The sequence below is a fragment of the Pantherophis guttatus genome, chromosome 13 (assembly GCF_059756535.1).
Source record: "Pantherophis guttatus breed Tessera chromosome 13, ASM5975653v1, whole genome shotgun sequence".
Taxonomy (NCBI): Eukaryota; Metazoa; Chordata; class Lepidosauria; order Squamata; family Colubridae; genus Pantherophis; species Pantherophis guttatus.
The window spans coordinates 22115511-22339921 of record NC_142075.1 but is presented as its reverse complement, the minus strand read 5'-3'; the positions used below and the strand labels follow the sequence as shown (position 1 = coordinate 22339921).

Below are 224411 nucleotides of genomic sequence, written 5' to 3'. Positions count from 1 at the left end.
GGAAATCGAATTGGCTGAAATTTGGTGGGTTCCTATGCGAAACATGCAACCCACACACGTATGTGCACCATAATTGGCTGTGGCCCTGGAACGGCAGGAGTGGCAGGGAACCAATAGGAAATGACATTTTCTTCATGAAATAGCTTCAGGAAATGCCCTTTGGCCAAATAAGAAGAAAAGGAACAATAGTCATTCTATAAGCATTCTATGAAATCCAATTAACTGTGCAAACCAGCTGTTTGCAGACAAAGAGTCAACCAAGAGCGATATTGGCACCAGCCAGGAAGACGACGTAATTCTGAGCTGGCATGATTCAAGATCAGCCTCTCCTTTTATTGGCTAGGCTGGTTTCAAGAAACTCAACTGAACTGATGCGGTCTTCATTTGCTTTTCTTTTTCAAGGAAATTTGGGCCGCTTCTGTGATTCAGAAACTCATTTTTGGCAACCGGAAGAGAAATTCCATTTTTTCCCCCCACCTGCGTCCCAGAAAGACATTAAGCATTTTCTGAAAATCTAGGAAGAGGTAGATGAGAAATCTGTTGTGGAGCTGGCAGCAGATTCGGACAGTGAGGAGGTTGGGGAGGAACGTGGGCCAGTCCTCGGACGAGGACTCTGCATCACAGGCAGAGATGGGGCCAGGGCAATCTGGGAGTTATGTGCTGACTCCGGAGCCTCCAGAGTCTGATGTCGGCACATACGCGCCTGTTCCCAGTGCGCGTATGCGCTGAGTTGCCAGAAGGCAAGAACAGTTAAGACAAAAGGGGCAACTCGGGAGTAGGAGATGATTGGCCCCTCCCATAAGACATAAAGGAGGAGCAAAGGCACATGAGCCTTTGCAGGAAGCAACTTTGTTCACGCTGGTCGGTTTAAATTCTGAAGCTCCGTTTTGACTCTGTACTCCGTATGGCCTGGCAAAGCTAATTGCCAATTAGGTTTTTGGCAGCGTGTCAAGGGAGATAAAGGTGGGTGCTTATCAGCCTTATCCCGAAGGACTGTGGCAGACTTCGGGCGCTTGGCAACTGGCGCATATTTATGATGGTTGCTGTATCATCTGATCACCATTTTGTGACCTTCCCAACAGGCTTCTGGGGAAGCTGTGTTCGCAAGGATTCATTTAACAAACCTGGCAAATATATCAATATATATATATATATATCAAGAATTTTACACTTAACAATTGCCTTGCTTAATCACAGATTAACAGATTAATCTGTTGTAGATCATCTAATCCATTACCCCCACCCACCCAAGCAGGAGACCCTACACCATTTCTGACAGATGGCAGTCCAGTCTCTTCTTGAAAGCCTCCAGAGATGAAGCTCCCACAACTTCTGAAGGCAACTTCTGTTCCACGGGTTGATTGTTCTCACTGTCAGAAAATTTCTCCTTATTTCCAGGTTGAATCTCTCCTTGATCAATTTCCATCCATTATTCCCTGTCATTGTGTTTCTAAGTCAAGGACTATCTATATCCTTTTATTTCTTTTATTCAATTTCATTCTTTCATTTCCCAAGGATAGGCAAAAAAATATTATAAAATCAGGGATTTTACACGTAACAGTTGCCTTGCTTAACCACGGATATCCTGGTCTCCATTGTGGACTTAAGCCAAGGACTACGTATATCCTTTTATTTGTTTTATTCAATTTCATTTTTGATTTCCCAAGGATGGGCACTCCAGATGAACTCTGCCTCTCTAGCATCTCACCTGGTTTTGCGTTCTTACTCTGAGTCAGAGAAAGGATATGAATGTTAAAGGAACAATACATGTGTACATTGGCTAGGCATGCATGCTCCTGTAATTGTGTGTATTTCGTTAGTAATTGAGAAGTAGGGTTAAAATAAGGAATGATTAATTTGACCAAATAAAGCCCTGGAGTAAATGCACTCAGAGATGTCTCCTGAACATTTCCTACTCAAAGAATAGCCTTCTTCACCATCTCGATCTAGAATGGACTACAAGGAAGATCCACTTGCTTTTTCTACATTTCCGGTCCTGAGTCGAAGCACTCATATGACCAGAAGTAATTTTCTGATCTTTTTCACTGTGCTTGTCAAGCAAAAGCTGCAGTCCCTAAGCGAACACCATGGTTATTAAGTGAATGGTCATCCAGTTTTGGTCACCATACTATAAAAAGGATGTTGAGACTCTAGAAAGAGTGCAGAGAAGAGCAACCAGGATGATGAGGGGACTTGGGGCTAAAACATACGATGAACAGTTGCAGGAACTGGGCATGGCTATTCTAGTGAAGAGATGGACCAGGGGAGGCATGATAGCAGTCTTCCAATATTTGAGGGGCTGCCACACAGAAGAGGGGGACAACCTAGTCATGACCGTACATTGGACAGGTCTGTTTCCAATGTGTCATGGTGTTCTGTGATAACTGGCTGGGGAATTCTGGGAGTTGAAGTCCACAGGTCTTAAAATTTGCCAGATGATAGATAGATAGATAGATGATAGATAGATAGATAGATAGATAGATAGATAGATAGATAGATAGATAGATAGAACCAAGACACCTGACAGGAACTACCCCCGGGGCCCAGCAGAATATGATTTGCCTAGGATCCACTCAACCAAAGAGCCAGTCAAGCACGATAGATTAGATTTATGAATCAACCCAATGTCTCGGAAGAAAAGTTCCCCTTTCTCTGAAATAAGAAGGTAAAAGTGGAAGTTTTGAGACCACTAAGAAAGGGACACCTCAGTAGAACTTCTGCATTGCTTCTGACCTAGGCAATGGTTTGATTTCCCCTGAATTTCAGAACAGAGATGATTGAGCTTCCGAAAAACACAGAACACTCGATAAAGAAGGCAAGATTATCAGGTTGATGCCGCGGGAGGTTCTTTTCGCGGTCACTGAAGAAGCTGAGTCTGACTGGCACGATAGTCAGATATAATCTCGGTTTGAGGGTTCTGTCCGTGACAGGAAATTCTTCGGGGAAATTTCGTACCCCTAGAAATCCCTAAAATGGAGATTACATCCAGCCGTAATGCCATCCGGACTCCGCTCCAGCAGGGACCGTGGAAAGAACCAAGCAATGCATCAGCCTGGTGATCATGTCTTCTTTATCAAATGTTCTCAGTTCTCAAATGTTCCCTCAGAAAAGGAAACCCACATGTGAATCAGCATCCTGCCTGAGCAGGGGGTTGGAGTAGAAGATCTCCAAGATTCCTTCCAACTCGGTTATTCTAGTCTAGTCCTGTCCTGTCCTGTCCTGTCCTGTCCTGTCCTGTCCTGTCCTGTCCTGTCCTGTCCTACCCTACCCTACCCTACCCTACCCTACCCTACCCTACCCTACCCTATCCTATTCCTCTACTCTACTCTACTCTACTCTACTCTACTCTACTCTACTCTACTCTACTCTAATCTACTCCTTTCTACTCTACTCTACTCCTTTCTACTCTACTCTACTCTACTGTTTGCAATGAAGATTTAAAGAGAGTTTTGGCAAAAAACCTTTGCCAGACCAATTCTTGAATACAGCTCGTCCGCCTGGAACCCACACTGTATATCGGACATTTAATACAATTGAGCGAGTTCAAAGGTATTTCACGAGAAGAGTACTCCACTCCCATACTCACAATAGAATTTCCTATGCCACCAAGCTTGAAATTTTGGGCTTGGTCAATCTGGAACTGCTCCACCTGTGGTTCGATCTAAGCATAGTATACAAAATTATCTGCTACAACATCTTACCTGTCAACGACTTCTTCAGCTTCAACCTCAATAATACACGGGCAAACAATCGATACCAACTCAAGGTAAACCGCTCCAAACTCGATTGCAGAAAATATGACTTCAGCAACAGAGTGGTCAAGGCCTGGAATGCTTGACCTGATTCCATTGTTACATCCTCAAACCCCCCACAACTTCAACCTCAAACTGTCTACCGTGGACCTCACCCCATTCCTAAGAGGTCCGTAAAGGGGGCATGCATAAGTGCACCAGCGTGCCTTCCATCCCTGTTCTACTGTCTCCATTTATCTGCATTTACTTCCTTTGTTCATGTTTATGTTCATATCTATACCTGCATTCTTGTACATGTTTGACAAACAAACAATTAAATAAATAAAAATAAGAGTGTAAGAAGAGGGGAAAACCAGCATGTCTCTGCAACATTGAGAAGTACGGAAACAGAGCACAAAGCAGAAATGTGTCATGGGTTTGGTTCTCTCCCCACCCACTCATCTCTGGGGCACCTGCTCCGGCGTAATTCCTGCTCATCTAAAAGAGAGCAAAGGCACTGATAAATTCCCCAAAGCTCAAAATCACAAGATCCCAGCGCTTTTATTAGAAATATTGAGAGGCATCTAATAAATTTAGAAATATCTACATTTTGATTAGTGCTTTCTGAGCCTGTAGATGTTTCAGGCCCCAACTAGACAACATCATCCATGCTAGAAGGGAGTTGGATTTGCTCTCATTCTTATATACTAATAGTTTGCCCTGTTCGTGTTGGTGGGAGTATTCTTGACAATTTCTTGGTTAGGTTGACTGTTAAGTTTGTTTGTCTGATTTAAGAGGTCCCTAATTAGGATATTGTTTATTTATTGTTTGTTGGTCTACTGTTAAACTTGATGTTAATCTCTGCTTATCTGGGCTTTCTAGAGAGGGGGTATTTCTGTTTCTTTTTTGGTTCTTTGTCTCTTTTGAATGGTAGGTCATTTATATCTATGTGTCTATCGATGGCTGATTTTATATACAAGGGGAATCCACTTGTATATAAACAGAAAGCAAACCCCACTCCCTTCTAGCACTGATTAGAATTTTATTGGCCAAGTGTGATTGGACACACAAGGAATTTGTCTTGGTGCATACGCTCTCAGTGTACATAAAAGAAAAGATATGTTCACCAAGAATCATAAGGTACAATGATAGTCATAGGTTACAAATAAGAAATCAGGAAACAATATCAATATAAATCGTAAAGATACCAGCAACAAGGTTACAATCATACAGTCATAAGTGGGAGGAGATAGGTGATAGGAACGATGAGAAGATTAATAGTAATAGTAATGCAGACTTAGTGAATAGTTTGACAGTGTTGAGGGAATTATTTGTTTAGTAGAGTGATGGCATTCGGGAAAAAACTGTTTTTGTGTCTAGTTGTTCTGATGTGCAGTGCTCTATAGCGTGGTTTTGAGGGTAGGAGTTTATGTCCAGGATGTGAGGGGTCTGTAGATATTTTCACAGCCCTCTTTTTGACTCGTGCAGTAGACAGGTCCTCCATGGAAGGCAGGTTGGTAGCAATTGTTTCTTCTGCAGTTCTAATTATCCTCTGAAGTCAATGGAGGGTTGCAGAGCCAAACCAGACAGTTATGGAGGTGCAGATGACAGACTCAATAATTCCTCTGTAGAACTGGATCAGCAGCTCCTTGGGTAGTTTGAGCTTCCTGAGTTGGTGCAAGTTGTTGTGCTTTTTTGTTACCTAATTGGGTTGTGAAATGTCTGAAAGAAAGTAACCAAGCTCAGAGAGCACCAAAGACCCTTTCATCTCAATCCTGAACTATGAATATTCCCTCCTATAGAAAATTCCGTGAATCATAACAGGAGTTGGCCAGGATGCCAAGATGTGATTTTACTTCTTCTTTTTTGTTGTTATTGTTGTTCAAATTTTTTTTAAAAAAATAAAAAATCCGTGATTGCTACATTTTATGAAATGTTGACAAAATCACCCCTAAGATTTCAGGCAAGGATAGGCATATCTTATGTAACTTTAGCAGTTCTGCAAACTTACTTTACATCTTGGGGTAAATCCAGTTCCCATAGATCCATGATGGCAAACCTATGACACGCGTGCCACAGGTGGCACGTGGAGCCATATCTGTGGGCATGCAAGTGTTACCCTAGCTCAGCTCTAGCGTGCATGCACGCGCCGACCAGCTGATTTTCGGGCCTTCCGGACCCACCGGAAGTTGGGAAAGGGGCCATTTCTGGCCTCCGGAGGGCCTCCGGGGATATGGGGAAGGCTGTTTTCGCCCTCCCCAGGCTCCAAGAAAGCCTCTGGAACCTGGGGAGGGTGAAAAACAGGCCTACCGGGTCCACCTGTAACCTTTTTGCCGTCTGGTGCTAAAAGTGTGGGGAGTGCGGGGGGGTCACGTATGCATGGGTGGGGGCAGGGCACGGAGGCATTGAATTATGGGTGTGGCCACACACGCACACCACCCCCCACTCTCCCCACGCTTTTGGCACGCAGTGGCAAAAAGGTTAGCCATCACTGCCATAGATGTTGTTATCCAACGATGTGATCAGTTCCTGAATGATCGTCATTTTGTAATCAAGAGGAAGTTTTGTGCTTCTGATAAAAGTAGACGATAAGAGGCATTTGTTTTTGCTTTTTGTTTTAATCATGCACGCGGGCATGCAGGAGGAAGAATGACTGGACGGGGCTTTTCATAATGTTAATATTTAAGAGTCATTCAGTGAAACTGTCTGGCACAAATACAGAAAGTACCAAAGAAAATGGAATTGTTAACAAGACGTGAATGGAAGTTCCTGCCCCAGGATACATTTGAAGGATGGGTGGCAGAGTTTCAAACAATCAGGAAATATTTGGAAGACTAGCAAATGTTATTAAAGAGAGCGAGAAAAAGAGAGTGGGCGGGGGGGTAGGAAAGAAGGGAATTACGATGTAACCTTAGACAGAGAAAATGAAAACCAAATGCATTTATTACTGCTGTAAAGATCAGATGATCGTTTTTCCCCTCCTTTCTCTTTCATTTCTTTCATTCTTTTCTCATCCCTTTTCTTTCACTTTCCTTTATTTTTCTTCTTCTTCTTTTAAACGTTTTTGTTCTGTAAAAATTTCTTCAATAAAGCATTTATTTAAAAAAAAAATGATCCCTGGGTACAGAGATAAAGTTTACAGATCATAAACTTTAAACTTGGAGCAAGGTGTTAATTATACTGTTTGAAATCGGGAGGAGCACCTGGCTGACCTTATCTGAGTTTGTTTAAATGGGAGAAACGCCAGGGTTTAGCCAAGACCAATTAAAAGCACATTCCAGAACAAGGGAAATCACATCTATGGTGTAAAAAAAAATTCCTCTGTTTAAGGATTTATGTAGTGCCTCCAAAAAAGGGCATTTTAAAACCTTTTGATTGGATCATTAAAAATCTTTTGCCAAAGCTACAGTATAATCAGGAGATCGTAGAGGCCTGAATTTAACAGGTGCTTTAAGGCTCTGCTTAAAATGTCTGGTTTCATTTTAAGTCATCCTATTAATACAAACCAGAAATGCAAACTCTCTCTTTTCTATCTGAATATTCATTTGCAGAGTGTTAAAGGTTGGGAGTGGGGGAATCCCTGTGATCTCCAGGGGTTTACAAATGGGGACAGAGTAATTTAGGAGGACAAGATTTGACTAAAAAGAAGAACTGAAATTGGGGGCTTAGCTCTGAAAGTTACCACCGAGAAGGTCTTTCAACAGCTTCTAGATTTGACTGCATGTTTTTTTTAAAAAAGTGAGCATCAGTATTGTCATTTATTAGAAGTATGTCAGGTTTACTACTCCATGAAAATAAAAAAAGGCAAAATTGGTTGAAGAAGAAGAAGAGGAAGAGGAAGAAGAAGAGGAAGAGGAAGAAGAGGAAGGAGAAGGAGAAGGAGAAGGAGAAGGAGAAGGAGAAGAAGAAGAAGAAGAAGAAGAAGAAGAAGAAGAAGAAGAAGAAGAAGAAGAAGAAGAAGAAACATGATGGAGAGAGAGAGACAGACAACAAAGATGAAAAGATAGAAGCTGATGAAGATAGAGAGATGATAGAGAGAGAGAGAAACAGACAGACAGACACAGACAGACAGAGACACAGAAAGACATAGATGATAGATAGATGATAGATAGATAGATAGATAGATAGATAGATAGATAGATAGATAGATAGATAGGGCAGGGCAGGGCAGGCAGATGAGATAGACAATAAAGATGAAAAGATAGAAGGAGGAGGAGGGGAGGAGGAGGGGAAGAGGAGGAGGAGGAGGAGGAGGAGGAGGAGGAAGAAGAAGGAGGAGGAGGAGGAGGAGGAGGAGGAGGAGGAGGAGGAGGAGGAGGAGGAGAAGAATTTTATTTCTATACCGCCCTTCTCCCGAAGGACTCAGGGCGGTGTACAGCCTATTTAAAAACAAAATAAACATCAATTTAAAACAATTTAAAAGTATTAAATAATTTGGCTTAATTTAAAACCCCAAAAATTTAAAACATCCAATTAAAAATTATGTTGCTAACCCAGCCTGGCGGAACAATAGGGTCTTGAGTGCGCAGTGAAATACCCGGAGGTCAGAAATTTTACGAATTTCCGGGGGCAGTTCGTTCCACAGGGCTGGGGCTCCCACAGAGAAGGCCCTCCCCCTGGGTGTCGCCAGCCGACATAACTTGGCCGATGGCACCCTGAGGAGACCCTCTCTGTGGGAGCGGACTGGCCTGTGGGAGGCTATTGGTGGCAGAAGACGGTCTCGAAGGTACCCGGGTCCTATGCCATGGAGCGCTTTAAAGGTGGTAACCAACACCTTGAATCGCACCCGGAAGACCACTGGGAGCCAGTGCAGCTCGCGCAGGAGAAGAAGAAGAAGAAGAAGAAGAAGAAGAAGAAGAAGAAGAAGAAGAAGAAGAAGAAGAAGAAGAAGAAGAAGAAGAAGAAGAAGAAGAAGAAGAAGAAGAAGAAGAAATATGATGGAGAGAGGGAGACAGACAATAAAGATGAAATGATAGATGCTGAGGAAAGATAGATGATAGAGAAAGAGAGACATGATAGAGAGAGAGAGAGACAGACAGACAGACAGATAGACAGACAGAGACACAGACAGACATAGATGATGATAGATAGATAGATAGATAGATAGATAGATAGATAGATAGATAGAGAGAGAGAGAGATAGAGAGATAGAGAGAGAGATAGATAGATAATGAATGGATGGATGGATGATAGAAAGAGAGAGAGAGAGATGATGTTGACAAGAGGACAGAGAGCTATAGGAAAGAGAGACAGACAGAACAGTCCTTGGCAATTGGCCTGCAGCGTGATTTCCCGCGCTGGATACAAAAACTCGAGGATGTCTCTTTGCAACTATGCTGACACCTGCTGTGCCCAGCATGTGTCCAGACAGAAGAGCCACCTTTGGCAAATCACCTCCGATGACTCCTGCTGAGCTCAGTGGCTTCTGTCGACGGCTCTGCCTAGATGGGAAGTTCTTCCTTTTCCTCTTCCTGCTCAGCCCCAGCTGCTACCAGGCTCTTTTTTTTTTTTTTTTTTTTTTGCCCATCTGCTCTCCAGCGGCCAGAGATGAGTCTCAGCTGCTTCCTGTGCAATTTGCATTTGGTCAGCTGCAGAGGTGAAGGGCCTTCCTTTTACGGAAAACTTTGCAAGAACTAACTAAGTAATCGGGTTTTTCAGGCTGGGCGGCTCCTCAATTTCCCCCTTTCGAATACCTTCTAAGCTAGCATCTGTGCCCAAACAAAAGATACTCAAACCAATGTTCTATATTGTGGTGCTATGGAACATGTAAATAGCCAGCCTAGATGTGAAATCCCATTTCAGAAATTGGAAGCTTAACCGCTTCATAAAAATTATTTTCAAACATTACATTTCTAACATTCATTTCATGTTTCATATTTCATTTCCATGTTTTATTATCAAGCCATTGATAAAACAAATCCCATATCTTATAATATTGTTTATCTTCTTGTTCTCTAATTTCAAATGTCAATTTACTCATTTCAGCATATTCTATGATTTTCTTGATTATTTATTTATTTATTTGATTGATTGATTGATTGATTGATTGATTGATTGATATACCACCCTACTCCCGAAGGACTCAGGGCGGTGAACAGCCAAACGATAAAATACATAAATACAAAATTTAAAAATCAGCATAAAATCGAATTAAACAATTTGGCCCAGACAGATTTATCTTGTGTTGGTAATTTCTCATTTTTCCAGTTTTTAGCAAACACAACTCTAGCCGCTGTTAAAACATTCACAATCAAATATCTCAATTCTCTATTGTATATTTCTGGCACAATCCCTGATTTTTAAAAAAATCTCTGGTTTAAAGTCTATGTGTTGTTGTTTTTTTGTCATTTTTATTCATTCATTTATTCATTTTATTCACAAATAATTTTTATGAAGCAATAAAGCCATTGTTAAATAAATGAGAAATGAGGACATTTATTTGTTTGAGAATATGAGAAATTAGATAATTAGTAAATTTTGAATATGGGGATGAAGCACAAAAGATTTGTAACCGACCAACACCCTGTTTGCAATTGTAATGGATGATGGATTGATGTTTTATGTTTTGTTTAAAAATAAAAAAAAGATTCAAAAAAAAAATAAAAAATTGGAGGCTTCACATCTTCAACGAAAGAAGATCTGATGGAGTCAAACAGCTATGCAGTTGGAGCAGTGACAGCGAACCTTTTTCTTCGTTGCGTGCCTTTATTTCTTTTGTTTTTTGGTCAGCTGTAAGGCACGGCAGAGTGGATTGCCATGCCTCAGCTGTTTTTTTTAGTCAATGCGCTTGCGTGAAGCGCAAGTTTGGCGCGTGTGTGAGCGCAGTGAGCACGTGCGTGGCGATCGCGCGCAAAACCCATGTGCGATGCAAACCGCTGGTAAAACTTATTAGAACCCACCTCTGCGACCGTGGTGTCAAATTTATGTTTACCGACAAAGAAATAAAGGGAGACTAGCATAGATCTATTTCAAGCTATTTAGCTCTCGTCAGCTAGCCATACCCTTCTGGGATTTGAATCCAGGCTACTTACATATTAGGTAGATGTATTAACCTCTAAGCCACAGGCTCTTCTAGCTTTGTTGGCTATATCAGGTGAGGGATTAAGTGTTTTTTTATCAGGGCAACCTGGTCTACCCAAATATGGGACGGAGCATACTGAATTTTCAGAATAACAGAGTTGGAAGGGACCTTAGAGGTCTTCTAGTCCACCCCCCTGCTTAGGCAGGAAACCCTACACCACTTCAGACAAAGGGTTATCCAACATCTTCTTTAAAACTTCCAGTGTTGGAGCATTCACAACTTCTGGAGGCACTGATGAATTGTTCTCACTGTCAGGAAATTTCTCCTTAATTCTAAGTTGCTTCTCTCCTTGATTAGTTTCCACCCATTGCTTCTTGTCCTGCCCTCAGGTGCTTTGGAGAATAGCCTTCACTTTATTTCTTTGTCAGCAAATTTAAATTTAACACAAAATAGTTTGTCGCGAAAGCGACTGCCTGCGAGGGCTCCTGGATTGGGGCTGAAAGGCGAAATCGGAAGCTGTACGCTCCGTCCCATATTTGGGTGGATCAGGTTGCCCCAGTTAAAAAAAACACTTACATGATTGCTAAGAACTTTTGCAAGCGCTTTATTCTATAACTCTATGGTTCTCCTAGAAGATTCAGCAAGGGAGGTATTTCCATTAAGGTCAGGAGGATGCTAGAGAAGACATTCTGACTGAGTCATCTGCAGTATTTACTGTTGATGCTTCTATTTTTAGTTCTTCTTTTTTTTTTTTTTTGGAGGAACTGAAAAATGGAAGCCTTATAAAAGGCGCTGAAGCCATCAGTATAATAGAGCTGTGTGTGTGCATTATATTAGGAGCGGAACCAAGGCACAAAAAGGAGGAAGCAGGATTTAAAAACAAGGCAAATTTGGAGTTCTCTATATAGAACTGGTCTGGTCTCCAAAATAACATCACAATAGAACAGGAACAGGAGAAGGAACTGTTCTATAGAGGTTCTCCCTAAAGGGCCTGTGGGCAGATTTCTAAAGAAACGTGAACAAGGCCGCAACCAAAAATAACCTACAATTTGGGTACCAGCCTAAGCCAGGGGCAAACCTCTGTAAGACTTCAGGCTAAGCTCTCTGTCTCGTTGCAAAATTCTTTTTACAAGGAATTTGTAAGATACAGGAGAAAAAGGGGCTTAGCTAAAGTTGCAAAGGAAAAGAAACCTTTGTCGTAACCTTGAATGGTCATTAAGTGACTGGTCATAAGTCAAGAACTGCCTGTAATATTTTTTTTTTTAACATTTATTTATTTTTATTGCAAAGCACTCTATTTTTAAAAAAAATACATTCAGGTACAAAGAAATTGGAAGCAAAAATATAAAAAAAGGAATGAGTTTTTGGTTTAGTGGTATCTATGAGAAATGTGCGTCAACCCACCCGCCTCAAAATGGCGTCCGCAGCCATGTGATTAAAGCTCCGCCCCTTCAACCGCACAGCCGCCATCTTGACTTTTTTGATAGACCCTCCCCATAAAACAACCCTGTTTTGGATCCCTTCTCTTCATAATCTACTGCTACAGCAGTTCAAAGTGCATCGAAGGATCAACAATATCAACGACAAAGAAATGTACAAAAGTGAAATAAGGAATGCCTCTTTTTTAAAAAACAACAACAACAACAACAACAATGTAGTGTAGCACAGAATTGCCTTTGGGGCTTGAAAGACTAAGAGGGAAGAAGGACAAGTCCATTTCACAGTTGATTCTCCAAACGATGGCCCCGTAACAAAGCTTGGATCTCGAGTGAGCCTTGGGAAGTGACTGAAAGATCAATCTTAGTCCGCCATAAGGTGAGCAATTTTGCACCAGATCAGAGGACTTCATTGCAAAGATTTACACAGAAAAAAAAAAAAAAATCTCTGCTCCCCTTTAAGATGTGTTCTCCAGGAACCCAAACTTCAGATGTTCAACCATTGTTTCTTTTCTCCCCCACTATCTTGAAATGGGGCATTTGCAGCCAGTTCTCCTAAGGTCATCTGTAGAACTTTCATCGACCAAGGAACATTACACCACGTCTTCCAAAGAAAACAATTAGGTGGGGTTCTGTTTTTTTTTAAAAAAACTAACAAACAGACCAGAATTGTTTAAAGAAACAGGATGCAACTGAATGAGTGGGGGGAGCGAGAAATAAACAATGTAGGTCAGGGACAAATGTGTACAGAAAAAAAGGAACTTTCTCTTTTTTTTAAAAAAAAAAAAGAGAGAGAGAATATAATAAATAAATATTCTTCAACTATTCTGAAATATAATAAGGGTTTTCCCCCCCAAAAGTTTATGACCTACAGACCTGGACAGCTTTAACTGGCACTTAACTATCTTCTTCAATAAGCAGCAGTAACACCAACGGAGGTGGTGGAGAATTGAAAAGACCATTTTCTCAAGCTGGACTCCTGGACAAACATGGGACCAACCCCGTTTGACAAATGGACAGACGGGAAGGAGTTAACTTGTTGAAAAGCCACCGGCCGGTCTTCTGGCAAGAAAACTTATAAAAATAGACCTTGTAAATGCTAATCTACTTCTAGGCAAAACTCATCTTTCTTTTTTCGAGGTTAGATTAGTCAGGTCTCAAGGCCGCCACAAGGTTTTCCCATGAAGATGATTCCATTTTTCTTCCCGATATATTTACTTATGGTGTTATTGGTCCATTGTCGAACCACCCATCTCAACAAGGGAAACGGAGGGTATCCATCATTTTTCCTTCTCCGGAGTCCTCTTCTTCTTTCTTTGCCTCCAGCCAGATGTCAAGAAGATGTCAAGGACCATCTGCACTGTCCTTTGAGCCTCAGGAAGGTTCAGTTCTACGGCCATCTGAAGTGTGAGATGTCTTCAGCAGAGATGCTCCTGAATATTCAGCCAAGGAGGGGCATGTGGTGAAAGTCGTTATTGGATGGTGAAGACGATGGCTATCATATGGAGTAACCCCAGCCAGAACGATAAAGATGGCACGGAGGCAAGTCCTACTGATTTTGCATTCTTGAACTTACTGTCCTGAGAGGGATTCTTCAGGCATCTAGTTATGACTGTCTGATGGAACCAATCTTCTTTAGACACGCAGGAATACTCGCCATAGAGCTCATTGGTCATGTTGTCAATGAAATGAAGACAGTGACGGTGCCCAGAGTTGCAATGGGCAACTGTCCGATTATTGTGAATCCAAGTATAATCGGCATAATGAGATTCTTGAGAGCAATTCAGGAAACAGCGGGCATTTAAGGTCACGATTAAGTCTTCCTTTGAGGACGGACTGCTGCTGTCTCCTGAGGAGAAGGAAGGAAAGAAGGAAGGAAAGGCTCAATGGTGGGACGGATTGGGCCTCTCTGTCTCCTTTTGTGAATATTTCTCATCTCCTTTTAAATAACAGAATAACAAGGGACAGACATGGAGAGACCTCTAGATAAATTCTCAAAGGGGTTCTTCTGGACCCATCAGAATGAGTCCATCAGCCTATTTGGAAATAAACCATTTCCTAGTTCAATACAACTGTTATAACTGTAGTTGTATACTTGGTTACACAGAAAGAGAGAGAGAGAGAGAGGGTACAGATGTAAAAAATAGCGGAGGAAGGCTTCCAAGCAAGTGGGAATTGCTAATTTTTTAAAAAATCCACTTTTGAATGTTGACGCTCAAATTTAAACTAGGTTTTAAATTTCAATCCACTGCTACTTCAACACTGTGTCTGGTGGCCATTCTTTCTACCAAAACCTCATTCCCACCCCCCACCCCTATCTTCTTCCTTCTCCTAATTCCTTATGGGCTTTTAAAAACATCTTTTCACAGATTTTTCAGGAAACATCTCCTGCCTTCTTAAGTGTGCTTTTTAAGTATGCTCAAGTTTGTTTATGAATATTACCTTCAGAGTTGTTTGAAGTAGGACAAATGTTTCGAGGGACATCATGTCTTAGAGACTGCAATAAAGTTCTAAAAAAAAAAAAAGTTAAACTTCAAATTCCTTAATAAATTAGGCAAATACAGGATCAGCCTGCTGCAACTCCATAAAAGATATACAGTAATCACATAATTAAGATCATGGCATCCAGCCCTCTCAATTCCTGGCAAATAGATGGGGAAGAAATGGAGGTAGTGACAGATTTTATTTTCCTGGGCTCCAAGATCACTGCAGGTGGGGACTACAGCCAAGAAATTAAAAGATGCTTGCTCCTGGGGAGGAAAGTCATGGCAAATCTAGACAGCATTCTAAAAAGCAGAGACATCACCCTGCCAACAAAAATGCGTATAGTCAAGGCGATGGTTTTCCCAGTTGCAATGGATGGCTGTGAAAGTTGGACCATAAGGAAGGCTGAGCACCAAAGAATGGAGGCCTTTGAACTCTGGTGCTGGAGAAGACTCCTGCGAGTCCCTTGGACTGCAAGGCGATCAAACCAGTCAGCCTAGAGGAGATCAACCCTGACTGCTCTTTAGAAGGCCAGATCCTGAAGAGGAAACTCAAATACTTTGGCCACCTCATGAGAAGGAAGGACTCCCTGGAGAAGAGCCTAATGCTGGGAACGATTGAGGGCAAAAGAAGAAGGGGACGGCAGAGAACGAGATGGCTGGATGGAGTCACTGAAGCAGTCGGCGTGGGCTTAAATGGACTCCAGAGGATGGTAGAGGACAGGAAGGCCTGGAGGAACATTGTCCATGGGTCGGACACGACTTCGCAACTAACAACAACAAGTCACATAATTATTTATATTTGCTTAGCTAGTAAAAAAAAAAAAAAAGCTGAAGATTCACAATCAGAATGTTTCATTGTCTTATCAGAAGGCCTTGTTCTCACACATTTTTACCCCGTTGCTAGATTAACCACTTTTCTTGGTTTGTAAAATACACTAGCTCAGCGGTAATCTCTTTGGGTTGGGTTCATGCAAGAGATAAGCCAAAACATTAGCCAAGGTCAATGCTGACCAAGCTTAGCATGTGGGAATACAGCCCATGAGATCTTTACCTGACCTGGTGGACCAGAGTTGCATGAATACACCCAATTGAGAAAGTGACATCACACTTATGTTTTAGAAATGCTTGTCTGCGTTAAGAAGCTCTGGAGATCTCAGCCATCCCATGTTGCCATCACACAAATTATATAAATTATGGAACCTACCCATTTTTGTGCTCATAAATAGAAGTACATTTCTCATTGATCCATCCACAGTAAGGATCTCTGGACAGCACACAACTCCCACAGTTGTTCTTATATGCCCCACAAGAAGCCATGGGGAGCTGCACCACCTCGTTGGCTGAAGCCACAATCAATTCATTCTGCAAAATAAAACAAAGGAGCCACTGAAATGAGCTTTCTTGACCATCAAGATGTGGGAAATGGGCAGATGTCCCAAGGTCATTAAACTCAGACTTGAAGGCCAGAAGGATTGATGACAAGGGAAGGCCAGAAGGATCGATGACAAGGGAAGCTGGAAACAAGGATCCAACAATAGATGGACACTCATATGTGGACCACTCTTAGATAAATTCAGGAGCGTCCTCACTGCATAATGAAAAAAGTCAAGATGGCCACTACAATCGAAGATCCACCTAGTTGTAATGTGTGTCACAGATGCGGAGATCTCGAGATAAATTCTCAAAGAAGTTCTCTGAACCCATCAGAATGAGTCCATCAGCCTATTTGGAAATAAACCATTTCCTAGTAGTTCAATACAACGGTTCCAACTTTAGTTGCATACTTGGTTACTCACAAACACACAAAAAACCATAGGGTACCGATTTGAAAAATACATGAGATGAGAAATCAAAACACCATGTAGTATGGGAAAAGTGGTACGAATGGTTAAACAACAGGATAAAATCATGATTTCAGGATATGCTTATTTCTTGCAATTTAAGTTTGAAGTATACCTGATGTATATTTTGTAAATATGTACAAACACTGCACTTCTGATTTTAGTAGAGACTTGATGTTTTTTGTAACTATAAAACTAATAAAGTATATTTAAAAAGAAAAGAAAAGTAAAAGAAAAATAGAGGAAGAAGGCTTCCAAGCACGTGGGAATGGCTAATTTAAAAAAAACAAACCACTTTCGAATGTTGACGCTCAAATTTAAACTAGAGTTTCACCCAGGATATCTAGAAGCTCCTGCATATCCTGAAGACATTTTAGCTCACCCCCTAGTTTCCCCCCAGCAATAAAATGTCTCCTATTTGTTTCAGACACACACTGTCCATAGAGAACAACAAGCCAATTTAAAGCCATGATTTGCTTTAACTGTGATTTGCTGAATAAGCCATGTTGGCTATATAGCTTTAAAGTATATATGCCAGTTTATAAAGAAATCGAAGCTGGGTTCAACACATACTAAGTCAGAACTAAAACAGGTTCTTCTGTAGCCTAAGATCATGGCTGAGCCCCATGATGATAAAGTCATGTCGTCTTTCTTACCCTTGTCTTGTCTAAAATCATGGCGAGGATGACCTCCTGGGACCGGAAAGGCTGGATTTCCAGGATGTTCATGGGTCCGTTTGGTAAGATGACCACTTTATGGATGCTTCCTTTGTCTGCGGGTGGGATGAGGAGAAAGAAGGATTGGCGAGATGAAGAAAGGGACATGGATGGAGAGAACTGCTACTGGTGGAACAGGTGATAAGATTCAAGTGCGCTTCACGGCGATCACGCGCAAAGCGTGTGCATAAAGAGAATCGGTAGTAAAGCCGGTTAGAACCCACCACTGGTGGGAACTCATCAAGGAGAGAAGCAACTGAGAACTAAGGAGAAATTTCCTGACAGTGAGAACAATGAATCAGTGGAACAACTTGCCTCCAGAAGTTGTAAATGCTCCAACGCTGGAAGTTTTTAAGAAGAAGTTGGATAACCATTTGTCTGAAGTGGTGTAGGGTTTCCTGCCTAGGCTGGGGGTTGGACTAGAAGACCTCCAAGGTCCCTCCCAACTCTGTTATTCTGATTGCTTTGTCGGTTACCTGTGGCTAAGTACAGAACATCGTAGTTCTTGTTATCCGCCGCCTGAACCTGGTGGACTCCAAGTTGCTGGTAGCGATGTTTGCTGTAGAAGATGATTTTCCCATTCATTTGGGCAGCCACCTCTGGATAGCTGTCGATCACTTTGAAAGTCTCGGGTGGAGTCTTCTCAGTTCCTTGTAGACACTGTCGAGAAAGGCACAGGAGTGATGATCAGGAGATGGATGGAGAAGAACTTCCATAGTTCTTGAGGTGAAATTCAAATTTTTTTACTACCGGTTCTGTGGGCATGGCTTGGTGGGCATGGTGTGGCTTGGTGGGCGTGGCTTGGTGGGCATGGCAGGGGAAAGATACTGCAAAATCTCCATTCCCATCCCACTCTGGGGCCAGCCAGAGTTGGTATTTGCCGGTTCTCCGAACTACTCAAAATTTCCACTACTGGTTCTCCAGAACCTGTCAGAACCAGCTGGATTTCACCTCTGATAGAGACCCAATGCTACATGCTCTTTGGGCTTTAGGTTTACTAAATGCTGAAGGCTTGCAGGTTTCTAAGCCACGAGGACTGGAGTCCTCTTTTCAGAAAGACCAGAGCAGTGGGGATACTCAACAGCTAATACTGCACGTGCCCAGCCTTTTCGCAAACCTGACATGGATAAGGAGGATGGGAGTACAGTCAAATATGTCAGAAAAGGCACCAAGGATTGGATAGGTAGGTAGATTGTATAGATAGGAAGGTAGAACAGAGTCAGGGCAGGAAAAGAAATGGGTGATTGGGTGGATTGAGGAAGGAAGGAAGGAAGGAAGGAAGGAAGGAAGGAAGGAAGGAAGGAAGGAAGGAAGGAAGGAAGGGAGGGGATGGATGCCTAGAGAGAGAAAAAGGTGGGATGGGTGGAGAGATGGTTGAATTATGAGGGGATTGGAGAAAATGAGACGAGGGTTTGTGGGTAGGTGGGTGGATGGATAGAAAATGAGAGAGAAAGAGGGATGACAATGGATAATTGGGTGCATGAATAAAAAAACAGAAAAGTGGGATGGACAGATGGATGGATGAATAGTGGAGGGTTCAGATAAAGAAAGAAATGGATGGGTGGATGGATGGATGGAAGGAGGGAGGGAGGGAGGGAGGGAGCTCCAGTTTGTTCCAGTGAAACATGGTGGGGGGTGCTTTAAACTGGAGTAGACAAGTGTTGAGAAGAGAACTTCTCATATATGTACCATGGGTGACTACTGTGAGAGAAAAAACAAAAAGGAAAACTTGTACTACGTTCATTTTCTGAAGCTAAAATTCCCCGGGGTAATTTGGACTTGATAGACAGAGCGTGGCGTGCAATGCAGTTTTAAACAAATGCTTTGTGGAATTCTGGCAAATTACATACACATGTAAACGACTAAGAACAAATGAAATTAAATACGGAGACGCTGAAGCCACAACCTCAACCCAACCCAAGTAAATCCATTAGTGAGTTTATATTTCTGGCACGCACTTCTACATCTGCAATAAAAAAATAAGTGGGAAAAGACAGGATGGAGAAGATTGCCCTCTGCTTTTAGACATGATTATTTAGTCACTACGAGCCGTGGTGGCGCAGTGGTTAGAATGCAGTATCGCAGGTGAATTCTGCTGACTGCCAGCAGTTCGATTCTCACCGGCTCAAAGTTGACTCAGCCTTCCATCCTTCTGAGGTCAGTAAAATGAGGACCCAGACTATTGAGGGCAAGAGGCTGACTCTGTAAACCGCTTAGAGAGGGCTGTGAAGCGGTATATAAGTCTACGTGCGATTGCTATTACTGTATATCTCATAGTCTCCAAACTGACTACATGTTGGAAGGATCAAATTTCCACTCAACATTCACCACTGCTTTTTACCTGTCCTGGCCTCACAGCAGGGGTTTTCCCACTGTAGTTTTTCAAGGGAGACGTTTTGAAGCGTTCGCTGATGTCACTAACAGAGTAGACACAGACTGCCGAGTAACCCCTGTGGAAATGAGACACAACAAGGAATCAGCCTTCCATCAATGGCAACTCTTATCTGTATGGCTTTATGTTAGATTATGGCCAATATTAGATTATTGCCAGTGGTGGGTTTCAAATTTTTTTACTATCAGTTCTGTGTGTGGCTTGGTGGGCATGGCATGGCTTGGTGGGCATGGCAGGGGAAGGATACTGTAAAATCTCCATTCCCTCCTTATCAGCTGGGACTCGGGAGGCAGAGAATAGATGAGGGAGGGGCCAGTCAGAATTTTTACTACCCGTTCTTCGAACCAGTCAAAATTTCCGCTACCGATTCTCCAGAACTGGTCAGAACCTTCTGAAACCCACCTCTGATTATGGCCCAATAAAAGTGAGGCCCTTGCCATAATTCCATGCCGCATGGATAAGATAGGGACGAAGGAAAGAAAGCTCCTGCAAGGGAAGAAGGTTCTCGAAAGCCAACCAGAAGTCCTCTGGTGGTAATGTATGGTCGAAGAACAGAAGACTCACCACTCATTGAGGAAAAGCCCATAGATCTGGTCTGACTCAATGATAAAGACGTCTTGAAGCCAGTCAAAGTTTCGGTTAGTGGCCGAGTCCACACAGACCAACATGGACTTCAGGAGAGTTGTCCACTTGGCTGCTGAAAAGGAACCATTGCCTCCTTTGTCGCCCTGCAGAGAGAAGGGGGGGGGAAGGGGGTTACTAGGAGAGTAGCAAAAAAAACCCACCATCTCCTGAGCTTTGGGTGGCCCTTCTAATCTTTTTTTGAAAACAGAGAATTGAACTTGATCTTTGCAGGAACCATTTATGGCTCAAGGTCAAAAACTAATCAGAGATGCACAAAACTACAGTTCAGATATAAAATCTTCCAGGAGGGTGAGAAGACTCAAACTGGGTTCATGCATTCTGCTAAGGAATCATTTGTAGGAGACGAGCAGGCAAAGCTAGGGGGGAGGAGTTAAATGTGTCATTAGCTTAGAATCGTTGCGTTCCCACAAGCACTCCAACTCCAGTTCCTCCTGAATTCTATTGACCCTCAATCTGGTGCCAATTTAGGTTGAACTTTAGCTGACCAGATCCTTGTGTACAACTTTGAATAAATCTTTTATGTTGCAACCTGCTCCTGATTCTTTGCTCCTGACATCATTGATTGAAGAAACCACCATGACTTGAATTTAGCTGTGGCTCTAAGCCATCGATTCCACTGGTTGCTGTAGGGCCCATAGCAAGACACCAGGAGGTCACAATGGTCGGTTGCAATACCATTATTGCACCATTGACGCAGTGGTATACCATCGAATGACTTCCACTTATTGTGGTGTCTGATGCAAGTACAGGAGCCAAAATTGTTTGCATCACGATGTGCTTGTCATTGTTCATGCAGGATTGTTGAGGGTCATGAGAGCTTGGTTCCCACCAAAGTTAAGCTACCAACATAGCTTAAAAGTCTTTTCAAAACCCCTTCTTCACCTTGCACACTTGAGCCACCCTGGAGATCTTCCTTGGGGCCAAAGGATTATTTGGCCAGTCAGGGTTGTCCTCTCGGAAGAAGAAGTAGATCTTGTCGTCGTAGGCCTCTTCTTGTTGGATCGGCGCCATCTTCACAAACTGTGGATCTGGCAGGAGGGAAAAAGGTGGAGCCGGTGAGATTAGAAAGAAAGCAATGAGCCTGGGCAGATCCTTCAGGTCAGAACCTACACAAAACATCCATGCCTGGTTACTGTCAACCCTTTTAATGTTCATGCAATATGTTTAACCAAATCAAGGGAAAAAAAACATTTAGGTGCATTAATTTCACACAGCAAGCTAGGTTAGGGTTAACCTTGGTAAAGCTTTGGAGTTTACCAAGTTGTGCAAATACAGAATTACGGATTAAGTTGATCTCAAGATCGAACAGTACCAAGACATCAAAGAAGCTAGGTTTGCATCGCCTGCTGAGCCCTCCCTGAATCTACCAATTACCTAAGGTCCAACCATCCTTGAAGGTTTACACAGGAGATAAGTGTCTTTCCATCTACGAAGACAAGTTAACACTTCTGAAATCCGTAGCCTTCTCTGAACTTGACTACCCCTCCCTTCTGTGCATGGAAGGTCCCCTTTGGGCTCTGTTACATCAAGGCTTAAAGGCCAAGTTTGTAAATAGAGGAACGCCAACTCCCTGCAGGGGAGGAAGCCCAGTCAGTCACTTTTGTTCTGTTTGGAAAGGCCTCCGAGCTGGGAACGGAAAAGTCCTCCAGAGGGACCTAAGGAAGGAACCTTGAATCATCTGTGGCTCCTCAGCAGAGGTTTCCAACCTTGGAGAATTCATCCTCCATGACGTTCATTACACAGGAGACACCTTGATGGCTCTTTCTTGTTCCATCGAACTCCTCCGGGCAAGAGTTGTGTTTGTTTTGAGTTTTCCTCCATAACCCCAAAGCTCATCTTCTATTTGGTGGGGGCTGGAGAAAACAGTCTTGCAAACAATGGAATCCATTTCCCATACGGAAGAGAAGATTATACCGCTTTGAGATCGGAGGCCTCCTTGGCAAGACCACTCTCTGATGAGTTATGGTCGCAGCAACATTGATCTGCACCAGTTCTGGGTAGCTGGGAACCACTATTTTAAGAAGGGCCCACAATGCCCCCGTTATCTGTCAATACAGAGCACTATGGGAAAATTGAAATGGTGGCCTTCAACCTCCTTGAAAAGAACTTTTTGAGGACTCCTTGAAAAGGAGCTTCTGACTGGACCAATTGGGATTTATTTATTTATTTATTTATTTATTTATTTATTTATTTATTTATTTATTTATTCGATTTATATGCCGCCCTTTCTCCAAAGACTCAGGGCGGCTTACAATGCGTTAAGCAATAGCCTTCATCCTTTTGTATATACCTGCTTAGTAGGGCTTTCGGCCCTCCCCAAGCGGTGTTCTTTTTTTTATACAAAGTCAGCTTATTGCCCCCACAATCCGGGTCCTCATTTTACCTACCTCGAAAGGATGGAAGGCTGAGTCAACCTTGAGCCTGGTGAGATTTGAGCTTGCAGTAATTGCAGGCAGCTGGTGTTACTTAACAGCACTTTTAGTCTGCTGCGCCACCAAGGCTCTTATTTGACTAGCCCTTCTGCCATCTAACCAACCCTCAATGCAAGTCATGTTCTCACAGAATTAAAATTAGAATTAGAATTCTTTATTGGCCAAGTGTGATTGGACACACAAGGAATTTGTCTTTGGTGCCTACGCTCTCAGTGTACATAAAAGAAAAGATACGTTCGTCAAGAATCATAAGGTACAACACTTCATGATTAAATTAAAGAAATGTGCCTTACGTCTTGAAGGCAAAGCAAGGACTGCCTGGATCTGTCTCCTTAATCCTCATCGCCAGACACCTTGCAGGTGCTGTGTGTAGCTTGCAAAAGGTACGTTTTAGTAAGAAAGAGAAAAGACTGCAGAGAATGCAAAAGACTTGTCTTTGTCTCTGCTTTGTCTGCAAAGTATTGCTAATGCTGCAAGATTTAAGAGGTAAATGCAAAGACCACAGTTTGGGCCACATTGATGAGCTTAGTTTGACGTGTTTTCCCCCTGTACATTATTAGGTAGCTGGCTGATGTTGACCCTGCATAAACATTTAGTACATTTAGTGCCGTCGGCCAAACAGTGTCGACTGGCGGCCCCCAGGGGGAGAGCCTTCTCTGTGGGGGCACCTACCATCTGGAACGAGCTCCCCCCAGAGATACGGAGGATCCCGGATCTGCGCACGTTTCGTCGTGCTGTCAAAACATTTTTATTTCAGCAGGCTGGCCTGGCCTAACTCTCCTCTTTTAAATTTTTAAATTGTTTAATTTGTTTTATAAATTGGGTGTTTTAAATTTGTTTTTCGGCCAAAATATTTAATAATTTTAATGGACTTTTAATGTTTGTATTATCTGTATTTTATCTTGGCTGTTCACCGCCCTGAGTCCTCCGGGAGTAGGGCGGTATAGAAATTTGATAAATAAATAAATAAATAGTACTTTGCAAGGGTTAGAAAGCACAACACTGTCACTCAATTGTCTCTTCCAGAACCGCCACACTTACTCTTCATGACTGTGTCACTGGTGTAAAGTTCTGCGGCTCCTTGGACCCTCCGAAAACGAGGGATCCGTCCATTGTATTGGTATTTCCGGATATTCGAATAGATGTCGTTGCCTAGAAGACAAGGAAGAAGATGAGGAAGAAACTGAACCAGAAACTTCTCTTTCTCGCCCAACCGATTCCAAAAAGAGTTCTCACAAAGAAGATCTGTCATTTCCCCCTGGGGATTCCGTCAAGGGGATTGCGCAATGGGAAATACCTACAACCAGCCTTCTAAACGGAAGGAAGGACATACCCTTCAAGAGGGAACTTGGCTTCCAGAAAGAAGGAGGAGAATATGAAAGACATCATCATATTTGTGTATTCGAATACTTACAAAAATTAAAAGGGGTTCCCAAAGTCACCCCAAGATCTTTTATAACATCACGAAGAAGGTAAAGCTAACTCTAGCTTTAGAGTCTCCATGAGAATGTGAGTTTGGAAGAAAGGAGGCTTCAGAACAAATGATCTGGAGAAGTTCCCTGGTGGATTCATAACTATGAGCTCTGATTTCAGTAGACTTACCATCAATGAGGACAAGGGAATTTTTATCAAGGCCAAAAGGGGCTAAGCTCTGGCCATTGATTTCTGCTTCTTTCTGCCGGTTGACCTGCAGAGGACAGGAAAACGAAACCAAAGATGAAACCCCCCAAGTCTCCCTCTGCCAACTTTCCCAAAGGTCACGCAAAAGGGAAGAAGATGCAACCATGGACCTTACCCAGTACCAGCAGGTTGGCTTGCAGGCGTTGGTGCCACAAACCAGCACTTTGCCCTGGTACTTCCCGATGAACGTGAGATAATTGATGGCTTCTTTCTGAAAAAGAAATGAGGAAAAGATGAAGGGGAGGAAAAGGAAAGAGGAGGAGGAGGAGGGGAGGGAAGGAAAGGAGGGAGGGAGGGAGGGAGGGAGGGAAAAGGAGGGAGGGAAAGGAAAGCAGGGAAGGAGGGAGCCAGGGTGACAGGGAGGGAGAGAGGGAGAAAGGGAGAGAAAGAAGAAAAGGAGGGAGGGAGAGACGGTGACAGGGAGGAAAAGAGGAAGGAAGGAAGGAAGGAAGGAAGGAAGGAAGGGAGGGAGGGAGGGAGGGAGGGAGGGAGGGAGGGAGGGAAAAGGAGGGAGGGAAAGGAAAGCAGGGAGGGAGGGAGCCAGGGTGACAAGGAGGGAAAGAGGGAGAAAGGAAAGACAAAGAAGAAAAGGAGGGAGGGAGAGACGGTGACAGGGAGGAAAAGAGAAAGGAAGGAAGGGAGGGAGGGAGGGAGGGAGGGAAAAGGAGGGAGGGAAAGGAAAGCAGGGAGGGAGGGAGCCAGGGTGACAGGGAGGGAGAGAGGGAGAAAGGAAAGAGAAAGAAGAAAAGGAGGGAGGGAGAGACGGTGACAGGGAGGAAAAGAGAAAGGAAGGAAGGGAGGGAGGGAGGGAGGGAGGGAAAAGGAGGGAGGGAAAGGAAAGCAGGGAAGGAGGGAGCCAGGGTGACAGGGAGGGAGAGAGGGAGAAAGGGAGAGAAAGAAGAAAAGGAGGGAGGGAGAGACGGTGACAGGGAGGAAAAGAGGAAGGAAGGAAGGAAGGAAGGAAGGAAGGAAGGAAGGGAGGGAGGGAGGGAGGGAGGGAGGGAGGGAGGGAAAAGGAGGGAGGGAAAGGAAAGCAGGGAGGGAGGGAGCCAGGGTGACAAGGAGGGAAAGAGGGAGAAAGGAAAGAGAAAGAAGAAAAGGAGGGAGGGAGAGACGGTGACAGGGAGGAAAAGAGGAAGGAGGGAAGGAAGGAAGGAAGGAAGGAAGGAAGGAAGGAAGGAAGGAAGGACTGGACTATTAATCCAAACTTACGGTATTTTCACACATGGACCTGGATATATCTACATCAAAACGTTCCTGTACGAAAAGAGAAACAGGGAAGAAATAATTACATGCCTGCTTTTTAAAATCTCACACTATCTGCTACAGGATTTGGCAGTGTTTTGCCACCTACTGTACCTTAACCTGCCAACACAAAAGAGAAGGAATCCCTTCAGTGTTTGTTGTGTAGACTCATTCCAGAGCGCAGAAGAGAGGGACGGTCCCTATCTCGCAACCAAGCGGCGACTCAAGGAAGGAAGCCAAAGCTCCGTTTCAAACAATCGACTGATGAGTTACTCATCCAAGAAAGCTTCAACCGATAACAGGTGGAGGCAGCCCTTGGTATCAAGCGCGTACCAATGGCCTAGATGCAGGAAAGGAATTTGAAGAAGGAGACCTCTTCTAGAGGACAACTCATCGGCTGGCTGAAGAGGGAGTCAACCTGTTTCCCAAAGCACCAGAAGGCAAGATAAGAAAGAATGGATGGAAACTCATCAAGGAGAGAAGCAACCTGGAATTATGAAGAAACTTCCTGACAGTGAAGACAATCAATCAGAGGAACGGCTTCCCTCCAGAAGTTGTGGATGCTCCATCACTGGAGGATTTTAAGAAGAGATTGGACAGCTACTTGTCTGGTCTCCTGGTTTGAGCAGAGGGTTGGACTAGAACAGGGGTCTCCAACCTTGGCAACTTGAAGCCTGGCAGACTTCAACTCCCAGAATTCCCCAGCCAGCAAGCTGGCTGGGGAATTCTGGGAGTTGAAGTCCTCCAGGCTTCAAGTTGCCAAGGTTGGAGACCTCTGGATTAGAAGATCTCCAAAGTCCCTTCCAGTTCTGTTCTTCTGCTCTCGTTCTGGCTAGCAGGCCTACAGAAGGAACGCACTCCATTCTGCAACAGCTTTCTGCAGATACTAAAACTTTCCACCCTAGTTGTAAACATAACAACCCCTCTCCTGTCACCGGAGCAGGGCAATTAGTTAGCAACACATCGCCTGTTTCTAAACCCATCCCAGGGGAAGAAATGATTCAGAGATTGGGGGTGGGGGTGGGGGAAGGAAGTCAGTCACAGTCGTCAAGGGATAAGAAGCGTTTTCCAGACTCAATGAGGCACCTCTTGAAAAGGCTGGATCCGAGAACTCGTCAACTCAAACGGTCATCTCAAATGATCTAAGCCCCAGAGCTCACCACGTATAACAGCATTGCCAAAAAAAAAGCATTAAGAGTTGTTTACCTAATTTTTCAAGGTATTGGTTACCACCTTTAGAGCGCTCCATGGCTTAGGATCTAGGTACCTACGAGACCGCCTTCTGCCACCGGTAGCCTCTCACCGGCCAGTACGCTCCCACAGAGAGGGGCTCCTCAGGGTGCCGTCAGTCAAACCGTGTCGACTGGCGGCCCCCAGGGGGAGAGCCTTCTCTGTGGGGGCACCTGCCCTTTGGAACGAGCTCCCCCCGGAGATACGGAGGATCCCGGATTTACGCACTTTCCGCCGTGCCCTCAAAACTTTTTTATTCCAACAAGCTGGGCTGGCCTAACTCTTTTTAATTGTTCAATTTTAATTTGCTTTTAAAAAGGGGGTGTTTTAATTAGCATGGGCCAAATTGTGGAATATGTTTTTAATTGTTTTTTTTTATTATTTTATATTGTATGTGTTTTATCTTTGGCTGTTCACTGCCCTGAGTCCTTCGGGAGAAGGGCAGTATATAAATCCCAAATAAACTCAACTAAACTAAACTAAACTTTACGAAGCTTCTTCTCCGGTAACATTGTACTGCAAACTAGGGCATACAAAACCTTTGCCAGACCAATTCTCGAATACAGCTCGTCTGCCTGGAATCCACACTGCATATCGGACATTAATACAATTGAGAGAGTCCAGAAATATTTCACAAGAGGAGTCCTCCACTCCTCTGCTCACAATAGAATCCCTTATGCCACCAGGCTTGAAATTCTGGGCTTAGAAAACTTAGGACTACATCGCCTTCAGTATGACCTAAGCATAGCTCATAAAATTATCTGCTACAATGTCCTACCTGTCAATGACTTCTTCAGCTTCAACCGCAACAATACATGAGCAAATAATAGATACAAACTCAAGGTAAACTGCTCCAAACTCGATTGCAGAAAATACGACTTCAGCAACAGAGTGGTCAATGCCTGGAATGCACTACCTGACTCTGTGGTTTCATCCCAAACCCCCATAACTTCAACCTTAAACTGTCTACCGTGGATCTCCTCACCCCATTCCTAAGAGGTCTGTAAGGGGGGGTGCATAAGCACACCAGCAGTGGGTTTCAAATTTTTTTACTACCATTTCTGTGGTTGTGGCTTGGTGGGCATGGCAGGAGAAGGGTACTGTAAAATCTCCATTCCCTCCCCAATCTAGGGGAAGGTTACTGAAAAATCCCCATTTCCTCCCGATCAGCTGGGACTTGCGAGGCAGAGAATAGATGGGGGCAGGGCCAGTCAGAATTTTTATCCAACGGTTCTCCGAACTACTCAAAATTTCCGCTACTGGTTCTCCAGAACTTGCTGGAACCCACCTCTGATACCTACCATCCCTCTCCAACTGTCCCCATGTATCCCACCTATTATCTTGTATATGTTTGACAAAAAAAATAAAATAAAATAAAATAATAAAATAAAATAAAATAAAATAAAATATAAAATATAAAATAAAAAATAAAATAATAAAATAAAATAAAATAAAATAAAATAAAATAAAATAAAATAAAATAAAATAAAATAAAATAAAATAAAATAAATTCTAAAATTAAAACTTGGAAGATCAGCATCCTTTTCCCAGTCTCCTCACCACGTAGCTGGTGGAGTTCTCAAAATCGTAATAGTAAAGTTTGTTTTCGGCTCCAACGAAGACGGAAGAAGAGCCCTCTTCGTGGTAGACAGCGATGTGTTTCTCCGTGGTATTAAACTGGAACTTTTTCCACCCTATAAAAGAGAGAGGGGGGGGGGAAAAAGGGAAGAAAACTCAGGACTGAGCCCAGATGAAGGAAAGCACAGGGACTCCTTGCGTTACGACCACAACGGAGCCCAAAATTTATGTCGCTAAGTGAAGCATTTGTTAAGTGAGTTTCGCCCCGTTTTATGACTCTTCTTGCCACAGTTGTTAAAGGAATCGTCGCATTGGTTAAGTGAGTCACCCGGTTGTTAAGTGAAACCAGTGAATTCTCCCCATTGACTTTGCTGGATAGAAGATCGCAAAAGGGGATTGCGTGACTCCTGGGACACTGCAACCGTCATAAGTACGAGTCAGTTGACAAGCGACTGAATTTTAATCACATGATCATGGGAAAGCCGCAACGGTCATAAGTGTGAAAAACGGCCGTAAGTCCCTTTTTTCAGTGCCGTTGTAACTTTGGTCACTAAATGAACTGTTGTAAGACGAGGACTTCCTGTATGGAAGCACCTCATTCAAAGGAAACTCAAAGGTGATGATAGAAGCACTCAAACTGATCTGTGACTCACAAGTCTGATTTTTTTTTCCAGGAGCTTTAAATCAAACAGTCTCTTTCTTGACGAATTCACGCTGTACTGTATAAATTCGTCATAATAAATAAATGCAGCAGACTGTGAATTGGGCATATTTTCTGCCCCTTCCCCTTTCTATTTTTCCATTGTGATGGGTTTGGATTCACAGGCCTGCTTCTATATTTAAACATTAAACAGGTTCTGGATATTTATTTTTTTTACTTATTGGATTTTTACCCCACTTTTATCACTTTATAAGCAATTCAACGTGGCAAACGTACCGAATGCTTCTCCCTCCTCCTCCTATTTTCCCCACAATAACCCTGTGAGGTAGGTTCAGCTGAGAGAGAGAGAGAGGGATTGGGATGGGCCAAAGTCACCCAGTCAGCTTTCATGCCTAAGGCAGAACTAGAACTCACAGCCTTCTGACGATTGACCTAAAGTTCCCCAGCTGGCTTACATTCCAAAGGTGGAACTAGAATTCACCGTCTCCTGGTAATTGGCCTAAAGTCACCCAGTCAGCTTTCATGCCTAAGGCAGGACTAGAACTCACAGCCTTCTGACGCTTGACCTAAAGTTCCCCAGCTGGCTTACATTCCAAAGGTGGAACTAGAATTCACCGTCTCCTGGTAATTGGCCTAAAGTCACCCAGTCAGCTTTCATGCCTAAGGCAGGACTAGAACTCACAGCCTTCTGACGATTGACCTAAAGTTCCCCAGCTGGCTTACATTCCAAAGGTGGAACTAGAATTCACCGTCTCCTGGTAATTGGCCTAAAGTCACCCAGTCAGCTTTCATGCCTAAGGCAGGACTAGAACTCACTGACTCCTGGTTTTTAGGCCAGCACCCTAAACCCTAGGCTGGTGGCGTAGTATTGAAGGCATCGGACAGATACTGGGAGACTGTGAGTTCTAGACATGAAGCTAGCTGGGTAATCTTGGGCCAGTCACACCCCCTCAGCCCTAGGAAGGAGGCAATGGCAAACTAAAATCTGGCCAAGACAACTGCCAGGACTTCTCCATCCAGTCAAGGCTGATTTGAAGGCACCTCCTCCAAAAAAAATAGATACAATCAGCACATGAATCAATGCTACACCCACACTTTCCTTTGGTCCCTCTGCCATCTGATGCATTTCCAAATTGTTGACATGTGAACATGATCCAGGCAGCTTCCCTCATCAAATTAACTAGGCCAGCCACCTTTCTTTCTTTCTCTTTCTCTTTCTCTTTTTTTCTTTCTTTCTTTTTCTCTCTCTCTCTCTTTCTTTCTCTCTCTCTTGCTTTCTTTCTATTTTTTCTCTCTTGCTCTTTCTTTCTCTCTCTATTTTTTCTCTTTTTTCTTTCTCTCTCTCCTTTCTTTCTTTCTCTCTTTCTTTTTCTCTCTCTCCTTTCTTTCTTTCTCTTTCTTTTTTCCTCTCTTTCTCTCTCTCTCTTTCTTTCTTTCTTTCTCTCTCTCTCTTTCTTTCTCTTTATTTTTTCTCTCTCTCTTGCTTTCTCTCGCTCTTTCTCTCTCTATTTTCTTTTTTCTTTCTCTCTCTCTCTTTTTCTCTCTCTTTCTTTCTTTCCTTTTTTCTTTCTCTCTCTCTCTTCTTTCTTTCTTTCTTTCTTTCTCACTTCCTCCCATTCCACCCCAAGCTGGTTCATCTTCTGATTTTAAGATTGTGAATTGCTACCCAGAACTGCAGAACAGGTTCCATCCGCAGAATCCACAGTTAGTTGTTGAGATCTACCATAATCTCTTTCTCCGTGGCTTCTCGCTAGCTCTCCTCCCTCTACACAATGCTCAGGAAATGTCCAGATGGTGAGGGGAGGTTGTTGGACAGGGGGGAAAAAAGAAGATAACGAAAGAGAAGACGGCCAAAGCCATTTTGCTCAAGGATGAAATACAGTTTCCCACGGTTTTGTTGTTGTTTTTCCCCTGTCCTTGATCCGGCTCTCTGGGAAAAAGCCAACACAACACACACACAACTAGATTTAAAGCCAACACCACACCTAACCCATACTAGTTCACGGGTTGAACACGGGCATATGAAACTAAGAAAGACTTAGATAATCAGGCTCCATCGTGAACATCTGCTGACCTTCAATCACCCAACTTGGGTTTCAACAGATGACCCTGACTCAACAACTGTGGGAGGGAAGGAAATAAGCTTTTCTTTGTTCCCAGCCTGCTGAGTGAATTTAGACATCTCTCCCTCCCTCCCTCTCTCTCTCTCTCTCTCTCTCAATCTCTCTCTCTCAATCTGTCTCTCTCTTTCTCTATCAATCTCTCTTTCCCTCTCTCAATCTCTCTCTCTCCCTCTCTCAATCTCTCTCTCTCTCAATCTCTCTCTCTCTCTCAATCTGTCTCTCTCTTTCTCTCTCAATCTCTCTTTCCCTCTCTCAATCTCTCTCTCTCCCTCTCTCAATCGCTCTCTCTCAATCTCTCTCTCTCTCTCAATCTCTCTCTTTCCCTCTCTCAATCTCTCTCTCTCCCTCTCTCAATCGCTCTCTCTCTCAATCTCTCTCTCTCAATCTATCTCTCTCTTTCTCTCTCAATCTCTCTCTTTCCCTCTCTCAATCTCTCTCTCCCTCTCTCAATCGCTCTCTCAATCTCAATCTGTCTCTCTCTTTCTCTCTCAATCTCTCTCTTTCCCTCTCTCAATCTCTCTCTCTCAATCTCTCTCTCTCTGTGTCAATTCTCTCTCTCTCTCAATTCTCTCTCTCAATCTCTCTCTTTCCCTCTCTCAATCTCTCTCTCTCTCTCCCTCTCTCAATCTCTCTCTCTCTGGGTCAATTCTCTCTCTCTCTCTCTCAATTCTCTCTCTCAATCTCTCTCTCAATCTCAATTCTCTCTCTCAATCTCTCTCTCTCAATCTCTCTCTCAATCTCTCTCTCTCATTCTTCTCTCTCTCTCTCTCTCTCTCTCAGTCTCTCTCAATCTCTCTCTCTCTCTCAATCTCTCTCTCTCTCTCTCTCAGTCTCTCTCTCTCTCTCGTTGAACTCTTGTTCATTCAGCCCAACGGGAGCCAATGGGAAGAGAGCCGCAAGTCTGTGTGGTCCACCTGCAAAGAACAGGTGGGCAGGTGGACGTCTTCCACCCAAGCTTTCTCACAAGGAGGCGCCCAGATCGAACAGTAGATAGTCAGGTTCTCCTGCTCTCACGTTGTCCGTCCAGTTTGGCAACAGGATGAGTTAAGAACTCAGGCATCTAAAATATAGGTTGCGCATTGTCTCGGGAGGCATCACAACATCTCGTTTGCTAAATAGTGTGGCTTTTGACTCTTCTATTTTTTTTTATTTTATTTTATTTGAAGTATTGTGTCATGATCTCAAGGGACCAAAACAAGATCTTCTCTTGGGCCTTTTCAGTCAGCCGTGATGATGACTAATGCAGGGAATCCTCCATCTCAACCTGGGTCCCTCAAGGCCTCCAAGCAGTTCTGCTTCAGGCTGATCAACACACTACCTGAGGGCAGCTGGCATTTGACAGATGCTTTGTTGACAAGAGGATAGAAATGCCCGCAGCAGGGAGGGGTGGGTCCCCTTTTAAGGGGCTGCCCTCCCTCATCCATCTCAGCTCCCAGCCAGGGGGAAATCAAAACAAAACTTTCCTAGAAGGTTTCGTTCAAACCTAGGAGGCTGATGGAAGCTGAATTGCAATGCAAAAGAGCAGGAGGCCAGGAGGTATAATCTTTGGGTGATCTCCTTGGGTGGCCAGGGTCTAAAAGAAGAACACAATGTTTTGGCAAGACTTGGTCGCAGCGTAGCACAGGTGGATCAGCTGCAAATCTATCTGGTTGATAGAATAGAATAGAATAGAATTTTTTATTGGCCAACTGTGATTGGACACACAAGGAATTTGTCTTGGTGCATACGCTCTCAGTGTATATCAAAAGGAGAGATACATTCGTCAAGAATCATAAGGTAAAACACTTAATGATAGTCATAGGGTACAAATAAGCAATCAAATCATACTAGGAAACAATCAATATAAATCTTAAGGATACCAGCAACAAAGTTACAGTCATGCAGTCATAAGTGGGAGGAGATGGGTGGTGGGAACGATGAGAAGATTAATAGTAGTGCAGACTTAGTAACTAGTTTGACAGTGTTGAGGGAATTATTGGTTTAGCAGAGTGATGGCATTCGGGAAAAACTGTCCTTGTGTCTAGTTGTTCTGGTGTGCAGTGCTCTATAGCGTCGATTTGAGGGTAGGAGTTGAAACAGTTTATGTCCAGGATGTGAGAGATCTGTAGATATTTTCACAGCCCTCTTTTTGACTCATGCAGTATACTGGTCCTCAATAGAAGGCAGGTTGATAGCCTTTCATTGATTGTCAAGTATTAAATACGCTGAGAAGTCTGTACTTGTTGGACATATTTTACCCGCTGACCCAAATTCCTCAATCTTCTTGAGTTTTGAAGATGGCTGCAAGAAATTAGTGTTTTTGACCTGAGGACCACTTTAAATCTTCATAATCCCCAAATCCCCGGGTGCTTTGAGCAACAGATGCTTAACTATATAATTCATGCTACTGAATTCTACCTTCTGTCCATCCAAGTGTTTATTTTTCTTTGCGCTGTTCTGCCTTCTTATCCTATTCAGTCCCAAATTCTAGCCCGATTGTGTTCATTCCAGCCTCTTTCCTGGGTTCCCAGTTTGTGAGCCGTGGTGGCGCAGTGGTTAGAATGTGGTACTGCAGGCTAATTCTGCCGACTGCCAGGAATTCGATCCTGACCGGCTCAAGGTTGACTCAGCCTTCCGTCCTTCCGAGGTCGATAAAATGAGGATCCGGATTTTTGGGGAGGTCGATAGGCTGACTCTGTATACCACTTAGAGAGGGCTGTAAAGCACTGTAAAGCGGTATATAAATCTAACTGCTATCTCTCCGGGCACACGAGCCATCGCCCATTGCTCTTCCAAGTTCCGGCATGCTGGCCAGCTAGTCTTCATGCGCACACATGTGCACCGGCCAGCTGGTCTTTCCACATGCAAGCATGCCAGAAACTGGAAGACCAGGTGACCGCCGTGTGCATGCGCACCATGTGCATTTCCGGCACACACACGCATGCTCCCGTTTCGACACTCGGTGCCAAAAAGGTTAGTCAACACTGGTATAGGTTCTCCTGCTTCAGCAGGGGGGGCTGGACTGGAAGACCTCCAAGGTGTTGTGGTCCGCCCGCAGCCTGCAGAGCTGGTAGCGGAGTCGGACAGCGAGGAGGCTGGGGAGGACAATGGGCCAGTCCTGGAGTCAGGGGAAGGCATGAACGAGGGCTCTGCGTCGGAGGCAGAGATGGGGCCAGGGCCATCTGGGAGCGATGCGCGAACTCCAGAGCCTCCAGAGGCAGATAGCAGAGAGGCAGAGGAACAGGAGGAGCCTGTTCCTAGTGCCCGCATGAGAAGAGCTGCCGGAAGGCAAGAGCAGCTAAAGCAGAGAGGACGACTCGGGAGTAAGGCCAGGAGATGATTGGCCCCTCCCAGAAGGCTTAAAAGAGCAGCAAAGGCTCTTGGGATCTTTGTAGGAAAGCAACGTTGCTACATTTTGTCTCTTGCTTCTGAACTTTTGCCAAGAAAAGCCTTTGGCAGGATGCTAAAGTAGACAAAGGTTGGTGATAAGGCCGAAGGACTGTTTACGAAGGATTTGTTTTGAATTTGGACTAAGCTGAGAACGAAGTCATTCTCAGCTGTTCTAATAAAATATGTTTGTTTAGGGCTGATTGTGTCTGGTAATCACTACTTGGGCCTCGGTCACAACACAAAGTCCCTTCCAGCTCTATTCTATTCTATTCTAAATTGAGGACAACCTGCATTATCTCCACTGCCGTGGCTGTCTACGGCTCATATAACCAAAGGCGCGCTGTTTACAAAGCATATCAAACTGTGGTAGCTTTCTGCTTTGCTCTGCAGTTTGGGCTGATGTGCTGAAGACACGGTCCAGCTGCTGAAGGAAGGAAATATTATGAAACACACACACACACACACACCTGATGCATGAGATGGTTGCCACAGGCCAAAGGCATGTTTCCTGCTCTACACACAGAAGCCAAAGGGTACAGAACTCGCAGCGTCAGCTAATCAAAACCTCCCTGCTCAGCAGAGTAGCAAAACTCCCTGCTTGTCTCAAAAAGCGCGCTTACAAAGGTTTTATTATTCTCGCCTTCTCTTGCGCATTCCCGACATCAGTTTCCTTTCCTAAAGCAGCCAATTCTGCCCGGTTCCCCATAATAAATGTTCTGTCATCGCTTTTTAAAAAAAATAAAAATAAAACCAAAACAAATCCGAGTGTCACTCAGACTTTTTGAAACTGCCAACTCTGATCTAAGATAGCCAAAGGTCAAGAATCTTGACTTTTGACTTGGGTATGTTTTTGCAAAAGCCATCGTATTTGAATCGAGCCCACGTTCTGTCCAGCACATTCCTCCAATTCAGCAAGTTTACACCACAGTCTTCTACACGCCTTACAAAACATTTCTCCTTGAACAGAGCATCAATTCATACCCAGGGATAAGTCTGGCTTGGAGCCCAGGTATGCCAGTTATCAACAAAACCATAAGCAGCGTGGGCCAGGAGTTATCTTCAGCGTCTCAGCTGAGAAAGAAGGCAATGGCAAGAAATCATTTGTCGTTTTCCTTCATTTTGTCTGCTCTGTTCATCGATTTTGCAGATCATCTATGAGATGCCCTTTGGGAGTTGTTTAGAGAGCCCTGATCCGTTTGGCACTGATTCCCAGTTGTAGCTGCCTAGGACAGCATCGTTCAGAGGATGGGGGAGCCTTCAACAAGCCATAATGGGAGGGGAAGGGGAGAGAGGAGGAGGAGGAGGAGGAGGAGGAGGAGGAGGAGGAGGAGGAGGAGGAGGAGGAGGAGGGGCAGGAGGAAAAAATACTGCATGGTCCTTGGTGGTCTCTGAGTTTAATTGTTTTCTTGCAGTCATTTCATGACCCAACTAGATAATGTCATCGGTGTTAGTAGGGAATGGGGAGGAGGAGAAGGAGAAGGAGAAGGAGGAGGAGGAGGAGGAGGAGGAGGAGGAGGAGGAGGAGGAGGAGGAAAAGAAAGAGAAAGAACCAGAAGGAGAAGGAGAAGGAGAAGAAAGAGAAGGAACCAGAAAGAGAAGGAGAAGGAGAAGAAAGAGAAGGAGCTAGGAGGAAGAGGAGGAGGAGGAGGAGGAGGAGGAGGAGGAGGAGGAGGAGAAAGAGAAAGAACCAGAAGGAGAAGGAGAAGGAGAAGAAAGAGAAAGAACCAGAAGGAGAAGGAGAAGGAGAAGAAAGAGAAGGAGCTAGGAGGAAGAGGAGGAGGAGGAGGAGGAGGAGGAGGAGGAGGAGGAGGAGGAGGAGGAGGAGGAGGAGAAGAAAGAGAAAGAACCAGAAGGAGAAGGAGAAGGAGAAGAAAGAGAAGGAACCAGAAAGAGAAGGAGAAGGAGAAGCAGAAGGAGAAGAGAAGGAACCAGAAGGAGAAGGAGAAGGAGAAGAAGGAGAAGGAGAAGGAGAAGAAAGAGAAGGAACCAGAAGGAGAAAGAGAAGAGAGAAGGAATCAGATCAGCCTAGGACTGTTGACTAGACTGGGAGATTTTTTTAAAAAAGATATTTGAAAAACAAAGATCAACCACGCCTGCATTGTTCCTAAAAGAGGCTGCCCAAATGTGTCCAGGAAGCCATCAGGCCATGTCACAGTTTCCAGAGGCGCACAATAACTTTATTTTAAAAGCATGCACACCAAAAAAAAAAAAAAAAAAATTCAAATCATTGCCAAATTCAGCTCTGCATTTGCTGCTGCTCCTCTCTACCACTTGCTCAGCTCTTCCGTTAGCGGTCTTTAAAAATTTAAAGCTGGGAACCGTTGTGGTTGCCTCCCTAATGCACCTGCTCGAAAAAGGCCGAGGAGATGAGAAAGAACAGCATCTGCACCGGGCAAAGGGAAACCATGATGAGTGGAGAACAAGCCACATTTGAAGGAAAATACTAGGGGGGAAATATGTTAGGGCCTAAACCGCGAAAAGAGAGAAAAGGTTAATTTAAACCTCTATCTCAATCCAAGGGTGAAATCCAGCAGGTTATGACAGGTTCTGGAGAACTGGTAGCGGAAATTTTGAGTAGTTCGGAGAACTGGCAAATAACACCTCTGGCTGGCCCCAGACTAGGGTGGGAATGGAGATTTTGCAGTATCCTTCCCCTGCCACACCCACCAAGCCACGCCCACAGAACCGGTAGTAAAACAATTTGGATTTCACCACTGTCTCAATCTCCTTATGCAGGTTTACACACACATTTTAAAGCCACATTTTGCTTAACGGTGTTTTGTTGAATAAACCACAATTAGCACCCAACCGAGCCAAGAACCAGATATCTCAACATGGTCAAATGTAAAAAAAAAAAAAAAAGGTAAAGGTTTTCCCCTGTCTGACTCTAAGGAAAATGCTTATCTCTGTTTCTTGGCTGAGGAAGCCAGCATTGTCCAAAGACATTTTCCGTGGTCATGTGGCCAGCATAACTATAAGCCAAGAGGTGCATGGAAGCTGTTACCTTCCCACCCAAGTGGTACCTATTTATCTACTTGCATTTACATGCTTTTGAACTGCTAGGAGCTGTGGTGGCATGGTGTTTAGAGTACAATATTGCAGGCTACTTCTGCTGCCTGCCGGCTGCCTGCAATTTGGCAGTTCAAATCTCACCAGGCTCAAGATTGACTCAGCCTTCCGTCCTTCCGAGGTGGGTGAAAAATGAGGACCCAAATTGTTGGAGGCAATGTGCTGACTCTAAACCGCTAAGCGAGGGCTGTAAAGTAGAGCCCTACCTAGAGCCTTGGTAGTACAGTGGTCTAAGGCACCCTGTTATTAAGCTGGTTATTAAGACCTGCCTGCAATTACTGCAGGTTCGAATCTCACCAAGGCTCAAGGTTGACTCAGCCTTCCATCCTTTCTAAGGTAGGTAAATTGAGGACCCAGTTTGTGGGGGCAATAAGCTGACTTTGTATAAATATACAAAAGAATGAAGGCTATTGCTTAGCACATTGTAAGCCGCCTGCTAAGATGTTCTTCAGCCCTAGTTCTGTGAAATCTCATTCACAAGTTTCTGGGCTTTTTGTATCCTGCTGAAAAGCAACAACTCTGTGCCTGCAGAGTTTGTGTCTCCCAAATTGCAGCACAGAGTTGTTGCTTTTCAGCAGGATACAAAAAGCCCAGAAACTTGTGAATGAGATTAGTGCTATTGCTAGGTGGGCAGGAACTGGAGCGAGGAACGGGAGCTCACCCCATCACACGGCGCTTGGGTCTCGAACTGCCAACCACCCAGTCAACAAGCCCAGCATCTTAACCGCTAGGCCACCACATCCCCTTTTGGTAAAAATCTATGCTACACAAAGCCGGACTTTCTCTGTAGGATGCAAACAAAAGTTCTGGATGCTTTTAGAGACCGCCTTGGTTTTCATACTATGGTGGGCCCCCAAAGCTTGCTGACCACCCGTGCTTTCTTGGGCGAATGTGGAGAATCTGGGTGGTTTCTCTGGGTGGGCAGAATTATTCACTCGGAAAATGGAAAAACAGCAATGCCCCTGAAGGGAGAATGCAGGCTTTTTTCCTTCCAACCTGACAGTCAGCCAAGGGTTACTCAGAGCTGGAATGGGTGAGCTTACAAAGCTCTTTCTGAAGAATTGTGATCAAGAGTTGTTGAATGCCAAGAGTCTAAGAGTCACTTATGGTTGGTGCAACCAAGCCCAGGAGGAGATAGAGAGAACATTGACCTGTTGTGGAAAAGAGAAGTATTCGCATTCCTGGAAAGGGTCTTCGGGTGAATTTTCCTTTCCACCGAAGGGCAGAGCATTTCCACCTCCCTTTCAAAATTAGGAAATTAAAATTTATTTTCGAACGCCTACGTCTCCAGTGATTGAGGTCAAGGTTTCTTAATCTGAGCAACTTCAAGAAGTATGAACTTCAGCTGAGGTATGGAGTTGAAGCCCATATTTCTTAAAAGTTGTTGAGGTTGAGAAACGCTGGTTTGGAAAGGGAAACAAACAATCGTTATTGAGTTAATCCAGTTGTCCGCCTATTCCAGCATCTTGTCTCCTGCAATGGTCTTTCTGGAAGCCTACGAGATGCCCAAGTAGGACCTGTCAGGCATTAGACATTTCGACAAGTGAGCATTATTTTGGGATCTTCTAAGAGTGGAATTTCCAAGTTGTCTTATTATCTATCGTTGCTTTTGATTGATTGATTTACATCTTCACTTTTCTGTCAAAACTCACGGCAGCCTTATTAGAATAGAATAGAATAGAATAGAATAGAATAGAATAGAATAGAATAGAATAGAATAGAATAGAATAGAATAGAATAGAATAGAATAGAATAGAATAGTTGTTGTCATAGAAGTGGCTAGTTTATACTATTATATAAAAGTAAAAAATTGAGGTTTGATGTTATTATCTTATTTTACTGCACCAAACGGAATCAAAATGCCTTTTCTTTCTTTTTCTCCCCTTTGCTACACCTTTCCCTTCCCTATTTTTCCTATTATTTTCTTTCGTATGTCTGTATTTTACATTATAACCTAATTTTTTTTTAAAAAAAAAAAACACCTCACGGCAGCATTCATCATCTTTTTTCCTCCAATTCTTTCTTGGACCCCAAATACCAGGTTCAAATCTTGTAAGACAGGGAGTAAAACTTTCTCCATTTCAGCTAAGATGTCTGGAGGTTCCACCAGCAACGTGGGCTTGCAAAGCTGACACAGCCCACGGATCTAAAATTAAGATATGTGGTCAAGACCACACCGCTGGCTAGACATGTAGACTAACTTTGTAACGAGAAAGCATTTTTCGAGGGAGAAAGTCAACAAGCAGCTCTGAGAAATGCTGAACAGCTTCAGAAATAGTTTTCACATGTTCTGATGCTCTTCAATTCCCAAGGATCCTGTGCGGTATGAACTGAAAGGCAGCCACAAACTTCTGTGTAAATAGTATATTTGCACTCTTATTTGCAAATAGTAAGACTGCTGCCGCTATGACAGTTCTAAATGAGGGCTGATCAGGAAGTTCAACAGATACTTCCTCATGCACTACAGTGAGATACTCAACTAGCACAAATATACTATATCAGTGATGGCTAACCTTTTTGCCATCGTGTGCCAGGAAGGGGGAGCGGGGGAGGTTCGTGCACGTGCGTGCCCACACCCATAATTCTATGCGGCCTGCCCTGCGCATGCGTGCCCAACTCCCCCTCCCCCCTTGCTCCTGGCCCATTTTTCTTTGTCACCTGGCTCCAGATCCTCTCTGCATCTGGGGAGGGCGAAAACAGCCTTCCCTACCTATCCCCAGGCCCTCCGGAGGCAGAAAACAGCCTGTTTCCCTACTTCTGATGGGCCCAAAAGGCCTGAAAATCAGGTGGCCAGCATGCACATGCGCACCAGAGCTGAGCTGGCATACCCACTGATATGGCTACGTGTGCCATAGGTTCGCCATCTCTTTACTATACTATACAGATGCAAGATTTTCTGTGCAAGATTTAAATTTTCTTTAAGTGTATTATATCATATTGAAGTAGGCTATGACCTGGGAAAACTCGTGCAATAAATTGCAATACCTTTAATGCGCGCAAAGTTTTGATTGACTCCACCCGATTCTGCTCAATCCAGTTATTCAGTTTAACTCATTGGTGTGTTTGCACAATGTACCAAAGCTTAACTCAACCACACATTTAGCATCATGTGTCAATTGCACCACTGCCCAGATGCAGTTATGTAAGCGAAACCATTTGTATAATAATTAGTTCATTTGGATCAAAGATGAAAGGTTCTTGAGGTTATCTTCAGCTAAACTGAAATGAAATACATTTTATTTTTTAAAAAAACAAATATTTAACCACCATATGACCTGTTTCCCAAGAGACAGGGTAAGAAAAAAAGCTTTCAAACTGAAAGAAGAAACATGTTTTCCAAATTTTATTATAAAATAAGGAACACAACAACCTTCGGGCATCCACCTTTGTGCTTTGTTAACCACAAACTTTGGAAACGTTCTTGTTTCACTTTGAACCGAACAAAATGATTTCCTTTTAAAGGCAACATTTGGAACAAGATAAGAGAACAAGAATAAACAAGGGAACAGAATCTCTCTTATCCTTTGAGAAATGTTTGTGCATCATAAAAGGGTGTTAAATTTTGCTGGGGCATGATTTTCTTTAAAAAAAAAAAAAATCTACAGCCAAAATATTACCAGCATATTCTGAGTAAAAACATTATCCACCAATGTTTTCATTGGCCAGATTCACAAATCACGCTAAATTAACATCAAATTAGGCAGCGTCTGGATTCAACTGATTCAGCCATACTAACAGGAGTGAAATGATACCGGTTCAGACTGGTTCAGACGAACCGGTAGCGATGGCAGCAGGTGGTTCGGAGAACCGGTAGCGATGGCGGTGCAAGGCTCCGCCCACCCGCCCTGTCGTCGTTACTTCCTGGTTTTAACCAGGAAGTAACTTGTGTTTTACCCTCTGCACATGAGCAGATGGGTTTGCGCATGCGCAGAGGGTCCATGCACCCTGTGACAGGCACGCACGGTGCGTGCACTTCCGAACCTGTAGGGAAGGTAAGTAGATTTAGTAAGTAGACCCCTGCATACTAAGATACGGCTGCTTACCCTCAAAATGCTGAATTACAACTGAAGCCATGAGTCACGGTTTGCAAACCATGATGGTCAGGTTTTTATATCCTAAGATACAAACCAAGCGATGCTATGGCTTAATAAAATGTGTTCGCCAGCCTGGGTTGATCAACGAAACAGGTAAACAAACCATGGTTAGCGTGGAGGGTGAAGCAGGCCACAGAGGTAATAAAGAATAGAAGCAAGAGAGAAAATTGGTCAGTGGGAATGGAGAAAGACTTCAGCATCCTGTCTTATCAATAGCAATGAACACTATTTTACTCAAAATGGAAATATCATATTTTGAGAAAGAACTAGAGGAAATTGACTAATCGAGGAAGGAAGTAAAAAAAAAATAAATACAGGCTATCTTGAATCAAACTTCTTTTCATCAACATGGACATACCTGTGCAATCTTCTTGGCGTAACAGGAGCAACGCTATTGGCTTAGCATCTTAGAAACATTGCTTGTGGCAAACTAACCACAAATGCTGGAATAAACCAGCTTTTCAGAAGAACTCGACATCAACCGATACACAATAGATACGAACTTAAAGTGAACCGCTCCAAACTCGGTTGCAGAAAATACGACTTCAGCAACAGAGTGGTCAGTGCCTGGAATGCACTACCAGACTCTGTGGTCTCATCCCAAAACCCCCAAAACTTTAACCTAAAACTGTCTACTGTTGATCTCACCCCTTTCCTAAGAGGTCTGTAAGGGGTGTGCATAAGAGTACCAGCGCGCCTTCCGTCCCTGTCCTAATGTTCCCTTTAATTGTATTCATTTTATGTATTCAATTCATGCTTATACTTATATATATTATCTAATACGTACTCGACAAAATCGATCAATCAACCAGGACTTAATCAGGAGCCTGCATTTCTGATTTTTCTTTTGGGGGTGTATTTACACTTTTAATGTTTGTTTTTTTTAATGGTTTTATAATTTTAGAAATTTAAACTACCCAGAATCACTTGGTTGAGTTGGGCAGAGCTACAGAAACTGAACAGATCAAAAAATAAATTAGGGAACGGGAGAAGGTCTAGGAAGCAAATTTATCTAATCCAGAGGTTTTCCTAGAAAACCAACATTATCATGGACACCTGGAGATGGTCTAAGTCCTCAGCTATCTTGCCAACCACAAGTCAACCGAGTCCAGCCAACATTAGTCATGGCGATCAACCAAGACTCTTGGCTGTTTAGTCATGATTCGGCGTGTGGGTGGGTGCAAGTGTGTATCTCATACACACAGATTTCTTCTTCTGGCACATAGACATTCTGCTCCATACTCAAAAGTATGGTAGATCGTAGGGCTGGTGAAGGGTTTCTCCATATCTCCTGCCCTACATGTGAGTAGTCATGTCGGTGACTAATGAAACAGTCTTTCATTAAAGGTTAAGGTTTCTGTGGCCTTAAGCGCCTAACTCTTTCTAGAAATCCAGTGGTCAGATCTAAGCTAGAGGAAAATTGTGGCCAACACCCGATGCTGCTGTGTTTGCGTCAGGAGAAAGAAAGGAGAACTTTCAGAATTTTCAGGAGTCTGAAAATTCTCCTGAGGTTGGAATTGCTTACCAGGTGTTTGCTCTTATTTTGTTCTTGTGTGTATGTCTGTGTGTAGGGAGGATTTAACGGAGCTCAGCTCTTGCATATGTTGAGTCCTCAACTCAATTACACTCTGCAATTTGTCCAAAAACCGGTTCTTGAGTGATTTAAAACTCTAATAAATACCATGAGTTTGTGGGGGGGCGGAGTGTGAAGTTTTTATGGATCAGAATTAGTAACTGGGCAAACTCACTCAAAAAGTTACCCTCGCAAACACAACTCATTGCATTATTATGAGTCATTCTCTCTCTCTCTCTCCTATACACGCATAAACGTATGCATGTATGAGGGGAAACATGACAATTCTATTTATTTCCTGCTGCATCAGGAAATACGCTATTGTTATATGAGGAAATGCAGCACAAAAGAAAAATCGTGATCATACAAGGCTGGAACCAAAGTTGCTTCAGCAGGAAAGAGGAATTATTATATATATATATATATATATATATATATATATATATATATATATATATATATATATAGTTGTGGTTTCTATTTTTTGTTTCCTGCCAAGATGCCAAATATATCTAACTATGTAAATACATAGATTTTTGCATCTGCAGTGCCCATGGGGCACTCTTAACTTCTCTATGAGCTATACCAAGTTAGAGAAATGCAAATTTTGGAAGGCCCTTTTGCAAGATTTCTTCCCGTTTTTCAGTTTCATGTTCTTCTAGAACAGTGTTTCTCAACCTTGGAAGCTTGAAGATGCCGCTGGCTGGGGGATTCTGGGAGTTGAAGTCCATCCATCTTCAAGCTTCCAAGGTTGAGAAACACTGTTCTAGAACTTCAGCAAAGTGGATTCCAGCCCTTTTTATAACTTCTTCCAGGCATCTGTTTTTTTCAGACTCAGATAGGGGAAATAGGATGCATTTTAGCAGAATTCCCTCTGATCTGGTGTTCTTCGGGAGTTGGGACTTCATGGCCCACCTGGAACAGGATTATAGGGGTGCCTCCTGTCCATAGCATCTAGAGAAGTGATTCTCAACGCTGATAACTTCAAGGTCTGTGGACTTCAACTCCCAGAATTCCCCAGCCAGCCATGCTGGAAGTTGAAGTCAACATATCTTAAAGCATGCTGGCCTGGGGCATTCTAGGATTTGAAGTCCACACATCTTAAAGTTGTCAAAGTTAAGAAATACGGATCTGAACAAGTTATTTTCTATCAGACACGGCTGGATCTGGGATCGGGTTCTTTAACTGTGTGAGAAGTAGTGCTCACACACCCAATTCGTTTACACCTTTCTCTTAGTCAAGCATTCCACTGAAAATGCAGATTGTGTAATCGTTCTACTTGGCAAACCACAACATGTAAGTTATTGGCTGACCCTTGTAAAATTACCTCCAATAAACATTCCTACAGAAGATGAGATCATCTCCAACAGTTAAGTTCATGTCAAAGAACTATCCTTGCCATGTTAAGATTAAAGGTAAGATTAAGATTAAAGGTAAAGGTAAAGGTAAAGGTTCCCCTTGCACATATGTTATGTTCCCAACTCTAGGGGTCGGTGCTCATCTCCGTTTCAAAGCCGAAGAGCCAGTGCTGTCCGAAGACATCTCCGTGGTCATGTGGCTGGCATGACTCAATGCCAAAGGCACATGGAACGCTGTTCCCTTCCCACCAAAGGTGGTCCCTATTTTTCTACTAGCATTTTTTACCTGCTTTCAAACTGCTAGGTTGGCAGAAGCTGGGACAAGTCATGGGAGCTCACCCCGTTATGCGGCGCTAAGGATTCGAACTGCTGAACTGCCGAGCTTTCGATCGACCAGCTCAGCATCTTAGCCACTGAGCCACCATGCCCAGAGATGTCAAGATTAAGATTTGGGCTTTTTATACCTTGTGCGTTTGCTTTCATTTTATCTACCGCGAGAACACCAGCCTGAAGATGACGAATGAGACTTCGTCGAAACGTCGCCAAGACACTTCCAATTCTACGTGGGAGAAGACCCGAATAACCAAAGACCTACATACAAACACCCGCGAAAACCTGAGAAAACATATATATATATATATATATATATATATATATATATATAATTCTAGACCCAATAATTAAGAAAGACTTTCCGGCATTGTAGCTATTCATTCACTTACCCTTAAATTAAGTAAATTATGCATTCCCCGCCACCTCCAAAAGCTCTTTGGGTACAGAAACAGCAGAAGATCAAGGTTATGTGCTAAACTGCAAGATAAATATGGGTTGGAAAGGTTTAGAGAGATGGCCACGTTGGCTTCGGGATAATCACCTTCACCCTTTGAGAAGAAGGTTGAAATAGAACATAATTTAAACTTTGAGACATAAAGATAACATGGCATTAGCCTTAGTCCCCTCGGAATTTTCCACCAGCTGAATTCAGATAAGATATCCTGATAAAATCAGGAGGATAACGAAGTAGGAGAAAAGGTAAAAAGATGGAGGAAGTTCTAGATTCCTGCAAACCAGTCAGGCAGGTCATACGTGAAAGAAGGACACCCCCACAGAGGTGAAACAATCCCAGTTAGCCTTTGACCCATTAAAGAGCACCGTTCCATTTCCTAACACCCACAGCCTGGCAGATGATTGTGGTTTCGCCCTCCACATTTCTCAACTTATTTAAGATAGCACCGAAACCTGACACTCAAGCCATTTGAAGATGGATAGACATCAATTCCCAGAATGGGTGGACTTCAACTCTCAGAATAAGAGCCTTGGTGGCGTAGCAGTCCAAGTGCTGTTAAGTAACACCAGCTGCCTGCAATTACTGCGAGTTCGAATCTCACCAGGCTCAAAGTTGACTCAGCCTTCCATCCTTCCGAGGTAGGTAAATTGAGGACCCGGATTGTGGGGGCAATAAGCTGACTTTGTATAAAAAAAAGAACACCGCTTGGGGGGGGGGGCGAAAGCCCTACTAAGCAGGTATATACAAAAGTATGAAGGCTATTGCTTAACGCATTGTAAGCCGCCCTGAGTCTCCGGAAAAGGGCGGCATATAAATCGAACCGATAAATATAAATTGAACCAATAAACTCCTCTTTCCTCCCCCACCAGCAAGCTGGCTAGAGGAATTCTGGGAGTTGAAATCCACCCATCTTCAAGGAGCTGAGTTTCAGAAACATTGACCTACTGTAGGTTCTTAATTTTTTTAAAAAAAAAAAAAACAAACAAATAAATATTTGTACACTCCTTTAGACCATAGAGTCCTTTGTAAATTCTTTCCCATGTTTCTCTCAGTAACTGAATTCACACACCCACGCACCAACTCAGACTGAAGGAATGCTCGGGGGTGTCTTTGAGTGATGGCAATTCATGCTTTCTTCATAAGGCATCTTGGTTCATGGCTTGAAATATTGAGGCTGCTCAATCAAGGATTGATACTGCATGGCCATGATTAAGCCAGTCTCGGCTTATGTCATCTGCTAAACCAGCCAGAAGTCCCATTCCTGACTAGAAAAAGCTTGCTGGAGTTCACATCTAAGATTAAGCCACATCATGGATAAGTGATCTAATTTATCACGAATGATCATGAATTAGTAATCTAATCAACCTATGCTATGTAAGGAATTACGGTCCGCTTCTCAGTGCTTTACTGAATAAGCCAGTCTTTGTAGGTTTACAGAACACGCCACCAGGATTTATAAGCCAGCATTCCTGGGATCCTACCATAGTGTCAACCCAAAGGTTGGTCAAAAGTTGCGTCTGATCCAAGCTGGTCTTCAGGCAGTTTTGAGGATGTAAACTATGAGCAACTCTGTAGTAATTCTGGGGACCAGGCAGCCTTTCCAAACCCAGAGATCTGAAATAACTATTACTTTGCATCCAACCTCAATCTCTTGAGAAACATTCATTTCCACTCGGTGTTGCAAGACCCAAAAGAGGAACAATTTGGTAAAGATAATTAGTATTTTCACTCTCTGGCACAGAAACTAAAACCAAGAGAGGCAAACTTTTGCGGAGAACCTGTTTATTTTCTCGCTTGTTTTCTAAGTTTACCACAAAGCCAGTTTGAAGGCTACGGCTACTATTTTCATAAGTGGTTTCTCTCAAAAAAACCAGAAATTGGTGGGGCTACACTTCTGGGACACAATTTCCCAAGGAAATCTGGGGATCAAAAAGAAAACAGGTGGCTCTGGAGCAGGGGTGAAATCTAAAATTCGTTACTGCTTCGGTTCTGTGGGTGTGGCTTGGTGAGGGGGTAATGTGACTGGGTGGATGTGGCCAATTTTTTTTTTTTTTTAATTTTAAAAGCATTTTTTTCTACAACTTCTTCAGCCGAAGAGGTTGCAGAAAAAAAATGCTTTTAGAAGCCTCTGACGATCAGGCAACTCAGCTGGGATCACCAGAGGCTTTTAAAGGCATTTTTGTTTCTACAACCTCTTCAGCTGAAGAGGTTGCAGGAAAAAATGCTTTTAGAAGCCTCTGACGATCCCAGCTGAGCTGTGCGATCATCAGAGGCTTTTTTTTTTTTTTACTTTTAAAAGCATTTTTTCAGCCAGAGGTTGTAGAAAAAATGCTTTTAAAAGTTAAAAAAAACCAAAACCAGCCTCTGATGATCTCGTGGCTCAGCTGGGCATGGGGGTGGGGGCCGCAGGGATTTTTGCTACTGGTTCACCGAACCACCTGCCGCCATTGCTACCGGATCCGGTCCAAACGGGGAGCATTTCACCCCTGCTCTGGAGCCCAGGTGGCACAGGGAGTTTAAGTTTCCAAATTGTGGTGTGCAAAGACACTGGTTTGAAGACACTTGTAAGAACCCGATACAGGTAGATCTCAACCAGGGGTGGTATTCACTTACCTTCACTACCAGTGTGCAAATGTGAGCGCACGCGCCACCTCCACGCATGTGGAGGGCCTTCCGCACATGTGTAGAGCGTCAAAAACGGGATGTGATGACATCCGGGCAGGTGGGCGGAGCCTCCCACAGCCGCCGCTACCAGTTTGCCCAAACCGGATAGAACTGGCCGAATACCACCACTGATCTCGACGTATGACCAAAACGAGCCCAACATTTATGTTGTTAAGTGAGACGTTGGTTAAGGGAGTTGCGAGTCTTAAACTATACTACGAGCCAATGGCCTCCTGAGATGACTTGTGGGAATTCGGGAATTGTGGGATGATGCCAACACGTTAAATTAGTTCAATGCGAAACTGTAATTTTTCTGCCCCTTGACTAACCTCAACCGGAAAACATTTCACTACGTTTCTCAGAAATATTTCAGGCGAATCTTGGCTTGTTCCTTATTGTACCATGTACATACTTATCTGTGCAACGTAATAAAGGAAGGAAATCAGATTAGGGTTGTTCAACTTGCATGCAACAACAACGACGAAAAAAGAAAACCCAAGAAGAGCTTTAGTACAAAATTACTAAATTTGGGAGCAGGAAGAAGGAAGGCGTATGTTGAAAGCAGATCAAATATTCTTCACGTACACAAATTCCCCCCACAATGCTTCCCTGCAAAGCAGGTTTCTGCTAACACGGCCTTGTCCTTTTAAGACTCCTTATTTAGGATTTGTTATGTTAGTTTGGGGTTTGGACAGCCGTTGGAGGTAGGCCAGGATCACAGGAGTGGTACTTTATTGATGTATGGATATAATGACAAGAAAAGAAAGAGAGAGAGAGAGAGAGAGAGAAAGAAAGAGAAAGGGAAAAAGAAAGGGAAAGAAAGGAGAGGGAGGGGAGGGAGGGAGAGGGAGAGAAGGAAGGAAGGAGAGAGAGAAAAGAAAGAGAGAAAGAGAGAGAGAGAAAGAAAGAGAAAGGGAAGAAGAAAGGGAAAGAAAGGAGAGAGAGGGAGGGAGGGAGAGGGAGAGAAGGAAGGAAGGAGAGAGAGAAAAGAAAGAGAGAAAGAGAGAGAGAAAAATAAAGAGAGAGAGAAAGAGAGAGAGAAAGAAAGAAAGGAGAGAAAAAATAAAGAGAAAGAGAGAGGGAGAAAGAAAGAAGGAAAGAAAGAAAGAAGGAAGAAGGAAGGAGGGAGAGAGAGAGAAAGAAAGAGAAAGGAAGAGAAAGGAAGGAAGGAAGGAAGGAAGGAAGGAAGGAAGGAAGGAAGGAAGGAAGGAAGGAAAGTCTTTCTGACCCATCACACACAAATAAAAACCATGACATGCTTCTTTTGAGTTTCTTTCTCACACTTGTTTCATTCTCTGGTCTGTGTAATCCAACGTTTCTCAATCTTGGCACATTGATGAGGGATGGATTTCAACCCCCATGCTGGCTGGGGAATTCTGGGAGTTGAAGTCTACCCCTTGGAGAAGAGATGACACTGATGTCACCACTTCTCCAAGGAAATCAACCTTTGTCCAGGAAATCACTTCCACAGAAGGCTAAAACTACGATGACCGAGAAAGGCTCTCGTTTATTTTATTTATTCATTCATTCATTCAATTTAAATGCTGTGGCCCATCCCATCCAGAGGCAACTCTAGGCAGCTTACAATCACCATCATATTGCCATAGAATAACAGAACCTTGCAGGACTGATTGTGCTGTGCCACCTCCTCCTTCTTATAGGACGTGTCTAACTTGTATGTTCCCCAGGACTTAAAGAAAATTTCAGCCTTGTTTAGCCAGTTCTTGCATGTTTCTATCCAGGTCTTTCTCTCTATAATATCTTTCCCTGGTCCTATCTAAATCCTGCAGGTTGCCTATCCAAGAACCGCTTCTCTAGCCATGGGCAGAGGGATCCCCGTAAAATGGACTCTAATGAGATTTAATCAGCGTTTCCAAGGCTGTTTCTGCCTGGTGTTCAGCCCTGAGATCAGAGAGCAGAAGCTACAGAAGGTTGCCATGCCAAGAAATAAGATCATAATCCTCTCTTAGTTAAGCAAGGTTGATTCAGCTGGCACGGAAATCCTTCGGAGACCTCGTAATCCCATCTTGGGAATCAAGCTGTATCTTTATTATTATGTCATTCCCATCTGGGCTTGGCGGCTTGATCTGACATAACTCCTCCGACAGAGATTAGACGCGACAATATGCAGTAGACAAATATACAACATTAACTCTCACAGTTGCAATTCTCATCCAGATTCAGAAGGGCTCTGGATCAGAGACCCCCTTCCAAGGAGGACAAAAGGCAAAAGCCTCGGTTAAATTAAGGGCTCCTGCACAAGAGATCTAAAACCTCCAGCTTCAAGAGCAGTCTACCATTGAATATCAATGCCTTGATAATCATTCCTTCTCTCTCGTGACACTCTGACCTGATTGGCTGAAGCTGGGGAGGGGGGGTCAATTTCCCTCCCAAAGAGGATTTAAAGCCACATCCAACAAGCTCTTCTTAAGCAGAAGTGAAATTCCCTTTATGTGGTCAAAATATGTATTTTTAAATATTTGATTATGGAGAATCGAAATCACATGTAGTATGAGTAAAAAGGTTCCCCTTGCACATATGTGCTAGTCATTCCCAATTCAAGGGGGCGGTGTTGATCTCCGTTTCAAAGCCGAAGAGCCAGCGCTGTCCGAAGACATCTCCGTGGTCATGTGGCCGGCATGACTAAATGCCAAAGGCGCACAGAACGCTGTTCCCTTCCCACCAAAGGTGGTCCCTATTTTTCTACTTGCATTTTTTACGTGCTTTCGAACTGCTAAGTTGGCAGAAGCTGGGACAAGTCACGGGAGCTCACCCCATTACGCGGCACTAGGGATTCAAACCGCTGAATTGCTGACCTTTCGATCGACAAGCTCAGCGTCTGAGCCACTGAGCCACCGTGTCCCTTAGGTGAGAATGAGTACCGCTTTATAAAACCTTAGTAAGACCAAACCTGGAATATTGCATCCAGTTTTGGTCACCTCATTATTAAAAAAAAAATGTTGAGACTTTGGAAAAAGTGCAGATTATTATGTTTTTGCCTGGAGACAAAAACATACAAAGAACGGTTGCAGGAACTGGGTATGTCTAATTTAATGAAGAGAAGGACTAGGGGAGACATGAAAGCAGTCTTCCCATATCTCAGGGGCTGCCCCAAAGAAGAGGGAGTCAAGCTATTCTCCGAAGCACCTGAAGGCAGGACAAGAAGCAATGGGTGGAAACTGATCAAAAAGAGAAGCAACCTGGAATTAAGGAGAAACTTCCTAACAGTGAGGACAATTAACCAGTGTTGGAATAGCTTGCCTGCAGCTGTTGTAGGTACTCCATCACTGGAGGTCTTTAAGAAGAGACTGGAGAGCCACTTGTCTGAAATGGTATAGGTCTAGGATCTCCTGCTTGAGCAAGGGGTTGGACTAGAAGCCCTCCAAGGATCCTACCAGCTCTATTCTGATTGGTCATCCTTGATTTCTTTGGGCCAAAGTGTGAATAAATAATGTCTATTGGAATTGATGGTTGTACAGATTTCTGTGTATGCCTCCTACTGAAGGTAGAAATCTTGGAAGCAAGGTAAGTGAGAGAAAGTTTGCCTCCTTTAACGCATTGTGGAAATACACCCCTCCACACACACACACATTTTAGGAAAACATTAAAACATTCTCCCCGACAATTGAATTGCCAGTGGCCAAGTTAATGGAAGTAACCAGGGATGGATAAAATCCCTTTTGGCAACCTTGTGCAACCCACAAAAATATAATAGAAAGAGAATGCATCCACAAAAAAATAATAATCAATCATCTCAGGTACATTCAGGGATCATTTTGGCCTGGCTATAAATCTCACATCATCAGCAAGACCTTGCTAAACCCATAAAGAGCGCCTTAAAGAAGATATTATTTTGACCTCTTGAAAAGTAAAGCTACAGGTGAGTCAAAAGTAGGCTAACCAAATGAAATTCTCCGTCCACCTGGCATCCCACATACCTAGAAGGCCACGGATGAGAAAAAGTTCAACCGGAATATAGAATAGAATAGAATTCTTTATTGGCCAAGTATGACTGGACACATAAGGAATTTGTCTCTGATGCATAAGCTCTGAGTGTACATTAAAAAAATAACATTCACCAAGAATCATAAGATACAACACATTAATGATAGTCATAGGATACTAAATAAGCAATCAAATCATAGTAAGAAGCTAAATAAAACAGTATAAATCGTAAAGATACAAGCAACAAGGTTATAGTCATAAGTGGGAGCAGATAGGTAATAGGAAGGATAGCAATAGCAATAGCACTTAGACTTATATTTATTTATTTATTTGTTCAACTTGTATGCCGCCTTTCTCCAAAGACTCAAGGTAGACTATGCTGCTTTACAGTGCTCTCTAAGCAGTTTACAGGGTCAGCCTCTTGCCCCCAACAATCTGGATCCTCATTTTACCGACCTCGGAAGGATGGAAGACTGAGTCAACCTTGAGCCGGTCAGGATCGAGCTCCTGACTGTGGGCACAGTTAGCCTGCAATACTGCATTCTAATCACTGGGAAGGAAGGAAGGAAGGAAGGAAGGAAGGAAGGAAGGAAGGAAGGAAGGAAGGAAGGAAGGAAGGAAGGAAGGAAGGTAGCAATAACACTTAGCAGTTTACAGAGTCAGCATATTGCCTACAACACTTTAGGTCCTCATTTTACCGACCTCAGAAGGATCGCTAAAGAAATTCATGCATGAACCTCCCTTGGTGACCTATTACATAGAGTATTGAAAAGCACGCGAATCTCTGTGGGCTGAAATGAGAGAGCGATGAAGGATTTTAGAAAGACGGACGCGTTTTCTATATATCCTTCCTCGTTCTCTCATTTCCCAGCACGTCCCTTAGAAACACACACACACACACACACACACACACACACACACACACACTGTGGATGTCTCCTCACATTTGCCCGCTTCCGAGCTGGAGAGATAAATGGTTTGTTTTGAGGTTTGTTTGTTTGTTTTTTTGTTTCTTTCCCCTGTTCCCACCATCAAAACAAGGTGGTTACGAAAAGAGATGCTGCAGAGAAAGTTTATCATTGCGATAACAAGCTGAGTCAACGGGGTGGACTAAGTTTGTGGCCAAAGCAAGCACGGCAGCGGGCACGTGCTTCTTCGAATGAAGGCAAAGCCAACTCGCACTGATCATGTTGCCTAGTTTGGTCATGAGACGTCCACAAGCAAACGACCAAGCTCAGAGAGCCCCCCCCCCTCCAAGGATCCCACAGTTTGCTTTGTTTTTAACCTGGTCCCATCTCCCAGTTAGGTTCAGGATGATGGACCCCGTTTCTGCCTCTTTCTTCCTAACCTTAAAGGATGCCTTTGAAGGATGGCGTTTGGGTGGTAGGGAAAGTAAGAAGGCAACTCAGGGCTCCCAGATCCAGACCCTACCAAAGGCCAAGTCATCATCAGAAGAGCCAGGTTGGGATTGGGGTGTTTGGGATGGATAGTCCCAAAATATACGGTACTTATTTACCCACCCTGGATTTAATCATGGTTACCCCCACCCACCCATGCATTCATTTCTTGGACTCCTGCAAACCATTTAGAGGGAAATGGATGGAAGCAAAACCCCAGACTCAAACTTGCCGGTCTGGCACTCTCCAGAAGTCTTGGGTTCCAGTTCCTATCTGCCTATGTAGCCTTCAAATGACTCCAAAAATATTTGTCCAGTGTGACTCCAAGCCTTCCTTTCTTTCTCTTTCTTTCTCTTTCTTTCTTTCTCCTTCCTTCCTTCCTTTCTTTGTCTTCCTTTCTCTTTCCTTCCTTTCTTCCTTCCTCTCCCTCCCTTCTTTCCTTCTTTCTTTCTTTCATTCCTTCTTTCTTTCCTTCCTTCCTGTCTCCCTCTCTCTTTCCCTCCCTCCTTTCCTATCTTCTGCCCTCCTTTCCTATCTTTCTTTCTCTCTCCTTTTCCCTCCCTTCTTTCCTATGTTCTTTCTTTCCTTCTTTCCTTCCCTTCCTTCCTGTTTCCCTCCCTCCCTCCTTCCCTCCCTCCTTATCTTCTTCCCTCCTTCCCTATTTTTCTTTCTCTTTCTTCCTTTCCTATCTTCTCTCTCATTCTCTCTTTCTTTCCTTTCTTTCCTATCCTCTCTCTCTCTCTTTCTTTCCTATTGTCTCTCTCTCTCTTTCTTTCTTTCCTATTGTCTCTCTCTCTCTCTTTCTTTTTTCTCTCTCTCTTTCCTTTATTTCCTATCCTCTCTCTCTTTCTTTCTTTCTATCGTCTCTCTCTCTCTCTCTTTCTGTCTTTCCTATCATCTCTCTCTCTCTCTTTCTTTCTCTCTCTTTCTTTCCTTTCTTTCCCATCCTCTCTCTCTCTCATTCTTTCTTTCCTATCGTCTCTCTCTCTCTTTCTTTCTTTCCTATTGTCTCACTTTCTTTCTTTCTTTTTTCTCTCTCTCTCTTTCCTTTCTTTCCTATCCTCTCTCTCTTTCTTCTTTCCTATCGTCTCTCTCTCTCTCTTTCTTTCTTTCCTATCATCTCTCTCTCTCTTCTTTCTCTCTCTCTTTCCTTTATTTCCTATCCTCTCTCTCTCTTTCTGTCTTTCCTATCGTCTCTCTCTCTTTCTTTCTGTCTTTCCTATCGTCTCTCTTTCTTTCTTTCTGTCTTTCCTATCATCTCTCTCTCTCTTTCTTTCTCTCTCTCTCTCCTTTCTTTCCCATCCTCCCTCTCTCTCGTTCTTTCTTTCCTATCGTCTCTCTCTCTTTCTTTCTTTCCTATCGTCTCTCTTTCTTTCTTTCTTTTCTCTCTCTCTCTTTCCTTTCTTTCCTATCCTCTCTCTCTTTCTTCTTTCCTATCATCTCTCTCTCTCTTTCTTTCTTTCTCTCTCTCTCTCTTTCCTTTATTTCCTATCCTCTCTCTCTCTTTCTTTCTTTCCTATCGTCTCTCTCTTTCGGTCTTTCCTATCATCTCTCTCTCTTTCTTTCACTCTCTCTCTCTTTCCTTTCTTTCCTATCCTCTCTCTCTCTCGTTCTTTCTTTCCTATCGTCTCTCTCTCTCTCTCTCTCTCTCTCTCTCCCCATCATTTATAATCCCCGTCCATCTCTCTTCCCAAAGCGACTCCTCTCCCAGCCCTTCCCTCCCTGCGCCCCACTTTAACCCCGCAGCCCTCGGCATCCCGCGACGGGATGGATGGATCCCCCGCCCGCCCCCACCCCTCAAAGCCCACCTCCCGAGCCGAACAGGTGCAGGAAGGGTCGCCTCCTCCCTAGCAGACCCAGCCCCCCCACCCCCCGAGAGCCCCGAAGATGCCTCTCCTCCGCCCGGCTTACCGTGCGCCACTGTCAGGATGCGGGGACTGGCGGTGCGAGGGACGGCGGCGCAGCGCAGGAGCGGCGGCACCAGCAGCCCCAGCAGCAGCAGCAGCAGGAGCGGCGGCACCGGGCGGCGGGCAGGCGAGGCGGCGAGGCGGCGCTGGGGAGGCGGGCACATGCTGAGCGTCTCGAACTTCGCTTTGGGAAGCGGCGTGGAAGCGCCCGGAGCTATAAGGGCTGGCCAGGCCCCCGCGTGGGCGGGGCGGAGGTTGCCTCTCGTATGGTTGCCCGGCGAGGCTCGAGCAGAGAAGTCAGAAAAGAGCTTCTCGGTCCCAGCCAGGTTCTGGTTGTCTGGCCACTGGACTTTCTGGTGTTTTCCTTTTGAAGGCGTTTCCCTCCTCATCCCAGAAGCTTCCGCGGCTCTGACTGGATGGTGGGGAAGGGAAGGAGTTAGATTCCTTGCAGACACCTGGTCGTAGGATAGGACAGGACAGGACAGGATAGGATAGGATAGGATAGGATAGGATAGAAAATAGGATAGAATAGGATAGAGGATAGGATAGGATAGGACAGGACAGGACAGGACAGGACAGGACAGAATAGAATAGAATGAAGAGGGAGTAGAGTAGAGTAGAGTAGAGTAGAGTAGAATAGAATAGAATAGAATAGAATAGAATAGAATAGAATAGAATAGAATAGAATAGAATAGAATAGAATAGAATAGAATAATAGAATAATAAAATGGAATAGGATAGGACAGGACAGGACAGGACAGGACAGGACAGGACAGGATAGGATAGGATAGGATAGGATAGGATAGGATAGGATAGGATAGGATAGGATAGGATAGAAAATAGGATAGAATAGGATAGAGGATAGGATAGGATAGGACAGGACAGGACAGGACAGGACAGGACAGAATAGAATAGAATGAAGAGGGAGTAGAGTAGAGTAGAGTAGAGTAGAGTAGAGTAGAATAGAATAGAATAGAATAGAATAGAATAGAATAGAATAGAATAGAATAGAATAGAATAGAATAGAATAGAATAGAATAATAGAATAATAAAATGGAATAGGATAGGACAGGACAGGACAGGACAGGACAGGACAGGACAGGACAGAATAGAATAGAATAGAATGAAGAGGGAGTAGAGTAGAGTAGAGTAGAATAGAATAGAATAGAATAGAATAGAATAGAATAGAATAGAATAGAAAGGAATAGAATAGAATAGAATAGAATAGAATAGAATAGAATAGAATAGAATAGAATAGAATAGAATAGAATAATAAAATGGGATAGGATAGGATAGAATAGAAAATAGGATAGGATAGGATAGGATAGGATAGGATAGGATAGGATAGGATAGGATAGGACAGGACAGGACAGGACAGGACAGGACAGGACAGGACAGGACAGAATGAAGAGAGAATAGAATAGAGTAGAGTAGAATAGAATAGAATAGAATAGAATAGAATAGAATAGAATAGAATAGAGTAATTTTATTGGCCAAGTGTGATTGGACACACAAGGAATTTGTCTTTGGTGCCTACACTCTCAGTGTACATAAAAGAAAAAATACATTCATCAAGAATCATAAGGTACAACACTTAATGAGAGTCATAGGGTACAAATAAGCAATCAGGAGACAATATCAATATTGTCATTTGCATCCTTTTAGAGAGTCTTGACTTGGAGGTTTATCTTTGGGGGGTCACCTGAGTAGGGCTCCTGGTTCCTGTAGCCTGCCATTTTCCCCCCCTCTGGAAATCCATTCCTACTCCCACAACCTTCCAAGGGTGTTGATCCCAAATTGTGTAGCTAAAAGTCTGTAGAGATTCTCAGTCCTCCAGGTCACGGTTGTCCCAAAGGTGCTTTTTTCAGGAGGCTTTCTGATTTTTTTTTTTTCTTCGAAGATGTTTCGCTTCTTGGATGAGAAGATCTGTCAGAACTGAAGAAGCTTCTTGGATGAGAAGTGAAATGTTTTCAAAGGAAAGAAACAACAAGACAGTCCAGTTGCCTCCTGGAAAAAAAAAAAGATCACCTTTGGGTCAGAGCGTGGTTGTCCCCAAGATGCTTTTCCAAAAGGCAACTGGACTTTCATGGGGGGTTTTCCTTGAAAATGTTTCGCTTCTCATCCCAGAAGCTTCTTCGGTTCTGCCAGATGTCAGAAAGTCAGGTGTTAGAAAGCATCTTTGGGAGGGTCTCGCTATGTACGCTCCCACACCTCCACAGCCCAGGCAGGTAGGTGGATAGGTAGACCCAGATATAGAATCCATCTATCTCTCTAGCTATATCACATAAGGCACTAGCTATCAATAGGTAGGTGAGGGAGACAGACAGACAGGCAGACAGACAGACAGACAGACAGGCAGACAGACAGACAAGTGATGCGGTGGCTTAGAGGTGGAGGCCTCGCCTCACAGTCAGAAGGCTGTGAGTTCAATCCTAGGTAGAGGCAGATATTTCTGTCTCTGGGCACATTGAGATTATATCTGCTGAATAAAACTCCTCATTGGTGACAGGGAGGGGATCCAGCCATTAAAACACTCTGCTAGCTCCATTCAGTTACCCAGATATATTACGGTGTCGTTAAATGATAGCTAGCTAGCTAGATATGGTATAATTGAGATAGATAGATAGATAGATGATAGATAGATAGATAGATAGATAGATAGATAGATAGGATGATAGATAGATAGATAGATGTGGTATAATTGAGATAGATAGATGGATGGATGGATAGATAGATAGATGATAGATAGATAGATAGATAGATAGATAGATAGATAGATAGACAGACAGATAGATGATAGATATGGTATAATTGAGATAGATAGAATAGATAGATAGATGATAGATAGATAGATAGATAGATAGATAGATAGATAGATAGATAGATATGGTATAATTGAGATAGATAGATAGATAGATAGATAGATAGATAGATAGATAGATAGATATGGTATAATTGAGATAGATAGATAGATAGATAGATAGATAGATAGATAGATAGATAGATAGATAGATAGATAGATATGGTATAATTGTAATAGATAGATAGATAGATAGATAGATAGATAGATAGATAGATAGATAGACAAATCCAATTCCTGCAGCTATTCTTCATATGTTTTTACTTAGCCTCCAGTCCTTAATCATCTTTGTTGCTCTTCTCTGACTTGACCTTGATCACCTGACCTTGATGGCTAGCTGATCCCTAGATGCTAGTTAGCTAGTTAGTTAGTTAGTTAGTTAGTTAGTTAGTTAGTTAGTTTGCAAGAAGGCTTGTGAGAAAGGCCATTCCATTCCACGCTCAGTCGCTTTGCAGATCTTCGCGTTTTGAGGCTGCAACGGGAAATGTCAGATTTTCCATCTTTCCGAGCAAATTCTTGGAAACTCTGACCTTGTGATGAATGGCAGACAGCTTTTGTGATTATTATAAGCAGGCTGTAAGCCGTGTGTGATTACTGAAAACAGGTGGGGAGCAGGATACCAGGGGTGAATCCAGGGTAAACAGAGAACAAAGCAGGAGTGAACCAGATTCTCACAATCTTGATTATTGGCGCCTCCCTGAACACAACAAGCTCAGGACTCAACAGCCTGCTTCTGCTCCTTTTTTTCCTGAAATGAGGTGGAATGGTTCTAGAGCAGGGGTCTGCAACCCACGGCTCTGGAGCCACATGTGGCTCTTTCATCCCTCTGCTGCGGCTCCCTGTCGCTCAAAATATGCATCACAACCGCCAATGTGCGACACCCGCCAGCACACGATTTATTGAGCTTTTCGACCCATCTATTTTTTTTTTCGGAGTTCAGAAAGTTTTTGTTGCGTGCAGAAATAAAAATTTGTTTTCTCTGTAGCAGGTCATTGATTTCATAAATGCAACGCACTATCGTTTTTTTGTATGCATATATGCATAAAGGTAAAAAAAACGATATAGGCAGTGTTATCTTCATTTTAGACGTCAAAAGGGTTTTGTGGCTCCCGATGTTTTCTTTTCTGTGGGAAAGGGGTCCAAATGGCTCTTTTGAGTGTTTAAGGTTGCCAACCCCTGTTCTAGAGCAACTCGGCCACTGTTTTCCACTTGACGGAGCTAGATCAGGTTGGAAGAATAGTTTTAAAAAGATGCAGGCTGCTGTAGCGGTTCAAGGGTTGGCCTAGAAAGCTGGAGGGTTCCATTTAAAATAAATTTTTATTTGAGTATAAATATTAAAAAAACATAACATAACATATACACAACAAACATTTATACAACATATAAACAAAAAGATTATGTTTCCTTCTTAAGCATTTTTTCAAAGTGACATTCTACTTATAATATATTTCTTCACCTCTCCTTAATCTAATAACATTTTTTTTTAAATCGGTAATATTTCCCTCTATATTTTTTGTTTATTTCTCATTTTTAACCAATTATACCAATTATTCCATATTTTGTAATAATCTGATTCTTCTCTTTCTTGTATTTCTTTTGTTAACCTATCCATTTCAGCGCATTCTAGAATTTTTTCTATTAATTCTGTTTCATTTGGCGTTCTTTCTTGCTTCCAATTTTTTGCGTAAATTATTCTTGCAGCTGTTAGTATGTGAATTGTGAGATATTTGATATCTTTTGGGTATGATTTATTAAAAATTCCTAATAAAAATGTTTCTGGTTCTTTTTCTATCTGTGTTTCTGTTATTTGTTCCAACCATTTTTTAATATTAGACCAAAATTTCTTTGCTGCCGGGCAAGCTGGAGGGTTCCAAGTTGCAGATTTTCCTTAAGCACAGAAGCCATCTGGGAGACTTTAGGCCAATTTTGACCCACCTCGAAAGGTTATTGTGATGGTGAAAATAGGAAGTGGGAGCATTCTGCATGCCACTTTGAGCTGTGCAAAAAAAAGGGAGGATCGAAGAATTTATTTATTTATGTATTTATTGTCATATTTATATGCCACCCTTTTCCCGAGGGACTCGGGGCGGCTCACAAAATAAAACAGTCCAACAATAAATAGAATTAAAATGTTAAAATCCAATTTAAAAACCCCAAATCCCCCAAATTAAAATGCACGGCAGATCAGGGAATTTGCTGAAAGAGCCATGTCTTTAAGTCAGTGTGGAAGGTGCGGAGGTCGGGGGCCGTCCAGAGCCCAGTGCGTAAACCATTCCAGAGGGTCGGTGAATTGATTTTCTTTCCTTTATTTTTTGGATTTTTAGTTTTTAGATTTTTAGTTTTAGAATATACATCAACATCAATACATGAACAGTGCGGCATCTGGGTATCATTCATTTTGGGACAAATAGCAATAATAATAATATTAATAATATTTGTTACATTAATCAAACTTATGAAATCCTAGTATTAATATACATGTTTGTGTTAAAGTAATTCAATATTTCAATGTTCCATTTTAATGCCGATCACAATATCATTTGAGTTTACAGAGTACTGCCATCTTTCAACCTCTAATCTTTTTCTCTAGTTATTGCTTTTATTCCATTGTATGAAAAATATGTGTGCTAATATTCCCCCTATTTCTTATTTCTGCCTCTATTCTGGCTTCTAGTCAGGCCACAGAATTGATTTTCTTAACAAGCGCAAGGAGTGTATTCTTGCTTCCTGTAAAAGGCTGCATTTCATGCAGAAGTCATGCAAGTAATTTATGTCCTGCAGCAGATTATCATATTTATGATAATTTACCCAGATGAATATCATAATTTTGATGAGTTACCCAGCCGATTATCACGAAGGTATTTATGACACTTTATCCAGCTGGTTGTCATAATTTATAATAATCTGTAGCTATAGATGTTAATTTATTTCAAATCCAACTGGACGCTGAATTCTCATGGAAATTATTTTGTTTGATGAGCAATTTGCACCTCTCAAAAGCTTCTGGTTTTTCAAGGAATGCATCCTGATTATTGTTTTTTTTTCCCTTGAATCTGACTCCCCTGTCTACTTCGGTCAAATGGCAGGATATAATTTTCTGGGATACAAGAATGAATTGGCAGTGCCACTGGGTTCATGGATGAATGGTGTGATTGAAGTCATTTCCCACAGAAACTCACATTATTACCACCCATAACCATCCGTGTTTGATGCAACTTCCCGCAAATCTTCCAGCCCATTTATTGAAGGAAAATACACCCAGTTTGGGAATGGAATGGACAATGGGGGTGAGGACTTATCTGTGGGAACAACCAGCTCAACCCCTTTGGTCCAGAAAGATTGAAAATCAAACCAGCTGTTCAGGTAGGGAAAAGCTCAGCGGACACAGGTTCGAATTCGTTCTAAAAAATTCCAAAACCTTCTTTATAATATTCACCAGAAGGACAAGCAAAAAGGACTTGCTTTGAAAGCTTCAGGAATACAGAATAACAGAGCCCGGAGGGACCTTGGAGGTCTTCTTAGCTCAAGCAGGAGACCCTAAAGACTATTTCAGATAAATAGCAGGCCAGTCTCTCCTTGAAAACCTCAAGTGATGGAGCACCCACAATTTCTGGAGGCAAATCATTCCACTGATTAACCCTCAACTTCTGGAGGCAAGCTGTTCCGTTGATTAGTTGTTCTTCTCAGAAAAGTCCTCCTTAGTTATAGAACCATGATGGCGAACCGTTGGCACGCGTGCCATAGTTGGGCCAGTCAGGGGACGGGGCCAGTCAGAATTTTTACTACCGGTTCTCCGGACTACTCAAAATTTCCGCTACCGGTTCTCCAGAACTTGTCAGAACCTGCTGAAACCTGCTGGGTGGGTTCTACTCACCTTTACGACTGGTTTGCAACGGGGCCACGTGCGCTTCTGATGACGTCGGGGTCGGTGGGCGGAGCCTCCCGCTGGTTTTACTACCGGTTCTATAGAACCGGTCCAAACCGGGGGCAACCCACCACTGCCACCAACCCTACTTCCCGGAGGAGACAACCCTGAAATTATCCTCCGATAATGCTCAGTGTTCACATTTCCAAAATGTGAACCCGGCTTATATGGTTAACTGTATTGGCTTGGGGCCCCTCCCGCCTGTTCTTGCAAATTGAGAAAAAAAATATTAAAATTTAGAATCAGAGGGGCAGCATTCTTGTCCAACTGGATAGCGGTTGCTGCTTAACCCGAGTCTTCTCTGCGGCTATTTTAAGCTGAATTTGCTATTTATCCCCCTGCAGTGAGATCATGCGCATTTACAGGAATGAGACTATTCAGCGTCCCCTTGTAAAATAAATGTCATTGGAGGGTGTTATTTCCATTTATATGAATTACTATTGATTTTGGCCTTGCAGGCCGTTGGGAGAAAATGTGACTTCATTGTGAATGTGAACTGCAAGGAAAATCAAGTTTTGAGGCATGGAATTCGAGTTGCAAATGAGAAGGACTAAAATGCTGGAAACGGAGATTTGGGGAAAAAGTAAAAGAGAGAGTGCCCGTTCTTAACCGCTCCGAGAGAAAACTAATGGGGAATGTGGGAATAAACACATGTATTAACTATCTGGTGTTGCTTGGGTAAACCCACTTTGCTGGGGGAGATTTGAGAATTCAGGGTGGCAATATAAAATTCATCGAGCCAGAGAAAATGCCAAAAGGATTTCAAACCCATCAACCAACATTCTGGTTTAACGGCGTCTGAAACAGGTCATTTCCTGAAGCCTGGGAGGAGTGTAATAATTGCCTTTGGATATGTAGGCATGCAGCTAGTAGTTTCTACAAGGTGCAATTACTTGAAGAATTCCAGCGTGTAATAAATACCACAGGTAGACATAAATGCTAAGGTGGGCTTTCAGTTATAGACTTAAAAATTCTAGATTAGTGTTTCACAACCTTGGCACACTTTTAAGCTTTGTGGACTTTCCAACTCCCAGAATCCCCCAACCTGCAATCCGAGGTTGGCTAGAGAATTCTGGGAGTTGAAATCCACAAAGCTTCCAATTCCTAGAAACTTCCAATTCCTAGAATCTCCCAGCCGGCAATCCCAGGCTGGCTGGGGAATTCTGGGAGTTGAAATCCACAAAGTTTCAAGTTGCCAACTTTATAAACTTCCAATTCCTAGAATCCCCCAATCTGCAATCCGAGGCTGGCTAGGGAATTCTGGGAGTTGAAATCCACAAAGTTTCAAGTTGCCAACTTTATAAACTTCCAATTCCTAGAATGTCCCAGCCTGCAATCCCAGGCTGGCTGGGGAATTCTGGGAGTTGAAATCCACAAAGCTTCAAGTTGCCAACTTTGTGGACTTCTAACTCCCAGAATCCCCCAACCTGCAATCCTAGGCTGGCTGGGGAATTCTGGGAATTGAAGTCCACAAAGTCTCAAATCCCCCAAGGTTGAGAAGAACTAGTTTAGACTCTCGTTATCTGTCTTCCCTTCCACCTCACGGGACACACAAGAATTTTATTAGTGGCTTTGAAGATCAGTTGATATCCACTAGAGCAGTTTCCCCTAATCTTGGCTGCGTTAAGATGACTGGAAATGGCAGAAAATGGTCAGGAATTAGAGAAAACACACTCACCGCAACATAAGAGTTAACCGGAAAAAATTTGAAGGCAGGAAATCTGTGGGTTTGTTTTTTTTTTAAATTGAATTTCCAGTGCACACCTGAAGTGAGAAAGAGTCAACCATTCCGTTGCGCCTCTGCAGCTCTGGAGGGCAAATGGTTCTCGTGGGCAGAGGTGCGAACTCAAATAGCAGCAACCGCACTACCAAATACAGTTCAACATTTGTCACATTTCTTATTTTTCTTACTTTATCCTCCGCTTCTGGGTAGGAGGGCTGAGGCTGCGGTTCCAATTTTCTTGAGTTTCAGCCGAGAAAGCATTTGCCTTCAGCGCGAGGCGAGGAAGACTTGGGGTGTTTGCAAAACTCATTCTGAAAATGTCTTTCCGTCGATCCGAAGTCAGCCGTGGAAAAGCCACTGGGGGGGACCAAACATGGTGGGTTCACACCTTTCAGCCTTTGAAAGTTGAGTGGGTGAGCTGGAGCCATCATCAGTAAAGGGGAGCCTGCTTGGAGGTCTTCCATCACTTGAGAGGGGTTGGGGAGAGGGCTTCAGGGGATGGGGAGGGCCTCAGACCAAGACTCTAATCTAGTTTGATTAAAAAAAAAAAACCACAAGTTTCAATAAAGGAAAATATTTGTAGTTCGGGGTTGAAACGAGGGAATCCTAGGTGCTCTCTGAGCTTGGTTGTTTTCTTGAAGACATTTCGTGACCCAACTAGGGAACATCATCAGTGCTAGAAGGGAGTGGAGCTTGTGGAGTGAAAGAAGAGGAGAACTGTGAGGTCTTTAGTGCTTTTAGAGCTTGGCTGTTTTCTTGAAGACGTTTCGTGACCCAACTAGGGAACATCATCAGTGCTAGGGGTGGGGGGGGGGGAGGAATGTTGGAAAGGTTAGGTTCTTTACGTTCCATTTAAAAAGAGCATTTAGAATTGAAGATAGTCCTTGACTTATGACAGGGGTCTCCAAACTCGGGAACTTTTAAGACTTGTAGGACTTCAAATCTTAAAAGTTAATTTTAAAGTTAAAGTTAATTTGTGTCCACAAATCTTAAAAGTTGCTTAGTTTGACTTACAACCCAAATTTCCATTGCTGGCTGAAGAATTCTGGGAGCTGAAGTCCACAAATCTTAAAAGTTGCTAAGTTTGGAGAGCCCCGCCTTACGAACCCAAATTTCCATTGCTAAGCCAAAAAAAAACAGGAGAGAAACTAGCAAAAAGATATCATAAATTCGGAATGCTGCAGAACCAATTCGTAACTTATCTTTGACGGGTGGAGAGCCCGTTATAAATTAATTTGCTACACGGCCGGTCGTTAAGCGAGGACTACCTGTAAAAGCATTCCATTCTGGTCCATCTGGGTTCCCCTCCCATCTACGAGAAAGGATGTTTTGGGAGTTTCTGGAAAAACCTCGATTGCGATTCTCTACTTCTCCAACGTAGCACAATGCACTTTTCACTTACTGAAAGGATTCTTTCATTGCTGCCGGTCAAAAAGCAGCGATTCTCGTTCCACCCCAAGGATCCGCTGCCTGAAAGTGCTCTAAAAAGGTCATGGAGGCAGGAACCCAGCAGATTAAAAAAAAAAATTAGAAGGGGGAAAGGGGAAACGTTCTTCCCAAAAATCACTTTTTTCTGAATAGCTGGGTTGAAATTTTCTAAGGGGGTGCTGCATTGGTGATGGAGAAACAGCGCCCTCTGCAGTCCAAAAAGATTATTTTTTCTCTTCCGTTCAAAGTCTATAGCAGATATAGCGAACCTTTTTGCCGTTGTGTGCCAAAAGCGGGGGTCGCGCAGGGGTGGCGTTGTGCGCGCATGTGCCCTCATCCATAATTCAATGTGTCCCGTCCCCCACATATGCACGTGTGACCCCCCTGCACGACCCCCTCTTTTGAAATGCGATGGCACGATGGGCCGGGTAGGCCTATTTTTCACCCTCCCCAGGCTCCAGGGGCTTTCTTGGAGCCTGGGAAGGGCGAAAACGGCCTTCCCCACTCCACCGCTCCCCTGGAGGCCCTCTGGAGGCCGGAAACGTCCATTTTCTGACTTCCAGTGGGACCGAAAGGCCCATTTTTTGCTCTCCCCAGGCTCCAGAGGCTTTCTTGGAGCCTGGGGAGGGCAAAAACAGCCTTCCCTACACACACACATCCAGAGACCTTCCGGAAGGCCAGAAACCTCCAGTTTCCCAACTTCCAGTGGGCCCAGAAGGCCCGAAAATTAGCTGGCTGGTGCGTTTCAGCTACTGAACTTCCAGTTTCAGCCAGCTACTCTTCCAGGTTTCTGGAGCACATGAGCACACGACGATCAGCTAGCCAGCGCACATGCTCACGCCGGAAAATGGAAGACCAGCTCTTTTAGTTTCCAGCACTGCCGCAGGCAAAAAGGGCAGCTGATCGTCACACATACATGCGCGCCAGAAACCCGAAAGAGGAATGGGGTGACGCCGCGCGTGCCAGGCGACATGGATCCATGTACCACTTCGGGCACGCCTGCCATAGGTTCGCCATCACGGGTCTCTAGAGATTCTCAGTCCTCCAGTTCATTATGTTGTCCCAAAGGTGCTGTTTTTCAAGAGACAACTGGACTTTGTTGTTTTTTTTCTTTTGAAGACGTTTCGCTTCTCATCCAAGAAGCTTCTTCAGCTCTGACAAAGATTTCTCGAAAAGAAAAGAAAAAAAAAACAACAAGGAAGTCCAGTTGCCTCCTGAAAAAAACGCACCTTTGGAGACTTCCGTTCAATGGTTTCGTATTCTCAGAGACGGCCTGCAGGTTTTCTTTTTCAAGGGTTTTCCAAAGTGGTTCGCCGTTGTCTCCTTCCTGGGGCTGAGAGAAAACCTTGGAACGGAACAAATAAAAAAGTAAACTAAAATAAAATGGTGGTAAGGATTACCTGCGGTGATCACCTAACTAGCAGCAGCAAGAAACAAGCAAAGGATAATCTGGAGGAAACCAGATTTATTGAGACAGTTTAAAGAGTCCAGCAAACCACAAAGGGAACTTGGCCAGGGCAGGAATAAAACCACCACACGGAAGAGGGGGGAAAAAAATGAGCCTATTCTTGACGTTATCAAGGAAGCCTTTTCGGGAGGCGGCAAAGCTGGGTCATTTCTGGAGCAGCCGTCAAAATTCTGATCCTGGAACATTCCCCGTCTTAAGGCAGCCGTTTTGCTAAACTGCAGTCCGATGTTCAGAGTTCCCCGATGCAACGACCATCGTCCAGAGACCAGGAGAAGGAGATGGACACAACCGTTCTAGACTCTGGACGACGTGAGGGAGGAAGAGCACACCGGGAAACGGGGAGGCGATGCGCGTCGAAGGGCTGGCTTGGTGGGGCGGGGGTCGGATGCACACCATCGCCTCCTGCGGGATGGGGGGAGGCCTTGGGGATGACTAAGGGGCTCCTCCCGCAAAGATGAGCTCCAGGGCAGCCTGGATGTCTCCCCCGGTGGCCTGCAGGGCACGGAGGCTCAGCTCGTCGTCATGGATGCCCATGTCTCGCAGCTGCTGCAGCTGGGGCTGCCACTGGCTCTGAAAGAGGGAAGCAAAACAAGAGGAAAAGACACCACGTCAAACACCGTCATGGACACGGATATAGCCTGTCAGGGTAATGATGATTTAAAGCTGACTAGCCAATGTAAGGCTAATGCAACTGTAAAGCTGATGAAATGTAAGGCTGATGCAATGAGAATAAATCAGCATTAGTATAGCCCAGGGGTGAAATCCAGCAGTTTCTGACAGGTTCTGGAGAACCGGTAGCGGAAATTTTGAGCAGTTCAGGGAACTGGTAGTGGAAATTTTGAGCAGTTCAGAGAACCGGCAAATACCACCTCTGGCTGGCCCCAGAGTGGGGTGGGAATGGAGATTTTGCAATATCCTTCCCCCAGGAGTGGGGAGGGAATGGGGATTTTGCAGTATCCTTCCCCTGGAGTGGGGTGGGAATGGAGATGTTGCAGTATCCTTCCCCTGCCATGCCCACCAAGCCATGCCCACAGAACCGGTAGCAAAAAAAATTGGATTTCACCACTGGTATAGCCAGTTTAAGACTCTGAAGGGGTCCACAAAAGTCTTTTACCTCTTTAAGAGATGTTTATAAATTTCAGCCAAGAGAGGGCATAGTCTCTCTCGTGTCTGGTATTCATTGCTGAGTTCTCCGTGTAGAGTTAAGAAGAAGTTTGATTGCTTGCTGGGTATTTGCATACCACGTATATTTCTGTGTATGTCTTGTATATAAACCACTGTTAAATGTCTAAGGCTCTGTGTGTTGTGTTTTGCTCCTGGGTTGTCTCCTAATAGTAGTCACGCTGCAAACATTCTGACATAGCCTGACCCCCGGTGCAAGATTCAAATATCTCACATACCCGTCACTGTTGAGCCTTGCCTACCTCGCTGGGGCGTTGGGAAGAAACCAGCAGAACTGGATATTTAGACAACTGTGGAGTCCTTGGGGCTCTCTGAGCTTGATTGTTTGCAGACCTTTCATTACCCAACTATATGTCATCATCAGCGTGAGTGTGGAGTTTGCTCTCTGTAAATGTGTACAGGGAACTTGCTCTGCCAGTGTTGGGTGTGGGGAGGTTTCCTTGGTACTTTCCTTGGTAGAAGGGAATTGTTTTCTGCTTGTTTGTCTGGTGTTAATCCCTGCTTATCTGAGAGCAAGCTACGGAAGAGGGTGCAGTCTGGTCTTTTTGTTTCCTTAGCTTTTTTTCATTTCCTCTTTTGAATGGTGTGTAAATGTGGTTTATCTCCTTGTGTCCGTTGATGGCTAATTTGTCTGGATGCCAGGAATTCCCAGCATTTTTGAGATTTAGGCTTGGTGGTCTAGGATGCCTACGGTTTCCTAATTTAGACTATTGGAGGGCTGAACTGAAATGCAAGGACATGAATGAATGAATAAATGAATGAATGAATGACCATCCCAACTTCCTGGAGATTTATCGACCTGAAGGTTAGGCTGTCCTGATGCCTGGAGGGCGTGCTGTAAGGCCTGGCTGAAGAGGTCATTGGTGATGGGTGTTCCTGACTGCACGCTAGAAGACATGGGAGACGTGCCGGAAGAATGGCCCTGAAAAAGGGGAAGACAGAAACGGTCAATCAGGAGCAGACCCCGCCTTCCTAACCTTTCAAGATCCACTCCTGGCTTATCAGCCAGTTTAGCACCAAGGAAGGTTATAAGTGTAACAAAATTCATAACTCAAGCTTATTCACATTATCTACCCAAGTTTTTTTCAGTCTTTTCTGCCAACCCGAAAGAAAGATGCAGCTGCTTTAAAAGACACGCTAAAGTTGTTGCTGCTTTAATGATTCTGTTCATTAAAGCAGCTATATCTTTCTTCTCTTTTTTTTTTACTTGTGAGGAAGCCTGAAAGGAGACGCTTGCACAAATCCAAAGCTCTTCTTCCAAATCATTTTATGAAACCCAGCGCTGCCTTAAAACCAACAATTCCTCGACCTGGTGCCCTCCAGATAAATTGGACTGCAATCCCAAACTGGCTGGGGAATTCTGGAGTCAAAGTCCGCAAAGCTTTAAAGTTGCCAAGGTTGAGTTAACACCAAGACCAACTCTTTCTCACCATCAGTCTCCTCTGCCACCTCTCAAGAGGGACTAGAACAGGGGTGTCAAACGCAAGGCGCGGGGGGCTGGATCTGGCCTATGGGGCCACCTTGGAAATAGTGAAGAACCGGCCCGCGGTGCCTCTGCCCATGAAAACAGAGCTCGCGTGGGCCACGCATGGCCCCCCTGAGCTCCGTTTTCGCAAGCAGAGTGTTGCAGGAGGCCGTCGCAGCTGAAAACGGAGCTCACCAGGGCCGTGCGTGCTCCCCCACCCGAGCTCCGTTTTCACGAGCAGAGTGCTGCAGGAGGCTGTCTCAGCCGAAAATGGAGCTCACAAGGGCCGTGCATGCCCCCCCCCCCCGTCCGGAGCTCTGTTTTTGGTGGCAGGAGGGCTGCAGGAGGCCGTCCCAACTGAAAACGGAGCTCACCAGGGCCATGCGTGCCCCCTCACCCAAGCTCTGTTTTCGCTGACAGGAGGGTTGCAGGAGGCCATCCCAGCTGAAAACAGAGCTCACCAGGGCCGTGCGTGCCCCCCCACCTGAGCTCCGTTTTCATGAGCAGAGTGCTGCAGGAGGCTGTCTCAGCCGAAAACGGAGCTCACAAGGGCCGTGCATGCCCCCCCCCCTCCTGAGCTCCGTTTTTGCTGGCAGGAGAGTTGCAGGAAGTGGTCGCAGCCAAAAACGGAACTCGGAGCCCGTTTTCGCTGGCAGAGCGCTCGGGCCACCACAGTCGCCCCCGACGCGGCTGGCATCATGCTGGCCATGCCCACCCTGGCCACACACACACACACAAGGTCAAACACAACCCTGATGCAGCCCTCAATGAAATCGAGTTTGACACCCCTGGACTAGAAACTCTACTGGTGGCTTTTGAGATCAGCCAAACTCTCTCTGCCCCCAGCTGACCTGCGTTCCAGGCGTTGGAGTTTGTGAGCTGCTCTCTGGGGTGCTGGCCAGGGCGAGGGCCGTGGCCAACTCGCTCTGCGTGATGGGCCGAGGCCCCGCAGCGCCGGTGTAGCCAAGAGACGCCGGCCGGGATCCAGAAGTGCTGCTGGATGGCGTGGTCCTTGTGCTCTGTTGGGAAAGGAGAGGCTTCAATCAGGACAATGCTTTGGTAGAAATCCTTAAACCCCGCTCCTACAGGTGACAAGAGGCTGCTGAGAAATTCAGGAGTTTTTAAAAGCCACATTTAATCATCATCTTCTTTTAACGACCCCATAATCCCTTGCAATGGGGTGGAGTCTGAATGGAGCTAGCAGAGTGTTTACTTCCTGTCGCTAATGCAGAGTTTTGTTCAGCAGATAATATTCTCAGTGTGCCCAGAGAGAGAAATTTATTTTATTTTATTTTATTTTTATTTTTATTGCAATTGATATGCCGCCCTTCTCCCGAAGGACTCAAGGCGGCTTACAAGATAAAAATTCAACAATATGAATTAAATATAAATTAAAATCCAATTAAAATTAATTAAAATTATTACAATGTAAATGAAATATCTGCCTAGGATCGAAATCACAGCCTCCTGATTGCAAGGCGAGAGCTCCACCTGTAGGACACCGCACTACTAAAAGCCACATTTAATCCCAGAAAAAAAAAATGGGAATAATCTCCTATTACTCCCAAGAGAAGATCTGGGGAAGGTCCCGGAGTGTGGATCAGGCAAACAGGCCTTCTCAGTGGCAGCCTGAATTTATGGTAGATTCTCCTTCCAGAGGTAGAAATGAGCCCAGACCTGTTTCCATTTCTTGAAGGACCCAAAGAGATGCCTCCTCAACTTATAGAAGACCTGGATATTGCGCAGGTCAGAAAGAGGGATCAGAAGATACCTGCAGACACCCTCACATCCTGGACGTAAACTGTTTCAACTCCTTCCCTCTGGACGTTGGGCATTGCATGCCAAAACAACTGGACACAGGGACAGATTTTTTTCCCCCTCGTGCCTTCACCCTGCTGAACACCTGATTCTCACAGTGCCATGTAGTTCTGCTTATCTTTATTATATTCTTTGCTCTCCCTCCACCTCTTATTAGTAGTATTGTTGTGGTGGTGATGATGATGATTATTCTGTTGCTTTGAATGTACACTGAGAGCTTCTGCACCAGAAACCAGTTCTTTGTGTATCTAATCACACTTGGCCAAATATTCTGTGCTGCTGTTCTGTTCTGTTCTGTTCTGTTCTGTTCTGTTGTTCTGTTCTGTTGTTCTGTTCTGTTCTGTTGTTCGGTTCGGTTCCGTTCGGTTCCGTTCCGGTTCCATTCCACTCCACTCCACTCTATTTCTATTATTTCTATTTCTATTTCTATTTCTATTTCTATTTCTATTTCTATTTCTATTTCTATTATTTCTATTTCTATTTCTATAATTTAATTTATCCCATTTCTATGCCGCCCAACTCCCAAGGGACTCTGGGCGGCTTACAGCAAAAGTAATGCGAACAATGAACATAGACAAATTATTAAAAAACATTATAAAAACATTTTAAAAACATTAAAAGCCCATGCACACCATTCATGGCCGGATCTCACAAGATTGCAAGATTGCAAGATTTCTATTTCTATTTCTATTTCTCTATTATTTCTATTTCTATTTCTATTTCTATTTCTATTTCTATTTCTATTTCTACTTCTACTTCTACTTCTACTTCTACTTCTACTTCTACTTCTACTTCTATTTCTATTTCTATTCACAGTCCCATCCCTTCCACTCCACTCTACTCTTAGTGTTGGGCTTTCCTTCTCAGAGACGTCCCCTCCCTCCCCCCCCCCCCCCGGTCTTCTCCCGTTACCTGATGGAAGTCATCTTCATCATCAGAGAGGCCTTCAAAAAGGAACCCTCCTGGACGAGAGAGAAGGAGAGGGAAAGAAACAACACTGAACCTCCTCCTAAAATCAGGCCTCTCCCACCGGACACCCACGGTCGAGATCTGCCATTTCAGTGACCAGGCGTAAGCACCATTCCTTCAACACCACTGTCACTTCAAACAGTCTCTAGACGAACGGTCCTTAAGTGAGGATTCCCTGTAGCCCCTCGCCCCCTCCCAAGTGTTAAATCTGGCAATTTGTGCTCCGTGTCATAGCATGTCCCTTACCCGGCATGTCACGGTAGGAGCTGGAAGGCATGCTGCTGCGCGAGGAGGTCTCTGCGGTGGGCAAGGGGGCGCTGCCTGCCACAGAATGGAGGACCAAGACGATGGCATTCACCAAAGCAGGGTGGCTTGGGATGAGCCTAGAGAAACCAGCGAGAATGAATTGGGGAGGAGGGCTAGAGTGTCCCTGAATCATAGAGTTTGGATGGCCTCGGTGGCACAGTGGTTAGAATGCGGTACTGCAGGCTACTTCTGCTGACTGCCGGCTGACTGCAATTTGGCAGATCGAATCTCCCCAGGCTCAAGGTTGACTCAGCCTTCCGTCCTTCTGAGGTGGGTAAAATGAGGACCCAGATTGTTGGGGGCAAGAGGCTGACTCTGTGAACCGCTTAGAGAGGGCTGTAAAAGCACTGTGAAGCGGTATATAAGTCTAAGTGCTATGGCTATGGCCTCGAAGCTCACCTAGTCTATCCCTCAGTCTAAAATCTGCCGGATTTCCAGGATATGGGTAGTGCCCAACTTACAACGGTTCTTTTAATGACCATTCCAAGTCACGACGACACTGGAAAAAGAGAGTGATGAACATTTTTCACACTTATGACCATTGCAGCATCCTCATGGGTCAGGAGATCAAAATTCAGACCCTTGGCCACCGACTCATATTTATGTGATCCCTTCTGAGAAGCCAAGTCCGATGGGGAAAGCTGGATTCACTTAACAAATGTGTCAGGAAGGTTAACAACTGCCCCTGATTCGCTTAACAACAGTGACGGGAAAGGTCATTAAAATGGGCCAAAAAACTCACTTAACAGATGTCTCAGTTAGCAACATAAAAGGTTGACCTCGGTTGTAGTCATAACTCAAGGACTATCTTATTATCAACTGTTTTACCTTTGAATGTAAGCCATCCAGAGTTACCGTATGGCAAGATGGGAAGCGAATAAATTTTTACAAATCAATCAATCAATCAATGAAAGAGAAAAATGGATTTTGAAAAGCATCGGTAGCACACTTACGTGTCCAGCATGGCTGGGTCAGCAAAAACAGAGAAAAGGTCTTTATCCTGCAGGACCCCTGAGAGATAAAGAGAGTAGGAGGAGTAATGAGCCAATACAGGTAATCCTTGACTTACAAAACCTTTCGTTTAGTGACCGTTCGAAGTTACGACAGCACTGGAAAATAGTGACTTATGACCGTTTTTCACACTGATGATCGTTGCGGCGTCCCCGTGGTCATGTGATTTACCATCGGATGCTTGAAAACTGGCTCCTATTTATGACGGCTGCAATGTCCCGGGGGGTCATGTGATTTTCCCCCTTTTGCGACCTTTCACGAGCAAAGTCAGATTCGCTTCATGACCGCGTTACTAACTTAACAACTGCAGTGATTGACTTCACAAACCGGGGCGAGAACAGTCGTAAAATGGGGCAAAACTCACTCTTATCCACTGCCAGGAGTTTGATCCTGACCGGCTCAAGGTTGACTCAGCCTTCCATCCTTCTGAGGTCGGTAAAATGAGGACTGAGATTGTTGGGGGCAAGAGGCTGACTCTGTAAACCTCTTAGAGAGGGCTATAAAGCGGTATATAAGTCTAAGCGATCTTCCTTCCTTCCTTCCTTCCTTCCTTCCTTCCTTCCTTCCTTCCTTCCTTCCTTCCTTCCTTCCTGTTAGAATGCAGCATTGCAGGCAAACTCTATCCATGGTCTGAAGTTTGATCCTGACCGGCTCCAGGTTGACTCAGCCTTACATCCTTGAGTAAAATGAGGACCCAAATTGTTGGGGGCAAGAGGCTGACTCTGTAAACCTCTTAGAGAGGGCTGTGAGGCAGCAGTTTATAAGTCTAAGTGCCCTTCCTTCCTTCCTTCCTTCCTTCCTTCCTTCCTTCCTTCCTTCCTTCCCTTCCCGTGGTTAGAATGCAGCATTCCAGGCTAACTCTGCCCACTGTCAGGAGTTCAATCCTGACTGGCTCATGGTTGTCCCAGCCTTCCATTCTTCCGAGGACCCAGATTGTTGGGGGCAAGAGGCTGACTCTGTAAACCGCTTAGAGAGGGCTGTAAAAGCACTGTGAAGCGGTATATAAGTCTACATGCTGCTATTTGTCACTAAGACTCACCCAAAGCGATGGGATCACTGCTGAGGCCGGGAGTGGCGATAATGATCTGATCCAGGGATTCCTTATTCCCCAACATCTTGAAGACCTGCGTGGGAAACCAAAGGGAGATTCACACGAGAGAAACAACAGGATCCTGGAGAAGTCCAGTTGTTCTAAAATTCACATCTAATTTCCAATATCTGGCTATTATAATTCTACCCGTTATAATCATAATTCTAATCAATTCTTTCTCATATTTTAGAATAGAAGAATGGTATTGTGAAATGTGGAAATTAGCTTTAAACGATAAAATGACATGCAATATTAAAATTAGAAATGGTGTCTATAAAGAAGATATTTTCTGGAAAATTTAGAAACCATTCGTGGACTATGCGCTGGGAAAATTGGATGCTTCGGTACCTGTACCCCGAGAACGTGGATTTTGGCGATCATGAGGATATATCCGAAGAACCAAATCTTCCTTTCTTATGTATAGTGCAGGGTGAAGTATTGTATATGTTGTCTGTAATGTTATTTAAAAAAAAATTTAATAAAAAAAATTTTTTTTTAAAAAAAAAGAGAGAAGTCCAGTTGTGTGTTTGTTGGGGAAGCAAAAGAAAAAGCCCAAAAAGAAAAAGCAAACTTTCGTGACTCACCGAATCTCTGAAGACGGGGCTGCTGTGTAAAGCCGTGTGTAAGACGCGAAACTCTCTCACGGCCGCCATTTTATCCACCGGCTCTGTAGAAGAGACAAGGGTGATAACAAAAGTGCTGGAGTGCGCTGAAATGGATAGACTGACAAAAGAAATAAGGGAGAAGAGAGAAACGGAGGAGTATTTGGTATGGAATGTATGGCACAAATCAGTGGTGAAATCTAAAATTTGTTACTACCGGTTCTGGGGGCGTGGGTTGGTGGTGGTGGTGGGGGGGTAATGTGACTGGGTGGGCGTGGCCATTTTTTTTTTTTACTTTTAAAACCATTTTTCCTACAACCTCTTCGGCGAAGAAAAAATGTTTTCAAAAGGCTCTGACGATCCCAGCTGTGCCGCGTGATCGTCAGAGGCTTTTTTTTTTTTTTTACTTTTAAAAGCATTTTTTCGTCGGAAGAGGTTGTAGAAAAAAGCCTTTTAAAAGTTAAAAAAAAAAAGCCTCTGATGATCGTGCGACTCAGCTGAGCATGGTTGGGGGGGGGGGCAGGAATTTTTGCTACCGGTTCTCCGAACCACCCGCCGCCATCGCTACCGGATTGGGCGATCCGGTCCGAACCGGGAGCATTTCACCCCTGCTCTGTTGTCGTCGTAAGTCGAGGACTACCTTCAATAAAACCATTAAAAAAGCAGTTTGAGAGACAAAGTGGGGAAGTTACCTGGTTTCTGCTCCGGTTCGGGCCAGGATTTTCGGAGAACGTGGATGGTAGAGCCGGACTGAATCCCGTAGAATTCGAGCGTTTGTTCATCCCGCAGTTTCCGGCCACAATAGATGAGATCTGAAAGGCAGATGAGACTTATATTCTTTTTTTTTTTTCTATTTGTTCATAAACATTTTGAACACAGTGCATTGTCAGGGTATATCATTTACAAAAGAAAAATAAAGACAAAAAGAAATATTAACACATATACAGATAACAATAGCGATAACGTAACAGAATAGTTTTGGCTAAATTTCTCTTTATATTGGCTTATTTATAATTCTGTTAATTATAGTAGCATATTTATAATTATTATCTATGTTTATATTTAATTCATACATAGCAATAATCTTGCTTAGTAAAGAAAGTGCATATTTGATTATTCATATAATAACTGCAGCGAGGATAGTATTTGTGCAAAGATGGAAAGTAGAGAAAATCCCGTTGGAAGGGGAAGTAATTAAAAAAAAATTTTAGACTGTGCAGAAATGAATAGATTAACCTTGATGATTAAAGAGCGAGAAGATAAGGAATATTTTAAGATATGGGGAAAATTTTATGATTGGTTAGAAAAGAGAAATAGATAAAGGTTTTGATAACGAAATAGGAGAATATTATATTAAATGTATTGTACTTGGGGGGAAATATCGTAATAGGAAAATGGAAGTTATAAGGGAAGAAATGAAGATAGGAGGAGTAATCAAAAAGAAGAAGTAGTTACTGAAGAAACACTGAGATGACACACAGGAGGATTGATGTATTATGTGTTTGTGTAAAAAAATTTAAAAAAAAACTTTTACACAAAAAAAGGACGTTATAGGGGATTGCACGCCAAAAACAACTAGACACATGCAGTTTTTTCCTGCATGTCATCACTCTGCTAAACAACTCATTCCCACAACACTGTCAAACTATTTACTAAGACTGTATTACTATTCTTCTTCTCATCCTTCCTATTACCCATCTCCTCCGCTTATGACTATAACCTTGTTGCTTGTATCTTTACGATTTGGATTGTTTTATTTAGTTTCCTAGTATGATTTGTTGATTGCTTATTTAGTATCCTGTGATTATCACTGTGTTGTATCTTATGATTCTTGATGAATGTATTTTTTATGTATCTTATGATTCTTGATGAATGTATTTTTATGTATCTTATGATTCTTGATGAATATATTTTTATGTATCTTATGATTCTTGATGAATATATTTTTATGTATCTTATGATTCCTGATGAATATATTTTTATGTATCTTATGATTCCTGATGAATATATTTTTATGTATCTTATGATTCTTGATGAATATATTTTTATGTATCTTATGATTCCTGATGAATATATTTTTATGTATCTTATGATTCCTGATGAATATATTTTTATGTATCTTATGATTCTTGATGAATATATTTTTATGTATCTTATGATTCTTGATGAATGTATTATTTTTATGTACACTGAGAGCTTATGCACCGAAGACAAATTCCTTGTGTGTCCAATCACACTTGGCCAATAAAGAATTCTATTCTATTCTAAAATGGGGTAAAACTCACTTAACCATTGCTTTGCTTAGCAGCAGAAATGTTGGGCTCAATTGTGGCCGTAAGTCAAGGACTACCTGTATTTTACACCATTGCATTTTCAGTTCTTTGATCTGAGGCCCAAGTTAAAAAAAAAAAAAAAGCAAGGAGCTGGCTGGGGAATTCTGGGAGTTGAAATCCACATATAGTTGCCTATAGCCAGTGGTGGGATTCAAGTACTTTAACAACCGGTTCTCTGCCCTAATGATTTCTTCCAACAACCAGTTTGCCAAACTGCTCAGAAAGTTAACAACCGGTTCTCCCGAAGTGGTGCGAACCGGCCGAATCCCACCACTGCCTATAGCTCTTTCCCAGGGCCATCAAGCTCAGCCTTGGAGAGCAACCTGGGTCTCGGATAAAACGACGATGCACCAGCCTACCAATGAACTCCGGGTCAGGGATGGACTCCTGTAACTTTCCCGTAATGAGCTGTTTCAGGTACGAGATGCTGCAACCCCCCAGCGGGCACTCGCCGAGCTCGCTTTCCGGCAGCCGCAAGATGGATTTGGGAGCCAGGGGTTGGTCGGCCAGCTTCACCGCGATGTAACACTCAGAGAGAGACATGGTGGGGCTGGGGTGGCTTGATTCTCTGAGGTCCCAATCCGAACTCCAAGCAGAATCTGGAAAAGAAACTGTGTCACAAACAAGAGAATCTGTCTGTCTGCTATCTATCTATCTATCTATCTATCTATCTATCTATCTATCTATCTATCTATCTATCATCTATCAACTGTCAAACTAGTTATTAATTCTGCATTACTATTAATCTTCTCATCGTTCCTATCACCCATCTCCTCCCACTTCTGACTGTATGACTGTAACCTTGTTGCTGGTATCCTTACGATTTATATTGATATTGTTTCCTGATTGCTTATTTGTTCCCTATGACTATCATTAAGTGTTGTACCGTATGATTCTTGACGAACGTATCTTTTCCTTTATGTACACTGAGAGCGTAGGCACCAAGACAAATTCCTTGTGTGTCCAATCACACTTGGCCGATAAACAATTCTATTCTATTCTGTTCTACCAGTATTCATCTATGTCTGTCTCTCTTCCTCTTCCATCTATTTCCCATCTATCCATCCATCCATCCATCATCTATCTATGTCTGTCTCTCTCTCTCACTCCCATTATCAATCTTCTATCTATCTTCTATCTATCCAGCTATTTATCTATTTTCTATTTCTCTTTCATCAATCCATCTATCTTCTACCTATCTGTCTGTCTGTCATCTATTTGCCACCTATCTTCTATCTCTCTGTCTTCCATCTATGTATCTATCTATCTATCTATCCATCCATCCAGCATCCATCCTTCTTCCATCTTATCTCTCTTATCTACCAATCTATCTACAGCATCCATCCCATTCTATATCATCCATCTTCCATCTATGGTCTATGTATCAATTGATCAATCAATCTATAGCATCCATCTTCTACCTATCCAGCTATTTATCTATTTTCTATCTATTTCTCTATCATCCATCCATCTTCTATCTATCTGTCTGTCTTGTCTGTCATCTATTTGCCATCTATCTTCTATCTCTCTGTCTTCCATCCATCTATCCATCCATCCAGCATCCATCCTTCTTCCATCTTATGTCTCTTATCTACCAATCTATCTACAGCATCCATCCCATTCTATATCATCCATCTTCCATCTATGTATCAATTGATCAATCAATCAATCAATCAATCAATCAATACCGTCCATCTTCTATCTATCCCAAAGGTCCCTTTTTTCAAGAACCATGACCTGGATGACTGAGAACATCCACCCACCCAAATTTGTCTTGAATTCTCTACGTGGGCCTGTAGTGTCTCTCTCTCTCCCTCTCCTCTCCCTATCTAAAAAAATAGCTGCAATTCTATGCCTCCAGACCAGGCCAGCTTCTTCCAGGTGAAAATGAGGCCAGAGTTGGCCCAAGTTGGCCTACCTCGCAGGGTTGTTAGGAGGAGGATAGACATTTAAATAGGGAGGGAGGGGGGAAAGCCCACTGAAGCTTCCTTGGAAGAGGATCAGAGTAAGGAAAAGGCAGGGAAATAGAATTAAACCAACCATAGGGGTTGGGTCTCCCCCACCCCAAATAATGCCATACTTGTCAGCTCTACCCATTGGGCAATATTGCATTTCTTTATAATAATATTTTGCCCAGGTGACTAATGGACCCCGCAGATTCCCTACTATGCTTCCTGGGAGGGGAAAAAAAGGGGGGGAAGGGAAAGGGGACCCCTCCCCCCACCAACAGCCCCTCCATATCACCCCCTCCCCAACCTCCCCTCCCCCACTAACCCCCTTTATTCCTCCTTACCTGCCTGTTTACAACCAGCTGGCTGCTCCAACCGGAAACGCTTCCCCGAGCCCGCGCGAGGCATGCCGGGGCTTGTAGGCGGCCAGGAATGAGCCCTTCACATTCCCTGCTCAAGCCAAGCAGCGCCGGGTGGAAAAGGAAAAGAGTCCGTCGAAGAGGCGGGGAACACGCCAACCGCGCCGGAAGTCCCGCCCCCTCTCCCGTCCGCCTTGTTTTGTTTTTTTTTTAAAAAAAGGATGCTGGGAACTGCAGTCCTTTGAAGGGAAGGCGCGGCTTTGGGAGTCAGGAAGGCGGGCGCATTTGTGGCGTCGCGGCCTTCCGCGTCCCCGCCAATCAAGAGAGAGAAGGGGGGGCAGGAGGCGGCCAATGGGCGCGCGGGATTTCGGGGGCGCGCGGGATTCAAAAGTGCTAGAGCAGGCCAGGGCCGTCCCTTTAATGAATTTCAGGCGAGATACCAAAGTTTTGCAACCTTTGGTAGGCAAGAAATGTGGACGTTTTTATTCCCTGTACAGTAGGACTACATAACCAAATGGGTTATGTAGTCCTACTGTACAGGGAATAAAAACGTCCACATTTCTTGCCATTTGGGAGAGGAGCGGACTATTGCTTTTATTGTCATTAATTTTAAAAACAGCCAGTTTTTTTTTCAATTATATTGTTTTTGTTTGTTTCCTAGGAGGATTTGATAGTTTATTAGTAACCTTGACTATCACTGTGTTGTCTCTTATGATTCTTGAGGAATATATTTTATTCTCCTTATGTACACTGAGAGCATATGCACCAAAGACAAATTCCTTGTGTGTCCAATCACACTTGGCCAATAAAATTCTATTCTATTCTATCGTATCCTATCCTATCCTATTCTCCATCATTCTATTCTGTTCTATTCTCTATCATTCTATTCTATTCTATTCTATTCTATTCTATTCTATTCTCCATCATTCTATTCTATTCTATTCTCCATCCTCCTATCCTATCCTATCCTATTCTCCATCATTCTATTCTATTCTATTCTCTATCGTTCTATTCTATTCTATTCTATTCTATTCTATTCTATTCTATTCTATTCTATTCTATTCTATTCTATTCTCCATCATTCTATTCTATTCTATTCTCCATCCTCCTATCCTATCCTATCCTATCCTATTCTCCATCATTCTGTTCTATTCTATTCTATTTATATTGGCAACTAGTAGAAACAAACTAAGTCACAAAGCATATATCAAAGCCTGTGGACTTGTCAAGTTTTTTTTTTTTTAATCACACAAGTATTACAAAAATACTTTAAGATCTTTGGAGGATCATGACTGAACCGATTATTCATTTATTAAATTTATTTGATTGCCCAACTTACACATAGTGACTCGGGGAGGGTTACAAATATTAAAAATCCACAGTACAGAAACCCATATTGCACAACTACCCCAACTTTGTATATGAAGAAAGGATGATTTGTCATCTACGGTCAAAAATCGCTTTCTTTTTTAAAAAAAATAGTATTGGTGACATATAACAACCAGAAAATAGAGTGGAGTAAATATATACATACATATATACATATACATATACATATACATATACATATACATATACATATACATATACATATACATATATATATATCAGGGCTAATAAAATCAGAAAGAAATATACAGTGTAGTAATTAAATGAGAGACTTTTGAACAAACTAAAATATCTCCATAAAGCTCAATCCATTTATTAATCAATTTATTCATTTATTTATTTATTTATACTATCTATTGCTCTTGTACACTTCTGGTGTACAAGAGCTGGGCCGAATTCCTCATACTCCTTTTTGCTGATACACATTTGCTGAAAGTGAGGAAGAGACGCTAGGAGGGATCCCCCAACCCACGATGAGCACGTGCGATTCGGGGGGGCAACGATGTTGACCTCTGCATTCAAGGGAAGCAGTGGCGCCATCTCCGTCTGCAACCTTTCAGCAAAGCCAGGGAACATGGAGGTGCCACCTGCCAGCACGACATTTTTATACATGGTGCTGCGGAGATCCCGGTCACACTTCATCACGGCACTAAAGACAGTATCGTGGATGCCACAACATTCTTTATTCAGATATCCGGGCTCAAAGAGGCCTTCGGGGCACCTGTAACGCTCGGTATCAATGGTAATCACTTGCCCGTCGGGTAGCTCATACTGCTTCTCCAAAGAGGAGGGTGTAGCGGTGGCCATTTCTTTCGCAAAATCCGGGGCCACGTAGCAAAACTTCTCCTTGATGTCCTCCACCATCTCCCTCTCTTCCCGTTTGATGTGGTAGCCTCTTTTATTCAGCATCTGCAGAAGGAAGTCCGTCAGGTCTTCGCCACCCATGTCCATGCGGAAGAGAGCATGGCGGAGGGCTTGGCCTTCGTAGATGGGGAGAGGATCTATCCGGTCGTTCTTTATATCCAGAACTACTCCATTGGTGCGGCCGGAAGCGTAGAGGGAGAGCACGGCTTGAAAGGCCAAGTAGAAGGCTGATGCATTGAAGCTCTCGAACATAATCTGGGTCATCTTCTCTTCCTCGCTCTTCAAGTTCCTGGGACTCTCGGACAGCAAGACTGGATGTTCCTCCGGGGCCAACTGCAACTCTTTGTAGAAAACATGGTGCCAGATTTTCTCCATGTCATCCCAGTTGTTAATAAAGCCAAAATGAAAGGAGGACCTCAAGCTCAAGACGTCTCTCCTGCTCTGAGCATCACTTCCCACGTAGAAGGCCTTTCTGTCTTCCACTGCACTCTGCTGCTTGGGCCTCCCAATGATGGGGGGAAGTACTATTCTGGGGAGGTCCTCTCCTGCAACTCCTGCTCTGCAGTTTCTGCTGCTATTGTCCACCACAAGCGCTGCGGTCTCTTGGTCGGCCATTGGTAGGTAAACCTAGGAGAGAACCAGGCAGAGGCATTAAGAATACACTATCTCCATCCTGCAAAATTCAGTATATGAGGGCTCCTTGGGACTCTCTGAGCTTGGTTGATTTCTTGCACACATACCACGTAATGTCATCAGTGTTAGAAGGGAATGGCCTTTACTTGTATTTCATTTTTGTAATTTATTTATTTATTACATGTATTTATGTGCCGCCATTCTCCCGAAGGACTCAGGGCGGCGAACACAGTTAAAAAACAAGTACAATAAAATCCCATTTTAAACCAAATAACTAATTAATAGTAAATAATAAAACCCGGAATCAGAGTCAGCCTATTTGTTTGAACAGCCAAGTCTTCAGGTCCCGACGGAAGGAGCGGAGATCAGGAGCCGTCCGGAGCTCGGTAGGTAATTCATTCCAGAGGGTGGGAGCACCCACAGAGAACGCCCTACCCCTGGTAATTGATATTTGTTTAGTTAATACATAGCATCCCTCATGATTGGACTGTGGGAGATAGATAGATAGATAGATAGATAGATAGATAGATAGATAGATAGATAGATAGATAGTTTATTATATTTGTATACCGCCCTTCTCCCGAAGGACTCAGGGCGGTGAACAGCCGTGGTAAAAACAATGTACAACAAAAATTAAAAGCTTATTAAAATAATTAAATCATTCAGCCTAATTTAAGATAGTTAAATATCTAATATCTAATATAGATGATAGATAGATAGATAGATAGATAGAGAGAGAGAGAGAGAGAGAGAGAGAGAGAGAGAGAGAGAGAGAGAGAGATGGATGGACAGATGGATATATACAGAATTGTTTCTCTTTTGTTCAGGGGATGACAGTCGGTGACATGCCAGCAGAGCCGAGTTAGACATTTTCCAAATTTTTGACACGACATGCCAAAACGTTAGCCATCACTGACTTAAAGCAACCTACCTTCTTTCGTACCATTCCCTTATTATCCCATATTCAAATGAGAAAAAAACAAACAAACCAGAGTTAAGAGCTGAATAACTTGCACTTTTAAGAGACAAGGGCTGGAAGAAATTGATTCAATTGACTTAGTGCCGTTGTTAGCCAGAAGGTCCAATGGGACATTTTGCTAAGGAATATGCAAACTAATAGGGATGTGGTGGCTCAGTGCCTAAGACGCTGTGCTTGTCGATCAAAAGGTCGGCAGTTCAGCGGTTTGAATCCCTAATGCCACCTAACGGGGTGAGCTCCCGTCACTTGTCCCAGCTTCTGCCAACCTAGCAGTTCGAAAGCACGTTAAAAAATGCAAGTAGAAAAATAGGGACCACCTTTGGTGGCGTTTAGTCCTGCCGGCCACATGACCACGGAGACGTCTTCGGACAGCGCTGGCTCTTCGGCTTTGAAACAGATATGAGCACCGCCCCCTAGAGCCGGAAATGACTAGCACATATGTGCAAAGGGAACCTTTACCTTTATACAAACTAGAGCTGGGGACCTTCTTGTAAAAATTTTTTCTGGATGACCATTAAAAGAGCTTCCCTAAACAACCTCCTATTTTAGGGGAACATTAGTTGGGCTACAAGGTTTTCCGCAAGCTTCATTCAGTTCTCATTTGGGTCTGGTTCTGTTTTAGCTCAGCTTCCCATCTGACTTGTTCTTTGTTCCATATTCTTGTTTCTGGCTCATTCTAGATGCTTTTCACAAAGGCAGAGTTCAAACCTAGGACATTTTGAATGCAGAGGGAATGTTCTACCACTAAAGCCAGCAGCTTCTGAGCTAGCTTTGAAAGGAAACTTAAGATTTCTTGATCTTTTCATCTAACTTCCTCTTACAACTCACCTTCTCTCAATCCACTACTGGCAACCCCATTCAAGCCAATATGGGCAGAACATTTAGGGAGAGTGATGGTTTAAAATCCAGTCCATACTTACCCCAAGGCAAGATGGTTAGCTCGGCACTTGATTCCACAATTGTGTCAGCAAGGATCAAATCCTTTCCTTCCCTTTGATTTTTTGCCCCACTGGTATTTATCAGTTTCCTGCTCGTCTTGCCCTTTGATCCTATACTTATCTGTGAGCAGCTGTGAATATGGGCTGTTTGTGCAATAAGTAAATGTCATTAAAACATAGCTATTTTGTAAGGAGGACAACTACAGTATAACCAAATAAGGTTAAACAGGAGCCTTTATCAGCAATATATCTTTGGACATATTCCAAAACTCCTTCTGTATATATTTCAAGAACATTTCCTGGTGCTTACTCAGTTTCAGAGACTGGCATACTGTAAAAAATGGGATGTCGTAGAGAATTGGTTGTTAAAGTAATCAAGAGAGAGAGAGGAAGGGAGGGAGGGAGATATGGTGTGTGTGTGTGTGAGAGAGAGAGAGATGATAGATAGATAGATAGATAGATAGATAGATAGATAGATAGATAGATAGGTGGGTGGATGGATGGATAGATGGATAGATAGATGAGAGAGATATAGATATATGGTATATAGATATATGGGAGAAGAGAGAGATGAGAGATGTAAGATAGATAGAGATGTGAGATAGATAGATGGATAGAGAGATGAGTGATATAGATATATGGTATATAGATATATGGGGGAGAGAGAGAGAGATGAGAGATGTGATGTGAGATGATAGATAGATAGATAGATAGATAGATAGATAGATAGATAGATGATGGGAGAGAGAGACAAACATGGATGGATGGATGGATGGACGGAGGGAAGGATGGATCATGTAAGATTAATAGAATGTATTTTATTCTCCTTATGTACACTGAGAGCATATGCACCAAAGACAAATTCCTTGTGTGTCCAATCACACTTGGCCAATAAAATTCTATTCTATTCTATTCTATTCTATTCTATTCTATTCTATTCTATTCTATTCTATTCTATCCTATCCTATCCTATCCTATCCTATCCTATTCTCCATCATTCTATTCTATTCTATTCTATTCTATTCTATTCTATTCTATTCTATTCTATTCTATTCTATTCTATTCTATTCTCCATCATTCTATTCTATTCTATTCTATTCTATTCTATTCTATTCTATTCTATTCTATTCTATTCTATTCTATTTCATTTTCCATCATCCTATCCTATCCTATTCTCCATCATTCTATTCTATTCTCCATCATCCTATCCTATCCTATCCTATCCTATCCTATCCTATCCTATCCTATCCTCCATCATTCTATTCTATTCTCCATTCTATTCTGTTCTATTCTATTCTCCATTCTATTCTGTTCTATTCTATCCTATTCTATTCTATTCTATTCTATTCTATTCTATTCTATTCTACTCTACTCTACTCTATTCTATTCTATTCTATTTATACTGGCAACTAGTAGAAACAAACTAAGTCACAAAGCATATATCAAAGCCTGTGGATTCGACAAGGTTTTTTTTTTAATCACACGTATTACAAAAATACTTTTAAGATCTTTGGAGGATCATGACTGAACCGATTATTCATTTATTAAATTTATTTGATTGCCCAACTTACACATAGTGACTCGGGGAGGCTTACAAATATTAAAAATCCACAGTACAGAAACCCATATTGCACAACTACCCCAACTTTGTAGATGAAGAAAGGATGATTTGTCATCTACGGTCAAAAATTGCTTTCTTTTTTTAAAAAAATAGTATTGGTGACATATAACAACCAGAAAATAGAGTGAAGAGTGAACAGCGAACGATAGAAATACATGTAATACAAACGTTAATAAAAACCAATTAAAATATACTAAACACTCTGGTCCTAGATAATATAAGACATCCCAGTTTAAAATAAAATCAAAAAGCAATATAAAGGGAAAGTTAGGCCAGGCCGGCCTGCTGAAACAGGAATGTTTTGAGGGCACGGCGGAAAGTGCGCAGATCCGGAATCTTCTGTATCTCTGGGGGGAGCTCGTTCCAGATGGTGGGTGCCCTCACAGAAAAGGCTCTCCCCCTGGGGGCCGCCAGTCGACATTGTTTGGCTGACGGCACCCTGAGAAGCCCCTCTCTATGGGAGCGTACTGGGCGGTGAGAGGCTATTGGTGGCAGAAGGCGGTCTCGTAAGTACCCCGGTCCTAAGCCATGGAGCGCTCTAAAGGTGGTAACTAAGACCTTGAAGCGCACCCGGAAGACCACAGGGAGCCAGTGCAGCTCACGCAGGAGGGGAGCCACATGGGAGCGCCATGCTGCTCCCATAACTACCCGCGCGGCCGCATTCTGGACCAGCTGGAGCCTCCGGGTGCTCCTCAAGGGGAGCCCCATGTAGAGAGCATTACAGTAGTCCAGGCGTGAAGTGACGAGGGCATGAGTGACCGTTTTTAACGAGTCCCGATCCAGAAAGGGACGCAACTGGCGAATCAGGCGAACCTGATAAAAAGACCTCCCGGCCACAGCCGTCAAGTGTTCTTCTAAAGACAGCCGTGAGTCCAAGAGGACGCCTAAGTTGCGAACCCTCTCCGTGGGGGGCAATGACTCATCCCCAATAGTCAGTGATGGCACCAATTGACTATATCGGGACGTCGGAAACCACAGCCACTCGGTCTTGGATGGGTTGAGCCTGAGTCTGTTCCTCCCCATCCAGATCCGTACAGCCTCCAGGCACTGGGACATCACTTTAAGGGCATCATTGGGGTGGTCCGGGGTGGAGATGTATAGCTGAGTATCATCAGCATACTGATGATACTTCACCCCAAAACCACGGATGATCTCACCCAGCGGCTTCACATAAATGTTGAACAGAAGGGGTGAGAGAACCGACCCCTGTGGCACCCCACATACAAGGGGCCTCGGGGTCGACCTCTGCCCCCCTGTCAACACAGACTGCGACCGATCAGAGAGAAAGGAGGAGAACCACCGCAACACGGTGCCCCCCACCCCTAACTCTTCCAACCGGTGCAGCATGATACCATGGTCGATGGTATCAAAAGCTGCTGAGAGGTCTAATAGGACCAGGACAGAGGAGCAACCCCTGTCCCGGGCCCTCCAGAGATCATCTACCAATGCGACCAATGCCGTTTCCGTGCTGTATCCAGGCCTGAAGCCCGACTGGAACGGATCTAGATAAGTCGATTCATCCAAGTACTGAGGAAGCTGTCGCGCTACCACACTCTCAACAACCTTCGCAATAAAGCAAAGGTTGGAGACTGGACGGTAATTAGCCAACACTGCTGGGTCCAGGGAAGGCTTCTTGAGGAGAGGCCTCACCACCGCCTCCTTCAAGGCGGTAGGGAAGACACCCTCTCTCAAGGAAGCATTTATAATCCCCTGGAGCCAACCTCGTGTAACCTCCCGAGAGGCCAGCACCAGCCAGGAGGGACACGGGTCCAATAAACATGTGGCTGCGCTTAATCTGCCCAGTATCTTGTCCATGTTTTCCGGAGTCACAGAATCAAACTCTTCCCAGGTAATATTCTCAAGACTTGCCTCCATCCTCCCTCCTGAATCTACCCAGTCAGAGTCCAAATTTTCCCGAATCTGAGCGATTTTGTCATACAGATATTGTACAAAGTCCTCGGCTCTACCCTCCAAGGGGTCCTCCCGCGCTTCCTGGTGGAGCAGGGAGCGGGTCACCCTAAACAGGGCGGCCGGGCGATTATCTGATGACGCAATAAGAGCGGAAAAATAGTTACACTTTGCCGCTTTTATTGCCACCAGGTAGGTCTTAATATGAGACCTTACCAGTGTTCGGTCAGATTCAGAACGGCTGGCCCTCCAACTGCTCTCCAGGCGTCTTTTCCGGCGTTTCATCTCCCTCAGCTCCTCGGTGAACCAGGGAGCCAGGTGAGATCGACGCCGGGTCAGAGGCCGCAAAGGCACGACCCGGTCCAAAGCCCCAGCGGCCGCCCTATCCCAGGCAGCCACTAGGTCTTCAGTCGAGCCGTGTGCCAGAGCCTCAGGAAATGGCCCAAGCTCCGTCTGGAACCTATCCGGGTCCATCAGGCGCCTGGGGCGGAACCACCTCATCGGTTCCGCCTCCCTGCGGCGGGGTGTGGCGGTTCGAAGGTCAAAGTGAAGGAGGGAGTGATCTGACCATGACAAGGGCTCGATCGCTATATCCCCTATCTTGAGACCACTCAGCCACTGACCAGAGACAAAAACCAGGTCCAGCGTGTTTCCCCCCGTGTGAGTAGGGCCATGAACTAATTGGGTCAGGTCCATGGCCGTCATGGAAGCCATGAACTCCTGAGCCACCTCAGACGCCTCACCGACGGATGGCAGGTTGAAGTCCCCCATGACGATTTATTCATTTATTGATTGATTTATACTATCCATTGCTCCATTTTCTCAATTTTTGGTGTAATGTTTTTTTCAGTGCAATATTGATAGAATACATTTAGATTCCTAATACTCTAATAATAGTATTAATTAATAATAAGGTGCCTTAGAGTACTGAATATAGGTAAGAGGGAAAAAGTAGATATTATTGTAGCAATAGGTTAAAGATTCAGAAACTGATGTTACAAGTATGATGATTACTCTTTTTTTAAATGCCCACATCCATAATTCAATGCGCCCCGCCCCCCCTCCACACCTGCACGCGTGACCCCCCTGCACCCCCCACTTTTGCCATGCGATGGCATGGTGGGCCCAGTAGGTCCGTTTTTTCACCCTCCCCAGGCTCCAGAGGCTTTCTTGGAACCTGAGGAGAGCGAAAACGGCATTCCCCCCCCCCCCCCCCAGAGGCCCTCTGGAGGTCAGAAACAGCCCATTTTCCCATTTCCAGTGGACCCGGAAGGCCCGTTTTTCACCCTCCCCAGCCTCCAGAGGCTTTCTTGGAGCCTGGGGAGGGCAAAAACTGCCTCTCCCCTCCTCCCCCCCCCCCCCAGAGGCCGGAAACAGCCCATTTCTTGACTTCCGGTGGGCCCGGAAGGGGCAAAAATCAGGTGGCCAGCGCATGCATGCGTGTTGGAGCTGAGCTAGGGCAACACTCGCGTGCCCACGGATACGGCTCCGCGTGCCACCTGTGGCACAGGTGTCATAGGTTCGCCATCACGGGTATAGGGTTTCCTGCCTAAGCAAGGGGGTTGGACTAGAAGACCTCCAAGGTCCCTTCCAACTCTGTTATTCTGCTTCTAACATTACTTTGACATGTAACTACTGAACAGAAGCAGCACAAAAAACCCCCAAAACCCTCAAAAGCACTTCCGGTGTACAAGAGCTGGGCCGAATTCCTCATACTCCTTTTTGCTGATACACATTTGCTGAAAGAGAGGAAGAGACGCTAGGAGGGATCCCCCAACCCACGATGAGCACGTGCGATTCGGGGGGGCAACGATGTTGACCTCGGCATTCGAGGGAAGCAGTGGCGGCAGCTCCGTCTGCAACCTTTCAGCAATGCCAGGGAACATGGAGGTGCCACCTGCCAGCACGACATTTTTATACATGGTGCTGCGGAGATCCTGTTCACACTTCATCACGGCAGTAAAGACAGTATCGTGGATGCCACAACATTCTTTATTCAGATATCTGGGATCAAAGAGGCCTTCGGGGCACCTGTAACGCTCGGTATCAATGGTAATCACTTGCCCGTCGGGTAGCTCATACTGCTTCTCCAAAGAGGAGGGTGTAGCGGTGGCCATTTCTTTCGCAAAATCCGGGGCCACGTAGCAAAGCTTCTCCTTGATGTCCTCCACCATCTCCCTCTCTTCTGGTTTGATGTGGTAGCCTCTTTTATTCAGCATCTGCAGAAGGAAGTCCGTCAGGTCTTCGCCACCCATGTCCATGCGGAAGAGAGCATGGCGGAGGGCATGGCCTTCGTAGACGGGGAGAGGATCCATCCGGTCGTTCTTTATATCCAGAACTACTCCATTGGTGCGGCCGGAAGCGTAGAGGGAGAGCACGGCTTGAAAGGCCAAGTAGAAGGCTGATGCATTGAAGCTCTCGAACATAATCTGGGTCATCTTCTCTTCCTCGCTCTTCAAGTTCCTGGGACTCTCGGACAGCAAGACTGGATGTTCCTCCGGGGCCAACTGCAACTCTTTGTAGAAAACATGGTGCCAGATTTTCTCCATGTCATCCCAGTTGTTAATAAAGCCAAAATCAAAGGAGGACCTCAAATTCAAGACGTCTCTCCTGCTCTGAGCATCACTTCCCACGTAGAAGGCCTTTCTGTCTTCCACTGCACTCTGCTGCTTGGGCCTCCCAATGATGGGAGGAAGTACTATTCTGGGGAGGTCCTCTCCTGCAACTCCTGCTCTGCAGTTTCTGCTGCTATTGTCCACCACAAGCGCTACGGTCTCTTGGTCGGCCATTGGTAGGTAAACCTAGGAGAGAACCAGGCAGAGGCATTAAGAATACACTATCTCCATCCTGCAAAATTCAGTATATGAGGGCTCCTTGGGACTCTCTGAGCTTGGTTGATTTCTTGCACACATACCACGTAATGTCATCAGTGTTAGAAGGGAATGGCCTTTACTTGTATTTCATTTTTGTAATTTATTTATTTATTACATGTATTTATGTGCCGCCATTCTCCCGAAGGACTCAGGGCGGCGAACACAGTTAAAAAACAAGTACAATAAAATCCCATTTTAAACCAAATAACTAATTAATAGTAAATAATAAAACCCGGAATCAGAGTCAGCCTATTTGTTTGAACAGCCAAGTCTTCAGGTCCCGACGGAAGGAGCGGAGATCAGGAGCCGTCCGGAGCTCGGTAGGTAATTCATTCCAGAGGGTGGGAGCACCCACAGAGAACGCCCTACCCCTGGTAATTGATATTTGTTTAGTTAATACATAGCATCCCTCATGATTGGACTGTGGGAGATAGATAGATAGATAGATAGATAGATAGATAGATAGATAGATAGATAGATAGATAGATAGTTAATTAGTTAGTTTATTATATTTGTATACCGCCCTTCTCCCGAAGGACTCAGGGCAGTGAACAGCCGTGGTAAAAACAATGTACAACAAAAATTAAAAGCTTATTAAAATAATTATATCATTCAGCCTAATTTAAGATAGTTAAATATCTAAGATAGATAGATAGATAGATAGATAGATAGAGAGAGAGAGAGAGAGAGAGAGAGAGAGAGAGAGAGAGAGAGAGAGAGAGAGAGAGAGAGAGAGAGAGGGAGATGGATGGACAGATGGATATATACAGAATTGTTTCTCTTTTGTTCAGGGGATGACAGTCGGTGACATGCCAGCAGAGCCGAGTTAGACATTTTCCAAATTTTTGACACGACATGCCAAAACGTTAGCCATCACTGACTTAAAGCAACCTACCTTCTTTCGTACCATTCCCTTATTATCCCATATTCAAATGAGAAAAAAACAAACAAACCAGAGTTAAGAGCTGAATAACTTGCACTTTTAAGAGACAAGGGCTGGAAGAAATTGATTCAATTGACTTAGTGCCGTTGTTAGCCAGAAGGTCCAATGGGACATTTTGCTAAGGAATATGCAAACTAATAGGGATGTGGTGGCTCAGTGGCTAAGACGCTGAGCTTGTCGATCGAAAGGTCGGCAGTTCAGCGGTTCGAATCCCTGGTGCCGCGTAACGGGGTGAACTCCCGTGACTTGTCCCAGCTTCTGCCAACCTAGCAGTTCGAAAGCACGTTAAAAAAATGCAAGTAGAAAAATAGGGACCACCTTTGGTGGGAAGGTAACAGCGTTCCGTGCGCCTTTGGCGTTGAGTCCTGCCGGCCACATGACCACGGAGACGTCTTCGGACAGCGCTGGCTCTTCGGCTTTGAAACGGAGATGAGCACCGCCCCCTAGAGCCGGGAACGACTAGCACATATGTGCGAGGGGAAGCTTTACCTTTATACAAACTAGAGCTGGGAACCTTCTTGTAGAAAAATTTTCTGGATGACCATTAAAAAGAGCTTCCCTAAACAACCTCTTATTTTAGGGGAACATTAGTTGGGCAACAAGGTTTTCCTCAAGCTTCATTCAGTTCTCATTTGGGTCCGGTTCTGTTTTAGCTCAGCTTCCCATCTGACTTGTTCTTTGTTCCATATTCTTGTTTCTGGCTCATTCTAGATGCTTTTCACAAAGGCAGAGTTCAAACCTAGGACATTTTGAATGCAGAGGGGATGTTCTACCACTAAAGCCAGCAGCTTCTGAGCTAGCTTTGAAAGGAAACTTAAGATTTCTTGATCTTTTCATCTAACTTCCTCTTACAACTCACCTTCTCTCAATCCACTACTGGCAACCCCATTCAAGCCAATATGGGCAGAACATTTAGGGAGAGTGATGGTTTAAAATCCAGTCCATACTTACCCCAAGGCAAGATGGTTAGCTCGGCACTTGATTCCACAATTGTGTCAGCAAGGATCAAATCCTTTCCTTCCCTTTGATTTTTCCCCCCACTGGTATTTATCAGTTTCCTGCTCGTCTTGCCCTTTGATCCTATACTTATCTGTGAGCAGCTGTGAATATGGGCTGTTTGTGCAATAAGTAAATGTCATTGAAACATAGCTATTTTGTAAGGAGGACAACTACAGTATAACCAAATAAGGTTAAACAGGAGCCTTTATCAGCAATATATCTTTGGACGTATTCCAAAACTCCTTCTGTATATATTTCAAGAACATTTCCTGGTGCTTACTCAGTTTCAGAGACTGGCATACTGTAAAAAATGGGATGTCGTAGAGAATTGGTTGTTAAAGTAATCAAGAGAGAGAGAGGAAGGGAGGGAGGGAGATATGGTGTGTGTGTGTGTGAGAGAGAGAGATGATAGATAGATAGATAGATAGATAGATAGATAGATAGATAGATAGATAGGTGGGTGGATGGATAGATGGATGGATAGATGGATAGATAGATGAGAGAGATATAGATATATGGTATATAGATATATGGGAGAAGAGAGAGATGAGAGATGTAAGATAGATAGAGATGTGAGATAGATAGATGGATAGAGAGATGAGTGATATAGATATATGGTATATAGATATATGGGGGAGAGAGAGAGAGATGAGAGATGTGATGTGAGATGATAGATAGATAGATAGATAGATAGATAGATAGATAGATAGATGATGGGAGAGAGAGACAAACATGGATGGATGGATGGATGGATGGATGGATGGATGGATGGATGGACGGAGGGAAGGATGGATCATGTAAGATTAATAGAATGTATTTTATTCTCCTTATGTACACTGAGAGCATATGCACCAAAGACAAATTCCTTGTGTGTCCAATCACACTTGGCCAATAAAATTCTATTCTATTCTATTCTATTCTATTCTATTCTATTCTATTCTATTCTATTCTATTCTATCCTATCCTATCCTATTCTCCATCATTCTATTCTATTCTATTCTATTCTATTCTATTCTATTCTATTCTATTCTATTCTATTCTATTCTATTCTATCCTCCATCATTCTATTCTATTCTATTCTATTCTATTCTCCATCATTCTATTTCATTTTCCATCATCCTATCCTATCCTATTCTCCATCATTCTATTTTATTCTATTCTCCATCATTCTATTCTATTCTCCATCATCCTATCCTATCCTATCCTATCCTATCCTATCCTATCCTATCCTATCCTATCCTATCCTATCCTATCCTATCCTATCCTATCCTATTCTCCATCATTCTATTCTATTCTCCATTCTATTCTATTCTATTCTCTGTTCTGTTCTATTCTATTCTATTCTATTCTATTCTATTCTATTCTACTCTACTCTACTCTACTCTATTCTATTCTATTTATACTGGCAACTAGTAGAAACAAACTAAGTCACAAAGCATATATCAAAGCCTGTGGATTCGATAAGGTTTTTTTTTTAATCACACGTATTACAAAAATACTTTTAAGATCTTTGGAGGATCATGACTGAACCGATTATTCATTTATTAAATTTATTTGATTGCCCAATTTACACATAGTGACTCGGGGAGGCTTACAAATATTAAAAATCCACAGTACAGAAACCCATATTGCACAACTACCCCGACTTTGTAGATGGAGAAAGGATGATTTGTCATCTACGGTCAAAAATCGCTTTCTTTTTTTAAATAAATAGTATTGGTGACATATAGCAACCAGAAAATAGAGTGAAGAGTAACTATATATATATATATATATATATATATATATATATATATATATATATATATATGTAGATCTTTGGTTATTCGGGTCTGAAGATGACGAATGAGACTTCGTCGAAACGTTGCCAAGACACTTCCAATTTTACGTGGGAGAAGACCCGAATAACCAAAGATCTACATATATATATATATATATATATATATATATATATATATATATATATATATCAGGGCTAATAAAATCAGAAAAAAATATACAGTGTAGTAATTAAATGAGAGACTTTCAAACAACCTAAAATATCTCCATAAAGCACAGTCCATTTATTAAACGATTTATTCATTTATTGATTGATTTATACTATCCATTGCTCCATTTTCTCAATTTTTGGTGTAATGTTTTTTTCAGTGCAATATTGATAGAATACATTTAGATTCCTAATACTCTAATAATAGTATTAATTAATAATAAGGTGCCTTAGAGTACTGAATATAGGTAAGAGGGAAAAAGTAGATATTATTCTAGCAATAGGTTAAAGATTCAGAAACTGATGTTACAAGTATGATGATTACTCTTTTTTTAAATGCCCACATCCATAATTCAATGCGCCCCGCCCCCCCTCCACACCTGCACGCGTGACCCCCCTGCACCCCCCACTTTTGCCATGCGATGGCATGGTGGGCCCAGTAGGTCCGTTTTTTCACCCTCCCCAGGCTCCAGAGGCTTTCTTGGAACCTGAGGAGAGCGAAAACGGCATCCCCCCCCCCCGCCAGAGGCCCTCTGGAGGTCAGAAACAGCCCATTTTCCCATTTCCAGTGGACCCGGAAGGCCCGTTTTTCACCCTCCCCAGCCTCCAGAGGCTTTCTTGGAGCCTGGGGAGGGCAAAAACTGCCTCTCCCCTCCTCCCCCCCCGCCCCCAGAGGCCGGAAACAGCCCATTTCTTGACTTCCGGTGGACCCGGAAGGGGCAAAAATCAGGTGGCCAGCGCATGCATGCGTGTTGGAGCTGAGCTAGGGCAACACTCGCGTGCCCACAGATACGGCTCCGCGTGCCACCTGTGGCACAGGTGTCATAGGTTCGCCATCACGGGTATAGGGTTTCCTGCCTAAGCAAGGGGGTTGGACTAGAAGACCTCCAAGGTCCCTTCCAACTCTGTTATTCTGCTTCTAACATTACTTTGACATGTAACTACTGAACAGAAGCAGCAAAAAAAACCCCCAAACCCTCAAAAGCACTTCCGGTGTACAAGAGCTGGGCCGAATTCCTCATACTCCTTTTTGCTGATACACATTTGCTGAAAGAGAGGAAGAGACGCTAGGAGGGATCCCCCAACCCACGATGAGCACGTGCGATTCGGGGGGGCAACGATGTTGACCTCGGCATTCGAGGGAAGCAGTGGCGGCAGCTCCGTCTGCAACCTTTCAGCAATGCCAGGGAACATGGAGGTGCCACCTGCCAGCACGACATTTTTATACATGGTGCTGCGGAGATCCCGGTCACACGTCATCACGGCGTTAAAGACAATCTCGTGGATGCCACAAAATTCTTTATTCAGATATCCGGGCTGGAAGAGGCCTTCGGGGCACCTGTAACGCTCGGTATCAATGGTAATCACTTGCCCGTCGGGTAGCTCATACTGCTTCTCCAAAGAGGAGGGTGTAGCGGTGGCCATTTCTTTCACAAAATCCGGGGCCACGTAGCAAAACTTCTCCTTGATGTCCTCCACCATCTCCTTCTCTTCTGGTTTGATGTGGTAGCCTCTTTTATTCAGCATCTGCAGAAGGAAGTCCGTCAGGTCTTCGCCACCCATGTCCATGCGGAAGAGAGCACGGCGGAGGGCATGGCCTTCGTAGATGGGGAGAGGATCCATCCGGTCGTTCTTTATATCCAGAACTACTCCATTGGTGCGGCCGGAAGCGTAGAGGGAGAGCACGGCTTGAAAGGCCAAGTAGAAGGCTGATGCATTGAAGCTCTCGAACATAATCTGGGTTATCTTCTCTGCCTCGCTCTTAAAGACCCTGGAGCCCTCGGAAAGCAAGACTGGATGTTCCTCCGGAGCCAACTGCAACTCTTTGTAGAAAACATGGTGCCAGATTTTCTCCATGTCATCCCAGTTGTTAATAAAGCCAAAATGAAAGGAGGACCTCAAGCTCAAGACGTCTCTCCTGCTCTGAGCATCACTTCCCACGTAGAAGGCCTTTCTGTCTTCCACTGCACTCTGCTGCTTGGGCCTCCCAATGATGGGAGGAAGTACTATTCTGGGGAGGTCCTCTCCTGCAACTCCTGCTCTGCAGTTTCTGCTGCTATTGTCCACCACAAGCGCTACGGTCTCTTGGTCGGCCATTGGTAGGTAAACCTAGGAGAGAACCAGGCAGAGACATTAAGAATACACTATCTCCATCCTGCAAAATTCAGTATATGAGGGCTCCTTGGGACTCTCTGAGCTTGGTTGATTTCTTGCACACATACCACGTAATGTCATCAGTGTTAGAAGGGAATGGCCTTTACTTGTATTTCATTTTTGTAATTTATTTATTTATTTATTTATTTATTTCATGTATTTATATAGGTAATTCATTCCAGAGGGTGGGGGCACCCACAGAGAACGCCCTACCCCTGGTAATTGATATTTGTTTAGTTAATACATAGCATCCCTCATGATTGGACTGTGGAAGATAGATAGATAGATAGTTTATTATATTTGTATACCGCCCTTCTCCCGAAGGACTCAGGGCGGTGAACAGCCGTGGTAAAAACAATGTACAACAAAAATTAAAAGCTTATTAAAATAATTAAATCATTCAGCCTAATTTAAGATAGTTAAATATCTAATATCTAATTTAGATAGATAGATAATAGATAGATAGATAGATAGATAGATAGATAGATAGATAGATGATAGATGGATGGATGGACAGATGGATATATACAGAATTGTTTCTCTTTTGTTCAGGGGATGACAGTCGGTGACATGCCAGCAGAGCTGAGTTAGACATTTTCAAAATTTTTGACACGACATGCCAAAAAGTTGGCCATCACTGACCTAAAACAACCTATCTTCTTTCGTACCATTCCCTTATCCCATATTCAAATGAGAAAAAAAACAAACAAACCAGAGTTAAGAGCTGAATAACGCACTTTTAAGAGACAAGGGCTGGAAGAAATTTATTCAATTGACTTAGTGCCGTTGTTAGCCAGAAGGTCCAATGGAACATTTTGCTAAGGAATATGCAAACTAATAGGGATGTGGTGGCTCAGTGGCTAAGACGCTGTGCTTGTCGATCGAAAGGTCGGCAGTTCAGCGGTTCGAATCCCTAGTGCCGCCTAACAGGGTGAGCTCCCGTGACTTGTCCCAGCTTCTGCCAACCTAGCAGTTCGAAAGCAGGTAAAAAATGCAAGTAGAAAAAGTAGGGACCACCTTTAGTGGGAAGGTAATGGCGTTCCGTGCGCCTTTGGCATTTAGTCCTGCCGGCCACATGACCACGGAGACGTCTTCGGACAGCGCTGGCTCTTTGGCTTTGAAACAGATATGAGCACCGCCCCCTAGAGCCGGGAACGACTAGCACATATGTGCGAGGGGAAGCTTTACCTTTATACAAACTAGAGCTGGGGACCTTCTTGTAAAAAAATTTTCTGGATGACCATTAAAAAGAGCTTCCCTAAACAACCTCCTATTTTAGGGGAACATTAGTTGGGCTACAAGGTTTTCCTCAAGCTTCATTCAGTTCTCATTTGGGTCCGGTTCTGTTTTAGCTCAGCTTCCCATCTGACTTGTTCTTTGTTCCATATTCTTGTTTCTGGCTCATTCTAGATGCTTTTCACAAAGGCAGAGTTCAAACCTAGGACATTTTGAATGCAGAGGGGATGTTCTACCACTAAAGCCAGCAGCTTCTGAGCTAGTTTTGAAAGGAAACTTAAGATTTCTTGATCTTTTCATCTAACTTCCTCTTACAACTCACCTTCTCTCAATCCACTACTGGCAACCCCATTCAAGCCAATATGGGCAGAACATTTAGGGAGAGTGATGGTTTAAAATCCAGTCCATACTTACCCCAAGACAAGATGGTTAGCTCGGCACTTAATTCCACAATTGTGTCAGCAAGGATCAAATCCTTTCCTTCCCTTTGATTTTTTGCCCCACTGGTATTTATCAGTTTCCTGCTCGTCTTGCCCTTTGATCCTATACTTATCTGTGAGCAGCTGTGAATATGGGCTGTTTGTGCAATAAGTAAATGTCATTAAAACATAGCTATATTGTAGGGAGGACAACTACAGTATAACCAAATAAGGTTAAACAGGAGCCTTTATCAGCAATATATCTTTGGACATATTCCAAAACTTCTTCTGTATATATTTCAAGAACATTTCCTGGTGCTTACTCAGTTTCAGAGACTGGCATACTGTAAACAATGGGATGTCGTAGAGAATTGGTTGTTAAAGTAATCAAGAGAGAGAGAAGGAGGGAGATATGGGTGTGTGTATGTGAGAGAGAGAGAGATGTGAGATAGATAGATAGATAGATAAGATAGATAGATAGATAGATAGAAGGGTGGGTGGGTGGGTAGATGGATGGATGGATGGACAGATAGATGAGAGTGATAGAGATAGATATATGGTATATAGATATATAGGGGGGAGAGAGAGATGAGAGAGATGTGAGATAGATAGATAGATAGATAGATAGATAGATAGATAGATAGATAGATAGATGATTGATAGACGATAGATGGGAGAGAGAGACAGACATAGATAGATGATGAATGGATAGAGGGATGGATAGATGGATCATGTAAGATTAATTTCCTTATCGGCATAAATAAAACATTTATTAAAATCAAGTGTTTGCAGTTTCTTGAAAACAGGAAGGGAGGGATTGATTCTCGCCTGATCTGTGCAGGATGAATGGCTTTGTTTTCCTAACCTTTTTCTCCACCGTCCTTTCAATATTTCAAATGTATTTTTATTCTATTTTCCTAAGCTCATAGGATTGCAAATCATTACAGCTGATTTGAAAACTAATTGCCATGGGGAAGCCATGCAATAACAATAAAGACTAAACTATAATTTAAGAAATGTTGGTCTGAATGCGTTGGCTAAAAATACAATTGTCCACATAGTATTTCTTAGCAAAATACTGTCAAGGCACTAAATTGAGTTTCCAACAAAACTTAGACATCTGGGCTGCTCTGCGCATGCGCCATCGTCAGGATTTCCTTGTTCTTTTCCGACGTAATTACAATATTCTCCCGCCAGGAGGCATTTATATTTCCTCCGCCCTCCCATTGGCTATCCGCTGTGGAAGACCCGCCCTTTTCTGGAACGGAAGAATACGGCGCTGTTTTTGCTCCGCCCTTCATTTTGGCTTGCCGCTTTGCGGTTGCTATAGTAACCGTTCAAAGAATGGTTTCCCTGGCGTTGCTTCTGCTGTGGTTTTTCGTTCCCCTCCCCTCGTTTTCTCCTCCCAGTTCTGTCTCACTTTTGTCCCTCCTATCCCGCAAACTAGAGATTATTAAACAATATAAAATAAATATAAAACTAGACTTCCGGTCTGAACAATTTTTCCCTCCTCCATGGAGGCAAAATACAACGTCGCTCTATCTTTAACATCTCTATGGAAGAAAAGGGCATCGAGACTGTAAGGGATAGAGTGGCACCACTTTTGCCTGTACAATACAGTCCTGTACTTTTGAATCCATGGCATTTTTGGAAAATAAAAAGTGTAGTTTTACTGTCCTAAATCTGAAGTGCTGCTTTGGAGAACTGTAAATCAGCCATGACAACTAAGAGAATAAAGATCAGTCACTAGTTTTAATAAAAGTACAGGTAGTCCTCGACTTATGACCACGATTGAGTCCAAAATTTCTGTCGCTAAGTGAGACATTTGTTGACCTTGATGGTCAGAAGGTCGCAAAAAGTGGATCACATGACCTTGGGACACTGCAATTGTCATAAATGCGAGTCAGTTGCTAAGTGGCTGAATTTTGATCACGTGACCTGCTGCAATGGTCACAAGGATGAAAAACAGCCGTAAGTCACTTTTTTCAGTGTCAGTTGTAAATTCAAACAATCACTAAATGAACAGTTGTAAGTCAAGGACCACCTGCAAAGTGTTGTAAATAGTAATGTGAATACACCGACTTATTCTGAAATGGCAAATTTAAATATATTTAAAATCTCAGTGAATTTTAATAAGGCTTACTCTAATAAATGTGCAAAGAAAAGCAGGTAGATTTGCACTTCTAATTCGGTGTCATTGTGTGTGAAATGAAAAGTTGTGTAGAAGGACAGTTCCCATTCAGAGTAATCCCCTTTAAACTCAATGAAAAAGAAGTAGATTTAGAAAGAAGTAACTTGTAATGGAGAATTTGACATACTAATTGCATGTAATGTGTGTGTAATAAGTGACTAGACTAATTGTGCTGTTATTATATTGCAACAAAACTTTTAAGTCTGGATCCAACTGAATAATCTTCATTTTGATCTGATATATATGTGGGTGGAACTGTACAATTACATGCATGGACTATATACCTAATTCCATAACTGATTATGCATCAAATTGTTATTTTTTAGTGATCACATAGTTAGATTATATTCTGGATTATCTGTTTCTGGTCTGGCTTTTCAAGTTTTCCCACAGTGCTTATAATGAGGTTCAACGATCATATTACAATGTAAAGTGTCTATTTTTTTTGGCTTAGTATTTCATTGCATAGTTCAGCCATTAATTGTTGTAAACCCGTTGGCAGCCCAGAGTTTTTTTTTTTGGGGTGGGCAGACTTAATAAATTTAATACTAATGTGAATTTCTTCCATAAGGTAGGACTAATCTGGCCCAAATTTAGCCTGTCATATGAAGAGCATCTATACATCATTTGCATATATGTTAAGTCATTGTTGTGAGCTGCCCAAAGTCAGAGGATATTGGCTTGTTGCAGTCAGACAGGTCTTGAGACTGGATTTGGCATTTTTATCCACCTATTGAGTCCTTCCCATGGACCTGAGATAGGAAAATGTTTGCATTATAATTATTATTATAGTTGGTTGCAGTTAGACAGATATTTACACTGGACTTGGCATTTTTATCCACCTATCAAGTCTATTATTATTATGCCTTATCTTTAAAATTGATTCTTCTGACAGTTCACCAATGCACAAGCAGCTCAAATACTTATTATTCAATTCTGGAGAGACCAACATACAGCCTTCAACTATTCTCTGGCCTGCAAAATTGATCTATCTAGATCAGAGGTTCCCAACTGCGGGGGTGGGTGGGGTGCGAGACGGTATTCTAGGGGATGCGAAAACTTGGGATTAGAAGTTTCAAAACGATAGTGTATATGCATAATTATATCCATATTTATTTATTTATTTATTTATTTTATTGAATTTCTATACCGCCCTACTCCCGAAGGACTCAGGGCGGTGCACAGCCATGAAGTAAAACACATAAATATACAAAATTTAAAATCAAATAAAAATGAATTAAATAAATTTGGCTGAATTAATACCCATAATTAAAAACCCATAATTTTAAAATACATTAAAAATTTAAAATTTACAGTTAAAAGGGAGAAGATTTAGGCGAGGCCAGCTTGATGAAATAAAAACGTCTTCAACTCGCGGCGGAAGGTGCGCAGATCCGGAATCCTCCGTATCTCTGGGGGGAATTATTTATTTTTGTAAGGAGTGCGTGTATCAGAAGAATAGAATAGAATGGAATGGAATGGAATGGAATGGAATGGAATGGAATGGAATAGAATAGAATAGAATAGAATAGAATAGAATAGAATAGAATAGAATAGAATAGAATAGAATTCTTTATTGGCCAAGTGTGATTGAACACACAAGGAATTTGTCTTTGGTGCATACGCTCACAGTGTACATAAAAGGAAAGATACATTCGTCAAGAATCATAAGAATAGAATAGAATAGAATAGAATAGAATAGAATAGAATAGAATAGAATTGAATTGAATTGAATTGAATTTTTTATTGGCCAAGTGTGATTGGACACACAAGAAATTTGTCTTTGTGGATACGCTCTCAGTGTACATAAAAGATACGTTCATAAGGTACAACACTTAATGATAGTCATAGGGTACAAATAAGCAATCAAATCGTATTAGGAAACAGCTCTCTGAGCTTCTTTTCTGGCAGCTAGAAATATTCTCTACATGGGTATGTATGTATATCTGTGAATATATGCCTTCTTATATTTTTTTATTACTTTCAATATTTCCCTCCTCCCCCCTCTTCTCTTCCACACACACACAAAAAAATGTGGAATTTGGGGCATGCTTTTCTCTCTCTTCTTTGCAGGGTGAAAAATAATTTTAACAATTATTTAATTTCAAAATAATTTTATTAAAACACACACAGACACACACACACACGGTTGCCCAGGGCAACCCTGAGCTTTCTGCAAACCTCCTCCCCCCCTCCCCTCCCAAACCGGAAGTGGCGAAAGGGGTCCCGCCTCCTGCTCTCCACTCCCACCCCACCCCCCGCCGCCGCTCTCTGGCCGGGACCCGCTCGGTGACGCCACTTCCGGCGCGTGGCCCATAGAGTCCCCTCCTGCGGCCCCTCTTTCCGGCCGGGTGGGGGAGGGGGCTGGGGGCGCGGCTGAGGCGGCTGTTGCTGTTGCGGGCGCTGCGCCTGTGGCGAAGGAGACCCCGCCGGAGGAGGAGGAGGAGGAGGAGGTGAGGCGACCCGCCCCACAAACACACTTCGAGCGGCGGGGAAGGGAGGGCCGGGCTGGGACTCGCCCCCCCCGTCCTCCCCCAGGGGACCCCCCCTCCTTTCTCCCGGGGGGGGCGGCTCGGTCGGGGGCTTTCTTTCGGGGAGGGCGCGGAGCTGCCGGGCGGGAAGCCCTGAGGGGGTGGGGGGGGCGTTCTCCGGCCGCCTTCCTCCAACCTGGCGCCCGCCGGAGGGGCTGCCATGGGCTCCCTCCCCTCCCCCACCCTCAGCATGTCTTCCCCCCCTCCCTCCTTGCGAAGCAAATGAGCAAAATGATGGGAGTTGTAGTCCAGGTAGGTTTGGGGGGGGGGTGTCGTGGGGGGGGAAGTCGGAGAATCAGCTGTTTCCAACCTGGCGCCCGCCGGAGGGGTTGCCATGGGCTCCCGCTCTCCCCGCCCCCTTCCTTACCAAGGTGATGGGAATTGTAGTCCAGAGCCCTTAGATTTAGCTGCAGGTGGTGGGGTGGGGGTGGGGGGAGTCTGCTGCTGCGGCCCCCAAACCTGGTTGCAGTGACGTCCTGCTCTTCCCTCCCCCACCCTCAGCAGCTCCCCCGTCCCTTGCAAAGCAAGTGGGGAAGATGATGGGAGTTGTAGTCCAGAGCTCTAGATAGCCCCAGGTTTGGCGGGGTGGGGGGGGGGTGATCAGCTGTTCCCAACGTGGCGCCCTCCAGACGGGTTGCAATGGGCTCCCGATCTCCCTGCCCCTCTCCCCCGCCCTTACCAAGCAAGGTGATGGGAATTGTAGTCCAGAGCCCTAGATAGGTGCAGGTTGCGGGGCGGGGTGTGTGTGTTTGTCTGCTGCTGCGGTCCCCAACCTGGCGCCCACCAAAGAGCTCCCGCTCTTCCCGCCCCTCCCCCACCCTCAGCATGTGTCCCCCCCCCCATCTTTGCCAAGCAAATGAGCAAGGTGATGGGAGCTGTAGTCCAGAGCCTTAGACAGCCCTCACCTTTGGGGGCAAGGGGTCTGCAGAGTCCCCGACATGGCGCTCAGCAGAGGTGTTGAATTGGGTGCCTGCCTGTGCTCAGCGCGCCGGACCCCTCTCCTTGCGATGATGTGAAGATGATGGGAGTTGTAGTCCAGAGCACTAGACATCTCCAGGATTGGGGTGGTTGTGGGGGGGGTGGGGGGTTCTGCAGCTATCCCCAGCCTGGTGCCCTCAAAGTCACCCAGCTGTCTTTCATGCCTAAGGCGGGACTAGAACTCACCCGTCTCCTGGTGATTGGCCCAAAGTCACCCAGCTGTCTTTCATGCCTAAGGCGGGACTAGAACTCCCCGTCTCCTGGTGATTGGCCCAAAGTCACCCAGCTGTCTTTCATGCCTAAGGCGGGACTAGAACTCACCCGTCTCCTGGTGATTGGCCCAAAGTCACCCAGCTGTCTTTCATGCCTAAGGCGGGACTAGAACTCCCCGTCTCCTGGTGATTGGCCCAAAGTCACCCAGCTGTCTTTCATGCCTAAGGCGGGACTAGAACTCCCCGTCTCCTGGTGATTGGCTCAAAGTCACCCAGCTGGCTTTCATGCCTAAGGCGGGACTAGAACTCCCCGTGTCCTGGTGATTGGCTCAAAGTCACCCAGCTGGCTTTCATGCCTAAGGCGGGACTAGAACTCCCCGTCTCCTGGTGATTGGCTCAAAGTCACCCAGCTGGCTTTCATGTCTAAGGCGGGACTAGAACTTCCAGTCTCCTGGTGATTGGCTCAAAGTCACCCAATTGGCTTTCATGCCTAAGGTGGGACTAGAACTTCCCGTTTCCCAGTTACTAACCTGGTGCCTTAACCACTACACCAAACTAATAAGCTACAATTGGGGAGAACAGCAAACATTGTGCTTCCATTGTACGGCACTTTTAGTCATGGTTTATGTAGTGAAGATAATCTCCCTCCAATTATGTTCAATCTTTTCGGGAGTAAACCTTGAGTGCTGCTTGAGTAAGGACTGTGTGACTCTTCTCTTCAGCCTGCTGTTCATTGAAGTCCCTTTACAGTTGCCAACAGTACAAAATAGAGAAGAAAATATTATTCTATCCGTCAGAACTTTATAAACTTGCTATTCATGAAAGAATTGAGTTGAAGAGTTGAAAGTATTTGTTGCCTTTTTTTTTGTTTCAAATTAACTGCTGCTTTGAGTTATGTCCATACTTAGAATCATGGCTAATTTGGGCCTTTGAGATTTCTCAAATCCAGCCTGTATCATGTCACTCACTGTGGGTTATATCATTATGCACAAAGAAAGTATTAGCGCCTGGAGGGGATAAGTTATTGTAATCCTATTAATATGCAAATGCACCTCTTGCACAACTGAGCTTTCCAGGCCAGGAAGCTCAGTGTAAGATGCCTGCATTGGAACCAGAAGATGTTTAAAAAGTGTTCATAAGATTTTCTTTGGAAATTATTCTTTATCTGTTGCAATGTATTTTAAACTTGCATCCGGAGTGCAGGAATGCAGCTATTATGTAGGCAGTTTTATGTACAGAAGGGATGCGGTGACTCAGTGGCTAAGACACTGAGCTTGTCGATCGAAAGGTCGGCAGTTCAGCGGTTCGAATCCCTAGTGCCGCTTAACGGGGGTGAGCTCCCGTGACTTATCCCAGCTTCTGCCAACCTAGCAGTTCGAAAGCACGTAAAAAATGCAAGTAGAAAAAATAGGGACCACCTTTGGTGGGAAGATAACAGCGTTCCGTGCACCTTTGGCATTGAGTCATGCCGGCCACATGACCACGGAGACGTCTTCAGACAGCGCTGGCTCTTCGGCTTTGAAACGGAGATGAGCACCGCCCCCTAGAGTCAGGAACGACTAGCACATATGTGCGAGGGGAACCTTTACCTTTATGTACAGACAGTCCTCACTTAATGACTGCTGACTTAGCAATCAGGCAAAGTCGTAACAGCTTGACCAGATTTTGCAGTTCTAATGGTTGCAATTTTGGGGGGGTGGGATTGCAACCATCCAGTACTTCAAAATCTGGTCATAACTACCTTTTGGTGGGCAGGCTGTTGCAACTTTGCACGATTGTCATATGGTTGCATTTTAGGTACTTGGTAATCTGCTTGTATTTGCAGCCGCTTCATGTCTTGTGGCCATGAGGATGCTGCCGTGGTTTTAAGTGTGAGGACCAGCTGTAAGTGACGGTCACTAAACAAATGATCAATAAGTCAAGGACTAACTGCAACTTAAGCATGTTTCAAATAGCGTTGTAGACCTGCAGAATTTTAGCTACTACCATTGTGGCTGCCCGAACTGATACTTCTGTTCCTGCATGCATGCATTGAATTGTCTTTGTAGTAAAAAACCACCACCACAACAACTATAAATTGGTAACAAGCCTGAGTGTGAACAGGATTGCCGATGACCTTCCAAGCTGGTTTCACAGAACATTCAAGAGAGTCACGGGAAATTCTTGATGATTCGGTCTTTCTTAAAATAGCAGAGGGGGTTATTTTATTGCCGGTGGAGACAAGGCGCATATTTAATTTTAGCAAAACGTCCTATTGCTCTTTTGGAGGGTCTGTTTTTGCTAAAGTTATGCATCTTATCTGGGTTGAAGCTAAGTGCTTCGGTGCTGGCAGAGGAGTAGCTAAAACAAACAACAAAACAAAACAAAGGGAATTGTTCTTCCATTCTCCTTTGCAATTTGATTTCTCACCACATCAAGAAATTCTGTTCCAATAATGATTCCCCCGATGTATTTCCGCCCTTTAATGATTGTGTGGCTGTTGCCTTTCATCCTTTGACCATCAGCTCATTCAATATTTATTGTCCCCTTATTCATTATCTCCCTGTAGATGGCACTTCACGTGCCCCGTGCCCTGTGGTGTTTCTAAATTAAAATTGGATGTCGGGAAATAAAATAAACTTCTCTGGAAGGCAGATGTGACAAACAAAGGAAAATGGGTGCCCTAAAGCACAGTCACGGCAGAGGGTGGGGATATTATGGCATATATTTAACTTTAAATAGTACGTTATTCATCAGCTCTTGTTATTACATCTGAAAGTCACAATTGCTTTGGGGGAGGAGAGGAGGAGGAGGAGGATGACGGACAGACACTTGAACTCATAATTGCCAGCTGCAAAGAGTTTTCTTGTTGCTTCTTGCCAGCCACCCAAGAGCCGCAAAATTTACTACAGGTAGTCAGTCCTTGACTTGCAACCACATTCGCTTAGTGACTGAAGTTACAACAGCACTTCAAAAAAAAAGGGGGGGGGTGACTTACGGCTGTTTGTCACACGAGGACCATTGCAGCCTCCCCGTGATCCCGTGTTCGAAATTGAGATGCTTGGCAACTGGCATGTATTTATATGGCGGTTGCTAAGTCCTGGGCTCACATGTTCCCCTTTTGCCGCCTTCTAACCAGCAAAGCCAGTGAGGAAGCCAGATTCGTTTTAACGACCGTGTTAGTAACTGAGCACGCTGCAAAAGGGGGAAATCACATGATTCCCGGACACGGCAACGGTCAATAAATGTGAGTCAGTTGCCAATTTTAAATCACGTGACCCTGGGGCTACTGCAAACGGACATAAGGGTGAAAAATGTATGTGAAAAAAAAAAAAAGTGGTCCTAAGTCACTTTTTCCAATGCCGTTGTAACTTTGAACGGTCACTAAAGGAAACTGTTGTAAGCGGAGGACTAGGTTGTAAGTTAGTCTTTCAGTCTTGCATTGGCTTCTTGAATTTGGGCTGCCGAAATACTGTGTTTGCATTCAGCCCCTCCGCCATTTTTATCCTAACTCTGGAATCAAAGCCGCATATATAGCAACCGAGGAAGAAAGTTGGCTGCACCCATTTCTGAATGAAGAGCCTTGGTAATACAGTGGTCTAAGGCACCCTGTTATTAAGCTGGTTATTAAGACCAGCTGCCTGCAATTACTGCAGGGTTCGAATCTCGCCAAGGCTCAAGGTTGACTCAGCCTTCCATCCTTTCTAAGGTAGGTAAATTGAGGACCCAGTTTGTGGGGGCAATAAGCTGACTTTGTATAAATATACAAAAGAATGAAGGCTATTGCTTAGCGCATTGTAAGCCGTCCTGAGTCTCCGGAGAAGGGCGGCATATAAATCAATTTTTTTTTTTAGAAAAAGATCTTTCTGCATGCTTTGCTTAGACTGTAATGCCAAAACAACAATTGGTGGACATTATTGGATGGTGGTTTTTTCCCCCCTCTTCCCTTCCCTGGGGTTGTAAATCCTATTTTGCTCTCATTATGCAGGAACAGACCATTTGCGTAGCATTAAGAGAAAGCGACAAAGATGTTTTCAAAGAAAATATGGCAGGAGGAGAGGCGGAAAGGGTCTCGTGCCCCCATACGATAAAATCATTTCTGATGCTGATTTGGGGTGGGGTTTGTTTTTTTTTACTACAAGGAAGGCATCGCTTTGCAGAGAAATCTGGAATTCCATAATAAAAAAACATGGAATTGTGCGTGGGCTTTCTCCCCAGACTGCTTTCATTTTGCAGCTTCTTGGAAGCAGGGTAGAGGAAGAAGTACAGTTTTTTTCGGAGTATAAGACGCACCTTCCCCCCCCCCCAAAAAAAGGGGGTGAAAATTTAGGTGTGTCTTATAGACCGAATACAGGCATTTTTTGGCGGCCTGAACCGTCTGCGCGTCGCATTTTTGCCCTCCCAGGCCCCTAGAAGCACTGCAGGCCAAAAACAGGTGCGTTTTTGGTGAAAACAGGTGCATTTTTGGTGAAAATGGGCTGTGCGGAGCCCTGCAGAGTGCTCCTGGGGGCCTGGGAGAGCAAAAATCTGACCCGCGGAGGCCAAAAGCTTTTTTTTTTCTTCTTGTTTTCCTCCTGTAAATTTAGCTGCGTCTTATAGTCCGAAAAATACGGGTAATTATCCAGGCCCGTTATTTGTGTTTCAGGTATATTCTGCGAAGGCTTCGTCTGGAGCCGTGTCCGCCCGAACTCCTTTCTCGGCATAGCCATGATAAGCCCAGGATGAAGCTGGAGGCCGTTGTGGAACAGCTGCAGAAGCAGCAGCAGCAGCAGCAGCAAGTGGCCCCTCTCCCGATGGAGTCCAGAGACCGGCCCCAGCGGCAGATGAGAGACCCTCCCCTCCAGTTCCCTCAACAGATGACGGTCCAGCAAGCTGGCATGGCTGCCACCTCCGGCAAAGTTTCCGGTGGGCCCATCCTTGGCCCATCCGCTAGAATGCCCCCCGTCCTGGCGGCTTCTCTAACATTTGACCAGAGTGCTCTGAACTCGGAGGAAGAAGAGGAGGAAGAGGAGGAAGAAGAGGAAGAAGAAGAAGGGGAGGAAGATTCAGAAGACGGCGACCTGGAGGACAACACTCCCAGAACTGGCCAGGATGCGCGATCGGCTCTCAAATACTTTCACGCTTCCAAAGCGGTTTCCCACAACCAAAGAGTGACTCCTTCCTCTAAGCCTCTCCCAGTTCTGGGGGCCCAGCGGAATCTCCAGGGAAAGGACCAAGCAGGGAAAGAAACCCCCAACTTGCTCTATTCCGGCTCTTCCGCCGGGAGACCGATGTGGAGGCTGGAGGAGCAGCACAAGCAGGTCAGTCCAAAGGGTTTGCCACCCCCAACCCCACCCCATGCCCTGCCCCACGGATGCCATTGAAGCTTGTGGGTTTCGTTGCGTTGTGTTAGATGTGGCTCTTTCCTTAGTTACGCAGGGAAAGCCGTGCACCGTAGTTGGGCATTAGGTTTTTTTTTTTTTTACTTATAGTTCTCATCTTACGACCAGAATTGAGCCCAAAATTTCTTTTTTTTAAAAAAACGTTTTTTTATTTTTAAACAAAACTTAAAACAACCATCATCCGTTACAATTACAGTAAGCGTATCGATCGGTTACAAATCTTTTGTGCTTAATCCCATATCCAAGTTCTCTTATTTGACAATTTATTATATTATATTATTATTCTCATTTACCAATTATTTAACAATGGCTTATCTCCCATAAAAAAAAAACCGCTTTATATATTTTATTATTACATCCATTTCATATTTCATTTCCATGCTTTATTATCCAGCCATTGGTAAAATTTTACCAATGGCTAGATAATTGGGCCCAAAATTTCTATTGCTAAGCGAGACCGTAGCAAAGGGAACTTTGACCCGTTTTACGAACTTCCTTGCCGTGGTTGTTAAATTAGCAACACGGTTGTTAAGCGAGTCTGGCTTCCCCATGGATTTTGCTTGCCAGAAAGTCGCCCCCCAAATTGGTCCCATCGCCCCCAAGGTACCGCCACCGTCGTAACTATGAACCCAATTGCCCGGCATCCAAATTTTGATCATCTGGCCATGCGGAGGTTACTGCCACGGTCGCACATGTGAAAAATGATTATAAGTGCCATTGTAACTTGGGATGGTCTCTAAACAAACGGTTGTAAGACGAGGATTACCTGCATGAAGTTGGTCCCTTTGTTTTATTTTTATTGTTTTAGCCAGGCCCCTGTGAGGTAGTTGGGCCAGAAGATATCCAGTGGGATCCTTTGGGGAAGCCAAAAAACAGGAATCTGGCTCAGAAACTTTTAAATAAATCAACTTTTGACTGCAGCTGAGCTCTGGGAAGTGAGCCATTTCGTTTCTTAAGCCAGCTCTTCCTCCTCCTCCTCTTCCTCCTCCTCCCTTATTCTCCCCCCCACCCCCAACTTAGCAGCAGCTCCTTTGCACGTTTCCTCATTTTTTTATGAGCAGAAGCCAAAACCTTCAGAGGCTCCTGACTGCCACCGTGAATTAAGCAAGAGGGAAATGCGCATAGAAAAAAAAAAGAAAAGAAAGAAAGACGGTGGGCTTCCTATTTATACAGACCCTGGGAAGCCTCCCCCCCCCCCTGCCCGTTTCCCCCTCACAAGTTGTGTTTGCAGTTCACACCAACAGCTTCAGGACGGCTCCGGCCTTGAGAATAATAACGGGGGCCCTTGTGCTTTCGGGGGCCCTTGTGCTTTCGGTGGCCGAAGAACCTTTGAAGTGTTGCAATTAAAAAGCAGGCCGGCTGATGCAACTAGGAGGAGTATTTTGCTCCTCCTTGGTGCAAGTTAGGCCTTTTGGCACACTGAATTCCAGAATCTCAAGAGTGAGCGAGTGGCACCACCGGTCACGTTTTACCGTTTCTGGGGTTGTGTACCATCTGCACATCTGCACAGATGTTTTGCTGTCTGCAAGGGCCGAGGGGTAATTGTGTCGGATTCTTAACAGCAAATTCAAACGGAAAAAAAAAACAAACCAGCACTTTTTCTTGGTGTTTGAGTGCGTAATTGCATCCGCTTTTGTGGGGCGGAGGTTGTGTCATGCTTCTTGCGGTGTCTAGTGCTATTGTGGGGGCGGTTTGTGAGGCTTCCCTTAAGTACTTAAGCAAGCATCTCCTGGGCTATTGTTGAAAATAGAATAGAATTCTTTATTGGTCAAGTGTGATTGGACACACAAGGAATTTGTCTTTGGTGCATATGCTCTCACTGTACACACACACACACACACACACATATACCGTGTTTCCCCCAAAATAAGACCCTGTCTTATATTTTTTTGAGCCCCAAAATAAGCGCTTGGCCTTATTTTCAGGGAGATATTATTTTGGGGTGCATGGAGCAAGATGGGGCTCCTCTTGCCGTCTTACCTGATTTCCAGCTCTTGTGTTTAAATATTTTCGGGGAGGGCTTATTTTAGCACGTGCGCTCAAAAGCCTGATTGGGCTTATTATCAGGGATGTCTTATTTTCAGGGAAACGATGTGTGTGTGTATGTGTATAAGTGTTTTTCTATCGAGACACCTGGTCTACCCCAGCATGTGGGAAGGGAGCCTACTGCATCCCTTTCGCCTTTCAGCTCCAATCCAGGAGCCCTCAAGCAGTCGCATTCACGACAAATCATTTTATACCAAATTTATATTTCGCTGAATTTTTTTATCAGCAAAATATAAATTATATATGTGTGTGTGTGTGTGTGTGTGTCTATGTATGTATGTATGTATGTATGTACACTGCTCAAAAACATAAAGGGAACACAAGCAGAAGATATCTAAGATTTGAATGAATGAAATAGCCTTATTAAATACTTTGTTCGGTACATACAGTAGTTTTGTGTTCCCTTTAGTTGTTTGAGCAGTGTATAAACTACTGTATGTAAAGAACAAAGTATTTAATAAGGCTATTTCATTCATTCAGATCTCGGATGTGCTTGTGTTCCCTTTATTTTTTTGAGCAGTAAATATATATTCGTTCAAGAATCATAAGATACAACACTTAGTGATAGTCATAAGATACTAATAAGCAATGAAATCATGCTAGGAAACAATAAAAGCAATATAAATTGTAAAGATACAAGCAACGTGGATATAGCCATAAGTGGGAAGAGAGAAGTACTAGTAAGGATGAGAAGAAGAATGGTACTACAGTCTTAGTGGCTCAGGCAGCATTGAGAAGACAACTGAGTTGGCAATCGATGGCAAGCCGGTGAATCTAGCAAGACTCACCGTTCATTTTCAGAAAAGTAACTTGGCAGGTTTTTTCCTTCCATTTATTTCCCACAGTATTTCAATGCGCCCGTTTTATTGCCCAGCCTCTCAGATGCTGAGCACACTGATCCTTTTGAGAGGGGGTGCTTCAATCATCCTTTCATTTTTCCAGGATTTTTTTTTTTTTTTTTTTTGCCTTCGGCTTCGCATCCGGGCTCAGGAATGCAGCCCCTGAGGAATGGGACTAAGTTTTGCTCTTTTCTCCCATGCAGAAAAAAATCTATAAAGACCCTATTTTCCAACCAGGCTTTTAAAAAAATAATTTGATGTGCAAGTTTTTTTAAGTCGTAAAAGGGGGCAAAACTCACTGAGCAAAATTTCTCGCTTTTAGCCACATAAATTTGGGGCTCCGTTGTATTCATAAATTGAGGACTACCTGAGAAAAAATGGTTATAGTCTTGAGAAGATGAGAGTAAGGACGAGATAATGAGAAAACTGCCTTCCTAGATTTGTTTGACCGTGTTGCGGGAATTAGTTATTTAGCAGAGTGATGGCAGGGGGGCAAAACGCCAGTAGATTGCAAAAGATCCTTCTCGTTTTTGCATGTTTGCTATAAGCTTTGAGGACTGGAAGCTTATTCATGTTACCGTAATTGAGGTTTACGCAAGGGATATTTATACCCCACGTGTATAAACGGTGCGCTGTGTAGGCTGTGCCGGAGAAGGGCTGCACTGAGAACAAACAAGCTTTAGTAACAACTGTTTGCTTTCTTAAACCTTTTCACCGAAGCAAAAGAAGCAGGAATTGCAGGTGGTCCTTGATTTACGTCCATGACTGAGCCCCAAATTTACGTTGCTATATGAAACATTTGCTAAGTGAGTTTTGCCCTACTTTTACGACTTCGATCTTAACGATCGCTGCCGTTGTTAAATTAGTCACAGGGATGTTAAGTGAATCCATTAACACGGTTCTTAAACGCATCCGGCATCCCCCCCCCCATTGACTTTGCTCAGGACACTGTGACCGTCATAATTATGAACCATTGGTCAAGCATCAAGGAGCCTTGATAGTACAGTGGTTTAGTGCACCCTGTTATTAACATAGCTGCCTGCAATCTCTCCAAGGCTCAAGGTTGACTCAGCCTTCCATCCTTTCTAAGGTAGGTGAAATGAGGACCCAGTTTGTGGGGGCAATAAGCTGACTTTGTATAAAAAATATACAAAAGGATGAAGGCTATTGCTTAACGCATTGTAAGCCGCCCTGAGTCTCCGGAGAAGAGCGGCATATAAATAAATAAATTAAAAAAAAAAGCATCTGAATGTGAGTCCCCTGACCACGGGGATGCTGCAACAGTCCTCGGAGTGAAAAATGGTTATAAGTAACTTTTTTTTTTCAGTGCCATGGTAACTTCGAGCGGCCACTAAAACAAACGGGAGGATACCTTCGGCAGAATACCTGGAGAAACCTACAGTAGTTGCCAAAATTGTGGAAACCTTTTGGGGAAAGTGTATTTTTTAAAACTAGTTAATAACACCACTTTTTGGGGGGGAGTAGTGCCATAAAATTATATATCAATGGAAAGATAATTTAATCAAGAACGTAATGCCATCACTTTTATGAAGGATTTGCTGTTAGAATAGCAGTTACAGTATAAAGAAGAAAAGTGAAACAGGTAGAAAAAACGAGATATGCAAAAATGATCACCGTGTCAGTTAATCCTTAGTTGGGTAACCTTTAGCATGAATTATTACGGCCTTACAAGGTCTTCCTATGGAGTGAACTGAGTCTTTGAGTTCTGCAGCTATTATCATGTGATACCAGGTTTGAATGATGGCTTCTATTAACTGGGTTTTATTGCTGGGTCGCTTCCAACTAACCAGTTTCTTTAGTCGGCTCCATAGATTTTCAATTGGGTGAAGGTCTGGGCTATTCCCAGGCCATTCCAGCAGTGGAATAGGATTCTCTTGAAACGCCAAAAAAAAAAGAAAAGAAAGAAAAAAGGGGTGTTATTACCCATCAAATCTCAAAAATACACTTTTCCCAAAAGATTTCCACAATTTTGGACACTACTGTACCTGTCTCAGCCATTAACGTGAAATAATCCTTTTTTTTTTTTTTTCAGTGCTGTGAGAAGTGGTGAGTTTTCTGGAAAGTTTTCAATGAGAAGAGTAACTTTCTGCTCTTCCTGAATTCGCTCAATCCCTCCAGCCTTCATGACTAGAGAATAAGACCAATGAAAATCACTTCCCCCCCCCCACCCACCCCACCACTTCCAAATTCCTGTCCCCTTAAAAAAGATCTGCAATTGGGATCGTTTGCATCCGTCTCCCTCTTAGCTTCTCCTCTCCAGTCCATGGAGCCACTTTTTTTTTGAGGGGTGGGTGGGTTTGTCTTCATTGTTTCTAAGAATGTTTCCAGTTTAGCCTTTAATGAGGAGCTTCTCCCTCTGTGGGGTCCCCATCGCTGTAAAAGCCAAGCCATGTGGTGGCATGGTGTCAAATTCCACACCTAGGACACCGAAAGGATCTGGCCTGGAATCCAGATTTCTTTAGTGACTTTGTTTTAAGGTACTCGTAGAAGTTAGGTTAAAGGGACACGGTGGCTCAGTGGCTAAGACGCTGAGCTTGTCTATCGAAAGGTCGGCAGTTCGGCAGTTCGAATCCCTAGCGCCGCCTAACTCCCATGATTTGTCCCAGCTTCTGCCAACCTAGCAGTTAGAAAGCACGTAAAAAAAATGCAAGTGGAAAAATAGGGACCACCTTTGGTGGGAAGGTAACAGCGTTCCGTGCGCCTTTGGCATTTAGTCATGCCGGCCTCCATGACCACGGAGACGTCTTCGGACAGTGCTGGCTTTTTGGCTTTGAAACAGGGATGAGCTCTGCCCCCTAGAGTCAGGAACAACTAGCACATATGTGCGAAGGGAACCTTTACCTTTACATTGTCTGGCTGACGGCACCCTGAGGAGGCCCTCTCTGTGGGAGCGAACCGGCCGGTGGGAGGCAATTGGTGGCAGAAGGTGGTCCTGTAAGTACCCCGGCCCTAAGCCATGGAGCGCTTTAAAGGTGGTCACCAATACCTTGAAGCGCACCCGGAAGTCCACCGGAAGCCAATTCAGCTCGCGCAGGAGAGGTGTCACGTGGGAGCGCTCCGTCGCTCCCATAATCCCCCGCGCGGCCGCATTTTGCACCAGTTGGAGCCTCCGGGTGCACCCCAAAGGGAGCCCCATGTAGAGAGCGTTACAATAGTCCAGACGAGAAGTGACGAGCGCTTGAGTGACCGTGCGTAAGGAGTCCCGATCTAGAAAGGGGCACAATTGGTGTATCAGGCGAACCTGATAGAAAGCCCCCCTGGCCACGGGGGCTGAATTGAATTCTTTATTGGCCAAGTGTGATTGGACACACAAGGAATTTGTCTTTGGTGCATATACACCATCAAAGGAGCAACTTGGATAATTTTATTGGATTTATTTTTAAAAAGGCTTGAAGAATTAAAAAGTCTTAAATGGGGCAAAACTCACTTAACAACTGTCTCCCATAAGCAAGAGAAATTTGGGGCTCAGTTGGGGTCGTAAGTCGAGGACTACCTATACACCTTGTTTACATGTCTCTGTATTGTTGTAAACCAGAGAGCTGAAATCCGTTCTTCTTATTTAATCCAAAGGAAAATCTCTGCTCGCCTGGAATTCTTTGGAGGAACATTCAGTAAAGACTTTCTCCATCCACACTTCATTTCACCAACCCAGGATTGTGGTGTCTATTAATAGGCTAGATTGACATTGGGGTGGATGTCACTCACCCATTTTGTAAGACGAGAGAGAAGCAAGATTCCTATTTTTGTTCCAAGCGACGGCTCTTGTCCCTTAACGTGTCGGGGGAATTAATCTTTTGCCTGCCCTTTGTAATGTTCTCCTGTCAAGGGCTACTTAAATTTGCATTTTGCATCCACCCAAGAGTTGGGGATTGATCTAAAAATGGCTTTCTGTGTGACGTTATTTGAAATTGAGGCATTCAGAGCTAAGAGGTGTCCTCGGTGTTCCGTTTATTTTGGGGTTGTTGTTTCTTTTTTTTGTTATTTTCCTCTTCACTTCCCTGTTTTCTTTCTTTTTTTCTTTCTTTTAAAAAAAATCCCTTTTCTTTGTAGAAAAGTCATCTTAAAGCCCCCTTGAACGTTTTCTGTTAGCAAAGGCTGCTCTCAAAAGGAAGGAGGCTGCTGGGTGCTTGTCCGCTTTGAGTTCCATTCAGCGTCCCACCACAAAGTAATTAATTGTCCGACACCCTTACGGACAAAAGAGCCGGCTCAGCTTATGACAAGTGGGGCGGTGAGAATATTGTCAACACCAAACGAGGAGGAAAGCTTGTCTGTCTTTCAAGGGGCCGGGAAACCCTCCAACGAAAAGTCAATTTAGTTTCTTTTCTCCCTTTCTTAACACTTCCCAAATTCATGCCGATTTAAGCCACAAAGGCCCTAAAGAGCGATAGGAAATAAAGAGGATAAGAAAAAAAGATGTCTTGATGGCGGTCATTAAACAAATTAGAAATAAAAATAAAATTAATTTAAACATCAGGTTGAGATTTCTTTAAGTTGCGACCACAATTGAGCCCAAACTTTATGCTGCTGAGTGAAACGTTTGTTAAGCGAGTTTTGCCCTATTTTACGACTTTTCTTGCCACGGTTGTTAAGTGAATCATTGCAATGAAATTACTAATGTGGTTGTTAAGTGAATCATCGCATTTAAGCTAGTAATGTGGTTGTTAAGTGAATCTGGATTCCCCATTGACTTTGCTTGTCAGAAGGTCGCAAACGCGGATCACGTGCCCCCCCCCCGGACACTGCAGCCGTCATAAGTCTGAGTCAGGTGACCACAGGGAGGCTGCAGCGGTTGTGTGAAAAAATGGTCCTAAGTCACTTTTTTCAGTGCCGTTGTAACTTGGAATGGTCAGTAAATGGACTGTTGTAAATCAAGGACTACCTTGTATCGGATAATTGTGCATCACTGAGTTTCTGCTTTATCTACGTTAAAAACACCATTTTTTAAAAAAAACCACCTGGCTTTCTGATACTTAATTAGGATATTTTTTTTCCCCATCCCCATTGCATCTGGATGCCAAGGAGAGAATCCTGAAATAGTTCCTAGGAGCTGGAACCGTGCTGGCGAACCTATCACATGCCTGGGGGGCGCTTGCATTGCATTTTGGGGGTTCTGGCACACGCATGTGCATTCTCACGCATGCTCGCGTGCTTTGGGCACTCGGCACCAAAAAAGTTAACCATCACTGACCTAGAATAATGAACCGATTGACGTAACAAGACATGTTCCCAGCCTCTGGATGATTTTGGCTGGCAACCCTTACCTTCAGGGAAAGTATGTGGATCAGTGAAATGACCCATAGCTGCAGTCATGCAGTCCAGACCGTGTCGTGGAGGAATTGTGTGTAAGCCACCCATGCCAACAACAATCAGGACTGAGGGGGGGGGGGGAGGGACCCCAATAGAGACCTTGCAACTGGGGGGCGGGGGGGTCTGCCTTTTTGTAACAACCTGTTGTATTGAGAAGTCCGTCGCACACAGTTACAGAGATTCTCAGTCACATCCAGGTCCCAGTTGTCCCAAATCTGCTTTTTTCCCCCCCCTCCAAGAGGCAACTGGAGTTTCTTGTTATTCTTTGAAGAGGTTTCGCTTCTTATCCGAGAAGCTTCTTCACTTCTGACCCAATGACTGAGTCGGAACTGATGAAGCTTCTCGGGTGAGAAGCGAAACCTCTTCAGAGAATAAAAAGCAGAAAGTCCAGTTGCCTTTTTGGGGAAAAAAAAAAAAAAAAGCACCGTTGAATGTTTCACACATCAGCCTTGGTTTTGTTTGTTTGTTTCTTGCTTTGCTTGTCCCTCACACCCCCAAATTTTGCAATGAGAATAAAGCCCTTTGGATGGCTCCTTCCTGTGGAAAACAGGCTGAACGCCCTTCTTCTCCAGGAGCAGGTCCTTAAAATGATTGGCAGGGTTTGTTTGTTTTTTTTTTTTTTCCTTTTTTTCTTTTGCCGAATTCCAAAATCATCCGAGGAGTGGGAGAGGGGCTCACGATCAGGTTAGGAATTTCTAGTGTTGCCCTCAAGGAAAGGTTTTAACAGGCTTTTTGCAAACGGGGGTGGGGTGGGTGGAGAGAGAGAGAGAGACCCCAATTGTTTTGGACCTCTGAATTCCACTCTAATAAGATACTCCAGGTGGCTTGAGAGTAATCCTAAAATAGCTGCCTCTCTTAATTGCTTCTGTAAAAACCAGGCTGGCCTGCTCTGGGGAAGGGAGCCGACATGCTGGGATAGTTAACTGGAAGGTGTGAGTTGGGGTGGGGGTGTTGCCGGCAGCTTTGGAGATGCCTGGAGGACTTAATCCCCTCCCCTGTAGAAGAACGACACTTCCAAATCCTTATTTGGACTCGTCCCGTCCTTTAAGAGCTGAACTGCAGAAGTGTCTGCATGCCCTCACATGCCGGCTTAGGGCAACAAGCGCACGAGTGAATTCTACCCAGTCTGGATCAGAGGCTCAATAGAACGAAACGTGTCATGTATTGGGGGTGTCCATTCAAAATCCCAGGAAGCCTACGAGAAATAGCTTGCAACCAGCTTGTAAAAGTCGACAACCTGGCGTCCCCAACCCCAGGTTGGGGGGTCGGCACCGGTCCACAGCACGCCAGAAACCGGGCCGCGCAAATGAGTGAAGCACGCGTGACATACAGGCGGTGTTTGAAACCATGCCTCTTCCAGTCTGCAGAAATCTTCCTCTCCACAGAACTGGTCCCTGGTGCCCAAAAGATTGGGGGCCAATCAGGGTGGATTTGATTTAAATCGAGTTGATTTAAATCGAGTTGATTTAAATCACGATTTAAATCATGATTTAAATCACTAGTAAAAAGGCTTGATTTAAATCAACTCAATTTAAATCATAGTTTTTAAAGAGCAACTGTCATCTCTGCTACTCCTTTGACCCACTGTTGACTCACCGATAGTCCCCGTGTTGCAGAATATACAGCCTCCTGCTACATGACTAAGCTCCATTTCATGCTGAATAAACTAAATTATTTATGTATCTTAACTAGAAAACTATCTTACGATAGATTTTTACCCCAAAAGTTTTTTATTAAAATAAATTCGATAAAAATAAGAGCCTTGGTAGTACAGGGGTTTAAGGCACCCTGTTATTAAGCTGGTTATTAAGACCAGCTGCCTGCAATTACTGCAGGGTTCGAATCTCGCCAAGGCTCAAGGTTGACTCAGCCTTCCATCCTTTCTAAGGTAGGTGAAATGAGGACCCAGTTGTGGGGGCAATAAGCTGACTTTGTATAAAATATACAAAAGAATGAAGGCTATTGCTGAGCACATTGTAAGCCGCCCTGAGTCTTCGGAGAAGGGCGGCATATAAATCAAATTAAAAAAAAAAATCAAAATCAAAAAAATCCCATTTAAATCAAAAAGATCCGATTTAAATCAAAAAAATCTGATTTTTTTTTAATTTTTTTTAAAAAAATCATTGATTTTTATCCACCCTGGGGCCAGTGGTCTACAGCAGTGATGGCTAACCTTTTCCGTACCAAGTGCCCAGCGTGTGTGAGTGCGTGTCCCCGAACCCCCAAAATGCAATGCACACATGGGCCCTGTGCATGCACTCTACCCCATGCATGCATGCACATACCACGCATGTGCCCCCTTGCATGCGCATCCCCTGCATACACCTTCCACGCATGCGTGCCCCCCCTCACACGCACCTAGCCCTCCGCGGATGAGCGGCAGAGACCCGAAGACCAGCTGGTCAGCGGGAGGCACGCGCATACGTGGTGGAGCTGAACTGAAGTGATGGCTCATGTGCCCACAGAGAGGGCACACACGCCATAGGTTCACCATTATGAATCTACAGCATTGGTGTCCAGCCTTGGCAGCTTTAAGACTTGTGGACTTCAACTCCCAGAATTCCCTAGCCGGCATGAATTCTGGGAGCTGGAGTCTACAGGTCTTAAAATTACCCAGGTTGGATACTCCTGGTCTAGAGCAGTGTTTCCCAAACTTGGCTATTTTAAGATGCATGGACTTCAATTCCCAGAATTCCCCAACCAGTATGCCTGGTTGAGGAATTCTGGGAGTTGAAGTCCATACATCTTCAAAGGATCAAGTTTGGGAAACCCTGGTCTAGAGGATGAGTTAGGGACAAAGGATTACCAAGGAACAAGATTTGGGGGGGGAGACAGAAAAGGAATTCCAGTACTTGCTTCATTTTTCTTTTTTGTTTTGTTTATGGGTAGAAAAAAAGCAGCTAGAATCAATGTTTTTTAACAAAAGATGTGCAGGAAAGAAATGTTTGTCGTTGACTGATGCTTAAGGAGATATAAACGAATTCAACTCTGGCGAAGAGGAAATAATAATAATAATAATAATGATGATGATGATGATGATGATGAAAGGAGCCTGAGTGGCATAGGTGGCTAATGCCTCCTACTAAGGCAGCATTTAACATCCAGCTGCCTGCAATTACTGCGAGTCCAATTCTCACCGGGCCCAAGTCGACTCAGCCTTCCATCCTTTCTAAGGTGGGTAAAATGAGGACCCAGATTGTGTGGGCAATAAGCTGACTTTGTATAAATATACAAAAGTATGAAGGCTATTGCTTAATGCATTGTAAGCCGCCCTGAGTCTCCGGAGAAGGGCGGCATATAAAATAATAATAATAATTGTGATTCTTTCTTGTATTGGAATCTCCCACCATCGTTTTAAAAAAAAAATAGGGTGATTTGGTTTAAATTGGCAGTTTTTAATAAACGTTCCCTCTGCATTCCCATTTTAAGATCTCTTTTAAGAAGAGATTGGACAGCCACTTGTCCTGAATGGTATAGATATAGCTTTGCTGGCTGAGGAATTCTGGGAATTGAAGTCCACAAGCCTTAAAGTTTGCCAAGGTTGGAGACCCCTGGTATAGGGTCTCCTGCTGGAGCAAAGGGGTTGGACTAGAAGACCTCAAAGATCCCTTCCAAAACTCTGTTATTTTATTATTAACAAATATATATATATATTCCCAACTGGTTGTGGTCACGCTTAAAAGTGGTTTGAAAACAAATGCAGTAGAGCTTTGAAACAATTATTCAGAATTACTGACTAGACAATTCCCATTTTTTGGCCCACAGTGCAAAACCTATTCATTCGCCGTGGCAGAGAGGGGCATTGTTAAAATTGATAGGTGTTGTGTTTTTTTTTTTAACTTGATTTCCTGTATATATATCTACACTAAGCTTGCTTCACTTCCTTGAAGATAAAGGCAGAGCTGATTTTTCTCTTAGGAAGGCTGGTCACTGAAGAAATGTTTTGGCCCCGTTTTGAGATTATCAAGGGCAACAGTGTTTATTTCCTATCATAAACATTCGAAATTTGCTACTGTAATAAGTGTACCAGTTGCAAGCTACAGGCGATAAAAGATAAATATTTTCCTGTGTCTTGGGTGAATTAAAAAAAAAAAAAAACCATCCCAGAAATTTAGAACTAAATTTAGAACTAAGGAGGAATTCCCTGACAGTGAGAACAATTCATCAGTGGAACAACTTGCCTCCAGAAGTTGTGAATGCTCCAACACTGGAAGTTTTTAAGAAGAGATCAGACAACCATTTGTCTGAAGTGGTGTAAGGTTTCCTGCCTAAGCAGGGGGTTGGGCTAGAAGACCTCCAAGGTCCCTTCCAACTCCTATTCTATTTCTATTTCTATTTCTATTTCTATTTCTATTTTTATTCTATTCTAGAAATGGATAGATTATGATCTGAAATTGCCAAATTAGGATTTGTTATATAATTTTACAGCTGAATGTTGCTTTGAAATGTATAGTATAAGGGGGATATAATAATATTGTTAGAAAGAAAGGGTCAGCATATGGGGGGTGGAGTAAAAAGGATGGTAAAGTATTATATAATCTGTTATTAATTTGGGTTTTATTCTGGAGAAGCCACAGGGGGAGGGGAGGGGGAGGGGGGGTTAGGGAGGAGGGGAGGAAAAAAAAGGGGGGAAAATCTGTATTTGAAAAACTTTTTCAATAAAAAAAAAAAAGGATTAAATGGTGATTTTATCGGGATGCTAACTTGCATTTTGGGATGCAAGTTGGCCGGTATTGTGAGCATCCGATTCGGCTGCGTGGAGAGAACCTTTGGCTGTCCGGCTTGTCCAGACAAGATTTGTGTCTGTAGCTCTTTTCCGAAGTTGGCTCAAGAGAGGGCAACAGCTGTAACAAACAGCTGACATCACAGAAGCAAGTCGTAATCCTCCATTAAATATATTTGGGCTGATGGGCCTCACTGGATAATTGACTTTTCAGCCAGAATTGCTGGCTCAAATAAAACCAGCAGGCTTGAAAAGGCAACCTGTGCCATTCAAAAGATTTGGGTTGGGGGGTCGGGAGGGTGTTTGCCGTCCCTGAGCTATTCATCTTGCTAATTCCATGTGTGTGTCAGTGCCAGATGACACTAAACTGTAGGCATTAAAGTGGCTGTAATTTTTTTTTTAAAAAAAAACAAACAAACCTGTTTTTGCTTGGAGATCGCTCCCTGAATTCAGCGGCTTTTCGTCCGATTTTTAAGATCCTGTGTGCTTACCCCCAGATCAGTGTTTCTCAACCTTGGTAGCTTGAAGATGGGTGGACTTCAACTCCCAGATTCCCCCAGCCAGCAGCAACCTCGGAAGGATGGAATCTCCATAGAGACCTGCTCTTTTCGTTTAATCGCTGTCTGTTTTTGGTTTTCTTCCTCTTCAGAACGGGAACCTAACTTGGAGCGAAGAAGCCGACAGTAGCAGAGGGAGAGAGGTGTCCCGCGACTTTGCCAAGGTCAGTGCAACAACCTAACCATGATTCTTCGTTTGCGTCTAGGGTGGAAATGACGCTCGAGCCATTTTCAGCAAAAGAAACCTTGCTATCATGAAAACTCTTACCGCTTGGGCTGACTCTGCAACCTGAAGGGGGTTTGAACAAAAAAAAAAAAAAAGAAGCTTTCCAGCAGAGTAACATGAGCCTTTGACAAAGGAGAAGGTTTGGATTCCTTCCAAATCAGATTCTGTAGATCTCTTGATCTGGCTGGGCTGATCATCCCTTATCTACAATTTCTTGGGTTAGGTAATTTTTAGTACCTCTGAATCATAGTCCACAGGCTTCAAGTCCACAGTGGTTGATTTAGTAAAATGAAGCTTTGTAGTGGTGAAGGGTAGCCCTTAGTCAGGGATGGGCTTCAAAAATTTTAGCGAGGGGTTCTCTGCCCGGTTGCTGGGTGGGCGTGGCCTAGTCAGCCTCCTGCACCACAGCAGGGGGGGGCAGCGTTTTTGCCCTCCCCAGGCTCCGGAGGCTTTTCTCGAGCCTCTGGGAGGGTAAAAACAGCCTCCCCAGGCTCCGGAGGCCCTCTGGAGGCCAGAAAGGGCCCATTTCCAGCCTTCCCGAACTTCCAGTAGGCCCATTTTTCGCCCTCCCCGAGCCTCCGTGTACGCCCTGCACTTACCTGCATCCAAAACGGGCCGCGTGGGGACTCCTGGGAGGGGAGGGGTGGAGTGGGCGGGGCCAGCCAGGAGTGGGATTTGGAGGTTCTCTGAACTGCACAGAATCTTAGTTAGAGATTCTCCCAAACCCCTGCGAACCCCCAGCAGCCCCATCCCTGCCCTTAGTCTTTGATAGGTTAGTCTCGGATTATTTAGGAAAGTGTTTCTCAATCTTGGCCATATTTAATATGTGTGGACTTCTAACTCCCAGAATGGGGAATTCTGGGAGTTAAAGTCCATGCATCTTACAGTGGCCAAGGTTGTAAAACACTGGTTTATGACATTTGTTTTCTTTCTTGCCACCTCCTCCTCCTCCTCCTCCAATCCCCACATCCATTTCAGAAAATTGATACCTGCCACCACATTAGCCTCCAAGGACTTGGTTTCCAGATCCATATAATCAGTGACTGGAATGGGAATCTGCCTGCATCACCAACTTGATTCTCTCCCCCCCCCCCCAAGGCTGCATTGAACGGGAGCTTCAAATCTTTTTTGAAGATTTGGGAGTGGGGGGTGGGGACTTCCAATCTGAGTTGAATTGTGGTTTTCCACCCGCTGAATATGCCTGTGAAATCTTGTTTCCTTTTCTACACACTCGGGCGAAGTTAAAATTGTGCTTGCTTCGTTTTCCACAGTTGTATGAATTGGATAGTGACCCCGAACGGAAGAAATTCCTGGACGATCTCTTCATTTTTATGCACAAGAGGGGTAAGTGGTGTTTAGGGGAAAATGGCTCAGTGGCTAAGACGCTGAGCTTGTCGATCAAAAGGTCGGCAGTTCAGCAGTTTGAATCCCTAGTGCCGCGTAACGGGGTGAGCTCCCGTGACTTGTCCCAGCTTCTGCCAACCTAGCAGTTCGAAAGCAGGTAAAAAATGCAAGTAGAAAAATAGGGACCACCTTTGGTGGGAAGGGAACAGCGTTCCGTGCGTCTTTGGCATTGAGTCATGCTGGCCACATGACCACGGAGACGTCTTCTTCGGACAGCGCTGGCTCTTCGGCTTTGAAACGGAGATGAGCACTGCCCCCTAGACTCGGGAACGACTAGCATGTATATGCGAGGGGAACCTTTACCTTTAAGGGAAATAAACATGTGAGTGCTTGTTCTGTATGCTGGAATTAGAAACCATGCCCATAAAATCCAACCGGCTTGGTGACCTGATCTATGTAGGGTTTTACAACTATATGGAAGTTGCTCTCTGTTCTGGGATGGTTTTCAATTTTCCAATCCAGCTGACAGCCTCAGAATTTCGAAGTGGTTCTATTCAAGGACGAAGACATCCTGTTCCTTCTTAGGATCCAGGCGTCAAGATCGTCCTTGATAGAAACATTGCCAAAATCAGGTCAATTTTAAGTCCCACCGAAGGCTGAACACAAAGCATTAAAGGTTGTGAAGGCAGCTGAGACGCCTTTGAAGGGCCTGCCTATCTGTCTTTCAAACGCCTCCGTCTTTGAACTAAAAATGGATTTTTAAAAAATCAATCCAGTCTCCTTGATTGTTTAAAAAAAAAAAAATCCCAATCTTCAGGAGAGAGAAAGCTTTGATGTAGCTGGAATACTCGCATGCAGGCCACTTTTATCATAAAAAGAAACTCTTTATGGTGTTTCTGCTTTTACTTTGCTTGGATGCTTCCTTGTGATAACTCACAAGAGCTAAGACAAAGACAAAATTATTTCTACTTCATATAAGTACCGTGTTTCCCCGAAAATAAGACCCGGTCTTATATATATATATATATATATATAAGACGTCGCCAAGATATATATATATATCTTGGCGACGTTTCGACGAAGTCTCATTCGTCATCTTCAGGCTGGTGTTCTCGGCTTCGTGCTTCCAGGAGCAAATTTGCTCCTGGAAGCACGAAGCCGAGAACACCAGCCTGAAGATGACGAATGAGACTTCGTCGAAACGTCGCCAAGACACTTCCAATTTTACGTGGGAGAAGACCTGAATAACCAAAGACCTACATACAAACACCCGCGAAAACATATATATATATATATATATATATATATATATATATATATATATATATATATATATATATATATAATTTTTTTAATTTTTAAACAAACATACATAAAAACATAAAGCCATCTTCAATTACACAGTGTGTTGGTTGGTTACAAGTCTTTTGTGAGTCTTCACCATATTCATAGCTTACAGTTTTACCTAAATTCTCATATTATCGATCTAATATATATCTGTGTATTATTGTTCTCATTAATCATTTATTTGACTATAGCTATTCTTCCCTCATTTTGTGTAAAATATTCTAAGATTTGAGTTAATTTATATTATAATATTCATTTCATCATTCTAAATTGATCCAATAATAATACATCTTTATGTTATATTTTATATAATTCTGCAATTCTTGTATTATAAAAATCACTATCATATTTCATTTCCATATTTTTTTATCTACCCTGTCTTATATATATACATATATATATATATTGAACTCCGAAATATGTGCTTGGCCTTATTTTCAGGGAGGTCTTATTATTTTGGGGCCCGTGGAGCAAGATGGGACTCTTCTTGCCATTTTATGTGAATTTCGTTGTATGGGTATACTGTGTATACAATGACACTTTGCTGTTGGCCAAGGTTGTACATGACCTCGGTTTTCCCAGATGGCTTGTTCTTCTTACATTGGATGGGCCTTTATATAGAAGGGGCTTTGTGAGCCCTGGCCGAATGGCTTCCTGCTGTTGTGTATCTTATCTGCTTCTTTTCAGATGTGGGAAAAACTCCGGAGCAAATACTAATATGGCTAACACCGTTTGCTGGGGGTGTGGGGGGCGGTTTATCTCCAGCCAGCAGTGGCCCTAATCAAAGTATCTGGCAAATCCCCTTAAAACCTCCCCGGTCCTTCGTTTGCTGCCTTCCCTCTGACCTAAATCTAATTAAGTTACAAGCATTTGAGTTTAGCCACCAATGGCGCCTTTGAGCCAGCCGAAAAACACCACTGAAAAAAGTGACTTATAACCGTTTTTCACACTTACGACCAATGGGTTTGTTTTCCAAATCATGTCAAAAGTGAGGTTTTCTGGCTGAATTGAGTTCTGTCACCAATTCTGACATACGCCTTGGGCTAACTCCTCGGGGAAAGCTTGGATCTCAAAATGGGAGTGGTTTTTCAGCTTTCCAGACCCTGGGGATCATGAATATGTGTTTCTTTTTTTTTCTTTTTTTTCCAGTTGCCAAGCGTTTGAATTTTGATCACTTGGCCGTGAAGATGCTTCAACGGTCATAAGTGTGAAAAATGGTCCTAAGTCACTTTTTTCAGTGTTCTAACTATGAACAGTCACTAAATGAAGTGTTGTAAGTCAAGGACTACCTGTAGCGTTTCTCCCAAACAGTTCTTAATACGTTAAAGTGTTATCCCCTTTACCAGGAAGGAATGGATGCTTCCTCTTACCCACAACTCACACCTTCTCCAATAAATGACAGAACAGCTTTTTTGACTTGCTGGTGGAAGACTCTTGAAAACGAATCGGGCTGGTTTGCAAGACTTAATTTGCTCCATGTTGTTGTCAGGAGGCCGGAAGTTGGAAGTTAGCAATGATGTTCTAAGCAGCTGCTGCTGCTGCTGCTGCTGCTGCTGCTGCTGCTGCTTCTGCTTCTGCTTCTTCTTCTTCTTCTTCTTCTTCTTCTTCTTCTTCTTCTTCTTCTTCTTCTTCTTCTTCTTCTTCTTCTTCCTCTTCCTCTTCCTCTTCCTCTTCCTCTTCTTCCTTCTCCTCCTCCTCCTCCTCCTCCTCTTCTTCTTCTCCTCCTTCTTCCGCCTCCACTTACTCTTCCTCTTATTCCTCCTCCTCCTTCTCGTCTTCCTCTTCTTCCTCTTTCTTTTCTTCCTCCTATTTCTTCCACCTCCTCTTCCTCTTATTCCTCCTCCTCCTCCTCCTATTCTTCTTCTCCTCTTCTTCCTCCTCCTCCTCCTTCCGCCTCCTCTTTCTTATTCCTCGTCTTTCTCCTCCTCCTCCTCTTCTTCCTTCTCCTCCTCTTCCTCCTCTTCTTCTTCTTCTATGCCGCCTCCTCCTCCTCTGAACAAATAATGTTCTAAGCTTCTTCTTCTTCTTCTTCTTCTTCTTCTTCTTCTTCTTCTTCTTCTTCTTCTTCTTCTTCTTCTTCTTCTTCCTTCTTCCTTCTTCCTTCTTCCTTCTTCCTTCTTCCTTCTTCCTTCTTCTCCTCCTCCTTCTCCTCCTCCTCCTCCTCCTCCTCCTCCTCCTTCTTCTCATTTTTACTTCAGATTTCACCGGGGTCAGGGAGGTGAGAACCCCAGCAGTAGCCGATCTGTTGAACATCTGGTAGAGATGTTGAAAGAGAGCAAAATATATTAAACCCAGCTGGGCCAAGAGTGTTGTCAAGCAACGGAATCCTTCTGAGACTTAAGATATCCAGGAGCCACTTCTACTTAGACTTGCCCAGAAGCTCCATGGGGCAGCAAGTAGGTTTAGCAGCAATATCTGGGGTGGGAAGGGAGTTCAGGTGAGGTGTCAGTTAAGGCTGCCTTCAACTTGGCAACCAGGTTCCGAAATAGCTGTGATCTATTTGTCAGCCTGGCCAGAACTCGATGGCGTTTCCATAGGTGTCGATAAAACTCGAGGCCTCTTGTCAAATAAGGCATGATTGATTACTTTCCTTTCCTGCTTTGGAAACCAGGCGTGATGATCTGCAGGCTTGTGAAATCAGATAACTCAGCACTGCTTCTGGGGGTGCAGATTCCTGCTGTGGAAGTGGACAGAGATGGTCAGGGGACTAGAGTAAATTAAACTGGCTGTCCTGGGAAGTGGGAGGTCAGAAGCTGCTTCTCAGCTTTTGCCTTACTTGTTTTCAAGGGCAGAGCTGGCATCCTTTCATGGGAACAGAGAACCTAGTGACAGGCAACATTTCTTCATGACTGGTGCCTTCAGATGCCTTCCTTCCTTCCTTCCTTCCTTCCTTCCTTCCTTCCTTCCTTCCTTCCTTCCTTCCTTCTTTCCTTCTTTCCTCCTATCCTTCCTTCCTTCTTTCCTCCCTTCCACCCTTCTTTCCTTCCTTCCTTCCACCCTTCCTTCCTTCTTTCCTTCCACCCTTCCTTCCTTCCACCCTTCCTTTCTTCCTCCCACCCTTCCTTCCTCCCTTCCTCCCTCCCTTCCTTCTTTCCTTCCTTCCTTCCTTCCTTCCTTCCTTCCTTCCTTCCTTCCTTCCTTCCTTCCGAAGTTGTGAGTGCTCCATTACTGGAGGTTTTTAAGAAGAGACTGGACAGCCATTTGTCCAAAAAACCCAATAGCAATAGCCCTTAGACTTATATACCACTTCACAGTGCTTCACAACCCTCTCTTAAGCGGTTTACAGAATCAGCCTATTGCTCCCAACAACCTAAACATCCACACAGCAGGCCAGGTAATGCTGTCCAACAGGTCACTGATGGTGGCTCTTTACTTCATTGTTGAGTGCAATTATAGCTCTGGGATAAAAACTATTCGGAAAACGTGTGGTCCGAGTTTTAATTGTTCCGTATCTTCTGCCAGAAGGCAACAGTCCAAAAAGATTGTAAGCAGGATGGGAAGAGTCTCTGAGAATGTAAACTTCCTCAAACAGCGAGATTCGAAGATGTCGTCCAGGGCTGGTAGCTGGAGCCCGGTGATATTCTGGGCAGTTTTAATGATTCTCTGTAGAGCTTTTTTGTCCGCTACAGAGCTGCTCCCATACCATGCAAGAATGCCGTATGTTAGGACACTCTCAATGGTGCTGTGATTGTAGGAGAGAAGGAGATGCTGAGATAGATTTATCTTCCTGAGCATTCTCAAGCATTCTAAAGATGTCCAGTTGGTGAATGCTGAACTAACACTGAGGGGTGCTCCAAGTATTCACAATTTGAGAAAAAAACAAATTAATGTTTTTCTTTAGTTTTACTTAACCCCAAGGATGTCATTTTAGTTTATTTTAGATATATATATATATATTTTATGGAGAAAGAGAGAGAGAGAGAGAGAACAACAGCCATTCTCGTGGTTCTGGGCTGCAAAACGCGGACGATTTAAGCCATTCTTTGTTTAAAAGCCGCTTTCTTCTGAAGTCTTCGGGCGACTGTTGTTTCTGGTGCCTTAAAAACCCGGTCTGATTTCGATTACCCACATAGCTTGGGATCGGGTGGCAACAGGGCCGGAGGGGAGGAGAGGGGCGGGTCCAGCAGCGGAATGGGACGTCCAGATGGCATCCCAGGGCGAAGGAGGCGGCTGACCTCTCCTCTAACCAAACTTTTGGACTTTTTGCAGAGTTTGCAAACTCAGAAGTCCCCAACGGCAGGTTTTGGAAATGGGGAGCGAGAGGAAAAACTCTGGAAAGTACAGTAAAAAATAAAAAAGAAGAAGGAAAAAAACCCCAGGCCTTCTATCAAACCAGCAACAAGTCTTAACGCCTTGGCTGTGGTCGCTGACCTTTCCCGCTGGAATTCTCCCCTCTGACCCGCAGATCATTAATCCCCACCCTGCCAGATGACACTCATCCATCATGAGCTCTTGACAAGCCTTGCGGCCAGCTGTGAAAAGATCGGCTCGGCCTCCTCCCATCCCCAGATACTCATTTTTTTTCAGCTTTCCCCCGTTTTCAGCACCAGGGGCTTCCAGGAACAACTTATCATCAGTCCCTTCCGACCAGGAGGCTGTTGCACGCGGGGGTGGGCGCCTGGGCCTGGAAAGGGGGGCACCCCATACGGGGGACCTTTCCACACTTACCGCGTGTGTATGCACACGTGTTTATTTCTCCTCCCCTTCGCTTGGGAAAGGCTCTTGACGGTCCAGATCTCCCCCAGAATGGGAAGAAGGCAAACCCATCTTCCCGGCCTCGCCTTTTCCTCGCCTTATTTTTATTTTAATTAAAATTAAAATTAAAAATAAAAAGTCTTATTTTAAAATAAAAGAGAGAGAGAGAGAGAGAGAGGATAGGAACATATTTTCATTCGGTTCTTTGGGGAGTCTCTCCGTTCGGCCTGGGTTATAAACTTTAAATGAGCTTAAAAAAATCCAAGTTGAATTTTTTAAATTGTAAGCATTTCGAACAGCAGCAATAAAATTGTCCCTTAAAGCGGGTGTCAGCAACCTGCGGCCCTGGAGCCACATGCGGCTCTTTGGACCCTCTGCTGTGGCTCCCTGTCAGGTGATACCACCACTGGCTGGCCCCGCCCCTCGCCCTCCCCTCCCAGTCACTCCTCGCCTGGCCTGAGAAGGTAAGGGCGACGGCGGTGGATGGAGAAGCGGCCAGGGCAGAGACAGAGAGATACAGAGAGAGAGAGAGAGAGAGAGAGAGAGAGAGGGAGGGAGGGATACAGAGAGAGAGAGAGAGAGAGGGAGAGAGAGAGGGAGGGAGAGATACAGAGAGAGAGAGAGAGAGGGAGGGAGGGAGGGAGGGAGAGATACAGAGAGAGAGAGAGAGGGAGGGAGGGAGAGATACAGAGAGAGAGAGAGGGAGGGAGGGAGGGAGGGAGAGACAGAGAGAGAGAGAGAGAGAGAGGGAGGGAGGGAGGGAGAGATACAGAGAGAGAGAGAGAGAGGGAGGGAGGGAGGGAGAGATACAGAGAGAGAGAGAGGGAGAGAGAGAGAGGAGAGAGAGAGGGAGGGAGGGAGAGATACAGAGAGAGAGAGGGAGAGAGAGAGAGAGAGAGAGGAGAGAGAGAGAGGTAGGGAGGGAGAGACATGTCAAAAGGGTTTTGTGCTTTTTAACAACCGGTTCTCTGCCCTAATGACTGACTGGGTAGGCGTGGCTGGGGGGGGGTCATGTGACTGGTGGAAGTGAGTGACATGGAGTTGGCCACACCCACCCAGGTTTTGTAACTCCGTGTTTTCTGTGGGAAACTGGTCCAAATGGCTCTTTGAGTGTTTAAGGTTGCTTAAAACGGCCTTCCCCACCCCCACCCCTGGAGACCCTTCCGGAAGCCGGAAACGGCCCGTTTCCCGACTTCCAGTGGGCCCAGAATGCCTGAAAATCAGCTGGCCAACGCACACATGCGCGCCTGAGCTGAACTAGGGCAATGCTCGTGTGTCCACAAATACAGCTCCGCGTGCCATTGGTTCGCCATCACGTTCCTAGAGGCTCCGGGCGAGAACAGGAGCACTGAAGCTTTCGTTCATAACCCAGAGACATGTTAATCTGTCAAGCTTTCAGACATTAAAAGTGGTGAAAAGCATAACAAATTCTAGAGACGAATAAAAATCTAACTTTCTTATCTCAAGCAGAGCTTTCTGCTTTGGACCTTGAGCCCAACTTACAGGAAATCTGTTTTTATGGGCAAGATCTCTCAAGTTTGGCGTTTTCTCACCCTTTCCGGTCAAGCTGGCTCTTATCTGTGGCATTTCCTATTTTTCTTTGCAGAGAACGTCTTTCATTGGCTAGATTGGTTTATTAAATGCTAACACAATACCAAAGCTTCAACATAAAAATCTACTTTACTGCTCGAAGAATGGCTTCCAAAGGGAAGCATATCTCAGGGAAGACGATACGCGTTTCGATCAAATCTTCTCATATATTTTGTTTTGTTTTTTTGAAAAGTTATTTATTTATTTATTTATTTTACAAACATATCAATGCTTGAACAGTGTGGCGCCTGGGTTTCACGCATTCTAATACAAATAAAACTAAAAGCATTAGTCACAGTTATTATTCTCAATCCAATTTATAGATTTCTAATAGTAATACATGTTTCTATAAAGTTGCAATCTATCCTTATTCAATTATGCCACGTTTTCTCTTATTATTACACTTACTATATTCTAATACAAATCACACTAATAGCATTAGTCATAATTATTACTTTCAATCCAACTTATATATTTCTAGTATTGATACATATTTATATAAAGTTGCAGTCTTTCCTTATTCAATTATTCCGCGTTATTTTGTGTCAAGGATGAAAACGGGAGATTAAGAGTTTGATCAATGTGTGCAGTAGTGCTAGTGAAAGAGGAAAGGACAATCTTTGAGTTGTCAAGGATTGTTTCAGACCAAAGTGAGGGGCAGGTCAGGGGTCAGCTCCACCTAGGGAATCCTGGGAATTGAAGTCCACCCATCTTAACGTTCCCAAGATGAAGAAGCGATGGGGGTTGGTTTGGTGGGTTTTTTTTTTTTAGAACAAGGGTCTCCAAGCTTGCCAACTTTAAGACTTTTGGACTTCAATTCCCAGCATTCCTGGGCTTGGGAACTCTGGGAGTTGAAGTTCACAAGTCTTAAAGTTGCCAAGCTCGGAGACTCCTCATCTAGAAGGTACCGTTTTGATAACTGGGAAGGAAAGAAACAAAGACGAGGAATACAATTGGATGATGCTTCCTTAGATTTGCCTTGAATAAAAGTCGTGAAGGTTAAAGGGATCGAGTCTAAAGTCCCGGTGGAAATTACCTCCTTTCGTGGAAGGAAATGAAACGCTCTGCGTGGGATGTAGAAGTAGAAGGTCTCCTGCTAATGTTTTTGTCTTCTTTTATTCTTTCTCTTCCCTCCGATGCTGTCGTTCAGGGACACCCATCAATCGCATCCCGATCATGGCCAAGCAGATCCTGGACCTCTACATGCTCTACAAGCTGGTGACCGAGAAAGGAGGCTTGGTGGAGATCATCAACAAGAAAATCTGGAGGGAGATCACCAAAGGCCTTAACCTCCCCACCTCCATCACCAGTGCAGCATTTACACTTCGCACCCAGTAAGTGCTGGCAGGGCTGGGGATGATCGGCATTCTAGGAAGAAGAGTCGGTCCCATCTGGGAGTTGAACTCCATAAGTCTTAAAGTTGCCTAGGTGGGACACCCCTGTCCTAAGGTTTTTATGTAATACTTGCTTTAATGTAGTGTCTGACCTGCTTATCTTCAGCCCAGGATATTAAAGCACCCTCTCGAGAGAATAGCAACAGCACGTAGACTTATATACCGCTTCACAGGGCTTTCACAGCCCTCTCTAAGCGGTTTACAGAGTCAGCCTATTGCCCCCAACAATCTGGGTCCTCATTTTACCCACCTCGGGAGGACGGAAGGCTGAGTCAACCTTGAGCCCATCGGGATCGAACTGCAGACTGTGGCAGAGTTAGCCTGCAATACTTCATTCTAGCCACTGCGCCACCATAGAAGGGAGGGGAGGGAGGGGGGAAGGGAAGGAAGGAAGGAAGGAAGGAAGGAACGAACGAAGGAAGGAAGGAAGGAAGGAAAGAGCAATAGCACTTTGACTTATATACTGCTTCACAGTGCTTTACGGCCCTCTCTAAGCAGTTTACTGAGTCAGCATCTTGGCCCCCAACAATCTGGGTCCTCATTTTACCGACCTAGGAAGGATGGAAGGCTGAGTCAACCTTGAGCCTGGTGTGATTTGAACTGCCAAATTGCAGGCAGGCAGCAGAAGTAGCCTGCAGAATTGCACTCTAACCACTGCGCCACGGTGGCTCATAGGTGAAATATGTGGATTCACCCATCTTGGCAGTGTCTCTCAAACTTGGCAACTTTAAGACGGGTGGACTTCAACTCCCAGAATTCCCCAGCCAGCATGGGGAGAAACATTGCATCTTGTTAAGCCTAAAGTTGCCATGCAGAACCAGAAGGCCTTCACAGAATCCCTGGGTGACACCAGAGTCCCTTCGGAAATAGGTGGAGCCACAAAGCGTGGGAGTTTCAAAGCAAAAAAAAAAACCTCTGGTGCTTTCTTTTTGTTGAAGGTCTCTATTTTAGCAACCCCCTCCTACAAATTAGGCTTTGGCTCTCAACCTGTCATGCCAAAAATTGGCCTACGTCTTTGGCCAAGTGAAGTCGCTCACTTCCATGCTAAGCAATCCTGTTGTTTGTCTGTGGCACATAATGGACTAAATTGGTGCCAGATAAGAGTTAACTGAATTTAAGAGGGATTGAACTTAGACTGCTTGTGACAATGTAATGATTCCAGGCTGCTTCCTCTCTTGACTCCTCCCCCAGGCTCTGCCTCTTCTTGTCCTGCATTTAGCAAGAAGCGTTGCCACTACATCTCCTCCTCTTGCACCTCCTGACCCAGCTGAGCCTTTTCTGTTTCTCTCCCCAGGTATATGAAGTACCTCTATGCCTACGAATGTGAGAAGAAGTCCTTAAGCTCGCCTGCTGAGCTGCAGGCCGCCATCGACGGCAACAGGAGGGAAGGCCGGCGGCCCAGTTACAGCTCCCCCTTATTCAGCTTCTCCCCCGCGACCCCGGGACCGCCTTCGCTCCTGTGTCCCCCCAAGATCCGCTTCCCCCTTGTTAGCCTCACCCCCAGCAGCACAACTAGCAACCCTCACCTGTCTTCAGCGGGCCCTCTCAGGAAAGGTCAGTCAGAGCCTTATTATTATTATTATTACTATTATTATTATTATTATTATTATTATTATTATTATTATTATTATTTAATCTTTGGTGAGATTCACAGCCTTTGAGGCTGGTTAATAGCTCAGCAGCTCGAGTCCTAACCAAGGACCTAGGAACTGTTAAGGTATCGTCGGAGGATGTAAGCTGTTCCGAGAAAGGTGGTTTTTTATAGAGTCAAAAGAGTATTTTTTTATTATTATTATTATTATTATTATTATTATTATTATTATTATTATTATTATTATTATTATTATCTTTGTTTATTAAACATGAAACTCAGTCAACTGAACATTCAAAAATGGATCACAAATACCATTGACAGTGTTAATGGTTGATACGGGTTGCTGCCAGCGTCCTAGGGATCAACCAAGTACCTTCTTAAGATGTACGATGTTCCAAGTAGCGCAGTTTTTTTGCAGTTCCACTGGTGTTATTGCAGGAAGCTGCAATTTGCTGATGTATGTTATAAAATTCTTGGACGTGGTACCAAGGGCCCCGATGACAATGGGTATCACAGTTACATGTTTCATCCATAGCCGTGTAGTTTCGATGGCCAGGTTGCGATATTTCGTGATTTTTTTTCCAGTTCTTTTTCTTTGACTCTGGCATCTCCTGGTACAGCAGTATCAATAAACTCTACGTTTCGGTTTTCGACAACTGCGATATCTGGCGTGTTGTGTTCCAAGTGACGATCCGTCTGTATTTGAAAGTCCCACAAGATCTTCACCTTCTCATTTTCTATAACTTTTTCCACTTTGTGTTCCCATGGTTTTTTGGATACAGGAAAGTCGTATTTTTTACATAATGACCAGTGGATTAATTTAGCAACTCGTTCATGTCTTAAATTGTTATTATTATTATTATTTACTTTATTCATTAAACATGAAATTCAGTCAACAGAACATTCAAAAGTGCATCACAAATACCATTGACTGGTGCTAAAGGTTGATAGGGGTTGCTGCCAGCGTCCTAGGGATCAACCAAGTACCTTCTTAAGATGTACGATGTTCCAAGTAGCACAGTTGTTTGCAGTTCCGCTGGTGTTATTGCCGGAAGCTGCAATTTTGTGATGTATTTTATTACTATCATTATCATCGTTGTCATCATTATTGTAGTTTTGTTGTTGCTGTTGTTATTATGATCTCTTTTATTCATTAAAGTTGAAACTCAGTCAACTGAACATTTAAAAATGTATCACAAATATTATTGACTGGTGTGCTGATGGTTGTTACGGGTTGCTGCCAGCATCCTAGGTATCGACCAAGTATCTTCTTAAAATGTATTCTTCTTCTTCTTATTGTTGTTATTATTATTACTAGTACTATTATTATTGTTATTTTCTTAAGCTATTAAGCACCTAACCAGTTTTGGCTGGTTTTTTTAAAAAAGGAAGCCGAGCAGGGCTGCATCACTGCATCCGATTGGGGTTAATCCAGGATTTTAGGGCAGGTGGGAGGATGCTAAACTGAGAAGTCATAAAGCTTTAAGAAACTGCAGTGGGAAATACAGTAGATTTTGGATGCCTGGCAAGAAATCTCTAGTGGTTCTGTGTAGTTATTAGGAGTCTATCCTTGTTGGGCACCCCTGCATATATCTCTTCTGGGGTTTACCCTAAAGCAGGGGTCAGCAACCTGCAGCTCTGGAGCCGCATGTGGCTCTTTCACCCCTCTGCTGCGGCTCCCTGTCTACTCAAAATATGCGTCACAACCGCCAATGTGGGATACCTGCTGGCATGCGATTTATTGAGCTTTTCAACCCCCGCTAGGCCACCCATGGATAAATCCAAGAAAAGAAAAGTTTCAGAAGAAAACAGAACGTTTAATTCAACTACCTATGCTAGTTTTGTGGCCGCTCAAGAAATAGTCAGGCACGGGAAGGGTTTTGTGGCTCCCGGTGTTTTCTTTTCTGTGGGAAACGGGTCCAAATGGCTCTTGAGAGTGTTTAAGGTTGCCAACCCCTGCCCTAAAGCAAAGGCATCCAACCTTGGCTACTTTAAGACTTGTGGACTTCAACACCCAGAATTCCATTCTGGCTGGGGAATTGTGGGAGTTGAAGTCCACAAATGGGCAGAATGCCATTTTAGAGACTTCATGTTGGCCATCCCTGCCCTAAGTCCTCAGCTGTCTCCATGGCTGATTTTGCTGTCCATGTCAGGCCCACCTTTATAATCCAGGATAAAGCATGGCCCGTTGGTTTCATTGAGGGAACCGAGCTGCTTCTCCCCAGAAGGATAACCTTCTGGGAGATCCTGAGAACTTCTCTCCCCGCTGCAGGCGACGGCCTGACTTTGACCACCTCCGCGCCAAATCGTCTCGCCATGCCTGTGAGCTTGGCCAACCAGCAGGCCACGGTAGCCGTGGCGGCGGCCACCAGAACGGCCACCTTGGAACAGTTGAAGGAACGGCTGGAATCTGGAGAACCGGCGGAGAAGATGGCCCGGATGACGGAGGAAGAGAAGCGCTTTGTCCAGCAGGCTTTTCAGAGGAACCTCTTCAGCATGGCCCGACAGCTGCCCATGAAGATTAAGATCAACGGCCGAGGTGAGCCCACTCGGGCAGCGCTACCGTCTCTGATTCCCCCTCGCTTGCTCCAATCCAGCGGCGGCCCCAATGGAGTCTCTGCGCCATTTCATCATAACCATAGTTCTTCCATGGGAAGGATTCTTATTATTAGTTTAGTTTAGTTTAGTTTATTTGATTTGTATACCGCCCTACTCCCGAAGGACTCAGGGCAGTGAACAGCCAAACAATAAAATACATAAATACAAAAATTTTTAAAAACCAGTTAAAATCAAATTAAATCATTTTGGCCCAGACAAATTAAAACACCCCAATAATTTAAGAACAAATTAAAATTTACATATTAAAAGAGGGAGGAGATTAGGCCAAGCCTGCTTGATGGAATAAAAGAGTCTTCACAGCGCGGCGGAAGGTGCGCAGACCTGGGATTAATTTCAGTGTTTTGTTTTCAATCCATACGGTCCCTTGGGACACAGGAAGCGGGGAGACCAGGGGTAAAATGCTCCCGGTTTGGACCGGATCACTTGATCCGGTAGCAATGGGGGCGGGTGGTTCGGAGAACCGGTAGCAAAAATCCCTGTGCCCCCCCCCCCACTCCCGATGTCCAGCTGAGCTGCACGATCATCAGAGGCTTTTTTTTTTTTTTTTTTTACTTTTAAAAGCATTTTTTCTACAACCTTGAGCTGGTCAGGATCGAACTCCTGGAGTGAGCAGTGAGTTGGAGAAGGCAGGAAAGAGACCGAAGGATGAACTTTTTTTGTAAAGGGTAGATAAGCTGTTCTATAAGTTTCAATCCTCAATCAGCACTCCTTCATTTTTCTGCTTTTCTCTCTCTCTCCCTTTCTCTCTCTCTCCCTCTTCAGAAGATAAGTCAGATCCAGCAGCCGCAGCAGCTTTAAACTGGACCCCTTCTGGCTTCGGCAGCATCAACATGTCGGTGGAAATCAACGGCACAATCTATGCTGGTGAGAGCATTTGGGAGTAAGCCCAGTTGAAATTGGAGGTGGGGGTGCAGGGAAGCATCCCCAAGCCACCTCTTTGGGGTTGACAGTTGCCATCTCTCTCTCACCCTTATTCCCAGCACATGGGGACCGAAGCAGGGTTGGGATTCAGCTGGTTCGAACCAGTTCAGGCGAATCGGTAGTTATGGCCAGTGGCTGGGCCCACTGACCTGCCCCAGTTGCCTTTTGGAAAAGTACATTTGTGACCCCTCCTTTCTGAGTCTTCCAAAGGAGAGAATTTTGGCCACTCGCTGAGCTGCTTCAGGCGGTCAACTAACTCACTTCCTCTCTTCCCACCCGACAGGCGTCCTCTTTGCTCAAAAGCCCGTCGTCCACCTCCTTGCCGGCTCCAACGCCCAGAGCACCAGCGGCGGGGCAAGCAGCAGCTCTCCCAGCCCCACCTCCTCCAGAGGCACCCCCAGCGCCGAGCCCTCCACCAGCTGGTCTCTCTGAGGGTCCCGGCGGGCTCGCTCTCCAGTCTCGAGCGGCTCCCCTGTCCCCAGGAGAAGTCCCGTCCCTCCACCTCCCCATTGACCTGGTCCCAAGGAGCACCTCCTGCCCCCCAGGCCAGCCGTGGAGAGGAGCCGCCGTCTCTGTGCTGGCGAGTTTCCCATCCGGATGGACCTCGCTGGCTTTTTAAGCCTTTTTTTTCAGGTCTTGCTGTGTCCTCAGTGAAGATTGGGGGTGGGTGGGGAGGGGAGGGGAAGGAAAGGGAGGGGAAGGGGACACGAGGCGTGTTTCAATCAGGGATTCTCCGGAGAGGCTAAGCGTTTTTTGTAGATGACTGACCATTGCCAGGGTTAGGGCGGCGAAAGGCCCTGACAAAAATACCTGTTCTTCTTTTCAACCATGGAAGCCTAAAGGGGACACTTTCGTGCTCTTTCTTTTTCTTTCTCTCTCTCCTCCCTTTTCTCCCTTTCCAAATACGACTGCCGTTTATTGACAATCCTCCCCTCACCCCCACCCTCACCCCAAGGCAGGAGAAAAATGTCTCAATTCCCCTCTTAATGATCCTTGCTTGGCATCCTTATCACGGCCCTCTTCCCCTTTTATCCTTCCATCTCTCAGACTCCCTGCCATTCCCTTTCAGCACAACCAGTTCCTTCGGACGGGACCTTCATTTGCAGCAATTAAATCGTAGCTAGCTTCTTTTTTTTAAGAAGAAGAAAAACTGAGATGTAAACAGCAGAGAGAGCTCGGCAGCCTATTTCCGGCACCGCCTCCGGTCTTACCTGCAGTCGAAGGTCTTGCACTCCAGCCAGAGGCTCTTCTTGGGTTTCTTCGCTTCGTCCTTCCTGTTTTCGGACCTGAGCGGAGGAATAAACGGGAAGGAAAATCCCGCCGATCGAAAAACAGCAGCAAAGGCAGAAGTAGAGTTTGGAGGGGGTCAACATCTGGGGTTTGCCTTGAGCGAAAGAGGTGGGTGCATAGGTAGCATCAGTCTCAATGGCACCCTTTGCAGAATCCCATGTAGGACCCCAGCCCGTTTTCTCAAATGAAAAGAGAACGGGCTGTTTTCTGAGCCTTTTTGGTGATGTATCCCAGCTCTGCAGCCTGTGATGTTCTCCTGAACCCAGGATGTGCTGAAAACTAGGTTCTGTTTTTGCTTTCCCCCCCGCCCCCGCCAATGCAATCATTTTCCCTCAAATCCAACATCCCTCAAACCCAACAGAGATCATCTTGGTTGGTTGTTTCCCTCAAACCCAACTGAGATCATCTTGGTTTCTCTGTTGGTAGTTTCCCTCAAACCCAACTAAGATCATCTTGGTTTCTCTGTTGGTTGTTTCCCTCAAACCCAACTAAGATCATCTTGGTTTCTCTGTTGGTTGTTTCCCTCAAACCCAACTGAGATCATCTTGGTTTCTCTGTTGGTAGTTTCCCTCAAACCCAACTAAGATCATCTTGGTTTCTCTGTTGGTAGTTTCCCTCAAACCCAACTAAGATCATCTTGGTTTCTCTGTTGGTTGTTTCCCTCAAACCCAACTAAGATCATCTTGGTTTCTCTGTTGGTTGTTTCCCTCAAACCCAACTGAAATCACCTTGGTTTCTCCGTTGGTTGTTTCCCTCAAACCCAACTAAGATCATCTTGTTCAGTTATTTCCCTCAAACCCAACTGAGATCATCTTAATTTCTCGGTTGGTTGTTTCCCTCAAACCCAACTAAGATCATCTTTGGTTTCTCGGTTCGTTGTTTTTAAATCTAGCCGCTTTCCGCTCATCTGAGCAGCATTTCACCTTAAGGGAAAATGCCCCATCCTGGTCATACTCAGTCATCCTACAGAACTGCGACAGTTTCTCTCGAGCAGATGAAATACCTCAAAAAAAATAAAATGTACTTATTGCTGTGTTGTTGGGTGGGTTGGGTTTATTTTTTTTCCTGTTTGTTTTGTTTTTCCACCTCTTCTGGAAGGATTTGCGTATGTTAAAAGCTTCTTTTTATATGTCTCGTCGACTGCTTTTTAGTTCGAATTTTATATATATATTGTAGCACCAAAGAGACACCAAACGAGAGAGGAAGGGAGAGAGAGAGAGAGAGAGAGAAAGCAAAAGAGGAACACAACTTTCCCCCTGGCTTGAAGGAATGGAGGTTTGATAGTAGGTCAGGGAAACACTTGGCACAAACTGCCTCGGGCGTGGGAGAGAAATCGGCATTGGTGGCAGGTTAATTCCTTTTTTTTTTCCTTCCCTCCTTAACCCTGAAAAGGGCTTTTTACTCCTTTCTTCTTCAGCAGTGTTTCTCAGCCTTGGCAACTTGAAGAAGAGTGGACTTCAACTCCCAGAATTCCCCAGGTGAACTCCACTCCTCTTAAAATTGCTGAGTTGAGAAACATTACTCTACAGCAGAGGTCTTCAAACTTGGCAGCTTTTAAGACTTGTGGACTTCAGCTCCCAGAATTCTCCAGCCAGCACAGCTGGCTGGAGAATTCTGGGAACTGAAGTCCACAAGTCTTAAAAGCTGCCAAGTTTGAAGACCTCTGCTCTACAGCGTTGTGCTTTCGAAATGTGCCGGGATTCCAGAATTCCTAACTTGAGAACGCGAGTTATAATTCTGGTGTATCTGAAGAGCCCTCAAAATGAGTCAAGTTTGAGGAATCTGTGATCTCCCAAAGCTTGCTGCAGAAACCCCAACGTGGCCAGTAACGAGGGGCTGGATCCCTCCATTTCGATTTTAAACAGGCCTTTTAAGGATCTCCTCCTTCTCTGGCCAACAGGCTTCATTCCACCCGAGTGGACAATCGTTATAGCCACGCGGCCCCTTGAAGAATGAGATGTTCCTGAACCGATTCTCTTAGTTGCTACGTAGCTGAAATTAAAAGAAAAATGATCCTTGGGCAGCCCAGATCTACCCAAGGCGGGCCAGATAATCTTGCAAAATACCCATACCTTGGTCTCCCCTCTCTCCTTTTCCCAGTCCTGCCTTCTTATTGGCGAGTTGTGAGCAGTCCAGCCATGTTTTCCATCAACCGAGAAAGAAAAATCCTTGAAGCGAATCCATAGATAAGTGTGAATTTTTCTTTGGCTTTTGTATATCAAGGGGTGGACAGGCCAAAGGCTTCTCCCATGTCCCTTTAGCACCTCCACCACCACTCTGACAGGCAAGAGGCCCAGATTGCAAGAAGGACAGCCCATGTTATCTCCCACCCTTGTCAACCAGAGCACCAAATGGCCATTCTCGGTCCTGGTGCCGGCCAAGATAAGCTCTTGCTGGCGAGGTCTTATCTGCAACCAGAGTAAGCGGCACCTCCTTCGCCCTGCTTGGCCCTTCGTCCAGCATTCGACTCCGAAACATGTCCCAATCTGCCTGGGCCATGTCTATAAAGTCCCTTCCTGCTTCCATCCCAAGGGAAGGCAGGAAGTCCAAAGATTGTGCTCCATAGGGCCATTTCTTCTAAAAAAACCCCTACCCCCCATCTTCCTCAGGCTAAAGACTGTGTAGATGGCAGTGCCTCATGGTTAATGGAGTCTTCTCATTAAGGCAGGGAGGCTAAAAAAGAATTGGTGGTCCAGGATCTGCCGACCTTTCCTGGCGATTCGTGGCTTTTTTAGCTGATTTCTCCCACCCCCCATCCCCCACCCCCAAGTAGGATTCTTGCATGAATCCTCTACGTAGTTTAAAGTTTCTCTGGAAGTGCATCCGTGTGTCTGTTTGTCCGTCCATCTAAGATGGTCACATCTGTTACATTGCTTAGAACAGGGGTCTCCAACCTTGGCAACTTTACGACTTGTGGACTTCAACTCCCAGAATCCCTCAGCCTGCGCTGGCTGAGGAACTCTGGGAGTTGAAGTCCACAAGTCGTAAAGTTGCCAAGGTTGGAGACCCCTGGCTTAGAAAACGACCCTAGCCGTCTCCCCAGCTTTTAAAACCGAACCCTTGGCGGTGGTTTGAAGGCCATCTCTGCCGGAGGAGACCTCTTGAAAGCACATCCCATAATTGGGAGGGTTTTTGCGGGCTGGCAAGAGCAGAGAGAGTGAGAGGGACAAGGGAAATACTTTTGCCAAACACTTGTAGCTTTTTAAACTCTTATTTATATTTTTAATCACGCTTACCCCTCTCTGGCAATTTTACCCCACCTGGAGCCCTCTTGAATATCAAAACTTGGCCTTGGAGGTTAAAAAAAACCCATTTTTGGGGGGGGGGGGGTAAAAATCAATGGAAGTTTGCAAACCATGTGATTTCTCCCCCCCCCCTTTTCCCCCCCCTCCTTCGTCTTGGGAAAATTAACCTCTCACCACTGCTGTCGTCTCTTCGGTACATCTCAGGCCCCGTGTTGAAAAAAATCATTGTGCCTGTCCCAGCCATGCCCAAGTTTGCATCTCTTGCAGAGAAGGCTGTTTGAGTCATTGGAGTGGCTTTTCCAGGGCTGGGGGGGAAGACGGTGGGTGGGACAGCCTTCATTCCTTTAGCTAACCGGGATCGAGGCAGGGGACTAAAAGAGTTTGTTCTTCTCCAGGGGTTTTTTTGGGGGGAGGCGGGAGGGGTTGAGCTAGATTTCAGGAGGGTTTGTAACGATATATATATATATATATAAATATAAATATAAATATATACCTCATTCAGATAAGCTGCGGCATCACACGTTGGCTCTGTTAATTGGGGGGTGGGGGCTCTGTTATTTTTGCTCTGCCTGCCGCTTTTTTTTTTTTTTTTTGGGACTGTGAAGACGGGACCCCCTCGGTTTCAGAGCTGCCCCACCGTGGTGGTGGTGGCAGCGGCGTTCCTCTCTTCTGTGGGATTTTTTTTTGGGGGGGTGTCCGTAAGCCAGCGGCAGAGTACGCCTCAATTGGGGAGAGCGGGTGGGATTGTTGGCGGCAAGGGAGGGAGCCTTCCCTCTGACATTACCTAACTCGGGATATAAAGAGATTGTATGGCACTCAGGACTTTTCAGTACGAGGGGAAAGGGCAGGGTCTCCCAAGGACAGATCCGTATTTTCAGAGGGTGAAATCCTCCTTCCCACCCTCCTTGCCATCCAAAGGCCCCCGTGGCAACCTGGCCGGGCGAAATTGGGCATTTGAGGGAGTGATGATACCTAAATCATTACCTCAAACCTGGGCTGCTCCACTGCTTGCTTGCCAGTCTAAGGATCTTAACTCCTCAACCTTTCGAGCAATCGCAGGATCTCCGATCTCGGAATCCCAGCCGATGAAGCAGGGCTGCTACCCACCAGGGGCTTCCATTCGATGTTTCCGGGGTCTTTCTCCCCCATCCCTTCCCCACTTTCGCCCTTTAGTTGAGCAAACGGGCCTCAGCGCTTTTAGGTAGCGCCAGAAGTTGGATGGATGTGACCCATCAAATTGGAAGGAGTAGGGAGGTGTCCCCCACACCTCAGCCCAGAAGGATCTGCACACACAACCTTACACAGGCCTTTCTGTCTGCTGCTGCTCTTCTTTTTCCTTTCCTTCCCAAGAAGCTAGAAAGAGGAAGGAAGGAAGGTAGTAAAAATCTTAAGATCAGGTCATTACAGCAGCCTTGGAAGTAGTTCGTTCTTAACTATTTAAAAGAAAAGAGAAGAAAACGTGATAGCCTAGATGGTGAATAACTAAAATACCTCAGATGTTTTTTCCTTCCAGCAAGTGTCTGTATATGTTGTCATTGGGTTTGTTTTTTTGTTTTTTGTTTTCTATCTTAACAAGTTATCTGAATGTTTATATTCCAATAAACTTCTACCTCTTCAGATCGTGGCTGTCGTCGTCCTTGTTGTTGTTGTTTTTTTGAGTACGTATCCGGTACTCAAACCCACTGAAAAAGGTGGCAGGTACTCTGGATGCGTCAAAATCTTAATATTCTCAAATTTATATGTATGTAGAATGTATGTATAATGGGCGCGGTGGCTAAGACGCTGAGCTTGTCGACTGAAAGGTCGGCAGTTCAGCAGTTCGAATCCCTAGTGCCGCATAATGGGGTGAGCTCCCGTTCCTTGTCCCAGCTTCTGCCAACCTAGCAGTTCGAAAGCAGGTAAAAAATGCAAGTAGAAAAACAGGGACCGTCTTTGGTGGGAAGGGAACAGCGTTCCGTGCGCCTTTGGCGTTGAGTCATGCTGGCCACATGACCACGGAGACGTCTTCAGACAGCGCTGGCTCTTCGGCTTTGAAACGGAGATGAGCACCGCTCCCCTAGAGTCAGGACCGACTAGCACATATGCGCGAGGGGAACCTTTACCTTTACCTTATAATGTACATACATATGTATGTAATATGCATATGTCTATGTATTTATATGTATTAATCTTTACTATCAAATATTTCATAAAACAGCTCTTTTTTTTTTCCTTTAAATGATGTCACGGTGTGAGAAATTTTGCTGGTTTCACTAAAGGCAACACAGGTTTCTGCACCCCGATAGAAGCGGTTCTGTGAACCGTAAAATAGCATTGAATAGTTGATCCGAATTAGCGAAGCCAGATTCAAACAGATCTGAACTACGGGCAGACGAGCATTCTGCTCACCCTTGGCCGCCAGATTTGGGCAATGCAGTGTTAACAGTCCCTTTGACATTCTCTTAGTCATTTTTTAAAAAATCCTTTGGAAGCATTTTAATCTGTCGATCAGCTCGCTTGTGTTAATCTCGTTTGTGACCTTTGAACAATAGGCCTGGCTTAATTGGGGGCTCATTTGCGGTTTCTGAGTATGCTCTGGGAAACCAGCAAGTGGGATTAATTCATGGGCAACAAAGGTAAGTGAGTAACCAGTTAACCCTGGTGCCATCCTGTCCTTTTGAAGTGAGCAAATGCTTCCTTGCCCTTTGGCAAAACAACCATTCTAAAGGAAATTTAGATTCTGGTCTAATCCAAGACTCAATCCATGCTTACTTTCATGGATAAGAGTCGATCGATACAAACTGGATCAATTGGCTCTCTGCATTGTTGGCTTCATCCTGGCCCAGCTCAAAAGTTTCTGGAGGCCCCTCGTAAAACTTGAGTTTTCAGGAAGCCCTTGAGAAGAGGGCTGACTTATAGAAGGGCTACAGCAGGGATCCTCAAACTTGGTGACCTTAAGACGTGTGGACTTCAACTCCCAGAATTCCCCAGCCAGCCATGCTGGCTGAGGAATTCTGGGAGTTGAAGTCCACACGTCTTAAAGTCGCCAAGTTTGGAGATCCCTGAGTTACCGAATTCTCTTCCTTTTTTCAAATCTCTATGGTGGAACCTACCAGGAAATCTCCATCCAGCTGAACAAGCCAAACAGCTTTGTTGGAATCGATGGGGAGGTTGGGTATCGAGTTACACCCAGGGACATAAACAGCAGCTGGCTGTGTATCTCGAGCACCTTGGCAGATGAGAAGAAGCCCTGGAGATACGGAGAGCACCAGGACCAATCTTCTCCAAACCCAAGAGAATTTCAACGGAAGAGAGAAACTCCAGGGTTGCGAGAGCCAGACTCTTAAAATCGGAGACCCCAGCTGAGCTCTGAAAAGGAAGCCAGGTTCCTGCCCTCCTTGTGTTTATGGTGGTTTCTTATTTTTCACATCCCTTTCTGCCAAAGAGAATAATAGATCTCTCCCCAACAGTACTAGCTTCAAGCAATCTTGTGATTAAAAGAAGCCCTGAGATGGGAATATAGAATAGAATATGATATGGAATGGAATGGAATGGAATGGAGTGGAGTGGAGTGGAGTGGAGTGGAGTGGAGTGGAGTGGAGTGGAGTGGAGTGGAGTGGAGTGGAGTGGAGTGGAGTGGAGTGGAGTAGAGTAGAGTAGAGTAGAGTAGAGTAGAGTAGAGTAGAGTAGAGTAGAGTAGAGTAGAATAATGGAATGGAATGGAAAATAATAGAATAGAATAGAATAGAATAGAATAGAATAGAATAGAATAGAATAGAATAGAATTTTTTATTGGCCAAGTGTGATTGGACACAAAAGGAATTTGTCTTGGTGCACATGCTCTCAGTGTAAATAAAAGAAAAGATACGTTCGTCAAGAATCATAAGGTACAGCACTTAATGATAGCCATAGGGTACAAATAAGCAATCGAATCATAGAATAGAATAGAGTAGAGTAGAGTAGAGTAGAGTAGAATAGAATAATAGAATAGAATAATAGAATAGAATGGAATGGAATGGAATAGAATATAGAATAGAATAGAATAGAATAGAATAGAATAGAATAGAATAGAATAGAATAGAATAGAATAGAATAGAATAGAATAATAGAATAGAATAGAATAGAATAGCAGAGTTGGAAGGGACCTTGGAGGTCTTCTAGTCCAACCCCCTGCTTAGGCAGGAAACCCTACACCACTTCAGACAAATGGTTATCCAACATCATCTTAAAAACTTCCAGTGTTGGAGCATTCGCTTATCATCAACTCGGAGATCTTCCATAACTAGGCAAAGATTAAATCCAATCCAGTTTTTTTTTTTAATACCATAAATACATTTTAGAAAGAGAAGAAACCTCATTAGCAGCAGGAGGAAAAAAAAAAAATCTCAGTGCAAACACAGAGATTTCCTTCCCCAGGTCAGATTTCCTCCCCCCCCCCCCGCCCCTTTCTGATGTTTCTTCTGTCCCAGGAGCTCACCCTGGTTTCCTACACTTCTCTTCTGTTCTCTGGCGATTCAGCCCTCTCTCGGAAAGGGGACCATGGTCTCGGGGGCCCAAAAGGCTTGGGGGACAAGAGCCCTGGGCTGCGGGGTCTGAGTAATGCTCCTTCCTCCTCGACATGCTTTAGGAGAGCCAGGGGGGCTAAGAAAAGTTTGTCGGATGCTGAAGATGTATCGGAGAGGGTCCCAGGTGGCTGAAGAGATGCGTCGGGAGGGAGAAGCAAGGGTCCCCTTCGCGCCATCCTGATGTTCGAAGAGGTGTCCTTTTGCTCCTCCTCAGGGCAGGCTTGAAGCTGTTCCGGTATCTCTACGTGATGGGAAGAGGATGGAGCTTCATCCTTCCGCGAGGAAACCTCCGGAATCTCATGGCAACGATCCTTTCGCGCGTCATCTCCGGGGCCGGTGGGAAATCTTGGAACCTGCAGCTCCTGGTGACTCTTTTCCGACTCTTTTCGCTTCGAAAGCTGGCGGATGTGCTGAATCTGTTCCTGGAATCTCAGTTTGGCTGTTGGGAGGAAAGCCAAGCTTCGTTTAAACAGCCATCCACTTGCTGCGGGTGGTCCTCGTCTTACAACGGTCCCTTTAGTGACCGTTCAAATGTCGGTGGAGATTCTCAGTCCTCCAGGTCATGGATGTCCCGATGCTTTTTTCTTCCAAGAGGCAACTGGACTTTCTGGTTTTTCTTCGAAGACGTTTCGCTTCTCATTCAAGAAGCTTCTTCAGCTCTTCTTCTCCAGAGGTAAAGAAGCTTCTGGGATGAGAAGCAAAAGGTCTTCGAAGAAGAAAGGAAGCAAGAAAGGAAGGAAAAAAAGAAGGAAGGAAAGAAAAAAGGAAGAAAAAAGGAAGGAAGGAAAGAAAGAAGAAAGGAAGCAAGAAAGGAAAAAAGGAAGGAAGGAAGGAAGAAAGAAAAGGATGCAAGAAAGGAAGGAAAAAAGAGGGAAGGAAGGAAAGGAAAGGAAGGGAGGAAGGAAGGAAAGAAAAGGAGGGAAGGAAGGAAGGAAGAAGAAAGGAAGCAAGAAAGAAAGGAAAAAAGGAAGGAAAGAAAAAAGGAAGAAAAAAGGAAGGAAGGAAAGAAAGAAGAAAGGAAGCAAGAAAGAAAGGAAAAAAGGAAGGAGGAAGGAAGAAAGAAAAGGATGCAAGAAAGGAAGGAAAAAAGAGGGAAGGAAGGAAAGAAAGGAAGGAAGGAAGCAAGAAAGAAAGGAAAAAAGGAAGGAAGGAAGGAAAGAAAGAAGAAAGGAAGCAAGAAAGAGGAAAAAAGGAAGGAAGGAAGGAAGGAAGGATGAAAGAAGAAAGGAAGCAAGAAAGAAAGGAAAAGAGGAAGGAAGGAAAGAAAGAAAGGAAGGAAGCAAGCAAGAAAGAAAGGAAAAAAGGAAGGAAGGAAAGAAAAAAGAAAAAGAAAGAAAAAAGAAAGGAAGGAAGGAAGAAAGGAAGAAAGAAAGAAAGAAAGAAAATGAGAAAGAAAGAAAATGAGAAAAAGAAAGAAAAGAGACAAAGAAAACCGACCGACCAGAAAAGAGACCAGAAAGTCCAGTTGCCTCTTGTAAAAAGCACATTTGGGACTGTTCAAAGTTACAGTGGCACTTTAAAAAGTGACTTATAACCCTTTTTCACAATTACAACATGATCAAAATTCAGATTCTTGACAACTGAACTCATATTTATGACCGTTTCAGTGTCCCGGAGTCACATGTTCCCCTTTTGTGTCCTCCTGACAAGCAAAACATCAATGGGGAAGCCAGACCTACTTCGCAACTGTGTTACTTACTTAACAACTGCAATGACTCAACTTACCAACTGTGGCAAGAAAAGTCATAAAACTCATTTAACAAATGTTTCACTTAGCCACAGAAACAAACGTTGGGCTCAATCGTGGTCATAAGTCAAGGATTACCTGTACATCCTGCAGCTCTTGCCCCAAAAGTCCTCAGAGGAAGCAGCCAAGATTTAAAAAACAAAAAAGTTTGAATCTTAAAAGTTAGAAAACATTTGAATCTCTTGGTCTTGCAGTAAAGTTGAGGCCTCACTGAAATAAGAGCTAAAAGCTCCTCACCTTGCATTAAGTTCTCATTTTTCTCTTTCAAAGTTTGAATTTCACAGGCCATGGCGGAAATCTGGAAGTGAGAAAACAAAATGTAACACAATGCTGCAAAGAGGGAGCTGAGCTGTCGGGGACACCTGTGGTGGCCCAAGCTCTCCGCCAGTCAAAATAGGCTCCTGAGCTCCATTTTCGCCTGCAACAGCCTCTTGTAACCCTCTGCCAGTGAAAATGGAGCACGGGAGGGCTGCTCCCCAGCTCCATATTCTCTGGCAGAGGGTTGCAGGAAGCCATTGCAGCCGAAAACGGAGCTCAAGAGCGTATTTTTGCTGGAAGAGGCACTGCAGGTCAGTCCTTTGCTGTTTTCCAGGGCCAGATCTACCGTATTTTTTGGAGTATAAAACACACTGGACTATAAGATGCACCTACCTTTTTTGGTGAGGAAAACAAGAAAAAGAAATCTTGCCTCCCAGCAATTTTGCCTCGTTGCAGCAAACAGCAAACAGCCTGCTTTACTTTCATTTTCATTTTCAGCATAGCTTGATTAGCACCAGGGGGGGAAAAAAATCTGCTCCAGCAATTTTCTTCCTTGCAGCAAGCAGCAGAGCCCTGCGCAAAACAGCTGAGAGCAAAACAGCTGAGAGTCAGGAGGCTGATCCAATCAACTTGTGCTAATTAGGCTGTGCTGAAGCTGAAACGAGCTGTTTCTTCTCACTGCTTGCTGCAAGGAGGTAAACTGCTGGGAGGCAGAGGCCAAAGGGTAGGGGCCAGTGGGTGGGCGGGGCTACATTCGGTGTATAAGACGCACCTAAATTTTCACCCCCTTTTAGAGGGGGAAAAAGGTGCGTCTTATACTCCGAAAAATACGGTAAGTACCGCGGGGGCTGGATCCATCCCCCAGCCCTTGAGTTTGACACTCCTGCCATACATGGTTTGAGTTATCTTCAGAAGCATCTTCCATCTACTGAGGTGTGGTTGACAAAACCGTCTTCTTTCTCTGCAGCGGTTTTTGAGGACGCAGCCTGCAAATAAGTTGTACTCACCACATCATTTTTTGCTTCCAGCTGCTGCCGAAGGTTCTGCTCTTCTTCCCCTCTTTTGGATGCGTCTCCAGATTCCAAATGGCTTTCTTCCGATGAAAATCCGAGGGATTCCTGTGAAGTGGTCTTTTGGGAGAAGCAAACTGGAAGTCATTCTGGGCATTGCTGGTGGTTCTTCACCTTCGAGGCTAAGACCCCATCCTCAAAAGCGCATCCTAATTCCTACCATGGCCAACTGGCTGCCCTTGCAAAACCTTCTTCGGTATGGTCCAGAATCTGATATCCTCCCACCTAGAATTGAAGAACCTAGAAACCATTCTATGACTGGTTGATCACCCCTGTTCTATCCCCACCTCCCAAGAACAAGGTTGGTATCCGTGCAGCTGGGGCTCAACTGGTGGCCCATCAAGACGATGGAAAGATGGAGTCTCACCAGTGCTCGCGGAACATTCTGAGGTGCTGTTGAGTTCTTTTCCTTGAGTCCCCCATCCGGATGTTTCCTGGCTCCTGCTTCCGGCTGTTGCCTCTGTCTGAACAGTTCCTTCAGCTTTTGGAGAACAGAAACAGATGGAAATAATAGTCCGGTTAATGAAAATTAAACCCACACTTGAGGGGTTCTAGAAGCTACTAATGCCATACTAACTATCCTGTTTCCCAGAAAATAAGACCCAACCGGAAAAATAAGTCCTAGTATGGTTTTTCAGGATGCTCATAATATATAAAGCCTACCTCCAAAAATAAGCCCCAGTTAAGATCGTCAGCCAGATGGCTGCATTTAGCACCGCATTTTCCCCCAAAATAAGACCTAACCAGAAAATAAGCCCTAATGCATCTTTTGGAGCAAAAAAATAATATAAGACCCGGTCTTATTTTCAGGGAAACACAGTAGGTTACAAACCCCATCATCCTCATCCTCATTGGGCAAGCTAGCTGCAGTTCGGGACGATACAACCCAAGACATCTAGGAAGAACTAATTTAAGGCACGTGTCCTTATGTTAAGTAGTTTAAGATTGGAAGATAATGGAGAGACTTGGCCCGTAGAATTTGAAACCCACCACTGGTGTGTCAGTGTGGGTTTACAACTCCCATCACCACCAGTCAGCAAGGCAGTTGCAATGTTACACATCTGGAGCGCATTAGGGGTCCTTCTGGTGTAAGCAATGGAAGGCAAGGACGGAAAAAGTTTCAAAATGTCTGCAATAATACCAGTCCATTCTTACTGGGCATGGTGATCAGTCCATCAAAGCTTGATGGTGATCAAGCTTGATTAAATGGTGATCCCATTTAATATAATATAATAACAGAGTTGGAAGGGACCCTGGAGGTCTTCTAATCCAAACCCCTGCTTAGGCAGGAGTTTCTACACCACTTCAGACAAATGGTTGTTCAATCTCTTTTTAAAAACTTTCAGTGTTGGAGCATTCACAACTTCTGGAGGCAATTCATTCCAATGATTCATTGTTCTCATTGTCAGGAAATTTCTCCTTAGTTCTAAGTTGCTTCTCTCCTTGATTAGTTTCCACCCATTGCTTCTTGTCCTGCCTTCAGGTGCTTTGGAGAATAGCTTGACTCCCTCTTCTTTGTGGCAGCCCGAGATATTGGAACCCTGCTCTCATGTCTCCCCTAGTCCTTCTCTTCATTAAACTAGACACACCCAGTTCCTGCAACTGTTCTTCATATGTTTTAGCCTCCATTCCCCCAATCATCTTGGTTGCTCTACTCTGCATTCTTTCTAGAGTCTCCACATCTTTTTTACATCGTGGCAACCAAACCCGGATGCAAGTATTCCAAGTGTGGCCTTACCAAGGCCTTGTAAAATGGTATTATTTCTGCAGAGGTCCTCTCCTGGCCCTCAAAGAGATGGCAGAGGGAGAAAGAGGGGAAGGTGAATAAATGCCATGACTGACATCTTACCTGCTCAGTCACTGAATGATGTTGTAGCCTGAGATCTTCCAGCTGATTCCCAACAATCTTTGCCTCCAAGCCACCAGGACGCCCCTAGAAGGGAAAAAAAAAACAAAACAAAACCCAGAGCTCTGGGTCAACAAGAATATCCTGATTGCAACCTCTCTTGTATGTCATGGGAAATTAACCTGCACCTCTCAAGATTTTTGTGAACTGATTTGCAGATTATGAACTACTGTGACCTTCCAAGGTATCTCTCTAAACCCTTACTTCCTTATTCATCATCTTTTAACGACTCCACAATCCCTTGCGGGGCGGAGTCTGGGCAACTGAATGGAGCTAGCAGAGCGTTTAATGGCCGGATGCCTTTCCTGTTGCCAATACAGAGTTTTGTTCGGCAGATATATTCCCATTGTGCCCAGAGAGAGAGAAATATCTGCCTCTACTTAGGATTGAACTCACAGGCTCCTGATTGTGAGGCGAGAGCTCCGCCTCTAGGCCACCGCACCACTCCAAACACTTCCTTCCTTATTCTCCTGGTTAAAGCCTATATACGGTTATGTAGCATGACCAATTGCTCTCCACTCTTCATAATTCTGTTGTTGTTGTTAGTGGCGAAGTTGTGTCCGGCCCATCGCAACCCCTTGGACAACGTTCCTCCAGGCCTTCCTGTCCTCTACCATCCTCTGGAGTCCATTTAAGCTCACGCCGACTGCTTCAGTGACTCCATCCAGCCACCTCGTTCTCTGCCGTCCCCTTCTTCTTTTGCCCTCAATCGTTCCCAGCATTTGGCTCTTCTCCAGTGAGCCCTTCCTTCTCATTAGGTGGCCAAAGTATTTGAGTTTCATCTTCAGGATCTGGCCTCCTAAAGAGCAGTCAGGGCTGATCTCCTCTAGGACTGACCGGTTGGATCACCTTGCAGTCCAAGGGACTCGCAGGAGTCTTCTCCAGCACCAGAGTTCAAAGGCCTCCATTCTTTGGCGCTCAGCCTTCCTTGTGGTCCAACTTTCACAGCCAGACATTGCAACTGGGAAAACCATAGCCCTGACTCTATGCATTTTTGTTGGCAGGGTGATCACCAATTCTACATGCTCCCAAATTTATATTTAAAAGGAATAACTACCTCTAACCTTCCCTCTTGTTCAAAAAAATCAATCCTAATTCAACAATTTCACTGGGTCAAGAAGGCCCGTCTAGACCTGGTTTTTCACCATGGCCCATTGGATGTCTTCAAGCTCACTTGTCTCATAGCAACTGGGATGGAACATGGAGGTACCTTCTACGTGTAGCTCAAACATATTCAAGGTGGATGCCAGATCTAACAGACATGTCTTCTTGACCAGGACTAACCTTCTCATAAGATGTCCCCGGACCTTCTCTTGTTATCTTCGGCTCTGGTGAAGTTCTCGTCTCCAACGCAGCTCTCTCCACATCTCTGGTCTGCCTGAGGTCTCTCAAGGCTTGGTCCCTGGAGACAAGAATTCTTTTGAACTAATTGGCACAGCAGGCAGCCCCTCCTGGAAACCATACCCAATGCTTAAGTCTTTTGGCACTAAAAAACGTATCATTTCCCGTGGAGATCTAGTGGTCCTTTACACCTTCAGATCCCTGTCTTCCTGCCTTGCTTTCCTTACTTTTCAGCCAGTTGCTCCTCCGAAACACGGACCAGTTGCTGCAGCCTCTGCTTCTCCAAACTCCATTCTGCGTTCTACCAAGAAACAAAGAACTCAAGTCAGCAGACAAAGAGGCGTGCCAGCCCTGAGATGATGTTGCAGAGGTTTGCCGGGGTATCATTGAGACTTAAATATGGCGCCAGCTGTGCCAAGTTCCAAAAAAGACTGGCCAATGAAGGAGAATATTTGTAGCACGGGGTTGAAATGAGGAATCCTTGGTGCTCTCTGAGCTTGGTGGTCTTCCTGCAGATGTTTCATTAACCCAAACTAGGTAACATTATCACTGCATTGATGAAGTTACCTAGTTTGGGTAATGTAAGGAAACAAGCAAATTCAGAGAGCACCAAGGATCCCACAGTCGTCCTATTCTTCTTCCTCTTCCTCTTCCCCCACCTCTTCCTAAAACCCACCTACCTTCTAAAACTGATGATATTACCTAGTTTGGGTAATGAAAGGTCTACAAGAAAACCACCAAGCTTAGAGACCACCAGGAACCCTACTGATCCTTGCCTACAGCTGAAAGTTCAAAAGAGCTAGGACAATTGAAAAGCCAGAAGGGGAGGAAGGGGAGGAAAACTACCAAGAAACTGTTGGCCACACCTTGGCTTGGAGGGTCTGGTTCTGGGCCCTCATTTTCTCCAGCTCTTCTCCTTTGGTCTTCAAAGCGGCATCTACTTCCTCCCATCGGTTTCTCCACTCTTGGGAGATGGACTGTTCCTCGTCCAGTTGCTTGCCCAACTCTTCAACTTGTCTTTCAAGGTCCTGGCAGCGAACCTGTAGAAGATCCTTCTCCTTCTGCAACTGGATCTGAGATTCCCTACGGGAACCCAAGGGGAAACAAGGTAGAAGGTCCAGGAAAAAGCTTTTGTGAATTCTTCAAAGCCAGCTGGAAAGGAATCGGGGAACTGATTTTTGTACCTATGGAGTTGCCTTTGAGGAACATAAAGGGCAGGTCAGTGGTGAAATGTAAAATTTGTTACTACCGGTTCTGTGGGCGTGGCTTGGTGGTGGGGTAATGTGACTGGGTGGGCGTGGCCAACTTTTTTTTTTTTTTTTACTTTTAAAAGCATTTTTTTCTGCAACCTCTTTGGCTGAAGAGGTTGTTAAAAAATGCTTTTAAAAGCCTCTGAAGATCAGGCAACTCAGCTGGGATCGTCAGAGGCTTTTAAAAGCATTTATTCTACAACCTCGAGGTTGTAGAAAAAATGCTTTTAAAAGCCTCTGACGATCCCAGCTGAGCCAGGCGATCATCAGAGCCTTTTTTTTTTTTTTACTTTTAAAAGCATTTTTTCGACTGAAGAGGTTGTAGAAAAAATGCTTTTAAAAGTTAAAAAAAAAAGCCTCTGATGATTGCGCGACTCAGCTGGGCAGGGATTTTTGCTACCGGTTCTCCGAACCACCACCCGCCATCGCTACCAGATCGGGCAATCCAGTCCAAACCGGGAGCATTTCACCCCTGGGGCAAGTCCTTTTCAGCCCAATCCCTTTAACCATTGGGCTACCTTGTTCTCTTGACTCAAGAAGGTTGTCAAGTGCCTTGAAACGCCAATGAAATGGATATGCTCAAAAATTAAAGTTTACAGTGGACTGCATTACTTCCTGGCCAAAGAGACTGGACTCGTGATGAACAGGCTCTCCATCAGGGGTGAAATGCTACCGGTTAGCTCCGGTTCGGGGAAACCGGTAGAGATAAAAAACTACCTGTTCGGGTGAAGCGGTAGTAAAAAAATGCTTTAAAAAGTTTAAAAAAGGTTCCGACGATCACAGCTGTGCCACGTGATCATCAGAATCTTTTTTTTTTTTTTTTTACTTTTTAAAGCATTTATTTAATATTTATTCTTTTACTTATTCTAGTAAAAAAAATGCTTTAAAAACATTTTTAAAAAAGGTTCCAACGATCGCGCGGCACAGCTGTGATCGTTGGAACCTTTTTTATTTTTATTTTTTTTAAAGCATTTTTTTTACTACCTATTCGCCCGAACTGGTAGTAAAAAAAAAAAAAAAAAGTTGGCCACACCCATCTAGTCACATGACCCACCCCACCAAGCCACGCCCACAGAACTGGTAGGAAAAGATTTTGCACGTCACCACTGCTCTCCGTCCTTGCACACTTTGTGCACAGGCAAAAAGCACAGAGAGATTTTCGTACCGCAGCAGCTTGACGTCCTCCTGAAGCATTGGATCATGGACCCCAAGTTGGGAAGAAGGTCTCAATGCTTCTTACCTGAGATTTTCACAGCTTGCCTGCAGAGCTTTCCTGCTCTCCTCCTGGCCCTGCTGCTCCACCGTTCTTTCGAGAAGGCGTTGCTCCTTCTCTTCCAGCAACCGGGTCCGTTCGTCCTCCAGAGCCTGGATGTGGTTCGCCTGGGACTTCTTCTCCTCCTCCAGAAGATGCAGCTTTTCTAAAAGAGCTTCCGGCCTTTGGCAGCTCTCAGCTGCTGTAGAAGAGAGCTCTTCATTCGACTGGGAGGAGAATTGCGAGAGTGAATGGTATCAGTTTTCAGATCCGTTCACCTGGCCCACCTTGAGCTGGGTTCAACTGGGTAAAAATTACAGGTAGTTCTCGCCCTATGATCATAAACCCAACTCCTCTTTCTAGCACTGATGAGGTTACCTAGTTGTGTAGTGAAACGTCTGCCAGAAAGCAAGCAACCTCAGCGAACACCAAGGATTTCATAATTCAACCCTGAGCTACAAATATTTTCTTCTATGTTACTACTAGATATCTTCTAAAATATTCCAGGATGTTCCTCCTCCTCCTCCTCCTCCTCCTCCTCCTCCTCCTCCTCCTCCTCCTCCTCCTCCTCCCTGTAAGCCCCACTCCCTTCTAGCATTGATATTGTTACCTAGCCAAGTAATGAAACGTCCACAAGAAAGCAACCAACCTCAGAGAGCAGCAAGGACTCCACAATTCAACCCTGAGCTACAAATATTCTCTTCTATGATGATGATTCCTCCTCCTCCTCCTCCTCCTCCTCCTCCTCCCTGCAAACCTGACTCCCTTCTAGCATTGATATTGTTACCTAGCCAGGTTATGGAACGTCTGCAAGAAAGCAACTAACCTCAGGGAGCACCAAGGCTCAACCTCTGCACAATCCTGCGCTACAAATTCAACCCTGTTCACAGCTCAACCCTGAGCTACAAATACTCTCTTCGGTGTTACTACTACCACCGCATTTCCCTGAAAATAAGACCTCCCCAAAAATAAGGCCAAGTGTTTATTTCGTGGGGGTCAAAAGAACATAAGATCCGGTCTTATTTTGGGGGAAACATTGGGGGGTAGATATAGCCTGAGAGATTCTAGGACAATGATGGCTAACCTTTTCGGCACCGAGTGCCAAAACTGGAGCATGTATACACGCATGTGCACATGTACGCACTGGAGCACCGGAACCCGGAAGAGAGCAGCTGGCCAGTGCACATGTGTGCGCTGGCCAGCTGCTCTCCCAGGTTCCGTTGCATGTACGTGATGGAATCCGGCAGAGCAGCCGGCGATGGCTAGCGTGCCCACAGAAAGGACTCTGCGTGCCACCTCTGGCATACCTGCCATAGGTTCACCATCACGGTTCTAGGATGTGGCTACCCTTGAACCTCTTTCCCCCTCCCACTCCCATCCAGCTTTGGGATTGCAGTCTCTTCTTCATCCAGGCCTCTTTCTGGGAAAGCTGTGTCACCAAATCTCTTATCCACTGATTCTCCAGGTCCACATTAGAAGACTTAACAGGGTTGTAAGCTAAACTGAGAAGATTCACAACATGTTGAAAAGATAGTGTGGACCAGAGGTGGGTTTCAGCAGGTTCTGACCAATTCTGGAGAACCGGTAGCGGAAATTTTGAGTCGTTCGGAGAACCTGTAGTAAAAATTCTGACTGGCCCCGCCCATCATCTATTCTCTGCCTCCTGAGTCCCAGCTGATCGGGAGGAAATGGGGATTTTGCAGTAACCTTCCCCTGGAGTAGGGTGGGAATGGAGATTTTACAGTATCCTTTTCCTGGAGTGGGGTGGGAATGGAGATTTTGCAGCATCCTTCCCCTGCCACGCCCACCAAGCCATGCCTACCAAGCCACGCCCACCAAGCCATGCCATGCCCACCAAGCCACACCCACAGAACCGGTAGTAAAAAAATTCGAAACCCACCACTGGTGTGGACCAATATTACGGCCAAGAAAACTTCATGGTTGTGTCCATGAAGGTATGGGAAGCTGAGCTTCACTCTTTTACTTTTTTATTGGATGGGTCCTCTCCCTAAAAAGACGAGGAACACAGTCCATTCCCAGAACTGAGATTTACCTGTCTGACCGATTCCATCTCCTCCTTGATGAGGACTTTCTCTTCTTCCTGTTGATTGGCCTGATTCTTATTACTTGCAAGTTCTGATTTGAGAGCCGAGATCTGGTCCTCGGATTCTTCTTGATTTTTCTGGGCATGCTTCAACTCCAAACTGAGATGCTGGACTTGCTGAAGCAAAGCCACGTTCTTCTGCAATGAAATTGTCAACAGAGAGAGATCCTACGTAGCCCATCCTACGTAACTACAGACAAAGGCGTCCTTCGAAAAGGAAAACAGCCTCCTGCCTCAAAATACAAGGGCAATTTGTTGCCTTGAACCAAGAGATTTTTTTTTTTGACACCCACCTGTTTGATGTTCTTGTAAGCAGCTTGGAGTTGGCGTCTTTCTCGCTTGGTTTCCAGTGACGTTGTGGCTGTTGGGTGGCTGGCTGAGCTCTGCTCTCCCTGAAGACCCAAAGGAAGAGAAATGGGTTCTTAAAAATAGTTCTCAGACCATCACGGATATAACAAGGGTGAAATCAAGAGCTGAATTTGAACTGGCTCAGAAAGGCTGTTGGGACACAGAAGTGAAGGGAGGGATCTCAAGGTCTGGAGAGAGAATAGAGTAGAGTAGAGTAGAGTAGAGTAGAGTAGAGTAGAATAAGAGTAGAGTACAATAGGAGTAGAGTAGAGTAGAATAGAGAGTAGAGTGTAGAGTGTAGAGTAGAGTAGAATAGGAGTAGAACAGAATAGAATAGAGAGTAGAGTAGAGTAGTAGAATAGAAATGGAAATAGAAATAGAAATGGAAATAGAAATAGAAATAGAAATAGAAATAGAAATAATAGAAATAATAGAAATAGAAATAAAATAGAATAACAGAGTTGGAAGGGACCTTGGAGGTCTTCTAGTCCAACCCCCTGCTTAGGCAGAAACTCTACACGACTTCAGACAAATGGTTGTCCAACATCTTCTTAAAAACCTCCAGCGTTGGAGCATTTACAACTTCTGGAGGCAAGCTGTTCCACTGATTATTTGTTCTCACTGTCAGGAAATTTCTCCTTAGTTCCAGGTTGCTTCTCTCCTTGATTAATTTCTACCCATTGCTTCTTCTCCTGCCTTCAGGTGCTTTGGAGAATAGCTTGACTCCCTCTTCTTTGGGGCAGCCCCTGAGATATTGGAACACTGCTATCCTGTCACCCCTAGTCCTTCCCTAGAGGGATGGAAATATTGGAGAACGAGTTCCAAAGGGGCTCTTTCGGGAGGAAACTGGACTTCCTTGTTTCTTTTTTTTTTTGAAGATGTTTTGCTTCTCATCCAAGCAGCAGCTGGTCATTTAGAATCTTTTAGAGAGCCAGTGAGACTATTTGAAGGTTTTATCTGTGTCCTCAGGGTCACCTGAGCGGTGCAAATGGTTCCTGTAATCTGCAATTTTTCCTTTGGAAATCCATTCCTACTCCTATACCATTCCAAGGGTGTTCATCTCAAATTGCATAGCTAAAAGTCTGTAGAGATTCTCAGTCCTCCAGGTCCTAGTTGTCCCAAAGGGGCTTTTTTTCAGGAGGCAGCTGGACTTTTTTGTTTTTTTTCTTTGAAGACGTTTCGCTTCTCATCCAAGAAGCTTCTTCAGCTCTGACTGGATGGTGGGGAACGGAAGGATTTATACTCCTTGCAGACAGCTGGTCATTTGGAATCTTTTAGAGTCACTAGACAAAGTCCAGTTGCTTCCTGAAAAAAACACCTTTTTTCAGGAACCAGGATCTGGATGACTGAGAATCTCTACAGACTTTTAGCTGTAGGAGGATGATTAGAGAACCCAGAATGCAAGTATTACCCCGAAAAGACTTAATGGCCATGAGACTGAACGTGTCTCAGTTTGAAACGAGTGGCGGACGGAAATGGAGTATCCTGCAACTGAGAAGAATTGTATTAGGAATGGTTTATTTCTTTCCAACAGCCCCACCCCTTTCGATCTTAACATCTTCAAGGGCAGCCCCATGGGAGAGCCCGTTGCAGCAGTCAAGCTGCTCCCTCTGCTGCCTGTTCAGACTTACCTCCTTGACGCATTTCAGCTGCTGGACCATCTCATTTCGTTTTTCTTCCAAGGTCTTGATGCAGTTCTTCAAAGCAGAGAGGCTTTTTTGAAGGTTCCTCAGCTCCTGGCCGACGTCCAATGTTTCCTGGGTCTGAAGAGAGTTATTTCCAATTTTTTGGGAGCCGCGGTGGCGCAGTGGTTAGAGTGCCATACTGCAGGCTACTTCTGCTGACTGCCAGCTGACTGCAATTTGGCAGATCAAATCTCACCAGGCTCAAGGTTGACTCAGCCTTCCGTCCTTCTGAGGTTGGTCAAACGAGGACCCAGATTGTTGGGGGTGAGAGGCTGACTCTGTAAATCGCTTAGAGAGGGCTGTAAAAGCACTGTAAAGCGGTATATAAGTCTAAGTGCTATTGATATTTTCTTTCCTACTTTCCTTCCTTCCTTCCTTCCTTCCTTCCTTCCTTCCTTCCTTCCTTCCTTCCTCCCTCCCCCCTCAGTGGTTAGAATGCAGTATTGCAGGCTAACTGTGCCCACATTAAATTAATAATTTAATAAAACAATGTTTGGGGGGGGAAAGGACTATCTGTAAATGCTTCTTATCCTTTGAATCGGAGACATTATATTTGTGGTGACAAAAGCTCTAAAACTAACAAGCTGGAAGTCTTAAGCAATTAGATGGCCATGCCTCCCACATACCCCTTGCAGAAGGGGTAATGCCAAAACAGTGGTTTATTTTACACAAATCACTTGCACAAATATTGATTTTACACCTCGTCTATCAAGCTTTGCAAAGCTACTTCAGGGACACCCTTGGCTTTAAAGAGTTCAAGAGACATCACAACAAAGAGGATCTGATCTTTTGCATCACAATTCCCATCATTCTTCCAACATGGCTACCTGCACGCTAGCAGGGCATGATGGGATATGGTACCAAAACCCCTGCCAAGACCCATCTGGAACAAGCTAGGCCACATACAGTTAGTTCTCGACTTACGACCGCCATGGAGCCCAACATTTCTGTTGTTAAGCGGAGGCATTCGTGAAGTGAGTTTTGCCCCATTGTACGACCCTTTCTTGCTACCGTGGTTAAGTCCACTGCAGTGGACAAATTAGTAACCCAGCTTTTAAGTGAATCTTTTAAGTGAATCTGAGTTCCCCCCAGATTGTCAGACGGTCACAAAAGGGGATTACATGACCTTGAGAACACAGCAACGGTCATAAATATGAACCAGTTGCCGAGCGTCCGAATTTTGATCACGTGACCACGGGGATGGTGCAGAGGTCGTAACTGAAAACTGGTCATAAGTCACATTTTTCAGGGCCAATGTAACTTTGAATGGTCACTAAACGTTGTAAGTCAAGGACTATGTGCATTGACAGACCTACAAACAATTTTAAGCCATGAACGATTCAAAAAAGTACAGCGGTGGTTCAGAAATTCCGTTCTCCTATCGCGCATCTCCTTTGCGCTGTAGCCACATTTGTGCCTCTTTGCAAAATTGCAAAACAAACCAAAGTTCGGGGCCGTTTCAGATCCAGATGTTAAGATTTGGAAGGTTTTCCTTACCACATGTTCGCTCTGACTGAAACCCTGGGGAAGCAAGTGGTGATCCCTTTTACCAAAGTAAGACCTCGTCTTGGCCAGCTCCATTTCTATCTTGAAGATCCTGAAAGACACACCAAACAAGAAGATGGGATTCCTGTATCTCTGGGGATTGCTGGAGAAGACTCCTGGGAGTCCCTTGGACTGCAAGGTGATCCAACCGGTCAGTCCTAGAGGAGATCAACCCTGACTGCTCTTTAGGAGGCCAGATCCTGAAGAGGAAACTCAAATGCTTTGGCCACCTAATGAGAAGGAAGGACTCACTGGAGAAGAGCCCAATGCTGGGAAAGATGGAGGGCAAAAGAAGAAGAAGGGGATGGCAGAGAAGGAGGTGGATGGATGGAGTCACTGAAGCAGTCGGCATGAGCTTAAATGGACTCCAGAGGATGGTGGACAGGAAGGCCTGGAGGAACGTTGTCCATGGGGTCGCGATGGGTCAGACACGACTTCGCAACTAACCACAACAGCAAAATAGGAATTGTTAATAGGAATATCTTGGTTTTCTAGAAGCTACAAAATAGCCACAGGATTATGAACTATTTCCCAGCTTCAGGAGTGGACAGAGTTGGCTTCTTTTGAAGAACAGCAACGGACGGCCTTTGGAAAAGCTGAACTTCTTTTCCCCTTTATTTCTTTTTTTTTCTTCCTAGTTTTATTTCTTTTATTTATATAACATTCCATTTTCATCAAACAGTGTGTGTTCTGGATACAATTATGTTCATCACCATCGCATTAATAATATAACAATATAGTAATATAATTGCTGTGGTTTGTTGTGAAGTCGTGTCTGACCCATCGCAACCCCATGGACAACGTTCCTCCAGGCCTTCCTGTCCTCTACCATCCTCTGGAGTCCATTTAAGCTCAATAATAACGTTAATGTCAGTTTTGGAAAACAATTTTCTTAACTGCCACATATTTTAGCTGGGGAAGTTGGGAGGGGGTTGTTGTTGGAGCGGTAGAAAGTTAGTCTGTATTCAAGGACTTTTGCCTGCATCTGATGGAGACTGCCTGAAGATTGTATCAGGTGAAGAGTGTGAAGAGTTGATTGGACAATGTGATGAATTTATGGGTGTGGGGCAGGGCTGTGAACTCTTAGCCGGGTGGGGAAAACCTGGAAGCTTTCAGATTCAGGTTTCCCCAGATGTGCCAACATGACATCTCTAATAAATTGGAACTTTGAGGAACCTCAGGCCTCAGAGCTTTATTTTGTTGGGGGTGTTCCTTGGAACCCTGACAGTTAATACTTAACATTTAACATCCTCATCTTTAACAACTCTCCTCTATCCCATTTCCTCCATTATTATCACCTCCTTTCTAACTTATTTTTCTTTTTATCTAGCCATTGATAGAATACGTCCCATCAAATATAAAAAAATATTCAGTTTCTTTTTGATCCTTAATAGCAAATGTTATTCTATCCATTTCTGCACATTCTAATATTTTTTAAAATTACATTCCCCTCAGATTGGTTCTGAAATACAATCAGAAATATTGCCTTTACACCTGTTGTTGTAAATATTGTAAACACTCCTGTTCTCCAAGAAGGGGGCTAACTCACTTATCATCCAGTTCCCCTTTTCGTGTCCTGCCTTCCGAACGAATCACTTCCAACCACTTTCTTTCCTTTTCCAAGTAGGCATAGGAACTCTCCATCTGCTGCAGGAAAGACAGAGAGTCAGGAGAAATTTCACACGCATCAACCAGAGGAAAAAATAATCTGCATTAACCTCCCTTAACAATTTATCTTCGGCGAAAGAGAATTTGCTTGAGAAATTATTTCATGGAGAAAATCATTCACCCCGTTGTGTAATCTTTCTTGCCGCAACTCTTTAAGTGAAATGTGAATCGCTGCAGTTAGTGACGTTAGCAACACGGTTGTTAAGTGAATCCGCCTCTCCCGTTGACTTTGCTTTTCAGAAGGTCCAAAAAAATCTGATCATGTGACCCTGGGACGCTGCAACCGTCATAAATTCGAGTCAGTTGCCAAGCATCTGAATTTTAACCACGTGGCCATGGGGATGCTGCAACGGTCATAAGTGTGAAAAACAGCCGAGTCCCTTTTTCAGTGCCACTGTAATGTCAAATGGTCACTAAATGAATTGTTGTACTGTTGTACATGGCTACCTGTACAGTCCGCAGATTGGGGAGAGGCCGTACATTACCTTCTGTTTTAGGGAACAGAGCTCAAATTCCATCATGTCAACTTCCAACTCGAGGTTCCGTGCTCCAAACTCTTTAGGTTGTCCTGCCAGCGAGTCACCCACGTCTCTAAGCTTCACATTCCTTGGTGTCTCTTCCAAAAAGTTTGCCTGTAGATCCGTCTGCGAGCCGCTCCACCTTTTTCTAGCCAATGGCTGGTCGGAATTAAAATCCTTTGTATTGTAGTTTGGAAGGTGGGATAAGGAATTCCTCCTCCTAAGATTTGAACCGGGAGGCTGTATGGGGTACTCCACACGCCTTGGAACATCTCTGCCAAAAAATAAATGGATAAATAAACACATAAATAAATAAAGAGCTGAAGAAATTTCCTGGATGAGAAGCAAAACATCTTCGAAGTCCAGTTGCCCCTTGAAAAAAAGCACCCCCCAATTAGATTTCATGCCAAAGCTTCCCCCCTTCGTATCCAGTTTATTCCAAACCTACGTTCTGTCGTTGTTGGCTTGAGTACCAGGCTGGGACCCCACAGATACGGCTCTGAGAGATCCAGGGCGTAGGAACTTCATGCTGGTTCCTCCTGGGCTTTTGAGCTCCAGGGCTGCTGTTACCCCGTTGCTCTTTAGCTGAAAGAGAAAAGCAAGAGTTTCAAAACTCAGTTGGGAAAATGTGACCATCCCCAGAGACCAGGGACAAGAAGGCAGGACAAGAAATAATGGGTGGAAACTAATCAAGCAGAGAAGCAACTTGGAATTAAGGAGAAACTTCCTAACAGTGAGGACAATTTAACCAGTGGAACAGCTTGCCACCAGAAGCTTGTGGGCGCTCCATCGCTGGAGGTTTTTTAAAGAAGAGACTGGACAGTCACTTGTCTGAGATGGTATAAGTTCTCCGGTTTGAGCAGGGGGCTGGACTAGAAGACCTTCAAGGTCCCTTCCAGCTCTATTCCAAAATTTTAAAGTCCAAAAACACCAGGGAATTTCTAGAAGCATCCAAATTTTGATCACGTGACCATGGGAGGGTGGGGGAGGCGCTGCAATGGGAGTAAGTTTGAAAATACAGTCATGAATCTTTTTTTTTTTTCAGTGCCGTTGTAACTTTGAACCAGTGGTGAAATCCGAATTTTTTTACTACCGGTTCTGTGGGCGTGACTTGGTGGGCGTGGTGTGGCTTGGTTGGCATGGCTTGGTGGGCGTGGCAGGGGAAGGATACTGCAAAATCCCCATTCCCTCCCCACTCCCGGGCCAGCCAGAGGTGGTATTTGCCCGTTTTCTTTACTGCTCAAAATTTCCGCTACCGGTTCTCCAGAACCTGTCAGACCTGCTGGATTTCACCCTTGCTTTGAATGGTCACTAAACAAATGATTGTAAGTGGAGGACATCCCATATGGGAGTCCCCTGACCCGCAAAGGTTAAGAGCTAGCAGAAACACCTGAATGCTTACCTGTGATGGAAAAGGACCTGTCTTTGAAGGAAGGATCTTTTCTGCGGCCAAAAGTGACTGAGAGAAGGACACGGGGTTCCCGCTGGTATTTTCCGACTCTTGGCTGGGGAGCCTTGAGCTTCCCGCCTCCACAGAGCTGCGTTGGAAACCTCCATCGACGCCTCCGTATCGGGAAGGCAAACTCCGAAATCCAGTCCACTTACGGAATAACATTGAAGGAGTTGAGAATCCCAGGAAAACTTCTTTTTCCTGAGCAATGTGGCCGAATCAATGTGACGCTCCAATCTGGAATTCTGGCTGATGGAGATTTGTGAATCCAGTCTGAAGAACCTAAAAAAACCATGACCCAAGATAGAGGGGGGGGGAGAGAGTTTTCCCAAAAACTATTTTCCCCAATGCATTAAAAAGTTTCTTCAGAACAAAAATCTCACAATCAGGACATTTAAAACAGTCCCAAATATTGGCCTTCACTCCTGAGTTCCAAGTTTGCTCCTCCAATAACTATGTTCAAAAAATTTCACATTTTCTATTCTCATGGACCAAATCTTCACCCCTATAACGTACTTTTGACCGAAGACAATGAGGTAATGGGTTTTAATTTCCTAAATGCAGTCCTAAAATCATTAGATGGCTTCAGTTAAGTCATTACTCTGCAAAGCAGTGTTTAAGAGAGATGGTTCCAGAGATGGGTTTCAGCAGGTTCTGACCAGTTCTGGAGAACCGGTAGTGGAAATTTTGAGTAGTTCGGAGAACCGGTAGTAAAAATTCTGACTGGCCTCTGCCTCCCAAATCCCAGCTGATCAGGAGGAAATGGGGATTTTGAAGTATCCTTCCCCTGGATTGGGGAGGGAATGGAGATTTTACAGTATCCTTCCCCTGACACGCCCATCAAGCCACGCCCACCGAGCCACACCCACAGAACCAGTAGTAAAAAATTTTGACTCCCACCACTGGACTCTTCAATTTATTAAACAACTCAGGATAAGGGCATTATTTTGTTCGTCCAATTGTTTTAGAGGACGGTTATAAAAACAAGATCTTTCGTAATATAATTGCAAGTTGAGTTCTACACATTTTAGGTAATATTGGATTAGTTTACTGAACCGTTTTATCTAATGCCAAAATTTGGATTATATTTGTATTTTCGTATTTGGATCTTTTGGCCAGAAGTAAACTTTCTCTTTATTTATTTCAAGGGAAAACATTTAACAGACTGGTAATACAATAATATTTCGTAAATCAAGAATGCAAAACAAAGATTTTGTTTGATCCAAGGCTAAACTGATACATACACAGAAAGCTACAACAAGAGAAGGAATGAAAAAAAACCCTTTAAAAATGGAGCAATTTTTGGTGGATGTAATAAAGAGAAAGTAGACTGGGGGAGTTTTCCCTGGAAAAAACTTCTGCTAAAGAGAAGAAAGAAATTGAACGCTGCAATTAAACAAAGAAAGATAGCAGAGTCGCTGTTGGAAAGAGTCTACAGAAAGAAACAGATTCTTATATCCAGCCAAAACTCACGTGTATATAGAGGGAAGGTTCCATAATCAGAGAGCAAAATTAGAAATTATTCTAATTAAAAAGCTACGTTTTTCCCAGACTCTGTGATGTGTTGAGCAAATGAGCCCAGCGTTCTGTTAAAGGAGAAATTGCAGACAAAAGTGATTTTAAATGCAATTATCATTCCTGCTTACCTCCCAATAATCAGGGCTGCCTAGTGGCGATCTCAGAATAAATGGGGAGCGAACAAGAATCTCCCCACTTGATCAACCTGGCTTCTGTAGGCACTAGCTTTCCCCAGGCCAAGAGGAATAGTAGGGCATTTGCTGCTATGGGAACTGTGGTGGCAACTAATCTTGGCTCTTACTCGCTTTCCATTGTTCGGGAAACTGATAGGTTTGAAACGTGGTCACCTGCCAGGTAAGGAAAACAGGAAAAGCGCCAAAATGAGAAAAGTAAACTCTGCTGGCCGCTCCTTAAGCTGCGAAGATGGGCGGATTGATAGCAGCAGTTTTGCTCATTCATTAGAAGCAAAAGTAATCCAAAGTCACTGTAAGGGACGATGTTTGCACAATGATCAGCTGAATCACAAATGCTAGTTGTTTGGAGTCACAGCGATATTAAATCATAAAACCAACCATGCTAGGTTGAGTCGCACAACTTCATTCACATGATACATTCAATCGTTCGAAGGTTTAGTAGCTGTGTTTGCACCATGTGCTAAGTTTAGTTAGGCTTACTCAAAACAAAGGCCATTTCATTCCAAGTACAGTTCAGCATCTTTAAACACAGAAAAGAATTAATTTAGCATCCAGTCTGTAGGATCTGAATGAATCCACCAAGCTTCACGTTAATCACCTTCTCTTTTGCCCAGACTGTGAACTGAGCCAGTGTGGCTTAGCTCGTGTGATCTAGTGAGAAGGAACATTGTTCATCCACCAAATGAGAACTTTTTAGCTACTGTAAGAAGAGTTATCCTTCTCGGTTCAGTTCCAAGTGGGGAAAAAGACACTGGAAACATGGAGACTGCTTGGAAAGATGGTTTAATGGTGGACAGGATCACATGGTTTGAGTTCCTGAACAGAAAAGGGGCGAAATGCAGCGAGTCCCGGAGTTTTATGTCCTCTCTGGCTTGGAACTTCCTGGGGCCCCGGAAGAGTATCCTGATTGGTTGTCAGACTCCCAGGGGGTGGGGGTCTTAGCTAGCCTTGCTGGCTGATGTAATCTTCCCAGGTGCCACGTGGTGAGTTTCTGTTGCTAGATGGGTCCTATTGTGTTAGTTTCTGTTGCCAGATGGGTCCTATTGTGTTGCAGATGATGGTCCATTGACAAAGATTGAGTTTCTGCCTCTGGCCCATTGACAAAGGGTGGTGGGGGCAAGAAGATGGGAGCTGCTTCTTCTTTAAAACATGTTTCTCCATTTCTCATCCAGGAAAACATAATATTCTGCCTTTTTAATATTTCCTAAAATATTTCATTCTTCTAGGAAAGGGGTGAGTGCTAACTTCCTACAGTTTTACACAGAAGTATTATGTAATGTTGGAATGGCTTCCCAGTTGACTCCTATCTCAGATGCCTTCTGGGAGCTGTTCAAAAGGCGTTTAAGCCCTGGTTCCATCTTAGTTTAGAGTCAGTTTGGCCTTAGTTGATTTAAAGTTTTTATGCTCCATTTTATTTCGTCTGGAGACCTTTTTAATTAGTGTGCAGCAGACCTTTCCTTTGCACACTTGGTCTATTGTCCCTGCGTGTCCTTCTGGTAAGCTGCCAGAGCCCTTAGAGATTTGCCAGGCTACAAAGTGCAACAATAACAACCACAATAATAGCACGTCTCTTGCGAGTCTACGCTTCCCTTGCCGCAGTCCTCCACTACCACAAAGTCGGACTCCTAGAGCGGCGGACCAGCCAAGGGGGGAAGGACCTCGGCGTTCAGCCGCTCTAGCCCGCGCGACGACAGCCACCGAGATTCTTTCTCCTCCCCCGCCCCATTCAGCGCTCAGAACGACCCGAGTGCGCCTGCGCGCAAGTGTCGTTTTCCTCATCATCGTCGTCGGTGTCGGAGCCGAGTTGGAGGCCTCGCTGAGGGCCGGAAACCGCGGTGAGGGACAGGGGCTCGTTCTCTACTTGGGGGTCGCTTCTGCGGCGGAGAGGCCACCAGAAAGCGGGGGAAGAGAAGCCTTCGGCGGCAACCGCGGGCCTAGTCGGCGTCACCCAAGCCCGCCGCTTCTGAGGGGCGAGAGGGGGTGGGGGAAAGAGGCTGAAAGGAGTGGGCGGGGCTTAGGCTTCCCTCACAGGAGAGCCGGCCACGCCCCTCCGAGGCCTCACCGTTCTATTCCCCCCTCCCGTCCCGTCCGGGGACTTGCCACGAATTCCGTCGCGCGGCGCTCTCGTCCCAAGTCTCGCGGGAACGTCTGCGCCGCTTGGAAAAAAGAGATGTCGACGGTCCCTTCCGCCCGCCGGACGGGTCCCCGTTTCCTGGACGCGGGTTTTAAGGGTCCCCCTCGCGCCCGGGACCTCCGCCGGGTAGGGGATTGGGGCGTGGGGGGGCGAGGATAAGGGGCTTTGAAGGAAGGGAGCGGAGCGGCTGTCGGTCGGGGCAGGGCCCTCTGGCGGGCCGGGCCTGGCCTGGGTGGGGGGGGTGGCAACGCTAGGACCCGCTGAGGGGGGCGAGGAGAAGGCTTCGGGCCTACTGGGAGGGGGGTAAAAGGGGGGGGGGTGTTCCTGCAGGGCCTGTGGCAACTTCGCTCCTGAGCCTGCCTTAAAAAAAAAAAAACGTCGTCATGAAATGCGAGATTTTTTTTTAAAAAAAATCTCCTTAAGCCATGATGGTTAGGTTCTGGTTAGTTGGGCTTTACCCATTCTTTGTGCAAACAGGTCCCTCTCTCTCTCTCTCTCTCTCTCTCTCTCTCATCTTTAATAAAACAACCACCTCCAGGTTGTCCTCGACTTACGACCACAAGCTGAGCCCATTATTTATTTAGTTATTTATGCATGCATGCATGCATGCCGCCCTATCTCCCGAGAGGACTCAGGGCGGCTCACAACAATAAAAACAAAGCAAAATCAATGTTAAAAATACCAGATTAAAATTATAAAAAGATCATTAAAATCCCCTTTAAAACCCCTTCGGTCCAAACCAGCCAGGCGAAATAACCATGTTTTATTAAGGTCACGGCGGAAAGAGCGAAGATTAGGGGCTCCCTGTAGCTCCCCGGGGGAGCTGATTCCACAGGTTAGGTGTGCCCACAGAGAAGGCCCGCTCCCTAGGGGTCGCCAGCCGACATTTATGGGAAAGTGAAGGGCATTCCTTGGAGTTTTGCCCCATTTTACGACTGTTCTGTTATGACACTTATTAAGCTGCAGTGGCTGAGTGAGTCAGCAGTGGATTTGGTTAAGTCCTCCTGCGTTAAATGGCACTTTACCTATATAGGTAAATAGAGGTACTCCCCGACTTACGGCAGCAGTTGAGCCCAAAATTTTGGCTGACATTTGTTAAGTCAGTTTTGCCCCTATTTTACGAACTTTTCTTATCAGGGTTGTTAAGCAGTTCACTGAAATTAAGTGAGTAACGTGTTTAAGTGAATCTGGCTTCCCCATCGACTTGGCTTGTTAAGGAGGTCGCAAAAGGGGAATCACGTGAACCTGGGACACTGCGACCGTCATAAATATGAACCAGTTGCCAAGCATCTGAAATTTGATCACGCGACCCTGGGGACACCGCAACCGTCATAAGTGTGAAAAATGGTCATAAGTTGCTTTTTTTCCAGTGTCATCGTAATTTTGAAGGGTCCCTAAACAAACTGTTGTAAGCCGAAGACTATCTGTATTGTTTTGCGTGGTGTGAAATAATGACGCATCCTTGGGGTGAACCAGGCCTTTGGTTCTTTGTTTTAGTGGCTTACGTACACCCTCTCTTCAGCCTTCTGACCGCTGTCCAGGTGTCAAACTACAGGTGTAATGGACACCTCTGATGTGCATAAATTTGGGAAGGTTGTTCGTGGTTGACTACTAGGATAGTCACCTCAATGTGGTAGTGATCACTTTGAACAAAGGTGCCTTTTGTTATTGTAGTGCCAAATATATAAATAGCTTCCATGCTATTTTTACAAATTTTAAACGTAAGTTTCTTAGATGTGTATGTTTTATGATCATACATCAGTTGCTACTTTGTTGTTTTTATGTAAACCTTTATTGTAAGAGGTGTATGGAAATTTCTAGGGAGAAGAGAAAATATTAGACAAAGGGCACTATTTTTTTAAAAAAATCCCAGAGTCATTTATCCCCAGTTCTACAATTTGGACTTTGAGAATAAATTAGAAATTAGAATCTGATTACCAAGGCTTAGCTCTCATTGGGAGTGGTGGAATTTTTTTTTAACATAATTGTTTTGTTGACACCTGGTATGGAAGAATATCTGGCTGGAGAGACAGCTTTGCTTATATTAGTAATCATTTCCTCCTTTTCTTCCCTTAATGGATGGTTAGCCTTACAGTTTAGAATAAAATTCCTATCTTTAAACATTAATCCCGCACAACTGCTTTTTATAGATACTAGTAATTTCTACATACTTTAAACATGTTTGTATACTATTAATTTTTTTAGTACATTATTTCTGCAGCTAGTCATTTTTTGTTTTCTTATTTGTTATTTTATTACTTTGGTTTTTTTAGCGAAATACTGACTTAAGAAATTTCTGGTTCTGTCCTATTTATTTTAGCAAGTCAAAACAGTAATTGAGCTGCTCTGACTTGCAGTCCTAGTAGCTGTTTGCATTATTATTATTTCTCAAAAAAGCTTACCATATAGAAAGAAGTAACAATACCCTTAATGATGTACACAGTGACTCTCATTAAATTTATCCTGTGTCAGTTATGCTTAGCTTATAACATTTCCAACAGAGCCTTCATGTAAATAGGTAATATTCCTTTAACACGATTGCTCTTAGACAGTCTGTCGCTTATGTCATAAAGGTCTTGTTAATGCCACTGGTATGAATATTCTTGAATTTGATGCTGCACTAACCTGTCTTGAGGATACACTAGTAAAAAAAAATTCAGTATAATAGGATTTTTGAAGTTTGTGAATGGTGGCAAAAAAGGTGTGAATTATTGGGAAGAATTTGTTCTGCTGGAGAGGTGGTTTCTTCCGTTGACACACATCTCTCCCCTGTGTATTCAGATGCATCACTGTAAACGTTACCACTCACCTGAACCCGAGCCCTATATGAGCCATAGATGGAAGAGGCGGCGGTCTCGTAGCAGAGAGCACCATGAGGGAAGACCACGGTATCCCACTCTCCGGGATTTTCCTAGGAGGTCGCGTTCTAGAAGGTGAGCTGTTTAAAACCGGCATTTGACTGCTTGATACTTGATAATGGTTTGAAAGGAGAAATTCTAAATGCGTTTGCTTAGAGATAACTTATCATCTCTGTAAGTATCAAGAATCCTAGACAATAAATCTGTCGAGGTACATAGTGCTACACCCCCCCCCCAAAAAAAACCCCCACCTTTCAGGTTTATATACAGTTGAGGGATTTTGCTTTCACATTTGGTGAGCCTTAGTGAATTGTTTTCACCACTGAAGGCAACACAATGCTCCACCAGCTGTCCTTTTGGACTGAGCAAAACTGCTATTGTGTTCTTAATTGGTTTCTTAGGTCAACCCACAGCTTACGGAGTCTAGAATGCTCCAAAGCAGGGCACTGTAGCTATTCTATCATGGCACCTGATTGTTTTAGATTGTTGGCTTCTGAATACAAATTTTGATAAGGGTTCTTTCCTGCCTCCTCTGTTTTTCAAAACGTATAAGGCAACATTAGTTGTGTTAGTTCTTGTTCGTGCAGATAAAACAGAACTAATCTTAGGAAGAACTAGGAGGCTTTGCAGATAAAATGAAGAAGATTGGGAGAACCTAGACAAAATATTGGAAGCTGTATATTAGTAAGTATCCACCACTGTGTGGTGTATAGCAGAGAGCTTGTGGCATTTTAAAGTGAATTTTAAGATCCGCCCCCTCTCTTTTAGCCTCCAGGAAAAGCTTTGAAATCTGGCTTTGCTAGTTGGCCTGAAGGAGAAGCTGTTGGCTGGAGGTGGTTGGTGCGCTAACAAGAGAAAAGGAACTCCACCTCTCCCCTCCAAATCCTTGTTTTGTAGTTTGTTTCATTTTTTTGTAATTGCAATTGTTTTTTACATGTATAATTGTTGAATATTTGTGGGTTTTATCTTGATGTAAACCGCCCAGATTTGCCTAAACCGTGAGATGGGCAGCAAAGAAAATTGAGAAATAAATAAATCATTCTGCCCTCTTAACAGAAATAGATCAGAGACAAATATAGAAGTCAATCCTCTACCATTCCCACTCTGAACCTCTCCAAACCCTCCAGCCCATGGAATTGGGATTAGAAAATGGAATGGAAATGAGATACTTCTGGGGAGCAATCTGCTAGCCATCTTGCTCTTAGAGCTGGCTGCTCTCCACCCCCACCCACCCCAAATGTGGCTGAGATTTGGGCAGCACATCCTCAAGATGTGGGAGGTTGACTCCAGCGTCTGCTTCAACATAGAAATGTATCGTGCTTGAGAATCAGACCCTCCACATTCCTTTGCATGTTGCTGTGGAACTGAAGAAATCAGGCAACGTTTGCGTTCAACCTGTTCCAGGCCAACCTGGCACAGGTTGTTATTGGCATCTCCACAGTACAGGGTGGGCTAGAATAGACGAAATCAAATAAGGGCACTCAAAGGTCAGCTGTGACCTACAATTATAGGCCAGTCGGCTTTAGCAGTGCACATCGAATTACCAATTTCACTTTTCACTTTATATAACGTAATATGCGAACTGTTTTGTATGAAAGGTACAATTTGTGATGAAATAAAAACCTGCGCATGAGACACTATGGTGGAAGGCTTTATTTTTGTCTTGGAACACCCCTCCCTCCAGAATAATTTTCTTTGTGATTGTGAGGACTAAGAATTGAAACAAGGCTTGGTACCCTGAAAAGAGACTAAAGCAAAGAGGCTCTACATTTTTTGGTGCAATTGGTGAACCGGCAAGTTGCTTTCATGAGTGAAAAATATAACAGTGGGCCCACGAAGCCGTCGATTGCCATACAAAGAGACTTTTGAATAAAGAGCCCACTTGATTCTGGAGGCTGAAATTCTAGCCTCGAGCCCAAATAGGGCGTGGGTTTTTTATGCTGGAAATATCTGCTCTTCTCCAAATCCTAGTTAATTGTTCCGTGTGCTACAACCCAACGCCCACCCGGTCTCTCCTCTGAACTGCTATTGGCAATTATTAACAATTCTGACCTCAGACAATTATAGATTGCTTAAAGGCCTGATTTATACTGCATAGGGAAATATGTGCAGATGAAATGGGACAAAATAGGAATGACGTAAGAAAATGTGTTATTACGTACTATAATCTCAATGAAGCCTACTTCCCTGGTTCTTTTCTCGTTTGCTTAGGACAATTTTTAGTAGAACCACAGCCTCAGAATAAACAAACCCGATTAACATTTGCAGCTTTGTTACAAAATATGTGCTACAGTCAGTGATGTCATGCGACCTAATTGACAGGTGCATCTGCTGACCGGTCAGTTAAGATTTGTGTGTTAAGAGTTATTTTAGGCCAGCTGTTGTAAGTGCGTTGGCAGTAAGTGAACATCCTATATCAGGTGTTCCCTCCCCCCCCTCCCCCCCCCCCCCCAATTTGTAATGAGGCTTTCTTTTGTTTGCAATTCAGCCAGGACAGATTGCCTTACCAGAGAGGGTACCGAGACAGGACGGACAGTGAACTCCACAAGTTTGAAGAGCAAAGCCCGTCTTTTGTGGAGGACTATTACTCTACGCGTCGTTCACGTCACCACAGGAGATCTCGGGAGCGTCATCGGACCAGGAAGCACCAACACCGTTGCCGGAAACGCAGGACCAGGTCTTGTAGCAGCACCTCCTCGGTGAGTAGCATCCAAAACGAGTTCAGGAAATGTTCTAGGGCCCAATTGACCTTCTAGCTCTTTTTCAGCTTTGATTTAACATTGGGTGAGTACTTCTAATCGCTATCTTTTTTTTTTTTTTTTTCCCCTTCTCGGTACGGTTTCTTAAGGTTTCTTGTCTCGTGCGATCCTGGTTATGTTAGGCTTGGTCACCCAGCTGTGAAAAAGCTGTAGTGGATGAGAATCCAGTGTGGTGTTTTCTAAGATGTATTGGGAGGTGATGATTCAAGGGGTGTTTGTGCAGGTGACTCAGGACGGCTGTGCTGCATCCTTCATTTTCCACTCTGAAGCGTCCACCCCATAATATGCATGGTGGCGCTTGGTTAGTTGTCTTCAGTGACTCAGGCTGTTCCCCTGCCTTTGTAACAAGGACAATTTTTTTAGCCTTTGACCCCAGCCAGGTTGTGTTGGACTTGGCTGAAGGACTGGTCACTTCTTGGCATAACAACCCTCTTGAAGAGAATTCTGGTGAAATCTAGATCCTGCGGAGTATACAGGTAGTCCTCGACTTACGACCGCAACGGAGCCCAACATTTCTGTTGCTAAGCGAGACATTTGTTTAAGTAAGTTTTGTCCCGTTTTACAACCTTTTTTTCCCATAGTGAAATCACTGCAGTTGATAAGTTAGCAACCCGGGACGTTAAGTGAATCTGGCTCCCCCATTGACTTTGCTTGTCTCGAGGTCGCAAAAGGGGATCACGTGAGCTTGGGAACACAGCAATGGTCGTAAGTATGAACCAGTTGCCGAGAGCCTGAAGTTTGATCCTGTGATCATGGGGATGCTGCAAAGGTCGTAACTGAAAAACAGACATAAGTCACATTTTTCAGTGCCGTGGTAATTTTGAACCGTCACTCAACGAACCGTTGTAAGTCAAGGACTACCTGTATAATCAGCCTGAATAACCTGGCAGCCTCCTAGTTACGCATGGCAGCCTCCCAAGGACTCAAAAGAACTCCAGACGATGGGAATTTGAGTACCTGCTGAGCAATAATTCAGGGCTACAACGTATATTCAGCCTGTCGGAGGTTTGGGAAACATGCCCACATGGAGGTTTTCTACCTTTGGTTACAACTGCGTTCCTATTCGATGCATTTTTAAATTAAATTAATAACTAGTTCCCAAATCCCATCCACCAATTGGCTCTACCCACCAAACTGCAGAGAAAGGAAACAAGTAATTTAATAAGAAAACAAAGCGACTATTAAAGTGCATGTATGACTTTGCTTTACTGATTCATACACCTCCCAGGTCCCTAACGCTGGAGGTGCCGTAATTGCTCTGTGCCCTTACACACCTAGCAAAGGGAAGGGAGTTTTGTGGATGATTTGAACCAGTCTGTCCTCTTTCCCTTATCCTGCTTTTCAATCACACTTGCTAATACCTTGCAGGCTGCTCACCGTAAGTCTCCCCTCTCCCTCCAGATCCCTGTTCTTGGAATTTGTCCCATAAGTACGATTTGCAGTGTTAAGGATACGGAGTTTGCTCGGTGTGACCTAAACCGTCCTGTTCTCTTAACCTTCTTTAACATGCTTAAGGATCTTAAGATTGACCTCAGCTCGTCTGTTCCAACCACTTTCTCTTAGACCAATACGCCTAGTTGTTCTCCAGTGAAAGGTGGAACAAGAGAAGGCAGGCTTGGAATCTGCAGCTCACTCTAAACGAGCTACATAACATTTTGCGATTAAATGATGATTGGGATAATCCTTTATAATAGTGGAACTCTTCAGGATTGCTTGGCTGTTTTCTTCCCTCTCCTTCAGTACAGTAGAACCCAGTAACCATGAAGGACTCCTTTTCCGTTTGTTTGTTTTTTTCTTTCTTCAAGAGGGTCAGAAACTTTCCTGAGCATTGGGGGCGGTGTGGGGCTGACCTCTATGACCTTAGTTGGCCTTTGGTCCTTTATAGACCGGTCATCAGCCACATTTTAAAAAATGCTCGACTCCCACACTCCTGTCTAAAAACTTCTTCTAAGCTTGACTTTTACTCAGTACTGAAAGCAAACGAGGGATTAGACCAGGTTTATCAAAGGTAGAACAACCAGATTAGCAGTGGTTTCCATCTGACCAGGAGGGTGTTGAACAGCCACTGGGGTAGGAGGGGGCAACCTAGGATTCTGCTGATTTTTTGGGAGGGTTGCCCATTATCACGGTTGCTGATGGAGACGCTCCTTTCATTGAATCCTCCTTCCTGCGCGGATCGCTTATCTTCCCTTAGTGATTAAGAGGTGGCAGTTGAGGCCTATGGGAGCGTGCCCAGTCACTGGGCACACGCCAGCTGCTTACCCGCTGCTCAAGACCTACGGGCACCAACTGCTGCGAGACTCCAGCCCTCGCCTTCCATAGCTAATCAGTTTCTTTACATACCTGTAGCTGTTTTTTTTAACTTTTGTTTTGAAAGTCGGTTTGTGTCTTGACGTGTCCCTTGCAATATCCCTATCGTTATATATGCTGTGTGCCTTATGAAATGCTGGGATCTGGAAAATCCAACCACCGACGCCATCGTCGTCTCTCCGCCTTTGAATGACAACTCAATCTGCCAATCGGAAACTGCCCGCTGTGTGCGATTGGTCGGATGGCGTTTCGGGGGGCGGTGTGTACAGAGAAGCCAACAGAGCAATAAGCGCAGCAGGAGCGTGGAAGATGACAAGGAAGGTCACCTGGTGTGCAGGATCGGCGATTGGCTCCAAGAGCGATGTACAGCCACCTTTCGTAAAACTTTACCTCTCTACTTTCTATCCCCATGTTAGACGAGATCGCTCTCAGTGTACGGGAGGGGTCTCTAATGTTTATTGCTTGTAAATGGACTGAACAGTAATTGCTTGACAACAGAAAATAGACAACTTGTGCATTAAAGAGTGTTAGCAGTGAGAGCTTTTCTTGAGATTTTTGAATGCTGTGAAATTGCAGGACCTCGCACCCGCGCGCCTGTGCCCGGCGCTCACATCTGCTTTTGTTTTTTCTCCTAGACGAAATTGTGGGCAGCCTTGGCGAAGGGACTTTTGGCAAAGTGGTGGAGTGCGTGGACCACGCCAGGTATGAGTTACTTAACACCTGACCGGATTATTAAGGCTCTTCTTCCAAAGGCAAAACTCTGCCCTCTTTACCTCAAGAGCGGAGGTCAAAACCTTTGTGCTTTCCAAGGCCACTTAGCATGTGCCGTGATTTCTCAGTAGGAGCACAAATTAGGCAAGCTAATAAGACACACGATGGGCACATTTTCATCTCATTCTTAAAGCCAGCAAAAACTATCCCAGGATGAGAATAGAATAGAATAGAATAGAATAGAATAGAATAGAATAGAATAGAATAGAATAGAATAGAATAGAATAGAATAGAATAGAATAGAATAGAATAGAATAGAATAGAATAGAATAGAATTCTTTATTGGCCAAGTGTGATTGGACACCCAAGGAATTTGTCTTTGGTGCTCTCATGTACATAAAGGGATGCAACCTCACAAATTCGCATTGAGGTTGCCCTTATTTCTTCAGGGACGGCACAGAATCATCTTCGCCATTGCATTAGAAGTGGCCAAACTTCATATCACCAGCTCCTTCCCCCTTGGATTTTAAAGGAAAAGAGGGAAGAAACGGAGAAAATCGGGAATGCTGTGAGAAAACCTAGCATTTCCAAATAAATTCAATGACACCAACGCCTTTTGCTGTTGGCATCCTTTCGCCAAAACCCCCCTACATCTTTCTTACTGAACTTTAAGACTCCCCTGCCTCCTTTCCCTACAAGAAAGAATCCCAAAAGATTTGCATCACAACTTTCCCCAATTGTCAGCCCAAAGTGTTCTAGCAGAACAAAAATACTCTCAATACTCCTTTCTAGCCTTAAGAAGGAATTCCACAGTGAAGGAGACAGCCTGGAGACACCTTTCAGGGGAGATGTAGGTCCCGGAAGTGAGAAAGGAGGGTGAAAGGGAGCATGCAAGCAATTGAGGAATGACAGTTCCCCCAAAAGCCAAGGAAGCAGGTTCTGCCCACCAATATGCAAGCAGGCCTGTCCCCAAGCAATGCAGCTCGGAACCCAGTTCGTTGGGAGTATATAGGGGTTCTAGGGAATGCTTTGAGAATCTAGGACAGAGTTCTCCTGAGTTGGCAACTTTTAAGACTTGTGGACTTTAACTCCCAGGATTCCTCAGCCAGGTTTAGGAGATGGCTTGGTTTGCTTCTGTAACCATTCATCTTTAAATTGGGTAAAAGCAGTTGCCAGGATTCTGGTACCCTGTTTCCCCGAAAATAAGACATCCCCTGATAATAAGCCCAATTAGGCTTTTGAGCGCATGCGCTAAAATAAGCCTCCCCCCGAAAATAAGGCTCCCCGAAAACATTTAAATGCAGAGCTGGAAATCAGGTAAGACAGCAAGAGGAGCCCCATCTTGCTCCATGCGCCCCAAAATAATAAGACCTTGAAAATAAGGCCAAGCGCTTATATCACAGTTCAAAAAAATATAAGACAGGGTCTTATTTTCAGGGAAACACGTTAGTCCTTTCTCTGACAGGGAGCTTGTTTTTCTAGCTGCTCTTATCAATCCAACTCTTGTTCATGGAGGCGTATCGTTGGAATGAAAGGAGAGGGAATTTCAACTCAACACCAGTCTGGAGCTGCTGCTTCCTAACCTGGCAGCTCCTTCATATTGGTGTTTACCTGGCCCACTGAGCCTGTCCATGAGCAAATGGGGTGACCACAGCTTTCGGTGTTAAACTGAAAGTTTGGCTCTAGAAGGTTCTAGAAATATAGGCGGGGGGGGGGGGGAGAATGGTATATAGAGAATGTCTTTCCCAGCCACGGTTCCCTGGGAAAGTACCAAATTGTTGGACTGTTGCAATTTTCCCTACATGGGACTGAAGTCCCATGTAGATTGTTACAGCATGGACTGCATCTAAATTCGCCCCATGACACTTACATTGTCGGGAGTTGCAGCTGGCTGGCAGTCAGCTTCTGTGGGCAGTCTAGAACCCGTGTCAGTCGTTCCCCTTTAAGGTTCTGCATAGCTCAGGGCTTGAGTATCTTCAAGACCCCCTACTCCAAAGTGAATCTGTCTTTCCGTTGAGAGAAGGCTCGCTGAGGGTCTCGACCTCGAGGGAAAGTCTTAACTTCAGGAACCCGCCTTAACCAGAGGGGCCTGTCAGTGCATGAGCTTGCCTTCATAACATCTGGATTGATACCACCCTGAATTTCTACAGGGTTGGTACAACGTAACCCTCTTGACGGCATTTGGGGGACATTAAGATGATGTGCCACTGCTTTATTTGAATACTAGTAAATGAGCACTGAATGAATAATCCAACTATCTACTCCCTTTGTGAGTGCTTTGTCATCAAGAAACTGCATCATTAAGTAGCCTGAAGCACCTCTGGCCTTCAAAAGGACATGAAGGGGGCCTTCAGGCGGTGAGATAGACAGGTGAAGCGCAGTTCCTCTGAAGAGCTCTATGATTTAATTATTACGGTACTTGATCTTTTACTTTTTGCTCTGTTGTCTTTTGGCACCTGTCTCTGGGAGCTTGAAAGGAAAGAGGAATTGGTTTCTCCTATTTTAGGTTTTTATTGAACGAAAGTATTGGATTTAATCTCCGCCACTTCCTCGTTGGAAATATCTGCTGTTACTTCTCTAACAATCCGCCTTTCTCTTCTCTTTCTTCATTTGCTCCGTAGAGGCAAATCTCTGGTAGCTTTGAAAATTATTCGAAATGTGGGCAAATACCGTGAAGCAGCCCGACTAGAAATTAATGTCCTAAAGAAAATCAAAGAAAAAGAAAAGGACAGTAAACAGTAAGTATTGTCGCTGCCATTGATGTTGTGTGTTCTTTTTTCAAATGATGATGCTGGAACAACCTCCCAGGGGGGATCACGAAATAGGCAGCTCCTTTACCCTATGCACAGCCCCCTCCCAAGAATTTCTAAAAATGAAGTAGTGCTTATTCTATTAATTCTTTCCAAAATTTTTTAGTTTTTGAGGAAGTGGATACTTTCATATGCATAAGTATCCTTTGTACTCTTTTATGCTCCTTGGGCAATAAAACCCACCCACCCACTCGTAGAAGCTCCATTAAGTTGCTTTTCCTTCTCCCCAGATTTCCCAGTAACCTTAACGTTTGCTTCCGAAGTAACCTTCCTTCAGTGGGGGTGAATTCTTAAAAGGCAGCCCCATAGAATTTGACGAGGCGGTTAATGCTTCTTTGGCAGCCAGATTTCCACCCTCCCTCTGTTCTTTTCCTCTTCAGGCCTAGCCTGTGTGTCTTGATGTCGGACTGGTTCAACTTCCATGGCCACATGTGCATCGCCTTTGAGCTGCTGGGCAAAAACACTTTTGAGTTTCTGAAAGAGAATAACTTCCAGCCCTACCCTCTTCCGCAGATAAGGCACATGGCCTACCAGCTCTGCCATGCCTTGAAATGTAAGTGCTACTTCTGTAGAGAAAAACAGAAATAAAAGATCTCGGTTTTCTCATTGTTTGGGTGGGGTGGGGTTTTAGTCATTCTTGCTTAAGCATCCCGGTCAATCCTGAAGTATTTAACAGGATTGTAAGTCTAATGGCCAAAGAGCCAAAAATCACCCCGGGTTTTTCATGGGAGATTGTTTATCTGGTCATTGATGGCATAAAATTGAATAGGCGCACTGTGAAATCAGATGGGGAGGGAAGGGAAATGAATTCAGTCTCCTGAACGTTCATAATTTGGGGGTGATTAGCCTGAATGTCACCCTTTTCAGTAAATTTTCTTTGAAAAGCCTAAACACTTCACAGCATCTTTAAAAAAAAAAAAATTGGCCTCGGGGTAGCTATTTCTGAATAGATATTCCGGTAGTTAAATCCCTATTAGACTTCAGCTCTGGATTACAAGTTGGTAGCTGTAACTGCAAAAGCTGATTGGAATGTCTCCTCCCCTTTTTCCACAGTTCTGCACGACAACCAGCTGACTCACACGGATCTCAAACCTGAAAACATCTTGTTTGTAAACTCGGAGTTTGATACCTTGTACAATGAGAAAAAGGTGGGTTTCATTTGAATAGGAAGGCTAGCCGGTTGCTTTTACACGGAAATGAAGGAATATCAGTTTGGGACCGGACAGGGAGCAGCTTATGATTACAGCAATATTCAGGATGGCAATTCCCCCAGATTTCAGAAGCTTGAAGGCTGTGTAAAATTGCCACTTCCCTCCCTGTATCTCTGATTCTTGTTGTATAGGAGTTAAGCCTTTTGGCTGATGTTGAGCCGTTTAACATCTCGTGTTAGCTTTGGGGATTCGTGACAGACATGCAGGCAGCAGGTGCCCATTTTCCACCTAGTCGGAAAAGAAAGGCTATTCATAGAACATTCCCTTTGAGAATATCACATTTTTGGGAAGGCAATGAATGGACCGGCGGCCTCTTTTCTGCCTTGCAGAACTGTGAAGAGAAATCTATCAGGAACACCTGCATCCGGGTGGCAGATTTTGGAAGCGCCACTTTTGACCATGAGCATCATACCACTATTGTGGCGACTCGCCACTACCGGCCGCCAGAAGTGATCTTGGGTGAGTCGACACTCATGTTCCTGTTGATTGCCACATTAAGTTAATTTAGGATAGCATAGCATAGCATAGCATAGCATAGCATAGCATAGCATAGCATAGCATAGCATAGCATAGCATAGCATAGCATAGCATAGCGAATAGGAATAGAATGCAGAATAGAACAGAACAGAACAGCATAGCATAGCATAGCATAGCATAGCATAGCATAGCATAGCATAGCATAGCATAGCATAGCATAGCATAGCATAGAATAGAATAGAATAATAATCGAATAATAATCGAATAATAATCGAATAATAATCGAATAGAATTCTTTACTGGCCATTTCATGATCTTAAATCATAAGATACAACACTCAATGATAGTCATAAGATGCTAAATAAGCAATCAACACAAATCATAGGATACTAAATAAACAGTCAATATAAATCATAAGATACAAGCAACAAAATTCTAGTCATAAGAAGATAAGAAAATAAGAAAGATGAGAAGGATAAGGAGTAATACAGCCCTACTAGGTACTTTGACAGTGTAATGGAAATTAAGTTGTTTAGCTGAGTGATGGGACCCAGGGTGGTGGTGGTGGTGGTGGGGTGACGACTGTCCTTGTGTCTAGATCTGTCACGGGGAACCTATGGCACGTGTGCCCAAAGTGGCCCGCGAAGCCTTATCACCCGGCATGAGCAGCCTTGCCTGTTTGTCTTCTGGGTTTCTGGTGCGCATGCATGCGTAACACTCAGCTGTCTTTTGCGTGCTGGTGTCCTTCGCATGCGTGCCAGCCAGCTGATTGTCAGGTGCGCATGTGCACCAGAACCTGGAAGTTCAGCTTTTCTGGAGCGTGGCCCCAACGAGCCCGCACGCGTGACATTTCCACCATCACTGGTCTAGATGTTTTGGTGTTTTAATGCCCCAGCCTATAGCGTCGTCTTGGGAGAAGTTGAAACAGTTTATGTCCAGGGTGTGAGGGGTCTGTAGATATTTTCACAGCCCTCTTTCTGGCTCGTGCAGGATACAGGTCCTCAGTGGAAGGCAGGCTGGTACAGGAAGGCAAGCACTTGAAATAAAGAATCGGAGCAGTTTGAGTGGTGGAGAGAGAATGCAACCATCTATAGACTTCAGTTGCGATCACAGTTATATCTTCACTTGCTATGTAGAACCCGTGTGATTTTGTCCTTCCTTTTGCAGAGCTGGGCTGGGCACAGCCTTGCGATGTCTGGAGCATCGGTTGCATCCTCTTTGAATATTACCGGGGATTCACACTTTTCCAGGTACATGGATTTCATTGTCTCTGGATAGATTCAAGTTTTTTTTTTTTCTTCCGTGTTAAAGAGCGAACGGGAATTGCAACTGGAAACTCCATCGCTAAGGGATGTCATAGAGTGTAGTGTCATACAAATGCATCGTTAAGCAAAACATTCTGGGTCATTAAGTGAGGACTTCATGTGACTGCAATGTCCGGCTTCTTGCTGCCTTCCCCATTGACTTTGCTTGTTAGAAGCCAGCTGGGAAGAGGTTGTAATCGTGGGATTGCAGGACACGGCAGTGTCATGATTGCAATAATTTGACCCCAAGGACAGCATGACGGCCAGGATTACAAGGAACGGTCATAAGTACCCTTCATTCAGCACTGTCATAACCTTGAACAAGCGCTGAATGGGTCATTAAGCAAAAACTCCCTGCAATTATCCTTGCCTATCAATTGCAGTATTCGATCCGTAGTCCATTTGCTAATTGCACTGATTGTGTTTTATTACGTTTTGGTGACTGGTGTGTGGTTGACTTTGGCAGCATTCAACCTCTCGTCTGCTTGACACAAAGAAGAGATATTTTCTTGAAGTCAGTGAGAAAAGAAAAACGCTGATCCTTTTTGTTTTGTTTTGTTGAATAGAAATAACGTGCTTTTTTTGACTTCACAGACTCATGAGAACAGAGAACATCTAGTAATGATGGAGAAAATCCTCGGCCCGATGCCACAGCACATGATCCGCAAAACTCGGTAGGAGTGCTTGACTGAGTAAGTTTGGTCTTTTTAGGAGCAGGAAGTAGGCCATCATCATCTTGGGCAGGTGGATCAGCCAAGGATTACTTGTTGGCAATGTAAGATGTTGGTCAAGGTTTCTCTGGAAGAGTAACACACGTATAAGGAAGCACCAAATCTGTAAATGACAGATTTGTTGAGACGGGGTAGTCTTTGTATGTTGTAGAACAGTTTCTGCAGCAGTTTTATTTAAGTGTTATTGGGGGGGAAGGAATGAGTTGTGCGTGCTGTCAAGCTTTTTTGTCTCAACCCTTAATGTTAGTTTTCTGTGTTTTTTTTCTTTTTCCTTGTTTACAATCAGGAAACAGAAATATTTTCACAAAGGGAATTTAGTATGGGACGAGAACACGTCTGATGGAAGATACGTGCAAGAGAATTGCAAACCACTACAGGTAAGGAAGGGGAAAAAGCTTTTAATAATGCTCTTAATTCATTAAAAAGTGGACTATTATCTGAATTCAACTTTCTTTATGCCTCTGGAACATTTTTTGAACCAATATTAGATAACGGGATCCATTGGCTGGGAATGTCTTGTAAATGACAAAAAGAGAAGAATTAAGTCCATGTGCCCTAAAATGAGCTGAAAGCGATAACCAAACATCCTGCTTTACTTAAGCCTCCCCAAATTAGAAGGCGGCTGGCATAAATTGTATTTATTAATCAAGCACAATTTCACTGGACATGATTTTTTTTAAGGGTTTGCCTCCTGAAAATTTTCCATCTTGCCTTACTGTAACTTCTTTAAAGCAGCGGATTATTCCCTGCATATTACTATCCTGTACATATATTGCTAATATATATAGCAATAATATATATTTTAAAAATCTCCTTGTTATCACATGAAAAGAAACACGTGTGACATTTCAAGGGCCTGGAGGTTAAACACTTGCCCTTCCTAAAAAAACAGGAGCCATTTATGGCTCCCTGTCCCTTCTTCTCTCCTCAGACGTACATGCTCCACAATTCCGCCGAGCATCTGCAGTTGTTTAACCTGATGATGCAAATGTTAGAGTTCGATCCTGCGCAGCGGATCACGTTCGGCGAAGCTCTGGTCCACCCCTTCTTCGCCGGCTTATCTGCAGAGGAACGGCGGCTGACTAACCGAGACTCAAGCCGCGATTTAAGCAGATGACAGACCGGTCAAGGGGAGCTCCCAGCAGGATATGTAAATACTCTGAGATTAGTCTGACCTCTGCCAAGGAACAACGTCAAGGGTCCCGCCCCTTCCCCGGAGCACCATGGACTGCGTTGTTAGTGCCATCTCAGATCGGACATGGGAGGGGAATGGGACTGCAGTCCAGAAGCACAGATTTCTCTCGTAATTTATATGTTGTAAAGTTCAAATAAAGTGTTTCATATTGTTTGATAATTTACTTGTTATGACTGCGTCTAGCGACTTGGACTTCCTTATGGATGAACTTTTACGTTTTAACAATAAAAATGGTGGTTTTATATCTTGCCACAAATCCGGGAATTTTACAGTAATGTGTCTTCCCTTGCTGGCTGTGTTTTAAGGCCCCCCCCCTTTTTTTTTTTTTTATGGTAAAGGAGGACATAGGATCTCGTACTGGCATATATTTTTGGTCATTCCGCCTCTTGTGGCCAATTCACTTGTGAAATTGACTCAAAAGACACTTGTAGACTACAGCTAAACTACAGCCTGAATGATCTAGGCTAATATTCACTGTCAACCTGCGAAGTTTTAACTAAAAATAGATGGTTTTGAGAGTGTACCAAAAGTCAGGCCCCACTCTTCACCCCCCCACCCCGAGAGAAGATGTTCTGTATTTAGTAATGTTCAAAAATTACGCATCAATAAAGTAAGGAAGCATTTAAAAGAAGAAAACCAGTTCAAACATTTAATGCGTTTCATATAATAAATTGTCTTTGGGACCTGACTTCTGAGGCCTGACTTAGCTTACATATTTAGACACACTTTATCTGAAGATGAGCCGCTTTAAATGGAATATTTGATAAGAGGTATGGTTTGAATGCCAAACTAGACAGTTAAGACAAATCCTGAATTGAAATGAGTTACCAAAAAGTGCTGATAATGATTGTCTACCAAGGCATTATTACACCAGCCCTGTTTTGTAATTCCTAGGGATGATTTACGGAAAAGGTCCGATTTTCAGGGATTTGCACAACCATCTGAAGATCTTGGTATCAATTCAACCCAAGCTTGCAGTTTGATCTTAAAAAAGATGTACAACTTCCATTAAATTGGAAGTTATATGCATGGCACTGCTGTAAACACCACAGTAAGAATCGGGGCGTGTTAAGTTCTCTGCCCCAGTCTCCAATTTTAATTATTTTTAAAAAAATCATTTTAAGCCTAGAGAATGGTCTAGTGGTGAAGGGGCTTGCCTCCCTCTCGGAAGGTTGAGAGTTCAATCCTAGGTACTGGCAGATGTTTCTCTCCTAGGGTGCAAAGAAAAAAAAAAATCTGCTGCAAACTCCACATAGGCATCAGGGAGGGCATCCGGCCAGTAAAATGGTCAGCATCATCCAGTTGCCCTGACTCTGCCCCGAATTAAGGGATTACAGGATAGTAAAAAGGGTTTTTTTTTAAAAAAAAAAATTAAGCCTAACTTAGTGTGCGGATTCAGTCTGGGCTGACGGTTCTGGGGAGAAAAAAGCGACTTGTTTCCTGCGTCGGGAGCGAATGGAAATGAACACGACTTGTCAAGCGAGCTGCTTTACTGCAGTTTAATCACTGTGATTCATGAGATTTCTGCACGGCATCTTTGGAGACGAGAAAAGGCTGAGCGCGGTGGTGGATTTCTTGAAGCTTCCCGCTTCATCAATACACGGAGCCCCCCCTCCCCCGCGAAATCTAGACGGCGCCCAAGGACTGCAGGAACAAGCCCACCCCCGCGTAGCAAGAACCGACTCCCCGCAGAGCATCGTTAAGACAATTCCCCACAAAAATGGGAGAAACGGAAGAGGAACCAAAGCATCGCTACGGCAGCGCCTGCGGAAAGGGTGGCTCATGGGCTTTTCAGTGTGCGGGACCACAATTGTGGCCAGCCAGTTTGCCTCTTAAAGGTGGACTACCTGACAACATCACATCCATTCTCTCGCTCCATGCAAGCACAGGTGTGCGGTCCTTATAAAGGGAAGTAGACCATTGTGCCCGAGTCAAAGCGCTTAAAATCTTCCTGGACCTTTGTATCCAATGGGAACGGCATGGGCCCAACAAAGCTCCTAGTTCTTTCGGTCTTGTGCACACAGTCACACTCACACACACACACACACCCCACACGAGGAATAGTCATTCATCCGCGCACGCTCTTCACAGTAAGATGGCAGGACGCGAGTTACGGTAGAGACCTAAACGTTGGCACGATCCTATCCGTTCCTCCGTCACTCCAGGCGTCCTCGCGACACCCACACGGCACCGTTCACTCAACGGGCACCGTTCACTCAACGAGCACAACGGGAGAAGCAAGTGCTAGTTAAGCCATGAGCCGAGGATGAGGGGGGGGGAGAGGGGAACGAGGGCCGGCCCTGGAATGGAGCACGTGATTGCAACCCAAACGTGGCAAGTCCAAGAACGCTTGAGGTGGAAAGAAAAGGACGATCCAAGCACTATAGGAGGGAACCCAGATAAATCGTGATCGTTTCCCCCGTGATCGTGGAAGGCCGGGGCGCTACCCAAGCAACCTTTCGCCCACACTAGTGCTGGGAAAAAACAAACAACCACCCCAAAAAATCCCCAAAAGTTTAAAAGAAAAAATCACAAGGGGTCTGGTAACCCAACCAAAGTGAAGCGGGGCTCCTGGGATAAGAGGACACTTTTGCTCATCTTCCCACCATCAACGTGAGCTGCCTTTGAAGACTCCTCCGGGCAATGGCACAGGTGCACGGATGGCTCGGAGGAAGGGGGAAATCCTTGCGCTTTTCTTGACCTGCTGTGCCAGTGTTCCTTTTGGAGAAGAAACACAGCCCAGAAAGTTTACCCAAAAATATATATATATATATATTTCTCCTTAAGGCGTCCACAAATGTTTCATACGGTCAGGATCCACTGGGTAGCCGGAGCTTTGTCTTCTCCTGGATGACAGGCCAGGGTTTCCCGCCCTTTAGGTCGAATGGAGAGGGATGACAAATTTGCAGCCGAAAGGCGAGTGGTAATTTATGCCCACCTCCTGGAACACTTTCTGCGGGATGCCGATGTCGCACAGGTACAGCCGGCCGGCCCTCTCGCCCAGCGACAACGGCAGCCCCAAGGCCAGAGACCACTTGGCGTCGATTTCTTGTTCCATTTCGTTGACGGGAGGGTCCAAGCTGAGGACGGGGGCTCTGTTCTGGTTGGCCCAGTCTACGGCAGCTTTGTACCAGGGCTGGTCCCTCAGGAAAGCGTTTTCGTGGCAATCTAAGCAGTTGATCACTAAGTCAACAGGCGTCTCTGGAAGATCTAAAGGGGGAGGGGTGGGGGGAGAAAAAAAGAGGGCGTTAGGCATTCGCTAATGGGGTGTCTAGGGGACGCGGTGGCTCAGTGGTTAAGACGCTGAGATTGTCCATCGAAAGGTCGGCAGTTCAGCGGTTCGAATCCCTAGTGCCGCGTAACGGAGCGAGCTCCCGTTCCTTGTCCCAGCTTCTGCCAACCTAGCCATTCAAAAGCATGCAAAAAATGCAAGTAGAAAAAATAGGGACCACCTTTGGTGGGAAGGGAACAGCGTTCCATGCGCCTTTGGCGTTTAGTCATGCCGGCCACATGACCACAGAGACGTCTTTGGACAGCGCTGGCTCTTCGGCTTTGAAATAGAGATGAGCACTGCCCCCTAGAGTTGGGAACGACTAGCACATATGTGCGAGGGGAACCTTTACCTTTAATGGGATGTTGGGCTTAAGTGGGGGAGATCCAGTGTGGGAGATCGAGGTTCAACCCCCGTCATGGATCGCTTCAAACCACTTCCTCTCACACTGAACTGCGGTGGAGATAAAAAATGGAAGCCGGCCGCGAATGGTGGAATACAGCCAGTCCTCGGCTTAATGACCATCAGTGGAGCCCCAAATTTTTGTTGCTAAGCGAGACGTTAAGTGAATTTTGCCCCATTTTTACGACTTTTCTTGCCACGCTTGTTATAGGGAACTGGCTGTAGTTGTTAAATTAGTAACTTCAACCAGGTATTTTCCTACGTAAGCCAAGTTTCTCAAATTGCAGCCAAATTTCTCAAATTGCTCAGTGAATTCACATCTACTATCTAGGCTTCTTGCTGCCTATTGGGAGACTAATATAGATGTTTCCAAAATAGATCTATATTAGTCTCCCAATAGGCAGCAAAATGCATCCTTGCTGTCTGAAGAAGCCTAGGATAGTGGATGTGATTTCACTGAGCTATGGCTGCAATTTGAGAAACTTGGTTTATGTAGGAAAATACCTGGTTGAAGAAAAATATATACAAAAACCTACGATAAGAAAAGAAAGCAAATGTGTGTGTGTGTGTGTGTGTGTGTGTGTATAAATAAATAAAAGGACTTTGGGTCCTCTTGATCTAATCTGTCACCTCAGCCTGCGACCAGATTCACCTGTTCAGGTTATCTCCCTGAGATAGAAAAATAAACCAGGGTCTCCCCACTAGGTGGAGCTCGTAAGGTTGAAAATTAACAGGCTGTTAAAGGCAGCTGATGCTTTTCGCATCTAGAAGCTTCCATGGATCTCAACTTCCTTGGCTTCTTCCAGCTGCCACTTGGACATCAGCAAAAATATATTCCAAATCTTCTACCACCACCCCGAAACATGCTGGATTCCCATTTTCATCACCCCATCTTCTTCCTAAGCCTCCCCACCCCACACCCTTAAAACAAAGACATTTGATTTTAAGAACTTTAAGAGGTTTTAAGATTTGGTATCTTGACGTCCCCTCCTGAGGAAGTACAAAGGTTTGTGGAAAGTTCATGGGAGTACAAAAAGCATGAATGAATTAATTGTAGCATGAGCCCAACATCGAAATGTTAGGTGACTTTTGGAGGGTTCCATAAAGCGACCCCACTTCTGAATCACTGAAACGGATTGTTTTATGGAGTGCTGGGAACACCCTGATTCAAGCTCCTTAATTTCTCGTTTTTAGATGGTGGCGGAATCGAGGAGATGATCTGGAACATTTTTAAATAGCAGGCAGCGTTTTAAAGTTTCATCCCGTCTTTCTGTTTGTATTTTATGCTTTTGCTTTTACCGTGTTTTATGATTTGGGGGGCTTACTAATGTAGACTCTGGAATTGAGAGATAATTTTTTTTAACAGATTAACAGAGTTGGAAGGGACCTTCCAGGTCATCTAGTCCAACCCCCAGCTCAAGGAGACCCTACACCATTTCTGACAGAGGGCAGTCCAGTCTCTTCTTGAAAGCCTCCAGTGATGAAGCTCCCACAACTTCTGAAGGCAACTTCTGTTCCATGGGTTGATTGTTCTGTCAGAAAATTACTCCTTATTTCTAGGTTGATTTTCTCCTTGATCAATTTCTATCCATTATTCCTTGCCTGGCCTTCAGGTGCTTTGGAAAATAGCTTGACACCCCCCCCCCCCACCTCTCTGGGGCAGCCTCTCAAATATTAGAAGACTGCTATCATGTCTCCCCTGGTCTCCTCTTCACTAGATTAGCCATGCCCAGTTCCTGCAACCGTTCATCGTATTCATCGTATAATTTGAAAGGCTCCGTTCCACATTTGCATTTACCTTTAATACTGGACACTTGCTGCCCTTGCGTCTTGCTGAACAGCGTCAGCTCATTGGTGATCGATTCCAGCATCTTGACGAAATTGGGGAGGAACAGAATGACGTCCACGTCGTGATTGGAGAGGTGCCGACCACAGCTGATCCCCTGGGCCCCTTTCACGTGAGGGCCACACAACAAGGCCACGGTAGGTCGCTGGTGAATGTTTTTAGGGTTCAGCCTGAAAGGGAACAAGGATTTAGTTTTGTGGAAGCGTGAATTTTCAGACGAAGGTGCAGCAAAGAAAACTTGTCGCTTTCTCTAGGAAAAGAAACTTCGAATCCTTTACCGCAGTGGCACAGTGCAGTACTGCAGGCTACTTCTGCTGACTGCCGTCTGCCAGCAATTTGGCAGTTTGAATCTCACCAGGCTCAAGGTTGACTCAGCCTTCCCTCCTTCCAAGGTGGGTAAAATGAGGACCCAGATTTTTTGGGGCAAGACGCTGACTCTATAAACCACTTAAGAGAGGGCTTGTAAAGCATTCTGAAGCGGTATATAAATCTAAGTGCTATAGCTCCTTTCCTTTCCTTTCCCCTTCTTTCTCTCTCTCTCTCTCTCCCTTTCCTTTCCTTTCTTCCCCTTCTCTCCCCTCCTCTTCCTTTCTTTTCCCTTTCTTTCTCTCCTCTCCTTTTTCTTTCCTTTCCTCTCCTTTCCCTTTCTCTCTCTCTCTTTCCTTTCTTCCTCTCCTCTCCCTTTCCTTTCCTTTCCTCCTCTCCTCTCCCTTTCCTCTCCTCTCCTCTCCCCTCTCCCTTCCCTCCCAGTGGTTAGAATGCAGTATTGCAGGCTAATGCTGCCGACTGCCAGCAGTTCAATCCTGAGTGGCTCAATTTTGACTCAACCTTCCATCCTTCCAAAGTTGGTAAAATTAAGAACCAGATTGTTGGGGGACAATATGCTGACTCTGTAAACCCTTAGAGACGGCTGTAAAAGCACTGTGAAGCGATATATATGTCTAAGCGCTATGGCTATTACCTGTTGGGTCCTCCGAGCAAACTCAGGGCCATCTGGCTGGCGCACACACCTGTCATTTCCAACCTCCGTTCGAGAGTCAAGCCGTGTTTCTCGGCCACGGAAAGCAGTTTTTTGTGTAGCTCGTAAGAGACGCTTGGGACTACCAAGCCAGAATCTGAAATGCAGAATGGGAAGAGAGTTATCAAGAGGCCCTGAGCAAAAGGAGTAGGGCAGATCCATAATTCAAGTCGTCATCCGAAGGGAGGTCAGGTTTAAGCAATGGGGCTCGACCCTTTTAAACTTGGCCATCCCATCCCAGAGTTCTTTAGGACCATTGACACAATGAGTGGCTTTTTCAGTCATAAAAAGCTCCAGGAACTATGGGTGCTCCCAATTCTATACGCCGGCATGTAAACAAGCTTAAGAGAGACTTAGGCAGGTTTCAGAGCTGATGTACAGAATCCATACCTTCAAAAAGCAGGGGTGTCGTGGGCCTCCAGATGTGGCTGAACTACAGTTAACAACACCTCCGTCATGCTAAAAAAAAGGGGTTACTGAGAATTTCTTCAGCTCCCAGAGCCCATTGTTACAGATTAACAGAGTCGGAAGGGACCTTGTAGGTCATCTAGTCCAACCCCCCCACCTAAGCAGGAGACCCTACACCATTTCTGACAGATGGCAGTCCGGTCTCTTCTTGAAGGCCTCCAGTGATGAAGCATCCACAAACTCCAGAAGGCAACTTCAGTTCCATGGGTTGATTGTTCTGTCAGGAAATTCCTCCTTCATTTCTAGGTTGAATCTCTCCTTGATCAGTTTCCTTCCATTATTCCTTGTTTGGCCTTCAGGTGCTTTGGAGAACAGCTTGACCCCCTTCCTCCTCTCTGTGGCAGCCCCTCAAGTATTGGAACATTGCTATCATGTCTCCCCCTCTAGTCTCTTCACTAGACTAGACTAAACTTCTCGAAAGCTTCCAGTGATGAAGCTCCCACAGCTTCTGAAGGCAACTTCAGTTCCATCGGTTGATTGTTCTCACTGTCAGGAAATTCCTCCTTATTTCTAGATTGATTTTCTCCTTGATCAGTTTCCATCCATTATTCCTTGTCTGGCCTTCAGGTGCCTTGGAAAATAGCTTGACCCCCCTTCCTCCTCTCTGTAGCAGCCCCTCAAATACAAGAACTTCATTCCTTCTTTAACGCAAAGCTACAGCAAAGAAAGCAAAGAAAAAAGATGATTATTCTGCAAGAGTATTTCAGTAGTCTCGATGCCAAATCTTCAGGGGACCTGAGTAACCACAAGATCGGGGTTTTGTTTTTGTTTTTAAATCATGATAGAACCTGGTTTGGTTTTGGCTTTAGAGGGACGAGTGAACTCAAATCAAATCGAAGCGAACCGTGACTTGTGAACCCAGCTGGCAACAACAAGTGGCTTAATGTCTCTCGTGAGAAGCTTATTACACCGAAAAAGAGAGTCTAGTATGACCTTGCATGTTCACAGCCAATTAAAGTCCCCATCTTATCTTTATCGGCTTTATTGCATTAAGTATCAATGCTACGGCTACTTTGTTCTTGAAACTCAAGACTACAACAGTGATAACTTGATTGCAAAAGGAACAGCCCTGCCTGTTCAAAGGCAGAGAGACACCAACGCTGGTTACAATAGGATAGGTAGTCCTCAAGGGGTCATTAAGGGGCCACCACAAAGAAGAAGAGGGGGTCAAGCTCTTCTCCAAAGCACCTGAAGACAAGACAAGAAGCAATGGAGGGAAACTAATCAAGGAGGGAAGCAACCTAGAATTAAGGCGAAACTTCCGAACAGTAAGAATAATTCATCAGTGGAACCACTTGCCTTCAGAAGTTGTGGGAGGCTTTTAAGAAGAGACTGGACGACCATCTGTCTGGAATAGTATAGGGCTGTGATGGCGAACCTGTGGCGTGTGCGCCAGAGGTGGCACTTGGCACCCTCTCTGTGGGCACGCGAGCCTTCACCCCAGTTTAGCTCCGCCGCGCAGGCCTCCAGCTGGTCTTTGGGTCTCTGCCACGCATGCGTGAGGCATGTACAGGAGGGCAGGGCGTGTGCATAGAGGCAGGGCACATGCGTGGGGCACACACACTTGGGGGGCAGGCCACTTACACTTTGCATTTTGGGGGTTTGGGCACGCTTTGGGCACTCGGTCTGGAAAAGGTTAGCCATCCCTGGTATAGGATTTCCTGCTCAAGCAGAGAGTTGGACTTCCCACTCCGTTACTGTTATTCTGTTTTTAAATGCAAACCCGGCGTTCGCTCTGGGCGCAGTTTGGGAAGTGAGCAAACGCTCAGCAACCGGTTGTAACCCGAGGACTACTTGTACTGCCCTTGAGCCCCAAAGGTGGCGAATGGAGGGCGTGCAGGGTTTGGGCTACTCTCCAAGAGAAACAGGCCTCTTTCGACATTCTCGTATTGCCGGCCTCGCGTGCCTCCGCAGCTCTTGGCTCCCATGTAAGGGGATCTTTGTCGGGAACACGAGAAAGATAAGGTGTGCGATGACACAGCCCCGCGGCACGCAAGGACGGGCGCTACACTAAGGGCCGCCGGATGCTTTGTGCTAATTGTTCTCGGACGGGAGCGTGAGAGCACCGAGGATTCCCCTCCCTGCTTCTCTCACTCACGCAAGGGCAACCAGTCGGACCAGCTTATCACAACCAGACGGTCTTAAGTAAACTCAGAAAAGGCGGCGGCAATCTAAAAAGGTAGCGTGTAAAGCTGGAGGGGAAAATATATATATATATATATATGTGTGTGTGTGTAATTACAGAGCTGCAACCAGAGGCTGGCCGAGAGCCAGGTTTAAATTACACCGGGACTGGGAGATAGAAGAGTAGAACGAATCGACTTAGGACTGGATGTGGTTATCGCCGGGGTTGCCAACTCAAAAGTTAGATGCGGCTGATACAGCTTTGCGAGGGGCGCCGAAGGACGACGTTAGGCTTCCTTGGCTGGGCTCCCGCTTTTCCCTCCAACTCTTTTAATTCCAATTTATTCCAAATCCTGCCCTCATTCGCCCCGTGTGCCTTATGACGGTTGCTGGCTTCGATTGGTTGCCTGTAAACCCCCAACGGGCTTTTTGCTGGCTTCGATTGGTTGCCTGTAAACCCCCAACGGGCTTTTTGCTGGCTTCGATTGGTTGCCTGTAAACCCCTAACGGGCTTTTTGCTGGCTTCGATTGGTTGCCTGTAAACCCCTAACGGGCTTTTTGCTGGCTTCGATTGGTTGCCTGTAAACCCCTAACGGGCTTTTTGCTGGCTTCGATTGGTTGCCTGTAAACCCCTAACGGGCTTTTTGCTGGCTTCGATTGGTTGCCTGTAAACCCCTAACGGGCTTTTTGCTGGCTTCGATTGGTTGCCTGTAAACCCCTAACGGGCTTTTTGCTGGCTTCGATTGGTTGCCTGTAAACCCCTAACGGGCTTTTTGCCTGCACGAACTACATTTTCCTCCACTCGGCTGCGGTCACCCTCCATTTAAAGGAGAATCATGTGAGAATCACGGCTCTGGCTTTGTGGCCTAATCTGATTTGCTGAAGGCAACTGGGACGCGTTTCACAGGAGCACCAGGGGCCAGCGGCGGCCGGATGCATCCGCTTCCTCCCATCGCTCCTTTGGGGAAAGCATCTAAAGCAGTGTTTCTCAACCTTGGTAGCTTGAAGATGGGTGGACTTCAACTCCCAGAATCCCCCAGCCAGCAGCGCTGGCTGGGGGATTCTGGGAGTTGAAGTCCACCCATCTTCAAGCTTCCAAGGTTGAGAAACACTGATCTAAAGTAAATGGAGAGTAGCCACATCGGTACAGGTAGTCCTCCACTTACAACAGCTCGTTTAGTGACCGCACTCAAAAAAGCGACTTATGACCGTTCTTCACACTTACGACCCCCTGCAGCATCCCCAGGGTCGTGTGATCAAAATTCAGATGCTTGGCAATTGACGGATTTATTTATGACGGATGCAGCATCACACAATCCCCTTTGGCGACCTGCTGACAAGCAAAGTCAATGGGGGAAGCCAGATTCACTTAACAACCAGGTTACTAATTTAACAACTGGGGAGATTCACTTAACAACGGGGCAAGGCAGGTCGTAAAATGGGGCAAAACTCACTTGAAGACAGAAATTTTGGGCTCAACTGGCATCATAAGCCGAGGACTTACCGGTATTAGACCTTTCTTTTCAAAGCACCCACCCCAAATAGTTTTCTAAAGTTTACAGGAAGCCTTCGACCTGCGACCTCAGTTCAGCCAAAATTTATGTTGCTAAGCGAGGCAGTGGTTAGGCGAGGTTCGCCAAGTGTTACGACCTTCCTTGCCACTGTTGCTAAGTGAATCACTGCAGTTCTTAAGTTAGCAACATGGCTGTTGAGAGAATCTGGGTTCCCCGTGGACTTTGCTTGCCGGAAGGTTGCAAAAAGGGGGGACCAGGGGTGAAATCCAGCAGGTTCTGACAGGTTTTGGAGAACCGGTAGCAGAAATTTTGAGTAGTTCGAAGAATCGGCATATACCTCTGGCTGGCCCCGGAGTGGGGTGGGAATGGGGATTTTGCAATATCCTTTCCCCTGGAGTGGGGAGGGAATGGGGGTTTTGCAGTATCCTTTCCCCTGGAGTGGGGAGGGAATGGGGATTTTGCAGTATCCTTTCCCCTGGAGTGGGGAGGGAATGGGGATTTTGCAATATCCTTTCCCCTGGAGTGGGGAGGGAATGGGGATTTTGCAGTATCCTTCCCCCGGAGTGGGATGGGAATCGAGATTTTGCAGTATCCTTTCCCTGGAGTGGAGTGGGAATGGGGATTTTGCAGTATCCTTCCCTTGCCACACTCACCAAGCCACACCACGCCCACCAAACCACGCCCACAGAACAGGTAGTAAAAAAAATTGGATTTCACCACTGCCCGGGACACCGCAACCGTCATAAATACGAGCCAGCTGCCACGCGTCTGAATCTCGATCACGTGACCACGGAGATGCTACAACGTTGGTTAATTGTGAATAAACAGTCCTAAGTCCATTTTTTTTCAGGGCCCTTTCGACTCGGAAGGGTCACTAAACGAACTGCTGCGACTCGAGGACTACCTGTGATTGTGAAAATCCCGACGTACCGGTGCAGAACTCTTTGCTCGCCTGGGGAACGGTGATCCGTCTGTACACGATGGGCTCCGACTCCAAGATGTTCTCGTCGTGGCGGTAACGGGCGGCCGCCTTCTCGCTGGGCGTGCCCCGGGAGCGGGTGCCGCTCTTCCTTTCGTAGGTTTCGATCTCCTCAAACACGGCGGCCTTATCGAAGAGGGCCAGGTTGCCCTCAAAGTCGAAATCGGTATCCAGAATCTCTTCGATGTCGTCCCCAAAGCACTCGTCGTCCTTGTTCTTCATCTGGCCATTCTTCATGCCGCTTTTTTTTGGGGTCGCCTGGTTGGGGTGACGGCTACTGGACGACCCTGAGGGGAAAGACAGGAAACGGAGGTCAGAAGAGCCGCCGGGGATTTGCTGACGAGGACAGAGTCGAAGGCAGGGGTCCCAAACTCCCGGGCCGTAGCATGCCAGAAACCGGGCCACGCAAACAAGCATAGCCCCATCTGTGGGATGCAGACAGCACCCAAAACCACACCTCTTCCGGTCCACGGAAAAACCTCTCTCCACGGAACCGGTGTTCTGACCCAATTGTCCCCAAACACGAGAAACCCTCTGAAGTTGAAGCAATGATTCCATTATTAGGGAGCCCCGGCAGCCCCGGCAAAAGTTTTCTCTCTCGACGCAGGCTAACAGGTCTGTCCGGCAGGAAAGATGAATTAGTTGTCTGCCACATCTATTCATCTCCGCCCCCTGCCTTTTATCCCCAGGGCTAGGGACGGGCTTCTCTAGTAGTAGTGGCTCTTCCATCCCAAGGACCGGCCCATAGATTTCCACTGCTCTCCTCTCCTCTGCCTTCTGTGCATCCACATATCAGACACTGGACCCAGCTGTTCCTCCTCTTCCTCATCAGCCACCTCCAGACCTGGGGGCTGTTGACTCTCCATCTGAGGGCTGACGGACAGCCCAGGCTCCACTTCTCTCTCTCTCTCTCTCTCTCTGCCAGCTCCATTCCCATTTCCCTCTTGGAGCTCTCAGGTTGCCTTGATGCTGACCCTGACTCCCACTCCTCCTCCTCCTGATTTGGCTGCTGGAGGGGCCGGCGCAGAGGTGGGTTTCAGCAGGTTCTGACCAGTTCTGGAGAACGGGTAGCAGAAATTTTGAGTAGTTCGGAGAACCGGTAGTAAAAATTCTGACTGGCCCCATCCACGCCTATTCTCTGCCTCCTGAGTCCCAGCTGATCGGGAGGAAATGGGGATTTTGTAGTAACCTTCCCCTGGATTGGGGAAGGAATGGAGATTTTACAATATCCTTCCCCTGGAGTGGGGTGGGAATGGTGATTTTGCAATATCCTTCCCCTGCCATACCCACCAAGCCAAGCCCACAGAACTAAATTTACTAAAAAAATTTGAAACCCACCACTGGGCCAGCGGCCGATAAGCCATAACAATTGATCCCCAAAGGTTGGGGGCCTCTGTCGTAGACAAAGCAGACAGAGCAACAGACCGTAACCACAGCTACGCCAAGGTGGGACCATTGAGACTACCCAAAAGAAGTCCCTAAGAGACACTCACACGAGTTGTGCCTGCGGCGGAAGTTTTTGGATGGGTTCAAGGATTCCATGTGCCGGTCCATGTAGCTCTTAGAACAGGGGTGCAGCTGGGGAGAAAGAGCAACCTCTTGAGTCTTCACGTCGGTTCTCCTGGGGATGTTCTGTGGAGCACTGCTAGGCTTCTTCAGCAATTTGCCAGTGCCGTTCTGACTGGCACCACCCAGACACTCGAGAGCAGGAATGCCAAGGTCGGGGTGCTGGAAGTCTCCACATTGTCCGTTATCACCAAGGCCTGGAATCTCCAGGATCTTCAGCTCAGTGATATCCCCAGCCCTAAACAGGGGGAGAGGACCAGAGATGAGATTAAATTGGCCGTAGTGCTTGCCTCTCATCGCATCCTCTGTCCTGTTTGCCGGCGTGGGATAGAAAAGGAAGAGCTACGCATCTTGAGGGCTTCAGGTTGGGGAAGAGTGCTGTATAGGAACATAAACCATCGTGGTTTATCGTTTGACCATCAGAATAGCAATAGCAATCACACTTATATCCCACTTCACAGTCCTTTACAGCCCCCTCTAAGTGTTTTAAAGGAACAGCCTCTTGCCCCCAACAATCTGGGTCTTAATTTTACCCACCTTGGAAGGATGGAAGGCTGAGTCAACCTTGAGCCATTCAGGATTGAACTGCTGGCAGTGGGCAGAGTTAGCCTACAATGCTGCATTGTAACCACTGGGAGGGAGGGAGGGAGGGAGGGAGGGAGGAAGGAAATCTCTCTAAGCGGTTTAAAGAGTCAGCCTGTTGCCCCAACTATCTGGGTCCTGATTTTACCCACCTCGGAAGGATGGAAGCCTGAGTCAACTTTGAGCCAAACTGAAGGCAGCTGGCAGTAATGGATTCTAACCACTGTGCACTACAGCTCATTACACTATTAGAAGAACCTTTCCCAAAATATAAACATATATTTTATATGTTTACGTGGAGGAAAAAAAAAACTGGTAGGTTTGTGAAACCTTTTCTCTGAGATTAGCAGCCGTAAACAATGTTCAGATGCTCCCAAGACAAGCCATTCTTTAACTCCCTTTTGTAAGGATGGACAGACTTCCAGGCTGCTGGGTTTCCAAATAACCCATCTCCCTTATAAACACATATTGCAAAAATAAATTTAAAAATGATAGCAACCCAATTCGACATCAGCCAGAAGCCTTGAAAAATGAAGCATAAACTACATGTACCGTAAATCTGTAAAGCTCCCTGCAATGTGCATTTTCAGAAAAAAACCTGCAACATTCAGTTTTCAGGCCTCAATGAAGAGTCACGGGGGAGCATTTACCTGAAGGTAACCTCCGGTACCAAACATTTGACTCCGTTATGGAAAGGCTGTGTGAGTGAAATTGTCTGGCTAGCTTGGTTCACCGCAGACACTCTTCCCTGGTAGACTCCCAGGCTGTCTCCACAACTGATCGAGACGATGCTTCCAAGCCAATCCGTAGCCATGACTTCCGTGACTGCTGCAAAACAATCGAAGGGGGTGATGAGCTAACGTATATTGCAATAGAAGAGAATATTTGCAGCTCAGGGTGGAACCGTGGAGTCCCTGACGCTCTTTGGAGCTTGGCTGTTTTCCTTGCAGATGTTTCATTACCCAACTAGGAAACACCATCAGAGCTAGGAGGGAATGGGGTTTGTGGAGTGAGTGAGTGAGGAGGAGGAGGAGTGTGGTGTCCTTGTTGCTTTCTCGGTGATTTTCTTGCAGACGTTTCATTACATGGCTCAGGGCCAGGGTATCTTCGAGACCGCCTTCTACCGCATAACTCCCAGTGACTGGTAAGATCCCACAGTGTTGGTCTCCTCCGGGTCCTGTCAGCTAAACAATGCAAGCTGGTGGACCCGCAGGGGAGGGCCTTCTCTGTGGCTGCCCCAGCTCTCTGGAACCAGTTACCTCCTGAAGTCCGGACCATCCCCACCCTATTGGCCTTCCGAAAAGCGGTGAAGACCTGGCTTTTCCGGCAGGCCTGGGGTCGTTGATCTCGCTCTTGCGATCTGGCGAGATCCGGCCATGAATGGTGTGAATGAGTTTTAATGTTTTTAATTCTTAAATGTTTTTAATAATGATTTTAAATGCATTGTGAGCCGCCCTGAGTCTTCAGAGAGGGGCGGCATACAAATCGAATTAATAAATAATAATAAATTACCCACCTAGGGAACATCATCAGGGCTAGGAGGGAATAGGGTTTGTGGAGTGGAGGAGGAGGACTCTGGGCTCCTTGATGCTCTCTGAGCTTGGTTGCACTGCTGACGTCGGGCGATGAAATGCCCCGCAAGTGAACAACGGGGCTCAAGAGAGCACCAAGGACTCTTGAAATCATTCTTGAAATATCTTGCCTGTAAGGATTAAAATCTTCTTTTATCCACTACCCAACATCCTGGCACGTAGGTCAGGTTAAGCAAGCGACTGCCCAAAACTTTCTCAATGGGTTGAGTGGACCCTTCGGTCTACCCCATCAGTCCCTTTTTTATGTCCATCAACCCGTCTGTCCATCTGTCAATCAGGCTACCCATCCGACAGAGGTGGACAGACAAGGAGCGCGTGCTGGCTGGGAATTCTGGGAGCTGTTGTCCAACAGGCCTGAAACTGGCTTGAGGTTTTGCAGGATTGGAACCCAGAGCCCGTCTTTATTAACCCCTTTAATTCACAGGGCTGTCAGGGGGAGGATAAAATTGGGGAGGGGGAGGGAAGAGACTCCCCCCTAGAACTTAGGGGGGGCTCCCCTAACTAAGTTCCCTTTTAGGAGGAGGGGGAGCCAGCCACCCCCAGGACCATGTTGGCAACGTGGAGACTCGAACCCGGGTCTTCGCCTTTCGGGATCCCAACCTCTTCATTCTGGTCTATGAACTGAACTGGGGGAAGGAGGGGGGGGGAGGCTGTGACGTCACTCCCCTCCCAAAGGGGGCGTGGCCGCTCCCCCTCGCGCCCTGCCTCAGCAGCCTCCAGGCGGGAGAGCGGCGGGGCAACCGGGGCCCTGGCCCTCGGCGTGGCGGAGAGGGGGCGCCGGCGGGCCTCTCCCCCCACGACCGCTTCCACACCTGGGACTCGGAAGCCGAGGAACCGCGGGCTCCAGCCTTCGCCTCTCTCGACTCTTCTTCTCTTCACAGACGCCTTCGCTCCGGAAATGTCGCCCAGCAGAAGGAAGCAGGCGTCACTTCCGCTTCCGCCTCGCTTTAAAAAGGCTCTCTAGGGATGAGGCGCAGAGGCGGTGGCCTTCGTGGGAAAAGGTACTCAGGGGCGCATGCGCGCGAGGCAGGTCGACCAGGGAGTGTTGCGCATGCGCCTTGGAGATGTTAGGGCAGCTTGCGGCTTGCCGCTTAAGGCAGAGGTGGGCAAATACGGCCCTTTTACAACCTGTGGACTTCAACTCCCAGAATTCCTGAGACAGCCGTGCTGACTCAGGAATTCTGGGAGTCGAAGTCCATAGGTTTTAAAAGGGCCACAGTTGCTCACCTCTGGTTTAAGGGAAGCCCAGCTGTCCTTTCTCAATCTTTAAAGGTGTCGGGGCTCCAATTCCCAGAATTCCTCACTTCGCATGCTTTTAAGATGTGTGGACTTCAACTCCCAGAATGCCCCTGATTAGGGACTTATGGGAGTTTTATTCTTCATTCATGTGATTCTATTTTTATAACTGCCAAGTGAGTTTGAAGTCCAGGCGTTTTAAATTTGCTAAGGTTGAGAAATACACCATCATCCAGATCTTGAAATGTGGTCATGTCAATCAGTCAAAACTTTGTGGGGAAGCTGGGTTTTTTTTTTTTTTTTGGAATTGTGCAAAATCAGTAAGGATGTGTAAACTGTAAATCCCCAATAATAATAATAATAATAATAATAATAATAATAATAATAATAATAATAATAATAATAATAATTCAGAAAAGCATCAGGTTACCATTTTTTTTTTTCATTACTGTTTTCCTAAAGGTTTGTATCCCTTTAAAATAGGATCAGATTTTCCTGTAAAAGAGCAAATGACAAAACTCGCAAGCCGTCTCGTAGAAATCCATTTTTATTTTTATTTTTACAATATATATTATACAATACTTAACAGAGACCTTCTGGCTCATCCACATTTTAATCTCTACGCTAGAATTTGACACGTACATACTTCTGCAGAATCAGTGGCTCTTAGGCAGATAATTTGAGACGTAAAGTGCATTTAATCATTCAAAGCACCTTTATCAAGCATAATTCCCTAGTCATCACACTTAAAATGCCTATGCTTAGCTCATTTTTGTCGTATTTTAATTGCAGTTTTCCTCTTAAGAATGCCAAGGAGTATACATACGTACTACTTTCCCCAATTTCTTCTACAAGAAAGCTTGCGAGGTAGATTAAGATAAGAGATAGCGGCTAGTTCAAAGTCATAACCCAAGTGGCCAGTGAAGACAAGTTATGATAGGTTTTAGGTAGCCCCATCATGCCTACTTTCCAGATCGATTCCTTCCCGCTAATCTTGCAACGATTTAGATCCCATCCCTGTCACCTTGCAGAGATCTAGACCAGACCATCCCTATGCCAAGATCTAGATCCAGGTCCTGTTGTCTTGCCAAGATCTAGATCCAGATCCCACCCATGTCTTGCAAAGTTCTAGTTTCACTCCACCCCATTCCCTTGCAAATATCTAGACCCAGGTTGCATCTCTGTCCTCTTGCAAAGATTTAGATCCTGCTTCTATCCCTGTTATTTGCAAAGTTCCAGATGCTATCCCTTCCACACACACAAAAAAAGAATTTTATTTATTTTGTATGGCTGAGCATCTTAGAAAGGAACTGGGATTTGCGCATATGGATGGCCGCTTATTTAGGTGTACCTAGATGTGTTGATAATATTTGCCTTGCACATGGACGACGAGTCTGGAGGACTCAACCTTTGGCATGCAAAGACATTGCTGTATAATATACATGGAAATCCTGTCTGCGTTCCAATATCAGCGCGGGAATTTTAGAAATGCCTCGGGGTGGCTTTTCGGCTAGCCCTCCCAACTGTAACAATTCATCATTGCGCTTCTCAGCTCTACCTGCTATAGTTTTACACTTGTGATTTTTGTCATGAAATAACTCCACATTGGAAAGACACTTCCATTCAATGTGAACTGTCCATCACAAATACATGGGATTATTCAAGGTTCAAATTCAGCGCCTGTTTAGATCGATTTACGTCCTGAGACAATTCAAAGGATGTTCTGTGTTAATTAAAGACCTTATGAGATTATCCCTGAGATATAAATTCCCCATATACTGTATATATATATATATATATATATATATATATATATATATATATATATATATATATATATATATATATATATATTTTCAGCAAGCTAGTAACATCATTGTAAGTAGCTGAGCCACTCCAAAACCAAACAACAAATCAGAATAAGTAACCCCTCGTCCCCCTTCCTGGACAAAGGGTCAGCTTCTGTTCTTTCCGGATTTCCCATGCTAGAAACGGGGTTTGACCCGGAAGTGTTCGCATTTCTTGTACTTCATGGTCAGGCCATACTGCGGGGTTGCATCCATCATCTCTGTGTCAGACAGAGTGAATTCCAGTTTTTGCACCAAAGTGGTCAGAAACAGGAACACCTCCTGTTTTGCAATGCTCTGCCCAATGCATTGCCTTCGCCCCAAGCTAAAAGTCATCACTTTTTCACATTCCGCTCGGTTTATTCCTGTCCCGTCGGTCGTAAGAAATCGTTCCGGGTTGAAAACAGAAGGCTCGTTCCAAAGTTTCCTGGGGGAAAAAAAAGCAAACACACCATTCTAGGTTATCTCTTTTTGAATCCCTCAAAGCAGATTAGTGTTGTGGCCCACCAGCGGCCTGCGCGGATCATGGCTGATCCCGACGACGAGGAGGCTGGTGTGGTGTCACGCCAGCAGCCGATGCAACCGGCGCTCGCGTCTGGCAGCGAGGAGGCTGAAGAGGATGTGGTGCCAGAGGCAGAGACACTCAGCCAGGGCCTTCAGAACCTCCAGAGGCTCCTTCAAGTGAAGAGAGTGAAGTGGAGGAGTCTCTTCTCAATGCTCAAGCATACAGGGCTGCCAAAAGGCAGGAGTGGCTACTCAAGAGGAGGAGGTCTCCTCGAGAGTAAAGCTAGAGGATAATTGGCCACTCCCTTAGCCTATTTAAGTCACAAGCCGTTAGTAAGTTTCTTGCTGGAAACAACTTGTAATTATCATTTTTGGAAAAGTCTTATCGTATCTTGTTTTCTGGGCTGGTTGCCAACCTTTGCCGGACTTTGGTTTATTCTTGCTACTTAATAAATTTGATAAGGACCGTTGGTGTGTGTCAATATCCTCAGGAATCTGGAGCTGGGGCAGAACAATTAGGAGAAAGCACTATGTTCCAACATCTTTCGGCTATCCGGATTAAAGCAACTACTACATGACTTCCCAAATTGCCAGCCTGCTCCTTCTGTAATAACCTATGTGGACACTCCTACTAAGGGTTTTGTGAAGATGTCAGCTGTGGTCCGCCAGCAGCCTGCGGAGCTGGCAGAGGAGTCGGCCAGCGATGAGGCTGAGGAAGAACATGGGCCAGTCCTGGAAGCTGGGGAAGGCCCGGATGAGGAAAATCTCTGATTCAGTTCCACAAAGGTGGGTCTTTTAAATGTGCAGTGGTATCCTAGTAGCCCTTACTACAACCTTACTACAATTTTCTCCCCTTTCTTTTAAATTTTTAAACTGAAATTTTAATTTGTTTTAAATTATTGGGAGTTTTAATTGTCTTGGGCTAAATTATTTAATTTGGTTTTAAATTGTTTCTAACTTTTGTATTGATGTATTTTATTCTGTGCCTGTTCACCGCCCTGAGTCCTTCGGGAGTAGGGCGGTATATAAATTTAATAAAACAAAACCAACATAAAACATACAACCCTTTAAAGCAGCCGTGTCCGAATGACATCTAAGGCGCTGCATGACCCTAAATGCAATCCAGATTTTGATCCATTGCATGTAGAATTCTATTATCTTGCTTGCCTTGGCAGGTAGTTATAGAGCTATTCTTGGCAATACTTACGGATCATGGTTGACCTGCCATTGGTTCACAAACACGCAGGTATCGTTAGGAATATAGAAGCCATTCAGAGCTGTGTCCCTGGTGGTGCTAAAGAGAAAACAAATATTTGCGGTAACAGACTGACTACTATTAATAGAACCGCATGAATACAGTGGGTTCTTTTGATAAGATTGAATAAACTTTTTTTAAAAACATGGAAGTTAAGCACATAGCAGGTCTAGCTATTGGCAAACTACTCTCTCCTGCTAGTCACTAATAATATTTTCTGCAACCCTGGAGCAGGGGTGAAATCCAGCAGGTTCGGAAGAACTCGTAGCAGAAATTTGGATAGCTCTGCAGACAAGGCACTGTAATTTAACACCAGCTGTCTGCAATTAAAGTAAGTTCGAATCTTGCCAGGCTCAAGGTTGACTCAGCCTTCCATCCTTTCTAAGGTAGGTAAATTGAGGACCCAGTTTGTGGGGGCAATAAGCTGACTTTGTATAAAATATACAAAAGTATGAAGGCTATTGCTTAACGCACTGTAAGCCGCCCTGAGTCTCCGGAGAAGGGCGGCATATAAATCAATTAAAAAAAAAAAAGGAGTACTTCAGAGAACCAGCAAATGCCACCTCCGGCTGGCCCCAGAGCGCGGTGAGAGTGGAGATTTTGCAATATCCTTCCCCCCAGGAGTGGGGAGGGAATAGGGATTTTGCAATATCCTTCCCCCAGGAGTGGGGTGGGAATGGGGATTTTGCAATATCCTTCCCCCAGGAGTGGGGAGGGAATGGGGATTTTGCAGTATCCTTCTCTTGCCACGCCCACCAAGCCATGCCCCACAAAAATACAGTATTTGTTCCAAACACTGGGGGAAAAAAACGCCCTCAAAAGTGATGGTGGTATCTCAAGATACCTCAGATGATCCTGGATCACTTGCCAACTCCTTTGTGTCCTAGTGAGCTCTGATTTTCTAACGTAAATTACTCTCCAGCCAGTTCAATCTTACCAATGTGGGATTGTGAAGGGAATGAAGGATGAATGCCTGAACATCTCATACATAAAAGCTTCAGAGTAAGGGAGCATGGCACGGTCCGATTGCTTGGGGGTCCTTTCCCTTCCAATGATTTGGTCTGTGGGTCAGGAGAAAAACAGAAATAAGAGTCAGTTTGGTCTACTGGTGACCGCGCTTAAAGAGGAGACGGTGAGTTCAAGTCTCACGAAAGCCAGCTAGATAACTTTGGAATAAGAGGTGTGTTGGATACAGGTGTGAAATCCAACAAGTTCTGGAGAACCGGTAGCGGAAATTTTGAGTAGTATGGAGAACCGACAAATACCACCTCTGGCTGGCCATCAGAGTGGGGTGGGAATGGGGATTTTGCAATATCCTTCCCCTGGAATGGGGTGGGAATGGGGATTTTGCGGTATCCTTCCCCTGGAATGGGGTGGGAATGGGGATTTTGCAGTATCCTTCCCCTACCACGCCCACCAAGCCATGCCCACCAAACCACGCCCAGAGAACCGGTTGTAAAAAAAAATTGGATTTCACCACCGGTTGGATATATTCACCGCCTTGGGTTATTTGTAAAAAAAATAATAATAATACGAGCGGGATACAAATAAGTAAATAAATAAGAACAGAAGATAGATGGAAAGCCACTCTTGGAAAGGGAATGTCAGGGTGCCAAGGAGCACCCCCAGCAAAATAAAGCTCTTTTAAAAGTCAACAGATTTGGATTTACCTAGTTCTTCTTGAATTCTCTTCTGGATTTCTGGGTAAGTCACCAGATAGAGAAGGCACCAGGACAGAGCAGTCGTGACGGTATCAAATCCTGAACAGACACAAAAAGGAAAAAAAAAAAAAGGGAGGGGGGGGAAAGCACTTAAGCATCAAACGTAGAATTGCCGATTGGGACTGGGTTCCTTGGATGATGTGAAATGCTTTCGTTTAACCGTGGAGCATGTGAGCCATATTTATTTTATTTATTTATTTATTTATTTTTCATATTTGTATACCGACCTACTCCCGAAGGACTCAGGGCGGTGAACAGCCATAATAAATACAAATACATATAGAAGTTAAAAACTATTAAGAAACAGATTAAGTAATTTAGGCTCAAAGATTAAAAACATCCAAATTTATCTAAAGAGGTTTAAAACCCAATTTAAAAGCCAGTTTAAAAGCCAATTAAAAAGGGAGAGTTAGGCCAGACCAGCTTGTTGGAATAGAAATGTTTTAATTTAATGCTAACTCCTCAAAGGCAGTGAGGCTACCTGGCTTCAAACGTTCTGCTAAGCCACCATGCCTTAGCTCAGTTTGGAGAATCTAATCAAGCATGGTCAGAAAGTGGCTTGAGGGAATGGCATCGGTTTTGCAAGTTGCCAAAGGCTTTTTAGCCTGAAATCCCGTAATCAAACGGCATCCAAAGCAGTATTTCTCAACCCTGGGCCACTTGGAAATTGTCAAGTATTTGTAAGCCATTGGCACATGTGTCATATAGACACCAGTGGAGGCAGAGAGTGTCTCCACCCCTATGTGGAAAGGAGGGGCTTACCCTGAGTATAAAACCCCCTCCAACCTTTTCCACCTCTCTCGCTCTCTCCTTCTCTCTCTCCATCTCTCTCTTTTCAGAGACTTGATCTCTGTTGTACATAGTTAATATGATTTATCATATGAATAAAGACGTTTAAGACATTTATTTATGCATCTGCCTCTGAACTCTTCTATGCTCCTGGGTGTTTCTACGATCCCGATTCCACAGAAATATATGGTCTTCAAATCCCAGAATTCTGGGAGATGAAGTCCACATACCTTCCAGTGGCCCAGGATGAGAAACACTGATCTCAAAGATCTCCAAATCATCTTCTTTTAATCCCTTGCGGGGTGGAGTCGGCTTCAACCACAACAGTACACAGGCAAATAATAGATACAAACTCAAGGTAAACCGCTCCAAACTCAATTGCAGAAAATATGACTTCTGTAACAGAGTGGTCAATGCCTGGAATGCACTACCTGACTCTATAGTTTCTTCCCCAAACCCCCAAAACTTTAAGGTAGTGCATTCCAGGCATTGACCACTCTGTTACAGAAGTCGTATTTTCTGCAATTGAGTTTGGAACGGTTTACCTTGAGTTTGTATCTATTATTTGCTCGTGTATTGTTCTTGTTAAGTAGATAGTACTGAAATCGTCGTGGGAAGAAGAACAAGGAGCTTGCATTGTAGGGGAAGGGTTTCTTACCAGCTCCAAAGAGTTCGTTGACGATACCAACAATGTTCTGGTCCTTAAGAGCATCGTTGGCATTTACGTTCGTTTTTTTATCCTGGCAGAAGCTGATGAGGGAGTCCGTGATATCTCGGATGTTATTCTACAATACAGACCAGAAGGACAGATGATGTCACACCAACTTCCAGCCCACACAACTCTCAATTTCATGAAGGAATCAATGTTATTATTTTGATGACCACGTGCCAAACATTTTTCTGGAACTAGGAGGTCATTAGGAGTCGTTCTCACTGAGTATTGGTTAACAGTAACAGAGTTGGAAGGGACCTTAGAGGTCATCTAGCCCAACCCCCTGCTCACGCAGGAGACCTGTACTAGGGATTCGAACTGCCGACCTTTCTGATTGACAAGCTCAGTGTCTTAGCCACTAACAGTGACTCCAGGGGAAGGATACTGCAAAATCTCCATTCTCACCCCACTCCAGGGGAAGGATACTGTAAAATCTCCATTCCCACCCCAATCCAAGGGAAGGTTACTTCAAAATCCCCATTTCCTCCCAGTCAGTTGGGACTCGGGAGGCAGAGAATTGATGGGGGTGGGGCCAGTCAGAATGTTTACTACCGGTTCTACGAACTACTCAAAATTTCCGTTACCGGTTCTCCAGAACTGGTCAGAACCTACTGAAACCTATCTCTGTTTGTATTGTGTTGGGGAGTGGGGTGCACGAAGTGTCAGCGTTCCAGAAGAACCCAACTTCAATTAAAAAACTAACATGGAAGCCATATTATCACCGGAAGCTTCCACGCTGACACGAAGGGTGGCTCAGCCAATCTCACAGTACACCTGTTGTACTCTGACAATAAAGATTTGACTTGGATTGAATTGAATCAACACACCTTGTCAAAGCCCTCGTAATGTTCTTCCACCAGCTTCCGCATCAGCGCGTTGAATCTCCAGTTGAGATCTTTGAAGACTTCCATGCTGCGGTTGGGAAGATATCGGAGGATTGGGAAGAAATCCGCCGGATTTCCAGAGGCGGCCACCAGCCCGAAATCATTGTTGATGTCCACTATCTTCAGAAGTTCTTGATCCTCGTGGTCGTAACGCTTCCCGAAACACATGGCGCAGATGACGTTGACGACGGAGATGACCACGTACTGGAAGGGCTCAAAACTCTCCTTCTCTTTCATCAGATCCTGGAATTTCATGACCAGGTACTCTGCTTCCTTGGAGACGTGTTCCTCCAGCAGGCAAGTCGAGGAGTTAGGGCTGGTTGAGCCCCCAAAGGTCTTGAGAGCATTCTGGGCCAGCTTTCGGCGAAGGCGCCAACTTTCCTCGGAATTCCTACCGAAGGTGAAGGTCTGGCCATCACCGATGAACTTGAAGCTGTAGAGATCGGGACGTCCCGCAAAATCGCTCCCTTGCTTCACTAGAGCTTGCTTGATGGTTTCCAACCCACTCAGCACCACCACCGGTCTTGAGCCAAGATGAATGAGCATGACGTCTCCATACTTCTGGCTCAGCCGGGTCAAAGCCAGGTGAGGGTTTTTCCCGAGGTCGAAGATGTTTCCGATAAAGGGATACCCTCTCGGCCCTCGGAGCTTCCTTAACCCCGCTGGGATCCGTTGCCGGATTTTGAGGACAAGCAGCAGCAGGCAGAAAACAGCAGTGCCGATCAGGATTTCCGGGACAGAGACCATGTTTCTGGTTCTGATCAAGGCAGACGTCATCGTCCTAAATATTATGGTCTGCTGGGGAGCGAAGAAGCAAGGAACGGGAATGAGTTTTAATATTTCTAGATCTATTCTCTGTTGCGTTCATCTTTGCAAAAACGCTTCTTTTATGTATAGCAAATAGCACTTAGACTTATATACCACTTCACAATGCTTTACAGCCCTCAACAATCTGGGTCCTCATTTTACCCACCTTGGAAGGATGGAAGGCTGAGTCAACCTTGAGTCGTTCAGGATTGAACTGCTGGCAGTGGGCAGAGTTAGCCTGCAATGCTGCATTCTAACCAATAGGAAGGAAGGAAGGAAGGAAGGAAAGAAAGGAGGGAAGGAAGGAAGGAAGGAAGGAAAGAAGGAAGGAAGAAAGGAAGGAAGGACTACAGCATGATAAAGGGAGGGAGAGAGGGAAGATGGGAAGGCAGGAAAGAAGGACAGACTAGTGCACGAGGAAGGGAGGGAGAGAGGAAAGATGGGAAGGAGGGAAGGAAGGAAGGAAGATAGCAATAGCACTTAGATTTAAATGCCGCTTTATAGTGCTTTTACAGCCCACTCTAAGCGGTTTACACAGTCAGCCTCTTGCCCCCAACAATCTGGGTCCTCATTTTACCCACCTTGGAAGGTTAGAAGGCTGAGTCAACCTTGAGCCAGTCAAGATCGAACTCCAGACTGTGGGCAGAGTTAGCCTGCAATACTGCATTCTAATCACTGGGAAGGAAGGAAGGAAGGAAGGAAGGAAGGAAGGAAGGAAGGAAGGAAGGAAGGAAGGGGACAAAGGAGACAGGGTAGGAGAGCAGGAAGAAAGAAAGAGGCAGGCAGGGAGGCAGGGAGGGAGGAAGGAAGGGAAGGAAGGAAGGAAGATAGCAATAGCACTTAGACTTATATACCGCTTCACAGTGCTTTTACAGCCCTCTCTAAGCGGTTTACAGAGTCAGCCTCTTGCCCCCAACAATCTGGGTCCTCATTTTACCCACCTTGGAAGGATGGAAGGCTGAGTCAACCTTGAGTCGTTCAGGATTGAACTGCTGGCAGTGGGCAGAGTTAGCCTGCAATGCTGCATTCTAACCAATAGGAAGGAAGGAAAGAAAGGAGGGAAGGAAGGAAGGAAGGAAGGAAGGAAGGAAGGAAGGAAGGAAGGAAGGACTACAGCATGATAAAGGGAGGGAGAGAGGGAAGATGGGAAGGCAGGAAAGAAGGACAGACTAGTGCACGAGGAAGGGAGGGAGAGAGGAAAGATGGGAAGGAGGGAAGGAAGGAAGGAAGGAAGGAAGGAAGATAGCAATAGCACTTAGATTTAAATGCCGCTTTATAGTGCTTTTACAGCCCACTCTAAGCGGTTTACACAGTCAGCCTCTTGCCCCCAACAATCTGGGTCCTCATTTTACCCACCTTGGAAGGTTAGAAGGCTGAGTCAACCTTGAGCCAGTCAAGATCGAACTCCAGACTGTGGGCAGAGTTAGCCTGCAATACTGCATTCTAATCACTGGGAAGGAAGGAAGGAAGGAAGGAAGGAAGGAAGGAAGGAAGGAAGGAAGGAAGGAAGGAAGGAAGGGGACAAAGGAGACAGGGTAGGAGAGCAGGAAGAAAGAAAGAGGCAGGCAGGGAGGCAGGGAGGGAGGAAGGAAGGGAAGGAAGGAAGGAAGATAGCAATAGCACTTAGACTTATATACCGCTTCACAGTGCTTTTACAGCCCTCTCTAAGCGGTTTACAGAGTCAGCCTCTTGCCCCCAACAATCTGGGTCCTCATTTTACCCACCTTGGAAGGATGGAAGGCTGAGTCAACCTTGAGTCGTTCAGGATTGAACTGCTGGCAGTGGGCAGAGTTAGCCTGCAATGCTGCATTCTAACCAATAGGAAGGAAGGAAAGAAAGGAGGGAAGGAAGGAAGGAAGGAAGGAAGGAAGGAAGGAAGGAAGGAAGGAAGGAAGGAAGGACTACAGCATGATAAAGGGAGGGAGAGAGGGAAGATGGGAAGGCAGGAAAGAAGGACAGACTAGTGCACGAGAAAGGGAGGGAGAGAGGAAAGATGGGAAGGAGGGAAGGAAGGAAGGAAGGAAGGAAGGAAGGAAGGAAGGAAGATAGCAATAGCACTTAGATTTAAATGCCGCTTTATAGTGCTTTTACAGCCCACTCTAAGCGGTTTACACAGTCAGCCTCTTGCCCCCAACAATCTGGGTCCTCATTTTACCCACCTTGGAAGGTTAGAAGGCTGAGTCAACCTTGAGCCAGTCAAGATCGAACTCCAGACTGTGGGCAGAGTTAGCCTGCAATACTGCATTCTAATCACTGGGAAGGAAGGAAGGAAGGAAGGAAGGAAGGAAGGAAGGAAGGAAGGAAGGAAGGAAGGAAGGGGACAAAGGAGACAGGGTAGGAGAGCAGGAAGAAAGAAAGAGGCAGGCAGGGAGGCAGGGAGGGAGGAAGGAAGGGAAGGAAGGAAGGAAGATAGCAATAGCACTTAGACTTATATACCGCTTCACAGTGCCTTTACAGCCCTCTCTAAGCGGTTTACAGAGTCAGCCTCTTGCCCCCAACAATCTGGGTCCTCATTTTACCCACCTTGGAAGGATGGAAGGCTGAGTCAACCTTGAGTCGTTCAGGATTGAACTGCTGGCAGTGGGCAGAGTTAGCCTGCAATGCTGCATTCTAACCAATAGGAAGGAAGGAAAGAAAGGAGGGAAGGAAGGAAGGAAGGAAGGAAGGAAGGAAGGAAGGAAGGAAGGACTACAGCATGATAAAGGGAGGGAGAGAGGGAAGATGGGAAGGCAGGAAAGAAGGACAGACTAGTGCACGAGGAAGGGAGGGAGAGAGGAAAGATGGGAAGGAGGGAAGGAAGGAAGGAAGGAAGGAAGGAAGGAAGGAAGGAAGGAAGGAAGATAGCAATAGCACTTAGATTTAAATGCCGCTTTATAGTGCTTTTACAGCCCACTCTAAGCGGTTTACACAGTCAGCCTGTTGCCCCCAACAATCTGGGTCCTCATTTTACCCACCTTGGAAGGATGGAAGGCTGAGTCAACCTTGAGCCAGTCAAGATCGAACTCCAGACTGTGGGCAGAGTTAGCCTGCAATACTGCATTCTAATCACTGGGAAGGAAGGAAGGAAGGAAGGAAGGAAGGAAGGAAGGAAGGAAGGAAGGAAGGAAGGAGACAAAGGAGACAGGCTAGGAGAGCAGGAAGAAAGAAAGAGGCAGGCAGAGAGGGAGGGAGGGAGGGAGGAAGGAAGGGAAGGAAGGAAGGAAGGAAGGAAGGAAGGAAGGAAGGAAGGAAGGAATAGCACTTAGACTTATATACCGCTTCACAGTGCTTTTACAGCCCTCTCTAAGCAGTTTACAGAGTCAGCCTCTTGCCCCCAACAATCTGGCACCTCATTTTACCCACCTCGGAAGGACGGAAGGCTGAGTCAACCTTGAGCCTGGGGAGAGTCGATCTGCAAACTGCTGGCATCTGGTCCCGAGTGTCATAATTCAAGGACTAAATTTGCAGATCCGTAGAGACCCACCCTCACCTACAAAAGGACCCTTCCAGGCGTTTCAGCACAGGTGCCAATCCGAATTCGTCCTCTTAACGGAGAGGGGGACACCGAGAGAATCCAGACCCTGCCTTTTATAGTTTATTTTATTGATTTTATTCATTATTCTATTCCTTATTTCTGTGAATAAAAGAAGCGATGGCAGCCAGCAGCATTTGAACAACAAAAAGAGCCTTGATAGTACAGTGGTATACGCACCCTGTTATTAAGACCAGCTGCCTGCAATTACTGCAGGTTCGAATCTCTCCAAGGCTCAAGGTCGACTCAGCCTTCCATCCTTTCTAAGGAAGGTGAAATGAGGACCCAGTTGTGGGGGCAATAAGCTGACTTTGTATAAAAATATACAAAAAGGATGAAGGCTATTGCTTAGCGCATTGTAAGCCGCCCTGAGTCTCCGGAGAAGGGCGGCATATAAATCAAATTAAAAAAAAAAAAAAATCGCTCCCCTCTTTGCACTTACCCAAAAAAAAGCCACCGGATCGAGTCTAACTGAAAGGCAGGGATTTGCAGGAGGAGGAACACGCGTGGGTTCACCCACAGCCCACGGGGCACGGATCTCCGACCTGCTCTGGGATTCGCTCGCTCGCTGGCCCGGCCGGTGGCGAAAACGGCTTCACTCCGGCGTGGCTCCGCTTTTGCCCAGCAGCTTCTCCGACCGAGATGCCCGGGATGAGAAGCGGAGCGCAGAAGTTGGCTGGCTTTAAAGCACCCGCTCGGCTCCCAGCTTTATATGCCCCTCCTCGGGCTCGGATTGGCCGGGAGGTTTCGCCTCACGTGACAGCCCTTCTTCTTTTTCTTTTTCTTCTTCTTTTTCTTCTTCTTCTTCTTCTTCTTCCCCAGGTTGGATTTCGCCCAGGACCAGACGCCACTGGTGCAATGCTGGGACGCGATTCTTCCCTGGTTGTCAATGGGTTTACTCACAGGGAAAAGCGGCGTCTGGGCACCGGGCGCTTTCTTTGCCTGGAAAGCTTATTTTTTTTCTTTCCCTTGAGATAGAGAGTAGAGTAGAGTAGAATAGCGTAGCAAAGCAAAGCAGAGCAAAGCAGAGCAGAGCAGAGCAAAGCAAAGCAAAGCAAAGCAAAGCAAAGCAAAGCAAAGAAAAGAAAAGAAAAGCAAAGAAAAGAAAAGAAAAGAAAAGAAAAGAAAAGAAAAGAAAAACAAAGAAAAGAATAGTAGAATAGAACAGAAGAATAGAATAGAATAGAATAGAATAGAATAGAATAGAATAGAATAGAATAGAATAGAATAGAATAGAATAGAATAGATATAAGAATAGGATAGGATAGGATAGGATAGGATAGGATAGGATAGTAGAATAGAATAGAATAATAGAATAGAATAATAGAAAAGAAAAGAATAATAGAATAGAATAGAATAGAATAATAATAGAATAGAAATAAGAATAGAATAGAAGAATAGAATAGTAGAATAGAATAGAATAATAGAACAGAAAAGAAAAGAAAAAAGAAAAGAATAGAATAGAAGAATAGAATAGAACAGAACAATAGAAGAATAGAATAGAATAGTAGAATAGAATAGAAGAGTAGAACAGAAAAGAAAAGAAAAAAGAAAAGAATAGAATAGAATAGAATAGAACAGAAAAGAAAAGAAAAAAGAAAAGAAGAATAGAATAGAATAGAAGAATAGTATAGTATAGAATAGAATAAAATAGAATAGAATAGAACAGAACAGAACAGAACAGAACAGAATAGAATAGAATAACACAGTTGGAAGGGACCTTGGAGGTCTTCTAGTCCAACCCCCTGCTTAGGCAGGAAACCCTTATACCCGTGATGGCGAACCTATGGCAAGCAATTGGCGATTGTAACACCCCCCCCCCCCACTCTATTCCCTTGATATGCTCTCCATCTCTAGTGGGGGCAAGTCGGTAGATCAATTTAGAAGAAAGTTGTGTTTTTTCTAGATTTTATTGATTTTCTGTTCTTTACATTTTGTTAGTGCTTATAAATATCATGTTGTCTGGGTTATTTAATTTGCTTAACCATGCAGATTACATTCTTAATCTCCACCTCTTCGTTTTCCCGATGTTATTATACCTAATAAATACAGTTCAGGTTTCAAATCTACATATTTTTCCTATCGTCGTCCTCCTCCTCCTCCTCCTCCTCCTCCTCCTCCTCCTCCTCCTCCTCCTCCTCCTCCTCCCAGAAAACCCCACTCCTTTCTAGCACTGATGATGTTACCTAGTGGGGTAATGAAAAGTCTGCCAGAAAACAAGCAAGCACAGAGAGCACCAAGGACCTCACAGTCCTCCTTCTAGCACTGATGATGTTACCTAGTGGGGTAATGAAATGTTTGCAAGAAAACAAGCAAGCTCAGAGAGCACCAAGGACCTTTCATTTCAACTCGACCTACAAATATTCTCCTTGACTGAAATCAGAACAGGAAAGATAAACTGTAATAGAATCGGAAGCCCCCTCCTCAAAAATAAAACAAAAGTGACGATTCACGCCTCCTCCTTCGAAGCCCTGAACCCGAGCCACAAATCGCTCCGTTTCCAAATCTTGACAATTGTGCAAAACCACAGTTGTGCCTGTTTATTTTGGTTTAGCCATGTCTTATCAAGGTTGTGCAAAGCCACAGGCTCAGAAACAGCCCTCACCTCACCGATGCACAAACACACACGTTGCCTTATCTCTCTGGTTTATCTTATCTGGCTCTTTCAAGATTCCCCTTTTTCATGCTTTGATTTTTTTTATTTATTTTTTTTTATTTACCCCTGGGGTAAAGATGTCTGGAGCCTCCTTTTTGTCCAGCCCTGGAGCAAAAGGGAGGACAGGGAAGGGAGATGTTTGCTCAGAATTTGCGTGAGAAGCTCCAAGGCCAACCTTTGCCCTCCGTGCCTGCTGACTTTTCCGGGGAAACAAAAGTGGGAAGCAATCGGGAACGCCCAGGCCAGGAAAAGGAGGGCCTGAACTTCCTGAACAAGAGGGCACCACTGCGTTGGCACGAAGGAGCAGCAGCACATGCACACATACCGTAGCCCCAAATTAAGAGTGAATTTGAATTTAATCGGAAAATCCCTCCCTCCCCCCCGGGCTTTTTCAGTAAGCCTTAAATGTTTGACTCAGCACATCAACCACTTCTATCTAGAACTGATTTTTCACTTGGTCCGTTTCCAAAAAAGCTCCTATAGGAATGATTTAATCCAGTTGTGTTTCAAATTTATTTTTTATTTATTTATTTTATTCATATTTATATGCCGCCCTTCTCCCGAAGGACTCAGGGCGGCTCACAATAATAAAAACAACCAAACAATAAGCTAATGCTAAAATAATCCAATTAAAATCCCCAACAGTTAAACTAAAAACTCCCAGCAGATCAGGAGATTTGCTGAAGAAGCCATGTCTTCAGGCCACCGTGGAAAGAGCGGAGGTCGGGGGCCATGGGCTCTTTTAAAATAAGTGGACTTCAGATCCCAGAATTCCCCTGGCTGGCTGGGGAATTCTGGGAGTCAAAGGCCACAGATTTTAAATACCGTGTTTCCCCGAAAATAAGACCCTGTCTTATTATTTTTTTTGAACCCTGAAATAAGCATTTGGCCTTATTTTTGGGGAGGTCTTATTATTTTGGGGGCAGGTAGAGCAAGATGGGGCTCCTCTTGCTGTCTTACCTGATTTCCAGCTCTGTGGTTAAATATTTTCGGGGAGGGCTTATTTTTGGGGGAAGGCTTATTTTAGCGCATGCACTCAAAAGCCCGATTGGGCTTATAATTATCAGGGGATGTCTTATTTTCGGGGAATTATTTTATTTATTTATTTATTTATTTATTTATTTATTTATTTATTTATTTATTTATATTATTTATTTTTCTTCCCCGGATCATAAATGTGCTTTCACATCTCAAATGCATTCTACCTTGGGAAATTTCCAAAAGCGAAGGTGCGACGGTGTAATTCAGTGTGTTTCAAATTTGGCTACTTTAAGATGGGTAGTAGACTTCAACTCCCAGCATTCCCCTGGCTAGAGAATTGGCTGCAGGATTCTGGGAGCTGAAGTCCACACATTTTAAACATTATTATTATTATTATTAATAATAATAATAATAATAATTTTAATTTTAAACACATTATTCCAGATCTTTAACATGTTTTCACATCTCAAATGTATTTTAACTTGGTACATTTTCTAGGGGTAATATATGATGGTCTAATCCAGTGTGTTTCAAACTTTTAAACGTCCTGGCGGGGGAATTCTGAGAGCTGAAGTCCACAACAACTCTTAAAAGTTATTAACCAGTGGAACAAGGTTGCCTTCAGAAGCTGTGGCTACTTCGCCATTGGAGGTTTTTAAGAAGAGACTGGACAGTCACTTGTCTGAAATGGCATAGGGCAGCGATGGTTAACCTTTTTGCTGTCGCATGCCAAAAGTGGGGGGGAGAGTGGGGGGATCGTGCGCATGTGTGCCCACACTCATAATTCAATGCCCACCCGTGCTCTGCCCTCTTGCGCACATGCGTGTGCTTCCCCTCCGCTCCCCCCACTTTTGGTGTGTGATGGCACAGTGGGCCCATTTTTTCACTCTCCCCAGCCTCCAGAGGCTTTCTAGGAGCCTGGGGAGGGCAAAAACGGCCTTCCTCAAACCCACCCGGAGGCCCTCCGGAGGCCGGAAACAGCCCATTTCTCGACTTCCGGTGGGCCCGGAAGGCCCGAAAATCAGCTGGCTAGTGGACACGTGTGTGCTGGAGCTGAGCTAGGGCAATGCTCGTGTGCCCTCAGATGTGGCTCCACGTGCCACCTGTGGCACCCGTGCCATAGGTTCGCCCTCACAGGTATAGGATCTCCTGTTTGAGCAAGGTGTTAGAAGACCTCCAAGGTCTCTTCCAGCTCTATTCCGATGGATGGATGGATGGATGGATGGATGGATGGATGGATGGATGGATGGATCACGGGAGGTTTTTAAGAAGAGACTGGACAATCCCATATCTGAAATGGTCTAGCCTAGCGTCTCCTGCTTGAGTAGGGGGCTGGACTAGAAGACCTCCAAGGTCCCTTCTGATTGATTGATTGATTGATCGATTGATCGATCACTGGAGTCTCCTGTTTCGCAGGGGGCTGGACTAGAAGACCTCCAAGGTCCCTTCTGATTGATTGATTGATTGATTGATTGATTGATCGATCACTGGAGGTTGTTAAGACTGAACAGCCACCAGCTCGAAATGGTCTAGCCTAGCGTCTCCTGTTTCGCAGGGGGCTGGACTAGAAGACCTCCAAGGTCCCTTCTGATTGATTGATTGATCGATTGATCGATTGATCGATCACTGGAGGTTGTTAAGCCTAGCGGTTCTATTCTGATTGATTGATAGATTGATTGATCGATCGATCGATCGATCACTGGAGGTTGTTAAGACAAGACTGAACAGCCACCAGCTTGAAATGGTCTAGCCTAGCATCTCCTGTTTCGCAGGGGGCTGGACTAGAAGACCTCCAAGGTCCCTTCTGATTGATTGATTGATTGATCGATCGATCGATCGATCACTGGAGTCTCCTGTTTTGCAGGGGGCTGGACTAGAAGACCTCTAAGGTCCCTTCCAGCTGATTGAAGGTTGGGTGCCCCTCTCTGTAGCAAAATTTGGAAAAGCAGGAAAACAAGCCAGCAAACCTTTTTCCAACAAGCCGGGCTGGCCTAATTCTTTTCAAGTGTTTTTAATTGTTTTGTTTATCGTTTTAATGAATGGGGCCAAATCTCTCTCTATATATATTTTTAACTGTATTTTAATATTTGTATTTGATGTTTTTATTTGGCTGTTCGTCGCCCTGAGTCCTCAGGGAGAAGGGCGGTATACAAATCCAAAATAAAATTCAAAATAAAATAAAAATAAAACCCATCAAGGACTGAATGGCTGGCAGGCGAGGAGGGGCGAAGCCAGCCGTTCTTCAGACCCACCGACGCGGGGCGCGGGCTGAGCCGGGGCGGAGGCGATGGCGTGCGAAGGGCTGGCCTGTCCCGCCAGGCACGCGATGGGGCAGGCGGGCAGAAGAAGCCGGGCAGGGAGGCGGAGGCTCGCGATGCCTGCTTCGCGTGCGGAGCCCAGCCTGTGAAAGCAGCCGGGGCGGAGACTCCGCGCCGCTTCGCCCTTGACACGCACCGCGGCCGGCAGGCGCTCTGTCTCGTGGGCACCCCGGCTCCGGGGATGGGGGGGGGGGGAGGAAGAAAGGATGCGAACCCGACTAGATGGCATCGAAAGGCCCACCACTCCTTGTGGTTTGAGTTAGGCCCTAAAAGGGTTGCTCTTTTCTTCTTCCCCTCTTTCTCTCTCTTTTTTCCTTCCTCCATCCCTCCTTTCTCTCTCTCTCACACACACACTTTTTCTTTCTTTCTTTCTTTCTTTCTTTCTTTCTTTCTTTCTTTCTTTCTTTCTTTCTTTCTTTCTTTCTTTCTTTCTGCCTTCCTTCCTTCCCTCTCTCATTCTCTCCCTTCCACTTTCTTATTTTCCTTTTCCTTCCTTCCTTCCTTCTTCTTCCCTCCCTCTCTCACTCATTCCCCTTTATTTTCCTTCCCCCGCCTTCCTTCCATCCATCCATCCATCCATCCATCCATCCATCCATCCATTCTTCCCTTTCTCATTCCCTCCCTTCCCCTTTCTTTCTTTCTTTCTTTCTTTCTTTCTTTCTTTCTTTCTTTCTTTCCTTCTTCTTCCCTCCCTCTCCCATTCATTCCCCTTTATTCTCCTTCCTTCCTTCCTTCCATCCATCCATCCATCCTTTCCTTCCTTTCTCATTCCCTCTCGTCCCTTTTCTTATCGTCCTTCCCTTCCTTCCTTCCTTCCTTCCATCCATCCCTTCCTCCCTTTCTCATTCCCTTCCTTCCCCTTTATTTTCTTTCTTTCTTTCTTTCCTTCCTTCCTTCTTTCCTCCCTCTCTCATTCATTCTCCTTTATTTTCCTTCCTTCCTTCCTTCCATCCATCCATTCCTCTTTCTCATTCCCTCCCTTCCCTTCTTATTTTCTTTCTTTCTTTCTTTCCTTCCTTCCTTCCTTCCTTCCTTCCTTCCTTCTTCTTCCCTCCTTCTCTCATTCATTCCCCTTTATTCTCCTTCCTTCCTTCCATCCATCCATCCATCCTTTCCTTCCTTTCTCATTCCCTCTCTTCCCTTTTCTTATCTTTGTTCCCTTTCTTCCCTTTCTTCCATCCATCCATCTATTCCTTCCTTTCTCATTCCCTCCCTTCCCCTTTCTTATCTTTCTTTCTTTCTTTCTTTCTTTCTTTCTTTCTTTCTTTCTTTCTTTCTTTCTTTCTTTCTTTCCTTCCTTCCTTCCTTCCTTCCTTCCTTCCTTCCTTCCTTCCTTTTTCTCTCTCTCCCTCCTTCCCTCCCTCCCTCTCTTTCCATCTTTCCTTAATGAAAGTGATTGTATAACTCCGCACCCCACTGTATCACTCCTTTAGAGATGATCTTGCTTTTACATCTGTATGTCAGCAGATGTTATTTGCCATTGAGGTCTTCACCATCCATTTAAGGTCCCATTTAAAATTGGGCACTTTTCTTTCTGTGGACGGATGAGATCATTTCAAACCTTGCTGCGCATCTGAAATTTCCAGAGGAGAAATCCATCCCCCTGAGCCCTTTCCCTGCACACAACTGGCTCACTTATTGCCTGTAGCTATTCCTAGACTTATAACCACAATTGAGACTGATTATATTTTCAAAGATTTGTGAAAGTGTGTCTCTCCAAAAAGATCATAGATGAGACTATCCCCAAGTGGCGGTGCATCCAGAATAACAGAATATCAGAGTGGGAAGGGGACCTTGGAGGTCCTCTAGTCCAACCCCCTGCTGAAGCAGGAAAGGCTTATTATATACCATTGCAGACAAGAGGTTGTCCAATCTCTTCTTAAAAACCTCCAGTGTTTTAAAAAAGAAAGAATAACAATGCTATGAAAGCTTTTGTTTTCGTAATCCTATTTCCTGCAGAGCATTTATCTATGTGGTTATTAAGAGTAAATACTCTGACGTGACAGATCATCAATCAATCAACTTTAATCCTATCATATTGGTACTTCGTAAACTGCTCCAAGTTTTTGGAACGCAGTAGAGTGTAATAAATAAATAAGCAATTAAACTTTTCTTGTGACGCTCCGTGGAAATACGAACTGTTCTTGCTTTTTGCTAATACATTTGTATTTGAAAGGTGGATGCTATTATTCCCTTCTTCCAATTTCTCTTATTTGGCATCGATATTGAACACAGAGGTGCAAAGACACATCTGACATCAAGATTACCCATTTATTTGTTTATACAATTTCTCCCTATTGTTTGCCTTTAGGTATCTTTTGATCTCGGTGCTGTTGCTCCTTATTAACGTGTCTTTTTTTTAAAAAAATAAATGCAATATATCGATGCTCCTTTTTTAAAAATAAAAAGCACCTCCCACACCTCTGAAACAGACCCCACCCCCCATATAACAGCTTAGCTGTTGTGCTTGCATGTTAGCTTTGCAACACGCCCGATGGCGTGTCACAAACAGGAAAAAGGGGGTTCGTTTCAAAGCCGGCTCTCTCCCCCCCCCCTTTTTTTTTTTTTTTTTTTAAAAAGCAATATTTCTAATCGCTTGGAGTGGAAGTCCGAATGGCTTGGGCTTCCGAGGTGATCACAGTCCAACGGTTAAGGCAGGGAAAAGTTCTTTGTGGTTGTGTAGGCTTGCGTGTGATGGTGTGCGAAGTAGCTTGAGGTTAAAGATTATCATCGTTGCAGCTTTTGGGCCGGAGGGCAAGAGATTTTTTTTTTTAACCCCTGGAGGTCAAAAGATCGCTCTCGTGCGTGAGAAGCTCTTTGGCCACAGCTCAGTAAGTTTCCTGTACAGATAAACAGGCCTTGGGGTGCTGCTGGGGTCCCTCTGGTGATGGGACATCCAGGGAGAAAGAGTTGAGCATTGTGTGACCGACAAGAACAAGATCAAGGAAGCGTGTTTATAATAATAATAATAATAATAATAATAATAATAATAATAATAATAATAATAATAATAATAATAATAATAATAATAATAATTTTATTTCTATACCGCCCTTCTCCCGAAGGACTCAGGGCGGTGTACAGCCAAT

At 44.7% G+C, this 224411-nt stretch overlaps 10 protein-coding genes across 24 annotated transcripts; 2 read left to right on the top strand and 8 right to left on the bottom strand.

Annotated features, from left to right (window-relative positions):
• Positions 1 to 12005: 12005 nt before the first annotated feature.
• Positions 12006 to 55784, bottom strand: SEMA7A (semaphorin 7A (JohnMiltonHagen blood group)). Its single transcript, XM_087878106.1, has 14 exons — positions 55385 to 55784; positions 28416 to 28549; positions 25593 to 25637; positions 24496 to 24591; positions 24303 to 24387; positions 23742 to 23852; positions 21151 to 21296; positions 20188 to 20351; positions 19573 to 19681; positions 17708 to 17891; positions 17172 to 17287; positions 15879 to 16036; positions 14631 to 14698; positions 12006 to 14037 (listed from the first exon to the last, which is right to left on the bottom strand). The coding sequence occupies exons 1-14, from the start codon at positions 55767 to 55769 to the stop codon at positions 13661 to 13663; spliced, it is 2178 nt and encodes a 725-aa protein (XP_087734232.1). The 5' UTR covers positions 55770 to 55784; the 3' UTR covers positions 12006 to 13660.
• Positions 55785 to 66761: 10977 nt separating this feature from the next.
• On the bottom strand, positions 66762 to 80122 carry UBL7 (ubiquitin like 7). 2 transcript variants are annotated; one of them, XM_034409538.3, is made up of 11 exons: positions 79854 to 80122; positions 77920 to 78159; positions 75920 to 76039; positions 75210 to 75292; positions 74575 to 74659; positions 73478 to 73535; positions 72465 to 72601; positions 72162 to 72211; positions 70283 to 70450; positions 68766 to 68888; positions 66762 to 67354 (listed from the first exon to the last, which is right to left on the bottom strand). In XM_034409538.3, exons 1-11 carry the CDS (start codon positions 79915 to 79917, stop codon positions 67217 to 67219), a joined length of 1266 nt encoding a protein of 421 aa, XP_034265429.2. In that variant the 5' UTR covers positions 79918 to 80122; the 3' UTR covers positions 66762 to 67216. The 2 variants fall into 2 exon arrangements, with proteins under 2 accessions (XP_034265429.2, XP_034265430.1); XM_034409539.3 differs by having other exon boundaries at positions 79858 to 80002.
• A 1471-nt stretch (positions 80123 to 81593) lies between these two features.
• On the bottom strand, positions 81594 to 82742 carry LOC132711168 (actin, cytoplasmic type 5-like). The gene has a single exon (XM_087878096.1). The coding sequence runs from the start codon at positions 82734 to 82736 to the stop codon at positions 81594 to 81596; it is 1143 nt and encodes a 380-aa protein (XP_087734222.1). The 5' UTR covers positions 82737 to 82742.
• A 7126-nt stretch (positions 82743 to 89868) lies between these two features.
• Positions 89869 to 90995, bottom strand: LOC117657894 (actin-87E-like). 4 transcript variants are annotated; one of them, XM_087878083.1, is made up of 2 exons: positions 90374 to 90989; positions 89869 to 90187 (listed from the first exon to the last, which is right to left on the bottom strand). In XM_087878083.1, the coding sequence occupies exons 1-2, from the start codon at positions 90987 to 90989 to the stop codon at positions 89871 to 89873; spliced, it is 933 nt and encodes a 310-aa protein (XP_087734209.1). In that variant the 3' UTR covers positions 89869 to 89870. The 4 variants fall into 4 exon arrangements, with proteins under 4 accessions (XP_087734209.1, XP_087734207.1, XP_087734208.1 ...); XM_087878081.1 differs by having other exon boundaries at positions 89869 to 90629; positions 90729 to 90989; XM_087878082.1 differs by having other exon boundaries at positions 89869 to 90743; positions 90858 to 90989.
• Positions 90996 to 95862: 4867 nt separating this feature from the next.
• On the bottom strand, positions 95863 to 97105 carry LOC117659303 (actin-87E-like). Of its 3 annotated transcripts, none has more exons than XM_087878078.1 (2): positions 96839 to 97099; positions 95863 to 96739 (listed from the first exon to the last, which is right to left on the bottom strand). In XM_087878078.1, exons 1-2 carry the CDS (start codon positions 97097 to 97099, stop codon positions 95981 to 95983), a joined length of 1020 nt encoding a protein of 339 aa, XP_087734204.1. In that variant the 3' UTR covers positions 95863 to 95980. The 3 variants fall into 3 exon arrangements, with proteins under 3 accessions (XP_087734204.1, XP_087734205.1, XP_087734206.1); XM_087878079.1 differs by having other exon boundaries at positions 95863 to 96853; positions 96968 to 97099; XM_087878080.1 differs by having other exon boundaries at positions 95863 to 97105.
• A 12246-nt stretch (positions 97106 to 109351) lies between these two features.
• Positions 109352 to 141725, top strand: ARID3B (AT-rich interaction domain 3B). The gene is made up of 8 exons (XM_034409540.3): positions 109352 to 110002; positions 123669 to 123740; positions 125074 to 125146; positions 133929 to 134112; positions 135467 to 135726; positions 138039 to 138305; positions 139148 to 139249; positions 139590 to 141725. The coding sequence occupies exons 1-8, from the start codon at positions 109424 to 109426 to the stop codon at positions 139736 to 139738; spliced, it is 1686 nt and encodes a 561-aa protein (XP_034265431.2). The 5' UTR covers positions 109352 to 109423; the 3' UTR covers positions 139739 to 141725.
• Positions 141726 to 148116: 6391 nt separating this feature from the next.
• Positions 148117 to 166785, bottom strand: LOC117661050 (uncharacterized). Of its 3 annotated transcripts, XM_087878100.1 has the most exons (17): positions 166480 to 166785; positions 165526 to 165662; positions 165045 to 165351; positions 164441 to 164538; positions 162844 to 162943; positions 161293 to 161418; positions 159607 to 159705; positions 159263 to 159451; positions 157198 to 157436; positions 155574 to 155790; positions 154935 to 155008; positions 154651 to 154768; positions 153310 to 153393; positions 151828 to 151941; positions 151398 to 151520; positions 150370 to 150430; positions 148117 to 148824 (listed from the first exon to the last, which is right to left on the bottom strand). In XM_087878100.1, exons 1-17 carry the CDS (start codon positions 166690 to 166692, stop codon positions 148307 to 148309), a joined length of 2817 nt encoding a protein of 938 aa, XP_087734226.1. In that variant the 5' UTR covers positions 166693 to 166785; the 3' UTR covers positions 148117 to 148306. The 3 variants fall into 3 exon arrangements, with proteins under 3 accessions (XP_087734226.1, XP_087734225.1, XP_087734224.1); XM_087878099.1 differs by lacking the exon at positions 166480 to 166785 and having other exon boundaries at positions 148119 to 148824; positions 161293 to 161424; positions 164441 to 164535; positions 165045 to 166187; XM_087878098.1 differs by lacking the exon at positions 166480 to 166785 and having other exon boundaries at positions 148119 to 148824; positions 161293 to 161424; positions 165045 to 166175.
• A 2556-nt stretch (positions 166786 to 169341) lies between these two features.
• Positions 169342 to 186898, top strand: CLK3 (CDC like kinase 3). 6 transcript variants are annotated; one of them, XM_087878101.1, is made up of 13 exons: positions 169841 to 170074; positions 173155 to 173306; positions 175720 to 175930; positions 178570 to 178663; positions 178936 to 179002; positions 181633 to 181749; positions 182202 to 182374; positions 182875 to 182969; positions 183362 to 183491; positions 184677 to 184759; positions 185408 to 185487; positions 185831 to 185921; positions 186476 to 186898. In XM_087878101.1, the coding sequence occupies exons 2-13, from the start codon at positions 173155 to 173157 to the stop codon at positions 186659 to 186661; spliced, it is 1479 nt and encodes a 492-aa protein (XP_087734227.1). In that variant the 5' UTR covers positions 169841 to 170074; the 3' UTR covers positions 186662 to 186898. The 6 variants fall into 6 exon arrangements, with proteins under 6 accessions (XP_087734228.1, XP_087734227.1, XP_034265439.1 ...); XM_034409548.3 differs by having other exon boundaries at positions 186437 to 186898; XM_034409547.3 differs by lacking the exon at positions 169841 to 170074 and adding an exon at positions 170335 to 170499.
• A 476-nt stretch (positions 186899 to 187374) lies between these two features.
• Positions 187375 to 203118, bottom strand: EDC3 (enhancer of mRNA decapping 3). Of its 2 annotated transcripts, none has more exons than XM_034409551.2 (7): positions 202914 to 203118; positions 201160 to 201337; positions 199855 to 200165; positions 198313 to 198648; positions 193220 to 193373; positions 192211 to 192428; positions 187375 to 189949 (listed from the first exon to the last, which is right to left on the bottom strand). In XM_034409551.2, the coding sequence occupies exons 2-7, from the start codon at positions 201321 to 201323 to the stop codon at positions 189615 to 189617; spliced, it is 1518 nt and encodes a 505-aa protein (XP_034265442.2). In that variant the 5' UTR covers positions 201324 to 201337; positions 202914 to 203118; the 3' UTR covers positions 187375 to 189614. The 2 variants fall into 2 exon arrangements, with proteins under 2 accessions (XP_034265442.2, XP_087734231.1); XM_087878105.1 differs by having other exon boundaries at positions 199855 to 200305; positions 202914 to 203025.
• A 2079-nt stretch (positions 203119 to 205197) lies between these two features.
• CYP1A1 (cytochrome P450 family 1 subfamily A member 1) lies at positions 205198 to 211871 on the bottom strand. Its single transcript, XM_087878104.1, has 6 exons — positions 210993 to 211871; positions 210112 to 210238; positions 208614 to 208703; positions 207881 to 208004; positions 206896 to 206982; positions 205198 to 205611 (listed from the first exon to the last, which is right to left on the bottom strand). Exons 1-6 carry the CDS (start codon positions 211824 to 211826, stop codon positions 205323 to 205325), a joined length of 1551 nt encoding a protein of 516 aa, XP_087734230.1. The 5' UTR covers positions 211827 to 211871; the 3' UTR covers positions 205198 to 205322.
• Positions 211872 to 224411: the final 12540 nt, after the last annotated feature.

Bases quoted from the DNA above. Each gene is read 5' to 3' on its own strand.
- SEMA7A (XM_087878106.1), bottom strand. From the start codon at position 55,769: ATGAGGAGGGAAACGCCTTCAAAAGGAAAACACCAGAAAGTCCAGTGG. The intron at 21,297-23,741 runs GTAAGTGTGGCG...CCCTCCTGCCAG, and splicing joins CAGTGACACAGTCATGAAGA to ATCCACAGTTTGTGAAGATG. The intron at 17,892-19,572 runs GTAAAAAGCAGT...CTTTCTCGACAG, and splicing joins CTGCTGTGAGGCCAGGACAG to TGTCTACAAGGAACTGAGAA.
- UBL7 (XM_034409538.3), bottom strand. From the start codon at position 79,917: ATGCCTCGCGCGGGCTCGGGGAAGCGTTTCCGGTTGGAGCAGCCAGCT. The intron at 74,660-75,209 runs GTGAGTCACGAA...TTTCCCACGCAG, and splicing joins GCCCCGTCTTCAGAGATTCG to GTCTTCAAGATGTTGGGGAA. The intron at 73,536-74,574 runs GTGAGTCTTAGT...TTTATCTCTCAG, and splicing joins CAGTGATCCCATCGCTTTGG to GGGTCCTGCAGGATAAAGAC.
- LOC132711168 (XM_087878096.1), bottom strand. From the start codon at position 82,736: ATGGCCGACCAAGAGACCGCAGCGCTTGTGGTGGACAATAGCAGCAGA.
- LOC117657894 (XM_087878084.1), bottom strand. From the start codon at position 90,989: ATGGCCGACCAAGAGACCGTAGCGCTTGTGGTGGACAATAGCAGCAGA.
- LOC117659303 (XM_087878080.1), bottom strand. From the start codon at position 97,099: ATGGCCGACCAAGAGACCGTAGCGCTTGTGGTGGACAATAGCAGCAGA.
- ARID3B (XM_034409540.3), top strand. From the start codon at position 109,424: ATGAAGCTGGAGGCCGTTGTGGAACAGCTGCAGAAGCAGCAGCAGCAG. The intron at 134,113-135,466 runs GTAAGTGCTGGC...TTCTCTCCCCAG, and splicing joins GCATTTACACTTCGCACCCA to GTATATGAAGTACCTCTATG. The intron at 135,727-138,038 runs GTCAGTCAGAGC...TCCCCGCTGCAG, and splicing joins AGCGGGCCCTCTCAGGAAAG to GCGACGGCCTGACTTTGACC.
- LOC117661050 (XM_087878100.1), bottom strand. From the start codon at position 166,692: ATGTTATTCCGTAAGTGGACTGGATTTCGGAGTTTGCCTTCCCGATAC. The intron at 154,769-154,934 runs GTAAGGAAAGCA...TCTTGTCTCCAG, and splicing joins GAGGAGCAACTGGCTGAAAA to GGACCAAGCCTTGAGAGACC. The intron at 148,825-150,369 runs GTGAGGAGCTTT...TCCTCCCAACAG, and splicing joins AAATGAGAACTTAATGCAAG to CCAAACTGAGATTCCAGGAA.
- CLK3 (XM_034409545.3), top strand. From the start codon at position 170,410: ATGTCGACGGTCCCTTCCGCCCGCCGGACGGGTCCCCGTTTCCTGGAC. The intron at 170,500-173,154 runs GTAGGGGATTGG...CTGTGTATTCAG, and splicing joins GCGCCCGGGACCTCCGCCGG to ATGCATCACTGTAAACGTTA. The intron at 182,375-182,874 runs GTAAGTGCTACT...CTTTTTCCACAG, and splicing joins GCTCTGCCATGCCTTGAAAT to TTCTGCACGACAACCAGCTG.
- EDC3 (XM_034409551.2), bottom strand. From the start codon at position 201,323: ATGGCTACGGATTGGCTTGGAAGCATCGTCTCGATCAGTTGTGGAGAC. The intron at 192,429-193,219 runs GTAATAGCCATA...GTTCCCTTTCAG, and splicing joins TTGCTCGGAGGACCCAACAG to GCTGAACCCTAAAAACATTC. The intron at 189,950-192,210 runs GTAAATGCAAAT...CTCCCCCTTTAG, and splicing joins GCAAGTGTCCAGTATTAAAG to ATCTTCCAGAGACGCCTGTT.
- CYP1A1 (XM_087878104.1), bottom strand. From the start codon at position 211,826: ATGACGTCTGCCTTGATCAGAACCAGAAACATGGTCTCTGTCCCGGAA. The intron at 208,704-210,111 runs GTAAGAAACCCT...GTGTCTGTTCAG, and splicing joins CAACGAACTCTTTGGAGCTG to GATTTGATACCGTCACGACT. The intron at 206,983-207,880 runs GTAAGATTGAAC...TTTTCTCTTTAG, and splicing joins CCCTTCACAATCCCACATTG to CACCACCAGGGACACAGCTC.